This window comes from Bemisia tabaci, chromosome 9 (genome assembly GCF_918797505.1).
Source record: "Bemisia tabaci chromosome 9, PGI_BMITA_v3".
Lineage (NCBI taxonomy): Eukaryota > Metazoa > Arthropoda > Insecta > Hemiptera > Aleyrodidae > Bemisia > Bemisia tabaci.
Window position 1 is genome coordinate 7203587 of NC_092801.1, and position 288358 is coordinate 7491944.

General features: G+C 38.5%; 8 protein-coding genes across 13 annotated transcripts; 7 read left to right on the top strand and 1 right to left on the bottom strand.

The window, feature by feature from the left end:
• The first annotated feature begins 3842 nt into the window (after positions 1-3842).
• Positions 3843-66394, top strand: LOC109033227 (CTP synthase 1-A). Of its 2 annotated transcripts, none has more exons than XM_019045754.2 (12): positions 3843-4312; positions 45926-46096; positions 47806-48038; positions 49429-49593; positions 50276-50430; positions 52195-52327; positions 53105-53193; positions 54520-54657; positions 56228-56394; positions 58340-58447; positions 59183-59389; positions 64609-66394. In XM_019045754.2, the coding sequence occupies exons 1-12, from the start codon at positions 4147-4149 to the stop codon at positions 64737-64739; spliced, it is 1863 nt and encodes a 620-aa protein (XP_018901299.2). In that variant the 5' UTR covers positions 3843-4146; the 3' UTR covers positions 64740-66394. The 2 variants fall into 2 exon arrangements, with proteins under 2 accessions (XP_018901299.2, XP_072160765.1); XM_072304664.1 differs by lacking the exons at positions 45926-46096; positions 47806-48038; positions 49429-49593; ... (6 more) ...; positions 59183-59389; positions 64609-66394 and adding exons at positions 6545-6715; positions 8551-8783; positions 10174-10338; ... (6 more) ...; positions 19931-20137; positions 22448-24231.
• On the top strand, positions 31171-45220 carry LOC140225510 (fatty acid synthase-like). 2 transcript variants are annotated; one of them, XM_072304667.1, is made up of 7 exons: positions 31171-31707; positions 39810-39945; positions 40549-40701; positions 42164-42334; positions 42800-43000; positions 43900-44138; positions 44874-45219. In XM_072304667.1, exons 2-7 carry the CDS (start codon positions 39810-39812, stop codon positions 45117-45119), a joined length of 1146 nt encoding a protein of 381 aa, XP_072160768.1. In that variant the 5' UTR covers positions 31171-31707; the 3' UTR covers positions 45120-45219. The 2 variants fall into 2 exon arrangements, with proteins under 2 accessions (XP_072160768.1, XP_072160767.1); XM_072304666.1 differs by lacking the exon at positions 31171-31707 and having other exon boundaries at positions 39652-39945; positions 44874-45220.
• Positions 66395-72907: 6513 nt separating the features above from the next.
• Positions 72908-110763, top strand: LOC109033165 (fatty acid synthase). Of its 2 annotated transcripts, XM_072304219.1 has the most exons (25): positions 72908-73029; positions 78562-78697; positions 79301-79453; positions 80916-81086; positions 81558-81758; positions 82655-82893; positions 83622-83855; positions 84672-85016; positions 85737-85976; positions 87006-87195; positions 88378-88607; positions 89527-89831; positions 90469-90613; positions 91587-91697; positions 92424-92529; positions 93976-94242; positions 94781-94945; positions 96627-96784; positions 97335-97508; positions 98302-98556; positions 99657-99862; positions 102292-102739; positions 103751-103930; positions 105233-105431; positions 107146-110763. In XM_072304219.1, the coding sequence occupies exons 2-25, from the start codon at positions 78562-78564 to the stop codon at positions 108933-108935; spliced, it is 6648 nt and encodes a 2215-aa protein (XP_072160320.1). In that variant the 5' UTR covers positions 72908-73029; the 3' UTR covers positions 108936-110763. The 2 variants fall into 2 exon arrangements, with proteins under 2 accessions (XP_072160320.1, XP_018901189.2); XM_019045644.2 differs by lacking the exon at positions 72908-73029 and having other exon boundaries at positions 78404-78697.
• A 130-nt stretch (positions 110764-110893) lies between these two features.
• Positions 110894-115155, bottom strand: LOC109033173 (uncharacterized). Its single transcript, XM_019045655.2, has 2 exons — positions 114922-115155; positions 110894-113223 (listed from the first exon to the last, which is right to left on the bottom strand). Exons 1-2 carry the CDS (start codon positions 115011-115013, stop codon positions 112872-112874), a joined length of 444 nt encoding a protein of 147 aa, XP_018901200.2. The 5' UTR covers positions 115014-115155; the 3' UTR covers positions 110894-112871.
• A 92-nt stretch (positions 115156-115247) lies between these two features.
• On the top strand, positions 115248-128930 carry LOC109033246 (ATPase ASNA1 homolog). 2 transcript variants are annotated; one of them, XM_072304220.1, is made up of 8 exons: positions 115248-115508; positions 116142-116391; positions 117523-117670; positions 118921-119072; positions 121450-121600; positions 123662-123769; positions 125121-125321; positions 126224-128930. In XM_072304220.1, the coding sequence occupies exons 2-8, from the start codon at positions 116264-116266 to the stop codon at positions 126344-126346; spliced, it is 1011 nt and encodes a 336-aa protein (XP_072160321.1). In that variant the 5' UTR covers positions 115248-115508; positions 116142-116263; the 3' UTR covers positions 126347-128930. The 2 variants fall into 2 exon arrangements, with proteins under 2 accessions (XP_072160321.1, XP_018901322.1); XM_019045777.2 differs by having other exon boundaries at positions 115249-115602.
• Positions 128931-130620: 1690 nt separating this feature from the next.
• On the top strand, positions 130621-146697 carry LOC109033130 (uncharacterized). 2 transcript variants are annotated; one of them, XM_019045583.2, is made up of 8 exons: positions 130621-131278; positions 133337-133463; positions 134182-134329; positions 134982-135111; positions 135828-136166; positions 137867-138135; positions 139883-139984; positions 141462-146697. In XM_019045583.2, exons 1-8 carry the CDS (start codon positions 131128-131130, stop codon positions 143040-143042), a joined length of 2847 nt encoding a protein of 948 aa, XP_018901128.2. In that variant the 5' UTR covers positions 130621-131127; the 3' UTR covers positions 143043-146697. The 2 variants fall into 2 exon arrangements, with proteins under 2 accessions (XP_018901128.2, XP_018901137.2); XM_019045592.2 differs by having other exon boundaries at positions 130622-131278; positions 139886-139984.
• Positions 146698-148187: 1490 nt separating this feature from the next.
• On the top strand, positions 148188-178246 carry LOC109033124 (tetratricopeptide repeat protein 37). Its single transcript, XM_019045570.2, has 17 exons — positions 148188-148493; positions 149621-149853; positions 150346-150535; positions 150917-151271; positions 152831-153078; positions 153590-153907; positions 154566-154897; positions 164336-164656; positions 166089-166286; positions 166959-167194; positions 168996-169183; positions 170751-170949; positions 171979-172242; positions 173608-173761; positions 174369-174546; positions 174929-175120; positions 176760-178246. Exons 1-17 carry the CDS (start codon positions 148404-148406, stop codon positions 177006-177008), a joined length of 3945 nt encoding a protein of 1314 aa, XP_018901115.2. The 5' UTR covers positions 148188-148403; the 3' UTR covers positions 177009-178246.
• Positions 178247-181450: 3204 nt separating this feature from the next.
• Positions 181451-191794, top strand: LOC109033235 (uncharacterized). Its single transcript, XM_019045765.2, has 3 exons — positions 181451-181649; positions 184024-184346; positions 186880-191794. The coding sequence occupies exons 2-3, from the start codon at positions 184059-184061 to the stop codon at positions 189520-189522; spliced, it is 2931 nt and encodes a 976-aa protein (XP_018901310.2). The 5' UTR covers positions 181451-181649; positions 184024-184058; the 3' UTR covers positions 189523-191794.
• Positions 191795-288358: the final 96564 nt, after the last annotated feature.

Below are 288358 nucleotides of genomic sequence, written 5' to 3' on the forward strand. Positions count from 1 at the left end.
GGTAGGAAGCCTATAAGTGCGAGAGAGACAGCAAATAGCCAGGCGGGACTTGGGTGGTTTTTCCGTCAAAGCAGCATCGCGTTCCCCCGCGACCCTCCGAGAGTGGTTGCACCCTCGGTTGCCCCGTTTCCAGTGCGAGAGAGACAGAAAATCGCCCAGGTAGCAAGCGTATAAGTGCGAGAGAGATGGAAAATAGCCAGGCGGGACTTCGGTGGTTTTTCCGTCAAAGCAGCATGGCGTTCCCCCGCGGCCCTCTGAGAGTGGTTGCACCCTCGGTTGCCCCGTTTCCAGTGCGAGAGAGACAGAAAATCGCCCAGGTAGCAAGCGTATGAGTGCGAGAGAGATAGAAAATCGCCTTGCACGACGCGATTGTGTGCGAGAGAGACAGAAAATAGCCAGGCGGCTCGCTAAAGTGTGCGAGAGAGACAGAAAATCGCCCAGGTAGGAAGCCTATAAGTGCGAGAGAGACAGCAAATAGCCAGGCGGGACTTGGGTGGTTTTTCCGTCAAAGCAGCATCGCGTTCCCCCGCGACCCTCCGAGAGTGGTTGCACCCTCGGTTGCCCCGTTTCCAGTGCGAGAGAGACAGAAAATCGCCCAGGTAGCAAGCGTATAAGTGCGAGAGAGATGGAAAATCGCCTTGCACGACGCGATTGTGTGCGAGAGAGACAGAAAATGGCCAGGCGGCTCGCTAAAGTGTGCGAGAGAGACAGAAAATCGCCCAGGTAGGAAGCCTATAAGTGCGAGAGAGACAGCAAATAGCCAGGCGGGACTTGGGTGGTTTTTCCGTCAAAGCAGCATCGCGTTCCCCCGCGACCCTCCGAGAGTGGTTGCACCCTCGGTTGCCCCGTTTCCAGTGCGAGAGAGACAGAAAATCGCCCAGGTAGCAAGCGTATAAGTGCGAGAGAGATAGAAAATCGCCTTGCACGACGCGATTGTGTGCGAGAGAGACAGAAAATAGCCAGGCGGCTCGCTAAAGTGTGCGAGAGAGACAGAAAATCGCCCAGGTAGGAAGCCTATAAGTGCGAGAGAGACAGCAAATAGCCAGGCGGGACTTGGGTGGTTTTTCCGTCAAAGCAGCATCGCGTTCCCCCGCGACCCTCCGAGAGTGGTTGCACCCTCGGTTGCCCCGTTTCCAGTGCGAGAGAGACAGAAAATCGCCCAGGTAGCAAGCGTATGAGTGCGAGAGAGATAGAAAATCGCCTTGCACGACGCGATTGTGTGCGAGAGAGACAGAAAATAGCCAGGCGGCTCGCTAAAGTGTGCGAGAGAGACAGAAAATCGCCCAGGTAGGAAGCCTATAAGTGCGAGAGAGACAGCAAATAGCCAGGCGGGACTTGGGTGGTTTTTCCGTCAAAGCAGCATCGCGTTCCCCCGCGACCCTCCGAGAGTGGTTGCACCCTCGGTTGCCCCGTTTCCAGTGCGAGAGAGACAGAAAATCGCCCAGGTAGCAAGCGTATGAGTGCGAGAGAGATAGAAAATCGCCTTGCACGACGCGATTGTGTGCGAGAGAGACAGAAAATAGCCAGGCGGCTCGCTAAAGTGTGCGAGAGAGACAGAAAATCGCCCAGGTAGGAAGCCTATAAGTGCGAGAGAGACAGCAAATAGCCAGGCGGGACTTGGGTGGTTTTTCCGTCAAAGCAGCATCGCGTTCCCCCGCGACCCTCCGAGAGTGGTTGCACCCTCGGTTGCCCCGTTTCCAGTGCGAGAGAGACAGAAAATCGCCCAGGTAGCAAGCGTATGAGTGCGAGAGAGATAGAAAATCGCCTTGCACGACGCGATTGTGTGCGAGAGAGACAGAAAATAGCCAGGCGGCTCGCTAAAGTGTGCGAGAGAGACAGAAAATCGCCCAGGTAGGAAGCCTATAAGTGCGAGAGAGACAGCAAATAGCCAGGCGGGACTTGGGTGGTTTTTCCGTCAAAGCAGCATCGCGTTCCCCCGCGACCCTCCGAGAGTGGTTGCACCCTCGGTTGCCCCGTTTCCAGTGCGAGAGAGACAGAAAATCGCCCAGGTAGCAAGCGTATGAGTGCGAGAGAGATAGAAAATCGCCTTGCACGACGCGATTGTGTGCGAGAGAGACAGAAAATAGCCAGGCGGCTCGCTAAAGTGTGCGAGAGAGACAGAAAATCGCCCAGGTAGGAAGCCTATAAGTGCGAGAGAGACAGCAAATAGGCAGGCGGGACTTGGGTGGTTTTTCCGTCAAAGCAGCATCGCGTTCCCCCGCGACCCTCCGAGAGTGGTTGCACCCTCGGTTGCCCCGTTTCCAGTGCGAGAGAGACAGAAAATCGCCCAGGTAGCAAGCGTATGAGTGCGAGAGAGATAGAAAATCGCCTTGCACGACGCGATTGTGTGCGAGAGAGACAGAAAATAGCCAGGCGGCTCGCTAAAGTGTGCGAGAGAGACAGAAAATCGCCCAGGTAGGAAGCCAATAAGTGCGAGAGAGACAGCAAATAGCCAGGCGGGACTTGGGTGGTTTTTCCGTCAAAGCAGCATGGCGTTCCCCCGCGACCCTCCGAGAGTGGTTGCACCCTCGGTTGCCCCGTTTCCAGTGCGAGAGAGACAGAAAATCGCCCAGGTAGCGAGCGTATACTCGCTATTAGTGGCGACGTCATCATAGGGATTCGCCATTATACACAGATTAGTCCAGATCGCTAACATCGGCGGAGGAGCGTGAGTAGTTTTGTGAGCGCCATTGGCGGGAAAATCCATGGGCATTTAAAACTAGGAACCAAAACTGAAATTTTGGCTATTTTCAGCAGATTTTCGGCGGGAGAATACTTCTTTTTCAGATTTTTGTGGATGAAACGTTCCGAAGAATTCAAGAATTAGTTTCTCAGTAGAATTTATGTGGTTCAATATTTCCAGATTAAATAATTAAGGTGGAAATAAATAAAGAAGGAGAATTAATTAAAATACGAGTAAACAAGGCTAAAAATTATTGAAACACTAAAAGGTAAGACGTTTCGAGCTGCTTCCAGCTCATTTTCAGCTGCAAAAACACATAAAAACAAGTAAAAAATTGAGTGGCGACCTGACCTCAGTCGTTATCACGTAACCACTCATAATAACGGCTGGGGTCAGGTCGCCACTCAATTTTTTACTTGTTTTTGCAGCTGAAAATGAGCTGGTAGCAGCTCGAAACGTCCTGCCTTTAAGTGTTTCAATAATTTTTAGCCTTGTTTACCCGTATTTTAATTAATTCTCCTTCTTTATTCGTATAATCGGGCTATGTTTTTGTGCTTTATCGGTGGAAATAAACAAATCAGAGTTCATCAGTATACTGAGTAGATAACATTATTGAAAAAATTTGCAGATTATAATATATCATATTTTTGAAGTTTAAAGCCTTAGAAACCGAAAATTAAAGCAAAATCCTGCCAAAATGAGACTTTTGGTTCCTAGTTTTGAATTCCCGCCAGGCCCCCATGAGAGCAGTTAATTGCTACCAACTGTTGTAAGAATATTGGAACAGAATACTTAGCATAACAGTACTTGATAAAATCTTATTTGATCAAAAACCATTATTACACATTACTATTTATACTTTTTTCAAGCTTTATAATCAGATTCAATAGGAAATTTCTCTCGATCTGGTCAAGTTCTTTCACTACTGGTAGTGCCATCAATTTTCTAAAGTTGCCTAACCTGTAGCAAAAATTACTCACGCTTCTGAAGCATTGGCTAGATTGGATGTTAGCGATCTGGACTAATCTGTGCCATTATATCGAATTTGATCCAAACAATAATATTGGCATAACCTCTTTCAATGCTACCAGTGCGAAAAAATCGATATATATCGCTTTTCTGTGACGTTGCACTAATAGCGTCTATTTCGATATTCGTCCATCCCTCTCCAGGCGATTGTTGCTACTTACGAATCCCACGTGAGTCGGTTTCCTTCAATCTCGTTGTCATTCACTGTGGCTGAAAATTTACGAAATTCAGATTCTCACTCTTGGAGTGCCGTATTTTCACGTTTTAATGGTAGTATCGTTGAATTTTCGCACAGTTTACATGTCAGCAACTGATTGTGTCTACGTTCTCTGTGACTCGTGAGTTCGTGTCCTCTTACGTTTTGCCGCTGTCCTATCAATTTTTCGAAGCCTTCACTATTCCTTTGCTTACTTGCGTTGCCGTTATTCAAGAGGATGAAGTACATTCTAGTAACTGGAGGTGTCATCAGTGGTGTGGGCAAAGGAGTGGTAGCCAGTTCTTTCGGTACGATTCTGAAGTCCTGCGGTATCCATGTAACTGCCATCAAGATTGACCCCTACATCAACATTGATGCTGGTACCTTCTCTCCGTATGAGCATGGTAAGATACCGCAGTGATCTATTCACCTGGGTAATTTAATATTTTCCTAAGTCGGCATTTAATGTGCATTGTCCGATTCTCACATTCTTCTGCTACAACTCCGTCATTAGGTGCGTTGCGAAACTCACCACGAGTTTGTCAAAGGATCGTTGATCGGAAAACTCGGAGAATTATCTGAGGACCCGCCCCCCTATGTTGCATGGCTGTCTGCGGATTTCTTCCGTGTTTATTTACATTTAATTTTCCAAGCGTAAATTCAGCGAAATCTGCCCCGCTTATTTTTCAACTTTCAAAACTCTCATGGAAATCTTGTCACCTTCTGGCCGAAGAATCACAAGCGCCATGCGATGTTTAAGAATTTTTGGCAGCCATTTTATTTTCTTCAGAAAAATTGTCCAACAAAGCTGTCCATAAATTTCACTGAATTTTCTTTGTGCTGCCGATAAAATTCAGTGAAATTTTTCGAACACCTTTGTTGAACCATTTCTCCGTAAATATATTAAATGGTGGCCATAATGTTAAGGTGATTCGATGGACGCCATATTTTGTGTCAGAACGGCATGCGATATATCGCATCAATTGGTTCCATATTTTCAGCTACTCGTCATTTTTCTCCTATTTTGAGATCGCACTTCTGTTGTCAGGAGTCTAAAGCACTCACTTACCAATTTTAACAAAGAAATTCAACGTAATAAAGGCGTGGTTTTTTCAGAGAGAAAACATCGCATTCGATACTGATATCGAAACTGCACTCGAATGCGATATTTTCTCTCTGAAAAAACCACGCCTTTATTACGTTGAATTTCTTTGTTAAAATTGGTAAGTGAGTGCTTTAGACTCCTGACAACAAAATTGCGATCTCAAAATAGGAGAAAAATGACGAGTAGCTGAAAATATGGAACCAATTGATGCGATATATCGCATGCCGTTCTGACACAAAATATGGCGTCCATCGAATCACCTTAATACATTGCATGGCGCTTGTGTATTTTGGCCGGAAGGTGACGATCGTATAATGTTGCCCAAGCAAAGTGGCGCTAAGTGAAGAAGTAACGATATTTTCTGGACACATTTCGAGCAAATTCGCAAAAGTGAAGAGGCGAGTAAAGAGTGAACTCGGAAAAATTTGGGAAGGAGTAAAATTTCCTGAAGTGAATGAGGAAAAAACCCCAATAGTGAGAGATGCTCAGCCGGATGCCACTATTTGCACTCCTGTCCTTGTCATCTAATGAAAAGTTTATCATGTTTAAAAGTTATAAGTTTTAAAATATTGCCTACAATTTGCCTTTGGTGTCCAACCTACTGCCTGAAGCCTTCAGGTGTAGGTTGATCTCCGAGGGACAGTTGAGTGCACCCAGTCTTCTCAGAGAGTGGCTTAGTAACGTGTCCTAAAACGAGCAGCAATCCAAAGTCTCTCTATGCCTTCATGTCTAAATCATTAATTAGGGTCTTAAATTTTAATGTGTTCTTTCTTTTTCTTCTCTTTTGTTTTTTACTTTGTTATATTGTCACTAAGTTAATCTAAGTTCTTAGAAGACTGAGCTGAGTAGGCAGTGGTGCCAATCGTCAATGATTTCTTTTATTTCTTTTTCAATTAGTTTGTTTTACTACTTTTGCCACACGAGGCTAGACCTCTTGGCATTTTTTATTTTGTAGTGGCCTTAATTTAATTTGTATTATGTTTTTTCTTTTATTAATAAAATGAATCTGAATCTGAATCTGAATGTCAAGACTGAATGCTATAAGAGGAAGTATGCCGTCTCATTTTCTCCATCAAATGAAGTCTGTCATGTTGCCATCATCCTTAGCTTTTAAACGTATCAGGATTTATAATTTTTGAAATCTCAGGTTTACAAGGAACTTTAGATCAGATGGAAAATGTTTGGTGACCAAGTACTTACCTGACTTATTCTCTAAAATAAGATTGTATTGTTCCTCCTTCTCATTATTTTAAAGTGTCCCATGGATTTATTTCAGGTGAAGTCTATGTCCTAGACGATGGAGGAGAGGTCTACTTAGATTTCTCCATCAAATGAAGTCTGTCATGTTGCCATCATCCTTAGCTTTTAAACGTATCAGGATTTATAATTTTTGAAATCTCAGGTTTACAAGGAACTTTAGATCAGATGGAAAATGTTTGGTGACCAAGTACTTACCTGACTTATTCTCTAATACAAGATTGTATTGTTCCTCCTTCTCATTATTTTAAAGTGTCCCATGGATTTATTTCAGGCGAAGTCTATGTCCTAGACGATGGAGGAGAGGTCGATTTAGATTTAGGAAACTACGAACGTTTCTTGGACATTACCTTAGATAAAGACAACAGCATAACCACAGGAAAAATCTATCAGCAAGTAATCAATCGAGAAAGAAAAGGAGAATATCTCGGGAAAACTGTTCAAGGTAAGGGCATTATGCCATGTCAGAAGATTGAGCTTATCTGAACAGGTAATGGGCCTGTTGCAAACTTTTGCTAGAGCAAAACTAAGAGTTGTTTCCTACAGATAATGCCTCAAAAATCACGATGAGCGCATCGGCAAAGTCTGAAATGCACTCATAACTTCACAATCTGCGTAAGAAATTTGCGATTTTTTGAGCTTCCCGCTTCGGAAACGATACTACGGTTCAGGTGAACATTTTGTTAGAGGAGTCGTTCCATTTTAGAGCCCATTTTAGAAGATCTCTGAGGTGCAGGTATTTCTGAAGAAAGCTGGCAGCTGCGTCACCCCAACCTGGACCAAGTTTCAAGCTTGTGTAATAATGCTAAGCCTCAAGATTGTAGAACCCTCTCAGAGGTGTCGTCAGATAAGTTGGCCATCGTTTATTCTCGATTTGTAGGCGTTTTCGCTTCACTACTGTCCACATGATAACATCTAACTCTCAAAGGACCGAGAACACAAGCTTGGATAGGTTTTTTAATGCCTTCAAACCTTGTATCACTTCAATTTTCAGCCACACAGATGTAGCAACCACATCAAAGTCATGAATCACAATTGATTAGTAGTGTTTTTACGATGCAATCATGAGACATATGCTTTCAACGTGGATAGTAGCGAACGGCGGTCTGTGCAGAGGCCTAAATTCGTCATCTGCACATGCAAACTGAAAGTAAACAATGGTCAACTTATCTGGAGTCACCTCGCCTTAGGGCTTTTTTTCTATCGCGGATCAGGGTGGATCGCAGTGGAACGCACTGGATCGGAATCCTGAGCGATCTGGACCGATCCAAGTGTTCCAAGTGATAAAAAAATCCAAACTTGGAATTTGGTTCGATTTGTTATTGTTTTGATTTTTTGGGGACGGCAACTTCCTCGCATTAGGTTAGGATCACAGTGGATCGCGAGCTCGCCCCACCTCGGAAGAGCGATCCGGCGTTCCACCCTGATCCACCTGGAACGCTTGGATCACGCTGAGGAACGGAATAAAAAAATACCGACGTTCATCGCGATCCACCGCGTTCCACTGCGATCCGCTTAAAGAAAGCCCTTTACATTTAATTTCCCATTTTACTGTTCTATAAAAATTGCCAAATTTACACCAAAGAACAATGTTTCTTGTGAAATGCCTCTAGTAAGAATTTTGAGGTGAATAGGGGTAGAATAGCAACAATAGTGCATAGAATTGCTCTCTGCATTCTGAATACTGGGTCCTGTTGAGGAGTTTGCTCAATCTAACAGCGTTGCCATTTACATAGTGTCAATGTTTGTTTACCCAATTTTCCAGGGACTTTCCAAGATAAGTCCCAGTGTGAACGAGCAGGAGTGCAGAATCTTCCAAGCTTCCACAATTTCACGCACCCGCCCGTGGGCTTTCCACATCTTTTTTCGTCGGTTTCCCACAAAATTTCCCACCAATTTAAAAAATATGAACTTTTTCTTTGTTTTTCTTTGACTTTTGACCGGTAGCCCTTCCAAATTTTCCCTCCTGCCATATTTTTGGGGCTTATCCACATCTTCAGAAGCCCGCCTGGGCGTGTGATTGGGCATTTTCTGCACCCCTGTAAACAAGTACCAGTGGAAGCCCTGGCCCTCTTTTGTGGCATAATTTTTTCAACAATAACTTTGGACAACTTAAGTCGGAAGATTCAACCTTTGGATTCTAATATTCTCATTTCTCAAGTTGTGTCCTGAATTTCTAATATGCGTCAAAATTTTAGAATAATTTGATGCATTCTTGAGCAGCCACCAAAGGGGATTTTTTCTGTTAGTCGTCTAATATGCCTGTATTACTTTGATTAGTTGTGCCGCATATAACGAACGCCATCATTGAGTGGGTCGAAAAAGTTGCTTCACGACCAGTCAAGAACAGTTGGGATGATGACTCACCTGGTTCCATACCCGAAGTTTGCATCGTAGAGTTAGGAGGGACAGTGGGTGATATAGAAGGTAGACCTTTCACTGAAGCTTTTCGCCCCTTCTCACGCAAGAATCATGATAGTTTTTGCGTCGCCCATGTGTCTTATGTTCCACAAGTAAGTGCTTCAACTTTCCTCGACTTGATTGTATTAAATTTTGACATGATCTCTGGTACCTGATGGGAAATCGGTCAGTGAATATAAATTTAAGCCTATGGAAGTTCTGAAATTATGCCACTTGAATCATCATTTTTATTTGAGGAGTCTAATTTACCTGATGCCATTTGACAAGGACTAAAAAGTGTCTTTTCATCTGCACTGCACTAAGACTATTTATCTACAATGAAACTACCTGACCATATATCTCTTTTGCAGTGCTTGAAAATCCGCCTCCATTTTTTTTTTCTCTTTCGAAGGAGAGGAAATCAAAAGCATTTCTTGAAATTTCTCTGCTTTTTCTTTGTACATAGAAGAAAAACCACGGGAGTTTTCATGAATGGACGTTGAGTAGTTCTCCATTTAAAGAACAAAGTATGACAGAAATTCTGCAACATCGCAAACTGAGACATGTTGTCTGGTGCCTCAAAGTCTGTATACTCCTGTAAAAGCCCATTACTCTATCATGATCAGCAAAATAGTGTTTTGAGATCAAATGAGCTTTTTGGCGTTCCAAGTGTTTTTTGCCCTCTATATCTATCTTGATTCCAGGGTTTGGACTCTTAAAGTAACTGTTGTTAAACTTGTTGTATAGTTTCAATTTCTGTGTTGTATGTTTAAGAGGGATATATATTATGTGAAAGGACCACATTTTTTAAAAGCCTTACTCATATTCTTTTTTTCAAAACATGTTTTATTTGATATCAATTATGAAGCAATTTGACTGTCTCCCTTCAGTAAATAAGTTTAAATCTAAAAATTTCTTTGTTTGAATAACATTCTTTTTTTTTCTTTGTAAAGAAATGATGGTTAGAACCCATGATCCATTTACTTTCTTTGCTATAACTTGCATCAAGCAGTTTTTTTCATACCATCTTGACTACATTTTGCAATTAGGAACTGCAATTTTTGGCTTAATTTAGAGACAAAATATGCACCATTAGTTTCCTTACGCCCAGAAGTGTTTATTGATTATCCAGAAATTGTAGTTCCTAATTGCAAAAAATAGCCCCTTTCATGTGTAAGAACCCTCAGTACGAAAGAATTCCTGTTTAAAAGTATACCTACTTCAATTTGACTTTTTCCTTACAGCTCCTCATATGCGATGTAAACGCTTACCTTGGTAGTGAACATGTTGATATCAGCGTAAAGCTATCAGTGCTCCTTGGCTTTTAATTGGATGTCTTTATGTCGAAAGGAACTGTGTGCATGGGTTTGCGTACAAAATAGTTCCTTTTAGCATAGATACGCCCAATTAAGTTTACAATACCAAATCATCCTCCATTAATGTATTTACCATTGTCATTAATGTATAAAATATATCTATATACTCATGGAACTTTCTTTACAGCCTCACGCCACGATGGAGCAGAAAACAAGACCCACTCGCCAGAGCGTCAAGGAGCTTCAAGATTGTGGTCTGTTGCCTGATTTGCTTGTGTGCCGAAGTGAGCAACCCATTCCGCAGCCTGTGAAAGAAAAAATATCTGATTTCTGCAATGTTGGCATAGATGAGGTAGATTTTTTTTTGTAACTTCCCAGTCTTTTTTCTTTTGCTTAGTATTTTTATGTTTGCCAGGAACATGTAAAACAGAATTGTCCGAAAATTTTAAAATACCTGAAAAAGCTTGTCCAAAAGTAATCAATTGAAAAAAACTGCCGAAAGAGTAAGTATAACTAACTAAGGAACACACACACACTGTCGTACTAAGGAAGAACCCCATATAAGCCTTTTTTATGCTGCAGAAGTGCAGAACTTCCTTTGATACAATATGATTTTTGAAGGGAATCTGTGAACATTTTTCCTCCGATTTTTCAGAGAATTTTTTTTGGAATCAAATCCAAATTATCTGAAAATTTGAAAAAAAATATTCATAACTCTCCTTAATTATGAATATTTGATCGGAAGAAATTTGGCACCTCTCGGATGTTCATACAGCGTTTTTCCTCAGCTTGGCAATACAGGTCTTATCTTTGAGGTTTTTGCAATCTGATCAGAAAAAAGAGTCACGCTGCGTTTACTATTATCATTATTTTTTTACTGTCAGGAGTCGAGTATACGTTGAAAAGTTTTCTCATTGTTTTTGTCATCTAACATCCATTATCTCCCGTATGATTCAAATTCAACAGAAAAGCATCAAAAGAAAACCTGTCTCCTCAATTCAAAGTACGTTTCATTTTGGTACTTGTACTTAACAGGTTGTCTGCTTGCATGATCAAAGTTCTATCTACTACGTTCCTTTAATGATGGAAAAACAGGGTCTGGTCCAGTATTTTCATAAACGGCTCGGCTTGACTTTCAATTTACCTCCTCCCAGAAATTTCATGCAGAATTGGCACACTCTGGTTGAAAAGTAAGTGAAATTATTAGCATGTAAATTCTCTCGTCAAAACACCATCATTCTAAGGCTTGAGGAGTACCTTTTATCTCAAAATGAGGGCTCCTCCATTCATTGTATCGCATTCAAATTGAGAAATCAGGGAAACTTATCGATTGCCAAAGTGCGAGACCGTTGTACCTTGTATCTTAATTTTGATGTGTCGTAATTTCTCCCCATATTTTATTTTTTCCAAGAAAACCAAGGCAATCTCATAGCTTAAAATTTATACAGAATATTCTGATATTAGAGAAGCAAAACCAAGGCAGTTTTCAAGAAATTATGCTGACCAGTTAAAAAAAAATAGAAGAAAAGATAATGTACGACAAAAAGTCTGCATCGCACATGTAGGTACGTAGTTTCGCACTTTTGCCATCGATACCCTCAGTTGAGACATTGAAAACCTGTCTGTATACTTTACTTAGAAAACAAAGAGCTATGCACTATTAAATTTTAAAATTTTGTCAGTTTCCCATGCTCAATCAAGAAAATTTACCCAATATTTCACCGCAGAATGTTAACCACAATAATAATGTACTAACCAGAATTTTTTGGGGTCTAAAGTATAATATGCTAAGATATTAAAAAATCAAGTATCCACTGTGTTAGTGTATATTGTTAAGGACGTCTTGTTTAAGTTTAGTTTTGCACGGAACAATCAATCCACACCATTTGGCAGAATTTCAGGCTTTTCCTATTTCTTTCACAGCATATCGATGAAGATTTTGGTTTGTTTTTAAAATTTTGAAACACTCGTTAACCAACTTTCAAGAGGTCCACCCTAAATTAATGAGATTATCAATTAATATCCTTAATTTCTCACCACATTTTTCTGTAAAATTTAGGTTTAAAAAACCAAAATGTCAGTCCCAGTAGCATCACAAACCTCGTTCTTTGGTTTTTGATGAAACTAAATTAAAGCCTCCAGTAATTTTTTTTTTTTTTTTTTTTTAACTACTTTAAATAGCCCACAAGGGCTAATCTTTGCGCTTCAGTCCCGTCCCCTGTCCGTCCCTACAACCAGTCCCAGGCAACCATTATTTGAGACCATCAAACTTGGGTTGCCTGGCCGGGAATTGAAGCCGGGACCTCCTGATCATAGAGCTAGCGCTACAATCACTACACCATAGGAGGCCGACAATAATGGAGATTAATAACAGCTCTTACGACAATAAGATTATGGTGATTTTAAACTAAACTTGTTCGGAAGTAAAGTTTGCAATGAACTTCCTCAAGAACTCAATTATCAGCTCCACAACATGACTTAAAACTTTTTATGGACTACTTGACGTATTAAAATTTCTACTCTGTAATCTGGTGTCAATCGAAATCACAATAATATTACCTACTTAACTCTTTCATTTGCTCAGTTTCTTATTAATGCTGAAACAGATTCATCGAAATATTGCAATATCCAAGTGCACAATCTTCACAACACTGAACAGCGTGCGTGGTGGCCACTTAAACACTTGCCTCAGCTTTTCACACCACAAATTTAGACACAGCTTTCTCTCTGTCACTAAGTGTATAAGGACCGATTTTTTTTTAATCATTGAGGAATGTTTCTTCCAATGTAGAACAATAATTAACATTAGAAGTTCAAGAGACCGGATGATCATTTTGTTATAAAGAAATTTTCCTTATTAAGAGAGAATACTGTATTTTAAATCTTGTCAATTTTTTTTACCAACATGTACATGAAACCTTAAAATGTCTCCTAATTTGATACTTCACCCTTTTAGATTAGAAACAGTGCGTCAGGAATTGAAGATAGCTCTGGTCGGGAAGTACATTAAGTTGCACGATGCTTACTCATCTGTAATTAAAGCTTTGGAGCACGCTGCGCTGGCTGCTAACTATAAAATTAGTATTCAGGTAATAATTAGCATCTTTTCACTCTGTCTGATCAGGGGACCTAGCTCCTTTTGACATTAATTGAGTCTCAATAATTTTTTATTGAATGAGCGATGGGTTTGAGTTCATGCATCAAAAAGTGTTGAATAGCTCCTTTAGGAGTTAACCTCAGCAATTTTCATTGCCTGAATAAAGTTCTATGTAAAATTTTACACAGGAAATGTGTATCAGAATGCTTTATCTTGTACCTCATCTAGTGGTCCGCTACCTTTGGGTGCACAATGAATCTAGTAATGAATTTTGTAGCATGGATGTTTCCAAGACGCAGCAATTAGCGGTAAAAGTGTTTTGTAGCCTTTTCATCTTGCCTTATTTACTTGGCTTGATAAGGAGACGTATGCAGGATATTGGTAGCAAGTGAAGCAAGATTTAAAGATACCAATGGAAATTCGTCTTGTAGAAAATTGAATCACTTTAATTAATGGTCTGCACCTTCATTTGCAGACGTATATTTACAGTAAGACCTCAATTTATCAAATCACACTCCAACGGATTCCGAGCTTTAAGAGATTGACTTTTCAGTCCTGTAAAATCCGATAAATAGACGCCTTATAGTAATTCTGATACTATGAATAGAAAACGCAACAGTTCCATGTATCTTTTCATCAATTCTCTTTTTCTTAGATCTGTGGCTGAGCCTGAGCCTTTTTTCATCCAAAAATTGTCTGATGTTGCTCAAACTTTTTAGTTTTTTATTTTCCTCTCTGATCTTCACTCATGGACTTATGTCTTTTAAAGTTTGTTGATGCAGAAAATCTAGAACGTACGATGGAAAAATCAAATCCAGACTTATACCATGCAAGCTGGTTGAAACTGTGCAAAAGCGAGTAAGTCACCTGCTTTACTTTATTTTTTATGTCGTTTAGAATGGAAAAGAGATCACTCAGATACAACAGGTAAAATGGACAGTTTTAACTGGAAACAGCTTTATTGTATTTCATTTTGCCGAATTTTCTTTCATGTTTTGTTTTTCTAATATTGAACTGTACCTTTTAACGCATCTGAACTTTCTATGGGTTTACCCTAGATTATGAAGAATACCTTTACAAAATCTCAAGTTTCAGTGTTTCTTAGTTTCCTATTTATAAATAAAACATCAAAAAACATTTGGCAACATTTGATAAGTTAGGCTGACTCTAGTCAAATCTGTCCAAATCAAGGGTGCAAAACTGTTGCGACCAAGCAAACTCTCCAGTTGAGTTCCGTTGCAATGAAAATGTGAAGGCGGCCAAAAAGGGGTTTTTTAATTGTGGGGGCATCTGAAAAGGGAAAAAAATGTATAGGCAGTGCTGCTTTTTGTGGATGAAACTACTAAACGCGTTATTCTTTCAAATAGAAATCTCTGAGCGCATTAATTTTTGCTAAGGAAACCATGAATTGTTGGAATTATGCAACGAAAATAGTCAAGTACACAGTCTTATGTCGACAGCAATGTATGTGATGAGAAGAAAGTCTCATGTGCTCAGCAATATGAAGGTATCCTTGAAATATGTGAAGGCCGCAAAATTTCTGCACCCCTAGTCCGACTAACGCTTCAGATTCCTCGTAAGTTTTGAAGTGGTGTCGAAAAGGAATAATTAAATTTTTTCAGTACAATACTAATAACATGGAAAGATTTCACTCTGTTTCAAGATTCATTTGCTGTTTTCCCTCTAACAACTTGTAGTGTTTCAAATTCACCAATGCCAACTTATTTTCTAAATATAGCAATCTTTTAACGAAGTATTAGCTGGATTGCATTTTGCAAAAAGGAACCACTAGCATTGCAATGTTGCCAAGATTGTGCAACTTCTTTTGTCTCGGAGGAAAAACCCGATTATCCATTCATAGTTTATATTTTACTTGCTAAAAACTGTAAATTCAAGACAAAAATTACCATCTAAATTTCATAGTTTTTCACGATTTCCGCAATTTTATTGCAAAAGATGAAGTTGCACAATCTTAGCATCATTGCAATGCTAGTGGTTCCTTTTTGCAAAATGCAATTCAGCTACTAAAGCTTAAAAAACTGAATTTTTAATAAATGACAGCCAAAATCAAATTTTTGACTTATTTTCTAAATTGCTAGAACATCTTCATTCTGAAATCTCATTCAAGTAGTTGAAAAATATTCTTAAGTTGAGTAAGTTGTTTAATCCACTGTTTCTTTCCAGCGGAGTCATTGTTCCTGGCGGTTTTGGTAAGCGAGGAATGGAGGGAAAAATAGAGACCTGCAAATGGTGCAGAACCGCAAAAAAGCCGTTCCTAGGAATTTGCCTTGGCATGCATGCAGCTGTGATTGAATTCTCTAGGTAGAACACATTCATATTTTCCTACCTTTTATTTTACAATTTCTGCTCCAATACCTCTTATACCTCAAACTATTATGGTCACTGGTCAGCTCTGTGAGCATCATATGGTCCACTGGACAAGGTCTGATTTAGAAACATATCGATGGCCAAAGTGCAAAACTGTGTTTCTTCATCACAATGTCCCATAAATTGTCCGTTCCTATTTTATTTTCTGAAGAAAAAGAAGTCAACTATAGAGCTTGAAACAGGATGCCGAGCATCCAGGAAAATTGGGAAAAGTCAGGGAATTTCGTCAACGGTCAGGGAAAACCCGGTCAACGGGTTCGGGGAACGGTCAAAAATTGTATCTACGACAAGCCAGCTGATCGCGTCGTTGTGCCAACATTTTGAGCACATTAATTAAGTGCCCCTAGGTTATCATAAAGAAGTCATGGAATTTCATCAGGAAAAGTGAGGGAATGATAAAATGAAATTTTGCTAGCCATCCTGATGAAATGTTTACAGATTATCCTGCTAACAGAGAAGACAAATCAAGGGTTTTCAAAAAATTACATACATATATTTAGCGAATTTTTGCGATCCAATATATTTCACCGTTGAATGATATTCGACGATTGCGCATTTTTTCAAATAATTTTTGACTTCTTCGTCGGTCTCACCGGCGACCAATGAAATCCATCAATTTGAAATTTCGAATTCACCTTGGGACTTGAATTCTATTTTTGAATTGATGCAATCCATGCCAGAAACTTCATCCTTCACCAGAATTTTTTTTTCGTCATTTCTCTCTGTTTTTGTATTTTGTCAAATCAAGTCTGGTGTTTTTGCAACTTGCTGTGTCTTAGTGTTCCGCGCGCTCTTATTTTCATCTTAATTTCATTTTAAAAAAAAATCTAAACTCTGATCGGCTCCTGCTATCACCGATCATCGGCATCACTCAGTGCTGATCAATTCGTTTGATGAATGATATTCGATCGCGAATATTCGCTTATTATTTATCATTTAAAAAAAGTATGACAGGAAGTCTGCAATGCTGTAAGCGGAGGTGCAAGGTTTTGCAATTTGGCCATTGATATATCACATGTTTTCTTCAAAATCTTGCGCAGAAAATGACTCTAGTAACAGAAAGTAAAAACCAGCACAGGGCACACTACAGTAACCACAAGCAGTAACAGGGTAGAAATCAGCGCCTGAACCAGGTATTGCCAAGTATTTTCTGCTAGGTAACTTGTCGCAGGCAAGAGTTGAATGAATTCCAAATACTGATTTAAGCTGCAGAATTCTGCGTTGCCTCGAGGGAAGTCAGTCAAGTTCATTCAAAAGCAGGCTTCAGAAATTCACACTTTTTTTAATTCCCATGAAGTTTTATTTTCAGTGTTGTTTGATTCTCATTGTTGTATTCTGCACAAATTTGTAACTTCCATTGTTTTGACCACTGGCTCACTATCGCCATCTTCATGATAATATAAATAAATATGTAAAAAAACAGGGAAAAACCAGGGATCATAATTAAACCAGATCAAATAATAAACCAAATCTCAAAAAATTCTCTTGTTTTATTTGATTTCAGAAACATGTTAGGTTTAGCGGGTGCAAGTTCTACCGAAATGGATCCAAGAACTATCCATCCTGTGATTTCAGACATGCCCGGACACACTAACGTTGATTTGGGTGGAACCATGAGGTTGGGCAAAATGAAAACAGTCTTCTCCAGCAACCATCCAGATTCAATCATGTGTAAGTAGAGTACTTATTGAACTAATATTATTAATAAGGCGCTCTTATAGCGCCTCTGTGCGCTCTGCGACACCCAACCGCCACCGACAGCAATCTTGCCAGAGCTCCTCTGGCAGATCACATCTCCTCATTTCCTGCCTTACTCCCTCAATCCACGATTTGGCAGGGTGTCCTCTACGTTTTCTACCAGGGAGGACCCAATCCAGAACCTTCTTAGGCATTCTATCATCTGGCATCTATGACAGTGGGATTTTAGTCACTATTCCTCTTACATCTGACCTTCTTCAGCAAAATCATTCCCAAAGCAATTTTTGACAAAAAATATGAAGCATAAGAATTTTAAGGAAACTTGTGTTTGAATATTTGAAGTATTCTATTGTCAGTATTTAATTCTGGAAACAAAAATACCAAACCCGAAGTAGAGGGCCGATCTAAGAGTCTAATAGAAAGGTGGCAAGGTATGGGAGAGGATGTAATAATGCTCGCGACACAAGACAAAGATCAGCATTTAGTTTGAGATCAGGATGTACACTATTTAAGAATAGTTTAGACTTAACTGAAAAACGCTCGAAAATGCGGGAGGAGTGTACCACGGGTTTCTAGGTTGAAAAGTTGGAAATGGACCAAGTATCAAATGAAGCTCTAGTATTTAAAGGGGAATTGACATCACATCATAAATCATGCTGGTTGTTGCCTTTTTCTCATTGGAGAGCTCTGCTCTCGGTTGTCTATAATCTTGTCGATCAAGTAATCATCATAAAATTGATATTATTGGATAGGGCTGTGCAAATAGTGAATTTTCCGAACGAAGCGAATAGCGAATAATTTCGGCAACTATTCGCAAATAGCGAAGCGAATAACGAATAATTTAAGTCAATTATTCGCAGCTACAAATAGTAAAACGAATAATTGGAAATGACTTTTCTAACTGAAAATTCGCGAATATTAGAAAAGTCCACAAAAAAAATGTGACTAATTTTTAAGAATTTTCCATTTGCTCATACGCTTGCACAGAAAACAATGAAATGCTATGATAGTAGCCTAGGCTGTTAAGAATTTGTTCGAAGATCTCTGGATGCTGGCTTGACTGTCCCTGCAGTTACCTATGCATTTCCAGGATTTGAAGGTAACTGCGCAGGCAGTCAAGCTAGTATCGAAGGATCACTAGACACATTTTAGTATTTTATTTTTTTCACTGTAAATAAAAATGTGTTGAAGAACTTTTTTTTTCAATTTCAGAAATTTCTGTGTCTTTCAATCCTTAATTTGGGCTCTTTGCTTATTCCCCCAATCGCAATCGCGCTCGCTGTTCGTAAACTCGGCAAAGTCGGTAAAGATCAAAGGAGATCCGCCGTTTGCGATGTCTCGGGTGGAAGCGGAAGCCTTGCGTAGGTCCTCGCAACGTTTCACGATTGCCACTCGGAAATTCGTTATTTTTGATGGCGCGAATGTTTGAAAATTCATTCCTTGTGACAGCACGAAAATTTGAAAATGTCAGTTCAAAAATTCACTATTCGCGACAGCGCGATTATTCGCAATTTGCGAATAGTGCGCGAGGCAGACAAAGCGAATATTCGCCGAATATTCGCGGCGCGAATAGTCGGAATTGCGAATATTCGCACAGCCCTATTATTGGATAAAGAGGTTGATGTACTGAAATTGGAATGGAAAAAAGACTTAAAGTTAGAAGACTGAATAACTGAAATGAACAAATATATAATAACAAGAAAATTAAAAAATTGGGACTGAAAAATTATTGGGAACTGTTGGCATTTATGTTCAATAGCTTTCAAGATTTTTGGAAAATTGTATGATTTCTAACATAATAGTCAAGTCTATGGATTTTTGTATTTTTATCTCTTTTTACAATACCCAAATCCAATGTGAGGTTTCAATTTCTCTATTCGACACTCAGATTTAACCATCGTAGTTGTTTTTATTCCAGTGAAACTTTATGGAAGCAAAGAGTCTATCAAAGAAAGGCACAGGCATAGGTACGAAGTCAATCCAGATTATATAAAAAAACTCGAGGCAAATGGATTGAAGTTTGTCGGTAAGCGATCAGTTTTTTATCTCTATTTTACCTGTAAGTTTAAGTTGATTGCAACTATTTAACCCATTGACTTATGATTTAATTTGACCCTGCCGGGCCAGGAATTACGATTTAATTTGGCAAAAATCAGCAACTTTGAACACTTCAAAATAATCCAGAAATTATTTCTCAGAGGATGAAAATTGACAAACTAAGCATTCACAATACAACGTTTGAGAAAAATGGTGAAAACTTTGAACACAATGATTTTTTTATGTTGGTTTATAGCTGTCAAAATCGCAAAATCAGCAAAAATCAGAAAATTTTGAGGTTATTCCATGTGCAAACGCACAGTAATATGAAAATACCGTAACAAAACAAGAAATTACCGTACACAATAAGTCATAGGGGGGCCACACTACTCATATAAACATTGATGAGAACGCAATCTACCGGAGAATTGCCGAAATAACACAAACAATCGGCGGACGGCTCTGAGCCGTCATTTCAGAGCTGGCCCAGCGCTGCGATGACGGCTGGGAGCCGTCATTTTAAGTCAATGGGTTAAACGCAAAGGAGAGAGTTAACTTTGAGAGTGGGACTGTATCCAAGAAAATTTGCTATCATTGAGCTTTGTTGCTCCCAAGACCTGAAAAAATCTACAGACATCCAAGGATCATGCTAATTGATATTAATTTGAAACAGAAGCTCCATGTTCTCCGAATTAAACAAATAACACTAACTGCTTTCTTTCAGGAACTGACGAAGCCCTAGAACGCATGGAAATTATGGAGCTTGACAGCAAGGTACACCCATACTACGTTGCGACGCAATTTCATCCTGAGTACCTCAGTCGGCCTATGAAGTCATCGCCGCCTTTCCTTGGTTTGATTCTAGCCGCCGGTGGGAAATTAAACAGTTATCTCAATGAAGGGTGTACGCTATCATTTACTGACACAATATGTAAGTATCTCTCATGATTAACTTAACTTCTAGTTATGGATACTTCTTGAAGGAGATGAATGAACCAAAAAACATGTCGCAGGCAAATAGTAAAATCCGACATTTTGTCAAATGCCGAGACAAATAGTCAAATATTCCAACTTAGTTTGAAATTGTGATTATTTTCCTAATTTTACACAAAATAATTCATTGCTCTTGTGAGAAAAAATTCTCAGTAAAAAATTGCATCACACAAAAGTATTTTAAACGATTTCTAGCCTCTGAACAGCCATTTACCTTGAAATTTTCAGCATGTCGTAAAATTAAGAAGTTTCGGAATTTTAACATTTGAAAATACAAGAAGCAATTTAAGAGGAAGAGACAAAAAGAGTTCGAAGGTTTCATGAGTTATTCTTCCAAAAATATTGAAAACTCGTGAGCTCTTCGCCGAAAATTCACAAAATTTTGTAAATTGTCAAAATCTGCCTAGGCATTTGACAAAATGCCTGATTTCACTATTTGCCTGCGACACATATATTACGCAGTGTTAGACTCACTTGAGCGTAGATTTTATAACAGGCGCCTGTCATAAATTCTACGCTCAAGTGAGTCTAACAGTACATAATAAACGTTTTTTGAACTATTGTTTGTGTGTGTCTCCAAAACTTTTTTTGAGATAAATGAAAGCTTAGTGTAATTGCATTAAATCCAAAAGAACACTTTCTCGGCAAAAAAGAATAGAAAAAGCAGAAAGTTTTTGACGATGAGTTTAATCAAACATTAGGAAAAATGATGTAAAGATGGTATGATTCCCAAAAATAGTCAAAACTCATGGAGTTTTCTTGTAAGAAATTAGGTCTGAGGGATTCTCTTCAAATCTAGTACACTGCCTTGGTCGTTGAATTTACATTCTTGGAATTCTTAGAAGGTTAATTCAACGTTCTCAAAAAGTGAAATCAACAAAGAGAATGGCCTCTACAATACGTAGTGCCATTACATAACTTTAGCATTCTGACAGGTAAATTAAAGTAAAGCTTTGATGTGACAACTTTTTTGCATTGACAAATTTTTTTTCATGGTTTCAAAAAATCTCTATCCTCTCATTTCTCAACGTAAATTAAATTTTATCACTCTGCTGTTAAAGTGTAATATGAATCGGTAATTTTTCCTGTTTGTAATCATTTTGTTTTCATATTTTATTCCCACCAATTTTGCAAGTAATATTGTCAAGGATTAAGGGAGAGGGAGTGTACACAAAACTGGAAAATACCGAATATTGCAGAAATTTTATATTGGACTAAAATCGGGTTTCCCATCGTCTCAGATTTAATGAATTCTCTTGCCAGTCCCTAGAAATTTGTTATATCAAAGTTTTACTCAGTGTTTGAAACTCAGCATGAAGTCTTAGCAGCCATGTGGCCTGCAACTTTTTTTCTCAGGGGCCAAAATGAAAGATTGCCCTCTCGAAATGCCTTGAGTCAGGAATACGCCGGAAAACCCCAAAAATGGAGTTTAATAACGATTTTCTTAGCAGCCATACTTGGCCGCTAGTTTCATTTCTTAGCGGCCAAAGGCGATTTCCTACCGGCAAATTGCTGTTTGGCCGGCGGGTGTTTCAAACACTGGGTTTACTGTATCTCTTTTTCTCCACAAAGCGGGGACAATGCTTCAATATTTCTTTGATAACAATACCAGTTGATCATCCTGCTCATGTTGATAGCTATTTCAACACTTGAAAGAATGGACTTCTAGACCAGGTACGAATTTAAGTAATCTGATACATGTTTCTTACCCAGAATTTCACGTAGAACATGATTCACACAACGAAATTTACTGAAACTAACTCCTAACGAAGATAATAACGTTTTTATTTCATATTGGTTACCAGGAATTTGAACTGCCCGCTCACAAGAAACTCAAAGCTCTACATGAGTCAAATCGTGCCCTACAACGGTTTCAGCAAGCTTCTCAACCGAGCAATATTCATTTCCCGCCATGTATTTTTCAAACTATCAGCAACTTCCCATAGCTGAGCCAAAGCGTCAAGATTGAGGTTGCCAGATTTTTATATTGCAGAGACAGTCATGATAACGTGCAGCGCGCGATGTGAATCACGTAGAGCATTGAGTTTTTATGAGCGGGTGGTTTGAATTCACGAATCAAGAATCATTAAATATCTTCTTAAGGAGTTAATTTTGGTAATTTTTGTTGTGTGCATCGTGTTCTACAAGAAATTTTAGTTACAAAACATGTATCAGAATGCTGAAATTCGTACCTTGTCTAGTGGTCCATTATTTTGTCATTCAACTTTATTTCCAATGTTCCTTTCAGTTGGAGAGTCTCAAGTATCCTCCACTACCTCCGCAGGCAGCGAGAGTAGCCCTTCGTTGCATGTCATGTCTCAGCCTTCAGCTTCAGAAAAAGTTACGAGTTCCCTATCCGATCTTCACATCCCGATCTAGAGGTACAGAACCTAATTTTAGTTTTTAATACCTTGTGCACCTGTTGTCCTGCTTGTGCCAGCAGCGTGTTTTGTGATATTTATACTTATCTTTTGTTTTGTTTATTCGACTTTGCCGGTGCAAAAAGATGTTGCGACTCTAGCAGTTTGATGAAACTGCCTCATTTTTATGTTTGTTTTTTTTAACAAAAATTTGTATTTCCGGCTCCTCAGGTTTCTCAAAGGTTCCAAAATCAAATCTAATCTCATTTGACTGATCACAACAATGTTGAATTGTAAGCCTCTCAGGGTAGTAATGGAACGTTCAACGTTATCCTAGGATGGATGTTAAGTTTGATATTGCGCAGGCTTTTGATTATTTATATTAGGCACTTAGGGTTTCCGAAAACTTGGAAAATTAGGGAACTAGAAGTTGACAGGAAATAGTTTTCGAATTTTTGAAACTCAGGAAAAATTTGGAAATTGCCAAGGATGCTGCCTTAGTCAGGTGATTCCAGATATTAGTTGCTAATTGTCTAAAAAAAAAGAAGAAGAAGAAGAACTACAGTCTTCTCATCTTGTGGGTAAAGTGTGTTTTTCTAACCTTCTTCAGAGGTAGTCAGACAAAACTTAAAAAAGAAAAAAAAAAAAAAAAAAAAAAAAAAAAAAAAAACTTGGGCAATTCTGGTCATTTTGTAAACATTTTTTCCTATTTATTGTACTTATTCGTTTTAATTTTACGGTTAAAGTTCTCTTTTTTGGATGATGGAAACAGGTGAATGTTCTATCTCTTTCCTGCATATTATTCGTTTGATGCTGTACAAGAAATATTTTAGTAGCGTGAGATTTACGAAAAAAGTACATCAGGATATCAGTTTAACTGCTAATTTTTTGTTTCTGGGTTTTCCGTAAACGTTTTACCTTCAGTATTAGTACTCTTTACAAAGGAAAGAAAATCTTATGTAAGCTGGTAACTATGAAAGAACTTTTAATAGTAGATACTTCGGAATATCTTGGTAAAATGATTCTAGATGTTGTGCGATTGCAATCGATGAGGTTTCCTTTCATTAATGGCCGTAAAATATTGGCACTTCATTTTTTTAGTCGTTCATTTAAGTTAATCTTACTTTGGTTGTTGAAAATGAACAGAGAAGGAAGGCTACTAGCTGGGAAAATATCGTTTTCCTTCATTTAATCATTCCCGAATCCTAGAAGCAGATGTGCCTTTAAAACTTCTCATTTGAACATTCAAGAACAAAACTGTGGAATTCGCGATGAAGTTCAATCTCAATTTGTGCCTCAGTTTTACTGTTTATCCATGACTCAGAAGTTTTCACGCCAGAGAGATTGATTCAGAATCGACCTCTGCTCCTCTCAACCTGAAAGCGAAGACCAAGAGTGTTTTAATGTTTTTTCTCAAAGATAATTCTCCAGTTTACATCAACCAAATCACAGATCTCTCCAATTAGTGTAGCATCAGGACATCAAATCGTCAACCAGACACAATCATCAAAAATTGATCTGCGGAAGCTACAAACTCATGCAAAAACTTCCTCCATTTCATGTCTTGGTGATTCATAGATAAGTTACCTAGTTGATAATATAACATATATCTAATTGTAATAAACATTTTCATGTTTAGCAAACTACCTAATTAAATTGACAATTTATTTTACCCGGGACTTTCTTCATTTCAGACCTCATTTTTTTATTCATAATTTAAGCAAGTTTATTGTCCTTTCATCATGAGCATTTATTTCTGTATTATCTTTAGTCTACAAGAGGTAAAACGGCAGCCGAGGGACAGAGTCAGGTGAGCTGCTCAATCTATTTCTTAAGGGTTGTAATACAGGTGCCCTGGCACATTCAAAGAACCAGGGTTCGCCGCAGCCAACCAACCCTTAAACAATAGATAGATAGATACATGACTCTGCCTCTCAGTCGTCACCTGCGTGTTGTAGACAATAGCAGAAATGTTGGTGATAAAGGAGAGCTCCTCTTACCTAGTCGCATGCTGGTCTGGAAGCTTTAATTAAATTTTTCAGAACTAAATGTTTCTCACAAGCAACACAGGAGCAATGCCACGTCTTGTAAAAATGCTGAAAAATTCACTTTTCAGCCCCTTTTTACTGAAAATTTGCTTATAGGAAGTTCAGTGTAAAAGTTCATTGTGTTTAAGAGGCTGTTAAGAACATCATATCAAATAACACTAAAATTCAACTCGAAACTCAATCCTCTTGTTTTCCTTGCTGAGTCCTTAAGGCACAATTGGATTATATTTTGCAATAAGGAACCACTATCTCTAGCTTCTCTATAGAAGCACCTTTCTGCGCAAGGAAACCAATGGCATGTATGTTGTTTCTAAAATGAGCCAGAAATAGTGGTTCCATATTGTAAAATGTAATCCAATTAATCCTCTACGTACACAAACAGTGAAGTTATGATAAGTCGAATCATGAATAAAACATTTTCATATTTTTTTGTCAATTGGCAGCCTCAGTGGCGTATTCAGAAATTTATTACTGTATTAAGTGCAACTTTTTTTTTTTTTTTTTTTTTTTTGGAAAACATTACCTGCTTTTGTCACTCTGAATTTTGCCACTTCTTAGCTAATTGACTTTTTAAGCTCATGTGCAGGGACTATCGTCCTTTCTTTTGGCTCAATAGTCAAAATCTACAGAGATTCTTGACTGGATAGATGCAATATATCGCACATTAGTTAAATCACACCAAGAACCTGGGGTGAATCACCTTAGATAGAAAAATCGGAGTACGAAGAATGCGAGAGTGAACTGGTTAAACAGATTAAGATGTTTGGGTTGAACTAATACAAAATTAAAGCAAACTTACTCGCTTGAGCGCAGCTCTATTTGACACGTTCGTACACCATCCTTGTCACTGACAATACACAGTTCTGCCCTCTTAAGACGGAGGTAGTGCCAATGGCTAAAATAAAACCACTTCAGATAGGAAGGAGGAAATACATTTCGTCACCTTCCTGCTAAAGCATCACAAGCGCCATACGACGTTTAAAAATTTCTGCCGCCTTTTTATTTTTTTACAGAGAAATTGTTGGCTGAATCTGTTTGAAAATTTTGCTGAATTGTATCGACAGCACAATGAAAATTCATCGAAATTTTCGGTCAGCTTCGTAGAACAATTTCTCTGAAAGAAAACGAAATGGCGGCGGAAATTTGTTAACGTCGCATGATACTTCGGCTGGAAGGTGACGAGTTGAGTCCTGAATATCCGCGATTCCCCAGCGGAGCTGCCGATTCTAAAATTCATGGGAAAAATAGCAGCCCAAAAACATTGCAATTCCACCTTCTAAATGATATATCTCCTCGAACCGATGTTTGTTCAAATTGCCTCTTTTAAGGTAAAGTCAATTAATTTGAAACTATGAAGAACATCTCCGGCCAATATTTGAACATTTTTTTCAACTGAGTCTTTCTATATTATACAGCTACAAGCAAAATCTTGGAAGCACTATTTCTGACGAACTGCCGGACCGATAAGGATGATCTTTACATGTATGTCATCTGTAGTAAATGTAGATGTGCAAAAAATTATGAAACCCCGAACTTTTAATGTTGTAGAGCTTTTAAAGCTCATGTCACTTAAGTCCAATGTTAATAGCGTGAGAGATATGTCGTTTCCGCTAGAAACGTCAAGGTGTGGGATTCTACCTGAGTGACTCGAATAAATAATAAAACAATGGAAAAGCTCGTGAAGGGCTCCTCATTCGAAGAGTTGAGGAACGGTGCATCGCTCAGGGTTCAAGGTTCAAGGTCCAAGGTCCAAGGTCCAAGGTATAAGGTTTAACTCAATTGCTGGAACACCGGAATTACTCAAAAATTTTGAAATCTATGCAGCTCGAACAAAAAATGGTGTATTAAAATGGAAGGACATTTTTGCCTATACATATGCGTATAGGGCCCAAAGCGGGCCTGAGAGCGCGAGGCGCCCTCTCGGGGGTTGGGCCGCGTAGCGGTCAGGGGGCAGGGCCCCCTAGTAATATTATAGCTTTTTGGATCACTCTCTCGGCCAAGTAGAAATTAGTTTCAGATTATCTGCGATAGCTCCGGTCCCTATCACCGCGGATATTCAAGACTCCGCCGTAGAGAAAGATGAACGCGTCCTCTTGCACGTTCCGTTCTATTTGCGGAAATATGCAGGGAAAAAAATCCGTCAAAATCATTTATCAAAGGAGTTAGGTTCTCACGGATTCGCGGATATTCACCGAAATATCAACGTTATGTGACAAAAAATGACTCGAAGTGACCTTTATTCAGCAGTTCTGCTCACCCTATAATCTAAGTCTGATTTATTGCTTCGATTACGCGGTACACTAATTATTACAAGGATCAGGTTGGGGAGTTGATTTTTACTCCCTAGGTTGTCCGCGATATGGTATGATCTGCGGTAGCTCCGGTCCCTATCACCGCGGATATTCAAGACTCCGCCGTAGAAAAGATGAACGCGTCCTCTTGCACGTTCCGCTCTATTTGCGGAAATATTCAGGGAAAAAAAAAAAATTCCGTGAAAATCATCTATCAAGCATCCAGGAGTTAGGTTCTCACGGATTCGCGGATATTCACCGAAATATCAACGTTTTGTGACAAAAAATGACTCAAAGTGACCTTTATTCAGCAGTTCTGCTCACCCTATAATCTGAGTCTAATTTATTGCTTCGATTACGAGGTACACTAGTTATTCCAAGGATCAGGTTGGGGAGTTGATTTTTACTCCCTAGGTTATCCGCGATATGGTATGATAATCCGCGATGTTCGGCACAGTTGACGAAAAATCGCGAACAACTTGAAATTTAAAAACACGTCTCGAGGACTCGACCGAAAATACTTAATTCTCTAAAAACACCACTCCAGAAAATCTAATAAATATCATAACACCTTCTTTAAAAAAAATAAATAATTTTAACTTATTTTTCTTTTTTTTTAACTAAAAGAAAAATGGATTACATTTTGCAATAAGGAACCACTATCTCTAACTCTTTTGTGAAAGCACCTTTCTGAATAGAGAAACCAATGGCATTATGTCGTTTCAAAAATAAGCCAGAAATAGTGGTTCCTTACTGCAAAACGTAATCCAATTCCTTGTAAAGGAATTCTTATTTTTTCGTCCTGTTAATGCTGCCGTGATAGCGAAGACCACAGTAGGCAAGTGCAAGAATGAAGTTTTGAGAAAACGGGCTCAGAAGCCTCTGATCGGAAAATATTAATGAAAGAAGCTTTTGTTCTTTGTCAAATTGCCACTAATCGTTCGAAAGACTTATAGAAATTGTTTGTATGATTCAAAATCGACTGATTTTATTTCAATTACATAAAAAGGGTACTTTTTATTTTCATGCTAGGTTATTGTTAGGCAAGACAGCCGCAAGTGCTGTCTTCTGCATGCTTTAGTGGTTGCGTTTTGGACACACAACAAACACATTTTCAGGTTGGAAATCGGCAGAAGAGGGCGGCAGTGGCGGCACTTTACTTGAAAGCACTGTTTTCATTGGCTCTCTAAAGGAATAATGTCACTTACTGCTGTCTTGCCGAAAACTACGTCATTTTTTGCGCACTCACGGCTTTCTCACATGTCTCTTCATGGTACAATTAACATGAATTTTGCTGTTTTAGCAATTTCAGTGATTTCATCTAAAAGATTTTAGACGAATTTTGAAGGAAACTCAATTTCGAAAAGTTGACACTTACTAAACTGCTTTCTCCGCCATCACGGCAGAATCATATAGTCATCTTATAGTTCGCGACGCGACCCGTACGTGAATTTTGGCACGTCTTACGATCAGTGGCGTGGCGTGACGCTGCGAACACGCTGCTTATCGATCCTTTTCCATAGGTTTAAATAGCAGATCAATCGAAATATCGCCAAGCACGCCACGCCACGCCACTGCTTGCGATACTCTCTTCAGCCCCCCCCCCCCCCCCCCCATCAAGTACCTAGTCCAGTCTAAGAACACTCAGATTCTCTTTTTTCAACGTGTTTAACGAGAACTTCGCGTACATCAGAGGAGTGCTGTGAAATGGAGATGTTCCATGTGTGCGAAATATGCGATTTGCCTGTTGGTCCTCACGTAAAAGTTCGCGAGAAACACGATGGTGCCACTGGTTTTCTCTGAAATCAACTTCCAAGCTCAAAAAAAGCTCTCAAGTTGAGGCCAAAATGTAGGGAATATCCCACGCTATCCTGAGAGTCCACCTCTACATCAAGACAAACTCTCCATGAAAGATAGGGAGCAAATACATTGACAGGGCTGCCACTTTATTTGGGGACTCTAAAATTGAAAACACGGCAACCCTGCTAATGTATTTGCTCCTTATCTTTGCATGGAGGGTCTGTCTTGATGTAGAGGTGGACTCGAAGGATAGCGTGAGATATCCCCTCCATTTTGGCCTGGACTTGAGAGCTTTTTTGGAGCTTGGGAGTTGATTTCAGGGAAAACCAGTGGCACTATCGTGTTTCTCGCGAACTTTTACGTGAGAATCAACAGTCAAATCGCAAATTCCTCACGCATGCAACATCTCCATCATCCAGAATCGGGAAATTTCTCCCTTCCCGGATAAACTACCGGAATATTTGCAAATTAAGAAGTTTTCCAGAAGATTTTCAAATTTAGAATTTTTCCGGAAGATTTCCAAATTAATAATTTTTCCGGAAGATTTGTAAATCAAGAATTTTTTTAGAAGATTTTGAACAATATTACGGAGGACTCTCAGGATAGCGTGGGATATCCCTTCCATTTCGGCCTCAACTTCGAGAGCTTTTTTGAGCTTGGGAGTTGATTTTAGGGAAAACCAGTGGCACCATCGTGTTTCTCGCGAACTTTTACGTGAGAATCAATAGTCAAATCGCTAATTCCCCACACATGCAACATCTCCATTTTGGCACGTCTTGCGGTCCCATCAAGCGGTCTAGTCCAAGAAAATTTTGATTCTCATTTTTTAACGTATTTAATAAGAACTTGGCGTACATCAGAGGAGTGCTGTGAAATTACTTTGGTCGTGCCGGACGTGGTTTGGAGTAGCGCGTCTCGGACGCTCCCAGTTCCGGCGGAGGGCGCCGGTATTTTTCATAAGTGCAATCTGCATGCATAAATCGAAAAGGTTACTCTGCAACTATGAACTGCATTAGCCGCATCACGTCGCACAAAGAGCCGAAACCGGCGATCCGAGGACAATGTACCCAAGGAAATGCAGACTGATCTACATCCACTTCAATAGAAAATTTTGAAATTCTTCAAGCATTTTTTACTCCTCTATTGATTGAACTCAACCTCATTTTAAAAACGAATTCCATCAGATATTTCAGCCAGCTGATGTTAGCTATTTTAAGTGCACGAGGTTTTTTTTTTTTTTTTTTTTTTTTTTTTTTTTTTTTATTTAACTGTCTTTGTGACTTGCAGGTTGGCAAAATTTGATGAAAAATAAAATCTTGAAATTTCACGTGGAATATTTCATGAAAGTTCAGAAGTGTATGAAAGTTGAAACAACCGGTTCCTTTCCTTGTTTCGCAAAATGTAAAAATTGTGTATTTCCTTTCTTTTCGTGTGTTCGAGTGCAGGTTGCAAACTCTAGCCCCTGAAAAACATGAAACATTTCTCAGCCTCGTGAAATTTCATGAAATATTTCACTGAAATTTCAGAAATTTATGAAAGTTGAAAAATACCGGCTCCTTTCCATGTTTTACAAAATACAGAAATTGTGACTTTCCTTTTTTGTGTGTGTTTGAGTGCGGGTTGTACACTCTAGCCTCTGAAAAACATGAAATATTTCACAGCCTCGTGAAATTTTGTAAAATATTTCATTGAAATTTCCAATCTTTCGTTTTTTTCTTACGTTTCATTCCACCCTGGTTATTCGGACCGAGTTCGTCAGAAAGGAACCAACCCACATTTTTGAAAAAATTGGGTTGTGAATGTTTTTGAGTTTTACCAGCCATAAATTTTCTTCTGCCAAAAACTGAAAGTCTAAAAACAAAAATTTTGTCGTGAAAAGAGGGATTAAATGTTGTTTGTTACATTGAAACTTATGCAGGAATAAAACTTCAAACCTCTTTTTCTCAGTTTCAACTTAATGTGGGTTGGCTCCTTTCTCATGAGCTCGGTCCATTTATTATCCTCTTTTCATTTCTCTCTCAAAATCGCTCGATGCCTATTGTAATTTTTACTAATCTCCTCGCTGTATCTGTTATTTTTTTCTTTATTTAATAAAACAGACATAAAAAAGGAGAAAGAAAACAAATACTGAAATGTCAACATCTTTCAGTTTTCCACCCCAAAATTATTCCTCCTCCTTATGCAGGAATAAACTTTTAAACCTCTTTTTCTCAGTTTCAACTTAATGTGGGTTGGTTCCTCTCTCATGAGCTCGGTCCATTTATTATTCTCTTTTCATTTCTTTCTCAAAATCGCTCGATCTCTTTTCATTTCTTTCTCAAAATCGCTCGATCTCTTTTCATTTCTCTCTCAAAATCGCTCGATCTCTTTTCATTTCTTTCTCAAAATAGCTCGAAGTCTCTTGTAATTTTTACTGATCTCCTCTCTGTATCAGTTATTTTTTTTCTTTATTCAATAAAGTAGAATTTTTCAGTTTCTTTTAGTTTTCCACCCCAAAAATAATTCTTCCTCCTTATGCAGGAATAAACCTTCAAACCTCTGTTTCTCAGTTTCAACTTAATATGGGTTGGTTCCTTTCTCACGACCTCGGTCCATTTGGGACGCTTTCCTCGAGTTAGGTTAGGTTAAGCCTCGCCGGAACGAGGCCACAGCCCGGCGGACAGAATGTTGTCCCGATTTTTCCGGAATTAATTTTAATTCGTTTAGGTGTCTAGCCTAACCCACCCCGCCGCTCCTCGGAGTCGGCGACCGCGAATTTTCGCCTCGGAATTCAATGTCACTCCGTCATCAACCGCTTCCCGCACGTGTCGCCGGAAAGCAGGGTGCGTCCTCTCGCGGTTTCTCTCCGGGAGCTTTTTCCAAGTCCGCGCTTTCGCGAGATCCGGCGCCGGGTAGTGTCCGTCCCTCTTCCGCGGTTCTCTTTCGCCGCTCCTCATGTCCTGTGTCCGTCTCTTGAGCCGTCGAGCGTAGTCTAGTTTCCGACTGCTGATCCCTCTACGAAACGCAAGTGTAAGTCCCTTCATGATTTCCTCTTGCAGTGAATGTCAAAAAGCAATTTTCGACAGTGCTAGCATTCCGTGTCTGTCGAAAGTTCCGGGATTCTGAATTTTTTTGTTCCAATTTCTCCCATTCTATGACCGTCAAAAGCTCCGGGATTCGTTTTTGATTTTTTCAAAAGTCCCGAGAAAGTTCCGGAAAATGCAAGAGATTTCGAACATTTCGGGAATTTCAAAAGTTTCGGCAAAAATTGACTTCAGGAAAATCTCAAAAGTTACAAAGTTCGGAATTAGTTCCGGGAAATGAGAGCACTGACAGTGCCCCCATTCCATGTCCATCAAAGGTTCCGAGATTCGGAACTTTTGGTTCCAATTTCTCCAATTCCAGAGCCGTCAAAAGCTCCGGGATTCTTTTTGATTTTTTCAAAAGTTCCGGGAAAAATTCAGGAAAATCTCAAAAGTTTCTAAATTCGGAACTAGTTCCAGGAAATGAGAGCACTGACAGTGCCCCCATTCCATGTCCGTCAAAAGTTCCGGGATTCGGAACTTTGTTGTTTCAATTTCTCTCATTCCATGACCGTCAAAAGCTCCGGGAATCGTTTTTGATTTTTTCAAAAGTTCTGAGAAAGTTCCGGAAAATGCAAAAGATTGCGAACACTTCAGGAATTTCAAAAATTCCGGGAAAAATTCAGGAAAATCTCAAGAGTTTCAAAATTTCGGAACTAGTTCCGGGAAATGAGAACTCTAACAGTGCTCCCATTCCATTTCCGTCAAAAGTTCCGGGACTCGGAACTATTTTGTTCCAATTTCTCCCATTCCATAACCGTCAAAAGCTCCGGGAATCGTTTTTGATTTTTTCAAAAGTTCTGAGAAAGTTCCGGAAAATGCTAAAGATTGCGAACACTTCAGGAATTTCAAAAATTCCGGGAAAAATTCAGGAAAATCTCAAGAGTTTCAAAATTTCGGAACTAGTTCCGGGAAATGAGAACACTAACAGTGCTCCCATTCCATTTCCGTCAAAAGTTCCGGGACTCGGAACTATTTTGTTCCAATTTCTCCCATTCCATAACCGTCAAAAGCTCCAAGATTCGTTTTTGATTTTCTCAAAAGTTCTAAGAAAGTTCCGGAAAATGCAAAAGATTTCGAACATATCGGGAATTTCAAAAGTTCCGGGAAAAATTCAGGATAACCGCAGAAGTTCCGAAATTCGGTACTGGTTTCGGGAAATGGGAGCACTGGTTTTCGAAGTTCTTAAGAACTGTTTCATGAGCCCAAGTAACTCAGGATGCTGTAAAGCCAGGGTTGCCATAGTCAGGGAATACCGGGAAATGTCAGGGAAAATGACGAAAGTATCAGGGAAAAATTATTAAGTCACCTTTATTTGCTTTCCAGGATGGGTTTGACAATTCAAACAACAGATTTTGCGTGGAAACTATTTCAAATTTCGTCTTTTAAATCATCTGGCATGTCCATACGTAAGTGCCAGGGAATGTTACCAAAACATCCTAAAAATCAGGGAAATGTCGGGGAATTTTAAAAAGTTTGAATTTCTGACACATCTACCCATCAAAGTCTAGTGCAAGTCAGCGAAGTTTTAAGAAAAAAAATTGATGGAAATTTTGTTCAAAGGTGAGGGAAAGTCAGGAAATTTTAGAATCAGGAAAAAGTCAGGAAATTTTAGAATCAGGAAAAAGTCAGGAAATTTTAGAATCAGGAAAAAGTCAGGAAATTTTAGAATCAGGAAAAAGTCAGGAAATTTGAACATGAAGAAATCATGGCAACTCTGTAAATGCAGCATGACAAGTTCTTAAAAAATTAGAAAATTTATCCGCAGAACCTCGAAAGGAGGGGTATCGATTAGGACCGTTTTTAAGCCCACTTTGAGTTCCCTCGACCATACGATTTTTGTTCATTAAAGATCTATATTTTATGAAATTCATCGTGATTCGGTTTTTTGTCGATTTTTTTCGGGTCAAATGCTGGCTTAAACATGGGTCTGAAGGCCAATTCTGGAGGAAAATGCGGTTTCACGGTCGAATTCCAAAAACTCCGCATTTTCCGCCAAAATCGGCCTTCTGACCTATGTTTAAGCTCAATCAGACCTAAAATGAGACCGAAAACGACCAAATCATGATACATTTCGTTAAATATAGAATTTTAGTGTGTTAAAATCGTTAATTTCGAGGAAATTCCGCCAAGGTGAGCCCAATCGATTCCCATCTTTTGTTCTACAGGGCCTGTCCCAAAACAACAAGTCTGTAATTCGGAAACAGTGATTGATATGAAAATGCGGTTTATGGAAAGTTGTAGATTATTCCATTAGCTATCTAAGAAATTCGCTGGAATTCGGTGAGATTTCAATCAAATGAGCTTGAACCTTGACAGTTGACTGGTAATAGTAAACTACAACCTACCACAAACCGCATTCAGATATCTACCATAGTCTTCGAATTACGTACTTCGTCACCTTCCGGCCGAAGTACCTATCACAAGCGCCATGCGACGTCTCAAAATTTCCGCTGTTGAGTGTACCGTTCATCTTTAGCTTTCGAATATCCGCGATTTTCCGAATTTCCGTGACCTCCGGTTATCCGCGAGTTTTCATCATCCGCGATTGCCGATTACTCTTGTAGCTTACCTGTATAATTCGAGCTTAGCGTTCTTCTTCGGCTCTCGAATATCCGCGATTTCCCGATTTTCCGCGACCTCCGATTATCCGCGATTGCGGATTATTCTTGTAGCTTACATGTATAGTTCGAGCTTACCGTCCTTCTTCGGCTTTCGAATATCCGCGATTTTCCGAATTTTCGTGACCTCTAATTATCCGCAAGTTTTCATCATCCGCGATTGTCGCTTATTCTTTCAGCTTACCTGTATAATTCGAGCTTACCGTTCATGTTTAGCTTTCGAATATTCGCGATTTTTTGAATTTCCGTGACCTCCGATTATCCGCGAGTTTTCGTAATCCGCGATTACCGATTATTCTTGTAGCCTACCTATATAATTCGAGCTTACCGTTCATGTTCGGCTTTCGGATACCCGCGACTTTCCAAATTTCCGCGACCTCCGATTATCCGCGATTGCCGATTATTCGTGTAGCATACCTGCATAATTTGAGGTTACCGTTCATCTTTGGCTTCCGAATATCCGCGATTTTCCGACTACCCGTGAGTTTTCATCATTCGCGATTGCCGATTATTCTTGTAGCCTACCTGCATAATTCGAGCTTACCGCTCATCTTAGGCTCTCGAATATCCGCGATTTCCCGAATTTCCGTGACCTCCGATTATCCGCGAGTTTTCATCATCTGCGATTGCCGATTATTCGTGTAGCTTACCTGTATAATTCGAGCTTACCACTCATCTTCGGCTCTCGAATATCCGCGATTTTCCGAATTTCCGTGACCTCTGATTGTCCGCGAATTTTCATCATCCGCGATTGCCGCTTATTCGTGTAGCTTACCTGTATAATTCGAGCTTACCGTTCATCTGTGTCTTTCAAATATCCGCGATTTCCCGAATTTCCGTGATCTCCGATTATCCGCGATTGCTTATTATTCGTGTATCTTTTGATCTCTCTAACTGCAGTGAAGCGAATCTTTATCCAAACAGTCCCCTGTATTCTTACTTGAAAAGTTTACCCTTTCTAAAGTGTTGAATACCTACCAAATCCGCAATCTTTCACAAGTATCAGTCGAGTTTTATGGAAATCCGTAATTTTGCATCGATATCCGTGAAAATCGACGGTTTATGCACGGATGGCTCAAAATTCCTGTAGAAGGAAGTATGGTTTCCGTAGAAATGTCTTGTTTTCATCCCCATGAAGCACGGAATCCTCGAACTTTTACCCAACCTGAGGATCCCATGAAGGAGGTTACGGATTTACATACAAAGGAGGGTCGAAAGCTGGGTCACATCATGCCAACTGGTAACCCTTAGAAATAGTGATCCCCTCAGAGTTTGATGAAATTCGGCATACTTAGCGTACATGTATAGCTTAGTGCAAACCCAAAATTTTAGGTTGATTTGACCACCTGTTTGGTTTTTATTAGACACTGAAAGTTCGCAAAAGTTGGCCTCTTTCGGGGATGCCACCACTTTATTGATGTGTAACTTCGGAACGGTTCAACACTAAATCAACCGTTCTTTTTCGTTGGAAAGCCCTAAGAGAGAGCTTTTTGAATATGTATAACAACATTGGGCTTAACTAATTTTTTTTTTTTTTTTTTTTTTTTTTTTTTTTTTTTTTCTGGCGCAAATTTTAATTTTCAAAACTTTATAACCTGAAATCGGACCTCTCGATTTCTTTACACGTACGCAGTTTAACCTATCGAAAAATAGAATAAATTCAATAACAAACCGTAGCGGAACGAGGAAAAAGAAATACGCGCCTCTTCCCAATGAAACTGGAGTAAAGTTGATTGTATGGTAATTGACCTCTTGATGTCTTGGAATAATTCCCATTCATCACTTAGTCTGCCGTAACTAAAAATAGAAAAACTACTCTTTTTAACCACGTGGCTGTACCTTTCCAGCAATTTGTTTTGACATGCATAATTTAACCTCATGAATACTTGTCGCGTTGTCGTAAAAATCTTGCCTTTGAATATCTGCTTTTGCGCTGAGCATAAATCGTCGCTCCTTTGGAGCAAGCGTGTATCTCGAATTCCGAACTTCCGATATTCGAATTCAGCTTCCGGCATTGCCTAGCTGTGTCAACTAGACATACAGCCTTTGATTGGTCGATTTGGATCAGTTTTTTGTCCCCTCAGAAATCGTATCTTTAACTTTTCAATGGACTTTTTGGTTTTTCTCGAAATTTTACGCAACGCACTATAACTCCGCAAAAGTTCCTCGCCTCTGCCCCATTTTCCAGGGAAGGCTCTTGGATCTCTCGTAGGCAAGGTTGCAATTTTTCATCAATAAATAATAATATATTGGCATTTCTTGTGAAATACCTCATGAAATTTCATAAAAATATGGATAGTATTGAAACATATTTTTCGAAATTAAATGCACAATTAAATGAAAGGCGACTGGTTTTCGCTTTTTGGTGTTTTTTTAGTGCGTTTTGCGTACCCAGCCTCTGAAAATATGTTTCATTTTTGACATACTTTTCACATCTTTGTGAAATTTCATGAAATGTTGCACAGAAAGAGCCTCCCAAAAAAGAGGCTAATTTTGGCCCCTTTTTAGGTATTCGATTCGACCATCGGACCAAGGTTTAAATGGAAGCTCATATTAATAGAAAACTCAGGAAAAAATTTCAAGATGAGTATAGGAACCGTTTTCGAGTTACGGGGGGGGGGGGGGGGGCAAAGGGGTCACAATCCGGCCTAATTTTTTGCTGTTTTCTTGTAGAATTGATGTATTGGCGGGGTTCTTATCGTTGTTTACGCATGTGTAGCACATGGATTCCTACGTACTTTTACTTGTAGAATCGATTTATAACAGTGCCGAATCGATATACTGATCAGTTAAATCGATTTTGAACGATTCATTAAGGAAAATCGATGATTTTTCAGGATTGAAAGTGTTTATTTTCGATTCATGAATGAATAAATGCACCTGAAATGACTGAAGCACATGTTACCCTATGTATTTTGATACGTAGAATTGATTTTTAACGTTGACGAATCGATTTATCTATCGTTTGTATCGAATTTTTGCGATTTTTTATGGAAAATCGATGACTTTTCGGAATTAAAATCGGGTTTGCTCCATCCGAGATCGGAGATATGTACCCAACATGATTGATGAAGCACATAAACTCTTACGTGTTTTTATACGTAGAATCGATCTACAACCTCGATAAGTCGATATATCGATCAATTGTATTGAATTTTTGCGATTTTTTGCGGAAAATCGATGGTTTATCGGGATGGAGATCGGTGTCTCTCCATCCAAGATCGGAGAAATGTACCCTTTATGATTGGAGCACATCAATTCTTACGTATTTCTTCGATATTTTTTACGGATATTCGATGGTTCTTTTGGACTGGCATTGGAAACATCTACCAGATATGACTGGAGCACATCGATTCGTTTGTGATTATTCTTGTAAAATCAATTTTTAAGAAGTCGACGAGTCGATACATTGGCTGGTCATATTGACTTCTTGTGATTTTTATGGAAAATCGATTTTTTGAACAGGAATGAAATTGGTTACTAATGGTCCGAGGGTGGAGATATGCACCTGACACGGTCGGAGCACGCCGTTTCCACGTACTTTTACACGTAGAATCATTTTTAAGGTTGGACACCGATCTCAATCCCGATAAACCATCGATTTTCCGCAAAAAATCGCAAAAATTCAATACAATTGATCGATATATCGACTTATCGAGGTTGTAGATCGATTCTACGTTTAAAAATACGTAAGAGTTTATGTGCTTCAATCATGTTGGGTACATATCTCCGATCTCGGATGGAGCAAACCCGATTTTAATTCCGAAAAGTCATCGATTTTCCGTAAAAAATCGCAAAAATTCGATACAAACGATAGATAAATCGATTCGTCAACGTTAAAAAATCAATTCTACGTATCAAAATACATAGGGTAACATGTGCTTCAGTCATTTCAGGTGCATTTATTCATTCATGAATCGAAAATAAACACTTTCAATCCTGAAAAATCATCGATTTTCCTTAATGAATCGTTCAAAATCGATTTAACTGATCAGTATATCGATTCGGCACTGTTATAAATCGATTCTACAAGTAAAAGTACGTAGGAATCCATGTGCTACACATGCGTAAACAACGATAAGAACCCCGCCAATACATCAATTCTACAAGAAAACAGCAAAAAATTAGGCCGGATTGTGACCCCTTTGCCCCCCCGTAACTCGAAAACGGTTCCTATACTCATCTTGAAATTTTTTCCTGAGTTTTCTATTAATATGAGCTTCCATTTAAACCTTGGTCCGATGGTCGAATCGAATACCTAAAAAGGGGCCAAATTTTGGGAGGCTCTTTTCAATATATTTCATATTTTTTATTTCACCCATGCAACCCTGCGTAGGATGGCATACCAATCCCCTCTTTCTCCCTGTTTATGGACTCAAGAATCCCCCCCCCCTTCTTCTTTCAGCTCGAGGGAAAAAGGTTTCAAGACAGCCTTTGATAGTTTGAGGGGGTGTGATCCCCCTTGAGTAGGTAAGTAAGTCAATTGAGATAATTTCCCTTTTTAAGCTTTTTGTAACAACTAATGATCGTTTTGAAAATAATTGGTCAGGTAATCAATGTCAAATATGAATCGAATATTTCACCAAAAAATCCGAGAATCCAGGGGAACAGAGACAATATCTTTGTAATGAAGAGAATTCATCTATTTGGTAAGCAGGTTGCACAAACACCCTCATCATAATGTTTTCACCTTCCAGCCCAAGTACCTGAAGCGCTATTTTTGCTTGGACGCTTCGTAAGCGAACATCTTAATATTGTTTTAATTTTTTCCTTAAGACTTCTTCACATACTTCCATGAAAATTTTAAGAATTAATATTGATGCCAAATAAATATTACGTAACACTTTCAACTGGTTCTGTTCATTACTTAGTTTTCCTTAACAAATTGGACAAGTTTGGCAAAATGGGGCCTCAGCACAAATGGCGTTTTGACACTTTGGCCAGATGGTGAAGATGTATTTATCACTGGATCTGGGTAAAAGTACTAAATTCAAAATTTAGTCACCGTTGGCTCTGATCAGAGAAGGAAAATTTCTTTACTTTGATGCAAATTTGATCCAGAAATCTTAAGAATTACAGAATGGGATGTCATAGGGAGAGTTAGAGTGTTGGGGAAACCCTAACATTTTTATAAAAATGGGGCTGACATTGGATTGTCTTCTGTTCAAAACGCTGATATGTTTGCAGGAGATAGAATCTACGGCCCCCACTCTCTCAGAAATATGAACTAAAAATAGTGTATTTCCTTCGGAAAATACACTGAAAAAAAATGGTCGTATTGACTCAGAGGATGATGGAGATTAGGTTTTCCCGAAGTTCTATCCTGCAAAAAATAATTATGACCGTTTAAAAGTGATTCCATTAGAAACTTTTTTCTTAGATGACAAGGTTTTTGTTTGTTGACCCAAGACTTTTTTCTATTCCTCAGATGAGTGAAAAATTTGAAGTCGTCATCTCCGGTATAGGTGGACATTTCCCGGAATGTAATAATGTAGACGAGTTGACAGAATTTTTATTCAACAAAAAGAATGGAATCACAGTTGATTCGCGACGATGGACACCTGGTGAGCATTTGATTTTATTATTTTTCTAAGTTTCCAAAGTTGAATTTTTTCATTGCCAATTTTTTGTTTAATCAAGCTGAAGATTTGGACAACATTAATATTAATTTCTCCTACAAGAGAGTCTAGGATTTTTTAAAAGTCAAATTTTCCTTAAAACTGGGAGGTATAAAATTGCTGTCAGTAAAAGAGCTTTGTACAAATACTGTACAGCAACACAATGATGTGCCAGGGAAGAACACCGTATGAGCCTCCAGACGTTCCCAGGTTTCCTTAAATGAAAATTTTGCGACTCTCAAAAGTTCATACGGCGTTTTTTAAAAGATCTCAAGAAATCTTTGGCCTCAGCTGACACTGACTTATAATGTGAAGCAATGAAATTATTTCTAGCGTATTCTTTAGTGGAATTATAGATGAAATATTGAAATTTTCATATCAAATGCTAAATCCTGCCGATCAATCCGAAAATTAGACTCGATGTTGAAAATAAGCAGCTAGAAGCAAAACCTATGAATCTTATCAGCTTTCTTACTTTTGAAAAGATGCGTTTCAACTGATATGATTACGATTTAATGAAAATTTGACTGTTATCTTTTTTTTTTTCAGGTGAATTAAATGCGCCAGCAGCAATTGGCAAACTGAAATACATTGATCGATTTGACTCGTTATTCTTTGGAATCCACCGTAAATTATGTGAGAGTCTCGATTCCTTAACCAGACATAGTTTAGAGCGTGCAATTGAAGCCATTATTGATGCTGGTAAAGTTTATTGAACAATAACTGGACTTAATTTTGCAATTAGGAACTATAATATCTGGCTCATCTGCATAAACAATAATGTGCATAGCGAAGCTAATGGCACATACGTTGTTTCTAAACTGAGCCGGGAATTGTAGTTCTCAATTCTAAAATGTAGTCCAACTGTTACTGGATCTGTGAGAAGTGACCTTATCTTCTGGAATAAATTTTCCTTAACTTTGTTCAATAGCCGAGACTACGTTTTGCCCCAAGTCCAAGAATTTTGGTCCTGGAATTTCAGGACTTATATTTTCTTTAATTTTTGAGCTTCTATGGTCTAGCTTGCGTCAAACTTGCCAGATCTTCCTCCTCCATGCATTTCCAGGAAGTCGAGAAAAATTTCATGCCAGAAGAGAAGGTCCCTTTTGCAAATGCGGTCACAGTTTTAAATTTAACATTTATACAGAATTATTCTCAAATTGCTTTTAGGACTCCATACTTTAGTAGCACAGGTCTTATACATTGCCCACCTACTAACTGAAGTGGCTTCTTTTATTTTCCTAGTTAAAATTGAAAAACATTGCAGTTTTGTTTGCACTGCAAATTGACCAGGTATCTTTCTGATACGTAATAATCTTTTTATTGATTGTTTAAATTGGACATTTATTGACTGAATGATGCATAAATATTTCAATATTATGGAAAAAAATCGCGATTCCATGCAATATTTTCGTTGCTAAATCCCTCTTGGGTGATAGTGATTTTTTGATAGGTATCTCTGAAGCAGATATATGTATTCCTGTAATAAGTATGGTACTAATCCTTCAAAAATAAGGAATACGTCTATAACTATTTATGACTATCTGTTTTTATTTGTATTCAAAATTATTTATCGTCATATTTTGGGCGTGATTCTCCTAACATTAGAAAGTTTAAGAAAATTAGTAACTGATGTTCTTATTCCAGGAAATGAACTTAAACAGCGTCAATACCTTTATCAATTAATTTTTGACTATCCCTCTGTAGATGTATCTTGATCAAATTAAATTCTGAAAGAAACGTTTTTTTCGTGACTTTAATTGCTGTAAAGGGATTCCTTAGATTGATGTTTAGAATGCTTAAAACTGCCTCCTTGCTTTTATTTTCAACTGCATTGTCCATTCTTTAAAATCACTATGCACGCTTAATGAGGAAAAAAATTGATCAGCAGATAGATTTTGTAATATCCATCAACATAATTCTTTTTTGTGGAAATGAAGATTATTGTATTGCTGTCAACTTGATATCCGACGGTATGGACGTAAACTTACTCAAAAGAAATTAAGTTTAATAAAAGTTTTTTAGTTTCTACAAGTCCCTTTTTTAAGTACAAATAGTTACAAAGACATAATTTGCTTTTCCAGAAGCTGAAGTTACAAAAGTTATGTTTTTCAATTTTTGCCAAATCGAATCAGTAACCATTTTATTTTGTCTGTTTTTACAGGAATATGTCCTTCAGACTTACATGGATCCAATACCGCCGTCTTAATGGCTTCAACTGTCAGTGAATCAGAATTTTTCTCCATTTTTGATTCTAAAGATACTGGTTTTGGTATTCTGGGACACAATCGTGCTATGCAAGCCAACAGGGTTTCATACTCCCTAAATTTATATGGTTTGTAACATAAATTAGCTCCTTTCTATCCTCAGTTTTCTAGACTTCGATAATGTAAATCAATTTCACAGCTCTTAACCATCATCAGTGTGCAATGTCTCCAAATATCCTGATTATTCATGAATTCAACCAACAGTATGGTGCAAGAAAAAAAAATCATCGACTGACCTCGGTTCACATCACATAGTATGTCTATGTATTGTATAAAACACTAGTCCTGTTTGCCTTTATCCCCCCCCCCCCTCCCCACCCTGGTAATGTAATGAAAGTGTAAATTCAGACACCCAAATATTTTTCTCCTTGGCTTCTCTTTTAAATTTTAGAGGGTTAATTAGATTATGATAGCTGTTGTAATTGTTCATAACTCCACACTTTTATATAGAGTTTCAAAGCATGCCTGGGCGTAACAAATTTTGCTATCGTAGGGAAGTTCCTCCTCCTTGCTAAAATATTTTTTCCTTGCAGGACCTAGTTATACCATGGATTCCACATGGACGGGCGGTACTCAGGGTCTCTCCTTGGCCAAAACGCTGATTGAAAATGGACACGTCAACGCAGCAATCGTAGGCATTGCCAATCTGATTTTGCATCCGACCATCTCTCTACAGTTCCAGAGTATGGGCAAGCTGACGACCGGGGAAAGAACGAAGTCGTTCTGTGCAGACGGTACTCACATTAATCTAAGACACAACTATTATCGATTCTCCTCATTCTGAATCTCAGGGAACTAGTTTGGGAGTTATATAATCGAGAACCTTACCTTTGGATGACCCTTGCATTTTGATGGTGATAATTGAAAAGCACTTTTGTGTCTTCACCATGGTGTCTGGAACTGGTAATAATCAGGAAAACTGGGATTCATCAAGGAATCAAAAATTTCCGGACAAAATCATGGAATTTGTTTCAGAAGCCGGAAATCAATTTTTTACCACTCAGAGGCCTCTTTGTTTTTAAATTCTGTGGAAAATATAAGTACCTATTGTTATTAAAAATTATATTATTGCACCTGAGTCACCAGTCTTGACCTCTTGAATGACATTTTTGAATCCTCAAATCATCATTTTAGTAGAGAGGCTTTCATAAACCAGATAGTTAAAACATCAGGAACGCTTTTGGAATTAATAATTTGAATCTACGCTGAAGAATCCACTGAAAAATGAAAAGTAATTGACATTCAAATCTAGATTCTGGAGAACTATACAGGTTTTCTCAAGAAAATCACAAAGAAGTTGAAGGAAACTTCGGTTTTTCATCAGGGGAAGAGCTCCCAGAAATCTTGCAAAAACAGGGCATGAGCATAGTCAAGAATTCCCCAGACATCAAGGTCTTGACCGAGGTTTTTCAATCAGCAAAAGGGTTACTCCAATGGAAAATTATTTGTTTCCTTCAACCAATAGAAGGGGGGGGGGGGGCTATCAAGCCAATTTAAAAGGAATGCCATTAAATTAGTAATTCTAATTTGTTACACTTAGCAGAAAAATCCAATGAAATCTGACTGCAATATTTTTTCCCTCCGTTTGTTTAGTTTTTCATTTATACAGCAACCTTCGTATCTTACTTTTTAGCTGATGGATACAATAGAGCGGAAGGCTGTGTGGTACTCTTCCTACAAAGAGCTTGTGAAGCAAGGAGATCATACGGCACTGTCATCTCTGTGAACAATCAGTGTTTCGGAGATCGAGACAGTATGTATGTTGAAGACTCAGGCCCTCATTTGAAGGAATTATTAACACGGTCATACAAGAAGAGTGGAATAGATCCAAAAACTGTTGGATTTGTCGAAGCAGAAGGATCAGCATGTAAGGTAACGAAACTTTTATCTTTTATTCATTTTTTCTCATAGAAATCCTTGCATCATCTGCCTTACAGAAGATTCTACTAGCAGAGAAGGAAAATCAAGGGAGTTTTCAAGAAAGACGTTGACTAGTTTTCCAAAGAAAAAACAAAGTATGATAGGAAGTCTGCAACGTTGCAAGCGGACATGCGTGGTTTTGCCACCAATATTCTAGTATGTGACTGGATCTGTGAAAAGAGAGCTTATATTCCAGGGGAAAATTTCCCTAGACTTTTTGAAAGTGCACGGAGGGAGAAAATATGGACATTTTGGAGTAAACTTGTCACTTAAATTTCTGAAATTGAAGGAGTTATCAGTTTTTAAGGTTCCCTGGCAAAGTTTTTAATTTGTTTAATTTTTCAAATGTTAGAACACAAATTTTGGAATATCGCAACTTCAAACAAGGAAACCAAGAACTTTGTGGTGGATCCTAAAATTTCAAAATTAAAAAATTGTCCCTTTGATACTCACATCGCAAGGTCTTTGATAAAAACAGTGCAACAGTTTTCATTATTTCAGTCAAGGAAACGTCAAAAATTGTTTCCCTCAGTGTTAGTTGATATTTAGTAATTAAATGGTGCAACTTTCTGCTTTCCTCCAGCACGTTTATTTTAATATGCCTCAGAAGGCACTTATTGTGTCCCTACCTAAGCAGGGAGGTCATTGGAGTTTAAAAATCTTACTGGCTTACTTTATGTCCTCCAGAGGATTGATGCAATGGAGCTAAATGCAATGGCAGATGTATTCTGCCCTGATGACAGGAAAGATCCTCTACTAGTCGGCTCGATTAAAAGCAACATTGGACATACCGAAGCTGCGTCTTCTTTAGTCTCACTGACAAAAGCGATCATTGCCCTTGATACTGGTTTCATTCCTCCTAACATCAACTATGACAATCCAAACAATGATGTTCCTGCCATTTCAAACTATAAAATTAAGGTAATAACTTGAGGAAGATAATTTTAATTGCAATCAGTTAGTTTAATTTGAAAAAATTGTCCAGAGTGAATGAGTGATAAAAAATAGAACATCTACAAGGAAGAATGTATAATTGATGACTCTGTTGCACATTCTTTTTTAAACAATTTTTCTAGACTGGTTTTGAGCATGTTACTCATCTTTAGCGATGACGCGACTCTAAGTTGAGACTCTATATGCGGTAAAGTAGTATAAAGTTGGAAAAATTACTCCATATTCGGAATGTTTGAGTTGCAACTCATTTGGTTAAGGATCCTAAAAAAGGAGGAAATCTTGCAACCCCTAATTCCTATTTATCATGAGTCGAAATTTTTGTCGGAGTCTTTTTTGTCAAAGTTATAGTTATTTTAATATGAAATTGTTTGTTTGAAGGTCGCTGAACAGCCAGTGTCACATCCTGCCATCAGGCTTTTTAATAATCTTCCACTGAAATTAAGAAAACTATTGAAAGACTGGGAAGTTAACGCTTTTTTTTAAGGGTTAAAAACCTTATTAGTTTATAAGGCATTTCATTCTTTAAATTATTTTTGTAATGATGTTTAAAAAGTAAATTTTGGGGGATTTTTACTGACAAGTATGCTTAGACACTATGTTTTTGTCATTTATGTACTCTATAAACGTATCAGGATTTATAATTTTTGAAATCTCAGGTTTACAAGGAACTTTAGATCAGATGGAAAATGTTTGGTGACCAAGTACTTACCTGACTTATTCTCTAATATAAGATTGTATTGTTCCTCCTTCTCATTATTTTAAAGTGTCCCATGGATTTATTTCAGGTGAAGTCTATGTCCTAGACGATGGAGGAGAGGTCGACTTAGATTTAGGAAACTACGAACGTTTCTTGGACATTACCTTAGATAAAGACAACAGCATAACGACAGGAAAAATCTATCAGCAAGTAATCAATCGAGAAAGAAAAGGAGAATATCTCGGGAAAACTGTTCAAGGTAAGGGCATTATGCCATGTCAGAAGATTGAGCTTATCTGAACAGGTAATTGTTAAAGTTTTCTATTATGTACAATTTTAAATAAGACGCATCAATTTGCCAGACATTGCTCAGATTTTCCCTCTATTCCAGGGCCCATTTTAGAAGATCTCTGAGGTGCAGGTATTTCTTAAGAAAGCTGGCAGCTGCGTCACCCCAACCTGGACCAAGTTTCAAGCTTGTGTAACAATGCTAAGCCTCAAGATTGTAGAACCCTCTCAGAGGTGTCGTCAGATAAGTTGGCCATTGTTTATTTTCGATTTGCAGGCGTTTTCGCTTCACTACTGTCCACATGATAACATCTAACTCTCAAAGGACCGAGAACACAAGCTTGGATAGGTTATTTAATGCCTTCGAACCTTGTATCACTTCAATTTTCAGCCACACAGATGTAGCAACCACATCAAAGTCATGAATCACAATTGATTAGTAGTGTTTTTACGATGCAATCATGAGACAAATGCTTTCAACGTGGATAGTAGCGGATAGTAGGCGGTCTGTGCAGAGGCCTAAATTCGTCATCTGCCCATGCAAACTGAAAGTAAACAATGGTCAACTTATCTGGAGTCACCTCTCCTTAGGGCTTTTTTTTTATCGCGGATCAGGGTGGATCGCAGTGGAACGCACTGGATCGGAATCCTGAGCGATCCGGACCGATCCAAGTGTTCCAAGTGATAAAAAAATCCAAACTTGGAATTTGGTTCGATTTGTTATTGTTTTGATTTTTTGGGGACGGCAACTTCCTCGCATTAGGTTAGGATCACAGTGGATCGCGAGCTCGCCCCACCTCGGAAGAGCGATCCGGCGTTCCACCCTGATCCACCTGGAACGCTTGGATCACGCTGAGGAACGGAATAAAAAAATACCGACGTTCATCGCTATCCACAGCGTTCCTCTGCGATCCGCTTAAAGAAAGCCCTTTACATTTAATTTCCCATTTTACTGTTCTATAAAAATTGCCAAATTTACACCAAAGAACAATGTTTCTTGTGAAATGCCTCTAGTAAGAATTTTGAGGTGAATAGGGGTAGAATAGCAACAATAGTGCATAGAATTGCTCTCTGCATTCTGAATACTGGGTCCTGTTGAGGAGTTTGCTCAATCTAACAGCGTTGCCATTTACATAGTTTCAATGTTTGTTTACCTAATTTTCCAGGGACTTTCCAAGATAAGTCCCAGTGTGAACGAGCAGGAGTGCAGAATCTTCCAAGCTTCCACAATTTCACGCACCCGCCCGTGGGCTTTCCACATCTTTTTTCGTCGGTTTCCCACAAAATTTCCCACCAATTTAAAAAATATGAACTTTTTCTTTGTTTTTCTTTGACTTTTGACCGGTAGCCCTTCCAAATTTTCCCTCCTGCCATATTTGGGGGCTTATCCACATCTTCAGACGCCCGCCTGGGCGTGTGATTGGGCATTTTCTGCACCCCTGTAAACAAGTACCAGTGGAAGCCCTGGCCCTCTTTTGTGGCATAATTTTTTCAACAATAACTTTGGACAACTTAAGTCGGAAGATTCAACCTTTGGATTCTAATATTCTCATTTCTCAAGTTGTGTCCTGAATTTCTAATATGCGTCAAAATTTTAGAATAATTTGATGCATTCTTGAGCAGCCACCAAAGGGGATTTTTTCTGTTAGTCGTCTAATATGCCTGTATTACTTTGATTAGTTGTGCCGCATATAACGAACGCCATCATTGAGTGGGTCGAAAAAGTTGCTTCACGACCAGTCAAGAACAGTTGGGATGATGACTCACCTGGTTCCATACCCGAAGTTTGCATCGTAGAGTTAGGAGGGACAGTGGGTGATATAGAAGGTAGACCTTTCACTGAAGCTTTTCGCCCCTTCTCACGCAAGAATCATGATAGTTTTTGCGTCGCCCATGTGTCTTATGTTCCACAAGTAAGTGCTTCAACTTTCCTCGACTTGATTGTATTAAATTTTGACATGATCTCTGGTACCTGATGGGAAATCGGTCAGTGAATATAAATTTAAGCCTATGGAAGTTCTGAAATTATGCCACTTGAATCATCATTTTTATTTGAGGAGTCTAATTTACCTGATGCCATTTGACAAGGACTAAAAAGTGTCTTTTCATCTGCACTGCACTAAGACTATTTATCTACAATGAAACTACCTGACCATATATCTCTTTTGCAGTGCTTGAAAATCCGCCTCCATTTTTTTTTTCTCTTTCGAAGGAGAGGAAATCAAAAGCATTTCTTGAAATTTCTCTGCTTTTTCTTTGTACATAGAAGAAAAACCACGGGAGTTTTCATGAATGGACGTTGAGTAGTTCTCCATTTAAAGAACAAAGTATGACAGAAATTCTGCAACATCGCAAACTGAGACATGTTGTCTGGTGCCTCAAAGTCTGTATACTCCTGTAAAAGCCCATTACTCTATCATGATCAGCAAAATAGTGTTTTGAGATCAAATGAGCTTTTTGGCGTTCCAAGTGTTTTTTGCCCTCTATATCTATCTTGATTCCAGGGTTTGGACTCTTAAAGTAACTGTTGTTAAACTTGTTGTATAGTTTCAATTTCTGTGTTGTATGTTTAAGAGGGATATATATTATGTGAAAGGACCACATTTTTTAAAAGCCTTACTCATATTCTTTTTTTCAAAACATGTTTTATTTGATATCAATTATGAAGCAATTTGACTGTCTCCCTTCAGTAAATAAGTTTAAATCTAAAAATTTCTTTGTTTGAATAACATTCTTTTTTTTTCTTTGTAAAGAAATGATGGTTAGAACCCATGATCCATTTACTTTCTTTGCTATAACTTGCATCAAGCAGTTTTTTTCATACCATCTTGACTACATTTTGCAATTAGGAACTGCAATTTTTGGCTTAATTTAGAGACAAAATATGCACCATTAGTTTCCTTACGCCCAGAAGTGTTTATTGATTATCCAGAAATTGTAGTTCCTAATTGCAAAAAATAGCCCCTTTCATGTGTAAGAACCCTCAGTACGAAAGAATTCCTGTTTAAAAGTATACCTACTTCAATTTGACTTTTTCCTTACAGCTCCTCATATGCGATGTAAACGCTTACCTTGGTAGTGAACATGTTGATATCAGCGTAAAGCTATCAGTGCTCCTTGGCTTTTAATTGGATGTCTTTATGTCGAAAGGAACTGTGTGCATGGGTTTGCGTACAAAATAGTTCCTTTTAGCATAGATACGCCCAATTAAGTTTACAATACCAAATCATCCTCCATTAATGTATTTACCATTGTCATTAATGTATAAAATATATCTATATACTCATGGAACTTTCTTTACAGCCTCACGCCACGATGGAGCAGAAAACAAGACCCACTCGCCAGAGCGTCAAGGAGCTTCAAGATTGTGGTCTGTTGCCTGATTTGCTTGTGTGCCGAAGTGAGCAACCCATTCCGCAGCCTGTGAAAGAAAAAATATCTGATTTCTGCAATGTTGGCATAGATGAGGTAGATTTTTTTTTGTAACTTCCCAGTCTTTTTTCTTTTGCTTAGTATTTTTATGTTTGCCAGGAACATGTAAAACAGAATTGTCCGAAAATTTTAAAATACCTGAAAAAGCTTGTCCAAAAGTAATCAATTGAAAAAAACTGCCGAAAGAGTAAGTATAACTAACTAAGGAACACACACACACTGTCGTACTAAGGAAGAACCCCATATAAGCCTTTTTTATGCTGCAGAAGTGCAGAACTTCCTTTGATACAATATGATTTTTGAAGGGAATCTGTGAACATTTTTCCTCCGATTTTTCAGAGAATTTTTTTGGAATCAAATCCAAATTATCTGAAAATTTGAAAAAAAATATTCATAACTCTCCTTAATTATGAATATTTGATCGGAAGAAATTTGGCACCTCTCGGATGTTCATACAGCGTTTTTCCTCAGCTTGGCAATACAGGTCTTATCTTTGAGGTTTTTGCAATCTGATCAGAAAAAAGAGTCACGCTGCGTTTACTATTATCATTATTTTTTTACTGTCAGGAGTCGAGTATACGTTGAAAAGTTTTCTCATTGTTTTTGTCATCTAACATCCATTATCTCCCGTATGATTCAAATTCAACAGAAAAGCATCAAAAGAAAACCTGTCTCCTCAATTCAAAGTACGTTTCATTTTGGTACTTGTACTTAACAGGTTGTCTGCTTGCATGATCAAAGTTCTATCTACTACGTTCCTTTAATGATGGAAAAACAGGGTCTGGTCCAGTATTTTCATAAACGGCTCGGCTTGACTTTCAATTTACCTCCTCCCAGAAATTTCATGCAGAATTGGCACACTCTGGTTGAAAAGTAAGTGAAATTATTAGCATGTAAATTCTCTCGTCAAAACACCATCATTCTAAGGCTTGAGGAGTACCTTTTATCTCAAAATGAGGGCTCCTCCATTCATTGTATCGCATTCAAATTGAGAAATCAGGGAAACTTATCGATTGCCAAAGTGCGAGACCGTTGTACCTTGTATCTTAATTTCGATGTGTCGTAATTTCTCCCCATATTTTATTTTTTCCAAGAAAACCAAGGCAATCTCATAGCTTAAAATTTATACAGAATATTCTGATATTAGAGAAGCAAAACCAAGGCAGTTTTCAAGAAATTATGCTGACCAGTTAAAAAAAATAGAAGAAAAGATAATGTACGACAAAAAGTCTGCATCGCACATGTAGGTACGTAGTTTCGCACTTTTGCCATCGATACCCTCAGTTGAGACATTGAAAACCTGTCTGTATACTTTACTTAGAAAACAAAGAGCTATGCACTATTAAATTTTAAAATTTTGTCAGTTTCCCATGCTCAATCAAGAAAATTTACCCAATATTTCACCGCAGAATGTTAACCACAATAATAATGTACTAACCAGAATTTTTTGGGGTCTAAAGTATAATATGCTAAGATATTAAAAAATCAAGTATCCACTGTGTTAGTGTATATTGTTAAGGACGTCTTGTTTAAGTTTAGTTTTGCACGGAACAATCAATCCACACCATTTGGCAGAATTTCAGGCTTTTCCTATTTCTTTCACAGCATATCGATGAAGATTTTGGTTTGTTTTTAAAATTTTGAAACACTCGTTAACCAACTTTCAAGAGGTCCACCCTAAATTAATGAGATTATCAATTAATATCCTTAATTTCTCACCACATTTTTCTGTAAAATTTAGGTTTAAAAAACCAAAATGTCAGTCCCAGTAGCATCACAAACCTCGTTCTTTGGTTTTTGATGAAACTAAATTAAAGCCTCCAGTAATTTTTTTTTTTTTTTTTTTTAACTACTTTAAATAGCCCACAAGGGCTAATCTTTGCGCTTCAGTCCCGTCCCCTGTCCGTCCCTACAACCAGTCCCAGGCAACCATTATTTGAGACCATCAAACTTGGGTTGCCTGGCCGGGAATTGAAGCCGGGACCTCCTGATCATAGAGCTAGCGCTACAATCACTACACCATAGGAGGCCGACAATAATGGAGATTAATAACAGCTCTTACGACAATAAGATTATGGTGATTTTAAACTAAACTTGTTCGGAAGTAAAGTTTGCAATGAACTTCCTCAAGAACTCAATTATCAGCTCCACAACATGACTTAAAACTTTTTATGGACTACTTGACGTATTAAAATTTCTACTCTGTAATCTGGTGTCAATCGAAATCACAATAATATTACCTACTTAACTCTTTCATTTGCTCAGTTTCTTATTAATGCTGAAACAGATTCATCGAAATATTGCAATATCCAAGTGCACAATCTTCACAACACTGAACAGCGTGCGTGGTGGCCACTTAAACACTTGCCTCAGCTTTTCACACCACAAATTTAGACACAGCTTTCTCTCTGTCACTAAGTGTATAAGGACCGATTTTTTTTTAATCATTGAGGAATGTTTCTTCCAATGTAGAACAATAATTAACATTAGAAGTTCAAGAGACCGGATGATCATTTTGTTATAAAGAAATTTTCCTTATTAAGAGAGAATACTGTATTTTAAATCTTGTCAATTTTTTTTACCAACATGTACATGAAACCTTAAAATGTCTCCTAATTTGATACTTCACCCTTTTAGATTAGAAACAGTGCGTCAGGAATTGAAGATAGCTCTGGTCGGGAAGTACATTAAGTTGCACGATGCTTACTCATCTGTAATTAAAGCTTTGGAGCACGCTGCGCTGGCTGCTAACTATAAAATTAGTATTCAGGTAATAATTAGCATCTTTTCACTCTGTCTGATCAGGGGACCTAGCTCCTTTTGACATTAATTGAGTCTCAATAATTTTTTATTGAATGAGCGATGGGTTTGAGTTCATGCATCAAAAAGTGTTGAATAGCTCCTTTAGGAGTTAACCTCAGCAATTTTCATTGCCTGAATAAAGTTCTATGTAAAATTTTACACAGGAAATGTGTATCAGAATGCTTTATCTTGTACCTCATCTAGTGGTCCGCTACCTTTGGGTGCACAATGAATCTAGTAATGAATTTTGTAGCATGGATGTTTCCAAGACGCAGCAATTAGCGGTAAAAGTGTTTTGTAGCCTTTTCATCTTGCCTTATTTACTTGGCTTGATAAGGAGACGTATGCAGGATATTGGTAGCAAGTGAAGCAAGATTTAAAGATACCAATGGAAATTCGTCTTGTAGAAAATTGAATCACTTTAATTAATGGTCTGCACCTTCATTTGCAGACGTATATTTACAGTAAGACCTCAATTTATCAAATCACACTCCAACGGATTCCGAGCTTTAAGAGATTGACTTTTCAGTCCTGTAAAATCCGATAAATTGACGCCTTATAGTAATTCTGATACTATGAATAGAAAACGCAACAATTCCATGTATCTTTTCATCAATTCTCTTTTTCTTAGATCTGTGGCTGAGCCTGAGCCTTTTTTCATCCAAAAATTGTCTGATGTTGCTCAAACTTTTTAGTTTTTTATTTTCCTCTCTGATCTTCACTCATGGACTTATGTCTTTTAAAGTTTGTTGATGCAGAAAATCTAGAACGTACGATGGAAAAATCAAATCCAGACTTATACCATGCAAGCTGGTTGAAACTGTGCAAAAGCGAGTAAGTCACCTGCTTTACTTTATTTTTTATGTCGTTTAGAATGGAAAAGAGATCACTCAGATACAACAGGTAAAATGGACAGTTTTAACTGGAAACAGCTTTATTGTATTTCATTTTGCCGAATTTTCTTTCATGTTTTGTTTTTCTAATATTGAACTGTACCTTTTAACGCATCTGAACTTTCTATGGGTTTACCCTAGATTATGAAGAATACCTTTACAAAATCTCAAGTTTCAGTGTTTCTTAGTTTCCTATTTATAAATAAAACATCAAAAAACATTTGGCAACATTTGATAAGTTAGGCTGACTCTAGTCAAATCTGTCCAAATCAAGGGTGCAAAACTGTTGCGACCAAGCAAACTCTCCAGTTGAGTTCCGTTGCAATGAAAATGTGAAGGCGGCCAAAAAGGGGTTTTTTAATTGTGGGGGCATCTGAAAAGGGAAAAAAATGTATAGGCAGTGCTGCTTTTTGTGGATGAAACTACTAAACGCGTTATTCTTTCAAATAGAAATCTCTGAGCGCATTAATTTTTGCTAAGGAAACCATGAATTGTTGGAATTATGCAACGAAAATAGTCAAGTACACAGTCTTATGTCGACAGCAATGTATGTGATGAGAAGAAAGTCTCATGTGCTCAGCAATATGAAGGTATCCTTGAAATATGTGAAGGCCGCAAAATTTCTGCACCCCTAGTCCGACTAACGCTTCAGATTCCTCGTAAGTTTTGAAGTGGTGTCGAAAAGGAATAATTAAATTTTTTCAGTACAATACTAATAACATGGAAAGATTTCACTCTGTTTCAAGATTCATTTGCTGTTTTCCCTCTAACAACTTGTAGTGTTTCAAATTCACCAATGCCAACTTATTTTCTAAATATAGCAATCTTTTAACGAAGTATCAGCTGGATTGCATTTTGCAAAAAGGAACCACTAGCATTGCAATGTTGCCAAGATTGTGCAACTTCTTTTGTCTCGGAGGAAAAACCCGATTATCCATTCATAGTTTATATTTTACTTGCTAAAAACTGTAAATTCAAGACAAAAATTACCATCTAAATTTCATAGTTTTTCACGATTTCCGCAATTTTATTGCAAAAGATGAAGTTGCACAATCTTAGCATCATTGCAATGCTAGTGGTTCCTTTTTGCAAAATGCAATTCAGCTACTAAAGCTTAAAAAACTGAATTTTTAATAAATGACAGCCAAAATCAAATTTTTGACTTATTTTCTAAATTGCTAGAACATCTTCATTCTGAAATCTCATTCAAGTAGTTGAAAAATATTCTTAAGTTGAGTAAGTTGTTTAATCCACTGTTTCTTTCCAGCGGAGTCATTGTTCCTGGCGGTTTTGGTAAGCGAGGAATGGAGGGAAAAATAGAGACCTGCAAATGGTGCAGAACCGCAAAAAAGCCGTTCCTAGGAATTTGCCTTGGCATGCATGCAGCTGTGATTGAATTCTCTAGGTAGAACACATTCATATTTTCCTACCTTTTATTTTACAATTTCTGCTCCAATACCTCTTATACCTCAAACTATTATGGTCACTGGTCAGCTCTGTGAGCATCATATGGTCCACTGGACAAGGTCTGATTTAGAAACATATCGATGGCCAAAGTGCAAAACTGTGTTTCTTCATCACAATGTCCCATAAATTGTCCGTTCCTATTTTATTTTCTGAAGAAAAAGAAGTCAACTATAGAGCTTGAAACAGGATGCCGAGCATCCAGGAAAATTGGGAAAAGTCAGGGAATTTCGTCAACGGTCAGGGAAAACCCGGTCAACGGGTTCGGGGAACGGTCAAAAATTGTATCTACGACAAGCCAGCTGATCGCGTCGTTGTGCCAACATTTTGAGCACATTAATTAAGTGCCCCTAGGTTATCATAAAGAAGTCATGGAATTTCATCAGGAAAAGTGAGGGAATGATAAAATGAAATTTTGCTAGCCATCCTGATGAAATGTTTACAGATTATCCTGCTAACAGAGAAGACAAATCAAGGGTTTTCAAAAAATTACATACATATATTTAGCGAATTTTTGCGATCCAATATATTTCACCGTTGAATGATATTCGACGATTGCGCATTTTTTCAAATAATTTTTGACTTCTTCGTCGGTCTCACCGGCGACCAATGAAATCCATCAATTTGAAATTTCGAATTCACCTTGGGACTTGAATTCTATTTTTGAATTGATGCAATCCATGCCAGAAACTTCATCCTTCACCAGAATTTTTTTTTCGTCATTTCTCTCTGTTTTTGTATTTTGTCAAATCAAGTCTGGTGTTTTTGCAACTTGCTGTGTCTTAGTGTTCCGCGCGCTCTTATTTTCATCTTAATTTCATTTTAAAAAAAAATCTAAACTCTGATCGGCTCCTGCTATCACCGATCATCGGCATCACTCAGTGCTGATCAATTCGTTTGATGAATGATATTCGATCGCGAATATTCGCTTATTATTTATCATTTAAAAAAAGTATGACAGGAAGTCTGCAATGCTGTAAGCGGAGGTGCAAGGTTTTGCAATTTGGCCATTGATATATCACATGTTTTCTTCAAAATCTTGCGCAGAAAATGACTCTAGTAACAGAAAGTAAAAACCAGCACAGGGCACACTACAGTAACCACAAGCAGTAACAGGGTAGAAATCAGCGCCTGAACCAGGTATTGCCAAGTATTTTCTGCTAGGTAACTTGTCGCAGGCAAGAGTTGAATGAATTCCAAATACTGATTTAAGCTGCAGAATTCTGCGTTGCCTCGAGGGAAGTCAGTCAAGTTCATTCAAAAGCAGGCTTCAGAAATTCACACTTTTTTTAATTCCCATGAAGTTTTATTTTCAGTGTTGTTTGATTCTCATTGTTGTATTCTGCACAAATTTGTAACTTCCATTGTTTTGACCACTGGCTCACTATCGCCATCTTCATGATAATATAAATAAATATGTAAAAAAACAGGGAAAAACCAGGGATCATAATTAAACCAGATCAAATAATAAACCAAATCTCAAAAAATTCTCTTGTTTTATTTGATTTCAGAAACATGTTAGGTTTAGCGGGTGCAAGTTCTACCGAAATGGATCCAAGAACTATCCATCCTGTGATTTCAGACATGCCCGGACACACTAACGTTGATTTGGGTGGAACCATGAGGTTGGGCAAAATGAAAACAGTCTTCTCCAGCAACCATCCAGATTCAATCATGTGTAAGTAGAGTACTTATTGAACTAATATTATTAATAAGGCGCTCTTATAGCGCCTCTGTGCGCTCTGCGACACCCAACCGCCACCGACAGCAATCTTGCCAGAGCTCCTCTGGCAGATCACATCTCCTCATTTCCTGCCTTACTCCCTCAATCCACGATTTGGCAGGGTGTCCTCTACGTTTTCTACCAGGGAGGACCCAATCCAGAACCTTCTTAGGCATTCTATCATCTGGCATCTATGACAGTGGGATTTTAGTCACTATTCCTCTTACATCTGACCTTCTTCAGCAAAATCATTCCCAAAGCAATTTTTGACAAAAAATATGAAGCATAAGAATTTTAAGGAAACTTGTGTTTGAATATTTGAAGTATTCTATTGTCAGTATTTAATTCTGGAAACAAAAATACCAAACCCGAAGTAGAGGGCCGATCTAAGAGTCTAATAGAAAGGTGGCAAGGTATGGGAGAGGATGTAATAATGCTCGCGACACAAGACAAAGATCAGCATTTAGTTTGAGATCAGGATGTACACTATTTAAGAATAGTTTAGACTTAACTGAAAAACGCTCGAAAATGCGGGAGGAGTGTACCACGGGTTTCTAGGTTGAAAAGTTGGAAATGGACCAAGTATCAAATGAAGCTCTAGTATTTAAAGGGGAATTGACATCACATCATAAATCATGCTGGTTGTTGCCTTTTTCTCATTGGAGAGCTCTGCTCTCGGTTGTCTATAATCTTGTCGATCAAGTAATCATCATAAAATTGATATTATTGGATAGGGCTGTGCAAATAGTGAATTTTCCGAACGAAGCGAATAGCGAATAATTTCGGCAACTATTCGCAAATAGCGAAGCGAATAACGAATAATTTAAGTCAATTATTCGCAGCTACAAATAGTAAAACGAATAATTGGAAATGACTTTTCTAACTGAAAATTCGCGAATATTAGAAAAGTCCACAAAAAAAATGTGACTAATTTTTAAGAATTTTCCATTTGCTCATACGCTTGCACAGAAAACAATGAAATGCTATGATAGTAGCCTAGGCTGTTAAGAATTTGTTCGAAGATCTCTGGATGCTGGCTTGACTGTCCCTGCAGTTACCTATGCATTTCCAGGATTTGAAGGTAACTGCGCAGGCAGTCAAGCTAGTATCGAAGGATCACTAGACACATTTTAGTATTTTATTTTTTTCACTGTAAATAAAAATGTGTTGAAGAACTTTTTTTTTCAATTTCAGAAATTTCTGTGTCTTTCAATCCTTAATTTGGGCTCTTTGCTTATTCCCCCAATCGCAATCGCGCTCGCTGTTCGTAAACTCGGCAAAGTCGGTAAAGATCAAAGGAGATCCGCCGTTTGCGATGTCTCGGGTGGAAGCGGAAGCCTTGCGTAGGTCCTCGCAACGTTTCACGATTGCCACTCGGAAATTCGTTATTTTTGATGGCGCGAATGTTTGAAAATTCATTCCTTGTGACAGCACGAAAATTTGAAAATGTCAGTTCAAAAATTCACTATTCGCGACAGCGCGATTATTCGCAATTTGCGAATAGTGCGCGAGGCAGACAAAGCGAATATTCGCCGAATATTCGCGGCGCGAATAGTCGGAATTGCGAATATTCGCACAGCCCTATTATTGGATAAAGAGGTTGATGTACTGAAATTGGAATGGAAAAAAGACTTAAAGTTAGAAGACTGAATAACTGAAATGAACAAATATATAATAACAAGAAAATTAAAAAATTGGGACTGAAAAATTATTGGGAACTGTTGGCATTTATGTTCAATAGCTTTCAAGATTTTTGGAAAATTGTATGATTTCTAACATAATAGTCAAGTCTATGGATTTTTGTATTTTTATCTCTTTTTACAATACCCAAATCCAATGTGAGGTTTCAATTTCTCTATTCGACACTCAGATTTAACCATCGTAGTTGTTTTTATTCCAGTGAAACTTTATGGAAGCAAAGAGTCTATCAAAGAAAGGCACAGGCATAGGTACGAAGTCAATCCAGATTATATAAAAAAACTCGAGGCAAATGGATTGAAGTTTGTCGGTAAGCGATCAGTTTTTTATCTCTATTTTACCTGTAAGTTTAAGTTGATTGCAACTATTTAACCCATTGACTTATGATTTAATTTGACCCTGCCGGGCCAGGAATTACGATTTAATTTGGCAAAAATCAGCAACTTTGAACACTTCAAAATAATCCAGAAATTATTTCTCAGAGGATGAAAATTGACAAACTAAGCATTCACAATACAACGTTTGAGAAAAATGGTGAAAACTTTGAACACAATGATTTTTTTATGTTGGTTTATAGCTGTCAAAATCGCAAAATCAGCAAAAATCAGAAAATTTTGAGGTTATTCCATGTGCAAACGCACAGTAATATGAAAATACCGTAACAAAACAAGAAATTACCGTACACAATAAGTCATAGGGTGGCCACACTACTCATATAAACATTGATGAGAACGCAATCTACCGGAGAATTGCCGAAATAACACAAACAATCAGCGGACGGCTCTGAGCCGTCATTTCAGAGCTGGCCCAGCGCTGCGATGACGGCTGGGAGCCGTCATTTTAAGTCAATGGGTTAAACGCAAAGGAGAGAGTTAACTTTGAGAGTGGGACTATATCCAAGAAAATTTGCTATCATTGAGCTTTGTTGCTCCCAAGACCTGAAAAAATCTACAGACATCCAAGGATCATGCTAATTGATATTAATTTGAAACAGAAGCTCCATGTTCTCCGAATTAAACAAATAACACTAACTGCTTTCTTTCAGGAACTGACGAAGCCCTAGAACGCATGGAAATTATGGAGCTTGACAGCAAGGTACACCCATACTACGTTGCGACGCAATTTCATCCTGAGTACCTCAGTCGGCCTATGAAGTCATCGCCGCCTTTCCTTGGTTTGATTCTAGCCGCCGGTGGGAAATTAAACAGTTATCTCAATGAAGGGTGTACGCTATCATTTACTGACACAATATGTAAGTATCTCTCATGATTAACTTAACTTCTAGTTATGGATACTTCTTGAAGGAGATGAATGAACCAAAAAACATGTCGCAGGCAAATAGTAAAATCCGACATTTTGTCAAATGCCGAGACAAATAGTCAAATATTCCAACTTAGTTTGAAATTGTGATTATTTTCCTAATTTTACACAAAATAATTCATTGCTCTTGTGAGAAAAAATTCTCAGTAAAAAATTGCATCACACAAAAGTATTTTAAACGATTTCTAGCCTCTGAACAGCCATTTACCTTGAAATTTTCAGCATGTCGTAAAATTAAGAAGTTTCGGAATTTTAACATTTGAAAATACAAGAAGCAATTTAAGAGGAAGAGACAAAAAGAGTTCGAAGGTTTCATGAGTTATTCTTCCAAAAATATTGAAAACTCGTGAGCTCTTCGCCGAAAATTCACAAAATTTTGTAAATTGTCAAAATCTGCCTAGGCATTTGACAAAATGCCTGATTTCACTATTTGCCTGCGACACATATATTACGCAGTGTTAGACTCACTTGAGCGTAGATTTTATAACAGACGCCTGTCATAAATTCTACGCTCAAGTGAGTCTAACAGTACATAATAAACGTTTTTTGAACTATTGTTTGTGTGTGTCTCCAAAACTTTTTTTGAGATAAATGAAAGCTTAGTGTAATTGCATTAAATCCAAAAGAACACTTTCTCGGCAAAAAAGAATAGAAAAAGCAGAAAGTTTTTGACGATGAGTTTAATCAAACATTAGGAAAAATGATGTAAAGATGGTATGATTCCCAAAAATAGTCAAAACTCATGGAGTTTTCTTGTAAGAAATTAGGTCTGAGGGATTCTCTTCAAATCTAGTACACTGCCTTGGTCGTTGAATTTACATTCTTGGAATTCTTAGAAGGTTAATTCAACGTTCTCAAAAAGTGAAATCAACAAAGAGAATGGCCTCTACAATACGTAGTGCCATTACATAACTTTAGCATTCTGACAGGTAAATTAAAGTAAAGCTTTGATGTGACAACTTTTTTGCATTGACAAATTTTTTTTCATGGTTTCAAAAAATCTCTATCCTCTCATTTCTCAACGTAAATTAAATTTTATCACTCTGCTGTTAAAGTGTAATATGAATCGGTAATTTTTCCTGTTTGTAATCATTTTGTTTTCATATTTTATTCCCACCAATTTTGCAAGTAATATTGTCAAGGATTAAGGGAGAGGGAGTGTACACAAAACTGGAAAATACCGAATATTGCAGAAATTTTATATTGGACTAAAATCGGGTTTCCCATCGTCTCAGATTTAATGAATTCTCTTGCCAGTCCCTAGAAATTTGTTATATCAAAGTTTTACTCAGTGTTTGGAACTTCGTTATCAACCGTAGCCAAGAGAAGTCCGAAAGTTGATCGCTCCTCAGAGTTTATTCTTTTTTGTGTAGTCTAAAGTGTTTCCAAGCAGTGTATCTGGTACTAAAAGGAAGATCTTCCTCTACAGATTTCTTTAACACCTAGACCTCGCAGAAATTAGTGCACCGGATAAAGATATCTCGGGATTTGTTCGGCGATATTGAACTTATTGCGTAACAGTTTTCGTGATTTCTCCCGTTTATCTGTCTCGATCAGTACATTCTCTTGTAAATGTGACAACATTGAAGCAGCCATTATGACTGATAAGACTTAGTTCCCTGAGCACAGCTCAGACTTTTTACCATTTTCCTGTATCCGAACTTTTATCACTAAAACCTAACCTAGAAACAACCGGCCTTATTACCTTTCAAGAATTCAACTGTTGGTCCTCTCTCTAATAAAATGGACGACTCATGTACCCAATACACCATCCACCGGAGCTCGAACCTTATATGTACACACGAAATAGAATATATCGAATGCAGCAAGTGTCAATCAGAAGATATAACCAAACTGAAATGCCATCATAGGGAATTAGCCATTCTTTGCCATATTTGCTTTATGAAAATAGAAACTAGTGATGATAGGAAACTTCCCTACATTGTAAACAGTATCCTTTCATCCCCAACAGATGACACTTTTTGGATATCCATTCGGAATGTATATCCCCCTCTTTGGAAAGCCATATGCACAAAATACCCTGAAGTCCTTCGGTTTACAACCAACGAAAAAGCATCTACATCTGCTACCTCTGTAAAGACACTTCTACCTACATCAGAAAGTGAAAAAACCTTTGTAAACCCAAAAATAGGATTGGATATTAAATTTAAATTCAGTAAAAGTTTCAAATGCCAACATAATAAGGAAATAATAAAATGTATAAACTGTAACCCTAAAATGATAGAAGATCTAAAGAAAAGTAAATGTTTACATATAGTTCCAATAATAGAATGTAACCACTGTATAAATCTAATTTTAGTACTAAAAAATGAAAGAGATAGAACTAAGTTAAAATTTATTAAAGATAATGACTACATACCCTATTCGGAATACGTTAAATTATACCTAAATAAAAACACTAAGAAAACCAACTCGAATTCTCATAGTAGTAAAAATAAGAAAATAGAACCAATAAAAGAATGTGATAAAAAGATCAATACTGATAGTGAGGAAAAATCAAAATCAACCTTAGGAAAAAATAAAAAAGAGAAAGAACCCACCATTCCCACAGGAAATAAAAGAGATTTTAGTATTCTAGAATCTCACGTTGAAATGGAAACAGAAATAAATAAATCAAAAGAAGATTTAGAACCGAATGTACTAGTAGGAAATAAAACTCCCGCCAAGAAACCTCCACCCATTTTCATAGTTAACGAAGAACCTGATGCTATCAAAGATACTCTAAAAGATTACAGGATTGATTTCACTCTAAAAAACGAATCGAACCAAAAATTTAAACTTATGATCAAAACAGAGGAGGATTACAAAGTGACTCTTCAGAAACTGGTTGACCTGGGAGTAAAATTTTACACCTTTCAATTCTTTGGCGGGAAAACTTTCAAGCGGGTAATTAGGGGTCTACCTATAAATTATGAACTAGAAAAAATTAAAATTAATTTGGAAAATACCTTACCTGATATTGAAATTAAAAATATTAGACAGTTATATCAAGTAACCTCTAAAAACCCGCTCCCTCTTTTCGAGATAGCTTCAGATCATCGACTAAAATTATTGAAAACATCGAAAAAATTAAAAATCTTGAGAATTTCGAAATTAAAATAGAAAAAATAAGTCCAAAATATCTAGAAGTACCAATTTGTAAATCATGTCTTAACTATGGACACACGAAAAGATATTGTAAACTAGGAATAACATGTATTATCTGTAATGGCCCCCATTTTAGTACCGAATGCCCTGTATCGCTTAAAGCTAAAGAGGAAAAAACTAAAATCACACCGATATGTCTTCATTGTAAAGAGAATCATTTTACAACGTGGAAGGGCTGCAAGTATTACAAAAAACTAAGGAAAACTAAACTAGAAAATTATAAAAAACTAAATACTGATAGAACTAAAAATAATGAAAAGGAAAATTTAAAAAAGGATAATAATAAAGATGTAAATGATAAATTAAAAGATCTGGAGCAAAATTTCGAAAAGAAAATAATTTTATTATACAAGATAATTGACACATTAAAGAATGAGGTTGCAAATCTCAGCAGTAAATTATTAAATTGTAAATGTAATTAATACCTGTCTAAAACAATATATTTATCTTGTAAAGTAGGAACTTATCTCTTGATAAAAATTTCAGTCGAAGGTGTCTTTAATCACCACAAGTTGTTAAAACTCATTATTCGGTTTCTCGCAGTTAATAGATCAATTAGATCAACTTGATTAGCTGAATAATTGTTTATTTTGTCTTGTTCTCTGGGCCTTGGTCCGATGGTCCCAGTCACTAGCAGATGCATTATGTACATATATATTTATATTTATATTTACATTTAGTAGTTCATTAAAGTAGGGGAATTTTTTTTTTTTTTTTTTTTTTTTTTTTTTTTTCCAGAGTAACTAGTTGCTCTGGTTTTTTAACCTAAAGTAGAATCAAAATATTGAATTTTACTTCAAACATGTAGCTTTTGTACACATTTTTAATGTCAAGTAGTATTAGTACCGTAAGGTAACTTCGTAGTATTCTTTATTTGTAAAGACGAGTTTTAATTCACTCCAGGTGGGCGAATCGGTAAATGCTCCGGGTCCCACCATATAACCGTCTCTTTGTTTCATGTATTTTTGTGTATATGTTAATAAAGAACAGTTATAAAACCTAAAAAAAAAAAAAAAAAAAAAAAAAAACTCAGTGTTTGAAACTCAGCATGAAGTCTTAGCAGCCATGTGGCCTGCAACTTTTTTTCTCAGGGGCCAAAATGAAAGATTGCCCTCTCGAAATGCCTTGAGTCAGGAATACGCCGGAAAACCCCAAAAATGGAGTTTAATAACGATTTTCTTAGCAGCCATACTTGGCCGCTAGTTTCATTTCTTAGCGGCCAAAGGCGATTTCCTACCGGCAAATTGCTGTTTGGCCGGCGGGTGTTTCAAACACTGGGTTTACTGTATCTCTTTTTCTCCACAAAGCGGGGACAATGCTTCAATATTTCTTTGATAACAATACCAGTTGATCATCCTGCTCATGTTGATAGCTATTTTAACACTTAAAAGAATGGACCACCAGACCAGGTACGAATTTAAGTAATCTGATACATGTTTCTTACCCAGAAGTTCACGCAGAACACGATTCACACAACGAAATTTACTGAAACTAACTCCTAACGAAGATATTAACATTTTTATTTCATATTGGTTACCAGTAATTTGAACTGCCCGCTCACAAGAAACTCAAAGCTCTACGTGAGTCAAATCGTGCCATACAACGGTTTCAGCAAGCTTCTCAACCGAGCAATATTCATTTCCCGCCATGTATTTTTCAAACTATCAGCAACTTGCCATAGCTGAGCCAAAGCGTCAAGATTGAGGTTGCCAGATTTTTATATTGCAGAGACAGTCATGATAACGTGTAGTGCGCGATGTGAATCACGTAGAGCATTGAGTTTTCATGAGCGGGTGGTTTGAATTCACGAATCAAGAATCATTAAATATCTTCTTAAGGAGTTGATTTCGGTAATTTTTGTTGTGCGCATCGTGTTCTACAAGAAATTTTAGTTACAAAACATGTATCAGAATGCTGAAATTCGTACCTTGTCTAGTGGTCCATTATTTTGTCATTCAACTTTATTTCCAATGTTCCTTTCAGTTGGAGAGTCTCAAGTATCCTCCACTACCTCCGCAGGCAGCGAGAGTAGCCCTTCGTTGCACGTCATGTCTCCGCCTTCAGCTTCAGAAAAAGTTACGAGTTCCCTATCCGATCTTCACATCCCGATCTAGAGGTACAGAACCTAATTTTAGTTTTTAATACCTTGTGCGCCTGTTGTCCTGCTTGTGCCAGCAGCGTGTTTTGTGATATTTATACTTATCTTTTGTTTTGTTTATTCGACTTTGCCGGTGCAAAAAGATGTTGCGACTCTAGCAGTTTGATGAAACTGCCTCATTTTTATGTTTGTTTTTTTTAACAAAAATTTGTATTTCCGGCTCCTCAGGTTTCTCAAAGGTTCCAAAATTAAATCTAATCTCATTTGACCTATCACAACAATGTTGAATTGTAAGCCTCTCAGGGTAGTAATGGAACATTCAACGTTATCCTAGGATGGATGTTAAGTTTGATATTGCGCAGGCTTTTGATTATTTATATTAGGCTCTTAGGGTTTCCTAAAACTTGGAAAATTCGGGAACTAGAAGTTGACAGGAAATAGTTTTCGAATTTTTGAAACTCAGGAAAAATTTGGAAATTGCCAAGGATGCTGCCTTAGTCAGGTGATTCCAGATATTAGTTGCTAATTGTCTAAAAGAAAAAAGAAGAAGAAGAAGAACTACAGTCTTCTCATCTTGTGGGTAAAGTGTGTTTTTCTAACCTTCTTCAGAAGCAGTCAGACAAAACTTTAAAAAAAAAAAAAAAAAAAAAAAAAAAAAAAAAAAACTTGGGCAATTCTGGTCATTTTGTAAACATTTTTTCCTATTTATTGTACTTATTCGTTTTAATTTTACGGTTAAAGTTCTCTTTTTTGGATGACGGAAACAGGTGAATGTTCTATCTCTTTCCTGCATATTATTCGTTTGATGCTGTACGAGAAATATTTTAGTAGTGTGAGATTTACGAAAAAAGTACATCAGGATATCAGTTTAACTGCTAATTTTTTGTTTCTGGGTTTTCCGTCAACGTTTTACCTTCAGTATTAATACTCTTTACAAAGGAAAGAAAATCTTATGTAAGCTGGTAACTATGAAAGAACTTTTAATAGTAGATACTTCGGAAAATCTTGGTAAAATGATTCTAGATGTTGTGCGATTGCAATCGATGAGGTTTCCTTTCATTACTGGCCATACAATATTGGCACTTCATTTTTTCAGTCGTTCATTTAAGTTAATCTTACTTTGGTTGTTGAAAATGAACAGAGAAGGAAGGCTACTAGCTGGGAAAATATCGTATTCCTTCATTTAATCATTCCCGAATCCTAGAAGCAGATGTGCCTTTAAAACTTCTCATTTGAACATTCAAGAACAAAACTGTGGAATTCGCGATGAAGTTCAATCTCAATTTGTGCCTCAGTTTTACTGTTTATCCATGACTCAGAAGTTTTCACACCAAAGAGAGAGATTGATTCAGAATCGCCCTCTGCTCCTCTCAACCTGAAAGCGAAGGCCAAGAGTGTTCTAATGTTTTTTCTCAAAGATAATTCTCCAGTTAACATCAACCAAATCACAGATCTCTCCAATTAGTGTAGCATCAGAACATCAAATCGTCAACCAGACACAATCATCAAAAATTGATCTGCGGAAGCTACAAACTCATGCAAAAACTTCCTCCATTTCATGTCTTGGTGATTCATAGATAAGTTACCTAGTTGATAATATAACATATATCTAATTGTAATAAACATTTTCATGTTTAGCAAACTACCTAATTAAATTGACAATTTATTTTACCCGGGACTTTCTTCATTTCAGACCTCATTTTTTTATTCATAATTTAAGGAAGTTTATTGTCCTTTCATCATGAGCATTTATATCTGTATTATCTTTAGTCTACAACAGGTAAAATGGCAGCCGAGGGACAGAGTCAGGTGAGCTGCCCAATCTATTTCTTAAGGGTTGTAATACAGGTGTACTGGCACATTCAAAGAACCAGGGTTCGCCGCAGCCAACCAACCCTTAAACAATAGATAGATAGATACATGTCTCTGCCCCTCAGTCGTCACCTTCGTGTTGTAGACAATAGCAGAAATGTTGGTGATAAAGGAGAGCTTCTCTTACCTAGTCGCATGCTGGTCTGGAAGCTTTAATTGAATTTTTCAGAACTAAACGTTCCTCACAAGCAACACAGGAGCAATGCCACGTCTTGTAAAAATGCTGAAAAATTCACTTTTCAGCCCCACTTTACTAAAAATTTGCTCATAGGAAGTTCAGTGTAAAAGTTTGTGTTTAAGAGGCTGTTAAGAACATAATATCAAATGGACGTATTTCTATCAAACGGAACTATGTGCATTATGACGTGAGCCCTGTTATGTATATATGCTTATGGGTCCCAGGACTCATGTCTTAATGCACATAGTTCCGTTTGGCAGAAATACGTCCAAATGGACGGAGTTAAACAGAAAGGAACCAAGCCACATCGAGATCGAACCGAGAAAAAGAGGTTTAAAGTTTGGCTCCTGCATAAGACTCAATGTAAAAGATAAACTTCAAGTTCAATTTCTGCAAAATTTGCTCCAAGAAAAACTTTGAATTTTTGGCGATAGATAGTAGAGCAGTGGTTGAGTTCAATACCACTCATAACTCATTTTTTTCCAAAATGTGGGTTGGTTCCTTTCTGCTTAACTCAGTCCAAATAGTACTCAAATTTAACTTGCACCCAATCCTCTTACTTTCCTTGCAGAGTCCTTAAGGCACAATTAATCCTCTATGTACACAAACAGTGAATTTGTGATAAGTCGAATCAGGAATAAAAAATTTTCTTATTTTTTAAATTGGCAGCCTCAGTGGCGTATTCAGAAATGTATTACTGTATTAAGTGCAACTTTTTTTTTTTTTTTTTTTTTTTTTGGAAGACAGTACCTGCTTTTGTCAATCTGAATTTTGCCACTTCTTAGCTAATTGACTTTTTAAGTCCTCGCGGATATTCAAGACTCCGCCATAGATAAAGATGAATGCGTCCTCTTGCACGTTCCGCTCTATTTGCGGAAATATTCAGGGAAAAAAAAAAAAAAATTCCGTGAAAATCATCTATCAAGCATCCAAGAGTTAGGTTCTCACGGATTCGCGGATATTCACCGAAATATCAACGTTATGTGACAAAAAATGACTCGAAGTGACCTTTATTCAGCAGTTCTGCTCACCCTATAATCTAAGTCTGATTTATTGCTTCGATTACGCGGTACACTAATTATTCCAAGAATCAGGTCGGGGAGTTGATTTTTACTCCCTAGGTTATCCGCGATATGGTATGATCTGCGATAGCTCCAGTCCCTATCACCGCGGATATTCAAGACTCCGCCGTAGAAAAAGATGAATGCGTCCTCTTGCTTGTTCCGCTCTATTTGCGGAAATATGCAGGGGGAAAAAACCGTGAAAATCATCTATCAAGCATCCAGGAGTTAGGTTCTCACGGATTCGCGGATATTCACCAAAATATCAACGTTATGTGACAAAAAATGACTCGAAGTGACCTTTATTCAGCAGTTCTGCTCACCCTATAATCTAAGTCTGATTTATCGCTTCGATTACGCGGGACACTAATTATTCCAAGAATCAGGTTGGGGAGTTGATTGTTACTCCCTAGGTTATCCGCGATATGGTATGATAATCCGCGATGTTCGGCACAGTTAACGAAAAATCGCGAACAACTTGGAATTGAAAAACACGTCTCGAGGACTTCACCGAAAATACTTAATTCTCTAAAAACACCACTCCAGAAAATCTAATAAATATCATAACACCTTCTTTAAAAAATAAATAATTTTAACTTATTTTTCTTTTTCTTTTTAACTAAAAGAAAAATGGATTACATTTTGCAATAAGGAACCACTATCTCCAACTCTTTTGTGAGAACACCTTTCTGCATAGAGAAACAAATAGTATGTATGTCATTTCAAAAAAAAGCCAGAAATAGTGGTTCCTTATTGCAAAATGTAATCCAATTCCACTTACTTAAAGGAATTCTTTTTTTTTCGTCTTGTTAATTCTGCCGTGATAGCGAAGACCACAGTAGGCAAGTGCAAGAATGAAGTTTTGAGAAAACGGGCTCAGAAGCCTCTGATCGGAAAATATTAATGAAAGAAGCTTTCCTTCTTTGTCAAATTGCCACTAATCGTTCGAAAGACTTATAGAAATTGTTTGGATGATTCAAAATCGACAGATTTTATTTCAATTACATAAAAAGGGTACTTATTATTTTCATGCTAGGTTTTTGTTAGGCAAGACAGTCGCAAGTGCTGTCTTCTGCATGCCTTCGTGGTTGCGTTTTTGACACCCAACAAACACATTTTCAGGATGGAAATCGGCAGAGGAGGGCGGCAGTGACGGCACTTTACTTGAAAGCACTGTTTTCATTGGCTCTCTGAGGGAATAATGCCTTTTACTGCTGTCGTGCAGCAGTCACGTGCAACTACGTCATTTTTTGAGCACTTTCGGCTTTCTCACATGTCTCTTCATGGTACAATTAACATGAATTTTGCTGTTTTAGCAATTTCAGTGATTTCATCTAAAAGATTTTAGACGAATTTTGAAGGAAACTCGATTTCGAAAAGTTGACACTTACTAAACTGCTTTCTCCGCCATCACGGCAGAATTATATAGTCATCCTATAGTTCGCGACGCGACCCGTCGACCCGTACGTGAATTTTGGCACGTCTTGCGATCAGTGGCATGGCGTGACTGATCGGTTATCGATACTTCCCCATTTGAAGCTATGGTAAAAAATCGATTATCAAGGCATTCGCTGCGAACACGCCGTTTATCGATCCTTTTCTATGGGTTTAAATAGCAGATCAATCGAAATATCGCCAAGCACGCCACGCCACGCCACTTATTGCGATGCTCTCTTCAGTGCCCCCATCAAGTAGTCCAGTCTAAGAAAACTCTGATTCTCCTATTTCAACGTGTTCAACGAGAAGTTCGCGTACATCAGAGGAGTGCTGTGAAATGGAGATGTTCCATGTGTGCGGAATATGCGATTTGCCTGTTGATTCTCACGTAGAAGTTCGCGAGAAACACGATGGTGCCACTGGTTTTCTCTGAAATCAACTCCCAAGCTCAAAAAAAGCTCTCAAGTTGAGGCCAAAATGGAGGGGATATCCCACGCTGTCCTGAGAGTCCACCTCTACACCAAGACAAACTCTCCATGCAAAGATAGGGAGCAAATACATTGACAGGGCTGCCACACTTTATTTGGGGACTCTAAAATTGAAAACACGGCAAACCTGCTAATGTATTTGCTCCCTATCTTTGCATGGAGAGTTTGTCTTGATGTAGAGGTGGACTCTCAGGATAGCGTGGGATATCTCCTCCATTTTGGCCTCAACTTGAGAGCTTTTTTTGAGCTTGGGAGTTAATTTCAGAGAAAACTAGTGACACCATCGTGTTTCTTGCGAACTTTTACACAAGAATCAACAGTCAAATCACAAATTCCTCACACATGCTACATCTCCATTATCCGGAATCGGGAAATTTCTCCCTTCCCGGATAAACTACCGGAATATTTGCAAATTAAGAAGTTTTCCGGAAGATTTGCAAATTAATACTTTTTCCGGAAGATTTGTAAATCAAGAATTTTTCCGGAAGATTTGCGAATCGAGATTTTTTCTAGAAGATTTTGAACAATATTATGGAGGACTCTCAGGATAGCGTGGGATATCCCTTCCATTTCGGCCTCAACTTTGAGAGCTTTTTTTGAGCTTGGGAGTTGATTTTAGGGAAAACCAGTGGCATCATCGTGTTTCTCGCGAACGTTTACGTGAGAATCAATAGTCAAATCGCAAATTCCTCACACATGCAACATCTCCATTTTGGCTTGTCTTGCGGTCCCATCAAGCGGTCTAGTCTAAGAAAATTTTGATTCTCATTTTTTAACGTATTTAATAAGAACCTCGCGTACATCAGAGGAGTGCTGTGAAATTACCTTTGGTCGTGCCGGACGTGGTTTGCAGTAGCGCGTCTCGGACGCTCGCAGTTCCGGCGGCGGGCGCCGGTATTTTTCATATGTGCAATCTGCATGCATAAATCGAAAAGGTTACTCTGCAACTATGAACTGCATTAGCCGCATCACGTCGCACAAAGAGCCGAAACTGGCGATCCGAGGACAATGCACCCAAGAAAAGGCAGACTGATCTACATCCACTTCAATAGAAAATTTTGAAATTCTTCAAGTATTTTTTACTCCTCTATTTATTGAACTCAACCTCATTTTAAAAATGAATTCCATCAGATATTTCAGCCAGCTGAAGTTATCTATTTTAAGTTTTTATTAAGTTTAATATAAGTTTATTTTAAGGTTTTTTTTTTTTTTTTTTTTTTTTTTTTTTTTTTTTTTTTTTCTAACTGTCTTTGTGACTTGCAGGTTGGCAAAATTTCATGAAAAATAAAATCTTGAATTTTCACGTGGGATATTTCATGAAATTCAGAAGTGTAAGAAAGTTGAAAAAACCGGTTCGTTTCCTTATTTCGCAAAATGTAAAAATTGTGTATTTCCTCTATAATCGTGTGTTCGAATGCAGGTTGCATACTCTAGCCCCTGAAAAACATGAAATATTTTACAGCCTCGTGAAATTTCATGAAATATTTCACTAAAATTTCAGAAACTAATGAAAGGTGAAAAACACCGGCTCCTTTCCATGTTTTACAAAATGTAAAAATTGTGACTTTCCTTTCTTTTTGTGTGTTTGAGTGCGGGTTGTACACTCTAGCCTCTGTAAACATGAAATATTTCTCAGCCTCGTGAAATTTTATAAAATATTTCACCGAAATTTCCAATCTTTCGTTTTTTTCTTACGTTTCATTCCACCCTGGTTATTCGGACCGAGTTCGTCAGAAAGGAACTAACCCACATTTTTGAAAAAATTGGGTTGTGAATGTTTTTGAGTTTTACTAGCCATAAATTTTCTTCTGCCAAAAACTGAAAGTCTAAAAACAAAAATTATGTCGTGAAAAGAGGGATTAAATGTTGTTTGTTACATTGAGCCTTATGCAGGAATAAAACTTCAAACCTCTTTTTCTCAGTTTCAACTTAATGTGGGTTGGTTCCTTTCTCATGAGCTCGGTCCATTTATTATCCTCTTTTCATTTCTCTCTCAAAATCGCTCGATGTCTATTGTAATTTTTACTGATCTCCTCGCTGTATCTATTATTTTTTTTTCTTCATTCAATAAAACAGACATTTTCAGTTTCTTTCAGTTTTCCACCCCAAAAATAATTCCTCCTCCTTATGCAGGAATAAACCTTCAAACCTCTGTTTCTCAGTTTCAACTTAATGTGGGTTGGTTCCTTTCTCATGAGCTCGGTCCGTTTAACATATCCTCATTTCATTTCTCTCTCAAAATCTCTCGGTGTCTATTGTAATTTTTACTAATCTCTTTGCTCCATGCTCCATCCGTTATTTTTGTCTTCTTTATTTAATAAAACAGACAAAAAAGGAGAGAAAAAAACAGATACTGAAATGCCAACATCTCTCAGTTTTCCACCCCCAAAGTAATTCTTCTTCCTTTATGCAGGAATAAACCTTCAAACCTCTTTTTCTCAGTTTCAACTTAATGTGGGTTGGTTTCTTTCTCATGAGATCGGTCCATTTATTATCCTCTTTTCATTTCTCTCTCAAAATCGCTCGATGTCTATTGTAATTTTTACTAATCTCCTCGCTGTATCTGTTGTTTTTTTCTATATTTAATAAAACAGACATAGAAAAAGGAGAAAGAAAGCAAATACTGAAATGTCAACATCTTTCTCAATCTCCTCGCTGTATCTGTTAATTTTTTTTCTTTATTTAATAAAAGACACATAAAAAGAGGAGAAAGAAAACAAATATTGAATTGCTAACATCTTTCAGTTTTCCACCCGAAAATAATTCTTCCTCCTTATGCAGGAATAAACCTTCAAACCTCTGTTTCTCAGTTTCAACTTAATATGGGTCGGTTCCTTTCTCACGAGCTCGGTCCATTTGGGACGCTTTCCCCGAGTTAGGCTAGGTTCAGCCTCGCCGGAACAAGGCCACAGCCCGGCGGACAGAATGTTATCCCGATTTTTCCGGAATTAATTTTAATTCGTTTAGGTGTCTAGCCTAACCCACCCCGCCGCTCCTCGGAGTCGGCGACCGCGAATTTTCGCCTCGGAATTCAATGTCACTCCGTCATCAACCGCTTCCCGCACGTGTCGCCGGAAAGCAGGGTGCGTCCTCTCGCGGTTTCTCTCCGGGAGCTTTTTCCAAGTCCGCGCTTTCGCGAGATCCGGCGCCGGGTAGTGTTCGTCCCTCTTCCGCGGTTCTCTTTCGCCGCTCCTCATGTCCTGTGTCCGTCTCTTGAGCCGTCGAGCGTAGTCTAGTTTCCGACTGCTGATCCCTCTACGAAACGCAAGTGTAAGTCCCTTCATGATTTCCTCTTGCAGTGAATGTCAAAAAGCAATTTTCGACAGTGCTAGCATTCCGTGTCTGTCGAAAGTTCCGGGATTCTGAATTTTTTTGTTCCAATTTCTCCCATTCTATGACCGTCAAAAGCTCCGGGATTCGTTTTTGATTTTTTCAAAAGTCCCGAGAAAGTTCCGGAAAATGCAAGAGATTTCGAACATTTCGGGAATTTCAAAAGTTTCGGCAAAAATTGACTTCAGGAAAATCTCAAAAGTTACAAAGTTCGGAATTAGTTCCGGGAAATGAGAGCACTGACAGTGCCCCCATTCCATGTCCATCAAAGGTTCCGAGATTCGGAACTTTTGGTTCCAATTTCTCCAATTCCAGAGCCGTCAAAAGCTCCGGGATTCTTTTTGATTTTTTCATAAGTTCCGGGAAAAATCCAGGAAAATCTCAAAAGTTACAAAATTTGGAACTAGTTCCGGGAAATGAGAGCACTGACAGTGCCCCCATTCTATATCCGTCAAAAGTTCCGGGACTCGGAATTTTTTTGGTCCGATTTCTCCTATTCCATGGCCGTCAAAAGCTCCGGGATCCGTTTTTGATTTTTTCAAAAGTTCTAAGAAAGTTCCGGAAAATGCGAAAGATTTCGAACATATCGGGAATTTCAAAAATTCCGGTGAAAATTCAGGAAAATCTCAAAAGTTTCCAAATTCGGAACTATTTCCAGGAAATGAGAGCACTGACAGTGCTCCCATTCCATGTCCGTCAAAAGTTCCGGGACTCTGAACTTTTTGGTTCCGATTTCTCCCATTCCATGGCCGTCGAAAGCTCCGGGATTCTTTTTGATTTCTTCAAAAGTTCCGAGAAAGTTCCGGAAAATGCAAAAGATCCGAACCATTTTTGGAATTTCAAAAGTTCCGGTAAAAATTCAGGAAAATCTCAAAAGTTTCCAAATTCGGAACTATTTCCAGGAAATGAGAGCACTGACAGTGCTCCCATTCCATGTCCGTCAAAAGTTCCGGGACTCTGAACTTTTTGGTTCCGATTTCTCCCATTCCATGGCCGTCGAAAGCTCCGGGATTCTTTTTGATTTCTTCAAAAGTTCTGAGAAAGTTCTGGAAAATGCAAAAGATTTCGAACATTTCGGTAATTGCAAAAGTTCCGGGAAAAATTCAGGATAACCTCAGAAGTTCCGAAATTCTGTACTGGTTTCGGGAAATGGGAGCACTGGTTTTCGAAGTTCTTAAGAACTGTTTCATGAGCCCAAGGTAACTCAGGGTGCTGTAAAGCCAGGGTTGCTACAGTCAGGGAATACCGGGAAATGTCAGGGAAAATGACGAAAGTGTCAGGGAAAAATTGTTAAGTCACCTTTATTTGCTTTTCAGGAGAGGTTTGACAATTCAAACAACAGATTTTGCGTGGAAACCATTTCAAATTTCGTCTTTTAAATCATCTGGCATGTCCATACGTAAGTGCCAGGCAATATTATCAAAACGTCCTAGGAAATCAGGGAAATATCAGGGAATTTTAAAAAGTTTGAATTTCTGACACATCTACCCATCAAAGTCTAGCGAAAGTCAGCGAAGTTTTAAGAAAAAAAAAATTGATGGAAATTTTGTTCAAAGGTGAGGGAAAGTCAGGAAATTTTAGAATCAGGAAAAAGTCAGGAAATTTTAGAATCAGGAAAAAGTCAGGAAATTTGAACATGAAGAAATCATGGCAACTCTGTAAATGCAGCATGACAAGTTCTTAAAAAATTAGAAAATTTATCCGCAGAACCTCGAAAGGAGGGGTATCGATTAGGACCGTTTTTAAGCCCACTATAAGTTCCCTCGACCATACGATTTTTGTTCATTAAAGATCTATATTTTATGAAATTTATCGTGATTCGATTTTTTGTGGTCTTTTTTCGGGTCAAATGCTGGCTTAAACATGGGTCTGAAGGTCAATTTCTGGAAGAAAATGCGGTTTCACGGTCGAATTCCAAAAAATCCGCATTTCCCGCCAAAATCGGCCTTCTGACCTATGTTTAAGCCCTATCAGACATAAAATGAGACTGGAAGTGACCAAATCATGATACATTTCCTTAAATATAGAATTTCAATGTGTTAAAATCGTAAATTTCGAGGAAATTCCGCCAAAGTGAGCCCAATTGATTCCCCTCTCTTGTTCTACAGGGCCTGTCCCAAAACAACAAGTCTGTAATTCGGGAACAGTGATAGATATCAAAATGCGGTTTATGGAAAGTTGTAGATTATTCCATTAGCTATATAAGAAATTCGCTGTAATTCTGTGAGATTTCAATCAAATGAGCTTGAACTTTGACAGTTGACTGGTAATAGTAAACTACAAACTACCACAAACCGCATTCAGATATTCTACCATAGTATTCGAAACAGACTTCGTCACCTTCTGGCCAAAGTACCTATCACAAGCGCCATGCAACGTCTCAAAATTTCCACTGTTGAGTGTACCGTTCATCTTTAGCTTTCGAATATCCGCGATTTTCCGAATTTCCGTGACCTCCGGTTATCCGCGAGTTTTCATCATCCGCGATTGCCGCTTATTCGTGTAGCTTACCCGTATAATTCGAGCTTACCACTCATCTTCGGCTCTCGAATATCCGCGATTTTCCGAATTTCCGTGACCTCTGATTATCCGCGAGTTTTCATCATCCGCGATTGTCGCTTATTCTTGTAGCTTACCTGTATAATTCGAGCTTACCGTTCATCTGTGTCTTTCAAATATCCGCGATTTCCCGAATTTCCGTGATCTCCGATTATCCGCGATTGCTTATTATTCGTGTATCTTTTGATCTCTCTAACTGCAGTGAAGCGAATCTTTATCCAAACAGTCCCCTGTATTCTTACTTGAAAAGTTTACCCTTTCTAAAGTGTTGAATACCTACCAAATCCGCAATCTTTCACAAGTATCAGTCGAGTTTTATGGAAATCCGTAATTTTGCATCGATATCCGTGAAAATCGACGGTTTCCGCACGGATGGCTCAAAATTCCTGTAGAAGGAAGTATGGTTTCCGTAGAAATGTCTTGTTTTCATCCCCATGAAGCACGGAATCCTCGAACTTTTACCCAACCTGAGGATCCCATGAAGAAGGTTACGGATTTACATACAAAGGAGGGTCGAAAGCTGGGTCACATCATGCCAACTGGTAACCCTTAGAAATAGTGATCCCCTCAGAGTTTGATGAAATTCGGCATACTTAGCGTACATGTATAGCTTAGTGCAAACCCAAAATTTTAGGTTGATTCGACCACCTGTTTGGTTTTTATTAGACACTGAAAGTTCGCAAAAGTTGGCCTCTTTCGGGGGATGCCACCACTTTATTGATGTGTAACTTCGGAACGGTTCAACACTAAATCAACCGTTCTTTTTCGTTGGAAAGCCCTAAGAGAGAGCTTTTTGAATATGTATAACAACATTGGGCTTAACTAATTTTTTTTTTTTTTTTTTTTTTTTTTTTTTTTTTTTTTTCTGGCGCAAATTTTAATTTTCAAAACTTTATAACCTGAAATCGGACCTCTCGATTTCTTTACACGTACGCAGTTTAACCTATCGAAAAATAGAATAAATTCAATAACAAACCGTAGCGGAACGAGGAAAAAGAAATACGCGCCTCTTCCCAATGAAACTGGAGTAAAGTTGATTGTATGGTAATTGACCTCTTGATGTCTTGGAATAATTCCCATTCATCACTTAGTCTGCCGTAACTAAAAATAGAAAAACTACTCTTTTTAACCACGTGGCTGTACCTTTCCAGCAATTTGTTTTGACATGCATAATTTAACCTCATGAATACTTGTCGCGTTGTCGTAAAAATCTTGCCTTTGAATATCTGCTTTTGCGCTGAGCATAAATCGTCGCTCCTTTGGAGCAAGCGTGTATCTCGAATTCCGAACTTCCGATATTCGAATTCAGCTTCCGGCATTGCCTAGCTGTGTCAACTAGACATACAGCCTTTGATTGGTCGATTTGGATCAGTTTTTTGTCCCCTCAGAAATCGTATCTTTAACTTTTCAATGGACTTTTTGGTTTTTCTCGAAATTTTACGCAACGCACTATAACTCCGCAAAAGTTCCTCGCCTCTGCCCCATTTTCCAGGGAAGGCTCTTGGATCTCTCGTAGGCAAGGTTGCAATTTTTCATCAATAAATAATAATATATTGGCATTTCTTGTGAAATACCTCATGAAATTTCATAAAAATATGGATTGTATTGAAACATATTTTTCGAAATTAAATGCACAATTAAATGAAAGGCGACTGGTTTTCGCTTTTTGGTGTTTTTTTAGTGCATTTTGCGTACCCAGCCTCTGAAAATATGTTTCATTTTTGACATACTTTTCACATCTTTGTGAAATTTCATGAAATGTTGCACAGAAATTTTCAATATATTTCATATTTTTTATTTCACCCATGCAACCCTGCGTAGGATGGCATACCAATCCCCTCTTTCTCCCTGTTTATGGACTCAAGAATCCCCCCCCCCTTCTTCTTTCAGCTCGAGGGAAAAAGGTTTCAAGACAGCCTTTGATAGTTTGAGGGGGTGTGATCCCCCTTGAGTAGGTAAGTAAGTCAATTGAGATAATTTCCCTTTTTAAGCTTTTTGTAACAACTAATGATCGTTTTGAAAATAATTGGTCAGGTAATCAATGTCAAATATGAATCGAATATTTCACCAAAAAATCCGAGAATCCAGGGGAACAGAGACAATATCTTTGTAATGAAGAGAATTCATCTATTTGGTAAGCAGGTTGCACAAACACCCTCATCATAATGTTTTCACCTTCCAGCCCAAGTACCTGAAGCGCTATTTTTGCTTGGACGCTTCGTAAGCGAACATCTTAATATTGTTTTAATTTTTTCCTTAAGACTTCTTCACATACTTCCATGAAAATTTTAAGAATTAATATTGATGCCAAATAAATATTACGTAACACTTTCAACTGGTTCTGTTCATTACTTAGTTTTCCTTAACAAATTGGACAAGTTTGGCAAAATGGGGCCTCAGCACAAATGGCGTTTTGACACTTTGGCCAGATGGTGAAGATGTATTTATCACTGGATCTGGGTAAAAGTACTAAATTCAAAATTTAGTCACCGTTGGCTCTGATCAGAGAAGGAAAATTTCTTTACTTTGATGCAAATTTGATCCAGAAATCTTAAGAATTACAGAATGGGATGTCATAGGGAGAGTTAGAGTGTTGGGGAAACCCTAACATTTTTATAAAAATGGGGCTGACATTGGATTGTCTTCTGTTCAAAACGCTGATATGTTTGCAGGAGATAGAATCTACGGCCCCCACTCTCTCAGAAATATGAACTAAAAATAGTGTATTTCCTTCGGAAAATACACTGAAAAAAAATGGTCGTATTGACTCAGAGGATGATGGAGATTAGGTTTTCCCGAAGTTCTATCCTGCAAAAAATAATTATGACCGTTTAAAAGTGATTCCATTAGAAACTTTTTTCTTAGATGACAAGGTTTTTGTTTGTTGACCCAAGACTTTTTTCTATTCCTCAGATGAGTGAAAAATTTGAAGTCGTCATCTCCGGTATAGGTGGACATTTCCCGGAATGTAATAATGTAGACGAGTTGACAGAATTTTTATTCAACAAAAAGAATGGAATCACAGTTGATTCGCGACGATGGACACCTGGTGAGCATTTGATTTTATTATTTTTCTAAGTTTCCAAAGTTGAATTTTTTCATTGCCAATTTTTTGTTTAATCAAGCTGAAGATTTGGACAACATTAATATTAATTTCTCCTACAAGAGAGTCTAGGATTTTTTAAAAGTCAAATTTTCCTTAAAACTGGGAGGTATAAAATTGCTGTCAGTAAAAGAGCTTTGTACAAATACTGTACAGCAACACAATGATGTGCCAGGGAAGAACACCGTATGAGCCTCCAGACGTTCCCAGGTTTCCTTAAATGAAAATTTTGCGACTCTCAAAAGTTCATACGGCGTTTTTTAAAAGATCTCAAGAAATCTTTGGCCTCAGCTGACACTGACTTATAATGTGAAGCAATGAAATTATTTCTAGCGTATTCTTTAGTGGAATTATAGATGAAATATTGAAATTTTCATATCAAATGCTAAATCCTGCCGATCAATCCGAAAATTAGACTCGATGTTGAAAATAAGCAGCTAGAAGCAAAACCTATGAATCTTATCAGCTTTCTTACTTTTGAAAAGATGCGTTTCAACTGATATGATTACGATTTAATGAAAATTTGACTGTTATCTTTTTTTTTTTCAGGTGAATTAAATGCGCCAGCAGCAATTGGCAAACTGAAATACATTGATCGATTTGACTCGTTATTCTTTGGAATCCACCGTAAATTATGTGAGAGTCTCGATTCCTTAACCAGACATAGTTTAGAGCGTGCAATTGAAGCCATTATTGATGCTGGTAAAGTTTATTGAACAATAACTGGACTTAATTTTGCAATTAGGAACTATAATATCTGGCTCATCTGCATAAACAATAATGTGCATAGCGAAGCTAATGGCACATACGTTGTTTCTAAACTGAGCCGGGAATTGTAGTTCTCAATTCTAAAATGTAGTCCAACTGTTACTGGATCTGTGAGAAGTGACCTTATCTTCTGGAATAAATTTTCCTTAACTTTGTTCAATAGCCGAGACTACGTTTTGCCCCAAGTCCAAGAATTTTGGTCCTGGAATTTCAGGACTTATATTTTCTTTAATTTTTGAGCTTCTATGGTCTAGCTTGCGTCAAACTTGCCAGATCTTCCTCCTCCATGCATTTCCAGGAAGTCGAGAAAAATTTCATGCCAGAAGAGAAGGTCCCTTTTGCAAATGCGGTCACAGTTTTAAATTTAACATTTATACAGAATTATTCTCAAATTGCTTTTAGGACTCCATACTTTAGTAGCACAGGTCTTATACATTGCCCACCTACTAACTGAAGTGGCTTCTTTTATTTTCCTAGTTAAAATTGAAAAACATTGCAGTTTTGTTTGCACTGCAAATTGACCAGTATCTTTCTGATACGTAATAATCTTTTTATTGATTGTTTAAATTGGACATTTATTGACTGAATGATGCATAAATATTTCAATATTATGGAAAAAAATCGCGATTCCATGCAATATTTTCGTTGCTAAATCCCTCTTGGGTGATAGTGATTTTTTGATAGGTATCTCTGAAGCAGATATATGTATTCCTGTAATAAGTATGGTACTAATCCTTCAAAAATAAGGAATACGTCTATAACTATTTATGACTATCTGTTTTTATTTGTATTCAAAATTATTTATCGTCATATTTTGGGCGTGATTCTCCTAACATTAGAAAGTTTAAGAAAATTAGTAACTGATGTTCTTATTCCAGGAAATGAACTTAAACAGCGTCAATACCTATATCAATTAATTTTTGACTATCCCTCTGTAGATGTATCTTGATCAAATTAAATTCTGAAAGAAACGTTTTTTTCGTGACTTTAATTGCTGTAAAGGGATTCCTTAGATTGATGTTTAGAATGCTTAAAACTGCCTCCTTGCTTTTATTTTCAACTGCATTGTCCATTCTTTAAAATCACCATGCACGCTTTATGAGGAAAAAAACTGATCAGCAGATAGATTTTGTAATATCCATCATTATAATTCTATTTTTGTGGAAATGAAGATTATTTTATTGCTGTCAACTTGATATCCGACGATATGGACATAAACTTACTTAAAAGAAATTAAGTTTAATAAAAAATTTTTAGTTTTTACAAGTCCCTTTTTTAAGTACAACTAGTTACAAAGACACAATTTGCTTTTCCAGAAGCTGAAGTTACAAAAGTTATGTTTTTCAATTTTTGCCAAATCGAATCAGTAACCATTTTATTTTGTCTGTTTTTACAGGAATATGTCCTTCAGACTTACATGGATCCAATACCGCCGTCTTAATGGCTTCAACTGTCAGTGAATCAGAATTTTTCTCCATTTTTGATTCTAAAGATACTGGTTTTGGTATTCTGGGACACAATCGTGCTATGCAAGCCAACAGGGTTTCATACTCCCTAAATTTATATGGTTTGTAACATAAATTAGCTCCTTTCTATCCTCAGTTTTCTAGACTTCGATAATGTTAATCAATTTCACAGCTCTTAACCATCATCAGTGTGCAATGTCTCCAAATATCCTGATTATTCATGAATTCAACCAACAGTATGGTGCAAGAAAAAAAAATCATCGACTGACCTCGGTTCACATCACATAGTATGTCTATGTATTGTATAAAACACTAGTCCTGTTTGCCTTTATCCCCCCCCCCTCCCCACCCTGGTAATGTAATGAAAGTGTACATTCAGACACCCAAATATTTTTCTCCTTGGCTTCTCTTTTAATTTGATTAGACGCGTTGCAATTGATTCATGGTTAGCTGTTGCTAAATTGTTCATAACTCCACACTTTTATATAGAGTTTCAAAGCATGCCTGGGCGTAACAAATTTTGCTATCGTAGGGAAGTTCCTCCTCCTTGCTAAAATATTTTTTCCTTGCAGGACCTAGTTATACCATGGATTCCACATGGACGGGCGGTACTCAGGGTCTCTCCTTGGCCAAAACGCTGATTGAAAATGGACACGTCAACGCAGCAATCGTAGGCATCGCCAATCTGATTTTGCATCCGACCATCTCTCTACAGTTCCAGAGTATGGGCAAGCTGACGACCGGGGAAAGAACGAAGTCGTTCTGTGCAGACGGTACTCACATTAATCTAAGACCAACTATTATCGATTCTCCTCATTCTGAATCTCAGGGAACTAGTTTGGGAGTTATATAATCGAGAACCTTACCTTTGGATGACCCTTGCATTTTGATGGTGATAATTGAAAAGCACTTTTGTGTCTTCACCATGGTGTCTGGAACTGGTAATAATCAGGAAAACTGGGATTCATCAAGGAATCAAAAATTTCCGGACAAAATCATGGAATTTGTTTCAGAAGCCGGAAATCAATTTTTTACCACTCAGAGGCCTCTTTGTTTTTAAATTCTGTGGAAAATATAAGTACCTATTGTTATTAAAAATTATATTATTGCACCTGAGTCACCAGTCTTGACCTCTTGAATGACATTTTTGAATCCTCAAATCATCATTTTAGTAGAGAGGCTTTCATAAACCAGATAGTTAAAACATCAGGAACGCTTTTGGAATTAATAATTTGAATCTACGCTGAAGAATCCACTGAAAAATGAAAAGTAATTGACATTCAAATCTAGATTCTGGAGAACTATACAGGTTTTCTCAAGAAAATCACAAAGAAGTTGAAGGAAACTTCGGTTTTTCATCAGGGGAAGAGCTCCCAGAAATCTTGCAAAAACAGGGCATGAGCATAGTCAAGAATTCCCCAGACATCAAGGTCTTGACCGAGGTTTTTCAATCAGCAAAAGGGTTACTCCAATGGAAAATTATTTGTTTCCTTCAACCAATAGAAGGGGGGGGGGGCTATCAAGCCAATTTAAAAGGAATGCCATTAAATTAGTAATTCTAATTTGTTACACTTAGCAGAAAAATCCAATGAAATCTGACTGCAATATTTTTTCCCTCCGTTTGTTTAGTTTTTCATTTATACAGCAACCTTCGTATCTTACTTTTTAGCTGATGGATACAATAGAGCGGAAGGCTGTGTGGTACTCTTCCTACAAAGAGCTTGCGAAGCAAGGAGATCATACGGCACTGTCATCTCTGTGAACAATCAGTGTTTCGGAGATCGAGACAGTATGTATGTTGAAGACTCAGGCCCTCATTTGAAGGAATTATTAACACGGTCATACAAGAAGAGTGGAATAGATCCAAAAACTGTTGGATTTGTCGAAGCAGAAGGATCAGCATGTAAGGTAACGAAACTTTTATCTTTTATTCATTTTTTCTCATAGAAATCCTTGCATCATCTGCCTTACAGAAGATTCTACTAGCAGAGAAGGAAAATCAAGGGAGTTTTCAAGAAAGACGTTGACTAGTTTTCCAAAGAAAAAACAAAGTATGATAGGAAGTCTGCAACGTTGCAAGCGGACATGCGTGGTTTTGCCACCAATATTCTAGTATGTGACTGGATCTATGAAAAGAGAGCTTATCTTCCAGGGGAAAATTTCCCTAGACTTTTTGAAAGTGCACGGAGGGAGAAAATATGGACATTTTGGAGTAAACTTGTCACTTTTTCTGAAATTGAAGGAGTTATCAGTTTTTAAGGTTCCCTGGCAAAGTTTTTAATTTGTTTAATTTTTCAAATGTTAGAACACAAATTTTGGAATATCGCAACTTCAAACAAGGAAACCAAGAACTTTGTGGTGGATCCTAAAATTTCAAAATTAAAAAATTGTCCTTTGATACTCACATCGCAAGGTCTTTGATAAAAACAGTGCAACAGTTTTCATTATTTCAGTCAAGGAAACGTCAAAAATTGTTTCCCTCAGTGTTAGTTGATATTTAGTAATTAAATGGTGCAACTTTCTGCTTTCCTCCAGCACGTTTATTTTAATATGCCTCAGAAGGCACTTATTGTGTTCCTACCTAAGCAGGGAGGTCATTGGAGTTTAAAAATCTTACTGGCTTACTTTATGTCCAGAGGATTGATGCGATGGAGCTAAATGCAATGGCAGATGTATTCTGCCCTGATGACAGGAAAGATCCTCTACTAGTCGGCTCGATTAAAAGCAACATTGGACATACCGAAGCTGCGTCTTCTTTAGTCTCACTGACAAAAGCGATCATTGCCCTTGATACTGGTTTCATTCCTCCTAACATCAACTATGACAATCCAAACAATGATGTTCCTGCCATTTCAAACTATAAAATTAAGGTAATAACTTGAGGAAGATAATTTTAATTGCAATCAGTTAGTTTAATTTGAAAAAATTGTCCAGAGTGAATGAGTGATAAAAAATAGAACATCTACAAGGAAGAATGTATAATTGATGACTCTGTTGCACATTCTTTTTTAAACAATTTTTCTAGACTGGTTTTGAGCATGTTACTCATCTTTAGCGATGACGCGACTCTAAGTTGAGACTCTATATGCGGTAAAGTAGTATAAAGTTGGAAAAATTACTCCATATTCGGAATGTTTGAGTTGCAACTCATTTGGTTAAGGATCCTAAAAAAGGAGGAAATCTTGCAACCCCTAATTCCTATTTATCATGAGTCGAAATTTTTGTCGGAGTCTTTTTTGTCAAAGTTATAGTTATTTTAATATGAAATTGTTTGTTTGAAGGTCGCTGAACAGCCAGTGTCACATCCTGCCATCAGGCCTTTTAATAATCTTCCACTGAAATTAAGAAAACTATTGAAAGACTGGAAGTTAACGCTTTTTTCTAAGGGTTAAAAACCTTATTAGTTTATAAGGCATTTCATTCTTTAAATTATTTTTGTAATGATGTTTAAAAAGTAAATTTTGGGGGATTTTCACTGACAAGTATGCTTAGACACTATGTTTTTGTCATTTATGTACTCTAATGTAAATAAAATAAATAATATTGTGTTGAAATATTCACTTACTTTTTTCAATTTTACTTCAGGTTGTAAGTGAAAAAACTCCTCTCATTTATGTACTCTAATGTAAATAAAATAAATAATATTGTGTTGAAATATTCACTTACTTTCTTCAATTTTGCTTCAGGTTGTAAGTGAAAAAACTCCTCTAACAAGTGATCTTGTGGGTGTTACTTCATTTGGTCTCTGCTGTAACTATAGTCATTCGATTCTAAGACGAAACCCAAAAGCCAAGAAACCCAAACTCCTTCCTCACGAGATGTTCCCTGATGAGCTGCCTCGTCTCCTCCTCCTGTGCGGGCGCCACGAGGAAGGTGTTCGTGAAATGTTGAAAGTTGTCGAGAGCCACGGATCAGATGAGGAGTACGCTGCTCTGATTCACCATGCTTTCCGGAAAAACATCCTCAATTATAATTATCGAACGTTCACCATGATGCCGAACTTGAAAGAAGAAAAGGAAAAAGAACATGAGGTAAGTCTCGAAACAGGAGAGTAGCGCAGAGACAAGAGGGACGCAACTATTTTGTTAGCCTCCTGTGTCGTAGTGGTTGTAGTGCTGACTCTGTGACCAAGAGGTCCTGTGTTCGATTCCTGGCCAGGTGACCTGAGTTTAATCGTCTCATGCAATGCAATGGTCACCTGGAACTGGGGTATCAAGCATGGTATTAGCTTTGCGGGTTTCTTGAAAATTGGTTTAAAAAATAAAAATAAATAAACAAAACTTAGATTTTCTAGGGAAAGCAAAGAGAATCTATTTTCTTAGGTCATAAAAAAGTTGTATGATTCTGTCAGAAATGAGATGAATATTTTTCACTTTTTTACTTACGTGTTAAATATAACAGTACCACTTTATTTCTTATTTTTTTTTTTTTTTTTTAAATATGAATTCTCTAATAGTTGACTGTAAGTTAGTTGTTTTTGGTAATTTTTACGTGGGATCAGATCAATGACAAGCTATCAACATCTGTTTTTTTTTTGATAGCCAGTCATACGTTTTACCTGGCAGAGGCACAGTAAATAAATCTTGTAATCCGACAAACCACAGACAACACACTATTTCAGCTTAATTTTATCTCATCTCTTTGACAAGAAAAATTGAGAGTATTCAATCTGCAATTTTTTGTTCCGTTGAAAACTATTTTTCTAAATAAAAATTGAGATCAAATCAATGTAAAGAGTCTGAAACTTGCAGATTGCGCAATTACCCGGAGGGAATAAGCGGCCATTGTGGTTTGTCTTCTCTGGAATGGGCTCGCAATGGCATGGAATGGGAACTCAGTTGATGAAGATTCCCCTATTTGCGCAAACGATAGAGAAGCTGCAAAGTATATTGGAGCCACGAGGCGTAGACCTGAAGCACATTTTAACAAGCACTGATAGAAAGTTGTTCGATAACATATTGAATTCCTTCGTTGGAATTGCTGCCATACAGGTAATTAAAAGCTATTTACCCTCATGGTTACCTCCATCTTCCATTCTTTGAAAACAATGGTAAAATGCTGGCCCGGGAGCCTGACTTTTGGTCAATGGGTCCTAGGTTTAAATCCTGGTGGTGGCAATAAATTTTCAGGGAACTGATGAATGTGTCCGCAGAAACAGGTTCGTTGCGGCCTTAATCCCTGAAACTTTGAAAGCCAAGAGCATGAATGTGCAGTTATGGCAGCTTAACTAGGCTCTGCCCAGTTTGCGGGGCTGTGAAGAGAGAGAAAAAATAATTTAAAACAAATAAACAGACAGGTAAATAAACAAAATCAGGCAGAAGGTTTTTGTTGTAGAATGTGTCAAATGACAAGAAATGGCTAAACTTAGGAATCACTGATATTTGTTTGCTACAGTGCAGACTTACCGCATACTTTACTTTTCGATTGGAAAACTAAGAAATCACGGTCACTACAGATAAGTTTTACAGAAAGAACAGAAAATGATCACGGAAATCAAATCGTTTCTCCTCAAAAAAGTAAATTTGGAAACACCTCAATCAATGTATGTTTACAAGTTCAATTTTTGAAATCATAAAGTCTCTAAGTCAGTTTTGAGTCATCATTTGAGGGGCTTGAAGGACAAGGCGCGTAAGTGCAGTTTTTGCTGTTTCAAGAAATACTTGTGCAAAATTTCAAAATTACATGGAGCCTTATGGCAGAAAGGAAGTTTAAACTCACTATTTGATGCTTCAAAGTTGAATTCTAGTTGTAAATTTTTCACAGAATATATTTTCAAACTAGCTCTAGTTGAATGAATATCTCAATTTTTTCGAAAACTGCATTTATGCACCTTGTTCTCCAAGCCCCTCGTTTGTCCGACTGCCTCGGTACAACCAAGCATTGATCCTAATTAGTGAAACCACCCGTGTATTTCCCCGTCATGAAAATCCGCACCCTTTGCAAAAACCCGATTTCAATAGAGTTTTCCAAAAACGAATCATTTTCACACTATCTGGGTTTTTTTCTATTTTATTTTTCAGATTGGTCTAGTCGATATTTTGAATGCTTTGCAAATTTTTCCAGACGGTATCGTTGGCCACTCGGTAGGAGAGTTGGGCTGTGCCTACGCTGATGGTTGTTTTACGGCTGAAGAGATGATCTTGTCTGCTTACGCCAGAGGTAGAGCCTCCATCGAGACGGAGCTGATCCACGGAAAAATGGCTGCAATTGGTAAGACACGATCTCCATTACGTGAATTTATTTGTTCTTTTTTTCCATCGTTTGTCAGGATTCAAAATGGAGATGTTGCATGTGTGAGGGATTTGCGATTTGACCATTGATTCTAATGTAAAAGTTTGCGAGAAACACGATGGTGCCAGTGGTTTTCTCTGAAATTAACTCCCAAGCTCAAAAAAAGCTCTCAAAGTGAGACCAAAATGGAGGGGATATCCCACCCTACCCTGAGAGTCCACCTCTACATCAAAACAAACTCTCCATGCAAAGATAGGGAGCAAATACATTGACAGGGTTGCCGTGTTTCCAGTTTTGGAGTCCCCAAATAAAGTGGCAGCCCTGCCAATGTATTTTCTCCCTATCTTTGCATGGAGAGTTTGTTTTGATGTAGACGTGGACTCTCAGGGTAGGGTGGGATATCCCCTCCATTTTGGCCTCACTTTGAGAGCTTTTTTTGAGCTTGGGAGTTGATTTCAGAGAAAACTAGTGGGACCATCGTGTTTCTCGCGAACTTTTACATAAGAATCAACAGTCAAATCGCAAATCCCTCACACATGCAACATCTCCATTCAGTGGCAATTTTCATCACTTTGAAATTCTGGTTGTAACTTCAAGCTCTGATGTCAGTCACTAAAACTCAAAATTTTCTCAAATTTAAATTAAACTTAAAACAGTTCGATGTAAAAATGCAAACTTTAACATGACCTTTCATTCTACTGATCAGCGCATGTTTTACGAATTATCCTTTCTGCATCACATTACAGAGTTAATTCCACTTCTTTAATTTTAAAATCTCCTTCTAATTCAGGAGAGACTAATCAGTGTGTGCAACAATTTTTGTCATCACTATCTCAGTGCTACTATGAGATTACATCAAAAAAGTCTTTACACCTGATTTGAATTGATTTTTTCACGTACGGTAGTCTCTCTTTATAACAACGCCCGTTATAAGATAATTTTCTCTACAATGAAAGGAATTACTGGATGCCTCGAACTTCTTATTTTAGTTACACCTGGTCATAATGATGAAAATGAATGCAGACGATATATTACAGAGAGAGAGTACTGTTTTTAATTGTCAGTTCATTTAGTTATTCATGTAACAAATCTGAAGTTTTACAATGGAGCATTGGTTTGAGGAAGGTCCCTTATGCTTCATTTGAACCAACTATTTTCCAGGAATGGGTTATCAAGAAATAAAAGATGAGCTTCCTCCTTCAATTGAAGTCGCTTGTCATAATGCAGCTGATAGTTGCACATTATCTGGTCCCTCTGACGATGTTGAAGAATATGTAGCAGTCCTGAAGGAGCGGGGAGTCTTTGCCAGAGCCGTTAATGTCTCGGACATTGCGTATCACAGTAGATATATTTCTCCTGCTGCTCCCAAACTTCTGAAATATCTGAAGGAGGTATGGTTTTTTCATTAGTTTTACCAAACTAATCGCCTTACTTAGCTGTGCAATTAAGGATTTTTTAATTAAAACCCTCAATTACGATTAATGTAATTAAGTGTGGCTCTTCTTGCGGAAGAGAGTCCTGGTTACCAACGCAATTTTGAACAAAGCCACAAATCAAAACTATTCACAAGAAACTGGAGCGAGATGAGAGGGCAAAGATAGAGCTAGGACCCCTCGTCCGCAAGATACACAGTTTTGAAGGAGAGTTAAACCTCTAATCTGCCAAGTTCAGGTCACGAATTTCCTTGATCATGAACTAGGGCTGGGTAAGTACCCGAAAATCTTGAATATTCGAGCTCGAATAATTTGTTTGATATTCGATTCGAACTCGAACTTGAAAACCTCGAATTTTCGAACTTATTTATTTTCTTTAATCAGTTATTATATTTGAAAATATTTTGGTAATTCTGAATTTTTCTCTCCGCAGCAAATACGAATTTCTACAAAAACGTTACCCGACCTAATATCCAATGAATTTATTTATTTCTGATTTTGTAATCTTCAACAATGATAGTAAATACTAGATTTCCTTTTTAACTTAATTATTTCTATCTTCAGTGCCCAAAAAATAAAATGTATTGAATCACAAGATAAAACGTAAAGAGAAATCATTTACTGTATCAATTGAAACAACATCAAAAATTTTTGCTCTGAGTTGAATGACGACGAGGTGTTTCTGATCAGAAGGTATAAATATTTGATTCGATATTCGAACTTCTTTTTTTTAAATTTGATTTGATTCGATTCAAGGCCATAAAACCATATTCGCCCAGCTCCATCCTGAACTACTCAATGTAGATTTTAACTTTCATTCTCGTCGTGAGAAATTCGATTGCTTTGATCGTAACTTATACCCATCTCCTAATTCCAGGTAATTTTGGAGCCGAAACCAAGATCCAAAAGGTGGATCAGCAGTTCTATCCCGGAGACAGAGTGGGGATCACCATTAGCAGCAACTAGCTCACCAGAGTATCACACAAATAACCTTCTTAGTGCTGTTCTCTTTGAAGAAGCAAGCAAACACATTCCCAAGAATGCAATTGTAATCGAAATCGCTCCTCATGGATTGCTACAGGCAATTTTAAGAAGATCCTTGGACTCGGAGTGCACTAACATACCTCTAACTCAAAGGAACAACAAGAAAGCTTTGTACTTCCTCATGACTGCAATCGGAAAGTGAGTGTCTTATTCAGTTTTGTGTATAGATTTCTCAGCCCAGTTTCACGCATCAGTTCAAGAAACTGTGCAAGAAATTTGGCGCCGGCTAAATTTCGATATTATTATATGATATTTTCCTTACGACCCTCTGAGCCTAATGAGCTTTCTAGATCGGTCTTTCTTTGCGCCAAAGTTGAGAAAAGTTGGGCTATAAAGTTAATTTATCAGTTTTTTCATGAGATTATTTCAATGGGAATGAGAGATTTACTACAAGTGTGTGAATGATGATGCGCCATGCGCTGTCTCATTTAGGGGATTTTGATCATTTTTGTCTTATCTTCAAAGCCTCCGAAGAAGTAAAGGCTCTCCTTGATCACCAATCAAATATTTTACTTTATATTAAGTTGAAAAATACTGAATCATTCTTTTTTTAGCCTCTCAATAGCTCTGCGCTGATTTAATAAGATAATGTCAAAATTTGAGTTACAAATTTAGAATATTTTTCTAAAAAAAAACAAAAAAAGGAACACTATTCTTAGAAAGTTGAAGTATCAACATGTTAGGTAAGGAACATAAATTATCGTATTTTAAGCAAACTGTAAGTTGATTTATTTCATCGTGTAAATAAATGTCATGAATATTTCTCTCATTTCAGGATGTACTTAGCTGGACTTGAGCCTCAAATTGAGAATTTGTACCCTCCAGTCCAGTTCCCTGTTTCAAGAGGTACTCCGTCTCTCAGCACGCTGGTAACTTGGGATCACCATGAACAGTGGTCCCTTGGCAACATGATGACAGTGGTAATTAGTTCAGCAAGCTCTGTTTATCCTTAAGTGAATGGACTTGTTAAGTCATGCATTATGAAACCATGGTGGCAAGGACCAGGAAAACTGGGATTTATCAGGGAGTGAAAAAGTTCAAGGAAAAATAAGGTAATCCGTGCCAAAAGCCGGGAATTTCTTCTTCTGCTTTTGGACGCATGCCAAGGATTGTAATTGCACCCGAGCCGCTACTATTGACCTCTTGAATGAGGTATTTGAATCTTTAAATTATCAGAAATTATATCTAGAGAGGTTTTCATCAACTGGATACTAAAAACCTCTGAACCAAATTCTATTAAGTGCCGAAAAATCGGCTGAAAGATGAGAAAAGAAAATAATAATAATTATCAATATTCATATCTGGAACTCAAGGAGTCATACAGTTTTTTCCAAGAAAATCCCGGTGCAGTGAGAGAAAATTTTGATTTTTCGATAGGAAATGAGTTCCTAAAAATCAAGGAATGAGCAGGGTCAATAATTCTAAACATTCTAAACACCATGTTTGAAACTCAATATTATTTTCGAAGTATTAAATAATTGCTGCAGTGATCACGTCCTCAAACCTCGGACTGGTTCTCACAACCTCTGCTCTTGGGAGCAGCAAAATCAGGAAGCTTCGCTTTTCTGATGATGTGTTAAATTAGACCCAAAATTTGTCAGCAGTTGCTTTCTTGATTGGTCATAACTAGTGTTGCGCCAAACGGCTAATCTCTTGGAGGGAAATTTCTCTCAAATGAGCGTTTTTCCTCTGCAATGAGAATCTTAGTTTTAAACTAAATTCCAGCGCACGCTGGCCAGAAGACGCCGCAGCAGGCAGCGTGACTCTTTCACCATTCAAAAACCGGCAGATCACATCATTTTCCTTCTCTTTCCATTTTTATGCAAATTAAGCAGTTCTCAGTTCTTTAAGATCTGTGTTCTAAATGAAAAGTGTCAAATTTTTTCTTTCCAGATTGGGATAATTCCAGGAGAACGCTTCATCAATATTAATCTAAATGATGATCAGCTTTTCCTTTGTTTCAAACTTCGGGATCGTTATGTTTTACCCTCAGCTGCTCTTCTGGTAATTTTTTTTCTTTAACGATATATTTATTTTTTAATTTATTTTTTAATATTTATAATAAAAAATCGTTTTTAATTTATTTATTTTCTTAAAAAAGTATGCAATCTGGAGTACCGTAACTAAGGAGGGTTCTGTAACTGATTGGTAGAAATGTATTTTGCGCATCATTTTCAGTTATAAACTGATCTTGCCGAGAACGTTTGGCAAACATAGAAATTATAGCATTGTAAATATGTTTAAAATGAGTTTTTAAGGGGTTTCCTCAAAAATTTCCCTCAAATATTAAAAGATCCTCTATGGCGAGTTTTGTTGGTCCAGTCCTCATTTTTTTTTTTGTTACTGTGATGTTATTTCTTTGAAGGTTAATGTGTGTCACTTTTGTTGAGTTCACAAAAATACTTTCCAAAGTTTTTAGTTTATCCCTGTCTTCGTAGCCTGATTCTGAAGAATTTAATGCCAATGCCAACGTTTCGTTTTTCAGGTACCTAGCGATAATCCAATTTGTTGTCTTCAAAGTTAACACTAAATGAGTGTAAGCATTTCTAGACTGCAAGAAAAGATCCGCCATATTGATGCTTGCATTTACTTTCCCCGCTAAAATAACATCAGATGATCTTCTGTCATAGTCTCTAAGTGTGTAAACTTATTCGGTGTTGGCTCTACATAGCTTGTTAAATTATCTGTTTAATTCTGTTCTAATTTTAAATTTTTGGTTTGTCAATTCAGTTCTATGTTTGGGAAACGCAGAAATTGATCAACAGCAATCAGCTTGACCATCCAATCATGTTTGAAAATCTGCAGTTCTTTAAGAACGTTGAAATTCCTAACAAATGTAGGTAATTTTTTTTTTTTTTTTTTACGAAGACAATTCATTTTTGAATAATCACTGAAGGCCTTAAAATCGCTAAATGCATATAATCTTTGCTCAAACTAAGTATGACTTTTCTTAAAAAATGAAAAACTGACTGAAGCACTTCACAAGTATGCAAGTTCTGGAAGATTGAAGGTCCCTCTAATTTTTCAATAAAGAGTTACGTGAAGGTACCAAACCACACAAGTAAAATAGATTTCTGAGATTTTTCTGATAGTGCTTACACAAGAGAGTTTGTACAGCAATGCTTGATTATCTGACCACCAATTATCCAACGCTTCAGCCATTGGTTGTCGTGAAAATTGAGTTTTTGTTGAAAAGTAAATTAGCCATCATTACAAAAACCATTTTTTTGGGCAAAAATTGAATATATATCAAAAGCCAAGGAATAATACTGCTTAACTGAATATTTTAGAAAAAACGTTTTGTCAACTTTGCCGCATTCTGCATTGTAAAATATATTTGAATTTTTTCCAAGTCAGCATGGAAGTACTTTAATGACGCTACAACGTATTAAAAAGAAAAATTGCAAATCAAACCTCAAAATTACAAAAATGGCGAATTTTTTCTCTGTCCTGCAAAATCGTTAATATGCAGATAAGTGGTATTCTTCCTTAGCCATCAATTTGTGTTTTTTTTGTTTTTTCTCCAATTAAATGACTGTTTTATGTGTACAATAAAAAATTGGCCAAGTTTGTGCTTTTTGGTCACAAACCGTCTAAAATTGCATTTTTCAGTCTTCTTTTGGTGGTTTTAGCTATCAGACTTCCTTTGTATCGGACGCGGCCTTTGCAACTGATTTGCGGATAATTTTGTCATTTCTGCATTTGTTCATCAATGAACTTCCAAATTTAAATGATTTTTAAAATACTGGCATGTCTTCTCCTGAACCCAAAGCTTTTTCAGGAGAGACAAAATGGACTTTATTTTGCAATCAGGAACTACAATTTCTGGCTCATCTGTAAAAACTCTTTTGTGCTCAAGGAAACTGATGGTACATACGTTGTTTCTAACCTGCGGGTCGATTATTGAAATTGATAGACAAAGCGAGAAACAAAGAAGACATAGGGAGTATGGAGCTATCCTATTGGTTGAAATGGGTTGTTCCAATATACTAAGTGAGAAAATGATGGACTAACTATCGGGTCCCTCATGGGTTGTTGTTACTTAGTCTGTCACCTACCCTCTTTGTCCATTGCAATCACCCGCCTCCACCAACAGGATCCCTTCATATCTCTTTTGTCTTCTTTGTCTATAGCTTTGTCTATCAATTTCAATAATCGGCCCGTTGAGCCAGATATTGTAGTTCCAAATTGCAAAATGTAGTCCTAATAATGATGTGCTCAATATCCTTCACTTTTTATCTCTTTCAAGTAAGCCTAAATTGTTTTTATTCTTTTCTTATAGCTGTGCTCCATTTATTTTTGCTTTACCAGCGAGGAAGTGGTGACTTTGAGTACTACTGGAATGACGAGCTCATTTGCAAAGGCAAACTTAGTTTATGGGAGGGAAAGACTGACTCTCTGAGCGTTGAAACAGATATATTAACAGCCAGTGAAGTCCAACCGAACATCAGTATATCCTCCGACGAAATCTACCAGCTTCTAGAAGGAAGTGGCTACCACATCAATAAGAAGTGGCAAACCATCATCAGGCAATCGTTTTATGATGACGGTAGGTTTCCCTGTTTTTATAATTTATTTAAAATCAGGGGTGGTTAGCCTGAGTTTTAGAGAAATGCACTATGGCGCATCAAGTATGAACCAGGAAAAATAGTTATGAAGTTTTACCTGAGTAATACTCAATGTTAAGGACATAGTTTAATGGTTGTTTTCATGTTCAAAAATGTTTTTCTCATTTGTAATTTTTGACAGTGCAAAATTTACGACTTGTTGAATCCATAACCACTCCCTACTCATTTTTTTTTTTCAAAATGCAACCAGACTGCGTTTAAATGCAGCTATGGACGATTTAAAATTGTCAAAATGAGTACATGCCTAAATGTCTCTTGTTCATAGTGCAGAAATCTTGATTTTTTTTTTTTAAATAAAGGAAGGAAAAAATACTGCACTATGGACACAAGTATATCTGAAAATTTAAAAATAGGAATATTGACTTTTTCCCCTCTCAAATCCTCATGAATTACGCAGCAAATAATTGGCCCTGTTATCGAGCAATGGAAAAGTAATTTTTTCTGTTTCTTTTATTCTAGAATGGCACGGAGTCGTAACATGGAAGGATAACTGGATTGTCTTCTTAGATTCTCTTCTGAAATTGTCGATTTTAAAAGAAATTGAAAGCGGTGGCAAAATGGTTAAACTAACTGAAATTCAACAGCTGATCATCAACCCAACAGTGTTCAATAAACCTTTAAAAGGTATTTAATCTGACATCTTGAATCAATTAAACTAACGTCGAAAAGGTAGGTAGAACCTTGGTTCAGTGTACAAATTGAGAATCCGAAGTGCAAAATGTTTCTTCGAACTTTCCTTGGGACCCTTTAATTTAAATCTCAAACTTTTTTGATGCGATAATTCAAAATCAAAATTTCAAAAAAAAATTTAGAACGTTGTAGTAGAACAACACAGTAAAGCCTTGATTTATCAGATTTCACAGGGTCAATCAGTTTAATCGCAGAATCCATTAATATGATTCCACCAATACCATCATCAAGTTTCTCCTGTTGCTTGAGACAAATATGCAGGCGGACTAGAGTATGGCCTTGGCAACTCTCGCTGCTTCTCCTTGAGGAAGCATTTCTCTAGATTGGCTTTTTGATTGGATCTGTGACTATTTTCTTTTATCTTTTGACGTACAATCTGCGCAATTCATTACATTAACGGTAACATTGTCTCTTCGGGGAAAAGATAAATAGGAAATTGATCCATTCAATCAAATGCAGTTGCAATTTCAATCGGTCAATGGTCGAACATTTTAACATTCATCTTATGGGCCTCCTTGGGGGAACTAGAGGATTGATTCGTTAAATTGCCATCTGATGAATCGAGTTCCAACTGCACCTGAAAATTTGGAATTTTTGTAATCTGATGAATAGAGATCTCACTCTTCCTGAAAATTTGAAATGGTGCTTGAAATTAAATAAAATAAGGCTGAGACTTTCCGAATCTTCCTGACCCTCCAAAACTTGGCCAGAGACAGTGCATCCTGTTATCTTGCACTTTCTCAATCCTTGTGGAAAATAACTTTGGAAGGACTGCCAAGTGGTAATGGTTACACACCGTTGGAGAAAAGAGGAATTGAATCAGTGAGTTCGATAACAACCAACTCTGAAAAAGTAAAATGTTCAGGAAACAGAAAAAACTGCACAGGAGGCAAAGAAGTTAGTTTTGGAAAAATCTTTTTGTTGCCAAAAAGCAAGTACATATTTGCTCGGAGACATTGTGAAGGACCAAGTCGAAAAAGATGCTCCATGTTTAATGACAAAGAATTAGGCGTTAACCACTTGCTGGGTTGGTGTGTTTTCTTTCTCACTGATTCTCAGATACTGACGTTTCGTGGTTTGCCCCGCAAAATTTATATTTATTGACTTGTAACCCTTGAATATTTTTATAACTTGTCGGTATAAGGTATATTGAACGGAAAAAAGAAAACCACAAAATTCGATGGCCACCCCTTTTTCTTGGAAGGCCCAACATCGGTATTTCCAATCATATACTAAATCTTTTCTCTCTTAAGTACTTTTTTTCTAACAAATATTTAAATTGATTGTACTGAGTACCCTAGAAAAGTGTTTTGTGAGCTACTGGCCTCGAAACAGTCCTCCGCTATCTCCTCCTCCCTCTAATGAAATAGGGAGGCCCGATATCAGAGCGATTTTCCTCCACCCTTTTCCCCATTGCTGTCTAGAGCACCTCTAATTGCAATTTCAAAATTTCCGTTTGTGTGCAGATGCATTTATCCAAAGTGTCACTACACTGTAAAATAGTGGAAATCGAAAAAAACCTGTGTTGGCGTGTTTTTGAACTCTTTAATTGAGTTGAGCTTTAGTTTCCTTACATAAAAGTTATTAAATCATAAGTCGATCCTTTTATCAACAGATTTCAACACAGTCTATCATCTAATCAGCAACACTCTAAAATGTGAAGGAATCTTTATCAATGGAGCTAAAGCAACTTCTCTGGATATCGCACCGTATCCTTCAATACTCAAGCTTGAATCTCAACAGTTCATGCCAGCAGATAATTTGAACCTGAAGGTATGAGCCTTCAACACATTACATCTACAAAAAGAATGCATGAACAATTAAGGAGTAAATAATATTAAAATATAAATAATAAAATGACTTTAATTAAGCTATTATTAGCTGTAATACTAATCACCGATGGTAAATGAATATCAACTCATTAAAGACAGTTGCGTACACAGTTGGATAAAAGCAAGAAACAATATGAAATGGTAATTGAAAATAATAAAAATTACTAAAAATGCTGGGATTTGAACCACAGACCTTTCTGCCAGAGCGCAACACTCTTAGCCAGTGCAGCACTGACATGAAAGAACGTTATTATCTCAGTTCAGCAAGCGACCTTCTTTGGCACTTTTGGTTCTTGTTCGGGAATTCTAGGGCCCATTTGCGATAAAAAAAAAGTAGAAATCCAATAGTTTCATATGGAGAATTTTTTGGTCACACTCCGATCAACTATGAGACATCCCCTTAATAGATGTGGAATCAAATAATTGTTCAGAAGTTTCTGTGGGGAAAATAAATTTGCCCACAATTTAAAGCTAATCTTTTTTTTTCACAGGACGAGAAAGACTTTGTTGCCTTCTGCGTGCAGATGATGGTAGATTGTTGTAATCAATCCAAAGAATTCAACGAGAAATTGAAAATAACCGTTCTGGAGGTGCAAAACGGAATTCAGATCCGAGTCCTCATCCCATTCATTGAGAGCATCCTTCAAAAACAGTCCAACCTGGAGGTATTTGAATAACTTTTCCGCAGTATTTATGAGGCTACAAATTGGAAAAGCCAGAAGGTGATATTGGGAAATGTTAGAAAATTCACGCTGAGAATAAACATAGAAATTTTACCCTCTTAGTTGATTTTTTCTCATTCTCTCTTGCAAACTTCACTCTCAGTTTTAGATTTTTCGAAAGAAATTGCTTCATTTTTTAAGAATATATATGGATTTTATATTGAAGGAGGCCAGAAAAGTCCATTTTCCTGAAGTCAATGAACACAGTTCTTTTATTAAAGTGTTTGAGGCATGACTTGCATGCAAAATCTGAAGTGAAAAAAGTATTGGACCACGAAAATGGTAATCAATTTACGGTTTATGGAAAATATTCGCTGTTTGAAATCCTGTAAACTTCTTATCCCACCCTTTTAGTGCACGAAAAATTAGCCATTTTTTGGAATTTTGTTTTGAAGATACTCAATTATTCTATGAAAATTTAACAATTTTCTATGAAATATTAATAAAAACGGTTTTTATCTTTTTCAAAACGAAAGAAATTGATCAATTAACCAAAGTAGAATTTTTAGAATAATTCTCAATCAAGATATTACAATATGAATGAAGATAAGTCACTCTATTATATTTATGTTTCAAGTCGAAAAATATACTGTCAGAAAGAAATCTGTGTGCGGTCTTACTCTTATCAAGCTTTGTGTCGACTAGATAGAGATCAAAATCCTTGAGTACGCTGTTTTTTCCTTGTCAGGCATATTTTTTTAACCATTATTGGTAATATCTGAATTCCTGCTTTCAGACGTATTTCAAAAGAATGGCTGTGGATGACATGAACGAAGACTTTTACTCCGGAAAAGACTCTGATAGTTGTCACTTTCTGGTGACTGGCCACTATCACTTTTTCGACGCCCTGTCAGTTCTCGAGCACAAACGCAATGGTTTCCTTCTCGTGAGAATACCCACCGATGAACCGATGTTCTTGTTCGTAGCACCGAAGTTGCAGAAAATAGCAGAGAACTCCACAGGAAAGGAGAGATTGATCCTGTATCGTTATGTAAGAAGAACATACATTTCCCTCTCATTCGCTGTTACATTTAGATAAAAATTTCTTGAAAGTCTCCTTTTTTTTTCCTCAATGAGAAAAACTTTCAATTTTATAGTTATGAGGTTTAAAAATGTTGCCCCTTGTTTTAAAGAGAGCCTGAAGCAATAGTAAACAAAAAGGCAAAGTATGGAATATTCATCCCATCAAATACTAGCTCCTCTTCAAAAACATAGTATTCGCCTTATTTCAGCATGCACAATTTTGTCAAATATTTCTCATTTTGATGCCAACGTCAGATTTTTCCCACCTCTAATTTTTTGTTTGCAGATAAAAAGCATCCATCTCACTTGACACAATGAGGTAGGGGCAAGGAATTTTAGCAGGGTTGCAGTATAGGTTTTTCTGACATAAAATTAAATGAAAAAATAAAAAAATAAAAAAAAATCCTTCCTCCGGCGAGAGAAAGCTAAACGAGTTCTGACAAATCAAAAGCCGGCAGTCGAATTGACAAAGCAAGGCAATGACTGTAGCTAAGTTTAACCAATCAGTAAACGCTATTTTCCTTGTCTGTTTATGTCATCAAAGCCTGTCAAAGGTAGGACTGTCTCGAACGGGTCGTATTTTTGGCATTTTCAAATTCGGGTCTCTTTCACTTTGGGTCAAAAAACTTTGAAAAATTCTTAGAGGCGCAGTTCATTCTGTACCTTCAAAAAATGAATTAAAAAGAATGGTAAAACTCGTATAAAGAATGGGTTCCACTGACCTATTGAGCTACTTATTTTTAGACATCATCTATTGATAGCTCACCAAAATAATCGGACTGAAAAGAATAGGGAGAAAACGTTGTGTTAGAATCTTTCTATTCAACAAGTGATGATCCAATCAAGTGGACTACATTTTGCAAGTAGGAACCACAATCTCTGGCTCAGATTAGAAACAGTGTATTCACGATTTGTTTTCCCATGACCATACATGTTTTTACGGACCAGCCAGAAATTGGAGTCCCTAATTGCAAAATGAAGTCCGATCGCATTTTGTCTTAGTTGTGACTCTAGTAATTTCAAAAAATTTTTCCCCAGAAGCTCTTAACCGAATTATTTGTCTCATAGGTCAATAGTGTTCTTAATCCTCGGTTGCACTACAGTGTGGTAAATGCATGGAGCCATCCCGATTGGATTAACGAAACCCAAGGGAAGTTGAACGAAGCTGCGGAGGAGAAAGCTCTGGTATTCATGGTCGTTTATCGGCAGCCTGACTATGGAATCCAACTTTTCATCAAAGAAATGGCAAAGTTGCAGTTTTCCCATCTGCTCAGGTGAAATGTCTCCTCAATTCTCATGTGTTAGAACCTCAACAGATTATTCCCAGAATGGAGAATTTGCATGCAAATTTTTTATTGCTTCATCTGAAAGTGCTTAAAGAACTGATTTCACAGTATTTTTTATAAATTTTTCCTGTTGTGGAAAACAGCATAAAAATAGATTTAAAAGTGAGGAAATGCACCGCTTAGTGATGTCATCTGGAGGCATTTCCCATTTTAACACATGTATTTTAGCAAATTAGATCACTTTGTCATATCTCCTCTAATGATTGTTCAACTCATGAACTGAAGGTATCCTCGTGTTCAGTTCACTCAGTAGTTTCCTCTTAAACAAGGAATTCATCAAATTTCAGACACCTGCAAATTCTCTATTAGATTCTACAACCAGTTGAGGTTGTTAAACGTCTCGGGAGACTTGGAAAAGTTAAGGAACTTTGATAAACCTGGAAAGTTACAGAATTTTACCAGAAGTCAGGGACTTTTTCCAGTAGTAGAGGATGCCGCACAGAGCGATCGTAGAAAAGTAAGGGAATGTTGATATTTCAGTACATTCACCACCCTATAGTTTCTTCATAATACTCCAACTTTAGGATATAAATTTAGAATCCACCTTGGCCGCCAAGCCTAATTTTTAGTAGGGCTGTGCGAGTACTCGAATTTCGAGTCGAGTCGAGCCGAGTATCGAGTACTCGACTCGGCTCGAAAGTTAGGTTAGGTTTGAGCGAGTACTTGAACTCGGCTCGAGTGTCAACAACACGAGTTTTTTCGAGTATTTCGAGTTTTTTTGAGCCGGAAACGCCGAAAGAGTCCAACTTCCAAACATTTCAATCATACTTTAACTATTGTTAGTTTTGCCATCATTTTAAGATTGAATAACATCAGAGTCTCGTCGGCAAATTTCTACCATCCGCAGCGCCAACACGCTACCGCCCGGCGATTTCCTGCCGCGCGCGCGGTTTGTAACTACACGGAGTCATATGAGCGCATTTATGCGCGCGACAAATTTCAACCTGCGGCGGCGACCGCCGCTTGGAAAACTGAAAGTGAGCACGTGTTTTGGACCTTTTGCGCTCCAGAAAAACGGTGTCGCGGCGGCAGAAAAAAGGTGCTGCGGCTACAAAAATAGGAATCGCGCGATTCCAAAAAACGTCGCGGCGACAACTGCCGCCGGCGACACGAATTGCGTGCATAAATGGGCTCTAAAGCCTTTACTTGTGCCGCCCGAAGTTCCTTTGATGTACGCCGCGCCACGCCGCTTCTTGCCAAGTTTTGTCCTCTTTTCAAATTAAACCGCGGGAAGTTATTTTAACGCGTTACTGCCGAACATTTTGTAATTTTAGTGTAAATCCTTCCTAGTGTGTCATCGTCAATAATTATTAATATCATATTATGAGTCTTGTTTGAAATTATTTGTTGTAGAAAATAGATTAAATCACGTTTTAAAACTCGAAATTACTCGAACTCGACTCGAGCTCGACTCGGCTCGAGGGTCATTTTCAAAGCTCGAAAAAGCTCGAACTCGGCTCGACTTAGTGAAAAAATACTCGAACTCGGCTCGAATCCAAAAAACCAGGCTCGCACAGCCCTAATTTTTAGAAGCCAAAATGATTTTTTGCACATAAATTTATCATGCCGCATGAATAAATCCGAACTGGAAGTATAAACAAAAAGCACACAGACTTGTAGCCAGTGCACATGCAACACATTCCAGAGATTGGAACATTGGCGGAGTTTTGGGGAATTGTATGACTCTGCGTTATCCCCCCTCTTCCCCCATCACTTTTGTCACCTGACTGATTATTTTGCTTGGTTTTTATTCCCATCTCGAAAAGTGCGCTCGCTGAGAGTGCTGCACTATCACTACTTTAAGAGTTCTCTGCAGATCTCAATTTTTTAGGTGCCATATTTGGTCAGTTTTCTGAGTTGCTAGGCCCATTTTAGAATCCATTTGACACATGGCAACCGATGAGTTTGGAAGAAAGTCCGAAGATGATCTTTTCTGCCTAATTACACAGATACGAGTGACAGAAGTTTTATAATGTGAAAACTTAAAAAAGCACCTTTGGTAAAATAGCCGATTATTGTCTTTTTTCTGAAGCCCAATTTGCTCTCCATGGCTAAAGAGTAGGTTAAAGTAGGTCTCCGATTCTACAATGAGCCCTCAGACTTTGTCAAATTTCCTTCGATAAAATACGAATTTTCTAAGAAATCCGAGAAAACTTTTCTTCCAGTTTTTCAGAGAATTTAATTTTCCATCAGATTTAAATTATCTAAAAATTTCAAGAGACAATGTTCATAATCCCCTCCAAAAATAAACATATCTTGTTCACACGGCGTTTTCCCTCAGCATGGCAGTATTATTTCATAAACATGGGGCAAATATTTTTGCAGAAAATAATCCGAACTGTTTCATATTTTTTCAGGTATGTTTTTATACTGGACAAAACTGCACCCCACTTCTCTTTCAGCAACATCTTCTATCGCAAAGAACTACTCAAAGATCTGCCGGTCAACATTTACTTCAACGGAAAGTGGAGTTTCCTCAAGAAGAGCACGATCAAAGATGCCATCCAGCACTTCTACCCCGACGAAGAACCTCGCATTCATTTCTCTGCCTCGATGTTCGAAGGTGTAGCTGTTCACTATCTAGGAGTCAACGTCAAGAATTTATCGTTGGATAGGAGTTGGAAGAATCTGGAGCTTGGTGCCTTGGAGTGCTCAGGGTACACTCCGGAAGGCAAAGCCGTGATGGGGTTGGTGAAGTTACCCGTTGTACCAAGGAAATTAGTTCCAGACCAGAGATTGTCTTGGCATGTTCCCTCCACTTGGACCATGGAGGATGCGGTAACAGTGCCGTTGGACTATTCCTTGGTAAGCTATGAAGTGAATTTGCCCCTATCACAGAATAGTGCTTTGATGACTGCACCTGGGGTCTCTACTACCTGGGAAAACCGAGAAAACGGGAAGTCCAAGGGCATTGAATTTGGAGGGAGAACCCAAGAAATTTGAGATCAACTCTAGAACTTTTGCTTTTACAAACGCTGCAGGTTTTGTCCACTCGCATGTAACCACTCCAATGTAGAATAGTATCGTGAGGCAGTGAAGTTGGACTAGATTTTTACAAAGCAAAGGTAGCTTTTTTGGTCGTCAGCGACTGGAGTTATACTCCTCTGAGGCGAACGTGGTTCAGCAAAGAGTTACTGCAAGGAAAATACAGGAGAAATACAGTCAACTTTAAAATTTTTAAAAGTAGAAACCCTTAGCATCATACAAAAAGCTAAATAATAACATGTTGGAGTAGTGTGTGGTTCATCTCGGTCATGACTGAAAATCAAGTTGCAGGGGGTAGCAATTGGTACTGTTTACGAAAAGAATGCATCATTTATAATTTGAACTAATGTGAAGTATTTTAGGTGAAATGCATAGCGATACAAATTTTGAAAAAAATATTACATTGGTTTAAGTGAGGAAAACAGGCACATCAGCGGAAATTTATTTTTCAGCTATGAAATGCATCGTTTGACCCATGAGGGGTTGTGGGGTCATGGTGTAGCGGGTTATGCGATATGCATCTCTTAAAATTTATTGCATTTCGGCTTTCTATTTATCGAACTCAAAACAGGACTTCTGATGTTCAGGAGGCATATATGTTTCACAACTAATCAGGAAACAATGGATAACAGTTAATTTAGCCCCTAAGAACTTTATTTGACCTTTTGCAATGAATTGTAACCCTTTTATTTACTTCTGGCTTCGATGTGTGATTAAGAATCTCTCATATGTTGTCACCATGTCCCTAAAAATTCAGTATAAATTTACGTAGATGGAGAATTTTCATCCAACTCTTTATTCTTGTCTAAATCATTTTATTTTTGATTCCAGGCATATTTTGCCTTACTATCGGTAGCCGATCTCCTGCCAGAACACAAAGTGTTGATCCATGCTGGACTCAGCACCATTGGTCAAGCGATGTTATCAGTTGTCCATAGTGAAGGAGCCGTGGCATTCACCACTGTCCCGCATGCAGCAGCCCACACAGCACTAAGCAAATTATGTCCGTTTGTAAGTCATTTCTCTACCTATCATGCATATCACTTATTTTTGGGTTTTCGTCTCATACCGTTAATCAATAAAATATTTTAAAATGAAAATTCAAGAACTTAGCAGCAACCCCCTACACATTCAAATTTACTTTTTTATCATAATAGAGAAATTCTGCAGCATTTGCTCAAAGTTTGACTCAGTGAAGAATATTTGAACACATGTGAATTATGAAACTTTTGTTTCTTAATAAGAGTATTTTGGCAAGTCGCAATATTATTTAAGATTACAATCAATCCTGACATTTGCACATCCTAAAAAACTGATATCGGGATAATTATTTTACTTTTATCTCAATTTAAGCATTTTAAAGGAAAAGACTAAAAGAAACAAAAATGGAAAGATGACGCATGGATTAATGAAAAATTAGGCGCCGGCTAATTTTCGCGATTGTTTTATATGATGTTCCCTGTGGCCTCTTGAGGACAACAAGCTTCTTTAATCAAACTTCTTATATGCAAATCTTGAGAAAAGCAGGGCTGAAAAGTAAATTTTGCAGTATTTTTACTTGCAATATCTGATAGAAATGTTATATGTCTTATTGGTGATCAAGAAGAGCTTTTGTTTTCTTGTGGGCCTTGAAGATTAGACAAAAAAATTCAAATTCTTCTGAATGATAACAGCGCAGCACTCACATATATATAGCAACAGTCTTGCATCTTTATGGACATGTTTAAGAAGGCCAAAAATTTCAGCTCCACTTTTCTCGATATTGGCGCGTTGAAAGTTTGATTTTAGAAGCTCATTGTGCTCAAAAAATCGTAAAGAGCACCATACCAAATAATATCGAAATTTTGACAGTACCAAATTTATTGGTCTCCTTTCTGTGCACAGCCCTTTTATTCTGAAAAGGGGTTTGAACAGTACACATCAATGACCTAAGTGGAAAACCAAGTATCTCCAAAACAGTGCTTCAAAATTTCGACTTCTATTCTATTTTTTGAAGAGAAATAGGCCAAATTTTTAACTTGAAATCCATACAGAATATTCTGCCATCAGAGAAGAAAAAGCAAGGAAGTTTTCATGAAATTACAGTGACTAGTTCTCCATAGAAGAAATGAAGTATGACAGGAAGTCTATAATGTCGCAAACGGAGGTACAAGGTTTCGCATTTTGGCCATCAACATTATCTATCTTCTCCACTTTTATCAGTGGATTTTCCCCAAAGAATGTCATGTGTTGTCGCTTTTCATTGTTTCTTCATTTGTTCATTGAATTTATTGCTCAAGATCAATTTCTTCATGTGAGGTTTTATTTTTTCAGATTCCGAAAGAAAATATTCTCGATACTTCTGATCCTCATTGGGAGCTGAAGCTCAGGTTCATGACAAAAGGGAGCGGTGTAAATATAGTTGTGAACTGTCTGAGTGGAACTAAAACTTTTGCGTCAGTTCGATGTCTAGCCGTACATGGGAAATTTTTACAAATGAGTTCCACCGATTCATATAATAAAGAGCAACTTGGTAAGTTTTTTCTCTCTCCTCATCGCTCTAGGCCAATGCATGAAGCAACTAGGTAGTGAAGAAGTAGGGGTTGTATTCATAGTTGGACTTCATTTTGCAATGGGCCTGTTGCAAACTTTTGCTAGAGCAAATATAAGAGTTGTTTCCTACAGATGATGCCTCAAAAATCACGATGGGCGCATCGGCAAAGTCTGAAATGCACTCATAACTTCACAATCTGCGTAAGAAATTTGCGTTTTTTTGAGCTTCCCGCTTCAAAAATGATACTACGGCACAGGTGAACATTTTGTTAGAAGAGTCGTTCCATCGTCGGCAATGTTCATCATGGCCGACGCTTCCGCAGTTCCGCGCGTAATTCGAGGTGAGTTCAGGGTCAATCAAGGCGGGCGAGGAAAATATGAACGTAAACACGCCGATTGTTATCTGGTCTAATGCTGTTCAGGTGTTATCTCGTCTCATCATACGTGTTTTGGCGAATTGGCGTCGGCCATGATGAATATTGCCGACGATGGAACGCCTCCTCTAACAAAATGTTCACCTTTGCCGTAGTATCGTTTTTGAAGCGGGAAGCTCAAAAAACCGCAAATTTCTTACGCAGATTGTGAAGTTATGAGTGCATTTCAGACTTTGCCAATGCGCTCATCGTGATTTTTGAGGCATTATCTATAAGAAACAAATCTTAGTTTTGATATAGCAAAAGTTTGCAACAGGCCCATTAGGAACTACAATTTCTGGCTCATCTGAAAAAACACTTATGTGCATAGGGAAACTAATCTCACATATGTTGTTTTTAAACCGGGCCAGAATTTATAGTTCCAAATTGCAAAATGCGGTCCAGTTGATTCTTGATCTGTCAGGAGGCTGTTAATATAGCATCATACAAAAGACAATTTCTCCAAACCTGGGGTAAAATTCAAGAGTATATAAATTCGAAAATAAATTCTTACAAGGGATTAAAATGATATTCCTTTCCGGAAAATACTAAATCCGAAGAAAAAAATTCTCCACAAACTGATTGCGGTGGACGCACGGCTCGTAAGACAGTATGTTGGAGTTTTTTTGTTTTTTTTTAGCCAACGTTTGTTAAAAATTCAGCATATAGCTGAAAATCTCAATACAAGGTGAATTCCTGAATGTTCGTAACTAGTGTTGCACCAAACAGCATATCTCTTTGAGGGGAAATTGTGCTTTTATGAGCTTTTTCCCTCTGTACTGAGATTTTCAGCTTTATGCTGAATTTTTAACGCATGTTGGCTAAAAAAAATCTAAAAAATCCTACAATTTTCACAAGCTTTAAGATAGGTTCGCACCTACTCCATCAAGTCCAAGTCCATCATAATTAGAAAATTGCCTCTGTTATATGTCGTGCTTATTTCAGCGGTAAATCGTTCAAGCCCTTGGAAGAATCTATTTTCATAGTTGCACTCTTGGTTTGGAATAATTGTTCTTTTGAAGATTAACGGCGTCCTCTTACCTCCCTTGGCCATGATTTACAACATGTGAGGCCTCTTATAGAGAGGGGTAAATTGAGGAACGACCATGATTTTGTACAGTACCCTCAACCTTTCAAGAACTCTGGGAAAAGAGATCTTTGCTCAAGCTAAAGGTTTTCATCTGTAAAACCTATATTGTGTTAGTAGCAAATATTTTACCTCGTTTATGAGCGTGTGTCAAAACTAACGCATTTCCTCATCAAAATTCTTCTCTTTTTCAGGTATGGGATGTTTCCTGGCTGCTTTGCAGTTCTACAGCATCAGTCCCAACAGACTGTTTGACATTAAGGAAAGTGACAAGGACAAAATTCATTCCCTCGTCCAAAAAGGAATCGATACTGGGGTAGTTCGGCCATTAAAACGGAAAGTAATTCCTGGGCCGTGCTCTGGTGAAAAGGCAATCGAAGCCTTGATGAGCTCAAGTCAAGAATATGGTACGCACAAAGTAGTTTTGGCACTCCAGAGCGAAAAATCTGAAACGAAACAGCTACGCTGTAAGCATTTGAAAGATAAATTTTACTTCGACCCAGATAAAATGCATTTAATTCTCGGTGGAAAATCAGGCTCTTGGCTGGAACTTGCGGATTGGCTTGTAAGTAGAGGTGTGAGGAAGTTGACCATTGCCGCAGACAAACATGGAATGTCAAGCTCAGTGGCGCGCAAGTTCAATCTCCTCTTGGTGCAATATCCAGGAACGGTAATACAAATGGCGTCCACATTGAAAATTTCCTCTGTTCCAGAAACAATTCAGTTCCTGAAAGATATCACCAGCATTGCTCCCTTATCAACAGTATTTTTCTTGAAACTCAACAACGCCAGTAATAAAGTAAGGAATCTGCACGAAGCCCTGGAGGCTCTCTCTTTGGAAACGCTTTTTGTTTCCCTACTCAGTGGTGGTGTTGAAGAGTGCTATATCAGGAAGCAGTATAAGCAACCTTGTCTATGCATACTCCCAGAGAGCAAAATGCCCGTAAAAACTAGTCGCGTGCTGGCAGTTTTAGATGAACTGCTGCTTAAAACTTGCATGAAATCCAACGAACCTGCAATTGTCACCCTCTCGGAACATCAACTGAGTGGAGACCTAGATGTTGATATTGCATCTCTTCATGTCTCGTGGCATCTTCCATCATCATTGAACGATCTTGTTCAGTTCCGCAGCTGTCTTGCAGAAGAGCCGAAATTCGAAGAGGTTCCCACGCGAAGTCTCAAATTCAAAGACGCGAAAGGAACACTACCATTTTTCATCATCCCCGGGTTGAATTCATCCTGCCTTGAAAAACTATATCGTAGGCTTGCACATCCAACTTTTGTCGCAAAATTGCCTCTCGTGATGGACTCGATCGAAAATACAGCGGAGCAACTTGTTCGTAGCATGAAACAGATTCAAGACTCAATATCGTACACAATTATCGGGGATTCTTGGGGAGGAGCTTTGACTCTTCAAATCGTTCACTTACTAGAATTAGAGGGTAAAAGAGTGATGACGTATTTGTTAGAGGGTGCGCCTGAAACAGGGCAAAATTGGGCACGGTCGTTATTTACAGACGGAGCCAGTCCTCGGAAACTCATGTCTCGGTATTGGACCATGTCGGAGGAGACAAAAAAATTGCTCGCTGCGGAATCAAATTTAGATGCTCAGTTGGACTACCTGCTGCAAAACGAGACGAAACAACGACAGCAGTGTTTGAAAGAAAGCTTCTCTGGGCTTCTCCATCTAATTCTTTGCTTACTGAAGTACAAGCCCCCAGCTGAGAAAATCAATAACAAAATTATGCTGTTCAAGTGCAAAGGAGCTTTAGAAAGTGATAGCTGTGGTTTAGCGGAAATCTCTGGCAGCCCGGTGTCGATTCATATAAGTAACGAATCGGATTATGAGAGCATGGTTTCCTGCGAGTCCACAGTCATCATAATCCATGAGGAAGCAGGCTTTGAATATCCAGATTCTGCCAATCGGGATGTTAGTATCGGAATTAACAAGGTCATGGACACCATTGATCGCCATTTTTCCTAAGGCGTCTCTTAAGCGTTAGCTTTTCAGTATCTTTCCTTGTTTCTTTCATGTGTTTGTTTTCAAGTGAGGAAATCACCAAAAAGTGAACTGAACAAACTCAACAGGTCAGATTGATCGTGATTATTTTGATACGTCCAGTTCTTGGCATTGATATTTCAATAAATATAATCAATTTATTAAGTCAATTTATAATTGGAAAAAATTCCTCCGGTGAAAGTTTAAAATTGATCAAAATCAAATGATTTTTGTCATATTTTGAAAATTCAACCAATTGTCTTGTCGATGACTTTTTTTGGGTTTTTTTTTTTTTTTTTTATTTTTTTTCATCTTAATTGCATTCCATCTGTACCCTTGTTTAATTGATTCTTAATCATTGCTCAGAAAATTTTAGTGTTTTTTTTAAAAAATGTCTTTAATTTTGCTAGAATACATTTCCCTGAAAAGTGTTATCCTTCTACAGATTGCTGTCCCTACACTTAACATGCTTTGACTATTTTTCTTCAATATTGCACATGAGAAAAAAATTATGAGGTTTATTGTGAACCAGTTAAGTTCTCTGAACAAAATTTCTTCATCACTTACCTAAGTGTATTACTTTTCTGAAAAATAGTATTTTTTTTTCATTCTTGAGTGTGAGAAAAGCTTCATCGAGAAATGCATTTTTTATGTATTCTTCTTACTTCTTGTCATAATGATTTACGAATCCTTACATTTTTAGTGAATATCCTTTTCTGAAGTTTTTTTGAATTCTCAAACAGAAATTGGTTTAATGTGAATTTTTTAAAACAATTCATTTTTCAAATTTCATCTGGGTTATTTAGAAAAGCCTATCTGCAGATTTATTAATTATAAAATGTGTATGTCTATTCCATTACTCATCTTCTGTTGCATTTCGTTCTTGTTACAGACAGTTAATCATTTTTAATTTTTTTAAGTGCTATGTTTAATTTTTTTCCCCTGACTCAATGAAAATTTACTGTACGGGCCAAGTCAGTTTTTCTTTCTTTTCTAAAAAAAAAAAGAAAAAAAAGTATGAAATGTGGCATTTTTGAAAGACTTTGATAAAGATATTCTTCCAACTGGATGGAAGTCTAATGATTTGTTTCTTGTCTGTCAGTAATTTTGGAGCAGTGCCTTGATCCACATAAGTACCAGTTTACACTTACAGTAACCACCTAAGTGCGAGTGAGCCTGTATCACCGCAACGCAGCATCTTTGCTGCACCATAGCTAGAGAGCTCAGGAATCATTTAAAATGGTATTTTTTTACAAATATGACCAATGAAAAAGTTCAGAAATAATTCAGTGAAAATTAATGTTCAAATTTTGCGAAATTTGTACCTATAGTACTTAAGCACTACCAACAGGCACTCCTTTTAGAAATTGAAATCCTAGAAAGTGCGTTATGTAATTTATGAATATGCAATTCACATTTTCGTGTAATATTATCTTCATGAATTAATAACTCATTGCTACGCCATCAAACACTCATAATATATTCTCGTTTAACCAAACTGCCGAATAACTTGTCAATTCCTTCCTCCCAAAATCATAATGATGTCCTCTAGTGGTCCATGGACATCTATGAGTCCTCTCTAAACTATGATTGTTGAATTAATTCTGTTACTATCTACAGGGTGATCCAAAAGTCCTCCACCATCCCTTTGAACCTCAAGGATCTTTTCCTATTTAAGAGAGGTCTTCTTAAAATTTTGGGGAATTCCATTGATTGTTTCCTCTTACCTAGGAGTACTCACAAAATTTCAAGTCTCCATCCCAATTTATTCAAAACTTTCAGAAGCTGTACCCAATCCTGGTAATGCGGGACTTATGGATAACCCTGTACTTATTGTGAATGTTCATGCTTATATTCATAACTTGTTGGGGCGAGAAAGCTCTCAATTCAGTCAAATGCCATGACCAATGCAAAGATATTTGAAATGAACAGCAGCTAACAAATTAAAAATATAACAATGCCTTTATTACTTAAGTTCATAATTACAAACCAATGACAAATCATCAAGATACCAAATTAAAGCGCTGGGTGCAAAAGGGCATTTCTTGGTTGCAGTGTCTCAAAATCTCCGCTAACGTTTCATCCATTATAATTGAAGCAAATAAATGCAACTTGTTGTAACTTCTACTGAATATTCTCTATGGTTTTTCAGTGCTGAATACGTATAATTTAAAAAAATTCACTGAATAGTTTCCTCTCTAAAATAAAAATTAGCACTGAAGATTCTGAAACAGCACAACTGAAAAAGGCCCTTCCTGCTCCCAACACCTTAACTGTAAGAAACAGTAGGAGGAAGAGAAAAAAAGGACTAGAAAGCAAAAACTTCATTTTGTGCACATTTAGATCAAAGGCTCCAGGCTGTACGATTTCAGAACAACAAGCTTACAGGACATTATTATGGCTAAGTTATTAAAGGTTACACTGTACAGAACGTTCATGAAGAGGCTCCCGGGTATTTTCAAACATTGGTGCTGTGATTAAAAATTACCAAGGACTTGACAAGGAGCAAACTGGCTCACGGGCATGAGGAGACGATCGCCCTCTAAACTTCTGCCGATAGGGGACACGCAGGATGCCTTTTGACAGGTTATTCATGGCCCCGCCTGGCACTTTGTTACACAGAAATGGACCGAGTTAAACAGAAAGGAACCAAGCCACATCAGCGATTGCCAAGTTTAACTGGGCAGTTAAATTTTTTACGAGAGAACGGTTGTTCGGATTTCTTTGAAAATTTTAAGGAATTTGCTACGCATCACGGAGAATTTTGACTGAAATTTGCACGAAAATTCACACAACCGTTTTCATGTAAAAAATTAAATTGCCCCCAATTAAATTTGGCAATAGCTGATGTGGCTTGGTTCCTTTCTGATTAACGCGGTCCAAATATCGCAGAGCCATTTAGGGCCTCTTTAGGATCTTCTGCCCTCTTTTATCAGGGGAGGACTCCTTCCTTTCCTATGAGGGGCTCGCCTCTTGAGAAATTTGGAGAAAGTTTTCCACTGGACTGGACAAATGACCGTCCATGAGCAGCAAAAATTGAGCTGAAAAGGTTGCAGCAACATTTTAACAACACTGCGCTTCTTTGAATTTGAAAGAAAATTACACTACGAGCATCTGGAGGCGTTACAAGTTTCCGAATTACATGGACCCTTACAGCGGAGAGAAAGTTTAAACTGACTTTTTGATGCGTAAAAATCGGAATTTGGGAGAAAATTTTTCGCAGAATATGGATCAAGTTTTACTTGAAATCATTAATACTTATCTCAATTTTTCAAAAACTGCACTTATGCACCTTGCCCTCCAAGCCCCTCAATCACAAGAAGAGATAAAATTGGTTCCTATAACATTTAAAATGCAAGGTGCTGATGCCTCTTTTTCATGATTCAAACACAATGCACCATGTTTGCCGAGCAAAATTTCGTACAGAAAATGTGCAACAAATACTTTCATTCAAATCTTGCCTTTACAGTTCTACTGCAGACTCTTCAGCACCATGATGTAGAAGTTGAGTCTCTTTTTTGCAGATATGACCCAGAGCTTTGAAATGCTATTCAGACTGTCTAACTTTGAACATAATTTGTATCAGATCAAACGAACACACACGCACAATTTTCATGAGGAAATCGGTAAAATTAGGCTACATTTTTGGGTTCAAAATGTCACCACGGGCTCCTTATCATATGATTGCAAATTGAATACATGTTACACAATTTAAGCATCATTGCAAATTGCATCTGTTGTTTTTTGAAGAATGGCTCGATTATCATTTCAGTTCCTCCAATTTGAATTCAGCTACAAATTCACTTTTAGCTTCAGAAGAGATAGTTTCAAACCTTCAGAAGCTGTTGTGCAGTTGACAAAAATGACACGCGTGAGGCGAGGCTATCTCTAGGATAAGCAAGGGAACTTCTGCTTTGCTTCCTACCATGTTCGATTGGCACCCTTCTTTCTTTCTTCTGCTTCCGCAGCCTTCTGCATGGCGTAAATTTTCTTTGCATACTCTTCTGTGTTTGACCCTGATATTGCAAGGTCAATATCATTCTCCTCACGCAAGTAAAAAAAATAGATAATGAAAATCAAAGAGCTAATAAGAGTAGCATGTGGATGGTGCCAGGGCATTCTTTCGATATCAGGTACAGGGACTCTATTTACAATTACTAATTTAGGACTTATGGCAGCTGGACTTGATGAAAACACCACCGGTTTGTCTGGATCAAATGTTTCCTCGTCCTTCCGCTGCAACTGACTGAGGGCTCTCTGAGACATGACAGGCCTGGAACAGAGAGGATTATGATAAGTAATAATGAGCATTAAACATAAGATTGTGCTAACGAGGTTCTAGTTTTGTGGCTTCCTTAAAACCCACTTCAGAAAGACAAACCTTTCATCCAACATAGGTGGTTGAAAAAAAGAATGGAAAGTTGGAAGCAAAAATAGACTAAATTACCAAGTTGTTTGATGACATCATAACGCCAGACATTGGCATTCCTGTACTTTTGTCAGCTTCTCATTTGCAAATTCACAGATTAGGAAAATGTTGCTAAATATGTCTTGTTACGGCTCACTTTAAATAAGATGATCTTTGCTCTCTTGCTTTCCGTTTAAAAGTGACTGCAGTGCTATTGACCTATGACCATTGAGAAATGCCTGAAGGCAATGCTGCCATGACTAGATGAGGATAAAAGTCTAGTATGCATGATGGGTAGAAATAGACATTTGCTAACTTACTTGATTCAGATTCTGATGAGTGTCAGAAAACAATTTGTTGACTACTTAGATTGGGACCTAAGTAGGTCTGCCCCTTCTTTCATTAAAGGACCCTGCACACTCCCTACAGGGATGTGTATGACGATCGATTTCTTAATTTTTTATTTCATTAAACTCGTCTTAAGATGCTGATGAAAAGTTATCATTGCACCAACTTTGCATGAGGCACCGTTTTTGCACAATCTGCCTTCGCAGTTTCAATAATTATTTGAATAAGTGAGGCCAGCATGGTGATATCGATCTTTCAGCACTCGCTAAAAACGAGGAAAACCTGGCCGTTTTAACTCAGATTTCACACGCATTTTTGTTTCACCATCCAAATCAGATTCTTTCTCTCTCCTACTCTTTTCCAAACCTATCACCAGTTTGGATACCCTTCTTAGATCACCGCTCTAGCCTCACTTAGTCAAGTAATTATTGAAACCTCCAAGGCTGATTGAGCGAAAAAGGGTACCTCGTAGAAAGTTTGCCTATGATGACTTTAGATCAGCATCCATCGACAAGTTAGATTAAAAATTTGAAATCAATGTAGTACACGTTCCTATAAGGAGTGTGCAGGATCCTTATTGGTTGTCACTTTAGGGTTTTTCTTTTATCCGAACCGCTACAGAACGCATCACTTTTTTATCCCGTTCCACTGGCGCATTCCATGCATTCCAGTGAAACGCTTGGACCACTCTAGCAAGCTGGGCTGAGGCCACAGTTAGGCTAGTTGAACCAGTACGAACCGCAAGGATCCCGATCCATTGCGTTCCACGGATAGAAAAAAAACCCTCTTGTTATGGTAGTCAGCACCACATTGTAAAACAAGGGACGTGCTATCTACAGTTTTCAAACAATTGCAACGATTGAAGAGCGGACCTGACACTTGATTGATGCAACACGTTGATAGAGCCCTACCCTAAGTACGGTCATAAAAATTTTGTGATCTTGCTTCATAGAGCAAGCTAGGGCGAACCCTTTAATTTTATATAGAACTGCACGATAAGCAATTGGACGTATTTCTATCAAACGGAACTATGTGCATTAAGACATGAGCCCTGGAGCCCATAAGAATATGTGCGTAACAGGGCTCACGTCATAATGCACATAGTTCCGTTTGATGGAAATACGTCCAATTGAGCTTTCATCTTTATTAACTATTGTGGGTGGCATCTAAAGTAGGAAAAAGTGACCTCCAGCAAAATTATGTAAGCGGTTGTACCTCCATTTGAGACGACTGCCATCACAGATTTTGGCTGTTATGATCCTAGAGACAAGACGATTACTGCAAATGATTATGCTTGACAAACTCATATTTAGACGAACTGTAATTAATAGTTGAATTATGAGACGCGAGATAAGTTAAACAAGTAAAACTCTTCAAACTTTCAACACGTTGCGGGATGAAACGCAAACGCAAGGGATGAAGAAGAAAAACGAAAACGCAATAACAAAAACAAATAGGGGATTTATTAGGGCAGTAGTTTAGTTCTCATCCGCTAGAGGACGTCAACAACGGTGACGGTGTTGTCTGACGTCATCTATAAAATCATCTGAAATCTGAAATCCTGACTTTCTGAATTTCTGTTTCTGATAAGAGCTGAAACGCCAAAAGTCTTAACGTTTCATATTTTTGTCATCTCTTTTTCAATTAGAACGTAGCTACCCAAGCCTGAGCTTTTTCAGTAAATTCAACGAGCAGATAGTCCTCAGCTAGTTTAGTGTAGATTAGATACCAGACGTTCTGTCATGTGTTGAAGTTGAATGTGTGAAAGCTTGCAGTTTCAGTACTTTCAGTCGCCGTTGAAAGTACGTTGCTTTTCTTAGAGTACTCATATAGGGAGCTTTTCTATTCTATCTTTGCTTCCATCCTGAAACTCCTCTCCTCCCAGTAAAAAATTTCGTAAGTATTTATGAACACATTAAATACAGAAAATCATCGTTTTCATGGAGCTTTTGATCTACAAATTGCAATCTGTTTCACAATTTTTGGATTCAGATAAACTTTGCCAACCAGTGGCCTGATCATTGAAACTATGTCTGCCCGACAGGACAAGACAAAGCCCTATCTTAACCATGCAATATATAGTAATTCCACGTCTTATCGGGCTGCTTTAAACTTTCAATAATCGGCCCGCTGCAGCCGAATTGCTGAAACATTAACTAGCTGTGTTGGCAAGATAAGACAAGACATAGCCCTATCTGCGCCGCGTAAGATATCGATTTTCAAGCCTTGTCGTGCCGACATAAATTTCAACAATCAGGCTGCTGCAGAGCCTTCATTTTTTAGGCGCGTTGGCGCCTGTGAGTTTCGAACACTGGTCTTAATATTCAAGCAAAGTGACCATCAAATTTGGTATTTTTCTGCCTGCAGGGTAGAGGTCAACTTTAAATTGGTCTTTATTATAGTATCATCCTTGTTTTGTATTTTTTTCTTTGTAGGTATGTCCCACTACTACAATTCCTGATGATCATGCTATCAGCCATAACGAAATCGGTGTAGCAATGGCTTTGTTTTAAGTTCTCTCTTTCACTTCAACATCAGGTAAAAAGTACATTTTATCATGGCAGAGGCAGTCAGTACGGCTTGCATTGATGAGCTGGAGCCCTCTCTAAGAAATGTTGTTGAACAGACATCGCTGAAGTGGATTTTCGTTGGTGGAAAAGGTGGCGTTGGCAAAACTACGTGCAGGTAAAACCATATGACAGAAAGGTTCTCCATATAATAGGCTCCAATTTCTTTTACTTTAATTGAAGCTGTTTGAGTTAAAAAAGCATTATATCATGCATATAATGAAAAAAGAAATCGATAAAAAAATCGCTCTCAAACAAAAAGAAAACAAGAGCCGCAATAGAAATATTACAGGCCAAGTGGCCCACCCCATTTTTATGAGTCATCTCTAATGGTGCCCACTTTCCAGGACCCCTAAAGAAAACAATGTGGGGTTCATTTTTTGTCAAAAATATCTCAAAAACAAGGAAAAATTTCTGTGTTAGAGACTTGAGAAATCAGTTCTCCAGATTTTCCTGAAGAAATTAATGTATGATACAGGACACATTTTTTTCAAACTCATCGAAAAGCTCGGCCTGAATTTTTTTTTTTTTTCAACTTGAAATATAACACCAAGTGTCATACTTCAAGTTAAATTCCAGGTCGAGCTGTTCGGTGAGTGTGAGAAAAAAGTGTCATTACCCATCAATCTCCTCAGAAAAATCTAGATTTTTTATTTTTTAAAACCTCCAACGTACAATGTTTCCTTGTTTTTGAGATACTTTTGATGAAAAATGAACCGTGTGTTTTTTTCCATTGGGGCCCCGGATGTTAAAATAGAACTTTCTGTCAGCCAATCTCGTGTAAAGTAAGGCTGAAAAAGAACGTTTTGGGCCCTCTCACACGTGTGTTCTTATGGAGATTTGAGACTGTTGCTAAATGTTTGTAAACCCTGCGCCGCACATTCTTACCATTCTGAAGAACTTGATTTTGTCTATCTCATTTTTCCGGCCTCCAAGGAAATAAAAGATCTCAATTACCTACCAATAACATGTCGGAACATTTCCACACGATATTGTGTTCAAAAATTGTAATAAATTCAATTTGCAGGCTCACTTTTCTAGAGATTGGCACACAGAAAGTTCAATTTTAAAAGCTCATCGGGCTCGTGAGATTGTTTGGAGCATCACATGAAAAAGCATCGAATTTTACCAAGCACCAAATTTCTTGATATCGTCCTTTACTGACATGCCAATTCTAAAAAAATTATGTTAATCACATTTTTTGGGAACTTTCTGGCAGCAACTTAATTTCTTACTTCAAATATTTCAGCTGTAGCTTGGCGGTGCAGCTTGCAAAAGTGCGAGATAGTGTGCTCATAATATCGACAGACCCAGCTCACAATATCTCAGATGCTTTTGATCAGAAATTTTCCAAAGTGCCCACAAAAATCAAAGGATTCAATAATCTGCATGCAATGGTAAGTATTAGCTTTATGTAAATGTATCCCTAGGGGTTAATGAGAATGTGAAAAAAGGAACCATAGGGTAAGGTGGGGCAATGAGAGGACAGGGCAGTAAGGAAAATTGAATTTAACTCTTTTCCAAAGGCATATTAACGAACCATCGATTTTAACACCAAATCTTAATTCATTTTTACCCCTACAATTTAATTGAATCCGTCTCTGTTAGACGGGTGAAAGTCCAAAAACTCACGAGCCCTAGCATCCTGCGTGATCAAAGGAAGCCAGAGTTCATGATTTTTTGGATGTACGTCCGTCTAACAGAAAGCAATTCAATTCTGTTCAGGATCTGAAGAACAGGTGGAACATTTTACGCCAGTAAACTTGTATTTTTAAAAGGAGCCAAAAAATGAATTTTGGGTACTTTTTCTTAGGGGAGGGGGAGATTGAGGGAGGCTTGAACTTATCGACGGTGTAAGTCGGCAATCACATAACTCGTTTGCGGTGTCTGAAAATCTCCGCCTCTATAATATTTTTTTGAAGGAGAACAAATGGACATCATTCCTTGAAGTTTTTGCAGAATTTTCTTCTTACAGAGAAGAAAAATTACGACAGTTTTAAAGAATTGTCGTTGAGTAGTTTTCCGTTTAAAAAATTAAGTATGATAGGAAGTCTGCGACGTCGCAAACCGAGTTATGTGATTGCCGACTTACACCGTCGTTATGTTCACAAGCAATATGCTAAACACAATATGCTCAGAAGCATCCTTGATCGCCAAAAGCTTCATATTAAAATTTATAATCTAGTTTTTTTCCATTAATTTATCAAGCACTGAATTAAGTCACCGCTGTATTCTACCGTGCTAAGCAAAATCGCTGTAAATCCATCAAGATTTCCCCTCGTTTTTTTTGGAAATTAACTTTTTATAAAATAAAAATTGTTTTACCCATGCACCTCAAATTTTCAGGTTAAGTTCTTGATAGTATTTGCTAGAGAACTTTGTGAAAACATTGCCCCAAAATACGCAAGTTTTTCTGCTATGATACATTGTTTCCAATAAACGTAAAATGGCGTTTTTGTGTTGCACGGCAGTATTTTGGAAGGAATCTCTGCCGATTTGCATTTTTAGAAATTTGAGTTTGTACCCATGTTATTCGTCTTCCTTGGTATTTTAAATATCAGTTATCTAAACAGATGTCAATAAATTAAACATCAGATCCAACAATTCTGTACAATGATTCATCCTGAATTTGTTCGTATTTCTGTAGGAAATTGATCCCAATATCAATTTTAATGAGCTACCAGATGAATATTTAGATGGAGAAGATGATGCCATGAAACTAAGTAAAAGTGTCTTCCAAGAAATCATCGGTGCATTTCCAGGAATCGATGAAGCCATTAGTTACGCTGAAGTCATGAAGTAAGTCTCCGAAGTCCTAATTGAAGTTTAAAAAAGGTTATTTTTGTCGCAGTAATTTCCTGGGGAAATGGTCTACAGGACAAAAAACCAGAACTGATCAGTCAGAATTGAGTTTTTTTTGATGTTCTTAAAATTCCAACATATTTAAACCAGTACTCAGGTTAAAATGAGCCATAGTAAGCCTTGCAACGCTCGAAATCATGTTTATCTTGAAGTTTTCATCTTGACAAAAACTACTTGCAAGAACTTTTCAATTGGTATAATTTGTTTCCTTTGTTACTGCTTTAAAGCTACATTTTAACAAAAATTAAGTGGAATAGATTTTTCAAAGCACGAAGATCCAATCCCTAAAATTTCATCATTACTAATGGGGCGGCACATTTTTGTGAAGAATGAGAACAAATTTGTGTTGAGATTGCCAATTAACAAAGAAAAGAACTCCTGGAAGTATAATCCTAATTTTTTTTAAATTTTTTTTTTTTTTTTTAATAAAATCAAGCAGTAAAAAATATTGTGGTGATTGTTTGCAAGTAATGTTTGTACATGTTTTTGACCTCTCAAACGTTAAGTTACTCACAAATGATGCTCGATGATTCTGATTTTTCGGTATAATTAGCTCTATTCTCGCGCCTCTAAAAAATTTTCATTGTAGATGTCAAGGGACTTTACTCACCATTAGTTGTCAATGAATCTTCTAGTACAGCACTAAAAATTTCGGAGAATTTTTTGGTTTGGTTGAAGGCGGGGTCCGCTTCCGCGGGGCAGCGCTCCGGAGTACGATAGTTCACTCCCACCCCCCTCCCGTCATGCCACGCGACGCAAACCGAGGAAGACTACCTTTAATGATCATTTGAACAGATAAATGCACACAATATACGCTATTATGGTGTACAAGTATTATTAAAATTATATTAATATACTAAATAGAAGAGTGGAATCTCACCGAATTTATCATCACCGCAATCCATAGGATCATCGGCAGTGTGATCCGCATTTTCATCCTCATCTTCGTCGTCTGAAAAGCCAAAATCGACTTTTCTGAGAGGGAAGCACTCGTTCAAAAAGGCTGAAGGCGCTGGTTTTTTGTGATAGCGCCCGTAAAACAAATACGAGCACAAGGATTGATGGTACGCGCACCGTTCTTACATGTGCAGTAACTTGCTTTAATGGCCTCGCTGGATTTTTGACTGGTGTCGATTAATATAAATATATGATATTCTTTTTTTGATTTATGCCTCGATAGGATCCGCGATCGAAGAAAAAGAGGCGAATTTACGGAAATATCATATTTTTGAAAATCTGGCAAAAAGTTATCCTTCGTCACTTGAAAGCAATATTTTCCATCAGCAAAATGGTCTGCAATATGACTTGCTGCAAGTCCAATTTGATAACTTCCCGAGAGGGTGTCAAGATCTTCGCTCCTCCACTGTTCTAATTGTTCAAAATGATCTGTCGTCAGGTTTTCAAAAACTACTTTTTTTCGGAGCCATTTCTCGTCCTCAACAATTTGTTCCACAATATTCGGCTCATTTAATTTTTGGAGCATTTGAATGGCAATTTTTGCGTCGTCACCATCACTTTGCAGGCGTTGAAAATATAAATTATGTATCGCGGACACTATGCGATAGTCGTCAAACAAATTGCCGGATCCAGGTATATTGCTTCTCGTTTTATAGAGCGTTTTCAATATAATTTTAATAATACTTGTACACCATAATAGCGTATATTGTGTGCATTTATCTGTTCAAATGATCATTAAAGGTAGTCTTCCTCGGTTTGCGTCGCGTGGCATGACGGGAGGGGGGTGGGAGTGAACTATCGTACTCCGGAGCGCTGCCCCGCGGAAGCGGACCCCGCCGCGCCAACTTTGAAGAAGCATAACTCGGAGACAAATCGTTTCCCCAAGATGATCTTGGGCTCATTTTAACCGTCAGAGAGAGGGCTATAAGTTGAACAGTTTTTTGTTCATCTGCATGCGATCGTCGCTGCTCTAAACTACAGAAATCTGATTTTTGGACTCATGGAAAATTTTTGACAGGCCATAAATTGGTCAAAACTTGACCTAACTATTAAACATAATATACCAAAAGAAAGCTCTTTAAACGACCTTTCATTTAAAAAAAAGTTCAAATCGATATCTTAAACCGTTCAAAAGTTATAGCCAAAAAACCGTTTTTCATATAACCCCCCGCCCCCCCTCCCCAGGGGGGAATTTGGAAAAAATTCAACCATTTTTGGGTGTCCCTGACCATGCCCTTTACAACTCTGACAGTGATTGGTGCACAACCCTCTTAAGTGTATCATCATGAAGATATGTATAGTAAATTGGTGTGGAACATGTATTTTAAAAAGTTTCTTTGCTTTTTTTGTATATCAGGCTAGTGAAAGGCATGAATTTCTCCGTGGTTGTTTTTGACACAGCTCCAACCGGCCACACTCTCCGTCTCCTTTCATTTCCGCAAGTCATAGAAAAAGGTCTAGGTAAAATTCTCCGTTTCAAAAATAAAATTGGGCCTTTCTTCAATCAGGTAAGAATCGCTTGACACTAGCTGGTCGAATATTTGCTCTATGCCTCATTAGAAGTCAAATATCCAGGGTTGCCAGTAGTCTGGAAACCCTGGAAATTAAGGAAAGGACCCCGCACACCTCTTATGGGAAGCTGCACCACGACCGATTGCCTTCTGACTCATGTTTTTCGATTCTTCTCAAGAAGCTGATCAAAAGTTATAATTGCGCCAACTTTCTACGATGCACCGTTTTCGCAAAAACGCAAAGAGAAGATTCAATTATTCGGCGACTATGAATGAAAAAGAACAAAGCATTTGAGAACAGGCCCGATGTAAATAAGGAAAAAACGTAGCTTCTTATCTGCACCTGTCGACTCGGGGGCTATCTCCCTCCCGCACTCGCCCGGTAGACGTTCAGACTTTCCTGTTCTTATGCTCCTCAAGAATCTGATTTGGATGGTCGAGCAAAACGGCGTTCGGAATCCGAGATAAGACTGCCGCTCGGTGCGGGAGTCCCCATGATTTCCTTGTTGACACACAGCCGCTTGTCAATCGAACACTGATTTGAGGAATCTTTCTGGCTTTTTATCACCGAATAATTGAATCTTCTCTTTGATTTTTTGCAAAAACGGTGTATCATAGAAAGTTGGCGCAATTATAACTTTTGATCAGCTTCTTGAGGAGAATCGAAAAACATAAGTCAGAAGGCAATCGGTCGTGATGCAGCTTCCCATAAGAGGTGTGCGGGGTCCTTTATGACAACCTTGAAAAGTCAGGGACTTTAGAAGAAAGTCAGGAGATTTCGCCAGTATCAAGTAGGAGAACTGAGTGTTATTAAAGGGAAAAAATCTAAGTGGAAGTTTCATTCAATAGAGAATTTGCTGGTGTCTGAAATTTGATGAATTTCGTGTTTAAGTGGATACTACTGAGGAGTGACCTGAACAGGAGGATACTCTTGGTTCATGAATTGAACAATTATTGGAGAAGATATGACAAAATGATCTAATCTGCTAAAATACGTGTGTTTAAATGGGAAATGCCACCAGATGACGTCACTAGGCGGTGCATTTTCTCACTTTTAAATCCATATTTATACTATTTCCCATATCAGAAAAAAATTATAAAAAATACTGTGAAATCAGCTCTTTCGGCACTTTCAGATGAAGCAATTAAACATTTGCATGCAAATTCTCCACTGTTGGGAAAGTCAGGGACCTGGAACTTTTTGGAGAGAGCGAAAGCAAAAAAGTCAGAGAATCAAAAAATGAAAAACGTATGAAAACCCTGATCTTGTTGGCACATGAGATGATTAATGACAAGAGCTTGCTTATCATGATTTTCTCAAATCATCAGCAGCTTTTGATCAGTGCTCAAAATTCACTGTTTGAGTTTTAGGAGCCATTAGGTCCATAAAACTAAATTTTTAGGGACCATCAAAGATTCTGTTGGGAAGAAAATTCTATGGAAGATGCTCAGGGACAGTTCTTGCAGTCATAATTTGAAAGAAGCAACCACTGGAAATGATATTCTGATTAAAAAAAAAGAGTCCCTTTAAAAGTTTACAGTCGATTTGACTCGAAGTTTTTCGTGGCATTGTACTAATCATCAGCCATGAAGAAATTAAAGAACTTAAAAAACAAACAAACTGACGCAGTATTGGAAGACTTACAGTGTATCTAATTTAATTTTTGCACTTTGAAACTATTTAACAATCAAATTACATGTTTGTGAAATGTACAAGTGACTTTCGCTTGCTATTTCAAACCAGAAAGTTTTTTTACAGTCAAGAAATTAGACAGAAGTCTATAAACAGCAATTTTTCACCGGTTTTTTTGTGAGAATTTTGAATTTTTAAACACAACAAATTGTCATCATTTTCAAAGAGAAACATATTTAAGAATCTCCTCCTTTCAGTATAGTAAATGCAGTGAAGAAAATTATATAGCGGAAAAGTGAAATTTTAAAAGCATTGATCCTTCGAAATATTCCCTCTGATCTCAACAGTTGTCCCATTGATACCTCTGCTAATTGGAGTTTCTCTTTCATTTTAGGTAGATAATGTTAGAATTTTTTATTTTCTAGATTGGTGCACTATTCGGCAGTTTTGATTTAACAGCCGAGTCCTTTTCCGCAAGGATGGAAGATATGCTCAGTGTTATTCAACAAGTGAATGAACAGTTCAGGAATCCAGTGAGTATTTTCAATGTAAATTCGTTTTCTTGCTCTCGCTGTAATTACCTGAAGTTGAGCTCAGCTAATCAGCAAATGTTGTTTCCTCTTCTTGGCTATGTCATCAACGCTTGCCAAAAAATACTGTTCCAAATGGGTCCGAGTTTTGGCGTTTTCCAAATGGGATATCATAGCCATTGAGGATTCAAAGAGAGCCTTAAAAAATTGCTAGAAGCTCAGTTCTTTTCACTCTTTCAGAAAGTGAATAAAAATAAAAATCGGTGCCTCTGACCCATTCAATGGGTCTGTTGCAAGCAAGAGATACAGCCGACTGAATACACCTTAAATGGAAAATGCGCTCAAAAATCATTTTGGGCACATCATAAAAGTCTGGAATCCACTCCTTGGCATTGTAGTCTGTATAGTTTGTGACACACTTTTTAAATTTACTGCGTATGCGGGCAGTTTGTCTTGGTGGCTGGCAGTCAAGTTTGCCCAAAGAGAGACCTAGCCTGAATAAACAAACAATCTTGCAAACTGTTACAAACTCTCCCTGTGGAGTATTATAGAAGCTCTTGTATTTGCAAAATAAAGGAAGAAAAAGGGGGAAAAACGCTTGAAAACAAACGAAATCATACAATAGAAAAAGTCAGGTAATCATCTGTTTACTTTGAGTAGTTCTTTCTTACTCCTCTGCTTGTTGAAACCTAGTCGGCGGTGACTGAAAAAACTGCCGCAGATGCAGGAAACTTGAAAATTAGGCGTGTTACAAACCCTGCAGATTGCATGCTAAGGAGCAGATTTTTGACTTTTTTGATGTGCCTAACGAAAATTTGATGTTCAAGTGAATTTGCCCTCAAAAAGTATATTCAGTCGGCTGTATCTGTTGTGTGCAACAGACCGTTAAGTGTAATCAGTAATAATCTTTTGGCTCTCCTAATTTGGCCGTCAAAAGTTTTCATAATTCAGCCGTTCTGTTGACTTTTTGAATTTCTTGCTCGTCAAAATTGAAAACTTAAGAGAGCTCTTTGTGCAGATATGTAATTAACCCTTTATTGCACAGCGTTGCATGAAAGCAACAAATGGTTTTCAGCTTTATTTCTATGCTGGAGTATTAAATTGAATCAAAGCAAGAAATGATTTTTGGAGAGCATTATAAGTCTGATCTCCTAACTTAAAAAATTACTACAAAAATCGATTTCAACTTACTCTATTGTCGAAAAAATACTCTACAATGTAGATTTTCTCACCAAAATCAACGATTAGCTCATGCAACAAAGGGTTAACATAGCCACTTCATCAGTATAACACATCGTCTCTCAAAGGCACCTTTGCCTGCCACAATTAAATACTATTTTTTTCTTTTTTCAAGGATCAAACAACGTTTGTATGTGTTTGCATCGCCGAATTCTTGTCACTGTATGAAACGGAAAGGTTAGTGCAAGAACTCACAAAGTGCGGTATAGACACGCATAACATCATCGTTAACCTACTGTTGTTTTCTGGAACAGGAGATCAACCTTGCAGAATGTGCAGTGCACGATATAAAATCCAGGAAAAATATTTAGATCAGGTAAACCCTCTGAAGGTATCTCAGTCTGTAATAGAAGGGCCTCGAAGAATTGAACCACAATAACTATAAAGCCCGAGTAACCCAAGGAGAAGTTTTGTCTGCCTCTGAGAAAGAACAAATCAGCATTCATTCGAAGAATTTTTCGGCACTTAATCTTTATCTTTAGCAAGGAAAAGTATGAATAAGGACTTAAATTTTTAAAGAGACGTCAGTGCTCTCACATACTTCTCCTAATGATGGGACTGCAAAGCTAAAGTTTCAGTTCTTGAAACCACAAAAATAAGGAGTGATGAGTTCGATAATGGACCACCTACAGACAAGGTACAAATTTAAACACCTTGATACTTGTGCATTCTCTTGAATTTGATGTAGAACATAATATGCGCAACAACAATTACTGAAATCAACTCTCAACTGAGATATTAACGTTTTTATCTAGCACTGGTTATGAATATTTTGAAGCTCATGCCTAAAGTGAAAACCAGAGATAACAAAGAATCAATTTGCGCCCTACAAAGGTTTTGGCAGGTTTCTTCAAAGTATAAGCAATGTGCAAAAGCTAAGTGTGTCATAATGTCTAAATATGCACCCTAGCTAGTGGTCCATCGAAGTAATTTCGATTGCAGGCTTGTAACAATAACTCTTCATTTTACAATCTTCTTCGCGCAGTGACGCATGCAGATTTTCAAAAATCCTAATTGAGCATACTGAATATTTGCACTGACAACCTGTTCGTATATTTGAGAAATCTTGAAACTTTTCGTAGAATATTTCAGACTTTAAAAAAGCCCTATCCAAAAAACTCAATATTTGCGACTTCTTTTGAATGAGAAAGCCTACTTTTTTGTCATTCCACGTTTTGCCTTATTCTAAAGAGCATCATTCTCTTATGTTATTTTCAGATATCAGATCTGTACGAAGATTTCCACGTGACAAAATTGCCTCTACTAGACCATGAAGTTCGTGGACCGGATATGGTCAAAGAATTCTCGGAGCATTTGATGAAGCCTTACAAACCAAAATGAACCCACCTGCTCAACCAAAACTTGTGGCCAACGTCTCCCAATCCTTAGCTTAATTTTAAGTCCACGAAGAGACTCAGTATCCCGTTTAGCTATAGTCGTACTGTTTTGAAAGTTTTCGCTTTTTTTACACAATTTAAACAATAATCTAATTTGAGTTTTTTTTAATGCAAAAGGAAGATCTGAGACTCTTGCGCCCTTTTTTTTTTTTTTTTATGTATCATTTATCTTATCACCAAAGCAATCATCTTTTTTGGCCTCCCCACATTTTTACCCCACAAATCAGCTTCACTAAGGTAGTATATTTATTTGGGAAAAGCACAGCCAAGTAGGATGTAGTAGGATGGAGTTAATGGTAAATCATATAAATTAACTGAATTTAAAAATTAACCTAATTTCAAATAACTGATTCGTCTAATTGTTTTCATTCTGTTAACTTACCTACTCACAGAAGGAAGCGCACTTGCAATGAGGGCCGGCAGGTATCCATAAAAAGATTGATTGATTTTGTGAAAATTTTTCTCCCTGTTTTCATGATCAAGTCATCAGTATTTTTTTTTCTTTGTGTTTTTCCATTATTTTTTTGGTGCAATATGATGGTATTCTGAATACTAAATACTTTTTTCTCTTATATTTTAAAAACTTTGAGAAGTAAGGGAAACTAGTCAAATAGGGCATAGACTGAAATTTTCAACAGAGGTGAAACTTGTACAGATTTGTGTAGCCCTCTCAAGTATGTCTTTGCTCTTGGGTACCACATTGAGTATGATATTATTTGAATGTGGGAAATTAGGATAAATTGATATATGAAGCCTTATTAAACACAATGGTTTTAGGAATTTAATTAGTGCCACTCATAAAGAATCGTTTCACAATTTAACCTTATTGCATCATAAAGTCTCTGTTTGTAAAAGTAGTATTGTACTGTTAGTATTGTATTTTTTTATTCATTTCGAACTTATTTGCTTGTCTTCTTCTGGCTTCTGGCCTTGTCGGGTGTATTTGATGCTTGAAAATTACCACTAATATATAACTTGAGTCCGAAAAATTTGATACTTTAGCCCCTCTCATTCCTCCCCAAAACTTTTGGGGAGTTAGAAACTTCGGTAAATGATGGGGCAAAAGCTACCAATTGAATGTGCAAGTCTCAGAAACCCCCGTCAAAACCAGATTTTGATATCTTCCTTTTATGTAGAGAAAATGATGCAATTAGAGTTTTCCACCTTTTATTCCTAAATTTAGTTATTACCCTGTAAAAATTGGCTGTAGGAGCTGTGTTGTAAAATACCATAAGAATCCTTACAGCTGGCTGTAGAAGGAGATAAAAAGCAATATAAAACAATACAGTCGGACCATAGTTCCTATTGCTGGGCTATTTAGTTTACCGCTTGGCTGTAGCTTTTATAGCTGTTGGCTATACCCTCATTGCCGTTTAGAAATAGTCCATTGAAAGATATTTTTCAAAGAAGAGAAATCTTTAAAAATTAAGATCACGGAAACAAGATGGTCGGTAAATCAAAGTAGTTCACTGTGTATGAATACAAATTCCCTTGTATTATTGTTGTTGTCAGTCACATGCTCTAAAATTTTCTCCTTGGATTGTGATCCAGATTCTTACACATTATGAGGGATTGTTTTTGATAAGCTTGCTGTTGACAGTCATAGTGATAACTGAATATTGATTCTTTCCTCCACAAATTTAACAATGCGCAATAAGTTAGTTCTGATTTTCAAACATAGTTGGACGTATTTCTGCCTAAAGGAACTAGAGTTGGGTAAGAAATATGGAGTGTGCTTCAGACAGCTGCATATGAAACAGTGTAAAAGTAGACCTGATTCCTTTTGTGGAAATGGAGAAGTGAGATTTTACAGTAAATCAAACGGAACGATGCACCAAAATATGCGGCACTCATGAGCCGTGGGCATGTGATAAGAGCGTGTGGGCAGGGCTCATGAGTTAATGTGGTAGCATTGAGCTCCTCAAACCTGGTCGTTGCTGCTGATGTCACTGGCGCTTTATAATTCCTATTTATTCTTTCGACCCTCAATTAACGAGCACACTCCTTTCCTACCCATCTCTGGTTCCTTTTAGCAGAAATTTGTCCAATTGCATGTTGATTCTTGAATCTTTTAGTTAGGTAAAATATATGACATGAATGGTCTTGAAACCAAGTTTTTGCGGCAAATACCAGTGCTGTATGCGCTCTGAAAAGCATAATAGACGAACTTATTCGAATATTTTTTTAATTAAGTTGAAATATTCACTGGAATGCCGTAAATGAAACAACATGTGTGCTTGTATAAGTCACAAAAAACAGCAGCTTGTCCAAAACGATATCAGAAATTACCTTTTTGCTTATGATCATGTGATATGTTTTTGTTTAACTGCAGAGTTGAAACCATTGTACCTAAATTTTCAGTTACAATAAAGATAATGAGCAACATTTTAAGTACCTATCAATTGTGTAAAATTCTTCGTAAACAATTTTGCTAGACTGTACAACCATGCCTTACAAAATTCTATTGCCTATAATTGAACTGTTGAAAAAGTTTATTTTAAATTAAATTGAAGCCTACCACTGTCTAATTTAACTAGTGTCCTAGATTTTAATTTCCTGTTCGAGTTTATGCCATGCTATTCAATTAGCAATATTCTGCATTAAGAAAACGTGTAAAATCAACAAGTCTGCCATGTCAACTCAGAATTGGAGCTGAACATTCAATTTTCAGGAAAATTAAATATTAACTATCAATGACCAAAATGCGAAACCATGTACCTTTCTTTCAAAATTTTTGTTCCTATTTTATTTTTTCGAAGAGACCTAAGCGTACCTTAGCTTGAAATTTTTTCAGAATATTCTCTTAACAGAGAAGGAAAATCAAGGAAGTTTTTAAGAAATTATGTCGATATGTTTTCCAAAGGAAAAAAAAAGGAAGTCAGAAAGTTTCAACGTCGCAAACGGAGGCACGCGGCTTTGCACTTTAGCCATTGATAAGTCAAAAATTGCAAATGCTTTCCTGAAGAGTATAGTAAGAGACTCATGTTCAGGAAAGTTCAGGAAGTAGCTAATGTTCTCAATCGTCCCTCAAATAGCTTTTTTCAATAGAGGGGCCTCAAAAGACAGTATAATTGCAAAAATGTGTATCTCGGTCGTGGTGTTTCAAAATCTCCGCCTTTGTTTTATTTCTCAAAAAAAGGCTAAACCAACATAGTGGCTTGAAATTTTCATGGAATATTATTCATATGGAGAAGAAAAATCACCTAGGTTTTCAAGAAATGATCAGTAGTTTTTGATGTAGATAGTAAAGTATGACTAAAAGTTTGCAATGCCGCAAATGGAGATATACGCATTTCTGTGGTTTCACCATGGATATGAATAATGAAAAAATGTCGTCGAATGTATATTCCATTCGTGGTGTTTTTAAATCTGAGCTCCCGTTCTACTTTATCGAAGGAGAATGAACCGAGACCATTGGTCGCATGTTTCTCAGAATATTCTTCACACAGAGGAAAAAAGTCAGTGAAGTTTTCAGACACGGAGCTTCTGCCATTCATTTTCCTGTAGGAAGAGGAGATTTTATGAGCTCTTATAAGCACTTGATTACTTTATGATAGGTACCTTAACATGGTTCACTTTCATCCAATTTAAACTAAGTAAATACTTACTTACCTGTGACTTTTTGAAACTTTTACGGAATATATCCCATAATTTTTATTGCTTCAAATGAAAAATTTTAGACAAATTACTGAGTAGTCTCCTTTCCATAATGTAAATTAGCTGCGGAAATTCTGAATCACCGTAATGGAGAAGTGTTGCTCTTGCTCCCATCGTTTCATAAAATGTAGAATTTTCGGACGAGTAATAATCAAGAATTTGACGATAGACATCTCCACGGATTCTCCCACGGATACACCACGAATTTTCATTCTGTAATACCATTACTGATTACATCATTATCTATCATTACATGAAAGTGCTATCGCCGGCGAGAAGATGCCTTATCATTCTCTTTTTAAAAGTAGCGCCGTCATTTAGCTGTTCCAGAGTTGTCGGATATGCAGATAAATCTCTGCATTTCAGGTGCGAAATTCCGGAATATTTCGGCTGCGAGTGCGACTTTTATGTATGTCTTTGGATGATGAATGTATTAAATTTCAATAATTTTTATGGTCAGGCAAACAGATGGAAAATAAATTTGTTGAAAGAAATATTCTGAGGCATATTTTTATCCGATAACGCTGGCTGAGCTATCAAAGCACCGAAAGTGCCGAGAGCTTGCGAGCTTGCGCAGTGAATTCCGGAATTTTTGTTAATTGTAATTGTTTTCAGTGACGAGGCTGCCCGCTGCTGTTGATTTTTCTCATAGGATTTTAATTTGCTCTGATTTTCAATACTAATACTACGATTGTGCGGAATTTCAAATCTATGTTCCAGAGATTAATTCGTAGATTACCTAATTATATTTCTCCTCTGTGATAGTTCTTGCTTACGCCAAAAAGTCTTGCAAGTGAGGTTATGTGTGCACTGAACGTTTGAATTTTTTGCTTTGAATCCCCTCGCCGTAAGTAAATACAACATTGTTCGAGTGCAATCACGGATGATTCTACCAGCATTAGAATGCTATTTATCAATGTTCAATGTGTTTATCCGGAAACCGTTGATTCGAGACGCGATTAAGTTTCCAAAGTTGGGCTAGCCCATCGAGAACCTAACAATCAGCTCCGCACGAACTCAGAAACATGGCCACTCTTCAAACTTGAAACCATTCCAAAAAGCAAGAAAATGGGGGAGCTGAATGAGCAGTTGTTTGAGCAAAAGCTTCTCAGTTTGAAGGATTCTCAGGAAAGCATCTCTGCTCTGTCAAGTTGGTGCCTAAAGCATCACAGCCATCACAAGAAAATTGTCGCAGCATGGCTGCGCATCCTGAAGAGAGGTTTGTATTCGCATTGTTGTACCTTGCTTCACTACACTTCTATTTTCGTAACTTGTTAGTTTCTTGCATCGTAAAACCATTTTATTCATAGCCCTGCAAAGAATCCACAATTTGATTCTGCAACTATGTTGAAGACAGGGTAGATCGGACTTGATAACGGCTTTCTCCTGCACAGAACACTAAATCTTTTGATGAAATTTCTGTCCGCCTGATGCGGCTACATTGGCTCATTGGTTCCTGATCATCGGGTGTTCCTAGGGGTGAGGAAAGTGCCTAATCTTGCAATTCTAGGGTTGTAGCAAATGAGTGGCAATCATCAGAAATGTTTGATAACCTTTTTTTGGTTGTGCTTGCTGAGTATCTTTGAAGAAACAGTCAACTGCTTTTTATCTTAAAAAATTTGGGCATTTTGCTGTAAATTTGGACAATTGTCTGTGAGGCCAACACGTAGGATTGCAGCAAACAGTCAGCATTTTGGAACTTTCTGCACTCTTGTTCACCAATACAAGCTCCTTGGAGGCACCCTGTATTCATTGAGTTCAATATTCATTTTTAAGTCTAGGGCTTTAAGCTCAAAGAGTATGTGGGTGTTTTCTTGAAGAGGAAACTTAAAACTTGCTTTAGTCAGTGAGACCATATGTCATCAGATACATGAGTAAAGTACTTTTCCCACAAACAATGATTCCGAAAAAAGAGAGATGAGAATGTTAGTAGAGCCACTGCCATATAACTTCACTTAATTTTAGAATGAGACAGAGGATCTTCCATATTCATTCTCGTATTTACTTTCAGCCTTAATTGAAGACAGCTGATCTTAAATCGCAATTTAGAAGTACATAAATTCATGTATTTATTTATTTCTTTATTTATTTTATTATTATAAAACAAAATTACAAATAATCATACTGAAACTGGCAAGCCATATTTAATGCGGCGTGGACTTGATGTTGGTCTGACGCTAGGGCAAACTGACTTTCCGAGGATGTCTGGGAAAGGGATGTCTGGAAGACATTGTCGCAAGCTTGCGAGGGTTCATTTAGACATGTCCCCTTGTCCTAGCCAGTCAATCGGCCCATGGCCTGATGATTCTTCTCTCTTACCACAGCGCTTGAAATTTATTTGAAAAAGATTAAATCTTAGATTAATTTTTAATGTACAGGTTTTTGAACGAATCAAGCCCCCTGTTTTTCAAAAATAATTTGGTGACTTTTCTGAAAGTTGGAAAATTTTTCAACATAGGAACTTAGTTTGTAGCTTTGTCGTTACTTAAGTTTTTGTCAAAATCTCAGCATTTATCTTCAAAGGCTCTTCAAAATTTGAAGAATACCATAAGAGTAAAAAAATTTTAATCTACGAAATGGAGAAATTTGACTGACAGAGGTGTCGTCAGCTAAGTTGGCACTTGTTTACATTCCGCTTACAAGCGATAGCAATGCAATTGTCCTGATAGCAATCAAGGATTGACTGCAGCCTGATCGTAAGCGTAGTCAATCCCTAATATCTATTGAACGACTGCATCGCACTTGAATGCAAACGAAATGTGCCAACTTAACTGACAACACCTCTATCAGCCTAACTAAATTAGACGTTGCCTAATTTTCTCCGTCGTTCATTTTCTTAACAGGAAACTAAACAACGCTGAAACTTGAAATTTTGTGAGTGCAGTCATCATAATTTAGGGTACACTCAGAGAAAATTTGAAGGCGTTAAGTAGTTCAGTTCTCTGATGAAAGAATAAAAAATGAGAGAAAAATGAGGCATATTGAAATGCAGTGAGGCTGATTGCAATAAATCCATCCACATACTCCAAGATGTATTCCTATTGAATCCATAAGAGTTCAGAAATATCAAATCAATTTGCTCAGTTGGCTCTCTTTTAAAATTAGTCGCCTCTAATGTGAGGTAGATTAAAAACCATTTCTCTCGCATAATAAGAAATGTCCTTCGTTACTCAATTTTTTTATCTTGAATGGAATCTATGGGTACTGAAGCTAGAATTTATACAGGATTTTTAATTTTTATCTCTTATTTATTGAGGTTTTTTGTTTTGGTTTACAGTCAAAATTGAACAGCGTTTAACACTGTTTTATTTGGCCAATGATGTTATTCAGTATAGCAAGCGGAAAGGTTATGAATTTGTCGAAAGTTGGGGGACGGCTCTTCAAAAAGCAACCACAATGGTCAGGTAAGCCTAGCAACCGGTTCCTCATGTGAGAGCTTTTCATCTAAATATTTCAACTCTTTTTATTTATTTATTTATCTATCTACTTATCTATCTATTAATTTTTTTATTTATTTAGGTATCCATGTATTTTTTCTTTCATTTTTTACGGTATTTTTTTGTTCTGACTGAGAGGGAAAGCAACTTTGTTCAGATTTCACATTAGATTTCAGATTTCAGATTTATGCATCACATCAATGGCTAAAGTGCAAAACCGTGTATCTTTATGTGGTGTTTCAAAATCTTTGCTCCTATGTATTTTATTTTTGAAGAGAAACAAGTCAAAATTATAGCCAGAAATTTGTACGGAATATTCTGCCAGTAGAGAAGAAAAATCAAAGCGGAAGAGGAAAAATTCAAGAAATTAAGTTGACTGGTTTTCCAAAGAAAAAATAAAGTATGACAGGAAGTCTGCATTGTTGTAAAAAGAGATACGTTGTGCCGCCATTTGGCCACCGATATTGATTACTCAACGGATTCCAGCCAGATCCTGGACAGATCTTTTTCAAGGAATGATATTTTTGGTTATTTTAAAGTTTTATCTGGTTAATAATTTCCTCTGCTAATTTGAAAAACGAAAAAAAATTCCTCAAGTTAGGATTCAAATGATAAATATGTATCTTAAGCTTAAGCATTCAAGCTCCTGTGTCTTATTTTGTGATTTTTCTATTATTTCTTTCAGAGATGACAAAGTTAGGAATAAAATTTTACGTCTTTTCAAAATTTGGGATGAAAGATCTATCTACGATGAGGCATTTCTCATGGACTTATCTGGCCTCTTGTCATCAAATCCTAAGAAACCAGTCAGTTCAGATCCAGCAGAGTTTCAGGTAGCTTTTAATCATTATTCCATGTTGATGTAACATAGACAATTCCTACTTCTCATGCTTTTTTATTTCATTCCAGATTTTTATCCGATGACCTTCCGAAAGCAAATTCTCAGAGATGAAATTATTTTCTTGGAAATTTTTTATCTTAGGAAGACCAATTATCTGAGCCTGTTTTTTCTGATTAAGTCAATTTTCAAGTTTTCAATTCATTTTTGTTTTCTTTTATGAAAATTTTGGATTTATAAAAATCCATCATCACAAGTGACAGTTTTTCAAATCTATTTGGGGCTTAATCAAACTTCCAGCTTTCTCCTTTAAAAATTAGACTTTCTGGCGATTTGTATGTATTTGAAAATTTAAAATCAGTGCTATCTTTTTTGGAGAATCACTGTATTGTTTTTCAGAAGTCCAGACTTTTAACGTGATACCTCATCACCGGGTAATCAAGTTTTAATCTTGTGCATGGTTCTCTATCGAGGACCAAACCTGAAATTCATTCTTCTTTGGTTTAGTTCACTGATATTTGTCTAAAGCCATGGAGAAAATGTTGAGAAGGGTCATAAAAAGGACGATATTGTTTGAGTCATTTCAATCATTCTTCGCAGAAGATTTAACCAATACGTCTATCTGTAATTTGTATTTTTATTCTCAGCCCACCACTCTGTTTGCTAAAATCAGAAGTTGTAAAACACTGGAAGAAGACACTGATCTGAAGCTGAAGCAAATTAAAGAGCATCCAGTCGATATATCAGATATTAAAGCACTCAACGCAACTTTAAAAGGTAAATCTATTGTTTCTCTTCTATCTTGTTGTTTTTTTTTTTTTATATTCCTCGTTTGTGATGGTTTGAGAAGCTGTAGAAAAAGTAACTTTTCAAGCGTTAGTGGTTCTTATTTTTCTACCAGCTCTTTACGCTCTCTGGTAGGTTTTACGCCTGTCCTGGAAGTCAATTTTTTTGTTTCTCAAGAGGCTAGTTTTTTCCATTTTTTTTTATTTTCCTACAATCTTTTGCTCTCTCAGATAACTATCCGCTGGAGCCGCAGAAAAACTTTGAGAAATGTTCCACTTACCCTCTCATAACTGTGCTGTAGTCAGAGAAGGAAAATAGGGAAACATTCAGAATTGTTGGCAATCCAAAAACAAATGGAGGGTTTTGGATGAAAAGCTGGTACTCATTATTTTGAGCTTATGTATCTCATCAAAAGAGTCATTTTATAGCTAATTTTTTTACAGAAGAATTCGGGAAAACATCAAAAAAATTTAAATAAGACCCGAAAATTTTTGTAAAGTACCAAGATAATTTAAAAAAATCAAGAATTCTTAAAAGAAATGCTAGAAATTATGACTGAGTGTCAGGCAAACTTATAAATATCAGAATTTTCCTCCATGAAAACAGGCTTGCCACTGTGGTTAAACGTATAAACAAAGAGTGTGTATTTGTATTTTGCTCATCGAAATTCTGTTTCCAATTTAAATTTTTTTGTTTTGCTCTTTCAGTAAAATTACAAGTCAAATCTGAGTGTGATGAGTTATCAGTGGATATCGATGATGGTATCATCAAAATGGAGCGGTACATCAAGGCCCTGGAAGTGGAAATTAAAGAGCGGACCTCGTTGATTGACCTTCTGGAGGCGAGTGAATCGTATTACGAAACACAGCGCGGTGAAGCAAAGATTGTTTGTAATGCCTATCGCAACTTTGGCAGCCGAGTTAAAAGCTTGAAAAGGAAGCTAGCGGATTTAATCCTAACTTTACCTAGTCCTCTACCTTCGCCAGATGTCAATGCTCCTTCGCCGTCTCCCGAGTCGGATATTGATCTACCTGATGATAATAATGGTAATAATTTGTTTGAATTTTATCCTAAGGAATGGTAGAATGAAAAATTTTCAAATTGCTAGGCAGGGGATGATCTTCTAGATCCTGCTATTCTAAGATTGCCAATTTTGTGGAAAGCCTTCAATATTTTCCTCTTTTTTTGTGTAGTGTGAAAATCTAGTTGCTTCAAATTTAAAAATTTTGGAAGCCTTCTGCAGTTATACTGATGCAGTTTTCTCATTATTCCAAGAATTGCGGAAGCTGCCAAAAGCGCATTTGCAGCCTCAAATTTAAGCAGTGCTTAGTTGATTGCCCATTGAAAGATACATGTTGATATTTTCAAACTCAGTAGCCAGGATACTTACAAACAGAAAAACTTAACAAGTCTGGTAAATTCAGGAACCATATCTATATCCAAATACAGGTACAGAATCTTGTTGAAATTTTGTGTTATTTTGCAATAACTGAAGGCGCAACAAGTGCGTAAAATGAAACACACCGGAAAATCCTATTGCTAGCCTGGATGGTATTACCAAAATGGCCACGGAAAGTCAGTGGATCAGTGGAAGTGTTTTCAAGAAAAATTTCAATAAAAAAAGTCGGTCACACATGTATACACTGAGATTACTCACCTCTCAAGAATTCATCGAGAATGTCTCACTTTCTGGAAATTTACCTGAAAAACTCCTAAATATGGTAAAATACATAGTGGAGAATTTGTCCGCAAATTTTGTATTACTTCATCTGAAAATGTTTTAAGAGCTGATTTCGCAGTATTGTTTACAATTATTTCTTATATGGAAAATAATATAAAAACAGATTCAAAAGTGAAAAAATGCACATTTCTCAGCATTCTCAGTTGAACACATGTATATCAGGAGATTAGATCACTATGTTATATCTCCTCTAATGATTGTTCAATTTATAAACTGAAGGTACCCTCGTGTTTGGTTCACTCAAGTGTTCCTCACAAAATATCACTTCGACATAAAATTAATCCCTCTTTGATTATGATTCAGGATTTTCACGTAGTTGGGAAATGAGGGAAAGCGAGGACAAACATTTCTGCAAAAAAATTCAAGTGAAATAGTAAAACAAAGCCAAATATAAGCTGAAAGTGGTGTAGCCAAAAGTCTACAGAGCGTCTAGATCCCCCTTGCCCTGTGGCCTGATCCTCCAAAAAACGTCATTTTTTGTGGTTTTTTAGAAAGTTTTTTCCAGGGGACCAGCTGCATTAAATATTTTTGATTTTAGACCCCCTATTAAGTCCGTTTCATACAATTAAAGTAGAGCTCTCAAAGTGGGGTCACATGACCCTCCATTGCCCTCAAAGATTGTCGAGCAGACAATCTTTGAGGGTCATATGACCTCACGTGACGCCACTTTAAGAACTCAACTTTGATCGTATGATACGGGCTTTAAAAATGTCCAGCTCCGCTACTATAGCCTAACATAGATTTTAAAGAAAAATGGTCAAAATTGGAATTTATTTCTGTCGTCTACTTCTTGTTATCTCTTGAGCATTTAAAACTGTCAGAACCAAACAGCAACTTTGCAAAAGGAAACTTACTGCTTTGTCATCAACCGAAAAATTAGTGGCAGATAATTCACCTGTTCCTGAGAGTTTTGGGTAGATCGCCGATGGCTAAAGTGAGACTAAATTTTCCCCTGAATTTTGTTGATGCTCTAAAAGAATTAACGTTATCCGTTTTCATTTTCAGGTGCTGAATTTTACAATCCTCATATGAGCAACTACACCAACTATCAGTCAAATCAGGGTTTTTTCCCAACCGAGTCGAACAATGCCTACGAAGCGACCAACTTTAACTCAAACGATGGCTACACCTATCCGCTGGCTAATGATACAGTCCCTTTTAACGCTTCTGTCCCACCACCAACCACTGCTGCGCCCATGGAGGACTCCTCAGTTTTGAATAACTCAAGCTTTTCCAGTTTTATGGGAAATTTCAACTTGCCTTTAGATATACAGGTACATTTCACTCTGTATTTGATCAGTTCATTTTGCAGACTTCCACCGCTGGATGCGGTTCACTTTATGAATCCAATAAATAGAGTCAAGACCCACAAGAGAAGCATTCAATGACTTGATCTGTGGTTTGAAGAATGGGCCACTAGACAAGATACGAAGTTAAGCATTCTGATACATGTTTTCTGACCAAAATTTCATGCAGAGCACGATTTATGCAACAAAAATTACTGAAATTAACCCCTAACTAAAATATTTAATGTTTCTTGACGCGTGAATTCAAACTTCCCGCTCACAAAAACTCAATGCTCTACATGAGTCAAATCGTACACTAAACTTTACTCTGACAGAAAGAATTATATTCTACGTGAAATTCCAATGAAGAAACATGTATCAGAATGCTTGAATTCGTACCTTGTCTAGTGGTCCATTGCGGTCAACATTTGCATCCATTTTTGTACCCACCAGGGGAGGTGGATAGAAAATTTCGGATAAAAAATCAACATAGAAAATTGGGTGCCATAGCTGTCAGAGGAAATTTTCGATTTTTTCTTTTACTGGAACTGAATTTTCTGCGCAAGAATGACAATTTAATTTAAAAGTTAACAAAAGCAGCAGACAGAAAAGCAGAAAAGCCTGCTTTTCTGTCTGCTGCCTTTTTAAGCGTAATCACTTGTAACGTTCTTAAGAAGGATGAAGCACACCATAATATTTCTTAATTTTTAATTTTTCTTACTTGGTGCAACATTGATGATGGGCCACCTGTCCAAAACGCGTCCGCTACAAAAAGTCGTGACCAGTGAGTTTTCAACCTTTGTCAAATATTAAATCAAAGGGGAAATTTTGTTTTTTTTCATTTTAAAGATTAGTGAAAAGCTACTAGTCAAAAACTGAACCACATTCAGCGGCAGAAATTCGCCTATAATTTAATCGCAGGGCAAGTGTCCCAACAAATTTTCTTTCTGAAATTCAGGATCCTATAATTAGATTTTAAAACACCGCTTTCCTTAATGAGACTTTTGGATGGCAAGTGGTGGCACCCAAAAAACTGACCGCCTCTGATTCCATGGAATACCTATTGCATGCTCAGTCTTCGTGCCAAGTCAAGACAAAATTCGAAGTTTCAAATTTTTTCGACCTTTATGTGGGCGGATGCGAGACATTTGATGTTTACAAAAGTTTTTCAGTTTATAAGTGTCATCACTTTCAGCAATAAAAACTGAGGAATGGTTTATCCAAACTGAACTATTTTGACACTGTCAAAAAGTATATAAAATTGGATTTTTAGACTGCAGTGGTGACTTCCATTGAATGAGGACAACTTCGAGTGTCTAATAAAAGCCCTACGGGAGGTGTAACAGATTTGAAATTGTTTATTTTTATTCAGCTTGACTTAGGAGATTGAGCATGCTTAATTTCATCAAATTACGAGAAGGCAATTTTCTAATGTGGCACTACTTGGCTTGGAATGACCCTCTCTTCAAAAGAGTTAAAATGAACAAGTCAGTTGAAAATTAAGAAATATTATGTTGTGCTCCATCCTTCTCATAAAAGTTACAAGTGATTACACTCCAAAATTCTTGAAAATTCTTAATCCAATATTGGTACAACTCGTTCTTGTTTGCATCAGTCAATATGAATTTCTCCAGCTTTATCTAAATTCTGAAACTGATTTTTCAGGTTTTTTCTTCTTTTTTTCTGTGTTTTTTTTCCATTACCTTCCCTGCTTACTTTTTTCCCTTTGTTTCAGAAGACTCTGTTCAAGCAAGACGCTGATATAGAAACTCCTGCCTCCCCACCAATAGATCAACAGATAGATGAATTGTTAGAATCACCTTCCAATGGAGCAGAGGTAACTGCATTTTATTTTATTTCCAATCTCGATCAAGATTCAATATCAAAACCTTGAACAAATAAATGAATAGGGCCATGACAACATAAGAACAGAAAAAAGTTGGTAATGTTTTGATGGAATTAATACAAGTAGGCGAAACTTAACTTGTTCAATAACGTGTGAGCTCTGCATCTGCTACCACCAGACCTCTAAAAATACTTTTTGAATACAAGCATCGAGAACTAATTTAAAACCCTCACTGGTAATTGACCACCAGACAAGATACGAATTTAAGAATTCTGATTTTTGTTTAGTAACTGGAGAGAAACGTTTTGTTTTTCTTATCTTTACATTTTAAGCTTTACATTTTAAAAAACCATTTTGAGCTATTTTAAGTTGAGAGAGACATTACCTCGTAAAATTCAATTTAGTCAAACCTAGTTTCAAGACAATTCCTTTTTCATGCAACAGCCTTAATGTTCAATTTTTTTATTATTGTATTTGTTTTTTTTATACTGTCTAGGAGGGAGGCCATGCCCTAATCAGAGCGCAGCAAACCTTTTATTATCATTTTACTTTCAGCCAATGTTTTTATAAGTCATTCAGTAAGGTAACATTAGAGCTGACTAACTTGAAGTTGAAGCGTCAAGAAAAAATTTGAGTTACCTGGGTTTCGAGCTATGATGACCTCCATGATATTAAGAAACTTTGTGAAGATTTTGAATAAAATTCTAACCAGCTGAAATCAGATCAAGTATCATCTATAGCAGCCTTATTGTTGAAATTTTTTGTTTGACGGGACGACATAGATGAAATAGGTTAAAAGGCGAAGCGTGATTGGTCAACTATGCCTTATCGCTGCTTTGTCATGCCTATGTCGGGTTGAACTCACGACAAGCTATCGGCACCTCTTAAGTTTCCGACAGTTTGTTGTCCATTCCACCTGACAAAGGCACCACAAAGCAGCAACAAGACATAGCTGACCAATCATGCTCCATCTTTTAACCTATGTCAGCTTTGTCGTCCTGACAAACAAAAAATTTCAACAATCAGGCTTCTGGCAATTTTACCATGGTTTGAAAAAAGCCCTAAAATAACGCGATCGTTTGATTTGTGAGCGTGCTAAAACTGATATTTAAATGCAGTTTATATTGTCTCACTCAACAAATTCCTAGCTTGGAAATGAGACCTCATTTACATCATTTGGTCAAAAACCTAAGGATTTACATAGTTTTCCTCTGAGATTATTTTTAGATTCTTCCATAAGTGAATGATTGATTTTTTTTTCTTTTTTAAGGAAAAAGGTAAATGATTAAAAGTGAACGTTTTAAAGTAAATGAATTCACTCATTCAACAGGATGCATAACGATACATGTTAAGTTTTTGGGACTAGGGTATGAAGGTTTTTTCTTTCCCATATTGGTGAAATTTTTACTTTAGATGTTGCCTCCTTGAATGTTTAATTTTTCTAATTCTTTTCTCTCATCATTTTTAGGGCAAGCCTATTGAAGTGATCAGCTCTACAGCCAAACCAAATGATTTAAATTTCAATGTATCCGAATTTTTAAAGTCACTGATGCCTACATCGATGCCCGACATCGGGAGCACAGCACCTCAACCAGTTCCAGATCCGGTGTTAGAGATTCCTGTTTCACAAGAAGTGCCGATGGTTCCTCCACCACCCATGCCTCCAGATGTGTTTTTCAAAGAAGAATTTAACGATTTTAAACGCACCAACGGCAATAAAGGTTGGAACTCTGCCTTACCAGCGAAATTCCCATCCTGGAATCAGCCCAATCCTGCTTGGGAAGTCTCCGACACACCAAGTTCTCCGCCGACCTTTGAAAAAGAGTCCTACGTTGAACCTATTGAATATAACGACACGACAGGGAACATGGACTCCATGGTTGGAACGGATCGGGACGATCGACGCATCCCGTTCAAACAAGCCATGAAGGACACTGATCATCGGCTACTCGACCGTCGAACACAGTCACTCCGTGGGCATAAGGATGTCGATCATCGCAATCTCATTAGTCTGACAGGATCTCCAAAGCAAGATTCTAAAACAGAAAAGAAAAGCAACTTTGATTATAAGTCGATCCCAATGCCTCCAACGCCACCTTCAATACCTGCAATTTTCGATGCTCCCCCTCCGCCCATCCCTGCACCCCCAGTCCCTCCTATGATTCCTGATATTTCAATTCCCCCACCCATTATTTCTATTCCTCCTCCCCTAACCTCTATTCCTCCGCCGATGAACTCAATCCCTCCTCCACCGAAAAATGTCGATAATGTCGAGAGTGTCGATATGGAAATGTCAGACGACGAAGACCATGCCAGTGGGAAGGAAGCTTCGCCTTTTAGATCGAAAAATAGCTCCGCAAACACTAGCTGTGAAACTATGAGAGACTCGCCCGCCAAGTTAGATCAAACCGACTTGTACTCGGATATTCCCACCCCAAAGGCGGATGGAAATGAATCAATGAAAGATATTGACATGTTCTCGCAAACGTTTGAGATACCAAAACCAGTCAACAAAGCACTAGCAGCGGTCGTCAAAGACCCGTCAGTGGACCCAATACTCCCATCGAAGGATCTCTTTTCACCACCGGTCACACCGGGAATGTTGTTGAATGATGACGATGCTCAGGAATTGACTGAAATCAACTTCTCCAAGTCTTTCTTGGACGAAACATCAGCTTTCCTGAATGAATTTGATAGTCAAGAGCTGTTGAAAGACCCGCCGCCCATAGCAAGCGACGAGCAGTTTCCGACGGATCTTCTTGATGGTAGTATAAGTGATAGTGAATCAGTGAATAGTCCTAACCTCCAAAAACGAACTGCTACATCAGACCCTAGGTTTCGTTCTCCAGTCATTAATAATAGTCCTGTAGGAAATTTCAACAGTGTTCGGACTCCCGGGTGGCAGAATTCGCCGCGGCAGTTTAGGCCTAGGTTCAACCAACCAACTGCTCCCAATCAGTTTCGACCTAATTCGAGAGGCTTCCGGCCGCGGACAAGGCCTAGCCCAGGCACATTCAGAGGCCGCCCGTTCTTCTCAAGTTGGCAATGATGAAGTCACTGTCTTTCCTATGTTTTTGCGTAAGTTTCTCTCCGTTGTTGTTAGAATCGTTCGGATTGTTACACGCAACTGTTGTTTTGTAATACGTGGACCAATTTCGATTTCATTTTCTTTCAAGCTACAAGGGATGTGCTTCAATCTCCAACGAAGGTGGCTTGTTTCTTGTCTACACAAATCTTAATGAATGACGAATTGTATGCTATAACTGACGTAGTAAATTGGGGGTTAAAATTTGGCCTGTAGTAGTCAACACAGTTCGAAAAGTGGCACACTAATGTCACAGTATGCTTGAGTCTACTTTGAAATTTTAACCAAGATACATCAATGCAAGCTGAAAACGAGGATGAGCATGAACAAGGTAAAAGTATTCTGCTTCAGGTCGCACCTGGAAATGATGCTTAAAATATTAGTGATAAATGAAATGGAAAGTCATTGGTTAAACATGGCGGCGAAATATTTGATTCTAAAGTAATTGATGAATGTGCAATATTAGCATTGTTCTAGTCTTCGAACACAAAAACGCTTGATGGATATTCAATAGTCTTTTGTGTTTGAGGTTTTTAAAGGCTCTCCGTATCACCAATGATTTCAGTGTGCTCGTTCTTGAAACAAAGCTCTCTTGCACAGACCGTCAGGAAGGAGATTTATGCAGTTTTGAAAATAGTCCTCCACATTTATCTATGAAGCCGTAAACTAGCACAATTTTCTCTATTTCTTTTCTTGATCTATGAACAAAAGAATAAATGAACAGAGACGAACTCTTTCTTCCAATGTCAAAATTTCATCCCCTCTGTTTTTGATGGAAGTTGGTGGTTTTTCAAGGAAGAAAATAACGAAATTCCAGCTCTCAATTTTACAATTTAACTTTGGAGAAATCGCTTTTCTTCACAGTGAATGGTGAGCCTGAGGAAGAGATTTTCTAGAAAATCGAGAATTGGTTTTTTCTAGAATGCGTCAAATACTCAAAATTATTAGGCAGAGCCAACTCACACTAAGTTGTCGCACTTTAATAGTTAAAAGAAAGGCAAAATTATTAATTAAGTCATTCTCCTTGCCCAGTTGAGTCCAAGTTGTTGAATTCTCTTAATAGTAGCTATGAATGAAAGTCTATCGCATTATTTTTAAAACACATTAGTTTTATGATTTTGAAACCAAAAAAACATGCATCTTTACCTTGGTGTTTGAAAATTTAAGCACTTAGATGATTAAAGTCTAATTGAAAAGGTACGTGTCAGTTTTTTATGCAGCTAATCATGAATCACATTTCTTATTTTTTAAGAACTTGATTGGTATTTTCTTCATTTTTTTTAGTTAGAGGGGAAGATTATATTCGCTAGACTTTTGCTATTTCATCTCTCATAGTTCAAACGAATTGAATGATTTTTTCAAAGTATTATTTTGAATTTGAGAGAGCTACTCAGTAATGTTAGTCCTTTTGGGCGAGGTGGGAGAAGAAATACACTCACATTCTGTCGTAGAGTCCATGCCAACTAAGTTCATGCACTCCTCAACTGCAACAGAAGATATGCCATCTTGATTCTTGCATTTACTCTCCATGTGAAAATGACGGCAGATGATCCTCTGCTGCTTGCAATAAGTGCGTAAACTTATTAGGCATGGATCTACCTAGAGTTTTTGATACCTAGTTCATATGTATCTCCATTCCTTGTTAAAATATGATCAATTTCCTCTCAAATTCATAGATTTCGCTTGAAGTCACAACACAAGTATTCTTCTACTTGATCAGGCAGAAATTTCTGTTTAATTCATGGAAAAAATACTTTGGTTTATTTTCTCCCTAAACTTGTACTCCAATACTTCCGTGCACCATAAGTATCATAGATTTGACGTGATTTCCTCCTTTAAAAATGTGAATATGAAACAGATTTTCATAATGTCGTAGAATCAACTTTTTTTTGTGTCGTAGCTCAGATTGAAATTCAATCAGATTGCATTGAAAACAAATGCAAAATTTCATCCAATTTTATGGTCTGTGGGTTAAATAAGTCGGTTCAATACTATATCAGGTGCTCGACTAACAATCTACAGTCTCTATGGGAAAAATGTTTTGCCGGTCCAGTTTTAGCGTCTATGATGCACATGGTGGCATGTAAAGTTTACATGTGTGTGTTGAGCTCTCAAAACAGTTAACAATTTGTGGTTTTTGTAATAGAAGTGCACCTCAATTCGTGTGGTTATTCTTCCAAATTTCAACTGTGAAAAATCCCTATGATTTTGAAATTTTCCTGTCTTAGTTATCAACTCATTTGAAAGGGTTGTTTATTTATGCAAGCTGCCTCGGTTTTTTATTTGTAAAAAGATTTGTCAAGATTGTAATCATGACTGCAACAGGTCAGTTGCGCTTGTTACAGAATTGAGATTTGATGATTTAAGATTTTAGATCAGCTGAAAGTGACAAGATTTGTTCAAAATCTAAAGGATGGGTCCCATTAAGAAGGGTATTTTGGCCCTAACTTTGGTCGAAAATTGAAACAACTTAGAATAATGTCATGTATGGTCAAATCGACTCTTAATCATCTACCCTGTGAGAACTTGTCCTTCTTTGAGGTATTTTTGAAAGGTTTTTGCCTGATTTACCAGCGCAAATTTTGCAGTTTTCTCGAATAATTGCTCATTTTCGGTCCTAGATTAGATCGTATATGTATGAGCACAAGCGACAACCACTTTCTTCTTTAAATATGTTAATCTTTAGTACACCCATTACAATATATTTAAAGGAGAAAGTGGTTGTCGCTTGCGCTCATACATAAACAATCTAATTTAGGACGGAAAATGAGCATTATTCGAGAAAACTGCAAAACTTGCGCTGGTAAATCAGGCAAAAACCTTCCAAAAACACATCAAATAAGGACAAGTTCTCACAGGGTAGATGATTGAGAGTCAATTTGACCATACATGACATTATTCTAAGCTGTTTCAATTTTCGACCAAAGTTAGGGCCAAAATACCCTCTTTAATGAGACATATCCTTTCTGTGTCCAATATTAACGAATATGTTGCTAATCGAAAAATGGGTTGTCTAATGTCCCTACCGCGGTAGCACAAATTATAGTTTCCTCCACCTTGGTTTCACCTGTGTTTTAAGTTGAGCAATTAGTAAAAATGTGTGTTGTGTATCACTGATCGTTGAAATCAAGGTAGAAAAAATCTCGGTTGGCATGCTTTTTTGTGGTGGGTGAAATCGCACATCATACTTTTCAAAGAGCAATATTACCGATAATATTGGACCTAGAAACATGACATTTGACCAGATCTCATTATTTTTTGCAATTGAATAAGCTTATACCATGATAAAACGATTCTGTGACCAGCGCAAGTGCGACCCACGTATTCAGGTGGAGGATTCACTTGTTCCGAGAATTTCGTCCCAGTGTTTGGTCTCACGTTAATTATTTACATAATAGCCTCCGATTTTTTTTGTTGAACTTAAAAAAAAATATTTTATTTGCGTGAACTCAACACGCAGGGTTCCTCTCTGTATTCTTTAAGTATCATTCGTTTGATACACTTAGGTGTGATAATCAATACTACATTATTTTTAAACAAATTATTTTTTGTACGTCAGTTATCAGATAGTTTTCCTTCCTACTCTTTCCATGTAAATACATACTTTATCCCGCATCAACAGTTGAAGCACTTGTCTTATTTGTTTCAAGAAAATGCGTATCTCTGCAGTACTCTTTGGATTTCAAATCCTAACACAACTTCTACAATGTCAGTATGATGTTCGAAGGGCATTCAAACCCTTCGAATTTTTTCCAAGTGAAATTATCACAGTTTTGAGGGAATGAAATTTGATGTAATTTATTGTAAATATAAAAGTTTGTTCAGTAAAAAAAAAAAAATTATAATAATGGTGGTCTTCTTTCTTCGGTAGTGTTTTGAAGTAGTATCAGTTGTCAATTTTTATTGTGTTTCAGTCATCAGTAACTACCCTGAAAAGTTGTTGAAGTGTCTTACCTTTTCTTTTATTTTTCCTCGTCAACAGCATTTTTAATTCTCTAAGTGTGTCTTCATCCTTTATCATAAAACTCTTTCCACAACTAAGCAGTTTCCTTAAAGGACGATGTACTTAATTTCAGTAGATTATTGTGAAATAATTGCCCTTCTTCACGCTGCAAGCTGTTAAATTTATTCATTCAGTGACAGCCCGTCCTCCTCTGAATTCTTTTTGCATAGATAATGAACTATTACAACACCCACCATAATTCAAAGGCATCAAAGTTTTTTGTATTTACATGCCTAAAATTGTTTGCCTGCCAGTTTTACTATTTGATTGTTTCATCTGCACAATATTACTGAAAATAAGTAATATGTGGAACAGCTTAAGCACTTGGGTCCAAAGTCAACCATCCACTCGAGTGCCCAGGAGAAAAGCGAAAACAAAGAGATCACAAAGAGAAAACCAGTGAAGAAAAAATTAATGGGAGATTAAAATTTAATTCACTTTCCACATAGCACGTGTAGTCTCCGATTAACTTATCAAGATTCTTCAATTTTTACCAGTTCTTGCCTTGCTATATTGTTGGACAGGGTTTTTTTTTTTTCTCCACCCATGTGATAAAATTAGTCAATACTAGATTCTAGAATTACCAGGAAGAATTTGAAGGCGTTGTGGTTTAGAGTTTCGTCTCTTTGTATGCCATAGATGAGTTGCACCTATGAGAAATAATTCAAGAAATTTAGACCTATCCAAGCCGTTATTGTAGTGGCTGATAAATTATCCGCAACATATTTCAAGTCGATCACTAGTCTGCATTGTTTGATTGAAGAATAGAAATTTCAACAGTCTTGAATTACAAAAAAAAAGGGAGAGAGAAAAGAAAAAATGACCGCGCACACGCACAAATAGGTAGTAGAAACATTCGCGTATAATAGGAAATTCGCGGTTGCCGAAGTCCTGCTCGATGGATCGTGTGCTGGCATCTGTCGTTAGTTGGAGAAACTACGTATCTTCGAATGTCACACGGGTAGTTCCAGAAGAATCCGCCTGTTTTGTACAGCGCTATCAGTCATACACAGTTGCCAAAATGTCCAGAATCCCCTTATCAATGATAGTTTCTTTATCTTATCTATTAACATCAGAAGCTTTCATCATCCATTCAGGTTAAATTTTGCCAGAGAAATAAGTTTTGTTCAATTTACTGCGAGAACTCTAGGACTATTGCTCATTAGTTACGTCTTGTTTTCACTAATTCCGGGGTTGCGTAAACGTGTTGAAACTTCCCTAACCTCACTTTCACTTTGTAAACTTTAGTTGTAAACAACAAATCTTTCATAATGAGACTGTTGTAACTCTTTTGAATATCACTAAAATTTGTGTTCATAATAATGGAGGAAGACGTCATAGATCAAAAGTTACAGGCAGTTGATGCGGCCCTTGTGGAGGGGGACCTGAAAGCAGCGCTGAAGATTTGCAAAGTCAGTGGTTCATTCTCCGTTTAACACATTGAAATCTCCTTTATCTTCTTACCTTCAAGTCCATAAGTTAGCGCAAGCAACCTACAGCGCTTGTATCGCAACATGTCTTTTCTTACTTTTTGGATGATATCCTTGATTGTTCAATCGGCGTCCCCCAAGTCCGACATGCTCATCAATGCTTGTTTGTGCGATGGCTTTATCAATTTTTGTCAATTCATAGGGTGTTTAATCAGTAGTCTCATATTATGATGAAGTACCACTGAATTATCAGCAGGGATGTGAATGCAGAACCCCACCCCCTAAAAATGGTCACAATAGATCTTGGAGAATACTGTTGTCGAACACTACCACTCTATTAGCACTTTTTTTTATCTATGGAATGTGATGGATCAGGCTAGCTCCAGGTTAGAATTGAATGCAACCGCTCGACATCCATCTTGTAAGAGCAATCCAAGCGTTCCATTAGATTGCATGAAATGGGTAAGATGAGTAGCATGTCGGCTCAACAACTTCAGCCGGTGCCATGTGAGAAAGCGTGAACAATCTAAGTGCCTTTTTCCTGAAGTTCAATCTTCAGAAGTGCATAGAGAAAGAAAAGGAGGTGTTTGCATCGTGAGGTTCGTTTACCATGTGACTGGTCGGAATAACATGGCGTCGATATTCCAGCAAAATCCGTAATTAGAAGTATGAAAAACGGACCAGAACGTCTGTTTATTTGCTTAAATCAACTTATGATATAATTTCAAACACCATGTAGAAAGACTTTTCTATTGACTACACCATTTTCAAGAAAATCGTTGATAAAAACTGCCCGCACCGACCTACGCCATCAAGAAAATCCAAGATGCCGGAAATGCGAGCGAACACCTTTTTTTCTCTATGCCAGAGATGGAAATGACCCAAATTTACATGTTACGAAGGAAAATTTACAAGAGAGTATTTGATCAAAGGTCAAAGAATAGTCTGGAATTTTAGAAACTCTGGTGTTAGGCAATGCTAGATAAGCTAGGAAATCGGTGAATGAAGGAATCGTGGGAACCCTGTTATTCTATACACAAAATCCATGTTCTGGTTTGGTGCATGTCAAGGTTTTATACTAGTTCTAACCAGATGCTTTGTTACTTCAGGAAATATTGCAAGCAGATCAAGCAAACTACAAAGCGCTCGTAAAGATTGGTTTGGTGTTATTGAAGCGGGACTTGACTGACCAGGCTCTCAAAGCGTTCCGTAAAGCAACCTTGGTGGCTCCACAGAATTTTGAAGCATGGTATCATCTGCTGGGATATTATCTGACGGATACATCATCGGATCAAACAAATCAATTGATCCCAATCTACGTTGGATTACTCCAGGCTGAGGCGTAAGTGGTTCTCATTGTTATTCGGTAGCACTTCCCCTCCTTTAGTCGTATACAGATACTGATCTTAGCATTGCTTTCAGCCAGTATTTTTATCTATTTATTTTAAGGGTGCAGATTTTTTCCTGCACACATTCTCATTGATAATTTATGTCCAAACCTATTTAGACAATCTCACCCTTTACACAAATAATGCTGTTCACACCATGGTTTCTTCCATTGAGTCACATCAGTCAGTAATGATGAATGAAATCAGTTCTGCTTTTTCCAGTCAAAAAGTTAATGAAATTTTCAAGGGAGAAACACCAATCAGCTTGTTTTGACAAAGTGCCATTATTAGATGTCAAAACTAAGCACTGGGACAATTTCTTTATATTTTGAGCATTTATAAGGTTTATCTCTCAGAACATGCCTCCTTTACTCAGTAAGTGCATGTCAAGTTACTGCCTTCATCCTAACATACTGTTTTAACGTCACTGCTATTTCTTGTCTTAGGGATGTGTTTGCATGGCAAGATCATGTCAACAAGTTCTTGGATTTATGTGACCGCAAAGGTGACCTAAGTGCAGCTGTACCCTTACTTGCAAGTATAGCCCGAAATGGTGTTGGCTTGAAGCTGGAATTCTGCTTGAAAGCCCTGCAAAGAATTTGTGCAGCAAAATGGCCAGAAGATCAGCTAATATACGTATGTTATTCCCAACTTTTATCTTCGTTCAAGGGTCAGAATACAGGTCCTATATCGACGGTGTAAGTCAGCAATCACATAACTTGTTTGCGGTGTCTGAAAATCTCTGCCTCCTTGTTATTTTTTTAAAGGAGAACAAATTGATTATTGCTATAGCAGCTATAAGGGATATTCCTCATAATCAAGGGTGAATTCGCAGGAAGTTTCAAGGTGTGAAGCTGTTTAGTTCTTCACTAACAAAATAAAACATGAGCAAAAATTAAGTTACATGAAATGATGTTCGGCTGATAGTGGTAACTCCATCCAATTAGTTTTAGTTTTAGTACTAGTTGAGTTTTTTCTTCCATTGCTTCCATGCTTATCAAGTGCCCTCATTTTCAGCTGAAGGACGTTTACCAGATCCTAGTCAGCAGAAAAGACGCAACCCACTTCCGAATCCAATACCTGAAGATCCTCTATAAACTCAAGCATTTCTGCGAATTCTTCATGGAGGCAGAGGATATGGCCACCAAACTCCCATCAGAAATTTTCCCTTTGAAACAAATATGTAAAGGGTTCTACAAACTCTCTCTTCTAAATGAGGTCATTCCTGATAATATCAAACTCAAGATAAATGAATATGCGGATAAATTGGTCACAATTGATCCAAAGCAAGAACATGATGCCCTGATAACTAAAGGTGTCGATTTATTCTCGAAAGCTGAGTTTTCTGATGCAAGATTCTCATTAAATAAAGGTTAGTTCTTGATTTTTTTCCCTGAAGAATAGCATAACCATTGATACAATTGGTATACTTTGCTGTCTCCCCTGGAAAGTAGTATGAATCTGTTTAAAATTTTCGATGATTTTGCTTTACCCTTGCGAGGAAAGACACTAAAATTTTCAGACAGATTCATGCGATGGTTCTCCCATGAAAAAAATAAAATACTCGTAGAAATACTGAATCAGCACGGAGGAAATATGTATCTGTGATAATATCGATTTTCAGTATAGATTATTGAATTTTGGCGACCATAAATCAGAGTTGACTCGGCATAGGAGCATCGGTGCCGCTGCATGAGAGACACGAAAGCTTCACCAATTTTTTCAGATAGGACTGTTTTCAAAGAGCTGAATTTTTCTCTGTAAGTTGTTTCGTATAATACATCTACAGAAGAAGGAAATTTTGTGTGATTTTTAAATCTTCGTATCTGCAAAGGTATTTTGCTTCGTATTTTATGTTCAACATCGACAAGAAAAAAAGAAGAAAAAAAAAAAAAAATTATGTTCAATGATCATTTTCCCTCAGTTGATTTTGGTTTGGTTTCATATGAAAGGAAAGGTGTCAATAAGGACAGTTTTTTGGTCCACCTAAGCTGAATTTCATCAACTCCACGATTTCTTTTCTCATCAAATGTTCATATCTCACAAAATGCATCATAATTTGGTCATTTTTGGTCTCTTTTCGGGTCTAATATTGGCACTAACACAGGTCTGATGGCCGATTTTGGCGAAAAATGCGAATTTTTCAGCAGTCGACCCCAAACCTGCAAAATCCACTCTCAGATCCATGTCTAGGCCAGTATTAGGTCCGAAAAGAGACTGAAACTGATCATGAAACATGAAACATTCCACACATTCCATGAAATATGGATGTTCAATGAGCCAAAAATTGTAGAGTTGAGGAAACTCCGGGTAAGCCCAAAAAAGGCCCCTTATCGATTCCCTCTCTTTTGATAAAAAAAAAAAAAATGTCTTGTGGTAGTTTACCTAACTAATACTCTGTCTAGGGGCTCACCACCAACAAAGATTCTATCATTAGTTTTGGCAGCTGTATTTTTAGCTAATGGGTGTAATGTTATAAATCAGGCAATTTTCAAAGATGCATATCTTTCTGCGGACCGAATGTTCCGTATTGGCTATATTTTCAATTAGCATTGCAGCTGAAATTGAGAGCAAGTAGTTTAGCTTTCAGCCGATAGATCGAGTTGAGATCACTGGCCTGAGAGTTAAACTACTTGCTCTCAATTTCGGCAATTAGTTTCGTTCTTCTATGCTACTGCAGCTAGAAGTAGCATTTTCTTGTTGTTTTATTCTGAGTTGTAACCTCACCCATCTTATTGATTTTTGATTGATTTTAGCTCTCAGGCCGGTGATCTCAACGCGATCTATCGGCTGAAAGCTAAACTACTTGCTCTCAATTTCAGCTGCAATGCTAATCGAAAATATAGCCAATACGGAACACCGAATATTCCGGTTCATTCTTTATTGTATCATAAAATATGGTATTAAAATCCTTCTGTTGTGCCTCTCTAGCTGTGAAGACCGGAAAACCTGAATCGTGGTGGGGATGGCTTCACTTAGCTCGTGCCCATTTAGCACTGTTCTGCTACAAAGGAGGGTTGTACTGCTCGCTAGCCGCTTTGAGCTACTTGGAAAAATCAAGAACTAGTGTGGAAACAAAAACACGAGTGAAACTGATCATAGAGAAAGCGATCGTCGAATCAGCCTGCAACTGCGATGCCGAGGAAGATGTTCTGGAGGGTAAAAACGTGTGCCTCAAGGTCCGTAATTTTCCTGTCGTAGACCATATTGCTCTACATTATCATATAGATGGCTAAAGTGGGATACCGCCTCTATTGCGGTGTTTCAAAATCTCTGCTCCTATTTTATTTTTTCAAAGAGAATGAAGTGTTTTTTTTTTGTAAATCCTGTGAAAAAAACCAAAAAGTTTATTTAAAAGTTCAAATAATTATATCTAAGAGGAGAAAAAGCTAACTTAAGCCGACAGTAGAGTTGACGTAGCTAGGTGATGCTTAACGATGAGTTCAGCAGCCATTTCCCCCGCCTGGCTCTGTCAGCAGCGCCCGCTAAAAACATGGTTGGCATTTTCTAAACGGGCTTTTTTTGCCATTTACTGTTAAAAATAATCTGAAAAATTCTTAGGAGCTTAGTTCACTCGATTCTTTCAAAAAATGAATTTAAAAAAAGTAGTGGTTGCAAATCCATACTATTAGCATCTGCTCTCAATTTTACATTTATAGCAGTGGTTTTTTCTTCTTTTTCGTTCTACAGAGATTGATTGAAACGCCTTTCGACCCATTTTTGCTGGAGAACTACTGCCTGGCCAATTTGACACTGAACCAATTGGACATATTTAGTGAATACTACAAAAGACTTGAGGTTACTGGTGAAGCATCACCAGCCCTCATGCGGTATTTGGATGGTGCTCATTTGAAAAAGCAAGGGAGGCTGGAAGAAGCGGCTAAAACACTTAAATTGGTGGAGAGTCTATCCCCGCCCGAAAGTCTTCTGTCCAAAACTCTTATCTTACTAGGAGACATTTCCTCACAGTTAAAAGATTTTGGTGATACTCATCAATGCTTTCTCAAAGTAAGTAACTTGACGCAAATAAAGCTGTTAATCATTGGGAGTACATGTGAAACACTTTTTTGCCTTTCCTCATAGAGCTGTCCCCTAAATATGAAAATTGTGCTCCCTGTATAGCAGTTTGGATTGTAAAAAATACTTAAATGCCATAACAAATCCAATGTTATCATAAACTGAGAGAATTTTGCGGTATTAGGAAAAATATAACATCTTTTTTAGAAAACGCACACTTTTTTCGAAAAAAAAAAACATCTTCTTGCATCTGTCAAACTTGGCCAACTCTCTTCTTTCTATTTTGCCTTTAATGCTGTAGAGTAAAAATTGGTAAGTAAAGAGAAAACAATATGATTGGTGTTCAAAATTATTTCACACTAAAACTTACACCATTACAGTTTTATCTTCAACCCACTTTGAAACATGTTTATTTTCTCACATTAGAGAAGTGCAGAATCTAGGGCCTTTTAAAGTGTAGCTAGTCACCGCAATGCACCATTTCCTGATAATGGCAAGCCAGATTTTGAAAATTATATTTTACTAGAAAGCTGGGAGCATACTTGTTCCAATTTGCTTCAATTTTTGTTTTTTTTTTTTTTTTTTGCATTCAAAGCTGAAGAAAAAGGAATGTGCTTTATAATTCATCCATGTATTTTTTTCTTGACAGGCTGCAAAACTCTGTCCGCACTGGTACTTACCCTACTATAGCCTTGGTTGCTACTACATGAGTGTTCTGAAAGACTATGATAAAGCAAGACGATGCTTCCAGAAATCGTACGAGTTCAACCCATTCTTCACAGAAGCAGGCAAAGGTCTTAGCGATGCTTACAACAAACTGAACATGCCGCAAAAAAATATTGAGGTCCTTCTCAAAGTCGCAAGTAATTCAGGCGAGAAATGGGCATGGGTTCGTCTAGGCCGCCTCTATTCCATCACTAATCAGTATCAACAAGCTTCCGACTGTTACTTAAAAGTGTTGAAAGCTAATGAGCAAGACAGGTTAGTTCAGGTTCTCTTTGTTTGGTTTTTGCAATCATGAAAATTGAAAGTATGATTCAATTTTGTAACTTTCGGCTGAAATGTTTAAAGACATTATAATAAGTTCTTGAAAAATGGCGGAAGTTACTTCTCTTTGATTCATCTACACCGTGCGAAGCCAGAACTAAAGTAAGAAACGTTAATCTTTACACCTATTTTTGGTAATTTTCCCTTCTCGAAGGTGTCCGAAACAGGTGACCACCCCTGTCAAGCTTTGCTGCCGCTGTAGCAAGTTTGCTGTGGCGAAAAAACGACGCTCGAAGATTCAGACGTTGCCAAATTTCTTCTAGTACAAAATTATTTTTGAGGAACGTTTTCCTGGAAATTATCAGGTTGTGCAGAAAATTTTAAAGAAAAAATTGAAATATTTAAGAGCTAACAAGTTTTCTCAGATATTAGTATATAATCGGAGGAAATTTGGCATTTCAAGAATGCTCATGCGACGTTTTTTCCTACTCCTTCAGAATTGATCTCCGAGTGTAGGATGGTGATATCGGCAGTAACGCCTTGATGCAACTAATCGTGCTCTATGAACATCCGTGTTGCGTACTAAAAATTGAAGGCGCTCTGGTCATTCTAGCGCATGAAGAAGTGCTTGTAGCAACATGCTGTGATGACAATGTGTGGTGGTGGGATGTGATATTCTGATCTGTGTAAATGGTACGAAAGAATCATACCTCTTTCTGCCTTACTTTTTATGGAAGAATTTCATCTCACCCTATATTCGTTACGACAAGCCACACACTGCTCCGTTGCTACGAGCACTGCTTCATGAAGAGTGACCGGAGCGCCTTCCATTTTTTCACATGCAACACGTGTGTTCATAGAGAACAAATAGTTGTACCGAGGCGTTTTGATCAAAAATTGAATTGCACAATTGTGAACATTATTTGACAACAGTGCAAACTATCTGCGAGTTTTAAATAACAGAATCTTCGCAAACTCTGATGCCAGTAATGGACGAAAATGCCCAAATTTTGCTAGGAGAATGTGTTGCCAAGTTTTGTATATTAATTTTTCCTGAAAAATTACTGTACGTTGAGCTCTTTTCCACACCACCTTAGGAGAGCCCGATCAGACAGAGGATGCGGTGCTGCTCCCGGAGGTAGAGCTTTCGGCGCGTTTTTTTTAACGTGGTATCGCCAAGAGCCCTAATCCACGGGGAAGGGGAGAGGAAAGGGGAAGAGGAAAAAGGGAGAGGAAAGGGGAAGAGAAAACGAAATGAAACACTCACCTCAACGCCGACGCACCTGCACCCGTCACTTCTCCATGCTGTTTTTGATACTCCTGAGAAACAGCTCTGCCTGGAGAAAACGAAAGTAGTGCCCTCCGCAATTGATTGATAAGGAGAAATAAAACAGTATCTTACCTCGGTTGCGGGAACAAACGTCCGGTGATCCACCAGCAGCACCTGAAACAGAGAATAAAAAAAAGAAAAAAAAGAAAAGAAAAGAAAAAAAAAAGATGAAGATAAAATCGTCGATGATCCTGGTACGATGATCCTGGTACGGTGATCCCTGGTACGATGATCCCGGTACGATGATCCTGGTACGATGGTGGCCTCCCCCAACCCCGGCTTCCGGCTTCCAGCCCCCAGGTTGCTTTCCCACCTCCTCCCTTTTTTTTTTTTTTTTTTTTCCCTGTTCGTGGCTTGCTGAGATCCTCCGGGGTGCAACGCCCCGGAGCCGCCGTCGCCGGCAGGGGCGCCCGCCGGGACCCCATAAGGGTCCGTTGGGCGCCCCCACCCCGACCCCCCGCGAGGGGGGCCAAAAAGCCCCCCCTTGCGGGGGGGCAAAGAGACCCCCCTCTCGGGGGGTCGGGGGCAGGGGACGCCCAACGGACCCACGGGGTCCAGACGGGCGCCCCTGCCGGCGACGGCGGACCCCGGGACGTAACGCCCCGGAGGATCTCAGCAAGCCAGTCGCAGAAGAAAAAAAAAAAAAAAAAAAAATTCCTACTCCTCCCCCCGTGATCCTACTTCGCGCACCCACCCCCCTTGGAAACCCTATTCCGCGATCCTACTTATCCCCACGAATCCCCCCCTCTCCTCGGGAACCCCCTTAGGAAACCCTACTCCGCGATGCCGCGTGCAACCCCACGAACGCCCCCTTTTCCCCGGGAACCTCCCCCTGGAAAACCTTACTCCGCGATCCTTCCCAACCCCACGAGCCCCCCTTTCCCTGGGAACCACCTCCCTCAGCGAGCCCTCCCCCTGAGCCCATTTCTTCGTTCCCGCACTGAAACAAACAAGAAAAATCAAGAATTATTAGTATGATTTGCATCAGGTGACAAAACTGGCTTCTTGAATTCTATTTAGTCCCTCAATAAAGTTATAAGTTCTCATCCATTTATTACTTGCACGGAGTTACGCTGATAGGAACTATCTGCATGGAATTTGTATGCAACACAGTTCCTAACTATCTGCATGGAATTTGCATGCAACACAGTTCCTATCAGTGTAAATTCGCCCAGTTCTCTCATCAAAATTTTAGTCAATGCACCTCGCCAAAATAAAACCAATTTAGCTATCGTTTCTTCAAATTTTAGTTTTAATTGCTGTTTGATACTGTCTTTGGAGCACATAATGCAGCATCGATCAGAATTTTGCATTCAGTTGAAGTAACTGAACTGCATAATGCAAAAAAGAACCAATTTTTCCAGCACTTTAAAAAATCACCTATTTATGTAGAAAAATTTATGGCAGTCATGTGTTTTCTACTTTGAATCGAAAAAAAATAATTTCTTTTTGCGTAATGCAGATGACCTTCAGTTGAATGCAATATCGTATGTTATTATTACACAAGATCCATATGTATGCAGAACTGGGAGGAGTTGCAAATACTTCTCAAGTTTTCTCGAACAACCGAGGGCAATCAAGTTAAGGATGAGATAATTTTAAAGTATAATTGGATTGCATTTTGCAAAAAGGAACCAAGATCATTCCAATGTTGCTAGGATTGAAAGACTTAAATTCTTTGTAAAAAATTAAATTTACAAACGTGATTTTTGTCTTGAATTCATAATTTAGAGAGAGTAAAGATAAAACTTTTTCAGATGATCAGTTTCTATTTGCAAGGTAAAAAAAGTTGCACAATCTTAGCGACACTGGAATGCTTGTGGTTCCTTTTTGCAAAATGCAATCAACTTATTCTTTTAGAATTTATGAATGAAGTTAACTAAAAGAATGAACTTAACTAAAAATGGATTAAATAAATTGCAGTACTAATGATTTCTACTATCTAAATTGTATTCAACAAATACACATTTTGGAGGGCACTACTTCCGTCCCCAATGACTCATCATGCCTGGAGCTTTCGTTTTTTGCCGACCTGAAACAAACTAAATATAAAAAAAGGAATGATTAGTCCTTAACCTAACTTGAAACTTCACATTTTAGTGAAACATTCGTTTTGATCATGCTAAATTAACGAGTCGAAACTGATACTATCTACCACTCTGCAGCCTGATTGTTGAAATTCTGTGTTTGTCAGGTGGATATTGATGACATAGGTTAAAAGGCGGAGCGTGATTGGTTTGCTATGTCTTATCGCTGCTTTGTCGTGCCTATGTCGGGTGGGACTCACAACAAGCTAAAGGCACCTCTTAAGTTTCCGACGGTATGTCGTCCATTCTACCTGACAAAGGCATAATAAAGCGATAAGACATAGCCGACCAATCATGCTCTGCCCCTTAACCCCCCCATGTCATCTATGTCTACCCTAAAAACACAAACTTACAACAATCAGGCTGCTGATGCAAAATCCATTGCTCATGAAATCTTCAATGCTGTTGCTTTTTACTTTTGTCTTTTTTATCTCCAAATAATCAGTCACTTTAATGTGCTTTCCGAATGCAGAATAGTTATACTGTCTAGATAATTTGTGGTAAATTATGAAAATATCTCTATTAATATTAAACATAATAATAAATGTAATCAAAATGAAACTTTTGATCCTTGCAATGGACTACATTTTGCAAAAAAAAACATGCTAATTCCGTCTCATTTTAGAAATAATAGCAGTAAGTTTCCCGATGTAGATAGGTACTTTTGTGAGAGAGTCGGCATCAGTATCTCAATTATGAAATGTAGTTCAACAGCAAATGGTGTGGGAAAGGACGCTTATCAAAGACGTAAGGAATAATAGGTGAAGAAATGAATATTAATAAGAGGAAAGTGTATGAAATAAAAGTAAAAAGAGCAAAATGAAAATAAGAAAACAGCTTTCACTGCGCTCGACCCTTGCCGATCTGAAAAAAAAATAAACAAGAGAAAATTAGTTTAAGGTATACAAAACATAAAAAGCAAAATGAAATGAAGTAGAATTGTTTACCCACTGTTTATCTCATACCTATTGAAAATATGCAATAACAGAAAAAGTACCTACGATGAGGCATACACAAAACAAGAAACAAAATAAAACAAGATGAAACTACTTTCACTGTGTTCGTTTCTTACCAATCTGAAAAGAAAATAAATAAAGCTGTAAAACAACACAGAGAGAAAAATTAGTTTGATATTTGAGAGAAAAATAAAAATGCTGGAAAGCAATTTCACTCGCGAGTAGTATGCTGAAAATTAACTTCTACTCTGACCTTGTCTCTTGTCAATTCAGAGAAGGTATATAAATGAGAAAGAAAAGTCAGTATGAAGCTTTAGAAGAGGAAAAATATCCAGTCCAAGAAATTGAATCGAAACCATTTTACAAGCAGAATGCTGGAAAAGTATAGCCTATGTGCAAATTTTTATTTTTAAAATTTAACAAGAAGTAGCATATCAATAGCTGAAGGATAAGATTACTTACCTTCGACTGTAGCATTGCAAATCGCTGCTCATGTTTGCAGAACTGATCAGCAGCTTTTCCTTAAAATTTCTGGGAATTTTTTCACTCATTCAATATCCAAATATTCATTCAAATATTCACAGAGAATTTGAGGGAGATGCGTGGGTTTTTTTTCTCTCAAAAAAGTAGAGCCATTCCAATTTTCAAATGCTGCGGTAAAGTTATGCATTATTTGTCTTCATTCACCAGTTTTGATACGATTTTTAATGCAACCTAAGGGAAAAGAATCATTAATTCAAGTCTAAAAACATGAAAGTAATGGGAAATTAATACATGCTGTAAAATAATATTATTTAATTTCAGCCTAACAAATTAGAACATTTCTTTAAAACTGCTGGGATTTTAATGGTAAATTCTTGTTTAATTTTTCCGGATTAAAATTACTCAAGAATTAGCCATCAAAATCCTAGCGTTTTCTTGGATGTTTATCTGTGCAAATCGAAAGAAAACATTCCATGTACTGGTGATCTACAGAGAAAGATAAAAAAATGAAAAACAAATTACGAAATATTACTTTCATTGACGATTTTAAATGTATTTTTGTTAAGGATATAAGTACCTATACTGATTAGAGCATATGAACCTGACTTGACCGTAATAATAATGTAGTAAAATATAATATACTTAAAATTTAAAGAAATTAAAATATTAATACTCCCAAAATTTAAATAGTAAAAAAGAACGTTAAACGAACTAATGATGTAAAAATTTTAAAATTTTGAAAGCATAAATTTTAAATTTAAGATAAAAAAAAAAAAAATAAACAAATAAATCTGTAATAATAAGAGGTACGAAAACGCTGTACGGTGTACTCACGTAGAAGCTTAAATCATGTTGTGCCTTGGCAATTGTTGCGATTCCCATTGCTGACTGCGCACTGCACCCCTAAGCCACTGAACCGCTGAACTGCTGAACCTCTGACCCACTTCATCACTGACCTACTCGTTCACCCATTGAACCACATCGCTCACTGAAGCCAAACTGACTGAACTTTAAGGGTGGGCTTTCCCTTTTATAAGCTTGTGACGTGTTGGTCCGCAGCCACCACCAACCCCCCCCCCCCCCTCCTGCTAACCCCTTTTGCAATTGGGATGCAATTTAGAAACTTTTTCCTTATTTTTTCAAAGGCGGGAAGGCCGAACTTTCTGGAACAAAAGAGGGAAAAGTGAACATCATTAGCCAGGTGTTCGCTAGGGTCTTTTGTTCCAAGGAACAACGGGGTTCCGCTGTGATACGGAAGAACGCCGTATGCACCTTCCAGCGTTGCCAAATCTTCTTCGTCAAATCACGAATTTTCGGCAAAATTCGCAAACATTTTTCGTCGGATTTTTCGGAGAATTTTATCTGTAGTTCGATCCTGAGTATCCGAAAATTTCAAGAGAAAAAATTCATAAAATTCCTCAAAATTAAATATTTTTTAAGAGGCGATTTGGCAACATTCGAATGCTCATTCGACGTTTCTCCTCAGCCCGGCTGTATTGAGCTGGGGACCGCACTGCCGTGTTAAAGAAGAACGCCGTATGAACAATCGAGAGTTGCCAAATTTCCTTCAATAAAATGCTTATTTTTGAGGAAAGTTATGAATATTTATCCTTTAAATTTTCAGAATCTTCAGGTGAAATTGCGAACAAAATTACCCGAAAAATTGGGATTAAAATATTCGTAAGTTCACCAGAAAATTCGCGTTTTATCAAAAGAAATTTGGCAACGCCTAATGACTCATACGGCGTTCTTCCTTAGCGCGGCAGCTTACGTGTCGAAAACAATGAAAGGAACCTCTGTATTGTTAACAGAATTTGGAAATCCCCGGTCCTTTTCTTTGGCTATTGTTAACAGAATTTGGGAATCCCCGTCCTTTTCTTTGGCTATTGTTACCAGAATTTGGAAATCCCCGGTCTGTTTCTTTGGCGGTCATGAAACCTCGAGGCTGCAAAACGAGGAAAAAGGGTAAACTTATGTGAACAGTGAAAAGAACAAACAAAACAAACAAGTTTAAACCAAGAGAAAAATACTGAGCTGGAAAAGGGGGGAGCAAAAAATAAAGACATTTTCTAAATGAACTGCATTTTGCAATTTGGACCTATAAATTCTGAAACACTTCCCATCTGAAAAAACACTTATGTGCATAGGGAAACTAATGGCACACACGTTGTTTTTAAACCGGGCCGGAATTTATAGGTCCAAATTGCAAAATGCAGTCCAAATGAACTGTGGTGTTCCGGAAACAAGATGGGCTAATAATGTGATGAGAAGAGCATAAAATTAAAACAACGGATAGCAGCTTTTGCTCCCAAAACATCAGAGTTTATATGTGATGTTTTCCGAGTTTTTAGCGCCCCCCCCCCTTTAATTAAATATTTTTGTTAGCCCCTGCTAGATTTGGATTGCATTTTGCAAAAAGGAACCACTAGCATTGCAATGTTGCTACGATTGTGCAACTTCTTTTATGTCTTGGAGGAAAAACCCGATTATCCCTTAATAGTTTCTATTTTACTCGCTGAAAACTGTAAATTTAAGACAAAAATCACCATCTAAATTTCATAGTTTTTCACAATTTCCGCAATTTTATTGCAAAGGATGAAGTTGCACAATCTTAGCATCATTGCAATGCTAGTGGTTCCTTTTTGCAAAATGCAATTCATTTTGCCTCCGAATATGTCTTTTTAGAGGTGACACAGTAGCACGAGAGGTTCTTAAATTTGGCGAACTTTTTGGGTTGGGCCCGCTCACAGAAGAGGAACAGGGGGTCGTAGGCAAAACCTTTAACTACCATTTTTGAAGGGATCATCAAATTGAGTTGAATTTGTTTTTTTAAATGAAAGATTTTAAAAATACCTATCTGCACATGCTATTGAAAGTTTATTGAAATTCCCCTCAGTCCGAATTGATATCAATTTTTGATTTTATAGAGTGCAAAAATGTAAATTCTGTAATGTTATGGCACTGCGCAATGATACCAGCTGAACAGAGACCATGTTTTTCCATCCATCCCCCGCTCTCCTCTGTGGGAGCGGAGACCTGAACCAAAAATTCGCAATTTTCGAAAGACTAAAATGCTACTGTATCACCAAAAAGAAAGAGGATCAATCTGATTTAGTACCAAATCTCTAGAGAGTACCATCTTAAATGGATGGAATTAACATCAAAATTCGCAATATCAGTCGAAAATTTCATGTTTCACTTCTTCGAATGGCTCTCTCAAACAAGCGACGAGCTTCAATCTCATCGCGGTGGTCATTCGATTCCCGTCTCAGTGCCGTGGCGTGCTTTGCGATGTATCGATTGATCGGCCATTTAAACCTATGGAAAAGTATCGAAAGACGGGGTGTTCGCGGCAAACACCTTAATAATCGATTATTAACCACAGCTTCAAATGGGGAAATATCGATAGATCGCAAAGCCACTGCCGTAAATTCGGCCAGAGGAAGGATAGCACCATTTCAGGGCTCTCGTTCTTTGAACAGGGTGTCTACCAGTCCGGATTTTTGAATGGCGTTCCGAAAGTACCGAAAAAAACGCGGCCATTCCGCAAGGTCAGGAATTCCTGCCTTCATACCACGCGTGTTTTTTTAATAAAGCCTGAAAAGTATGGAATCCCTTGCGCGTTGATTCTCAGACTAGTATTTGCCTACAATATCTTGATTGTGTAGTCAGTAAATCTTCAAGCCACTAATGAAATTTTGTGTCTACGTCATTTTGTCTTGGTGCGAGTGAGAATTTCAAATTTTCGGATTCTTTCGATTTTTGTCAAATATAGGTACTGAAAAAGTACTGAATTTTTCTGTTAAGGAGGTACTGAATTTCTTGGGAATATACTGAAAAAGTACTGCAAAAGTGCTTATTCTTGGCCAGCCTGTCTTAGTAGACACCCTGGCGGGCTGATTGTTGAAATTTATAGACAAAGCTTTAGACAAAGAAGACAAAAGGGACATGAAGGCATCCTATTGGTAGAAGCAGGTAGTTGAAATGGACGAAAGAAGTAGGTAATAAACTAACTAAAGGCAACTCATCAGACCCATCAGTTAGTCCATCATTTTCTCCTTTAGTCTGTAAGAACCACATATTTCAACCAATAGGACCACATACTCTTATGTCTTCTTTGTCTATCAATTTCAACAATCAGCCCGCAGATACCCATCAGAGCTCAAAAATGTTTGACTCTAATCGAAATTTCTAAACTTTTTGGCCTTGCTTTCCCCGCAACATACACAGCACTATTCTGCTGTGCTAAGGAAGAACGCCGCATGAACATTTGAGAGTTCCTAAATTTCTTTCAATAAAATGTTTATTTTGAGGAAAGTTATGAATATTTTTCCTTGAAATTGTCAGGAGCTTTAAATTGCAAGCAACATTATCTGAAAATTTGGAAGAAAAATATTCATTAATTTACCAGGAAATGTGTGTTTTATAAATGGAAATTTGTCAGGTGGCCGAAGGTTCATACGGCGTTTTTCCTCAGCACGGCAGTATTTTACTATCTTGCGGTTTTTTACTTGTAATTTTGGTATAAATCATGAGCTAACAGTATTACTAATACCTCTCTTTTTTATCCCTTTAGCCAGTGCTGGGAGTTACTCGCAGTGTCGTATTCAGCCCGTGGAATGTTCCACGCTGCGATCAAATCATTTGAACGCGCATCTGAAATCAACCCTAACTTGCTGTACTCAAAGTATCGTGCAGCAACCATCAAGCTCTTGATCGGACGATTCGATGAAGCGCTGGAGGAGTTCCGTGTTTTAGTCCATGAAGATCCCTCTTCTGTTCCGTACTTGAAGGGGCTGGCGGAGACTTGCGTTAAGCTTGCCCAAGTGCTGTTCAAAAAACACATCCTAACAACGTGTAAGGACAGGTGTCAGGAGGCAATTGATAATCTCTGCAGGTAAGACATCTCCTTGGTAAAGGAGGCTTGAAAAAGGCGGAGATGGCATTAAAAAACAAGAAATTAATTTAGATAGATGGATAGACAGAATACTTTATTTTTTTTATCCTGGGGAGGATTTAACAAAGGGGGTTAGGTTGGGAGATCATTTACAAACATGAGATTACTTCATTATGCTACACCTATCTCTAAGATTTGCTCTAAAATGTACATGAAATAGCAGCGTTCATGATAGGCAAACTTTGTTTCTTGGTTCAATTATTCATTTATTATGAACGATCTTATACTCAGAATTGTCGCAAAATAATTATAAATATCTGTAAGCTGTTTCTCGTTTGAGTCTTCACTGAGAATTAGGTTCATGTCTTTGTTAAGGTAGCTCAAGAAATTAATTTCATTAGGTGTGCTATCATTATTTAGTTTTAAAAAAGAAAAATTATACGATGGAAAAAAAACCCTGTCCAATCATGATCAGTAGACAAGATTCATATTTTAGCATTATGATGCATGTGTTCTCATCAAAATTTCATGTAGAACCTGATTTGTGCAATGTAAATTATCGAAAATAAGAAATTAACTCCGAAGCAAGAAGGAACCCTGAAGTTTTTTGGTGAATGAATCCAAACTCAAGAAAAAATTCATGAAAAAAAAATCCAACCATAATTTAATTGAATCAATTTGAGTTGAACAAATAGTCTCTGCAGTGTGAAATAATGGCAACCTCAATCTCAACGCTTAATCTTAGCTGTTGCAAGTTGTTTGTACTTAAAACAATCTAGGACGGAGGAGAATCACTGCTTGATCATCAAGCCTGCTATAGTGCCCTTATAGTGCGCGATTTAATTCAATTAGGCTCTGACTTTTCTTGTGAGCAGAAAATTCAAATTTTTTGCCGCCATTACTCAGTGAAAACGTTAATATTTTGGTTAGGAGTTCATTTTAGTAATGTTCATTGCAATTTTCACTCTACGTAAAATTTTAAAGAGGAAACATATATCAGAATGCTTAAATTTGTCCCTTGTCTAGTATTCTATTCAAATTTCTTGTTGCTGAAGGTTAAGTGAAGACAAGATGATACCCTTAAAAGTTGAAGATCAATTTGATAAACTTTTCAAGCTTTGCATAAAAGTACGCGCCCCAATGAAGTGCAAACAGCCCTTGAAAAATCTGTTTACGACACATTTCAACATTTCAAAAATGCATACCCTGTTGGATCAAGTTCAAGGAATTTTATCAACGTCCATGGGAGAAAAATACAATATCGAACCTCCGTCCACTACGTGTCACAAACATTTGATATTCTATTTTATTTCCCCCGTATATTGCTACTGGTTTTAGCAAAATGTTTGATAATCCATGAGGGAAAACATTTTCTAACACTAATCAGCTTTCTATACCTTACTTTTACTCTTCGGTTTTTTTTTCATTCCAGAGCACATGAAGCTGCCGGGAAGAAGCTGTGCTGTTTATGGAAACTTTTAGGAGATGTTAGTTGTCTTGTTGCCAAGTTACCATCTTCGCTGAATGAAATCATCGTACCCACCTACCTCTCTAAGTCTGAAATAACTGAGTCTTTGGATTGCAAACCTGTCCGAATAAATAGGAGTGAAGTTCTAGACTTAGCTTCCAGGTAACACAGTTTACGCAGACTTTAAGTTATAAAGGACCTAATGGACGACTTGTCTATTCTTACTAACAGACAGATATTTTATCATTCAATAACATATTCAAGGATGTAATATTTTTAGAAGATAAGGTTTAGAAGAGCGGAATCCGATCTGTTAAAGTTCTGTGTGTGGTGTTGGGTAAGAATAAACCGATATCGTAGTTTTATTCAAAATTTGATACATCAATATTGTTACCCTAAACCAATGGCCTGTTTTAATTTTTTCAATTTTTGAAATTCAATTTCGATGCTTTCCAAGAGATGCAAAATTAAATGTAGATATCCTAGTGTGATTCAAACAGTATTTTTAAAAATCCTAAAATATTTTCCCTAATTTTTTTCTGAAAGTACAAAACATGGGACAGATATCAAAAATTTCGATCATCAACTCATCGGCGAGCAGTTAGTTTTTGTTCAACTATCGGTCATTTTTTTCAAATTATCTGACCAGAATAACTTTAAAACCCTCTGTTCAGGTTGTGTAAACTTACAGAATCAAAATTTTTAACTCGGAAGATGAAACCTTATTTTTTTTTTTAAAAATATTTTAATTAATAATTATTAATCATTGAAACACTTCACATATTCAAAATTGTGGAAAGAAATTGACACATTCTTGTTTGCTCATTTTTCCAGGTGTTACTGGGAAGCTCTTCGTATCTGTGAAAATGAACCGTCATTAAATGCTGCTGCTAGTCCTTTACTGTACGATCTAACTTATTCATATAATTTAAGTGCCACTCTCACGACTGACCCCACTCGAAAATTGCAGTTAAGAGAACAGGCGTTTGAAGTTGCCGTTAAGTGCATTTCTTTAGACGACCAGAACATAGATTACTGGAATATTCTTGGTGCCATAGCAATGTCTGAAGGTGTGTGATTTTTCGTTTCTTACTGTGTGGGCAGAGTGTCCACCGTCAGTTAAAACCAGAAAAAATGGTAAATATCAGGAAATTCAACGTTGTCAGCAGGGAAAATCAGGAAAATATCAGGAAATTCAGTGTGTGTCAAGCATTTTTCAATGGGCCTGTTGCAAACTTTTGCTTTTAGTTCACCTGTGCCGTAGTATCGTTTTTGAAGCGGGAAGCTCAAAAAACCGCTAATTTCTTACGCAGATTGTGAAGTTATGAGTGCATTTCAGAGTTTGCCGATGCGCTCATCGTGATTTTTGAGGCATTATCTATAGGTAACAACTCTTATTTTTGCTCTAGCAAAAGTTTGCAACAGACCCATTACATGTGGTTTATAGCAAGTACAAAAGTGATTGTATTCAATTTATCAAATATGCTAGTTCGTGTAAAGAAACGAGTGTCAATTTATTCGCAACAAAAATCAGGATATTTCTTTTAAAATATTAGGAAAAATCGGGAAAATCCAAAGAGAAATTTTAGTAGACACCCTGGTGGGTGACTAGCTTTTCTTCCACTCTGTTCAATACAGACTTGACAAAGAGGATTTTTTTTTTTTTTTTTTTGAGTTTTGTGGCTTCTATTCCTTTGTATTGTTTAGATAGGAATCTACAGCCATCTGTAGACAGAGGTGGTGATTCACATAACTTCATTTCTCCTAATTCTTGGCTTGTTCGGTAGACTAAGATTTTCAGTAATCAGGCTGCAGTATTTCTAATTCAACTTATCAATAGTTTCAACTTGGTCAGCTATGCTACTGTTCTTTGGTATATAGTTATGTGTCATGTGCTTTCTTCTCAATTTGTTTATTTAAAATGACATCATGCAATACTGCAAAGTAATAAATTAAAAATGACAATTTTAAAGTCTCTAGAGAAATTTAAAAAAAAAAATCAAACAGATTGAAACAGAGTGAAAAATTCACACTCAACTGATAAATTGAGAGAAAACTGAAGCATATCGAGGGCACTTGTCTTCTTCTTTTGGCGTCTGTTTTGAAGAAGCTAATAAGTGTCCTCGAAACGTGAATTTTTCTTTTATGTTTTGTGTGAGTTTGAGCGTTGTTCGTCCAAACATACATTTTGATGGATAAGGAACAACACTGCTTATTTGGAAACTGACGATTTTGCAAGACGAAGAAAAAACTTCGCCATTTTTGTAATTTTGAAGTTACACGGAAGAAAAAAATTGCTGATTCAACAATTCAATTGCTAAAAACAGTGAGTGCAATGTTTCAACGCAGATTTTACAACCAAAAAAATGCTACTTTAATCACCCCAGTGGTTAAATTAGTTTACAATGTCGTTAAAGTAGCATTTTTTTTGTTGTAAAATCTGCGTTGAAACATTGCACTCACTGTTTTTAGCAATTGAATTGTTGAATCAGCAATTTTTTTTTTCCGTGTGGATTTGCAATTTTTTCATAACGTCACCTTGGGCTGATCATACAATCGACCAACTTGTGTCAATTTTTTTCACACCCTCATCACAGCGCTTCCGTGCGGAATCAGAAAAAACCAACTTGTGTATCGTATACTGTAGAATGTAGCAAAGTTGGCAACTTATTTTCGTCAAAATTGTCGGTTAGGTTCAGGTATTGTTCCTTAGCCCTTAATTTTTTTTTTGCATTTTTCAAAGTATGCATTATTTGTGTAAAGTCTTGGTTTGACCTGCGAATACTTTACTCTATCTGTAGGATAACTTTTGGGCTAGTCACTTTTAAACTCTCTGAAAAAAATTCACCCTGTCAATTTTCACTTTCCCAGAATTAAAATTGTATGATCTCGCTCAGCATGCATTCATTACGATCACCGAAATCAACGGAAGTAGCGCTGTTGGATGGAGTAATTTGGGTGTCCTATACTTGATGCATGGGAACTATGCGCTGGCGCATAAAATGTTCCAATCGGCTCAGGACTCAGATCCAAATCATGTCAGCAGCTGGATTGGTATGGTAAGGTTCAGACAGCTATCTCTGTCAATATTAGATGCAAAATTTTGGCTAATGAATACTTTCTGTCAGGCATAGTAGAGTCCCTTTATACTCAGAGTTAAGACTACTCACTTTTGGTTGGGCTGAAAGTGGCCTAAAAAAAAAATCCAATTCTGATTGGTTCTCGCTCATGGATTCACAAACGAGTGCGCCAAGATGGCGGTGACTCGAATGTGAACAAAAATAATGAAAATATTACCTAATTGTGGTTTATCAAGAGTAAATTGTTATTTCCATCGGTCCAAAATGAAAATAGATTAAGAAATTATTCACAAACCAATCTCATTTTCTTTTTAATTGATCAATTTGTTCATGTTGTTGTTTTTGTGTGACAGACATCGCAGGATTCCTGATCCTTATCCCTCAATATCGTTCGTTTGGGTGCACTCGTTTGTGCCTCCATGGCCAGCCAAGGCCGGCTGCCAGTCAGCTGATAATCGAGTTGTCTTAACTCTGGGTATAAAGGGACTCTAAGGCATAGTAACTTTTTCAAACCGAACGTTTTATTTGCTGATGTAGAGGAAAGCAGGGGTAAAAATTGAATTTTTGGGTATTTTTACCTGCTATATTCCATAGAACTGTTTCAAAATCTTAACGCTTATCAAGGAGAGCTTTTATTTCCTCGTAGGCTGGAAAGATGAAATGACGAAAGTAATTAAATTCCTTTAAATGATGACAGCGTGCAGTGCAGCGGCAACACATTAGTATCAACAATCCCATATCTCCATTAGAGAATGCGTGTAAGAAGACCGAAAATTTCTTTTTTCAGTCCTGACTTAGGGGTGTTCAAACGAATTCTTGCCGGAACACTATCGATATCGTCTCTTACCGAAACTGGCGGCAGTACCGACAGTGGCGATGATATCGTTAACAGCCGGCCTTATCGGATTTTTGAGAGCTTGCACCCAATGCATTGTTGCCCCAAGTGTCAATTTATCAGATTGCCTGGCGCGGCAGCGCGTAAAATAGATGTACAAATGGCAACAGCTTATTTTCGTCAGCTCTGAAAACTCTGATCGCTATCAGCAAGAGCGCTCTTATTGTAACTTTTTCTTGACGGCACTGTTTCGGTAGCTTACCGACGACCGATAGAACAGTCCTACCCTGACTTTCTTTGTACTTAATTGGTGCTCAGAGAGTTCGATTTTAAAAGCTCATTTAGGCTGAAGAGGTTGTGAGGAACATTGATCGAATATTATCTAAATTTGACTGGTACCAAGGATTTTTTGGTATTTTGTGCGTAGTCTTCTATCGTATTTTTACCTCATGAGATGTGTAATAGTTGACATAGATCACGTTCAAAACCACAAAAATAATAAGCCACCATCTATTTCTTCCGTTCAACACTCATTAGTTCTGAGTATTTGTTTTTGAGTCGATACACAAAGTTCTAACTGCATGCAAAGTATAGTCCAAAAATTTTTAAAGGAGATAGGCACAAAGGAATTTTTTATCTTGGTCTTTGTAGACAGACTTATTAGTAAAATTCTAATTTTTGTGATTATAAATGATAAATTTCCATTTTCAGTCAATGATTGCGGAGAATGTACAGGTATACGATGCGATGGACTTGTTTCGGCATGCTGCGGCCATGGAATACCACCCAGAGAGTAGCCTCGGTTTTGCTGACTTTGTATGTCAGTATATAGCGCCTTCCAATTCTAAGTCAAATGTTGACCTAATGAACTCAGTTCCTGTAGCAATAGATTGCCTTTCTCATTACATAAGTAAGTACCGAAACCATTTATCTCACTTTATGAATTTCCAAAAGTAAAATGGCTGACAATATCGTTCAAACTAATTGAACAAGTAGATTTCATTTTGATGAATTTTTATTGTGCCATAAATGATAAAATATTACAGTAATATCCTGATTATCTGACCATTAATTATCCGATGTAGTCAGAATTGAATTTTTGGTCAAAAACAATTTAGCCAACGAGACCAAAACTGGTTTTTGGGCAGAAATTGAATGTAAATGGCTCTTTTTTTTCCAATTAAATATTCATGTTTTGTAAATATGATAGGAAATGGGTCTGTTGCACGAAAGAGGTACAGACAACTGAATACGCTATTAAGGAGTAAATTTGCTCCATAATTATGTGGGACACAAAAAAAGTCTGGAACGTTCCTTAGAAAGCAATCTGCGTAGTTTATAACACACTTTCAAATTTACCCCGTATGCGGGCAGTTTTTCTCGGTGGTCGGCAGTCAGGTTTGCCCAGAGAGAGACCTAACCTTGAATAAGCAAACAATCTTGCGAAGTGTTATAAACTCTCCTTGCGTAAGATTTCAATTGATTCAAAGCTTTTGTTTTCGCATAATAAAGAAAAAAAAGGAAACAAACGCTTGAAAACGATTGAAATCAATACAATAGATAAAGTTAGTGAAATCGTTTGCTTACTCAGGTTAATTTTTCTTACTCCTGTACCTGTGCAAACCTGGTTGGCGGTGAAAGAAAAAAATTGCCTGCAGACGCGGAAAACTTGTAAAAGCGTGTTACAAACTACACAAATTGCGAGCTAAGGAATGGATTTCTGACTTGTTTAACTTGCCCAATATGCTTTTCGTGTGATTTTACCCATGACTAGTACATTTATTTGGCTGTATCTCTTGCGTGCAACAGACCCAAAAAATAAGCCAATGGCCAAGATTGTAAAAAATATAAAATATGGAAAGAAATTGGGCAACATAAAATGCAGTTAGGCAAGCATAGTCAAATCTGTCTGTTTCATTTCTATCTTTGTCTTTTGCAGTGCATAATGAGTCAGATTTCAAGGCTCTAAATCTTCTTGGAATTTTACTCGGAAAATCTAACCTGATCAAAAGTAGTCTACAAGTTTTGAAAAGAGCTCTGTACCTGTGTCGAGACACTAAAGATGCGTCTAACACTGTCAAAAGGAATCTTTGTCACACTCTAATGGAAGCAGGATCGTTTTCAGAGGCCATCGCTGTGTTTTCATCGATATCTGATAAAGATCCCAACGTTAAATTGGGGTTTGCTCATGCGTATGCCAAAGGTATGTCCCCATGTGACAGTAGTTTTTCAGCTCCCTGTATAGTGCTCTCTATTTTTCAATAGATTATTTGTGCTATTCACAGAATTTTATTTTGTTTGCTCATAGATTAGCAAAAAATAATGAGATCTGTCCGAACACCTAGTCTATGTGCACTACAATTTCAGGCCCTAATAAAAGCACCTGCCTACTCAGGGAAACTTATGGCACATATAATGTCTCTAATAAGAGCTAGAAATTGTATTTCCGTTTTGCAAAATGCAGTCCATTTGTCCAATATTAATGGAGGTACAGCCTTCTGAAGAACATGATGCCTAACGTCTTCCACTGCAGTAGTACATACCCTCATTTCTTCCTCCTTTGATTCAACAGTTGGACTTTATTTTGAAATTAAGAGCTATAGCTTCTGGCTCATTTGTGAACACACTTATGTGCATAGCAAAACTAGTGGCACATACGCTATTTCCAAACTGAGCCAATAATTGTAGTTCAGAATTGCACAGTGTAGTCCAGTTGGTAATACACACATTTGCACTGGTTGCTCGACTTAAAACATGAATAATAGCAAGGTGAAAGAAACCATAGTATGGCCATGTTTTTGAGGAGAGATTCCTTCATTAATATTGGACATAAAAACTCAGTTTTTGGACAGATCTTGCTAATTTTTGCTGAACTAATGTCTAAAAGCGTCAAATCACAATTCTTTAACTATCACAACTGAACCATGAATGGTGCGTAACCATTCATAGGAAGAGGAACTCAAGCAATCTGAGAAAAATTTTGCAGTGGAGCTATTAAGGGCCAGCTGGGTAAAAAAATTGGAATGAATTTTTGAAGAAAAATACTCTTTGTTGTACTATAGAATAAGTTGTAAGAGATTCAGGAATTTCTGTTCTAAAAGAAGAAATACAAATACATTTTATCTCAATAGTTTTGAGTTCTGAACACGACTGTACAAACTTTAAACAGCTTTTTCTCAAAAATTAATTTTTTATTGGTAGTCGCTTAACTTTGATTTTGTTCGAAGTTTTGGGGTGTTTTTGCATTTAAAATGTTCGGAGAATTTTCTCATAGCAGTGGTATGAATGATTCAATGTTAAGTTTTTTGGCTTTCAAGTCTCTTCAAGAAAAATAAAGAAGTTTGTAATGAGGTACCTAAATATTCTGAATTTGTATCAGATTGACAGTAAAAATTATTTGTTTTTTTTTGTGCGTAACATGCTACTTTTCAAAAATGATGAACCGATTTTTTAATTTTTAGATTAACTCTTTAACATAACATGTGATGGTAAAAATCATTGAGATAGAATTCTCTTTCGTGTAACATATTACTTTCTTACACTGATGCATCTGTTATGTTTTTTTTAGATAAACAGTTTGACAAAGCATACAGTTTGTATCGCTCAGTTTATGGCGTTTTGAAGAAAGAAGACAATTTGCGGGGGCATCTTCTTCTAGCAATGGCAAGTGCTGCTTACCAAAGTGAAAACGTAGAAGATGCTGAGGCTATTTTATATGAATGGTATGTATTCCTAATGAAGTACTTTTATGAAGTGCTTTTTTGCCTTCTATTGTCTACAGAAACAAAAAAATAATATTTATTACAACAGAGCTGATACAAGATCCAAAAATAGCCTTGATAGTGAATGTTTCTGCAGTAAATTTTAGCTGGAAACGTGTTCAGAGTTTTTTTGATTGAAGAAAAAAGGCACAAAGTCAAAGTTTATGAAGAATGTTTCTTATTAGCCTGAAGCCTATGACAGAATCAGAAATAAATACTATTCGAAAAGTCAAATCGAAAAAAAAAGAAAAAAGAGTTGAGTTGTGGTTGAGTTTGAATGTTAATCTCTCACTTAGGATAATTTCAGCAATGAATCGCTGTTGTCTATCACAAATGCACCGATTTTGTAATAAGGAGCCACTATTTCTGGCTTAGTTTAGAAGCAAAGTGTGCTCTATTAGTTTCCCTGCGCATTTAGGTGCTTCCATGGATGAGTCAGAAATACTGGTTCCTTATAAAGAAACACAATCCTACTTGAACATCATCATGCGGGTGAGATAGTTTCTTTTCAAACCATCGACCAATTTGGCTTATTCCTCATGAGTCTCAAGGACTTTCTCTTTTTCAGCCTGAATCATCCGAGCTTTTCTGCCAAGGCTTTGATTGCGTTAGGAGCGCTCTTTTTACTGGAGGACGAAAATCTCAACGCAGTATATCTAGTCTTACGGGATCTGGAGCCTTTCAAGTTCTATCCCGAACATTGCTCTCAGATAGCGTTTTTAAATGCAGTTTCAAAAGTTATTCAGGTAACAATGTTTGACGGATGTATTTAGCTCGTAGTCAATTATTTAATCGACAGCTCTGCACCCTCGATCGCAGTTTAAGAGGAGTTTCTAGAAAAATAAAACCAACTGTTTTGTTACCCTTCTAAATATCCAGTCTTATCTTACCTCAATGTTGTATCAGAAAACTTCTAAACACTATTTCTTGAAATTTTGAAGTAATGACGAATGACCGAAATTTCCAAAATATCCCAAGATACTATACCTGTCAGTTTTAATGCTAAAGAAAACAAGTAAAATATAAAACCAAATTCTGCGACATTGCAATGCCATTTTTAAGTTTTTTTCCCGCAGTGTCTATTTTGTTCTGTATCTTTATTTACAGTAGTCGTTTTTTTCTTCACAGGGAAATGTACACCTAGCCAAGAGTAAAATTAGCAGTCTAATAATACGGTGGCCAAATCACATAAAGTTCTGGTTGGACTTGACGGGAATTTTACTGTATTGCAACTTCCCGCCAGTTCACCAGGTTTCAGGATCTGCTTTGAATGCATGCATAGCCATGTACAACAAGAAAGTGCCTGCAGACATGCAAGAAGTAAGTTTTTTTTTTTTTCAAACCATTGCTACGTTTAGAGTCACCCATCAAAAGTCAGGGAGTAATGCAAGAGGGTGGCAAACGTAAGGGAAAACCTGGAAAAATCAGTAACTTTTGCAAAACCTGGAAAAGTAAGGAAATTTCAAGAAACCTGGAAAGTCAAGAAACCTGGAAAGTCAGAGAATTTTGCTGGAGGTCAGGGAATTTTTCCATTCGTAAAGGAGACCGCGCTTTAATATTAAAATTTCCAAGATTCACGAAAAATATACGTTTCCAGTCTTGTATGAATTCAGCAGCGCAAAGTTTACTTTTCCAAGAGTAGCTAAGCAATTTTTTTCTCAGTCAGAGAATTTTGCCAGTAGTGTTCAGGGAATTTGTTAAAAAGTCAAGGAAAGTCAGGGAATTCTAATATTTCGAATCATTTTCCACCCTGCTAGAGAAAGTACTTGAAATATAAACACCAGTTGTCTTATTTGCCGGCAGTAGGTCGCTATGCTTATTTTTCAAGGCAAATGGTTGATTTTGCTGAAAAGCACAGGAAAAAAAAACAGGTAGGAGATAGGAAAGGAAAGGCCCAACATCTTTTACAAGTTATAACAGATGTTATAAATTATAACATATTTCCTCTGGGATGAGAAAGTGGTTTAAATCTATCTATCATATAGATATCCGCCTAGATATACATCCGTAGATATACATCCTTTAATGTTTTGCTCGTTAAAAATCGTAGCTATTTTTACTCATGTATCTTATTCAGGGGACGGCAACCTAAGAAACAAGTGTGGCTAAATCGACGAAGAAAAGTGTGCAATGAACGATGCTGAAATCTGTTTGCAAATATCTGCATTCGTTGTGCCGCTATCGTGAAAAAACAGCTGAGCGCGTGACGTCATGAGCTCTGTCTTGCATTTTGCAGTCTGCACTCTGCATTCTGTCTCCTGCGTCAAGTGGCCGACGCGTGTTCGCGACAAGTTATTAATTCGCCCCGATCTCGCTCGTTCCTGGCTGACTCTTTTTTCTTTGCTCAGGTGTGACTATTAAGGCGACTTTGCGGCGCCAGACAGCGAACGCGCCGTCACCAGTCAGACTTACAATCTCTCGCATCTCTGCCGATTTTATTTATTTATTTATTTATTTATTATACAAAACGGGCAAGTTGCCCAAATACAAAGTAAGTAATTAACAAAAAAGAGCAAAACAGCTGAACAAATGATAAACTCAACTGACAAATAAAACAAACAAACAAAAGTACAATACAAAGAATATAACTAAAAGATTTTGACTATAGACTTTGCGAATTTTTCATTCGGGACAGAGCCATTTTGCTTCTTATACCTTCCCGCCTCAATTTTTAATACTATCTCATTTTCAATTTTAGGGTTGCTATCCCCTTTAAATCATAAACCAAATTTTTATAATTAAAATCCACGCTAACCTGGAAAGGTGAATCAAATGCACATCTTTCATCTAGAATGTCTTGTCATAGTTTATTATTACTACTCCTTTGTTTATTATAGTTTATTATTATTTTTATTTTTATAGTTTATTATGTCAAAATTTGGCACCCACCACCCTTTCATTCCTTATCAGGAAAGAATTATATTCTAAAATCAAGGTTGTTTTTGCCCCCTTTTTTCAGAGTCTGACGTTCACAAGTCTTTCATTTCTGGCCATGAAGGATTTCGAAAAAGCTCTCTTCGCAGCTCAAAAGATCGTTCTACGCTATCCCACATCAGCCTCAGGGTGGATTCTGACTCTGGCAGCATTATTCTTAAGAGACAAAAGTTTGGACTCTGTGAGTCCTCTAGTTGAATATATTTCAAATCTTGACTGTCCAGAGCAACAAAGAGACTGGGTCCTTAGATTAAAGCAGTATGTCGTTAAGTAAATGCTAATTATATGCTCTGCTTGAGTTTTGTCATTTTCATAGCGCTCAATGATTTGCTCGGATTTTTTCAGCCCAAACAAGAGTTTCTCGATCTTGTAACTCTTTTGAAAAAGCCTTATATAGCAAATTTTCAGGTTATCCAAGAGCTACATGCTAGAGATTTTAAATCCTCTGGTCATTGAAAACTTTATAAAGCTGACGATTGTTGTCGTTAACCACTCTTTTTGTCAGCCCAATGGAGAATTTGTACGCAAATATTTTATTGCTTCATTTGAAAGTGCTCAAAGAGCTGATTTCCCAGTATTTTTTTGCTGATATGGGAAATAGTATAAAAATAGATTTAAATTTGAGAAAATGCACCGCCTAGTGATGTCATCTGACGGCATTTCCCATTTAAACATATGTGTTTTAGCAGATTAGATCATTTTGTCATATCTTCTCCAATAATTGTTCAATTCTTGAACCAAGGGTGTCCTCGTGTTCAGTCCACTTAGTAGTCTCCACTTAAACACAAAATTCATCAAATTTCAGACACCTGCAAATTCTCTATCGCTTGAAATTGTTCCATGCAGCATTTTTTCTTTTAAAAGTGCATTTTTTGGAAGTATTGAAAGAAATGTCTTCTGGAATTGATGTGGAAGTTCCCTATGCAGTACGAGTTTCTTTTCACGAGTTTCCATGTTACAAAAAAATTTGGTACCAAGAACCTCAGATGGACCGATGTGAACAGGAAGGAATCAACTCTGATCAAGATCAAACGGAGAAAAAAAGGTTTAAAGGTTAATTCTTTTATAAGGCTCAATGTTAGAGATAAAATTCAATGCTTACTTTTAAATTTGAATAATTTCTTTCAACTTTGAATTTTCAACAGGAGGAAATGTGTGGTTGGTTAAGCTCAAAAATACTCGGTGCTAATTTTATTGCAAAATGTGACTTGGTTCCTCTCTGATTAATTCAGTATAGATCAAGCTAGGGCAGTAGTAGAATACCATGTTATTTTGTACCTGAGTATTATTTTTTTATATTCTTAAGTTGTAAGAGTTGTATGATTTACTTATTTAATCAAAGATGCAGCTGTCATTCTGTAGAGAAAATTGTTCAGTTGAAATACTAAACATTATGAGCTCAGTGTTAGAGCTTTAATTGTGTTATCACACACATTTTAAATTTTTTCATATTAAAATTTATTTTATTTTTGTAATATCTCAGACTTTGTTATAAAATGTTGTAATAACCAATACATTTTTGTTATTGATTCGACAAATCCACACTCTATCCATGGAAGCTTCCTTATCATTCATGTTTCCCTAGATTTTTTCCTGCGGAAAATCAAAAACCACTCTAGTTTTGCCAACCATTTATCACTGAAAAGTTCCCACAGAGTGATCCAAAAATCCTGCTCCACTAGCACCAGATATTTCTCTTATACATACATAAGAGTCGCTTTCATAGCGTTCTCTGGCGCTCTGCGACGCCTAACCGCCACAAAACTCGGTCCTCCTTTTTCTTATAAATTTTGAATAAATTGAGGTAGAAGCTTAACATTTTGTGACTGCTCCCAGACCCAAATAAACTACTTCTGGGACCCTCCTCAATTTCTGAAGAATCTCCCAAAAAAGTAGCAAGCACTCTTGAGGCCTATGAGGGGTGGTGCGGGATGTTTGGACTACCCTGTATTTTTTCTTGCGAATGAATTTAAATAAAGGGGTGAATTGTGACCAATTGACTCGTATTTCTTCAGCACTCAGGAGAAAAGAACCAATTCCATTGTGGTGTTGTTAATATCAAGTAACTTCTTCTTTACAGTAAAAGAAACTGAATGCATGTACCTACGATAATGAAACTTAAAGGATTTGTTTTATTTCTAACCGACAATATCTGGTGGAAAAATAAAATATGTTCTAAGTTTGGGGCAATTTTTCAGTAGGAGGTAAAGTTGCATGCTTTTGAAAATCCTGTAATTGATTTGAATTACATATCATCAATCGTAACTTGCCTTTCTTGGAATTTTAGACCTATTTGCAGTCTCATCTCACAGGTCTGCAATCCCCCCTCTCCCCCATCCAAAAAAAATCATGTCAGTCATGCTACTTATATCTCCTTCCCCTTTTTATGTTTAAAATCAGCACTGTTCCGTCTTCTGAAATTAGCAGAAGATATCAGGGCTTGAAAGTTTCGATTCAAACCCCAAATTCCTTTAAATTTACTGGAAGTCTATCAATTTTGGAAAAATAATTCAAATATGGATTGCATTTTGCAGAAAGGAACCACTAGCATTCCAATGTTGCTAAGATTGTGCAACTTCTTTTGTCTTGGAGGAAAAACCCGATTATCCCTTAATAGTTTCTATTTTACTCGCTATAAACCGTAAATTTAAGACAAAAATTATTACCATCTAAATTTCATAGTTTTTCACAATTTCCGCAATTTTATTGCGAAGGATGAAGTTGCATAATCTTAGCATCATTGCAATGCTAGTGGTTCCTTTTTGCAAAATGCAATCCATATGATATTGAAGGGATGAGAGCAAGAGGGGTGCGGTTACGTCGCATAAAAAAAATATCTAGAAAAGAATGGCTGTAATTTTCTCAATTCTGAAGTATAAATTACGTTGAAAAACTGAGTCCTAACTGCAAAAGGTTCCTTCTAAAGCAAAAGTGTGGCAGAATACTCTCATGCTAAGGAAAAACTCCGCATGAGCCTTCAGACGTTGCCAAATTTTCTTTGACAAATCACGAATTTTTGGAAATATTTGTCAATATTTTTCCTCCGATTGCCCAAATAGTTTTGTTCGGAATTTCATCTGAAGTGTCTGAAAATTTCAAGGAAAAATATTTATAACTTACGTCAGAAATAATTTTTTTCCGGGAGAAAATTTTGCAACATTTGAATACTCACATGGAGTTTTTACTCAGCTTGGCACGGCATTCCAGGAATGGGGATATTGATGGCCAAAGTGCGAGACCACGTATCTACGTTTGCGACGTTGCAGATTTCCTGTCAATACTTTATTTTTTCTTTGGAGAACTGTATGTTTTCGCAAAAATTAACTAGGAGCGGAGATTTTGAAACACTGCAATAAAGATACGTGGTTTCGCATTTGAGCTATCAATATTGACTCCGTAGAGGTTGCTGAGGGGGAGGGGGCTCGCTTTTGGAAAAATTTTTCGAAGGAAAAGTCCCCCTGTAAAGTGAAGAGTTGGCCCTTAAATTATACACATCCCGATGTACACACTCCGATTTGGGCACTCTCAGTGGCGTGGCGTGCCTTGCGATATATCGATTGTTATGCCATTTAAACCTATGGAAAAGGATCGATAAACAGGGTGTTCGCAGCGAACACCTTGATAATCGATTCTTTATCATAGGTTTAAATGGCAGAACAATCGATACATCGCAATTCACGCCAAAATTTGAACGTCAGCGGAGAGTCTGAGACACCACAATGAAGAAATGCCCTTTTAGCACCTAACGGTTCAATTGCAAACACTGCCATTACAATGAGGCCTTTTTTGGCTTTTTGCAAACTATTCTAAGGTCCTTTTCGGCTTTTTACAAAGTACCCCAATGAAGACACGGTGAGAGCATTAATTCGACGGTTGGATGCCACTCCCTGGTCGGAAAATCATGTTTTGACGTGTTTCCATGCAATAAAAGACGATTTGTCTGCCGACAAAAGCAGCTGCAGGCCTAGGCATGGGCCTGGCGACCAGGCGGCGCTAATGGATCTCAATTCGTCACCCTTTCCTCCCTTTCTGCTCGACCGGCCTCTGCTTGGAGCTCTCAAAAAATCAATGAAATTTCTCAAATCAGGTTCGATTTCAATTTTCTCAGTAAATTTACACTCGGGCAAAAAATTAGATTACAATGAACTGAATTTCTTCGTGATTTGTTGATGTGGATCGGAAATAGCCGTCAGCAATTTTCAAATGCAGCAGTAGCGGTACAGATCTCATTGTACCGTAGAATCATGTATTTTCATTATTCTGACTACCATTCTGCTCAAAATTTCACCGAGAATCAAAATATGTAAACTGTAAAAACATTTTTTGAATAATAAAAAAAATTGCATTCTTGCTGTCTCTAAATTTTGAGGGTCTGATTTAGGTAGGCATGAGACAATGGGGTAGCGACGGAGTCGAGGGTTGCTGATAGACAAAAGGGCGGGAGAACCCATGTCATCGCGCCGCACCGCTTTGACAGGTTTATGGCACGCAGGCTGCGGCCTTTTTTTCTCAAACAGAGTCCGAGTTTGACCTTGGGCCTTGTCGGCAAACCTCTTGCTTTTGATGCGGACCTGTGAACATTTGCCGCAAAATCATATTTCCCGCGTTTCTCTTTTTATCAACCATTCCAAAACTATCCTGGAGAATCCAAAAACATCAGCTCAGTGACGGTGTTTTGGCGGGCCGGCGCATGCGCAGTGTATGATTCACGATTCACCTGTGTTGTTTTGTTTTTCCTGCATTCCTCAACCTCCTGCCTCGTGCTCGTGGAATGTGAATGTGGTTACTGAATTACTGATTCTTTGTGATCTCGTAAACGTGAATTGCTGAAACCCGTGAAATTGTACCAAGCGTAAGCAGATTTAATGCCAGAATCTTGACTATTGTCCACCTCAAGTATCCAGAAGCATAGAAGGTAATATTTACGGTGGTGTTGTTTTTGTTTTCCCAGTGATCAAAGTGGAGAGAACTTTCTTTTTCTTTTAACTTTCGTTGTTTTATATCTTTATCACCTCGTTTGCCACAAGGAAAGCTCATTCTCTGTGTTTTCCATGTAAGTATCTCGAATCCCTCCGAGCCAACACCAGATCAGGTCACCGAATCGAGTGTCTCTCCGTCTCTCACCAACCACTAACTTTCTAAAGATATGGGGCTTGATGTTGTACTCACGCTTTCCATGTTTATATCAGTGACGCTCATTTAATCTCACTGAAACGGTGTGCCATCTGTCTTTCTCATCCTTCTCATCACAGTTTCTCAGACACCCTCAGCTTTGCCATATGGAGGACATGTTCCCAGGTACTTATAGTTGAAGGGTTCATCTGCCTGCGATTTCTCAGTTTGATGAAGTGAGATCGAGAGAAGATCAAGGGAATTAGTCAAGCATATGTAGCTCAATCAGAACCAGTGTTCCCAGGCTTACGGATTTATCCCTACTATGCAGACTTTCCCTATACTTGGACGGATCGATAGTAAATGGGGAAAAGTTTTCCTTATCCAGGGAAGATTTGTTGATGGGACTGGTGGCACTGGCTTGCATAAGCTGAGTCAGAGAGCTTAGGCACAGATATAGCACAGGTGTCAGGCATAGGCGCACTTGGGATCACGGATACTTAAGCACTGAAAACGATCACTAGTATTGATGGTGTTGACATTCCACCTCAGAAGGATGTACATCTTTCCTTCCTGATGTATTTCCGCTGCTCTGTAAGAAGCTCCAGGAGGAGTTTGCATGAGGGTTCATACTTAGCATAAGGAATGAATATCGCTGCTGAAGACAGTGATGGTCTATGTAAGGTTCGTTCCAAGAGCCTCTTAAATATGACTTGTCCTTTTTTGTTGTATGGAATTTGGTCACTATGTAAACTGCTGGAAAGACAACTTATCTGAAACAGGCTAGTGACATAGCGACGGCGTAAGTCCGCAATCACATATCTCCTTTGCAGTGTCTGAAAATCTCTGCCTGTATGTTATTTTTTATAGGAGAACTAATTGACATAATTCCTTGAAGTATTTGCAGAATTTTCTTTGCACAGAGAAGAAAAATCACAGCAGTCTTATGGAATTGCTGTTGAGTAGTTTTCCGTTCATTAAATTAAGTGTGACAGGAAGTCTGCAATGTCGCAAACCGAGTTATGTGATTGCGGACTTACACCATCGACAGGTATCCTCAGGCAGCAAGTATTGATAAAGGGTTAAATGATGTTGAGCTGGTACTCGTGGGTATCAAACATACCTACTTTCAAGTTCTGGTAGGCAGTCCACATGATGTGTGTAGGTCGGAATTCAGGTCCTTGTACAGTAACCTCAGCTGTTGCCAATCAACAGAGCCTGAACAACTTTCGAAAGGCTTCTCCTCAGTTTTGATCTCTTGAAGTGGAGATTTCATCTGGGGTCCAGCAATAAGTGCAGCGAAAATGAGAAAATCTAAGTGGCAATTTTTATTAAAGGTGAAAAAAGACCAGGGAATGGACCACTAGACAAGGTACGAATTTCAGCATTCTAATTCATGTTTCTTAACCAAAATTTCACGTAAAACACGATGCGCACAACGAAAATTACCTAAATCAACTCCTTACGAAGATATGTAACGATTCTTGATGCGTAAATTCAAACCTCCTGCTCATGAAAACTCAATGCTCTACGTGATTCACATCGCGCGCTAAACGTTATCATGACAGTATCTGCGATTTAAAAATCTCGCGACCTCAATTTTAACGCTTTGGCTCAGCTGTAGCAAATTACCTATAGTTTGAACAACACATGGTGGAAAATGAATATTGCTCGATTGAGGAGCTTGCTGAAACCGTTGTACTGCGCGATTTGACTCACGTAGAGCTTTGAGTTTCATGTGAGCGGGCAGTTCAAATTCCTCGTAACCAATGTAAAATATAAACGTTGATATCTTTGATAGGAGTAAGTTTCAGTAATATTCGGTGCGTTAATCGTGTTCTACATAAAATTGTGGTTAAGAAGCATGTATCAGATTGCTTAAATTTGTACTTTGTCTAGTGGTCCATTCTGAAGTTTCAGAGTCGGTGTAACAAAAAATGTCAGGGACTCAGACAATTGTTTTTTCCATTGTTCTATTCGTAAAATGTGTCTGTTCAATTTGCTCCACAAGTTCTTTTTGCTTCTGGCAGTGTTTCCTATGTAAAGTTTTATTTGTGCAAATAAAAATCATTCATTCAAAATGAAAAAGTTTGAATCCCTGCTGAACATTTCTCTTATCAAATTAAATCAGGTTTTTTGAATGGATGAAACAGTTAATTCCTCTTTTTTCCTTGCAGAATATTATTCTGACCTAATCTGGATTCCTTCAAGTATGGCAAGTAAGAAATCAGCTCTTCGAAAACCCCGCAGCTCTCAGCCAAAAAAAAAGCAGCTTCCAAAATCTCAGGATTCTCAAGCAACCGGTGGCAGCTCAAGAGATGGACAAACTGAAGGGGAGGAAATGAAACATCCGGATTATTTTGCTGAGTATTTTCCACCATTGGTGCATGCCATCAAAGCATGCACCACTGAAACTGGCTTAAATACAATCGATCTTGGAAACCTGGGCTTGGAAACCGCGCAAATGAAAACTATCTTCAATCTTCTTCCAGATTCACAGGTACTTACACTTTAGATTACTCTCAACAAGATTAAATATTTTTCCTCACATTTTGTGCCCTGTAGTTCTTTTTTCGCAGGAAGACTTCATTCCTGAGTTCTTAGTCTTAAAGGTCACAGTTCTCTTTCTTTTTGATATGAGTGAGTTTCAAAATCTGCTCATTTAGTTTGTGGAGTCTTTGTAATAGGGAGTATCCCCAATTCAGGAATATGGGGGAAACATCCTGAAAATGCAGGTAATTTTGGAGTTTTCAACTCCAACTCCAGTAAAAATTCTAAGTTTTGGTCGCTGGAACAACGCAAAATTCTGTCTCCTCTGTCCTTGTGGAACCTAAGAAAAATTTTCGGAATAACACAGACAATTTGGCATTCAGAAAATGACCTTCAGAAATAAACCCTTGTGAGAGGTGAACATTGACTTTGTGACAAACAACATCGGTCTGCAAACAATTTTTTTTTTTTAAAATGTTAAGCATGTGTTCGGTTATGGCTTTTAAAGTTTTAGCTGTCAGTCCCAAAATGATCTGGGTTCCTCATCACCCTTAATTTTCTGCATAACTGGCTCATGGTAGAGGAAAACCATGGTCGTTTTCAGATTTAGCAGCCGAAAGCATATCAGTTATCATGTGCCACATGTCTGACAAATTCCCCTGCTGCTAACAATAGTTAGGCTTTTCAGGTCCAATGGCATAATAAATTAGTCTGCATACCATTGTTTAAACTGATCCAACTATTTATTTCGTGTCTAATCTGGAAAGAGGGGTAAAATTTTTTTACCAGGTGCCAGATGGGGTCACACTCACCTTGTTTTGGATGAGGAAGCCAAAAGTTACCCTTATTTACTCTAATCATGTACCAGTTTTTTATTAGTTTAAATTAAACATGATTTTTGAAGTTAAAATACATTTTTGGAGACTTCAATTATCTTTAAAAAAATGGTAGGTACAGAAGAACAACTTAAGTAATCTTTGGCTCTAGCAGCTAGCAATAAGTGGAAGATGCCCCATCTGAAACCTCTGAAAGATAATTCCCCCGAATCGCATACTCAATCGGATCAGTTTTGGAAAGGGTCAGTTTAAATTAGTTTATTTTTATCAGTTTTCATCTGGGCCGCTCATGCAATGTGGCCAGGAAAATCTTGTAATCAGAAAAAATAGGGTAAATAAAGTTCTTCTGAAAGTCTGAAGTCAAAGGAAAAAAGGAAAGGTCATCATTTTGGAAATTGGCGGGTTATTTTGTGTAAAGCATGTAAGGAAAGTAAGTAAAGCCAGCAAGTGGGCTTGTGAAAGTGTGGAAGCTCAAATTGTACTTCCCTACTTTTCCTTCCTGTGTCAAAATGATACAATTTTGTGAGAAAAAAAGTGAATTTCAAGTAGTCTCCAGATGCTAAACTTTCAGTTTATGAACAACTTTCCCGCTTTTCATCTTTACATCAAAGTGTATAAGTCAGAATAGAACAGCATTTAGCGGAAAGGAACCAGTCCATCACAGTATTTTCAAAATTAAACAACTTTTCCTTTTTCTGGAAAATGCCCCAAAGTTAGAACAGATTTTATTTTTCCACCCAAAGATCTTTTATCTTAAGTACAGCGATTCCTGTAAGTTTCATTAATGTACCATACATTCAGTTTTATTTAGGGTAAAGAAGAAGTTGACCGATTTTGAAAACTCTGAATTTGATTTAGTTCGGTTTTGCTGGACTCCGACAGATCAGCTGGAATTAGACCATCTAATTCAGTATTCACATTGGCTAAGGATACATCTTGTATGAGAGTTGTGTGAAAATTTATGCCATGGTTATCAAAACAGTTAAGAACAAAATAACTCAAAGAATTGAAAAGGAAAATGCCGATCAAAGTACATATCAGTGCTGAAACTGCAAAAATATGTTTCTTGTTTTTTATCGTTGCCCACTTCCTGTCATACTTCATATTTAACTTGGAAAACGGCCAAATATTACCTCTTGAAAATTCAATAGTTTTTCTTTTCTATGAAAAGAATATTCTATGAAAATTTTAAGCCCTAATGTTGATGCAATCTCCTCTTTAAGAAATAAAATAGAAGTGGAGATTTTGAAACACCATAACTGAGATTCGCATTTTTGCAGTTTTACAGTTGATATGCGGAATCAGACATTCACATGAAACTCATAGTGAAAATACAGGATATTCTGAATCTGAAAAGTACCATGAGCCCATTCATTTCTTTTTATTCCCAGAGGCGTGGGTTGAAATCCAATGGGAGAAATTAGAGCCACACCCAAAATTTTGTTCTCTCAACCAACTCAAAGAAACACCACAGAAAGTTTGCCGTGCCTTTTTTTAGTACTAGCAAGTTATTTGATCTTAACAGACAAAATTCATCGGAAAGTTTGCAAATTTCGAGTTATATTATCATCATTCTAATGAAATTTGAAACATGTATTACGAACTATCTATTTTTATTATAAATTATCAGATTTAGCAAAATTATTTCTTGTCGCTGGATATTTAACAAAGGTAATATTAATCATTCCCATTGGTTTGCTCTTTCAGGTAACAGAATTCAAAGCTGAAAATTCCAATCTCCAGTGGGGAATGCCAGATTTCATCAAAGAGCTGGAACATTCGAAGGTGAATACGTTGAGTTTCAGAGGCTGCCAACTCAGAGTCTTGGACATTTTAGTCTTGATGGAGGCACTGAAAAACACGCAGGTAACAAACTTAGACCTGACACAAGTTTCGTTCTCAGAGGCCTATCTCGAGTCTTCAGCAAAGGCGCTTTTTGAGCACATCATCAATTCAAAACTGACGCACCTCAGGTTGACAGGTAGCTCGCTCCTAACCAGCCAAGGTGGCCATTATCTAGCCTCTGTTTTGCCTCAAACTTCAATCTCTCATCTTTGGATTGATCAAACTGGCATAGGAAGTATTGAAGGCTACAGCACTGGCACTCCACTGTTTGAGTTGTTTACTAATTTACCCAAAACATCACTCACTGAATTGTATCTGTGCTGTAATGATATTGAAGATGAACACCTAAGACCTTTGATCGAGACCTTAAGATGGTCCAAATTGGAAAAGCTGTATCTCTCTGAGAATAAAATATCGGACATTGGGGTGACTATCTTGTCAAGAGCTTTGGTTTTTTCTAAACTGAAAGAACTGAACTTGACAAAAAATGACTCTGTTGGAACAAATATTCTTGGAAGTTGTCTGAAGGACTCGTACCTCTCTGTACTACATTTTGCTCAAAATACAATATGCGATTATGCCATGTTCTCTCTACCTGACTTCCTGAAAAATACGTCTTTAACTGAATTAAATCTCCATCAGTGTAATCTAGCTGATAAAATGGGTCAGGACCTCATGAAATGTCTGAAATCTTCAAAAGTGACAAAAATAACTCTAAGTAAAAATTATTTAGGGTCACCAACCGTATCAGAATTTACAAATATTATCAAAGAAACAGAAATCAAGGAGGTTGACTTTTCTGAAAACAACTTTTCTGCAGAAACGATGTTGATCCTCAGCGGAGGAATCAAAGGTTCAAAGCTCGAACGGCTAGTGTTGAGAGGTGGGTTTACCAGAACACAGCAGGGTTCACTCGTTGCAGAATTTTTTGATGGTGTCAAGGGCTCTGCTCTAAAATTTTTGGACATTAGTCATTCCTACTTTGAAAAGAATAGTGCTATCCTTGCGACCAGCCTTCCGAACACGCTTCTCACACATTTGGATCTTAGTTACTGTCTGATTGGAATGAATGTTGTTGTTTTAGCTAACACTCTGAAAGATACGCTAATTACACACCTCAAGTTGTGCGGAAACAAAATTGATAATAACGGAGCCCAAAGATTAGGGAAGGCCTTGGGTGAAACGAAAATTTTGGATCTACAGATAACTGATAATATGATCTCTGATAAGGGAGCGGAGGCCTTGACTTGTGCTCTCAAATCCGGCCCGCTTTATCGATTGAATCTAGAAAACAATAAAATTACTGATGAAGGTATCCAAGCACTCGCAACAATGTTAAGTGGAACGTTCATCACTGACTTGCAAGTCTCATCTGACCCTGACAGGAAAATTTTACCGTTGGTAACGGTTTTATGGGACAATCGAACTCGAGTTCGTAAGTTGGTTCCGTTTTTCAAATCAATCGCTCCAAGTTCTATCTCTGCCAATGGCGAAGGGGACTTTACTTTCGATTCCATTATTCTTCGTGATAATGAAGATCTCATGAAATTTGTCGAAGAGGCACTGCTCTCCTACAAGTTTGTGGTCGATGAGCCATCCGCGATAGGCGCTCTGGCAGAAGCTGCGCCCCATCTATCAAGAGATCAAGTAGCAGTAATGTTAAAATTATTCCCTCGCCAATTTATGTTTTTTGTCTTTGGCAAAACAAAGAAAGAGCTAGCAGTTTTCATCAAAATTTTGGGAAAAGCGAAAGCTTTAGAATTGAACACTATTGTGGAGTTCTTTTTAAGAAGTTTAGGTGCTCTGATCGTCAAAAACAAGGATGGAATTGCGTATCCCGATGTGTACAAGCTCATGCAGGAGCACAAAGAGGCCTTGTGCAATTTACGTTTGAGACCTGAAGAGAAAGAGATAGTGGCACAGTACTTCATTGAACGTCCACCATGCTGCGGGCTGTGTAGTAAATCCCGCAACCTTGTGAAAACCGATTGTTGCAATACCTGGATCTGTGACGACGAGTACAAATACAAACTAGGGTCTTTCTTAAGAGTCAGTTGCATCAGAAATCACAGGAAGTACACTATTTGCCATCATCATTGGGAGAATCAACATCCGGGTAAATGGCAAAACTGTAAGATATGTCGAAAGGAATTCAACATTGAACATTATGTCGACTATGCCACGAATGATTATAATTTTACCAAGTTGAAGAATCCCCCAAAAATTAACGTCGTCTGCTGCATTTGCAGATTTCAGTCGGGCTCATTGCAAGATTTTGGATGTCAAGTAACGCAAAATGGTAGAGTAAAATTTTATTGTGCCAAAGCAGAGTGTCAAGGCAAAGCATTATTAAATAGGGATACTAAGAATTCAGGTTCGTCAGACTTTTTCTCAGGTATTCCTATGCTCCAACCACTTCGCCATTACAATGATAAAGCTATTCACAATGTTGAAGTATACAAGAGTTTGGAAGGAAAAGGAGGAGGTATTTGTTTGCAGCGTTAGTAATACCTAAGGTTTTTCTTTGTTTTCCTCAAATTGGGTTTTCCAGTCAACTCCCTCCAATTCCCTGACTAAATATTTGTAAAGTACAACCTTTCCGTATCCCTTTCACGGTTTGATGTTTTCTTATGCCTTTAGTGCCTGTAGTTGTATCGCTTGAAATGTGACATTGAATTCCTCTAAAGTCATGCTTTAGCTTTTAAAAATTGAAGAATTCGAAATTAAAAACTCAGTATTGATAACTCTGTAAAATGAATTCATCTGAAGTGTATGTTACTTTTAGTATAATATTGTAATTATTTCCTATTACTCATGGTACTTTGTTCCAAGTAAACCCTTAACCCCTGTGATTAAGTTATGCTCCTTATTGCAGCAAGTATGTGTTCATAATATGACAAGAAGAGAGAGATTTTAGGATTCTCTGATGATCGTCTCCTCTTTTTATTTTTTTCCTATTTATCAAACACTTCATTCTACTTGTTACTCGTGCTCAATTCTTTATTTTCATCCCTTCTTTCATGTATCATATTTTTTTGTGAATTATTTTTAAGGTTTAATAATTTATGACCATTTTGCTCACTGTTGTATCTCCAAGCGCAGTTCGCAATTCCATGTTGATGACATCCTCCAATGTCTTCTCATTCCATACCATGATTTCCTCCACCATGGTCTTATCAGTACTAATAGTTAAGTGACCGCACCGAAAAAATTAAATTACTGATAAAACAATTCAATTGCTAAAAAAAGTGCAATGTTTCAATGTAGATTTCACCACACAAAAATGCTACTTTAACCACACCTGTAGTTAAATTAGCTTACAATAGTGGTTAAAGTAGCATTTTTTTGTTGTAAAATCTACGTTGAAACATTGCAGTCACTTTTTTTAGCAATTGAATTGTTAAATCAGCAATTTAATTTTTTCCGTGCAGAGCTTTTATCTATCTTTTGCCAATGAGGCTGCTGTAGGTGAAACCATGGTATGCACTGTAATGGTGGATGATTTCATCAACTTTTTTCGATAGACCCCCATCTGTGTTGATTTCCGACTAAGATTTTTGGACCAGTGCGATCATTTTCTGTTTTATCTATTTTGAAATATCTAGGTAAAGTTTCATCTTTTGACTACTCCATTGTCATTATCAATACCAAGTAATCTCATTTTTAAATACAGGAAATTTTTGTCTAAATTAGTGATAAATTTCTCATGCCTGATGGGATACTTGCCGGTCTTTTAAAAGTCTGGACCAACTGTGTATGATATACCTCCGGACTATGTAGAAGAATTTTATCGGAATCAGTCTAACAACATTTTATATAGCTGAATTTTTGTTTATGTTTTATTTTTCATCAGGGAACTAAACTGCTTCACATCTTTAAACTATTTTCGAATCGTTCGAGATCATGAAGAATATCCACACAAAATATTAATTAATTTTCTGCTCCGATAATAAAACATCAGAGAAAATTGGGCTATGTCTACTGTAAACAGGCTGATTCCAGTTGAATGTGTTAATTTTTCTCCTCTTTCTAAGTATATGAATTTGAACTCAAGAATATTACAACTCTAAACTTGTGTTAATCTTTGTAATTCTGTAAATGTTCTTTATTTTAGCTTGACAATGACTAACAGAGAACTGATGAAGACCTTCAAGCACTAAAATTTGTCTTCTCTTTTTTATTTTTAAGTGTAGTAATGTGTTGAAGTGACAAAGTAGAAGTAAAATTTTAAAAGAAAGATTTTTAATGAACATTATCTGTCTTAATAATTGTTGTTGAAGGTTTTTTTTTGTCCGTTTTATTATACTCCTCAGTCTGGAGTTAATTTCAACATTTTTGTTTTCACTATTTAAATTCTAACGACAAATTTTGCAGAGAAGGTGCTTCAAATTATTCCTTTTTGACTGCATTAGTAATTTAATATGTGAAGTACTTTGTGAAGCTAATTCTCTCTTCTGCACCTTACTTTTTTCTTATGTTCATCATTTTTTGCCTTTTTTGAACTTTATCATTTTTGTTCTTGGGGGAGGTGTAGTGAATTAGTTCATAATTCCTGTGAATTCTTTTACTTTTTCCCTATTCTTCTTTAGAATATTTAGTGATACACCTTCATTTTTTGTGTCATGATTTTTTCATAAGCTCTAGACTTATTTTACGGCGGTATTTTTATACTCATCATTTTTCTTTATCTTAATAATATTTGGAATTTCGCCTGTCAATATTTGTTCATTCTTTCTTTCATGAGTTCAATGTAATAAATATTTTTTTTGCTAGTTAAGTACTTTCTCTTTATGAATGGCTCCGTAAACCCACTGTAAATAAGTAGATAAGTTAGCATCAGAACATCCAATTGAAAATTATGGAGCTTGCATATTATTGATGCACCCGTTTAACTACACAAGATTTGAAACGATGCAAGTTAGTGGCACTTAAATGTGTTGGAATGCTGCAAAATTTCGCTCGAAAATTGTCTTTCAATTTGCTGTAGATTAGACTACATTTTGCACCTAAGAACAGCAATTTCTGGCTCATTTTAGAAACAACGCCATTACGGCCAATGGCCATTAGTTTTTCTTTGCAGATAGATGCCTTTATGAATTAGCCAGAAATTTTGAAAAATGAATTAGCCGTATAGCAAAATTGCTCTACTTTCAACAAAAATCCTATGAAATTTTCAATACAAAACTTGAATCTATCAATAAGAGGAAAAACTTGTTGTCATGTAAAGCTTCATAAAGTTATAATGCAATTGAGCACAAGCCTCCATGTGGAGTGTAAGATTCTGAAATATCTGTAACCTATATGGATTGCTGTATTGTGTGTACTGAAGTAGACATTTTGTATTATTGATAGGACGTAAGTTGTGAGTCTGGATTTGCCAAAAGGTACTAATCATGGTTGCAAAATTTCTTGAAATGTGATGGAGTGACCAAAAAGGGGATGAAAGATGTAGGACCCTGGTAAAAATTGGCGATAAGAGCTGCGTTTCAAAATACCATAGGAATTTTTATAGCCGGCTAAAGAAGGCTACAGAAAATTATATAGCTGGCTGTAGAATGCGGAGAAAATCATACGGTCGGGCTATACGAAGCGATAAAAAATTATGCAGCCGGGCATTAGTTCCTATCGCCGGGCTTTACACTTTTTCACCTGGCTGTTGCTTTTTCGCCATCGATTATTGAAGGCTCTAAGAAATTGTGTAGAAATTCGTGTGCTTTGGAAATCATTAAGTTTGATACGGAACCACCTTAATATTTATAAAACACACATTATATTTTCCTTTAATACATATTTTTTTTCATCAATTAAAATGAGAATAATCTATACAGGATGTGCAAACATTTCAAAATCATGAGTTGAATAACGCTGACTCCGCCAGATTAAATATTAGAGCCTAACACAAAGCGGCGCGGCGACGCGCGACGCACTGGCGCCTACAAACCTAACAGGGATACTTCCCGCATTGCGCAACGCGTGAAGTATCCCTGTTAGGTTTGTAGACGCCAATGCGCGTTTCGCGCTGGCTTCCCGCCTGTCTCGCCGCAGCGTACCACGGCGCTTGAAGCAACTATTTCACACCAGAGGTATTGCACAGTGGCATACGAAATGGCAGGCATCCTTCAAAAGTACGAAGCTCTCCTCACAAAATAAATCAAGATACTACGGCCAAAAAAGAGAGCGGTATTCCAAAAACTCACTAAGTCCTAGCATCCGTAATTAGCAACGTTTAGCATACACTTTATCGCCTGGCTGTTGCTTAGTCACCATCGGCTGTAAAATGCGATAAGACATTTTGTAGCCGGCTATAGAAGCTATTGGAAATCTTACAGCCGGCTGTAGGTCTTTGGTATTTTGGAACACAGATTCTACTGCCGAGTTTTACCAGGGGGGCTACATTTGATTCAGCCGTTCAATACATTCAGAAATTAGTTTCGCATCTTGTTACATTACTCACTCAAACACTCGGACGAGAGCTCAAACTTAGTGATGAACTTTTTAGCTTTAATCCTAGATCCTTAAGCGCAGACTCACCGGAGCTTACTGAGTAGAGAAAAAATTATTTTTGACCGTTTCACACGCATCCACTTATCTGCTAATTAAGGGCTCCAGTGATTTCGTGGAGCTTTTTGGCTATATTGCAGTCAGTGTGGCATTTCCAAACAGACTAGCTTAGTTTCGGCTCGATCGGAGAACTTTCGATTTTGACCCTAAAAATTTAGTCCATGGTACCCCTGTGGATTTTTCTCGACTTAGGAGGGGGAAAAAAAAATTCGAGATTAGTATCGAATCCTACGTATTTTGAGGCGTGAAATCGATTGCGCATAGTCCCGAGGCTCGAACACAATGCCCAATTCGAGAAACGGCCGAAAACGAGTGTTTTTGACCGTTTGGTGAAAGTTCACGAAATGCGCGTTTTTTCGCCGATCGCGCTAACCAAGAGACTCGTGGAGCTTTCTGGATCGGAAAATCGAACTCAGCGGGTCATTTTCAAGTGGACTAGCTTGGTTTCGGCTCGATCGGAGAACTTTCGATTTTGACCCTAAAAATTTAGTCCATGGTACTCTAATGGATTTTTCTCGATTTTGGACGGAATTTTTTTTTCGAGATTAGTGTCAAATTCTACGTAGTTTGAGGTTCAGAAGCCATGCCTTTGAAATGAAAAATGCTTCAAGAGTAATTTTGTAGACAGCGAAGTGTGGTCAGGTTTAAAGGCAGTTTCGCGTCCTAAAATTACTCGAAAATTCAAATTGCTGTGTACTAAAAAAATCAGATATCAAGTGTATTTATTTATTTATTTATTACATTTTGATACACAGGAGCCGTGAGGCTATAGTATAGGTCAATGGCGTGTAGGCAATTGAGGACTCCGCACCAAGAACAGCCTATAGGCGTATAGGTCGTTATTACGCCCATCTGCTTTTCGGATTCTACGTACCCTGGACTATGCTGTGGTAGCGATAGAATATAGATAGGCAACGGCTCGAGGTCGAAAAACCTTTTTTTTCCGAGTTAAGTCAGGCCTCTTAATCGATGGGTACAAGAACGACTTATAAACGGGCCTATAAGGTGCTAGTTACCCCTTCCTTTACTCACTATCGATATTCTTTCATTTTGCGTTAATCATGCGTGATTAAAATGATTTATACTTCATATTGCCACCAAAATGACTGTTGGGCGTAATAATGGCCTATAAACCGCTTTTTTAAATTAAATGTATGAGAGTGTAAACCCAAAATGTATCGCAAAATCTACCCGGCATCCTTCAATAGAAGGGTTAGGTCACCCAGCAACACCAAAATAGGGCACCTGCATAGAGAAGTCTGTGCAGTACATCAAAAACAAAACTGTAAATGCGTTTTACTCTAAACGCGGTTTCCAGTTTTAGGCTGTTCTTGGTGCGGTTTCTTCAATTTATAAATGAGTCTGCTCGTAGAATATGCATTAAGACTAGTTTTACGTGAAATCATCAAAGTCTCAATTTTTTCAAAATCTGCACTTATGCGCTTTGTCCTCCAAGCCCCCTCCTCAAGGTTGTTCTTACTAGTCAACGTTCCTTAACTAAAAAAAAATGAAAAAAAAAATTAATAGTAATAATTCGAACTAAATCTCTATATTTTTACACTTATAAAACCAAAGATTATCATTTTTATTCAGTTTCGATTTTTATTTTCATTTATCTTGCTATAATATTTATCTTTTCAAGTTTTAACGTTTAAATTTATAATCTAATTTATATTAAAATAAGTAGAACAATTTTTTGATCAAATCAGTTTATACTAGATATTTAAAACATGCTTTCATGTAAAATCTAAAAATTTATTTATCTTTACTCTCAAACGTTAATAATATTGAAATTCTAAAAAAAATTTAAATTAAAAATAAATAAAAAATATAAATTATAATGAAAAATTGAAAAATGAATGAATTTCAATAAAATTAAGAAAATTAAAATTTTCAATTAAATTTTGTTAAATTGATCTCAAGCAGCCGCATTACTCACTATAATATGCTGCAATTTTTGTGATGAGGTTTTCAAAAATGTAAATATTTTTTGAGAGGAAATTTGGGAACATTCGAATGATCACACGGCCTTTTTCCTCAGATCGTCAGTCTTGACATCTTCTGCTGAAAGGTCATCGAAGGAGAGACTGTTACAAATGAAAATCTGCTTGTTATCGTGAGAGGTCTTTGGAATTTAGTGTGAAGAGACGCCACGGCATAAAAAACGCCTTCAACCAATCGAATAGGCACACCGAGCGCCTAGGAGGTCGAATAGTGGTATCACGCCCAACAGCACATTTCTTAATCTTACGTATTATAAACTGTACTGTATGTTGATGGATGATTTTGGAGTTAAAAAAGTACTTAAGGTGAACTTAAAAATTCAAAATCTGCAGTGATTTTAGACCTAATTGATGCGATATATCACATGCCACTTCGACCAGGTCATTTGAACTTGACGAATCACCTTAAACAATATCCTGTTTGTTGACATAGCCATCGATTTCTGTATCAAATGTGAAGATTTTTTTCCTAACACTATTCTGCTTTTATTTTTTCTGAATTATGCCGATTTTTGAGTTCAGAATGATTATTGATGCTTATGCGCAGGGGCTATTGTCCTTTTTTCCTTTAAAAATTCAGAATCTACAGAGATTTTAGACAGACCTAATTGACGCGATATATCGCATGCCAGTTCTGCCCATAGTTTCCAAATTTTCCTCAGTAAAACATGTATTTTTGATGACATTCACTCTTATTTTTCCTCGAAATGTTCTGATATTTTAGATTGGACTGCGTACAAACTTGTCTGAAAATGTTGGAAAAAAATATTCACAATTTTCCCAGTAAATTCATTTTTTATCGACGGAGACTTGACAACATATAAAGGCTTATAAGACGTTTTTCCTTAGGATGGCAGAGTTAGACCACGTCACTTGAGCTTGACGAATCAATTTAAACAACAGTGGCGTGGCGTGAATTGCGATATATCGATTTGTTATGCCATTTAAACCTATGGTAAAGAATCGATTATTAAGGTGTTCGTTACGAACACCCTGTTTATCGATCCTTTTCCATGGGTTTAAATGGCATAACAATCGATATTTCGCAAAGCACGCCACGCCTCTGATAAACAATATCCTGCGCGCGAGCAGAACGTTCTACAGAGTTTGCAGAACGCGCTGCTCTCGGTGGCGTGGCGTGCTTTGCGATATATCGATTGATCTGCCATTTAAACCTATGGTAAAGGATCGATAAACAGGGTGTTCGTAACGAACACCTTAATAATCGATTCTTTACTATAGCTTCAAGTGGGGAAATGTCGAAACAAAATCATTCAGGGGATCAGTGGCGTGGTGTGCTTTGCAATGTATCGATTGATCTGCCATTTAAACCTATGGTAAAGGATCGATATACAGGGTGTTCGCAACGACCACCCGAATAATCGATTATTTACCACAGCTTTAAATGGGGAGATATCGATAGATCGCAAAGCACGCCGCGCCACTGCTGCTCTCTGAGATGAACGTCAATCTCGGGGTCCAACTGGAATCGTACTGAACGAGGGTAGGGGAAAGGGATCCGAAGTGCACCCTTTACTCCTCGAGCGTCTCATGCGGCGGCGAGGGTAGCAGCATTAGGAGCCCGGGCCTGGTTGGCATGCAACAAGTTCTCACACAGAGACCTACACGCCCACCGCTAACCTACCCACCTACACGTCGTCGCCCTGACGTGGGGGCCACGTCAATTTCTACGCAAGGAAAAACAACTTAATCGGCCCGAGATGATTTTAAGTCTTAACCCTAGTCTGCCAAACATGGGTCATTTTTGACCCGGCGCGGCGCCTTGATACAACTATACAACCTCGACAGATGTCCGTATTGCGTTCAAAAAATTGAAGGCGTTTTGACTTCCTACGCATGATACCTGTAGTTAATTCGATCGACAAAACGCGTTGGTCGGCGGTGACGGGGACTTGATGCAACTATTTAAGCTTGTTGGATGTCCGTATCGGTCCGACTGAAGTGCGAAACTACGTATCTTTTTATTGCTATGTTTCAAAATTTCCGTTCTTAATTCATCTCTTCCGTGAGAAACAATCCAAATTTACGACTTTAAAGAGTTTGTTCCAAAAACGCCGATTTTGGCCCCCCCCTGGATTTGGCCCAAACTTTGCTCAGATGTTGTACTAAGTGTCCCCGATGCTTGGGCAAAATTTCAGCCCCCTCGGATAATTAGGAGGGAGGGGGCAGGGGGGCAAAATTGCAATTTTTTTAAAACTTTAAAAATCGATATCTCGCGAACGGTTTGAGTGTAAGTGTTGCGGTTTGCGCTTAAAAAACGTCAAAAAATATTCTCTACAAGAATATTAATGCTGTTTGCAAGGTTGCGTAATTTATCGCGGTCATAAATCGATTTTTTCGATTTTGAAGGTTCGACTTTTTTTCGTTTTTCGTCTCTCCTCTCCAGGCGATCGTTGCTATATGAATAAAAACCAATTGAGGTGATTCTCCATGAAATTCTGCATCTACCACACTTTGTTGGATCTTGGGGAAACGATTCGTTCGTGAGTTATAGCGATTTTTCTGCGCGTTATCGGTTACGCGCGGGCGGCTTATCGGCGGCGCTCCATCCCGCGCGGGCAAGGCAGAGGTTGTTTCACCGCTAGGGCCTTATATTCATGCTGTAGGCTGTAATTATCGATATTTTCTCCTCCCCCCACCCTTCCCCTGCAATACATATTTGTTTAATACTTCGTTATACAGGGTATCCCAGACCACCCGTAACAGGTCTTTTTCTCCGTTGGTTTAGGTAGTACGAAGTGGGGGGCCGCGGGATTGAATAAGGAATTGACCCCAAGGAATCCGAATTTCATGGTCCCGATGCCCCCCTAGCCACCCTCGGGGGGTAAAAGGGGGAGGCACAATGTCTCCCGACTTTGGGGATCGTGACCCCCTCTTTACCTCACAAGGAGGGCTAGGGGGGCATCGGGACCATGAAATTCGGATTCCTTGGGGTCAATTCCCTATTCAATCCCGCGGCCCCCCACTTCGTACTACCTAAACCAACGGCGAAAAAGACCTGTTACGGGTGGTCTGGGATACCCTGTATAACGAAGTATTAAACAAATATGTATTGCAGGGGAAGGGTGGGGGGAGGAGAAAATATCGATAATTACAGCCTACAGCATGAATATAAGGCCCTAGCGGTGAAACAACCTCTGCCTTGCCCGCGCGGGATGGAGCGCCGCCGATAAGCCGCCCGCGCGTAACCGATAACGCGCAGAAAAATCGCTATAACTCACGAACGAATCGTTTCCCCAAGATCCAACAAAGTGTGGTAGATGCAGAATTTCATGGAGAATCACCTCAATTGGTTTTTATTCATATAGCAACGATCGCCTGGAGAGGAGAGACGAAAAACGAAAAAAAGTCGAACCTTCAAAATCGAAAAAATCGATTTATGACCGCGATAAATTACGCAACCTTGCAAACAGCATTAATATTCTTGTAGAGAATATTTTTTGACGTTTTTTAGCGCAAACCGCAACACTTAAACTCAAACCGTTCGCGAGATATCGATTTTTAAAGTTTTAAAAAAATTGCAATTTTGCCCCCCTGCCCCCTCCCTCCTAATTATCCGAGGGGGCTGAAATTTTGCCCAAGCATCGGGGACACTTAGTACAACATCTGAGCAAAGTTTGGGCCAAATCCAGGGGGGGGGCCAAAATCGGCGTTTTTGGAACAACCTCTTTTGAACCAAATCTTCTGCTATCGAATACGAAAAATCATGGAGAATTTAAGTGTTATGTTGACTAGTTTCTCGAAAGAAAAATAAAATTTATAAGGAAGTCTGCAACGTCGCAAATGGAGAAACGTCGTCTCTCATTTTGCCCAAAAATATGTAGTATGCATTATGACTGGCCTCTCTCAACTTATATTCGTCTGTAACGATAAACAATGGGACGCGCTTGGTACGGCGCAGAGTGCGGCCCTCTGTGGCCAAAAATCAAAAATTCACAACTCGACATCTGAATATTTTTTTTCGGAATTTGTCATCTTAAAGATATTTCTGACTCACTATGATGGTTCATTTTCAACTTTTCCGCTCAAAACTACCTGAAATGTGGGTAGAAAGTGGGCAGGGAATAGGTCGGGAATCACTGGTCCGTATGAAATACACGGGAAAAAGACGTCAACTTCAAATGGAGATTTCTCGCTTGAAACGCAAAATGCTCCGGGTGGTTGACATTTTCTTAATCCTCAGATATCCAACTTCAATTATACGAAAAAGATCTTGCGACTTCTTGCGACTATCGGAGATATTTGAAGTTAAAGTTTGCATATTTCACGTTGCTTTTACATTGTTAACACAGAGCTAATTCGAGGTAGCCAACTTCGAATGAACTTTTCTTGAAAAATACGCAAAAAAACCTGAGGTATAACATTTTCTTATTCCTCGAGTGTTTTACTTTGATAGTGCCAAAGGGTTTTCCTATGTCGGTGCTATTATCTTCATCATTCAAAGTTAAGTGTCTTTTGCCGATTTTTGTCCGCATCGTCCATAAGGGTGCCGCACTGTGCGCCGTAGCAAGCGCGTCCCAATGTTTATCGTTACAGACGAATACAAGTTGAGAGAGGCCAGTCATTCTGCATACATACATATTTTTGGGCAAAATGAGAGACGACGTTTCTCCATTTGCGACGTTGCAGACTTCCGTAGAAATTTTATTTTTCTTTTGAGAAACTGGTCAACATAAAACTTAAATTCTCCATGATTTTTCGTAATCGATAGCAAGAGATTCGGTTCAAAATTTATAGTCGTAAATTTGGATTGTTTCTCATGGAAGAGATGAATTAAGAACGGAAATTTTGAAACACCGCAATGGAGATACGTGGTTTCGCACTTCAGTCGGACCGATACGGACATCCAAGAAGCTTAAATAGTTGCATCAAGTCCCCGTCACAGCCGACCAACGCGTTTTGTCGATCGAATCAACTACAGGTATCATGCGTAGGAAGTCAAAACGCCTTCAATTTTTTGAACGCAATACGGACATCCGTCAAGGTTGTATAGTTGTATCAAGGCGCCGTAGCAAGCGCGTCCCAATGTTTATCGTTACAGACGAATATCAGTTGAGAGAGGCCAGTCATAATGCATACATACATATTTTTTGGCAAAATGAGAGACGACGTTTCTCTATTTGTGACGTTGCAGACTTCCTTATAAATTTTATTTTTCTTTCGAGAAACTGGTCAACATAAAACTTAAATTCTCCATAAAGACGGGGAAATGGACGAAAAAGTTACACCTTTGATGGGTTTCGGCTGTAAATGTTCTCATTGGGCCTTTGTCGCGACCAACGCGTTTGTCGATCGAATCAACGACAGGTAACATGCGTAGGAAGTCAAAACGCCTTCAATTTTTTGAACGCAATACGGACATCCGTCGAGGTTGTATAGTTGTATCAAGGCGCCGTAGCAAGCGCGTCCCATTGTTTATCGTTACAGACGAATATCAGTTGAGAGAGGCCAGTCATAATGCATTCATACATATTTTTTGGCAAAATGAGAGACGACGTTTCTCTATTTGCGACGTTGCAGACTTCCTTATAAATTTTATTTTTCTTTCGAGAAACTGGTCAACATAAAACTTAAATTCTCCATAAAGACGGGAAAATGGACGAAAAAGTTACACCTTTGATGGGTTTCGGCTGTAAATGTTCTCATTGGGCCTTCAAGCATTTAACTGTGTTCAGTTTCAAAAATTTTGGTCGCACAGTGGTACAAAGTGGGGAGAAATCGTCGACAAATCAGGATTCTTTGTCAAATTTTTAGAAATGGAGGTAAAATTGTCGGTCTGCTGCAGTTTTCATGGCTAACAATGTTCCTATCGGTCATCAATGCATGAAATTGTGTTCAGCCTCACATATGTACATCGCACCGTGGTCAAAAATGGTGGAATTAGAGGACAAATTAAGATCCTCTGTCAAACTTTTTAAAAATGAAGTGAAACTGTTGGTCCCCAGTAGAGTGTAGATCCCGGAGAAATTCATGTTTTTAATTTTTTTAATTATTACTACATGTCAGACCGTATTGTTTATAGAACGTTGTTATAGAATAGACTTTGTAGCATTATCTCAATAAAAATGCAAACTTTCAGAAATTTAAAAAAAGAAGGAAAAATGGAGAGAAAAAATTAAAAAAAGATTTAAATAGTTAAAAAAAGAATTTAAAGAATTTTTCCGGGATCTAATGTCTACTGGGAACGAACAGTTTCACTTCATTTTTAAAAAGTTTGACAGAGGATCTTAATTTGTCCTCTAATTCCACCATTTTTGACCATGGTGCGATGTAAATTTGTGAGGCTGAACACAATTTCATGCGTTGATGACCGATAAGAACATTGTTAGCCATGAAAACTGCAGCAGACCGACAATTTTACTTCCATTTCTAAAAATTTGACAAAGAATCCTGATTTGTCGACGATTTCTCCCCATTTTGGACCACTGTGCGACCAAAATTTTTGAAACTGAACACAGTTAAATGCTTGGGGGCCCAATGAGAACATTTATAGCCGAAACCCATCAAAGGTGTAACTTTTTCGTCCATTTTTCCCGTCTTTTTGCCGTAGAAATGCTGTCCAAAATGATGGCGATTTGGCAACTTTGCCCCCTCATTTCTCAAAAACCGTGCGTATACTCAAGCTAAAATTTTTACCAGAGTTATAGGGTATCATAAGGTATCGTTTGGGCCCGGTTTCAGAAAAATTCCCGCTGACCCAAATTGTGCCAAAAAACGGTCGTTTTTGGCGTCGCTCTTTACTGAAACAAAGTGACGAACAGTTGCATAAGTGCAACATGGCGCGACATTTTTAAGTAAGAAAGAACAATAATGGTTTCCTAACTGGGATATTCCACCAGTTTTTTTTATAAGAGTATTCTCACCGAATTCACAAAGTATTTTTTATACCTTTTCTAAAGTCAGTGATACAATAAAGACGTTATTATCTTAACTGGGAGTTGATTTCAGTAGTTTCCGTTGCGCGAAACGTGTTTTACGTGAAATTCTCATGAAGAAGCTTGTATCAGAGTGCTTGTCTGTCCGAGAAATTCGGAGGTATCTTGTTCAATAGCCCATTCAATCTAAAAAAGCGAAAATAGAGAAATTGCCTAACTTTTCTCGGAAAACATATTTTATCGGAAGAAACGAGGCAACGTTGGAATGCTCGTACAGCGTCGGAACACAACATGGGCCTTCTAAGCCCCATTATTGGATGCCGCGATTATTTTCAGTGTGGCCGGCGTTAATCGCATACTAGCGCCTGCAAGACTGCATGAATACTTCTCGCATTGCGCAAAACGCACTGCAGTCAATCAGTTGGCGCCTGGCGCGTGTTAGCGCCTACAAGACTGTGGAAACACTTCACGCATTGCATGAACAGCACGGTTGAAATTGGAGGAGCACTTAATGCGCCAACTCAACAGGCAAATTCCTGAAACGGCTGAAGTCGCTGGATTTAAGGAATAGCATTAAAAATGAGCGCAACCTATACTTGGAATTCATTTCGCAATAAGGAATTATACGTAAACGTCACAATTTCGGGTACTTAATAAAAAAACAGGGTTTTATCGCTAACACATCGTAAAAATATCATTACTTCTTTTAAAGTCAAAGTGTAACAGTTAATGCTATTTCAGAATAGTTTTAGTCTGTTTCAATCATATTCATTTGAATGAAAGAAGATTGCTTCTCCGAATAATATACCAACAATAGACAGATTTAGTAACAGAGACCAATGGTTTCATTGGTTCCAATGAGAATGAAATTATTATTTGTTAAAACCTTTACGTGAATTTAAAGAGCGGAAAATCCAAAGGTCAGAATCTAATAATGGCACAGTGGAAGTGCATGTGCACAGTGGCACAGGTAAGAATTGATGCACGACATAACCTAATCGTTCGTCAAAATCTCATGCAGAGCACAATACCTATAAGAAGAGCTTGGAGGACAAGGTGCTTAAGAGCAGTTTTTGCTATTTCGAGAAAGCCGCGTTTGAAGTTGCGGAATAACATGGATCCTTATGCCGGAGAGAAGGTCCAAACTGGCTTTTTAATGCTTAAAAATTGGTATCATGGAGCGATTTTTTCGCAGAATGCATATGAATACTAGTTTGACTTGAAATTATCAATTTCTCAATTTTTTCAAAAATTGCACTTGTGCGCCTTGTCCTCCAAGCCTCTCATATGAAAAACATCCAAAAAAAGAATATGACGGAAAGATTAGCGTTTATTACTCACATTAGAGTTGGAGGATCCGAATTTTTCGCTTGTGGAAAAAACGGAAAATCGACGTGAATTAAATCGGCGTTTGAGAACAAACTCATCAATCAAATTACTTGATTAGAAATACTTTCGTTTCACACAATTTAATATCCTCCTTTGATGAAGTCATATCCGTAAACTTTCTAAAAGACCCAGCACAAAGAGGAAAAATTGCTGCATCTTAAAACTGACTCAAATGCGATAAGAGGAATTTTATTCACGACTAGATCTAAATTATATGAGAATTTCTAGGGAAAATATTCAAAACTCTCCTCAAAAATTAATATTTCAACAGGGGAAATTTGGCAACATTCAAATGTCTATACGGCGTTTGTCAGTAGCTATGCAGCATATGGACAGATTTCATCAGAAAGGAACCAACCCGCATTTTCGAAAAAATTGAGTTCAGAGTGTTTTCGAGTTCCATCAGCCGTATATTTTCTCCCGCCAAAAACTGCAAGTCGGAAAACAGAAATTAGTTTGTGAAAAGAGGTTAAAGGTGTGTTAAAGTTATTTTCTACACTGAGCCGTATGTAAGAATACAACTTCAAACCTCTTTTTCTCAGTTTCAGTTCAATGTGAGTTGATTCTTTTCTGATGAGCTCGGTCTATATGACAAGCGTTTTCCGAAATAGGTAAACAGCGCTGCCATTTCCCGGAATTAATTTCGAATTCCGGAAGTTTTGCGAATTCTCGGAATCTTTAGAATTCCGGGAACTTCCATTTACTTCCAAATTTTTTCCCGGAACTTTTGAGGAATCGGAATTCTTCTCGCAACATTTGGAAATCGGAATCAATGCCGGAAATTCCGGAATCTTTGGTAAAATAAAATGGCAGAATATCTTTTCCGCTACAAAGTACATTTGTGGTAATTTTTCCGATTATCGTTGCCGCACAAAATCATTTTCGCACAAATTAGATCAACAATTTATGGAAGAAATAGCAAGAATTCAGAAGGAGTTGAAGTATAAGCACGCAGATGAAAATAATGGAAAATTCACGCACGAAAAATCTGGACCCTGACGATCCCCGTTGGACAGCTGAGTAAGGTAAGAAATAATTTTTTCAATATTTGTTCACTCATTTTTCAAAAATATGCCTCATATTTTTCTCGACGTTGCCATATACTACAGAAAATTATTCGTGCGGCAACGAGAATCGGAAAAATTACCACATTTTGTACTTTGTGCGGGAAAGATAGTCAGCCAATAAAATGGCAGCACTGGAAAAAAGATCGTCTCACTTGATCTTTCCCGAAAACGAAGTATCTCCGTTCGATTTCCCTACAAAGATACGCTCTTTCACACGCTGTCCCGTGCATTGAGTCCTTTCTAAAAAGCGTGTCCATGTGTATTGTGTGGGTTCAGCTGATCCCGCCTCGAATAATCCTAGTAAGTCAGTGGCGTGGCGTGCTTAGCGATCCATCGATATTTCCCCATTTGAAGCTGTGGTAAACAATCGATTATTAAGGTGTTCGCTGAAAGCACCCTGTCTATCGATACTTTTCCATAGGTTTAATTGGCCGATCTATCGATATATCGCAAAGCACGCCGCCACGCCACTGTAGTAAGTGCCAAGTCCTTACGAGACATCACACAAAGAATCCCTCCTGTTGAATCGGCCGCGAATGGTGCGTGAGAATACTCAATAAAAAGGGGACCGCGGAACATAGAAGGGGGGGAGGGGGGGTTGAGAGAGACATATGTGCAACCGCACGTGCTTAAGCTCGCGGGAGGGGCGAAAGTCGGGAGCACATAAATAAAATATAGATGCAATATTGCAAGCCGTAATGATAACGTAATAAGGGGGCGCATGTAATAATATCAAATTGGGCCCCAGGGGAGGGGCGGCGGTGCAGAAAGAACGCCGAAGAGAAGACGGCGACAGGGGGGGGGGGGGTGGCGTTGTCTAGACGCCATTTTATTGATCGCGTAAAGAGTTCGGTGCGGGGGGGGGGGGGGGTCGGGGCAGCGTGCGGAAAAAGAAGGATCCGGACGGCTACAACAGGGTCGGGAAAGACGTTGAAAGAAATTAAATAAAAAACAAAATGGGGGGTCCAGGCCGCGGCCGAGGCGGAGGGGGTAGAATTGGGGTTTCGGGCGGGGAGAATTGCACTGCAGCGCGGGAGAGAGAAAAAAAACGCGGAAAGTGAGCCCCCCCCGCCCTCCCGCGCGCGCTGTCACGAGGGATGGCCACCCTCTCCCAGTCATAAATGTTGCGCGGCGAGCGAGCGAGAGAGGAGACAAGGAGTTGCCTCCCTTTTTTTTTTCGCGTCCCCCTTTTTTTTCGGCGCAACCTAACCTAATATCCCTCCCCGCGCCCGTAATGAAGATTTAGGTCAGCGCTGCGGCCCGGAGAGCGGGGGGAGGAGGGGGGCGCCCCCCTCTGTTCCCCCGTGACTAATGTCTTACATGGGTGCTCGACCCGCGTATAAAACTGCATTTTCTCTCCCTTTTATTTTCTGCGGCGAGCCGAGCTTTTGAAAGTCAATTTGCCAACTGTTGTGCTAATACCTGTTACCACATTCAAAACTTTTCGCCTTCGCCGCCGCTCGCCGCTCTTGTCTCCTTTTCTTCCTCTCTCGGGTTCGGCGCGGGGAGCCCGCCTTTGGCGGCCTGATTATTGACACCGATAGACAAAGCGATAGACAAAGAAGGAAAATGGAGCGATCTTATTGGTCGAAACAGGTGCTTGTAATTAGCGGCTAGGTGTGAATGATCGATTATTAATGTTTCCCTATTCGAAGCTATGGTAAAGAATCGATTGTTAAGGTGTTCGTTGTGAACACCCTGTTTTTTGATAGACGAAGCGATAGACAAAGAAGGAAAAAGGAAAACGGAAGTGATCATATCGGTCGAAACAGATGCTTGTAATTAGCGGCTAGGTGTGAACGATCCATTATGAATGTTTCCCTATTCGAAGTTACGGTAAAGAATCGATTGTTAAGGTGTTCGCTCTGAACACCCTGTTTTTTGATAGAGAGAACGTTAGACAAAGAAGGAAAAAGGAAAACGGAAGTGATCCTATTGGTCGAAACAGGTGCTTGTAATTAGCGGCTAAGAGAGAATGATCGATTTTTGACATTTCTCTATTAGAAGCTATGGTAAAGAATCGATAGTTAAGGTATCGGTTGCAAACACCCCGTTTATCGATTCTTTTTATTGAAATTGATAGACAAAGCTATAGACAAAGAAGGATAAGGGAAAATGGGAGCGATCCTATTGGTCGAAACAGGTGCTTGTAATTAGTATAGCTAAGAGAGAATGATCGATTTTTGACATTTCCCTATTAGAAGCTATGGTAAGGAATCGATTGTTAAGGTGTTCCTTGCGAATATACCATTTATCGATTCTTCTCCAGGGTTTAAAAGGCAGATCAATCGATACATCGCAAAGCATGCCACGCCACTACTTGTTATAGACTAAAGGGAGAAAATAATAGACCAACCATAGGTTCTCACGTGGGTTGATGCTGGTTACTTACCTCCTTTGTCCATATTGCAAGCATTCACTTCCACCCAAGCGATAGACAAATAAGTAAATGGGAAAATGGATCGATCCTGTTGGTTGAAAAGGGGTAGTTGTTATAGACTAAGGGAGAAAATGATACCGAATGAAAACTGGATGGTCTTTCGTGGGTTGCTGTTGGATAGTCTATTACGTACCCCCTTTGTCCATTTTGCAAACACCCCCTTCCACTTAAGCGATAGAAAAAGAAGGAAATGGGAAAATGGAGCGATTTTATTGGATGAAACGGGATTGCTATTGACGGAGGGAAAAATGATAGACTAGCTGTACGGTCTCTCGTGGGTTGCTGTTAGTTACTCCATTACATACCTCCTTTGTCGATACTACTAACATCCGCATTTCCACCCATTGGATCGCTCCATTTTGCCTTTTTTTCTTTGTCTATGGCTTTGTCTATAAATGTATATAATCAGCCCGCAGATTTAATGCGTTCTTGTTCCGTTGATGTTCCTCTGATGGGTTCTTGATTTTTATCAATTCATTGACACTATTAGTTAGACCGAATTCAATAGAAAAGTTCTGTGTCGCATTTTGGAAAAAAATGAACTTGGAGTCGTTTCGAATTTAACTGGTCGTAAATTTTCTTCTTTCCAAAATTCAAAGTCGAAAAGAGATATTTTAAACGTGTATAGTGGCCACTAAAATTTGTCCTCAACGTTTATTAATCGAGCTAATGGTTAAACGAGTCTTTTTTGATTAAAATGTTCAGTATACTGCCTAGTCAATAAGGAAGATCGCCGTATGTGCATTTGAAAGTTGCCACATTTTCCTGATAACACATGTGCCTTTAAAGAAAGTCATGAATAATTTGCTGGATATTTTCAGAAACTCTATTTCACATTGTTATACTCCTACTTAACCTAACCTTAACTTACCTTAACATTAACTAAACTTTGCCCTTAACGTCAATTAATCGAGCTAATGGTTAAACTAGTCTTTTTTGATTGAAATGTTCAGTATACTGCCTAGTCAAAGAGGAAGAACGTCGTATGTACGTTTGAAAGTTGCCAAATTTCCCTGATAACACATGTGCCTTTAAAAAAAGTCATGAATAATTTGCTGGATATTTTCAGAAACTCTACATCACATTGTCATACTCTGAATAATTGGAAGAAATACATTCTCAAGTTTCCCAGGAAATTAGTCTTTTATCGAGGGAAATCTGGCAACGTCCGAAGGCACATGCGTCGTTTCTCCTTAGAATTGCATAGCATACGCTGCCGACAGACTTGCTGCAACAAAGATTCAATGTTTCTAAAAGACCTTAATGCCCGTCGTCTCATCATAAGTAGGACTTGGAAGTAGTCGCTCAAATAAATCGCCTTCAATTTCGCGACGTACCATTCGGCTCACACCAGCGTTAAAATAGTTGTATCTAGTCGCCTGGCGCCCATTCCACAATCTCACGCTTTTGGACGGACGGCGGAGAGTGAGGTTCAATGGGCCGCAGCACAGATGCAGAGCTAAAAATCACTATATTAAAAATTTTCTTGAAAAATCTACGTACAACGCGTCGAGCATTATAATGAGAAATTTCTAAATCAATTCTTACGCAAGAAATCATCGTTTTTGCAAATGGTTTAATTACAAGTTGAGTCAGTTCAAACTGCCTGCTCGAGGAAAAAACATAAAAAGAAACCAAAACCCAAGGTAGGTGAAAGCAGTTATTGGAAACCAACTCATGATTCATTTGGCATATAGTCAGTACTGGGTTTTACTTTTCCCTTTCCAGCTCCGGCGAAAAATACTTTTTATGGCAGTCTGGCAAAATTCAGTAGACCGACACATTCGTTCCATCGAAAAGTCCTCTGCAATTGGGTAGGTGCCCTTTTGATTTGTATAAAATGAAAGTCTTGGAAAACGAGGCGCATTATTGCAGTTTTTGCTATTTCGAGAAATACGTGTTGGAGGTTTCGGAATTACATGGATACTTATGGCGGAGAGGAAGTTGTAATCGACTTTATGATGCTTAAAAATTGGAATTCGGGAGCGAATTTTTCAAAGAATGTGCATTATGACCAATATTACTTAAAATCATGAATAAGTCAATTTTTTTCAAAACTGCACTTATGCGCCTTGTCCTCCAAGCCCCTCAATGAAATTTGCGGAAAAGTTTGCGCTTGCTGAACTGCGTATGTCTCGGTTTCAGAGTTACTTTCCACCCATTTTTATTGCAAGTACTGTGTTCTACGCGTCATTTGCCAAAAGGAAAGTGTATTTGCAAGTCAAGATCCGCTCAAAGTTTAGTGACCCATTGGGTGAATGTTATTTGACTGTTTTTCTCAGTAGGTTTGCTATTTCTCGGTCTCTGAGTTACTTTCTCTCGTTTTTAACAGGCGTATCGCGTTCCACGCATTATTTACCTCCAGAAAATAATTGTTGCAAGTACACATTTGTTGACGGTTCAGTGACCCACTCATGCCCATATATCACATTTTGCAATATGGAACTACTATTTCTGGCTACTTTTCGAAACAACATATATTCCATTGCTTTTCCTACGCAGAAAGGTGCTTTAATGAAAGAGCCAGAGATAGTGGTTCCTTATTGCAAAATGTAATCCACCTTGTCAGGAGGTCCATCATCAGCCCACTGTATTTCTGCCCTGCCAAGAAAAAACACCTACTGGAAAAAAAAAAAAAAAAAAAAAAAAAAAAAAAAAAAAAAAAAAAAAACACACATTGGATCTAGAGTCCAGACTCTTGAAAACATTGACAAGAAAAAGGACTCTGGATTCAATCAGATTTAAGCTTAAATTAAAAGGAAATCCGCTCAAATTAAGAGGCTTGGCTCTTGATTTAAGCTTAAATCTGATTAAATCAAGAGTAATTTTTCTTATCGATGTTTTTAGGAGTCTGGACTCTAGATCCAATGTGTTTTTTTTTTTCAAAAGCAGTATGAACATTTAAGAGTTGCCAAATTTCCCTGGATAAAACACGCGTGTTAGGGAAAAGTCATTCGTTTTTTCCTTTGAAATTTTTAGATGTGCTAGATCAAATTGCGAACAAAATCGTGTGAAAATTTCGAAGAGAAATATTCAAAATTTCTCCGGTAAATTCGGCTTTTGTTAAAGGAAATCTGGCATCTTGATTTAAGCTTAAATCTGATTGAATCAAGAGTATTTTTTCTTGTCGATGTTTTTAAGAGTCTGGACTCTAGATCCAATGTGTTTTTTTCCAGTGCCGTATGAACTTTTAAGAGTTGCCAAATTTCCCTGGATAAAACACGCGTGTTATAAAAAAATAGTTCGTTTTTTCCTTTGAAATTTTTAGATGTTTAAGATAAAATTGCGAACAAAATCGTGTGAAAATTTCGAACGGAAATTTGCGAAGGAAAAACGCCGTTTGAACATTCGAGAGTTGCCAAATTTCCCTTTTAAAACATGTATTTTTGACGACATTCATGCATATTTTTCCTTGAAATTTTTTAGATATTTCAGATTAAATTGCGTACAAAATTGTCTGAACAATTTGAGAAAAAAATATTCGAAACTCCGGTAAATTCGGCTTTTGTTAAAGGAGATCTGGCAACGTCTAATGGCTCATACGACGATTTTCCTTAGCACGGCAGATTCCACGCCGTCTTCAAGGGGGTGAAATAATTCCGGAAACCTCTAAAGATTCCACGCGTCGAGCGAGAACTGCACTTTTCGGGGGGCCGTGGAAGAGGGGGGGCGGATTTCGTCGCCGTTACCTCTTAAACGCCGAGTCAAACAAACAAAGCAGCCGAGACCATGAATGGTGCCGGGGGACGGGGTGGGAGGGGGGGCGAGCCGAGGGGTGGAGGGGTGGAGGGGGGAGGGCAAATTGGTGGCGCTTGGCTTGAATAGCGCCACTGTGTGTCAACCCCGGCCTCGACTCCGCGCAACACCGTCCGGTCTAACAGGTTGCAGGAGTCTCGCGGCGCATTATGCAAATTCCGCCACGAACCCTCCAACCCCGGCAGCTCGCGGATCTCTTCTCGCTCCGTGTTACCGAGGAGAGCCGAGAGTGCACTTTTGCGGTGAGCCACGGTTAACACTCGCTCTTACGAGTCTCGGGGCTCAACCCGAACTTCACTTGCGGCTCTCGTCCGTAACACGGCGTCCGTAGCTCAGATCGAGTTGAATCCGAGCGGTGTTTCGATGCTCAGGTGAGTCTCTGCAAAGATTTTACATACGTCGGAAGCTTGGAATTTCGGCTCCACGACCCGATGGGCTACTAAATCATAATCGAATTTTGACTTGCGAACCCTGGTAAAAATTGGCGATAGGAGCTGCGTTTCAAAATACCATAGGAGTTCTTATAGCCGACTAAAGATGGCTATTGAAAATCATATAGCTGGCTATAGAAAGCGGAGAAAATCATACGGCCGGGCTATACGAAGCTATAAAAAAGTATACAGTCGGGCTATAGTTCCTATCGCCGGGCTTTACACTTTATCGCCATTGGCTGTAAAAGGCTATAAGAAACTAGGGGGCCTGCCCCCTGACCGCTACGCGGCCCAACCCCCGGGAGGGCGCCTCGCGCCCTCAGGCCCGCTTCGCGGGCCCTATACGCATATGTATAGGCATAAATGTTCTTCCATTTCAATACACGATTTTGTGTTCGAGCTGCATCGATTTCAAAATTTTTGACGTAACACTTAGATTTGTAAATGATGAGGAATAGCATGTACATAATTTCACAGTCCACTTACTGGAGAAATTTCCATTTATAATGTTATTTTTAAATACTTAATTTAAAATAAAAAATCGAATTTCGACCGTTAAGAGTTAATAATATTTGGTCCGTCCCGACGCGACGCAGCGCCTGCCTTCTCACTTTGTATCTGCTGTTTATCTGCTGTAAATATTAATAGAAATTCAGCAATCAAGTTAATTGACCAATGCCACAAATCGAAGCCGGAAGAATGCAGGAAAAATTGAGTTAAACCTTATACCTTGGACCTTGAACCTTGAACCCTGAGCGATGCACCGTTCCTCAACTCTTCGAATGAGGAGCCCTTCACGAGCTTTTATTCGAGTCACTCAGGTAGAATCTCACACCTCGACGTTTCTAGCGGAAACGACATATCTCTCACGCTATTAACATTGGACTTAAGTGACATGTGCTTTAAAAGCTCTACAACATTAAAAGTTCGGGGTTTCATAATTTTTTGCACATCTACATCTACTACAGATGAAATACATGTAAAGATCATCCTTATCGGTCCGGCAGTTCGTCAGAAATAGTGCTTCCAAGATTTTGCTTGTAGCTGTATAATATAGAGATTGTATAGAAATTCGTGTGGTTTGGAAATCGTTAAGTTTGATACGGAACTACCTTAATATTATTTACAAAACACACATTATATTTTCCTTTAAAACATATTTTTTTTCATCAATTAAAATGAGAATAATCCATGCAGAGTGTGCAAACATTTCAGAATCATGAGTTGAAAAACGCTGACTCCGCTAGATTAAATATTAGAGCTTAACACAAAGCACAAACGGAGCGGTGACGCACTGGCGCCTACAAACCTAACAGGGATACTTCACGCATTGCGCACTGCGTGAAGTATCCCTGTTAGGTTTGTAGGCGCCAGTGCGCGTTTCGCACTCCCGCCGGCGCGGCGTCTGAAGCAACTATTTCACGCCAGAGGTATTGCACAGTATCATAAGAAATTGAAGACGCTCCAACATATTAAGAATGACAGGCATCCTCCAAAAGTACGGAGCTTTCCTCGCAAAATAAATCAAGATACTACGGCACAAAAAGAGAGCGGTAGTCCAAAAACTAACTAAGTCCTAGTATCCGTATTTAGTAACGTTCAGCATTTAGAAGTTAGTTTAAGGAAAACCTTTTTGGTGCCAAAGAACAAGTACTTAGAGACTTTGTAAAGCACCAAGTTGAAATCGATAAAACATGTTTGATGACAAAGAATTCAGCGTTTAAAAATTTCCGAGTTGGTGTGTTTTCATTCTCACCGACTTTCAGATACTGATTTTCCATAGTCTGCCCTGAAAAATTTATATTTTTCGACCTGAATAACGCTTGAATATTTATATTACTTGTTGGTACAAGGTATACTAAACCGGAAAAAGAAAACCGCAAAATCGGATGGTCACCCGTTTCCCTTGAAATGGCCAAAAATTAGAATTTCCAATGAAATACTTCGATTCTTCCCTTTTCCCGTCGCTGTTTCGAGGACTTCCGATTGCAATTTCGAAATTTCCTTTTGTGTGCAGATGCCTCTATCCATAAGTGTTTACTAAACCGTAAAAAAGTGAAAATCGAAAAAAACCCGAGTTGGTGTGTTTTCGAACTCACTCATTCAGTTTTTCCAAAAACTTCACTTATGCGCCTTGTCCTCCAAACCCCTCCATCATTTTCTGATGAAGTCAGATGTATCTGATAGATCGATGACCCAGTTGGATTTCTATGAATCTTATAACTCAACACCCAGTTTTTCTCATTTAGCTCTGGGGACCGGGGCGTAGCGACGGCATTCTTTCGCTTTTGAAGGACGTGGTTTGGAAACAAATTTCGGCCCACGATAGAAATCCCGTCCTGGCGGGATGAATTAATTTCCGGGAACGGCCGAGGGGGGGGGGGGGGGAGGAAAAGTGAAAATCCGAGGAAGCTCAGAGCCCTCGGAGATAAGATCTATAATCGACGCCGCTCTCAATGCTTCCATCCCGGCCGCGATCCGGAAAAATAAAACGGAAGAAAAGAATTAGCGGATAAATAAAGAGAGAGCGAACTCCGCGTGGTTCCTTTCAGAGAGGATGAATTAAAAAAAGGAAGAAAAAAAGTAGAATCGTCCAAATTATATAACCTTGCGCCGAGGCTTTATCTATGGATCTTGGTTCGAGCTTCCTCAGCGGGCAGATTGTTGAAATTGATAGACAAAACTATAGACAAAGAAGACGAAATGGATCTGCGGGCCGATTATTGAAACTGATAGACAAAGCAATAGACAAAGAAGACATAGGGACTATGAAGCGATCCTATTGGTTAACATGGTTGGTTCCTATAGACTAAGGAAGAAAATGATGGACGAACTATCGGATCTTTGGTGGGTAGCCGTTAGTTAGTCCACTACCTACCTTTTATGTCCATTGCCACCACCCGTTTCCACCAATAGGATCCCTCCAAATTCCTTTTGTCGTCTTTGTCTATAGCTTTGTCTCTCAGTTTCAATAATCGGCCCGCTGGAGGGATCCTATTGGTGGAAGCGGGTGGTTGCAATGGACTCAGGAGGTAGGTAATACACTAACTCACTGCAACCTATGAAAGACCTATACGTGGATTGAATTTTGCAAAAAGGAACCAAGAGCATTCCAATGTTGCCAGGATTGTGCAACTTACATTATTTGCATTAAAGTTTCTAAAATCATGCAAAAAATTTAATTTGTAAAGGTAATTTTCGTCTTGAATTTATAGCTTATTGGAAGTGAAGATAAAGCTTGTTCAGATGATCAGTTTATGTTGGCGAGGTTAAAAAAAAGTTGCACAATCTCAGCGACATTGGAATGCTCTCGGTTCCTTTTCGCTCTATACTCCCCATGTCTTCTTTGTCTATAGTTTTATCTATCAATCTCGACAATCAGCCCGCTGCAGTCGTTATATCGCTGGACTAAGCGCAAAACCGCGTAACTCTGTTTACCAGTGGCGTGGCGTGCTTTGAGATATATCGATTTATCTGTCATTTAAACCCATGAAAAAAGATCGATAAAGGGGTGTTCGCAACGGACACCTTAATAATCAACTCTTTAGCATAGCGTCAAATGGGGAAATATCGATAATTGATCATTTACGCCACGCCACTGCCGTTTCCGACGTTTCAGCCTTCCTGTCATATTTCGATGGCTGAAGTGCGAAACCACGTATCTCCATTGCGGTGTTTCAAAATGTCCGCCTTCATTTTATTTTTTCGAGAAGAAACAAGCCAATTTTATAGCTTGAAATTTTTGAAGAATACTCTGCTAACAGAGCAGAAAAATCAAGGAAGTCTTCGATGAATTATGTTGATCAGTCTCTCGAGGAGAACGTGAAGTATGACAGGAAGTTTGCAACGTCGCAAACGGAGATACTTACGCGGTTTTGCACTGCGGCCATCGATTTTGTTTTTCCTTCGGAAAACTAATCGGCTCTATTTCTTGAACACTGCCTTGATTTTCCTTTTCTATTAGCGGAATATTCTGTGTAAAGTTCCAGCCATGAAGTCGGCGTGTCTCTCTGAAAAAATAAAATCGAAGCGGCAATTTTTAAATAATACGATGGAGAATCGTGGTTTTGCACTTTGGCCCAGGGCCAGATTAAGGGGGTGGCCACATGGGCCGCGGCCCATGGCGGCAAAATTAGGGGGCTGCAAATTTTGCAATTTTTTTAAATGCAGGTACAAAAAAATTAGATTCAGAATAAAATTACAAACAAGAAAAGGTGACGAAATCTCTCATTTCCTGAGAGTTCATTACTTCCTAATTTTGTCGTATTTCGGTGATACAAAAGACTGCGCACCTTTGATTACTTGAGTTCAGAGAGAAACCAAACACGTAATTTGGCCTGGCGCGGCGCAGAGAGAATAATGACGAGGACTTGAGATGAAAAGGAGAAGCCCTCGGCGCGGCAGCCGGCATATAACACATATTAGCGCCTACGAGACTGCATGAATACTTTACGCATTGCGTCAAACACAGCACGGTCAACAGCGGTCGGCGCTGCGTGAAACGCACAGTGCCTGCAAGACCATATGAATACTTCACGCATTGCGCCAAACTCAGTGTGGTCAGCGCGGCACGGCGGAGGAAATTAAAATTATTAAACCACATTTATGTTTGTTCTTCCTTAGTTCATTTCTTACAAATGAAAGGCCTTGTCCACACAAAAATAGGTTTACGGAACTGAACTTTTGCGCGCAGTTCCGTGTACTTTTGCTAGTAGTGTTGACAGGGGTTACGCAAAAAATGTGTCCAACACGAGTGAACGCGTCTTATGCACCCTTCTCCCTCCGGCACGTTTACTTAATGGTTTTTATTGATGTTTCAAATGAATGAGAAGAGGGCGGCAAGTAGGTAAATTCGGCCATGTTTTGGCCAGCGACTTTTCCATGTTAAATTCAGTATTAGGAGCTCCGCTCCCTTTGTAGATAGGAGAAATAGTGCTAGCTCATTTGCTGTATTGGTGTTATTCAGTGGCGAGGCGTGAATGATCGATTTGCGATTTTTTCCCCATTTGAAGCTATGGTCAAGAATCGATGTTCAAGGCGTTCGTTGCGAACACCCTGTCCATCGATCCTTTTCCATAGGTTTAAATGGCAGATCAATCCATATATCGCAAAGCATGCCACGCCATTGGTGCTATCAATGGATCGTGAACTTTTGATCCTGTATGCTACAATTGACCGTTAGAAAATTTCCCCCTGTTATTCTAATGAGAATTGAGAGAACCTTGGCTCTCTCAGCAATGATTTAGGGGCGCGATCAACATTGGATTAGGTAAGGAGTCCACAACACAGATGGAAATTTCAACACAAAAGTTTGGTTAATACAGGAAGTAAAATACAAAGCAACCCACGCCTTCGGTTGACAATTTCACCGAGGAAATGCCAGCTAGTTTTCTTGAAGAAATTTAATGAAGAACGAGCGGTAGGTACCAACGTCGCAATCAGAGGAATGCATTTTCTCAATCCCTCCATTGTTTTCTGCGCTAAATCCACCACAAACTGTACCAAAATCAACAAAAAATTTGAATCAGTGAGTTCAAAAACACACCAACTCGGGTTTTTTTCGATTTTCACTTTTATACGGTTTAATAACACTCATGGATAGAGGCATCTGCACGCAAAAGGAAATTTCGAAATTGCAATCAGAAGTGCTCGAAACAGCGACGGGGAAAGGGAAAAATCGAAGTATCTCGTTGGAAATACCAATTGTTGGCCATTTCAAGGGAAACGGGTGACCATCCGATTTTGCGGTTTCCTTTTTTCGGTTCAGTATACCTTGTACCAACAAGTTATATAAATATTCAAGAGTTATTCGGGTCGAAAAATATAAATTTTTCAGGGCAGACTGTGAAAAATCAATATTTGAAAGTCGGCGAGAGCGAAAACACACCAACTCGGAAATTTTTAAACGCTTAATTCTCTGTCATCAAAGATGGTGTATCGATTTCAACTTGGTGCTTTACAAAGTCTCTAAGTACTTGTCCTTTGGCACCAAAAAGGTTTTTCTTAAACTAACTTCTTCGCCCGCTGCGCATAGTTTTAGGTGTTTCCTGAACAATTTTTTTGTCCGAGTTGGTGTGTTTTCGAACTCACTGATTCAAATATTTTTATCGGTGTATTTGAATTGTTGACGGTGTATTTGCTTTGATATTCGTGAGTTCACATAGTGTAGTTCCATGCCGCCTGAAAGCGTAAAAAAACTAATATTAATCCGATTGAGCTTAAAATGCGGTAGAGTTGAACTTGGAAAAGCCACTTTCCAAAATTTATGATTTTTTTTTTGTGGTTGAAATTTTAAAACTTCCGTCATTCGGATTGGATCGGATTTATACTTTTTGACCTATTTGCGTCAGCATGTGCGCATATTTGTTTTGCGTTGAGTGGTATTCAAAATTTCAAGTTTGACTTTTCTAGGACATCAAGGCCTGTAAAGCTGACAAATTTCACACCCTTTTCCCGCTTTTTTAAAGGGGAAAAAAAGAAATCAGAGAAAAAACTGAGGTTGGCCCAACGATTTTTGAACAAACATTTTTGGTAGAAGGACTGTCATACAGATTCGAAGTCTGCTATCAATATTGGATACAAAATTTACCAAAATCGAAATCCGTCGCTTTATATTGGGGATGAAATCATCAATGAGACTTTAGCTCATAGATTGAAGAAAATTAAGTAACCATATAATACTCTCGAACTATCGGTTTAACTACCATTGGAAACCATCCACGGTTTTATTTTTACTTACATATTTGCATTTTCGTCAAGGGATGAAAATAAATGCTATTTCCAGGAGGTTTTTACTTTCTTTGTGGCAAAATGTTTGCAACGGACGTCAAGTCTAGTTTCAAAATGCACTAAGACCTACTCGAGACTCGTTGATAGATGAAAATTTGTCATATGTGATAGCAACATATTTTTTTTTAGTTTAATAAATGAAAAAAAAAAAATATTCGTGTGGGCAAATTCAATAATTTTCACACAAAAAATTTGACAACATTTTGAGCTTCCTTTTTACAGTGGTTTCTTGGTGTAAAAGTTGTGAAATTTCAAAACGGAGAAAAGCTCTTGCATCCACGCTTGGAACCATCTCATTAACTGAACGCAAAGTCATTCAACCCTAGAATAAAAATTGATAGAATCAGTTCCTGTCCTAAAGATTCTTCACGTGCACTCAGAAAATGGTATGACTCTGAGACCCATAAAAAATGGCTCGAAGATCCATGATTTCTAACCAAAGTGACTTACCGTCTACAGTATGGCTTTCTGAGCCATACCTAATTGGTCTTGAACTTATAAGCATGGCTTCACGAACTATATTTTATCGCTCAATGATCTATAACTCGGCCGGCAAGTCACTCTTCCCATAGGTACTTGTTTTTTGAGTGTGTGTTTTTGAGAGTTGTAACATTTTCTTCCCCGCTTCTTCCATCTACCAGTCCACCGTCTTCAAAACTTTGAGGTTACTTTTCATTTTCAAACGGCAACCGAGCCTCCTCCCGCGTCGGGGCGCGAATCTGCCTTTTTTTCTGTGCTTAAAGAGCGGAGGAAAAAAATGGCGGCCGCCCGGAAGGGGGGCAAGGGACAGGCGGCGGGGGGGGAGGGGATCAAGGCGCGCGATGCACCCCGCGATACGCGCTTCCGCAATTTCTAAATTCGTTTAAATTTTAAGAAGCAATTTGCCTTCTCCATTTCCTATCGGGCCGCTCAATAGGGCTCGCCCGATTCCACGCAAATCGATCGCTTTAAAGAGGCGGCCGGCGAGGGGGCGGGCTCCGAGGGGGGGGGGGGGGGGGGGGCGAAGGGAAAAAAGTGCAGGTAAATGCATCTATTTTTCAGGCGCGATTGTTCAGGGCTTCGTTCCCCCCGGCCGCCCTTCCTCCCGCCCATATTCGGGCTGCGCCGACATTAAAAAAAAGGGGAAAAATAATCTCTTCTTGAGCCAATTCGTGTACCGCCTACCGACCTTTCGGTGCCCCCCGCCCCCGCCCGCCCGGTGCCTCTGTCTTTTATCCTCCGGTGGTGTTCCGAAGCTGCGTTGTCGATTTCAGCTCATCGGCGAGTTCGTCTCGATTTTTGCAAAGTGACCGAAAGTTCGCCGTTTCCATCACGAAAGAACGTAACTATATTTCAATGTTGCCAAATTTTCCCTCACACTGAAAAATAATTCTCGGAATTTTTACGAAGGTCCGTTGGTACCTTTACCATCTCACTTTTTTTACTAATTATTGGTAATTTTACCAAGACAGACTGGTAAGCTTACCTAAAAACCGGTATTTTTACTGTTTTTTCCAGGTAAGAACACCACTTTCATTGGTAATCAATTCCCGGTAACTTTGCCATTTTATCTCGGTAACTCTACCATAGTCGATAAAAAATATTGGCGTTTTTACCAAGGTCCAGTAAAATTACCGAGAAAGTTCAATAATTTTACCGAGATTTCTCGATAAAATTACCAATTCCATAAATGGTAATTTTACCAAGAAAAAACTAAGATCAAATAGAACCCTGAATTCTTGGTAATTTTACCCTTTTCTTAGTAAATACACCGAGATTTGTTTTTCAGTGCAGATATTGTATTTTTACTTGGAGAATCTTGGACATTTTATACCGAAACTTTCACTGATTTTTCCTCTGATCTCATTAAAAAAATCAGAGCAATTTTGGACGAAAATCCAACGAGTACTTTCTTGTAAACAAATTGATTGTTTGAGTCAGTTTGACAACCTTGGAATGGGGTTACGTTCTTTCGTCCGGGAGACGACGAATTGAGCCCTTTTATACTGACAATGAGAGTCAAAAAAATACGAATCCATTTCTGACTGGTTTTCGTATTTTAGACCTCCATAGTGTCAGAAACGGGAATATAGATTACATTTTCACCAATTGCAATACATTTTTCGATTTTGATTTTTATGTAATTAGGTTCTTGAAGGGATGAATGCGGGAAGTGAAGACGAGAAAGAAGAACGACAGAGGGCGTGAATGAACGAATGTATTTATTTTTTGCTAAAAAAACCCCCGGTTTTAGCTCCATTTCTCCTATATTTAAAAAAAAAAAATAGACTTGAAACCCTTAGGTTAAGTACAAGTATCAGTATTAAAATTTGTAATTGACACCCCAGCAGGAGTGGTTGTAAAAATTTAAGTTAATAATAATGAAAAAAAATTGCAAAGATTATGAACTGGAATGGACCGGAAAATTAGGACACGGCAAGGAACAAACGGGATGAGAGAGGGAACGGAGACAGGAATTCGGGAATGAGTTGATCAAAGATTACAAAAAACGTTCAATTCGTGTAATCTTTATTCCCGTTTGTGACATCCATGAGCCGCGTTGTCTCAACTTTTCCTAAAAAGGGACTCTAACCGAAAAGAGACTTTGATGGCGCCTCTCCTAGAAAATCAGCATCGTGCTTCGATAGAAAATATTAGAGTACCTATATAGGAGAGTATGGACATGTTGAAAATTTTGAGGTTAGGTGATGGAGCTCTTAGACCCCAAAAGAGTAGGCAATCTATGAATTCAAATTATCCAGAGTGATTTATAATCACAATTGTTGGGAACTGTCGTCGGTAAAGTACGTATTTGACTTGGTTTTTGCATAAACTTACTCATTTTTGCGGAAGAATACTTACTTATGAATTTTCTTGTCCATTTTCGTTTGATATTGGAGTCTAAAGATTGTCAGTGAAATTTTTCGTTTTCAAAGGTTACCAACTCTTTTGGGCCCTAAAAGCTCTATATTTCGAGTTGTCCATACTCTCCCTATATCGAGGTACTCGAGGTACTCTAGAAAAGATAACCAAACCAAATTCCGTTGAAACACAGTGAAAAAAGTTCAAAGTTTTATGCTTCCTCAAGACTCACGGATTATGATGGAATTTAAGTTCTATCACACACATTCAGAACATTCACATCCAGAACACACTTAGAATAAAACCTCGGCTCAAATGGTGCACTAAAGCACTCAGTCATGGGACGGATATTCAGTTCAAGTAACCGAAGTTTTGGTTCCCTATTTTAAAACTCCCATCCTTGATGGAAGACCTCAGCTATCTGAAATGAACTTCGATTCCTAGGACGAAAACTTTGGTGTTTCATAAGATCTAGAGCTCGGTCCTTGAGAGCGATTTTTTTTTCACCGTGTATTTTATCCCAATTTTAGATTTATAACAGGAAAACTTCTCAATTTTGGATTGATAACGGGAAAAATCATATATTTACTTAGTTCAGCTCAAAATCGTTCTCAACCCATATTTATACCACGTGTTCGTTAATCATGGCTCGGTCAATTATCCTTCTGATGCAGGCCACCTAAATCAATTTTTTTTTGAAATTTCGACGGCATTATATTGTATAATTATTATAGTTTATAATGCAACTAATGTTCATGATGTTCATTTCGCTAATATTATACCTGGTATTATTCTTGGCCGAGGATGGGGTTAAAGCCACTCCGAAACTTCCAGGACATGCGGTTTGTTTTTAGCAGTGTTCCCATTTCCCGGAGCTGGTTCGAAATCCCGGAAGTTTTGAGATTTTCCTGAATTTTCCCGGAACTTTTGAAATTCCCAAAATGTTCCGGATCTTTTGCATTTTCCGGAAATTTCTCGAAACTTTTGAAAAACTCTAAAAGGAATCTCGGAATTTTTGACGGTCATGGAGTGGGAGGAATTGGAACAAAAAAGTTTCGAATCCCGGAACTTTTGGACACGAAATGAGAGCACTGGTTTTTAGCCTCGGTATCCCATTTTCTTGTGTTTTCTTTCGCTAATATCATACTTTTTGCTCTAAAAAAACGTTATTATCATGGAAACGTGGCAACGGTGGTATCTTTAGCGGGCGTGCCGTGGTTATGATCATGGCTTTTGTCATGATTATGGTTCCCGTTTTCATTATGATTATGCGTGCCAGGCCATGCCCGAGCGACTGTAATACCTTCGTATGCCTACTAATTTGATTCTGCATCTCGTTAGACTATCTTAATTTTCCCTCCTTCTCCTTCGTCGCGCGGTAATTATTATTAGGTTTTTCTGCTCCTTCGACGATGAAAATGTTTATCGGTCGGATGCGTGGAAACCTGACGGCACACAGTGGAACCAGCTAATAGAAGAGGTCGGACATAGAATTTATTGCTACATTTAAAATTTTGATGGTCACAAATTTAATTTCGATGGGTGTTTCTGAAAGGAAATGTCACGAAAAAAATCAATGAAACCACTCTTACACTTTTTTGTTTCGTATTTCCAGAAATATAAGTTTTCAAAGTTTTCAGATTTTGTCCAACTTTTCCTATTCACTCGGTCCAGTGTACGGAGCGGAAAAGAGAGACCTCGCCCCGGTCTGCATGCAGGAGCGTGTTGCGGTGGATGCAACTATTTTAACGCTGGTGTAGGTCGGGCGGCATGTCGTGGCATTGAAGGCGTTTTATGCGTCAGACGTGTACTGGGTCATTCCAAACGTAAGCTTTGCTCTGTTTAATTCTTCATAACGAATGAAGATAATCTCAATCGGGAAAAACCTTTTGTTTTTCCGACTCTCTGATCTTCAACGAGTTAAATAATTTAAAAAAAAATTTGGAACGGTAGATAGAAGGGAAGTCTATTTTATTGAGCCAACTTCCAGTCCTCCGAACATAATGTGCCGTAGCAAAGTGTGTAACAACCGAAAAATTGGGTAATACCTGACATGAATGAATCAGTTGCGGTACACTGCCGTGGTAAGGAAGAGCGCCGTATGAACATTCGAGAGTTGTCAAATTTCGCTTGATAAAGCATTTATTTTTGACAGACTTCATGCATATTTGTTCGTTAAATTTTCAGATATTTTAGATTAAATTGAACACAAAATTGTCTGAAAAATTTGAAAACAAATATTCACATTTTTCCCAGTAAATTCGGTTTTTGAGGCATTTGCCGTCTGAAGGCTCATACGGCGTTCTTCCTTAGCACGGCAGTACAGTCATATGAGTTTGTTTCGATGGCTTAAGCTTGTAGATTATCAGAAAATAATAAGACTTATTTCAACGCCAAGTTTATATTTACTAGGATAATTTCAATATCATGAAAATTGATTTATTTCTAGATGAAAGCTTTCGTTGATTGAGTCTATTTTGTTAATTTTATAACAACGCATCTGAATTGATGAGAAAAAGGCTCAATAGAAAAGGTATACCTAAATTATTACAGTTAGGTAGTGAAATAAAGCTAACGCTGACATATAGCATTTTCAATAAAGGAAATGAAGTAAATAATTCTCTGCCTATAATCATAGACCTAGGTCAATTTTTGCGGAATAAAAAGATGTCCAAACTCTCTTTTTATTTTCCTCGAATTGCATGCTCAAATGTCGAGCTCGATTTTGACAATGACATTGGATTGATAGATTTTTGGATTTTAGAAAGGGGTATGACAGGCGTGACGTAAATTTCAGCTCAATTTTGACAGACATGACCTACGATAAGAGGAAATGAACTCTTCGAACTTTTCAACTTCGATTTTTTCAAAGTCAATATACAAGTGATTTAAGCGAGTTGGGGAGTGGATTGTTTTTTTGTCACCTACATCTGGCCCTGGAAATCAAAAAGAGCATTAACAGTTGTCAATCTAGCATCAAAATTGTTTTTTTCTTCTATTTTGCTTCTTTCTTCTATGCTTTTTCCTTCTTTTTTTCCAGATGAAGCCTCATTACTACATTGGTTTCCATTCGCTCAAGCCTGAAAAGAGTCTCTAAGCGAGTACATAAGCGCTGAACGCCAATAACCTTGAAAACGGTTGCAACTTTTTTACGTCTTTTTTTGCGGGGTGCTCTCAACTGTCGAATTGAGTGCAAAATTATGCCCATGAATACCATATTCTCGAATGACTATGGCAAGGTTAGTGTTCTAGAATAATCTGGGATTTCCATGTTTATGACGCATTTATGCAAGAGTAGTGTGCATATATTTGGGGTTATTTATTTATTTCTTTTTGTTTTGAGAAAAGAACCAATCTGTCTAAAAGATTAATTAGATTTTAAAATTTGAGTTAGTGGTGGTGGAGGCTGGAAACTAAAATAAATCATGTAATTTTATGAAGACATGATAATGTATGTAGCAAGGTGGAGAAATGGTGCTGGGTCCACACCATTTCGCGGGGAAAACAAAGCCAAGAAGTTCCAAAAATTATAATTTGAGTCGGAAATAAATATTTTAACTCCAATGAGTACCAGTACAAAACTGAGGGGAGTATAATGCAAACTGCCTTAAGGCAGTTTGCATGGGAAAAGTTGATGTCACGCCGAGAGATCTATACCGGTTTGGGTCTGTTTCGACCTCATAAGTAGATCACACTCGTTAGTGTACCACTCAGCACCATTTCTCTACCTTGTTACATACAGTTCCTCATTTGTATATGATTGTATGCATTTACATGCAGTTTGAAATTGGGATGAATATTGCGATGGTTATATTTGGAAAATGAGTACCTCCATTCTGTCGTGCCAAGGAAGAACGCCGTACGAACATTCGAGAGTTCCCAAATTTCCTTCAATAAAATGTTTATTTTTGAGGAAAGTTATGAAATATTTATCCTCGAAATTTTCAGGAACTTCACGTGGAATCGCCAACAAAATTATGTGAGAAAAACTGGAAGGAAAATACTCATGAGTTTATCAGGAAAATTCGTGTTTTATCGAAGGAAGTTTGGCAACGCCTGAGGTTTCATACGGCGTTTTCCCTAGCGCGCACTGAAAAAAAAATCTCGGTGTATTTACTAAGAAAATTATAAAATTACCAAGAATTCAGGGTTCTATTTGATCCCAGTTTTTTCTTAGTAAAATTACCATTTATGGAATTGGTAATTTTACCGTGAAATCTCGGTAAAATTATTGACTTTCTCGGTAATTTTACTGGACCCCGGTAAAAACGCCATTGTTTTTATCGACTGTGGTAAAATTACCGAGAAAAAATGGCAAAGTTACCGGGAATTGACTACCAATAAAAGTGGTATTCTTACCTGAGAAAAACAGTAAAAAACCGGTTTTTAGGTAAGCTTACCGGTCAGTCTTAGTAAAATTACCAATAATTTGAAAAAAAAGTGAGATGGTAAAGGTACAAACGGACCGTGGTAAAAACACCGATAATTTTTTTTCAGTGTAGAATCGATTGTTTTACACTAGTTTAAATGGAGGAAAAACAGTGCTGCTAACTTTCAAGAACCGCCACTGGTTTTTAGGTAAGCTTACCGGTCAGTCTTGGTAGAATTACCACTAATTTGTAAAAAAAGTGAGATGGTAAAGGTACAAACGGACCTTGGTAAACACGCCGAGAATTTTTTTTCAGTGCGGCAGTATGTGTCGGGCACTCTCGCGAGCATTGAGTGACCCCTTGTCCACGTCTCATCGTCGCCGTCGAAAAACGTCAATACTTAACACCTCGAAATGCAAGGACCCTTTCGACCGGGCGAAGACGGCCCCCCTCCCCCTCCCCCTCCCCTCCTCCGCTCCCCCTCCCCCTCCCGCCCCTCCGGTCCGCGCGTCCCACTCGTAAAAGTTTGACCGATATTCGCGCCTTAAGTTTATGCCGCGTCCCAAGCAGGGTGCTAAAATTATAACCAGGTTAACGGGACGCCGACGGGGGGAGGGGAGGGGGAGGGGGTGAAGGGGGGAGGAAGTGACACCGGGTGAACCATAAACTGGCTGCAGGATGCGCCGACTTAGTTGTCATCTCTCCCCTGGAGCACGAAGAAAGATAAAGCCACCTTCATGGGCGGAACTGAGAACTTCTTGTGAGGGTGGTAGAAGGGCACATCGTCGAAGGTGATTATTGGAATTGATCGACAAATAAGAAGACGGAATCAGTGGCGTGGCGTGAAGGATCGATTATCGATACATCGCCATTTGAAGCTATGGTAAAGAATCGATTACTAAGGTGTTCGCTGCGAACGCCCTGATAATCGATCTTTTTTAATAGGTTTGAATGGCGAATCAATCGATTTATTGCAAAGCACGCCACGCCACTGGACGGAATAATGGAGCGATCCTATTTGTTGAAACGGGTGGTGGTTATGGACGAAGAGGGAAAATAATAGACTAACTGTAGGGTACCTCGTGGGACGTCGTTAAAGGAACCAACTCACATTTTCGGCAAAATTGAGTTGGGAATGTTTCTGAGTTCCTCTAGCCGTACATTTTCTCCTGCCAAAAACTTAAAGTCATAAAATAGAAATTAGTTTGTGGTAAGAGGGGTTGAAGTTTATTTTCTACATTGAGCCCATAGAGAAAAAAGGAGGTGTTTGCATCTTGAGGTTTGTTTACCCTGTGACGTAGGTCGTCACAACCTGGCCAGCGAAATCCGGAATTCGAAATATGAAAAACCTACCATAATGTCCGATTTTTTTACTTAAATCAACTCATTATATAATTTCATGCACTTTTCATAGAATGACTTCTTTCCTTTAATTACACAATTTCCAAGAAAATCGACAGGATAAACGTCGCTGTACCGACCTACGTCATCAAATCATCAAAAAATGTCCAAGATGCCCGAAATGCAAACACCTCCTTTTTTTTCTCTATGCATTGAGCCTTATCCAGGAATAAGACTTCAAACCTCTTTTTCTCAGTTTCAACTTAATGTGGGCTAGTTCCTGTCTGGTAAACTCGGTCTATCGTCTGTTGCTACCTCCTTTGTACATCGCAGTCACTCATTTCAACCAATAGAATCGCTCCATTCGTTTTTTGTCTATCGCTTTGTCTATCAATCAATTTCAATAATTAGTTCGCAGGGGACACCAAAACACACCTCGTTGAGGAAAAGTTGTAGGACTCTTTCTTCTCCAAAGAGGGGTTTCGGGGGATCTCCATCGCGTCAAAGGGGGTCCGAGGGAGTCTACTCTGGAACTTTTGGAAATAAAGGATTTTTTCTTGATAAGGCACTCATTTAGGTCACAGAATCCCTGAGTTTCCCGGAGAAGTAGCAAAAAAGGGCCCAAGAAGGCCCTAATTTGACAAGCGCTACGGCGCATGGATACAAATATAATACAAATATAATAACACAAATTTACAATACATATATATATATATACATATAAAATAAATACAAATATAATGGGTAAATATAATATAATGAGACACCTCACGGAGGAAAAACTTCGTGCCTGGGACCCGAAGTTGAGGTCATATGGATCTTAGAAGTTTTCGGATCACGTATCCAAAAACTTGAGGTCGAGCTGCCGAAGTTCGGGTCAGACATCTGAACCCTGGTAAAAATTGGCGATAGGAGCTGCGTTTCAAAATACCATGGGAATTCTTATAGCCGGCTAAAGAAGGCAATAGAAAATCATATAGCTGGCTGTAGAAAGCGGAGCAAATCATATAGCCGGGCTATACGAAGCGATAAAAAGGTATGCAGCTGGGCTATAGTTCCTATCGCCGGGCTTTACACTTTATCGCCATCGGCTATAAAAGGCTGTAAGAAATTGTGTAAAAATTCGTGTGCTTTGGAAATCATTAAGTTTGATACGGAGCCAACATAATATTCACAAAACACACATTATATTTTCCTTTAATATATGTACATATTTTTTTTCATCAATTAAAATGAGAATAATCCATACGGGATGTGCAAACATTTCAAAATCATGAGTTGAAAAACGCTGACTCCGCAAGATTATATTGGAGCATAACACAGAGCGGAGCGGCCTGCTGCCAGCGATAAGCGCGCACCAGCGCCTACAAACCTAACTGGGATACTTCACGCATGGCGCAATGCGTGAAGTGTTCCTGTTAGGTTTGTAGGCGCTAAGGCGCTTTTCGCGCTGGCTGCCCGCCGCAGCGTGCCACGGCGCTTGAAGCAACTATTTCACACCAGAGGTATTGCACAGTATCATACGAAATTGAAGGCGCTCCAACACATTAGGGATGGCAGGTATCCTTCAAAAGCACGGAGCTTTCCGCGCAAAATAAATCAAGATACTACGGCCCAAAAAGAGAGCGGTAGTCCAAAAACTCACTAAGTCCTAGCATCCGTAATTAGTAACATGTAGCATACATTTTATCACCTGGCTGTTGCTCAATCGCCATCGGTTATAAAAGGCTATAAAAAATTGTGCAGCCGGAAAGCCATAGAAGCTATTGAAAATCTTACAGCCGGCTTTAGGTCTATGGTATTTTGGAACACAGATTCTACTGCCAATTTTCACCGGGGAAGTACTTCGATATATACCAAGGGGTTCGGGCCAGACATCTGAAGTACTCCGGTACATACCGAAGTGCCTCGATGTCTGACGCGAACTTCGGCAGCTCGACCTCAAGTTTTCGGATGCGTGATCAGAAAACTTCAGAGATCCATATGACCTCACCTTCGGGTCCCATGCACGAAGTTTTTTTCTCCGTATGACTGTATCATGAGTTTGAGTCATCAAAAAAAAAAAAAAAAATTCTGTGACTGTCTTATTTCAAACGTTCAAAATGCAACGTACACGTTGGAGCCAATCCGGACAACGTCTGCGTGTTCTCTCCTCTGTCTCTATTTAATTTTAGAATCCAATCTGTTTTTTCTTCTAGAACTTTTTTCAGCCTTTAGCAGAAAATGAAGCACATTTATGTAAATGAGAATCATCATCAATCATCGATTGAATCAGCATTCAGCATCGTGAAAGACACGGAGTATCATAGTCTATATTGTGAAGTACTGTTACCGTTGAGTTTGTCCCTGTCGACACTGTCAAATGAACGTATTTCTATCAAACGGAACTATGTGCATTAAGACATGAGCCCCGAGACCCATAAGAATATACGCATTCCAGGGCTCACGTCACGATGCACATAGTTCCGTTTGATAGAAATACGTCCAAATGCCAATTCTGCCGTGCTAAGGAAGAACGCCGTATGAACATTCGAGAGTTGCCAAATTTCCTTTGGTGAAATGATCATTTTTGAGGAAAGTTATGAATATTTTTCCTCTAAATTTTCAGCATCTATAGGTAAAATTGCGAACTAAATTATCCGAAAAATTGGGAGGAAAATATTCATAAATTTACCGGGAAAACCGCGTTTCATCAAAGGAAATTTAGCAACGCCTGAAGGTTCATACGGCGTTCTTCCTCAGTACGGCAGAATTCTTTTCGAGAAAGCCGCACGCACGTTTTCGTGGCTGTCACGTAAGGTGACTGTGCTCTGCGCAAATTTTGATTTTTTACGCGAACGTGCGTGATAATGCTTTTCCATTACCGCGAGCGCTGAAAAAGTGTCAGATGATCTCCAAATTACTTACGGACACCTTTTTTTGTGCGGGACGGGTGCGTAAGAAAGCTGAAGTTCACGTAACGTGTAAAAAAACGTAGACAAGTTTTTGCGATGGCATCACTAAAATTGCATTCGGATTTCCCAGAATGCGTCGCTGACAATTTCTAATTTGAAAGAGTGATTTGAAAGTGGGATCCCGAAACCCATAATGGCGGCCTATAAACGGTTCCAAGAAATTTCAACCGCGCGAAATTCTGCCGTCTCGAAAAGCAATTAACGAAAAAAAGGTGGAAAAATTAGTAAATCTCATATCGGATTGGAAAAGAGATCATCGTTGATGAATTTTTGAAGTTCTCGCAAGTACATTATTTTCCACGATACATTTCATTGCGTATTTCTGTTAATACATCTAGATTCGAACTATTAGAAAATATGGATAAAATAAACCGCTCTACGCAGCATATCATTCTAAAATTGTATCAGTCGGATCTAGATCTAGATCTGTATCTAGATCTCGCGGTACAAGAAATCGCTTATTTTTTCAAGTAAATAGATAGAGTAACAATGAGGAACACAAGATACAAAGGAAGAAAGAAAATGTTTAGTTAATAATAATTCGCCTTGGTGCTGGATGGTTTGTATTCGGCGTCTACTGGTGCACTAGTAAGGCACACCCAATTGAGATGCGTGTTGCATCGTGGTAAATTGCAGGCATTTTTATAGTTAACGCAATACGTGTAGGAACGCGTGCAAGCCACACTGGAATGCCTTCTCTGTCAAGTTACAGTGCCAAGAAAATATCTAAGTCATTGTTTTCTAATCCTTTTTTATCAACTACAATTCTCTTTTAATAACTGTCATTCTTTTTTTCCAACGGCAATCGGTATTTGTAATCAAGATTTGGAATTTTCGATGAAACATTTGCAATTGAGGGGCTTGGAGGACAAGGCACATAATTGCAGTGTTTGCTATTTCGAGAAATACGTGTGTAAATTTTTGAAATTACACGGATCCTTGTGGCAGAGAGACGGTTCATACTGACTTTTTGATGCTTAAAAATTGGTATCATGGAGCGATTTTTTCGCAGAATATGCATGAATACTAGTTTCACTTGAAATGATCAATTTCTCAATTTTTTTTTTTTTTTTTTTTTTAAAAAAACTGCTTTTATGCGCCTTGTCCTCCAAGCCCCTCAGTTGATTTTCAATGAACGATTCTCTCGTTGTATGGACACCTTAAGAGAAATCGACGGTGTAATTCCGCAACCACGTATCTCGGTTTGCGACGTCGCAGACTTCCTGTCATACTTGATTTTTTAAATTAAAAACTACTCAACGGCAATTTTTAAAAACTACCGTGATTTTTCTTCTCGATGCCGAGAAAATTCTGTGAAAACTTCAAGGAATGTCCTCGATTTGTTCTTTTTTGACAATATAAAATAAGAGCGAAGATTTTCATTCACCGCAAACGAGGTACGTGGTTTCTGACTCTTGCCGTTGAGATGCTTCGAGACGCAGAAACTTTGAAACAAGAAAAAATGGTCTAATTTTGCATGCCTCCGTGAGACTCAATGTTAGCGACAAATTTTGACAACTATTTTCAGTTTTAACAATTAAAATCATACTCTCGACTTTGAATTTTTGAGATGAGAACATCCACAAATACATAGGCTGTCCCAAAACAACTGAGAGTAAGTCTGTATTTCAGAAACAATAATAGATATTGAAACGCGGTTTGTGGGAAGTTGTAGCTCATATCTTTAGCTATCCAATGAGCCCAAGATTAGCTCATTTGGTCAAAATTTCGCTGAGTTACAGCAATGTTCCGGAGCCGTGTAAAAAATAACCATACAGGATTTTTGAGTATTTTTTCCCTTATCTGAACTGTTGTTCTGAGAGTCGTGCAGTTGATCGCAACTTTGCGAATCACGTTGGCACTGGTCTAGATGTAAGTTCTAACATATTTGCATGTGCTTTCATTGCATATCAGAGTTTTCTTCAACTTCCCAGCTCAGTGAAGCCAACATTGTCCAGCGTTAATGACACTTTCCTCCGCCGCAGAAGTTGACGGCCGGCCGCCATGCGGAATCAAAGCCGCCGACTCGCGACCCTCGGAAAAAGCTGCATGCCACCGATAAATGGTGCTCTCCCCAAGTCGATTTTGGTCTAGACTGCTCAAGACAGCGCAGCGGCATCAGATGAGCAGCAAGATCAGCACTCACCAATTCAAAAATCGCATCACAAAAATTTTCCATATGATTTTTGGTTTCAATGATGATGGATACGTGACTTGTTGAGTGTTTTATTGATCCAATGATGACTGATCGACTATAATAATGTCTCATCGAGAATTGATGCACGTGTTGTGGCCAACCCCCCCCCCCCCCCACTTAATCGATGCGGCTGCATAAAAGGAACTAAAATTCCTGTCGGATCTGAAAATTGCGTCACGGTTGCATTGACCGCTCCATCCCACACATGATTCACTCATATTGTGCGGAACAGCCCTAATCACCTCGTCATTTGCGTCAAAAACGTCCCAATAGAGAGAGTATTTTTGTCTTTCACCGAGCGACGGGTCCCGATGATGGAGCATCATTCTCGAGAGGCATCATAAAAACTTCCGGCTGACGTCCGGAATTTTGTTGGACTCAAAAATACACGTCCGGATTTGCCATTTTTCCGGAAAATCTAACGATTTTTCTATGAAAAGCTGCCGGTACCCAGTGGGCGAGCTTTTTACTCATTTGGGAATTTCTTTGGTGTATCTTCGACGATCCTTGAAAAATAGGAGAATGGAGATGTTGCATAAGTGAGGAATTTGACTATTGATTCTTATGTTAAAGTTCGCGAGAAACACGATTGTGGCATTAGTTTTCTCTGAAATCAACTCCCAAGCTCAATAAAAGCTCTCAAGTTGAGGTCAAAATGGAGGGGATATCCCACGCTATCCTGAGAGTCCACCTCTACATCAAGACAAACTCTCCATGCAATGATAGGGAGCAAATACACTAGCAGGGTTGCTGTGATTTCAGTTTTAGAGTCCCCAAATACAGTGGCGGCCCTGTCAATGTATTTGCTCCCTATCTTTGCATGGAGAGTTTGTCTTGATGTAGAGGTGGAACTCTCTTGATAGCGTGGGATATCCCCTCCATTTTGGCCTCCACTTGAGACCTTTTCTTGAGCTTGGGAGTTGATTCCAGAGATACCCAGTGGCACCATCGTGTTTCTCGCGTACTTTTACCTAAGAATCAATAGTCAAATCGCAAATTCCTCACTTATGCATCATCTCCATTTTATGTATATGCGATCTTTTTACAAAAAGCAAGAAGCACCGGACAGTAGGCTATACGCGTGTCTCGATGTGAAGATGCTTTTAAGATTTTCCCGGGAACAAAAATCATGCAAATTTTGTTTCCGTCGAAAATTTTCTTTCAAAGCAAAGAAAAGCAGACTATGATACGAAGGGTTATTTGGATTGCATTTTCCAAAAAAGAACCAGGAGCATTCCTATGGAGCTAAGATTGTGCAACCTACATTCTTTGAAATAAAATTTCTGAAATCATGCAAAAAATTAAATTTCCAATGGTAAATTTTGCCTGGATTGAGCCCCTCTTGGTAGGCGACGGAGAGAGCGTCCAGTCAAACGCTGGGTAGAGGGCATCCGTGAAGAGATGGTGAGATGCCAGCCTCCGGAGGATCTTTACCATGACAGATTCCTGTGGCGGGTAGGCGTCGCAGAGCGCCCTAGCGCACCGTAAAAAGGGCTCATACATACATCAATTTTGCCTTGAATTTATAGATTATTGGGAGTAGGGATGAAACTTTTTTTGATGATCAGTTGATATTTGCAAGGTAAAAAAATTTGCACAATCTTAGCGACATCGGAATGCGCTTGGTTCCTTTTTGCAAATGCAATCCATTTACGTTATTTAATTTCTTCATTTTGGAGACATTGAGAGGTAGGCAAATTCCATTAAAATTCGAGGATCTCCCTATCTCTCACCAGACGAATTTTATCTGACTTTACGCTGAATTCTTACTGTTAAAGAAAACTACGGTAGTACTTAAGGGCTATGCGGACATACCATCCGCGTTCCGGGCTCAGAGGCCGAGAGTTCCGGGCGTACCTCATGGAGCAGTCGAAGCTACGGCTCCAGTACCCGGAACTTTCGGCCTCTGAGCCCGGAATTGACGGTATGTCTATATAACCCGTATTTTTTTTTCAGTGATGCCTTATTCCACCGATCTACAGTTTGGCAGGGCGTCCCCTACTTTTTTGCCACACTGAAAAAAAATTATCGGCGTTTTTACCAAGGTCCATTGGTACCTTTACCATCTCACTTTTTTTTACCAATTATTGGTAATTTTACTAAGACAGGCTGGTAAGCTTACCTAAAAACCGGTATTTTTACTGTTTTTTTCAGGTAAGAATACCACTTTTATTGGTAATCAATTCCCGGTAACTTTGCCTTTTATCTCGGTAATTCTACCACAGTCGATAAAAAATATCGGCGTTTTTACCAAGGTCCAGTAAAATTACCGAGAAAGTTCAATAATTTTACCGAGATTTCTCGGTAAAATTACCAATTCCATAAATGGTAATTTTACCAAGAAAAAACTGGGATCAAATAGAACCCTGAGTTCTTGGTAATTTTACCCTTTTCTTAGTAAATGCACCGAGATTTTTTTTCAGTGAAGGAGGAACCGAATCCATGAAAATGTATACGCAAGTCAAAATTCTATCATGGTTTAGTGATCAATTTTCCGATTTTCTGATTTTCCGATTTTCCAGCAGGCGAATTTTTCCCGCGGCAACAACGCATGTGCGCACGCACAGGCACGGCTAAACACTTTTCATGGAAGCTCGCGAGCCCCGTTTAATGCGCGCTGCTTGCGTCAAGGTGGGAACCGAGCCGAGCCCCTTCACCCCCCCCCCTCCTTTTCGGCAAAAAAAAGCCCGAAATCATCTCGAAAAAAGCGCAAAAAACCCTTTTGTCGCGTCAAGGTCGACGCTGAATCGCTTCTCGGTTGCTTGAACTCCGACGCGGTTATTTTCCACCCCCCTGCCGCCCCGCCCTTCCTCTCGCGGTTTTCCATTGGTTAAGCGCTTTTCGTTCGGATCCGAAATCCCGGCCGTGGATTCGCGGGCTCGTAAGTAATACGTGAAATTGGATTCCAAGGTGTGATTTACCCAGTGGCGTGGCGTGAAGGATCGATTATCGATACATCGCCATTTGGAACTATGGTAAAGAATCGATTACTAGGGTGTTCGCTGCGAACACCCTGATAATCGATCTTTTTTCATAGGTTTAAATGGCATAACAATCGATATATCGCAATTCACGCCACGACACTGTTTACCACGTCACACGCACGTCGAGTACCGTCACCTTTGACCTTATGACCTTTCGTCTTCTTGGTTAGAGCTGACCTATCGCTATGATGTGACGTCGATCCTCGCGACCGAATTCCTAAAATCAGCGGGGAACGCATCATTAACAGAGCTTCGTGTGGAAGGTTGTGATTGGTCCGAAAAAAACCACTTTATCGTAGACCAAAAAAAGGGGGATGTAAAATAAGTTTTTTTTTTTAGTATAGGGAAGGTTACCACCACCTTTGACCTTTCGTCTTCTCGGTTGGAGCTGACCTATCGCCATGATGTGACATCGATCCTTACAATCGAATTCCTAGAGTAGAGCTTGGTATGGAAGGTTGTGATTGGTCCGAAAAAAACCGTTTTATCGTAGTACAAAAAAGGGGAATGTAAAATAAGTTTCTTTTTTAGGTTAGGGTAGGTTAGGTTAGGTTAGGTTAGGTAAGGTTCAGAGGCGGATCCAGGGGGGAGACGAGGAGGGCGTGCAGTCCCCTCTCTGCCCAAAAAAAGGAGGAAAAAAGGGAAGAGAGAGAGAGAGAGAGAGAGAAGGAAGGGATAGGGAGGGAAAAAAAAGGAAAGTAGGCTTATATTTTGCTAATTATTCATGACGAAATTGACTCAAACTGCCTTTAGATGCTTTATTTGAACGTTTTCTCGGAGGGCCCTCCCCTCCCCCACCGACTCTCTATCAGCCCCCACTCTGTTCGAAGTGTCTGGATCCGCCTATGGTCATGTTAGGTTAGGTCCGGCTAAAGTTAAGGTGATTCGATGGACGGCATATTTTGTGTCAGAACGGCATGCGATATATCGCATCAATTGGTTCCATTTTTACAGCTACTAGTAATTTTTCTCGAATTTTGAGATCGCAATTCTGTTGTCAGAAGACTAGAGCACTCACTTACCAATTTTTACAAAGACATTCAACGTAATAAAGGCGTGGTTTTTTGAGAGATAAAATATCGCATTCGAGTGAAGTTTCGATATCAGTATCGAATGCGATGTTTTCTCTCTAAAAAAAACCACGCCTTCATTAAGTTGAATTTGTTTGTAAAAATTGGTAAGTGAGTGCTTTAGTCTCCTGACAACAGAATTGCGATCTCAAAATTCGAGAAAAATGAATAGTAGCTGAAAAAATAGAGCCGATCGATGCGATACATCGCACGTCGTTCTGACACAAAATATGGCGTCCATCGAATCACCTCAAGTCAGAGAAACTTCAGCAGGATGAAATGTAGTTAGGCCTCAATTTAGAGAGCTTTAAAAAGCATGGAAGTAAACCTCGGGCAAAACCACTGCCATGCCTTATAGCCATTTGGGGGGACTAGGGGGCAGGGGGGCTTGGCCTCCCCCTAAAAAAATCTACGCGGCCAAATTTTTTTTTTTAAAAAAATTAATTTTTAAAAAAAGTTTTGCGAAAATTGCGAAACCGAGTCGCGCTGATGATGCTCCACGGGCGGGAGCGAAACGCGTACGAAAATAAATTAATTTGATGTGCAAGCGATTTTTTTTTTAAAAAAAAACAAATTTTTATCATTTTCTTGTGCGGAAAAGTTTTTCGATTTTTCGTTTTACAGTCGTTAATCTACATGGCCTCTTCAACGCAATAAGGGGCAGAATTAAAATCTCCAGAATCATACTTGATCTATAGAAATCAAAATCTGAACGTTTTGTTTAGCGCACCTTTTATCATTTTACTGTGCGGAAATTCAATTACAATATCTTTCCATTTTGCATTAGTGCATTAAATTGTACCTGTGAAGGTATTTCATTTGGACGTATTTATGCTGAAAGGGACTGTGGCAAGGCGGAAAAGTTTTTCGATTTTTCGTTTTATAGTCGTTAATCTACGTGGCCTCTTCAAAGAAATATGGGGCAGAATTAAAATCTCCGGAATCATACTTGATCGATAGATATCAAAATCTGAACGTTTCGTTTAGCGCACTTTTTATCATTTTACTGTGCGGAAAGTCAATTTCAATATCTTTCCACTCTGCATAAGTGCATTAAATTGTACCTGGGAAGGTATTTCATTTGGACGCAGCGTTCGAAACTCACCTTTGAGTTTTAGGCGCCATGTGGCGCATCAAGCTCGATTTTTAAGGGCCATTGAAGATTTTTAGGGGCCAAATTAACTTTTTGCCTATATACCACGACGCATTTAGTGAAAAGTTAGACGCAATATTTTTTAATCACAGAACTAGTAATTGTAACTTAGGGGAGGTTTCGAAAAGTCACCAAACAGAAAAATTAGGATTTCTTTTGAGGGGGAGGGGGGCAATTTTTAGGGGCAACGTTGGCGCAGAGCCTTCTTTTTTTGGCGCATTTGGCGCGTTGGCGCATGTGAGTTTCGAAAACTGTTTGGACGTATTCATGCTGAAAAGGACTCTGAGAACTGTGTTTGCTTTGAACATAGTTCCTTTTAGTTTAAAAATGTCCATTCTCTACTCGGCAGCACTGTTTGAACAAAAATCCGTTATTGCGGAAAGGTCATCCACCTGCTCAGCTGAGATTCCTATCCTCAAATTTTTGCACGATTCGAGCGAAATTTAAAACTCTTTACGTGGACACGCTGAATCCACTCGCGAAACGAAAGCGCCAGCGTGGCAAGTTTCAGCCCACCAACATTTTGAAGAGTGAGATGAGGGGGAAATATTCCAATCCTCAATACGGAAGGTGTGAGTATCATGTGATGGTTCGCGATTGCAACTCAAAATGCATCGAACTACAACAGAGCCGATGTTTTCGAAAATTCTACACATCGTAGTTTAGATTTTACAAATTTTCCGTCTGTTTGACGAAAATTTATCAAGCAAATCATCAATTTATTTAAAATAAGAAGCAATTTCTTGCTCCAGAGAAATCCAGGTACGTCTATCAGTTTTAATAAAACGATCGACATTTTTATAAAACAGTAAAAGCTGTTGTATTGAAATCTTTGAAAAATTTAAAAAAAAACTCACGCCTTCACTAAGCTGAAGCGTCATTAAGTGAAAGTGTGAGTTTTTTTTAAAAATTTTCAACAGTCTATCAGGCTGACTCTCACGAATTTTTTTTCGATTGTAGTGATGCGTCTGAGGGTTTGCCTTCGTTGAGATCCCTGGTAAAAATTGGCGATAGGAGCTGCGTTTCAAAATACCACAGGAGTTCTTATAGCCGACTGAAGAAGGCGATAGAAAATCATATAGCTGGCTGTAGAAAGTGGAAAAAATCATACGGCCGGGCTACACGAAGCGATAAAAAAGTATACAGCCGGGCTATAGTTCCTATCGCCGGGCTTTACACTTTATCGCCTGGCTGTTGCTTTTTTGCCATCGGCTACCAAAGGCTATAAGAAATTGTGTAGAAATTCGTGTGCTTTGTAAATCCTTAAGTTTGTACGAAATCACCTTAATATTTACAAAACGCACATTATATTTTCCGTCAATACATATTTTTTTCAATTAAAATTAGAATTATCCATACAGAGTGTGCAAACATTTCAAAGTCATGAGTTGAAAAACGCTTCCTTCACGAGGTTAAATATCAGAGCCTAACACAAAGCGGAGCGGCGGCGCACTGGCGCCTACAAACCTAACAGGATACTTCACGCATTGCGCAATGCGTGAAGTATCCCTGTTAGGTTTGTAGGCGCCAATGCGCGTTTCGCGCTGGCTGCCCGCCTCAGCGTACCACGGCGCTTGAAGCAACTATTTCACACCAGAGGTATTGCACAGTATCATACGAAATTGAAGGCGCTCTAACATATTAGGAATGGCAGGCATCCTTCAAAAGTACAGAGCTTTCCTCGCAAAATAAATCTAGATACTATACGGCCCAAAAAGAGAGGGGAAAAGCTCACACACAAGCACAATTTTCCCTCAAAGAGATACGCTGTTTGTTGCAACACTGGTGACAACCATTCAGGAAGGCTAAAGCCCTGGATAGACGATCAAATTCCGAACGCATTCCGATCAAAGTAGACATTCTGATGACTGATGGTCACCATCTACCATCAAATTTTGACGGGTCGCACAATTTTGTTCAAAATAAGATCAGAAAGGAGTGCCACCATTCATCATTCCCTGCCTCAGGAAAAATTTCTGTCAAGTTTTCATTTTAAAACTAAGCAAATTAATGAGTTTAAGACTGATGACTCCCGACACTTTGATGGTAATTGGTTCGGGAATTTGATCGTCTATCGAGGCCTTAAAAAACTCCAACATACCATCTTACGACCCGTGCGCCCACCGAAATCAGTTTGTGTAAATCTACATTAATCTGTATTCATTTTTACTGAGGGAACGTCGAGACTTGATACACCTTCTCCCTCCTCCCCAAATATCACAGTATTACAAGCTTAATGCAGTCGAATAAAGTATTCATGCGTAAGGATTCTCTTCCTAGTGACTCTGCGCATTTTTTGAAAAATGGGTAAGTAAACACACTTCGTCAAACAAAACAAAAAAATCAGAATTCTCTAAGATAATTCGAGAATTTTTTTTGTGTAAGACTGTTGGAAGTTCAACATTTTTGTCAATGATTACGTCAATCGTGTCAATGATTTACGTTGAAGTGGAGCGATTGCTCTTTTCTGCTTCTATTGACTCCATTTTTTCGATCTTTCACGCATTTACGAACACGCAAACAGATGACGAATGCTCTTGTTACGTTCAACAAGAACGTTTTTCACCGACGTTGTCACTTTTATGATAAATAATAACAGTAATTTCAATAGCACATGTAATTAGAAACATTATTAGGATATTTGTAATTATACAGAGTAGACAATGTACCTATACACATGTACCTATATTACTAGTGACCTATATTACTATTTAAGAAATATTATTAAGATAATGTAAAATAATAGGAATACGGATTTCCTACACAATAAGGTATACTATAGTTGTCAGCTACTTTTTATCATGTAGTTAAGTATTTATTCGTTTTAAAGTGACAAGTTGTAACTAAGTTTCAATTAATGATGAAAAAAACTTTTATGACAGAATGAGTTCGTTTCGTAAGTCTTAATTTTTTCATTTTTGAGACGTGGGGAGTGAACTTGATTCCCAAGAATTGTATCGTATTTTTTAAAACTGCATGCTTTATTCCACGGAAACAAGTTCAAAGTTGCCTATTATAAGCTTCAATTGAAATGCGTATAGCAACGGAAGTCCACACGGCGTTCGGAAAAATTCCTCCCTCAGCGTGTAGCGGGCACTCTTTAGAAGAGTGTCGTGTTTTGCGATATATCGATTGATCTGCCATTTAAACCTATGGAAAATTATCGATAAGCAGGGTGTTCGCAACGAACTCCATAATAATCGGTACTTTGCCATATAGTTTCAAATGGGAAAATATCGATAATCGATCATTAACACCCCACCACAGGTACTCTTTCGACCACGCCACCCCTAAATTCAGAGATTCAAAAGAGGTGTGTGAAAAAACGGCCAAAAATGCCTCAAGGCATTTTCGAATTTTGATCACTTGGGGTGATACAGTAGCTTCCGAGACGCCCAAAACCGGTCGCCGTTTTGCTTAGAAGCGCCGGGTTGCGACGTTGCCATTTTTTAAAGAGGGAAGCCTTTAAAAATTCATATCTCCACCGCATCTCAACCGATTTCAATGAACTTTTTTTTTAAAATGTTCCTCTTAAATAGAGCTTTCTAGTGGATGTGTAGTTTTCTGGGGTTTACTTGGCTTTAAGTGGCGTTTACGCGGTTTTAGCAGTTTTTGATAGACACAAAAATTTAGTTTTTATTTTACCACGATCGTGGAATCAACGGAATCTAAACAAAAACCAGTCTAAATGATAGTTCAGATTCTCACCTTTCTAACGAACACAAGATCATCCCGGGGAAACGTTTCGTTTCCGAGATATGACCGCTCAAAGTTGGTCACATGCGCTTTTGCGCAATGTGAATGCGTCTTATCACTGAGTCATTCGCGAACTAGGGGTCCCTTACTGTTCAATTTACGTTGAAGTAATTACACAGAGCAGTAAGGTGTACAACACGAGCCGTATTTTCACCTTCGGCTGCCGATGTGCGACGTTGCCATTTTTGGAAGTGAAAACTCTTAAAAATGCATAATTCCGCTGCATTTCAACCGATTTCAATGAACTTTTTTTTAAAATTTTGGAACATAGGCGAGTCACGCCCGGCGAGGAAGGAAAGGGAGGCTTTCATCTCTAACTTCCTCATGCAAGAAAAAATCACTAAACCCCGGCCTGCACTGATACTCATTAGTGTTCATTTTCAACTCCAATGCTAATTTGTAGAATTTTTTGTCTCGGGTCTCCTGCTGAATATTGTGGACCTAGCACTATTGACCCCTCTGACATGAGGGCGTATCCGTATTTTCATGTGAGCCTTGGATACTATAGGAGTTGTACGAAGAACCAGGCTCACTAGAAAACCCAGATACGGTCTTTACGTCAGAGGGGCAAAATAGTCTACCATCCTTCCACCCATTCATGTTGTCATGATTTATTGCCTATTGTACAGGAATACGCTGAGCACTTGCTACAAGCACATGATTTCTAGTTTTTTACAGCAACATTGGCGATTATTTTTTTTTGCATTTTTTTTTTTGAAATTGGGTATCCTCTTTTCAAAAATTTTCCGTCACCTTGGGGAGAATAATTATGAAAAGCTTCACAAGTTGTTTTGGAGGTGGAGAAGCAACTATGGAAAAATTCACAAAACACGGAACGGATTCGATTTTAGGGCTGACTATTTTTTCCGCACAAAGTACATTGTTGTGGTAATTTTTCCGATTATCGTTGCCGCACAAAACCGTTCTCGCACAAATAATTTTCTGTAGTATGTGGCAACGTCGAGAAAAATATGAGGCATTTTTAAGAAAAATGAGTGAACACAGTATTTCTGACGCTGCAAACAGAAATACGCATTTTTTAAGTTTCTGAATTGATATACATAGCCCTCCCTTAGCTTAACACGTGGGACGGAACGGTTTTAAAAGACAGGCACGCGTTTACAGAACGTCCAGCAACCTTGAAAATCGGTAATACCGGGAATCACCAGGGAATTTTTTTGGTGCCAGGGCAGAATCTGGGAAAAACGTCCCGAAATTTGCGGAGTATTCATTGCGAGATATTTTGTGGAACCATCAAGTTTTTACTTTCATTTTTGGAATCGCGATGAATTTCGCGGAATATTGGAGAGACAAGTTTCAATTAATTTTTTGACGCTTTTAATTTTTAGCTCTAAGTATTAGTATTCTCAATCCAGGCTCAAATGGACCGCAATCAACTCAAAATCTCGCAATCAAATGGACAAAATCACCTAAAGTTCCTGAAAAATTCAAGGAAATCATATTCATAACTTTCCTCAAAAATATACATTTTATAGAAGGGAATTTGGCAACTCTCGAATGTTTATACGGCGTTCTTTCTTAGCACAACAGCATAGTGAAGCACGCCGAGCGCCTGCTATTCAACGGGCTGTCCAAATATTTTTTCCTCGCACTCGTTTTTTTTTGCCTTTGAATCGTTATACTGTCAAGCCTTGATGATCTTTTACCAAAAGATCAATCACTTCTCAGGGGAAATCCTTGATAACATTTTCCTGTCAAAACCGTAGTATTTCATTTGTCAGAAACTTCATATAAGCTTTTCTACGCTAGAACGACTCAAATCTAGAAGCTTTTCCCGCCACAACTTTTTAGCCAATGAGCGTTTTGCGCTGTAAGTGCAATCTGTGATGAGCCTCGTGACTCATTGGACCATGTGCTAACCGCGGCCCATACAGAAATCCACTTAAACCGCTGCAGTTATCTCCTCATATAGCTTTGCTGCCGTGCTAATAATCGCACCGAACATAGCGAATAATCGCGCCAAACATAGTGCGGCCGGCGTTAAATGCATATCAGCGCCTGCAAGACTGCATGAATACTTCTCGCATTGCGCCAAACGTAGTGCTGTCGCTCATTTTGCGCCTGACGCGTATTAGCGCCTACAAAACTTTGGAAACACTTCACGCACTGCACTTAAATCATTGTAGTCTCTCGGTGCTAGTTAGACCCACCGCCCGCGGCGCGGTTGCCACAATATCCAACCAGTGTCCAACGCTGCTGTGCTAAGGAAGAGCGCCGTATGAGCCTTCAGACGTTGCCAAACTTCCTTCGACAAATCACGAATTTTCGGGGCAATGCGTGAATATTTCTCTTCCAAATTTTAATGGAGTCTTATTTGTAATTTGACCTAAAGTATTTGAAAGTTTCAATGGAAAATATTAATAACTATCCTCAAGAGTAGGTATGTTCTGAGAGCGAATTCGGCAACATTTGAATGTTGATACGACTTGGTTCCTTTGCACGGCAATAGACTGCCGTTCTAAGGAAGAACGCCGTATGAACATTCGAGAGTTGCCAAATTTACTTCTATAAAATGTTTATTTTTGAGGAAAGTTATGAATATTTTTCCTTTAAATTTTCCGAATCTTAAGGTGAAATTGCGAACAAAATTATCTGAAAAATTGGGAGGAAAATATTCATGCGTTTACCAGAAAATTCGCGTTTTATGAAAGGAAATTTGGCAACGCCTGAAGGTTCATACGGCGTTTTTCCTTAGCACGGTAGTTTGGGTGTTTGGTTTCGAGCACGAGGACAGAGGGCCGACCCTCACCGCCGTCGAACTTTATCTTTCACGCCCGATTAACCATTCACCGTGACACCAGGATCCACCAAATTTTCACAAAAATTGATTTTCGTCTATTTAGCAAGTGTCGCCTTACTCCTAATTAAAATGCAAATAAAAAGAGACCTCATTTGCAAAAATCGATGGAATAGACGAGAAATTACAGTTCAAAATTGAAAGAGATTTACTCAACGCGATTTTTCAACGCAAAAAATGAAAGAAAGGAAAAATTAAGAAATGCTAATTATAATTAATATCATTCACCTCAGAATTTTACAAGCAATTCAATTATGTAACGGAGCAAAACTTAGGGCAACATTTAAAAAAATTGGTCTTTTCCAGGGGACTTCCTTCTAAGAATTTTGACCTGAGGGCAAGAGTCGAATAACAGCCGTACCCCATGGAATACACGGTGTGCCTGAACGAGTTAAACTGGCTCGGGATCTGATCGCGCATTAGTCATGAAAATCGTGAAATTATGCGGGATATTCTTTCTTTGAAAAGTGTTAGACACCCTAGTATAAACCTCCAACTCCACGGTGACAGGTGGAAATGTCCAATACAAAATGTCCAATTATCAAAAGTGTCCACCATGAAATACCCAATCATTGTTTGTCCAACACGAAATGTCCATAAACTGCAATGCGCAATAAAAAAACAATATTTTATTTGTCTTACTTAAAAAATCTCCAAAAAAGTAAGAAAAAAATACGAAATAATATGAAAGAATTGTGTGAAATAACCCAGTAAATTTGAAAACTGGGTAGTTGGAAGTCCCAAATTCACATTTTTTTTGCAACGAAATGGACGCGTCTTCTCTTGGAACATATTTCTTGTAGGGCATTTTTCAGTTGAATCAGTGAGTTCGAAAACACACCAACTCGGGTTTTTTTCGATTTTCACTTTTTTACGGTTTAGTAACACTTATGGATAGAGGCATCTGCACACAAAAGGAAATTTCGAAATTGCAATGGGAGGTGCTCGAAACAGCGACGGGAAAAGGGAAAAATCGAAGTATTTCATTGGAAATACAAATTTTTGGCCATTTCAAGGGAAACGGGTGACCATCCGATTTTGCGGTTTCCTTTTTTCGGTTCAGTATACCTTGTACCAACAAGTTATATAAATATTCAAGAGTTATTCAGGTCGAAAAATATAAATTTTTCAGGGCAAACTATGAAAAAGCAGTATTAGAAAGTAAGTGAGAACGAAAACACACCAACTCGGAAATTTTTAAACGCTTAATTCTCTGTCATCAAAGATGGTGTATCGATTTCAACTTGGTGCTTTACAAAGTCTCTAAGTACTTGTCCTTTGGCACCAAAAAGGTTTTTCTTAAACTAACTTCTTCGCCCGCTGCGCAGTTTTAGGTGTTTCCTGAAAATTTTTTTTTTCCGAGTTGGTGTGTTTTTGAACTCACTGATTCAAATAAGGCATTATTTTCTTTTGGACTTTTTTAACCATGGACATTTTTTTGGTCATTCTTGTAATTGGACTTTTCAGGTAGGACGTTATTCTTATTGGAAATTTTCTACTGGAAATTTTCACTGAGCACCAACTCCACTAGTGGCCGTTCTTGAAAGTTAGCAGCACTTTTTCTCCTCCATTTAAACTAGTGTAAAACAATCGATTCTAGGTGAGGCAGCTTTCCTCACCTAGAATCGATATGTTCAACGGAAGAAAATAAGTGCAGCTAACTTGCAAAAGCACCACTGAACTCCATCCTTCTCGGTTGGAGAGCTCAAAATTGGAGTGACTTTCGGGTTGGGTCGGCAACGCTGTTGTGGGCGGAAGGTGGTGACGTAGCTCATCGGGCCTACCTCAACGTTCGGCGTGTTGGGCCGTCGACCGAAATTCCGCAGCGCCGCCTAGTTTTTGAGTGTTTTCGCGCCCTTGAATTCATTACCTCATACGCAATATGTATGGGTTTTTACCACCCTCGATTACAAAAAAGCTCTGCACGGGTTTTTTTCGGGTTCATTTGACGGTTTTTTGGAGCAAAACAGCAGGTCTTTGATTCAAGCTCTGGGAGAACAAAAAATTAGAGAATTTTATCATTTGTCTACTTGAAACATATGAGATCGACAAAAAAACTACGATTGATTTTTTTCAAAATTTCAGAAAAGCACGAAAGATTATAATTTTGGTGCGATTAGTTGAATTTTTTCTTCATTCACAGTTCAAACTGATGCTGAATACTAGATAAATCGGTACTGAAACTCTACGGAACTGATATCATCAGCTAGAATCGTTTTTTTTACAGCATGATCATAAAACGATTTTTAATTAATATAATTTTTTTCATGTACAATTTTTACACGAACAACTGGCATTCCTTCAAACATTGTTGAACTAATACGATTTTTACCTGTCTCTTGATGTAAAAATTTTGAGAATGTGAAATTAACGACACTAGGGATGAGATCGTCCAGTTTTTGAGAAAATTATGAGAATGACTGAGGATTCTCGATTTTCAAGGTTTCACCTGGGGAAGTTTCGTTGTTTTAATTGTTTTTTGGTGAAACACACTAAAAAAGAGCACGAAATACACCATCTACACAAGTTGGAAATTGATGATATTGGAATATTCTTACTTCCTCTCTTTATTGCCTCACGGAAAATAAAGGTCCATTCTTAAAATCAACGAGTTATTTTTGAAAATCTCAAAGGCTCCTTTCCTTAACGCTATCGAGAAAAGTCCAATGCGAGATTGTGTCAGGTGACATTTTTGTGATTTCTGGAGGAAAAGGGTTGAAGGTGGAAAAATGACCTGAAAAAAGAAAATTCAAATTGGTGGTTGAGACCAAAAGTTGTGTGTGGCTTCCAGTTGTTTGCATGTTCCGAGTACTCTTGTGTAGTTGCGACGCTTCATTGGCAGCAAAGAGCGGAGCATTGCAAATTCACACCTCGCGCTATCCCGCCTTCAACTTTGAAGATGCAACACGGGCATCCATCAAGTACGAATAGTTGTATCTCTGCGCCGTTATCAAAGCGCATTCTTTTCCTTGCTCTTGTGTTGGCTCCGTTTGTCTTATTCTAGTGGTATTTCAAGGGCTGCATAGGCAATGTGCCGAGAATAGGAGAGACGTAATCTTGCCTCGTTTTTAAACTTTTCTTCCGACCTTGAGCGATACCTTATCGGTAGTATGGACAGGAGAATTGCAAGTTCACGCCTCGCGCCTTAGCGCCTTCAATTTTGCAAATGCAATACGGACATCCATCAAGCACGAATAGTTGTATCTCTGCGCCGTCATCAACGCGCATCCTTTCCGATGCACAATCTCCATATTGAGTATGTTTATATTTAATTTATAAGTAGTGGTGTTTTAAGGGCTACGAGAATAACACAGGCGAAGATAAGAGACGTAATCAAGCCTTGCTTTTTAAACTTTTCTCCAGAATCTGAGCGACACCTCATTGGCAACATATAGAGTGGAGCGTTACGAGTTCTAGCCTCGCGCCATCGTGCCTTCAATTTTGCAGATGCAACACGGACATCCATCGTATGTCTGCGCCGTCTTCAACGCGCATCCTTTGATGCAAAATCACCATGTTGAGTATGTTTATATTTAATTTATTGGTAGTAGTGTTTCAAGGGCTACGGGAATAACACAGTCGAAGATAAGAGACTTAATCAAGCCTTGCTTTTTAAACTTTTCTCCAGAATCGGAGCGACACCTCATTGGTAACATAGAGTGGAGCATTGCGAGTTCACGCCTCGCGCCATCGCGCCTTCAATTTTGCAGATGCAATACGGACATCCACAAAGTGCGAATAGTTACATCTTTGCGCCGTCATGAACTCGGGTTCAGGTGTCTTTTATTTTTGAAATTTGAGAGAAGTTAAGGTTAAGTTTGCTCAGCATATGTCATTGCAACCCTATGAGGTAAAGTGGGAGTATTTTCACACTTAAGAATACTAAGTAGGAGACAAAACTCTCATTCAGGGTACAGTTGTTTACCCCAAGTAACGCTACAATGAGATGAGAGCCTGTAAAGAACTGATCCGCAAAAGGGAGTTTGTATAGGTTTCAGAAAGATTAATTTCATTTGTAGATCGATATCTCTAAGTAAACTAAGCACGAGAATGACCTCGGTTTCTAAGGGAGCAGATTTTGAAGATGTTGTGATGAAATAGACGCATCTAAGGTATAAAGAACTGTATCCATTTTGACCTGATCCCTGAGACCCATAAGAGTGCATGTATGAGAGGGCTCAATTGGACCGCGTTTAACAGAAAGGAACCAAGCCACATTAGCTATTGCCAAAAACCGGGCAATTTAATTTTTCACGAGAGAAAGTCTGTGTGATTTTTTTTGAAAATTTTAAGGCATTAGCTACGTACTGAAGGAGAAAATTCACCGAAATTTGCACGAAAATCTGCACAACCGTTTTCATGTAAAAAAGTAAATTGCCAAATTAAAGTTGGCAACGGCTGATGTGGCTTGGTTCCTTTCTGTTCAACGCGGCCCATTCAAGAGTAGATTTAGTTCTTTTTTATTTAAATACGTGCAAAGAATGTGATCTATGATAGTACATGTGATTGGGAAAAGCCGTTCTATGACGTCACAAGGTAGTAAATTTTCTCATCCAGAAGTGGGCTACAATTCGCATCTCGGAACTTCGATTTCTGGCTCATCGGTAAAAACACTCATGTGCATAGGAAAACTAATACAACATGCGTTGCTTCTAAACTGATTGTGAGCCAGAAATCGTACTCCCTAATTGCAAAATGTAGTCATGTATGTACCTTGTCTAGTGGCCAATTGTTGCAAATACCGTGAACCCACAGCTCATCGTGCTTTTTCATATATGAAGCATTAAAATTTTCGCGTTCCGATGCACCATTGCTTGCTCACCCTAATAAAAACACGCGTCCCTATAGAGAAATCAACAGCAGTTATGTGGAAAAGCCAGAATAAATGGTTCCTTGTTTATGAACACCGTCTAATTTAAAACGAAAAGAGCACATAAATCGTCGGTCCCGGACGAAGGGACGTAAATCCATTCCAAGTTTGCCAAATTGACTCAAACAATTGATTTATTTTACAATAATGTACCTGTGCAATTTCCAGTCAAAATTTGTTTGATTTTTGCATGTAATCCGAGAAATAATCGGCGAAATTTTCAGTTCGAATTCCCAAAAATGCTCCCCGTTAATATGCGATTCGCGAGGAGAAATTTGGCACCATTGAAATGGAGCTACGTTCTTTAGCGGGGAAAACGACGAAATGTATTAAATGCTAGCGATTCTCCGTACGTAGTTGCACGGGCTCTGAATGACTCGGATGGAATTAATTTATTCATCGATTCGGTAACATTTCATTCAGTTTAAAATAAGATTTCAACTGCCCTTTCGATCGCCCTCTTTGGCGGAGCGTTCGCGGAATTCTTGAGCGTCTCGAATTTTTTTTTTTCACGTCAAAATCGGGGAGAAAAATTGCTCGGAGACCGGAAAATCTGACGGACTGGTCGAGGCCGCCGCCCGGTCATCAAACAAAGTCAAACCGAAACTGTCTGCGGATTTATCGGATCATCCGCTGCATTGTGTAAGAGTGGATTTAAAGTTTGACACAAAGAAAATTTCAATAAGATTCTCCAATTTTTCTCGTGATGATACATCGCGTACATTGTGCAGGATGTCCTGCAGTGTTGCAGTTGTAAAAACTTGCGGGGACGCACAGTGGATCGGGTCAATAGGAGAGGTCGGGCAAAATCTGGAAACCTTAAACGGTTGTAACTCCGTTTAAACCAAACTTTGAGGTTCTAAAAGTGAGTCCATTGGTTTTCTCGTGAAATTTTCTACTATTAGGACTCACTGAAATTTAAAATGGGATGAAATAAACATAAAAATTTGCAGTTTCAGTCAAAAATTCATGCCCGACCTCTCTAATTGACTCGATCCACTGTAAGAAGTAGCGTAGCTGCGACTGGTGCCATTTGGGGGGGGGGGGGATATACAGGAAAAAGTCTTATTTTGGTCCACAGAGCACGGCCTTGGTGGCTCAACTGCGGGGCACCCCATATTTTTTAGGAAAATTAATCATCATAATCATAAAAAATGAATTGTTAATTTCGAAAGAGAGCCAACGGGGAAAAATGAAAATTCCATTTTACTGCGGAAAAGCGATTTTTAGGACCGTGCTCATTTATTATTTTTTTTCTCACAAAATGTTTTTCATTCTCATTTGAAATCGAGACTAAGATACGATCGAATTTAGTTCATTTCGAAAAAGGATCAACTTTCCGCATTTACATGTAATGGATTTTTTACAGTGACATTGGTGGACACCTCTGAATTTCAGCGTTTACAATTAATGTCCCTAAATGCTAGTCCTCCGACCCTAGCAACCCTTTTCTTCTCCTCTTTTTCCCCTGTCCAATACGAATTTTTGTGTCTCCAGGGAAAATTTTCTTTTCCAGAGTTCGTCCCTTTTCAGAGCAAACGATTTAATACACGTCAATTGGCTGACTACCTCACATGATGTCTTATCAATACCATTATGGGTCAAGTTGAGAACATAATTTCCTTTAAAAAATATTACGCTAATCGTGACGTAACGCGGTCCTGTACCCCTCCTGCAACGCACTCATAATGCAGCTTTTGACCTCCCTCCCGACTAGAGCGTTACACATTTAAATATGTATTCAAGAGGTATTAAAGATATTTTATAATATCGAAGGACGCATAAGTAATGAATCAGTTTGTGGCGGGAACGAGCAGTTCGGGACCATTATTGCCAGATAGAGCTAAAATATCAGCATTTTCCCCATTTAAACCCATGTCAATCATCTAAATTTTGTCGGTCAATCTAGTATTATTGAAGTTGCCAGATTGTGCAATTAAATGTGGATATTTTACATGTGTTTAAATAGGGGATAGTGCTGATTTTCAGCACTATCTGGGAACTATGCCACAGTTGCCAGATTAGGCAAAAATGTAGATATTTTGCATGGGTTTTAATGGGGGAAAGTGCTGATTTTCCAGCACTATCTGGCATCTGTGCCGGGTGCAGCGTGCGTTTTTATGGGGAATAATTAGCCTTGTCCTTGGAGTCGGGCTCGATCATGATATTCGACTCCCGACACTGCCAACCCCAAGTCCGCGTCCACCTCACCAATAACCGCGTATGTGCGCGGGATTCACGCTGCAGTTACGCGCTTTTTCCTCGGCTCTGGCCGTCGACTAGGCCACCGACCGTGGTTACCAAAATTGCGAGCCCCCTCTGACCAACCCTAACATTGCCCCCCTCTCCAGACACCTGGCCAGACTTCGTCAACCACCGTCCACTCTCCACTCGCTTATCGTCCAATCTCACTTTTCCAGTGCCCCCTTTCCCGCCCATGGCCTCTCGCGCCGAAACTGTCTGGGCCCCCTGCCCCCCTCTCGCGCAGGAGCCTCGTTGCCAAAAGTTACTCTAGTGATTGCAGCAGTGTAAGACATCTTACGGCGGAAGGGACTTTTCCTTAAGGTTACAAGGATTGCATGTCAAATATGCAAATTTTTACATTCACTGGAAAAAAAACACATTGGACTCTAGAGTCCAGACTCTTGAAAACATTGACAAGAAAAAATACTCTTGATTCAATCAGATTGAAGCTTAAATCAAAAGGAAATCCGCTCAAATTAAGAGGCTGGGTTCTTGATTTAAGCCTAAATCCGATTGAATCAAGAGAATTTTTTCTTGTGAATGTTTTTAAGAGTCTGGACTCTAGATCTAATGTGTTTTTTCCCCAGTGTTTTTGGTCAAAGCAACTAAATTTACACAAATAACAAAAGAAAAAAAAATACCAGCACGTGCAGTAGATCTTTGATGAATCACAGATGGTAGAAGCTACGATATGCATCATTAAGGTCGGTCATACTATACGTAATATTTTTCAAAGGATGGCTTCTCTTGAAATACCAAATTCAGTAACTTACCAACTGAAAAGATCTGAAATTTTTTCGTGCGAATCATTCGATGCTTAACTTACATTTTAAAATGCTGATTTTTCCCTCACTAGAAAAAAAGTCTCTTGGATCTAAAGTCCAGACTGTTTAACACTTTGACAGGCAAAAATACTCTTGATTCAATTGGTTTTTTTGCTCGAATCTAAATGAAGTCCGCTTAAGGTTAAGTGGCTTGGCTCTCGATTCAGGCAAAAATCCGATTGAATCATGAGTATTTTTCTTGTCCAATTTTTTAATAGTCCCGACTCAGGATCCAAGAGTTTTTTTTCCCAGTGAATAAAATAACATAAACCTCAATATAAAACTCTGAAGATTTCATTTCCGGGAAAGAGAGGCCTTCATTGAAGGCCTATTCTGCAGACAGGTTGCAAAATCGCAGTCAATCGCGGTTCACAACTTTCGAGATTTTATCAGCGAAAAAAAGGATGGACGAAAAAAAGTTGTCTGCAAAAAGTCGTTGAAAATCCAGACAAAGTTCAAAGAACAGCTCAGACGACTTTCTCCGACGATTAGACCAGCGCTTTTAGGATACGATAAAGCGTAACGGGGTATGAAGGACGATTTCCAGCAAAATCTCATTTTCGTGGAATGTGACTCAAGCGCCCTTCCTCGATTCTCCGAAAAACCGTCGCACCATGATCAAAATCTATTTCCTAAAAGACTTTCAAATTTTCCGAGGATTTAAAATTACACAACTGTGTAACTTAAATCCTCTTAATAAATCCTATGAAATTTGCAGGTTAACCCGCATTCCGCGGAACTTCAAACGGGCAGGAAGACGAAGAAGGAACCAGTGCCATTTCCCGGAATTGATTCTAAAATTCGGAACTTTTTAAATAATCGGGACTTTTCCAGGAATCTTCTGAATCCCCGAAATTTCCTCGAAATTTGCGGTCTTTCGCTAGTTTGACCACTTATTTGATCAAATTTACGGACTTTTTGATCAAATTTGTCGATCTTTGGGCGTATTTCGGAAGTTTTCTTCGGAATTTTTTTTTAAAAAAACGGAATTTGTTGAAAAAATCGGAATTTTTCTCGGGACTTCAGCAAAACGGAATATGTTCCCGGAAATCGGAATTATTTCGGAACCTTTTGATAAAATAGTCATATCGATGGTCAGTGTGCGAAACCACGCATCTCCGTCTACAGCGTTGCAGACTGCCTTTCATCCTTCATTTCCTCTTTAGAATACTATTTATCATAATTTCTTGAAAACTTCCTTGATTTTCCCTCTTCGTGATTAGAATATTCTGTATCAATTTCAAGCCACAAAGTTTTTTTTTATTTTTTGTTTTTGTTTTGTTTGTTTTGTTTTCTCTACTTCCAACACCACGCAAGTGGTTATCCTGCGTTTTCTGTTGGAGCCCCCCATCCATTATTCCTTAAAATACAACCAGCCCAAAATGACGTTGTTTGAGCCCGTCAAACTCGGGTCAGCTAGTCGAGAATCGAACCCAGAACCTCCTGCTTATGGAACCAACGCTGCAGCCACTACACCACGAGAGGCCGTCAAAAGAGGCAGACAGGAGGCAGACAAGAGGCAGACAATGTACAAAATGGAGATGTTGCATGTGTGAGGGATTTGCGATTTGACCATTGATTTTTATGTAAAAGTTCGCGAGAAACACGATGGTGCCACTGGTTTTCTCTGAAATCAACTCCCAAGCTCAAAAAAGCTCTCAAGTTGAGGCCAAAATGGAGGGGATATCCCACGCTATCCTGAGAGTCCACTTCTACATCAAGACAAACTCTCCATGCAAAGATAGGGAGCAAATACATTAGCAGTGATGCCGTGTTTTCAGTTTTGGAGTCCCCAAATAAAATGGCAACCCTGCTAATGTATTTGCTCCCTATCTTTGCATGGAGAGTTTGTCTTGATGTAGAGGTGGACTCTCAGGATAGCGTGGGATATCCCCTCCATTTTGGTTTCAATTTGAGAGCTTTTTTTGAGCTTGGGAGTTAATTTCAGAGAGAACCAGTGGCACTATCGTGTTTCTCGCGAACTTTTACATAAGAATCAATGGTCAAATCGCAAATCCCACACACATGCAACATCTCAATTGAGTTGTTTCTCTTCGAAATAATAAAATAAGAGCGGAACTCTTGAAACACCGCAATTGAGATACGCGGTTTTGTCCATGACCGTAGATATTCCCACAGGATTTGTGGGATTTCCCCACTTTATCTCACGGTTTCCAAAAAAACAGAGAAACTTTGTGGAACTTCAGCGGGCTGATTATTTAAACTGATAGACAAAAGGATGGATAAAAAAGATATATGGAGTATGGAGCGATCCTATTAGTTGATATGCTTGATTCCTACAGACTAAGGAAGGAAGTGATGGACTAACTACAGGGTCCCTCGTATTGCCGTTAGTTAGTCTATTACCTGCCTTCTTTGTCCATGACAACCATCCGCTTTCAACAATTCCACTGGGAAAAAAACACATTGGATCTAGAGTCCAGACTCTTGAAAACATTGACAAGAAAAAGGACTCTTGATTCAATCAGACTTAAGCTTAAATCAAAAGGAAATCCGCTCAAATTAAGAGGCTGGGTTCTTGATTTAAGCTTAAATCTGATTGAATCAAGAGTATTTTTTCTTGTCGATGTTTTTAAGAGTCTGGACTCTAAATCCAATGTGTTTTTCTTTCCAGTGTCTCTCAGTATCCTTTTTGTCTAGGGCTTTGTCTATCAATATCAAAAATCAGCCCGCAGTTCAAGTTGCAGTTTTTGCCAGATTCTAAGGCGGGAGACACGTGCGTCGTTGCGCGTCTATGTTGCGCCTTTCGGGGGAGGAGCAACCACCCGCAAAACACTCATGCTCAACAGGTGGCCGCTCGGCCGCAGCCTCGGCACCCCCTCCCCCGCGGGAGATAGAAAGGGGGTGAAGGGGTGGGGGTATTAGCATCCCGACGCGCGACGGGCAACGCGTCGGCGGGTGGCGTCTGGCTGTTTCGCGCGCGTTATGTTGCGTCGCGATTTCATTAGCATCCTATATCTCGTGCTCTCGTCTCTCGTAGTTGTAGTGGTCATTGATACAATGAACCACTAAACTGCGTGCTAAGGAAAAACGCCGTATGAACCCTCAGGCGTTGTCAAAATTTCTTTGGCCTTGTCTCCACGAGCCGTTTCGCGAGATTTGTCCCAGGGAAAAATCCAACTTACGAAGTTGGGAAAAATATTGAGTTAATCAATATTTTTCCCAGTACCAAGTACGGTACTTGTACCAGTACCCCTAGGACCCACTGAGAGGAGAAGAAGAAGTGAAAACGAATTGTGCGATATTTTATTCATTACTACATTGTTCATGTTTGTTTAGTTAAAATAATGTGTCTGATTGTCAATTGAGTGCAATTATTATTTTAATCCCGGTTAAATACTCGACTTTAACTAATTTGTCTTCCCGCGCAAACCAGTCGCAGGACTGAATGAGCCCCGTCCCGTGGAGACGGAAAAATCCCAGAAGTTTCATTCCTGCGATTCGAACTTGGGAAAAATCCCATGAAAACGTCCCGTGGAGACAAGGCCTTTGATAAAACACAAATTTTCTGATTAACTTATGAATACTTTCCTTCTATTTTTTCAGAGAAGGATGTGTCCCATTAAGGAGGGTATTTTGGCTCTAACTTTGGTCGAAAATTGAAACAGTTTAGAATAATGTCATGTATGGTCAAATAGACTCTTAATCATCTACCCTGTGAGAACTTGTCCTTATTTGAGGTGTTTTTGAAAGGTTTTTGCCTGATCTACCAGCGCAAAGTAGTGAAGTTTTCCAGTTTTCTCAAATAATTGCTCATTTTCGGTCCTAAATTAGATTGTTTATGTATGAGCACAAGCGAGTACCACTTCCTCCTTGAAACATGTTGTAATGGGTGTACTAAAGATTTACATATTTAAAGAAGAAAGCGTTTCATTTTTTAGGCGTCATGACCGATTCGTTAGGCGCATTTGGCGCGTTGGCGCCTGTGAGTTTCGAACTCTGATTTCAACCAATACACAGAAAAAAATGGATGGTGCTGACGACAGAACCTTTTGTTCATACGGCTCCCACAGTTTCTTTGTTACACTTGCAGAACTTTTCTGTTGTGAGAACAGAACTTCTGTCGTGGGACAAGAGTACTCTGTTCCCAAACTGTGAAACAAAGAAACTGTGGGAGCCGTATGAACAAAAGGTTCTGTCGTCAGCACCATCCATTTTTTTCTGTGTAGGATCGCTCCAAATTCCTTGTCTTTTTTGTCTATCGCTTTGTCTATCAATTTCAATAATCAACCCGCAGAGGTTGGACCGCGTAGCGGCCCAGGGGCCCCCAGTATAGGTTTTTTCGGTACCCGGTCGATGGACAACGCCAACAGCGACACGACGCAACGTGGAACGTGCGCTATGGCTTACGCCAGGGCTGGTCCCAGTCAATGAGTTCTGAGTAATGAATGGGAGAGCATAATCGTTACAACTTTTATGATTGTATCGCGAGGGCGGGGGGGGGGGGGTACGGAGGTGTGGGTGGGGGAAGAGGGGGGAGGGTTGGACGGAGATAGAGCATGGCTGGCGACGATGATGACGGCAACGCGTTGCGGACCATAGCGATCAGCGCCCGTTCAACGGGTCCCGATGTTGTCAAGTGGGCAAAGACCCGGGAGCTAGAAATAGAAAATCAGAGGACTTTATAGAACATAGAGACGATTTCTACACTGCCGTGTTCAGGAAGAGCGTCTCATGAGCCTACAGCGGGCTGATTGTTGGAATTGATAGACAAAGCGATAGACAGTGAAGACACAGTGAGTATGGACCGATCAGAGATGGAAAATTTCATGAAATTTATTCGTGAGGGATGTTATTCAATCCTATATATAATAATCCTAAATATTCCCATATTTCATGCGTGAGATTTCATGAGATTTTATGAAATTTCATGATATTTTTTGAAACTTTTGGGGATGCGTCCAGGATGCCCTAAAAACGCCTAGAAACAGTAATTCTAAATTTTGAAATTTTTCGCCCAAGCCTAAAACATTCACGCGTTGCAAATGTTTTCGTTTACTTTAGAGGTCAGGTTGGTCAGGTCTCTCTAAACTACCCTTTTTACCCCCTCCCCCTTTGTGTCTTGCACCTTCAGTAGAGTAGCACAATACCGCAGCATCAACAGAAAGACCATCCGAAACGCTTTCAGACCTCCAAAGGTTTAATTAAAAATTCTAAAAAAAATCTTGTTCAATGGTCCATTCAATCTAAAAAAGCGAACATAGAGAAATCGCCTAACTTTTCTCGGAAGAAACGAGGCAACGTTGGAATGCTCATACAGCGTCGGAACACAACATGGGCCACCTAAGCCCCACTATTCGATGCCGCGATTATTCTAACGCGAGTTCGTTCGAATAATCGCGTCAAACATAGTGCGGCCGGCGTTAAATGCATATTAGCGCCTGCAAGACTGCATGAATACTTCTCGCATTGCGCCAAACGCAGTGCAGTCGGTCATTTGGCGCCTGGCGCGTATTAGCGCCTACAAAACTTTGGAAACACTTCACGCACTGCACTTAAATCATTGTAGTTTCTTGGTGTCAGTTAGACCCACTGCCCGCGGCGCGGTTGCCACAATATCCAACCAGTGTCCAACGCTGTCGTGCTGAGGAAGAATGCCATATAAGCCTTTAGACGTTGCCAAACTTCCTTCGACAAATCACGAATTTTCGGGGCAATGCGTGAATATTTCTCTTCTAAATTTTAAAGGAGTCTTATTTGTAATTTGACCTAAAGTATTTGAAAGTTTCAATGGAAAATATTAATAACTATCCTCAAGAGTAAGTATTTTCTGAGAGCTAATGTGGCAACATTTGAATGTTGATACGACTTTTTTCCTTAGCACGGCAAAAGACTGCCGTGCTATAGAAGAACGCCGTATGAAAATTCGAGAGTTGACAAATTTCCTTCGGAATAATGTTTTTTTTTTTAAAGAAACGTTATGAATGTTTTTCCTTGTAATTTTCAGGAACTTAAGGTAAGATTGCGAACATAATTATCTGAAAAATTGGAAGAAAAATATTTACAAATTTTCCCGAAAATTCGTGATTTACCAACAGCCATTTGGCAACGCCTGAAGGCTCATACGGAGTTTTGCCCTAGCACGGCAGAATATAGATGACAGGAATAAGGGATCGAATCGAACAAAGATTACTGAAACGGTCAAAGGATGAAACGACTGAGCTTAACGGCGGTTTGTAGCTTCATAACCTGAAATTCCCTAATTATCTGCATACGGACCGCATGCACAGTAAAATCCTTTATCTATAGGGTTCATGCTTTATTTTGATCGAAGGATATATCGTATAACCGGAGGTAATAGAGATTCAACGTTTCAAAAAACAAGATGCATGCATAAAAATTGTTGAATTTTGAATAAAAATGCAGGTGAGAGCCAGTGGCGTGGCGTGAATTGCGATGTATCGATTGTTATGCCATTTGAACCCAGGGTGAAGAATCGATTATTAGGGTGTTCGCTGCGAACACCCTGCTTATCGATCCTTTTCATAGGTTTAAATGGCCGATCAATCGATATATCGCAAAGCACGCCACGCCACTGGTGAGAGCGGGAAAGTTGCGTCCTATCAGAGGAAGGCATGCAGTATGTAAGTACATGCCACATTGCCGTAGGCACATGACCATAGCAGGCGTTTTCCTAAATGTCTAGACTAATGGTACAATTTTTATGATTTTTTGTGCGTGATTTTAGAAAGAAATGTTTAATTCATAAGTCCGCCACAGAATGAAAGTTGCTCGCATTATAAATTAATGGAAAATCGTGATTCTTTTTAAATCAGTCACACATTTGCTGTAGAAAGAAAACATTTGTGAATCGAAGCCTGGTGTGATCTAATTGACGAAGATAAAGGAGAGGATAGGGTTAGTCATGTTTTAAACATTTTTTAGCCGTCGATGACGATGGTGAACAGACGAGGAGTTGCTAATTGTTTAAACATTTTAAATGAGGAAAAATGTTTTTGTGAAACAGGTGTCTTTCAATCCGCGAAAATACCTTTGTATGCTTTTCTTTTGTTTTAAAAATAATTAAATCATGGGGAATTACAGGATTATTGAGAGGGCTCAAAAATGAATTCTCCTCTTCCTGGCCAAAAAAATCCTTTTATTGATAGCTGATAAAATTTTGAAAATTTGATTCGTGGAGAGAAAAGCCGTTTTAGACCTAGTTGTGATTCATGACTGACAGATTTCCCCAGGTGAAGGTCGTTTTACTCGAAGTCCCAAGCTTTAAAATTAAATTCCGAAAAAGATCAAGAATTTTTTCTGTCTTTTGAGAGCTTATAAGAACTGTTCCGCCCGTTTTTTATATAATTTGTGTTGTACCTAAAAGTTAAAAAAAAAAACTCGACGTGCATAGAATCTCTCAAATTCTCGAAGTAAAGTAAAATCCTGTGAAAGATGGAAGAAAAATATTTTCCAAGTCTTCTTAAAATTGACATCAAAGGAAATTTGGGAAAGTCCAAAGGCTTTTCCAGCATTCTTCCACAGCACGGTTTTGCAAGAGAAATCATGTGAAAGCTATCAATGCAGGCATGGTAACTTATTTGGATCAGGCGAGCCCAAACAATCATCGCGCAATGCAGGCAATGTGAGTCCGCGTCACTGGATCCAATTATAATGTCAGAAATCTGATCGTAAATACTCCTTCAACTCATTTTTTTTTCACACCATCGCTTAGTTTTGCTGCTAATAAGGATTTAATGACTCCCTGTGTTTTTGCACCTAAGAGAGTGAGTCAAACTCAGGATATTCGAATCGTCGTTGCCAAGTTTCCTAGCAAAATCGGATTTTTGCAGGTGAGGGGAATATCGCGACGGCACCATGCAAAACGTTTTGAGAATGAATTAGATGTGCGTTAGAGCACGGAGGAAAAAATCACCAACATTCCAAATTTACATTAGCGGTTCGAGCAAATTGGCAACATTGTCTTTCTTCCATATAAACCTATGGAAATGTATCGATTCTTGGAGGGGCCATGTGCTTCGACAAGAATCGATTATTTAGCGTAGGTTCAAATGGAGGAAATCCGATGTTGCCAAATTGCTGGATCCGCCTCTGCACAGTTACTACGGTTGTAATAGCGAAACAGTGGATTTTGATGGTTTTAATGATGAACACAGAAAGACTATCACGTCTAATGTAATTACCTAATATGAGCACAGTAATATTACTGTAGTACGGCCATGATTATGTAGTATATTTATAATATTATGGATACCTGTGTGTTATTGCAACGTGTTCATTTATTCAAGACTGTTTGGTTTGTGAAGCAAAACTTTTTATACGAGACAAAAGTCTCATACAACTCACGAGTGGACATTTCGATGCCGAAAGTACGAAACCACGTATCTTCATTGCGATGTCTCAAAATTTTCGCCCGTAATTTATTTTTACTCCGACGAGAAGCAGGGCAACTTTAAAGTTTGAAATTTTTACAGAGTATTTTGCCACATAGAAGAAAAACCGAGACAGTTTTCAAGAAATTACGCGGATAAGTCTTCCAAAGAAAATTGGACTGTATTTTGCAATTTGTAACTATAAATTCTGGCCCGGTTTAAAAACAAAGTATGTGCCATTAGTTTCCCTATGCATATAAGTGTTTTTTCAGATGAGCCAGAATTCACAGTTCCAAATTGCAAAATGCAGTCCAATTAGGCTATTTTAGGCCATGTCCGCCATCTTGAATTTCTGAATTTTTAAAATTGGACCCGAAAATCGAGTTTCTCGTCCAAAAATGTCCCCCGATTTCAAGTTTCACCAAGTTTCCATCAAGCTCTGCCGCGCTCGCGTCAATCGAGTGGAGATAGCTCCTTTTGATGTAATTCGGAATCCGGGTTTGCGCATTAAATCAAATGGACCTTCGTGCAAAATCCCCTATATCTCGCCTAATATGCATTTTTTTCGTAATTTTGGCAACGTGTGTAATTAGAGGAACTCGGCAGCTTTCAAACAAGCTAAAGTAAACCAAAATCGGTCCATTAGTACGGAAACGCCAATGGTTTTAGTCAAACTTGCTTTACTGAGAAGTTTGGAGATGGCGTTTAGTTCCTTTTCGCATAAATACGTCCTATGCAAAACGATAATCCAGACATCGGAACTTGGCTGTTTTGAAAACGCCTTTAAATGCGGCGTGATACCTCACGCATTCCGGAGAGTTCGAATAGTTGTATCATTGCGCCTTAGGAATGCGACGGAAGATTACAATCGAAATAGCCTTATATACGCCGGCTTTGTCGATTTCCTTTGACATTTTTGCAGTGGTGAATGCATAGCTGAAGTGCGCTCCAGCTAAAATTGTATTTAGCAAATGAGTGGTTTATATACGAGGATCATAAATAAACAAGTGGTTAGAAATGTAAACAAAAGAATATGAACTATGCAATACGATACTCCGGATAGCGGAACTTGGCTGTTTTGAAAACGCCTTCAAATGCGGCGTGATACCTCACGCATTCCGGAGAGTTCAAATAGTTGTATCATTGCGCCTTAGAAATGTGACGGAAGATTACATTCGAAATAGCCTTATACACGCCGGCTTTGTCGATTTCCTTTGACATTTTTGCAGTGGTGAATGCATAGCTGCAGTGCGCTCCAGTCAGAAGTGTATTCAGCAAATGAGTTGTTTTTATAGGAGGATCATAAATAAACAAGTGGTTAGAAATGTAAACAAAAGAATATGAACATGGACGTATTTATACGAAAGGGAACTAAGCGCCAAATTTTAAAATTTCAGTTTTTAACGGATCTGGATTCTCCATGTAATAAGCTGCTCTCACACGTAAATATGCCCCCAAAATACTAATTTCATCCCCTGGGATCAGCCCCTGAAAAATCGCAAAACAGGGAATCAGCGATTACGAATAAAATAAAACAGAACTATTTGTAATTCCCTTTGATTTAATGCGCTAACCCGGATTCCGAATTAAATCAAAAGGAGCTATCTCCACTCGATTGACGCGCGCGCGGCGGAGCTTGGTGGAAACTTGGTGAAACTTGGTAGCAGGGGGTATTTCCGGACGGGAAACTGGATTTTCGGGTCAAATTTTTAAAATTCAGAAATCCAAGATGGCGGACATGCCCTAATATGCTATCTTGGCCCTGTCCAGCCGATCTTGGTGAAACTTCGTATAAGGGGGTATTTTCGGACGGGAAACTCGAATTTCGGGTCAAATTTTGAAAAATCAGAAATCCAAGATGGCGGACATGGCCTAAAATGCTATCTCGGCTAATGTTAATGTCCAGCCGATCTTGGTGAAACTTGGTACCAGGGGGTATTTCCGGACGGGAAACTGGATTTTCGGGTCAAATTTTTAAAATTCAGAAATCCAAGATGGCGGACATGCCCTAATATGCTATCTTGGCCCTGTTCAGCCGATCTTGGTGAAACTTCGTAATAGGGGGTATTTTCGGACGGGAAACTCGAATTTCGGGTCAAATTTTGAAAAATCAGAAATCCAAGATGGCGGACATGGCCTAAAATGCTATCTCGGCTAATGTTAATGTCCAGCCGATCTTGGTGAAACTTGGTATCAGGGGGTATTTTCGGACGAAATTCGAGTTTCTCGTCCAAAAATACCCCCCCCCAATTCCAAGTTTCACCAAGTTTCCACCAAGCTTTGCCGCGCGCGCGTCAATCGAGTGGAGATAGCTCCTTCTGATTTAATTCGGAATCCGGGTTAGCGCATTAAATCAAAGGGGATTACACATAGTTTTTTTTTTATTTTATTCGTAATCGCTGATTCCCTGTTTTGCGATTTTTCAGGGGCTGATCCCAGGGGATGAAATTAGTATTTTGGGGGCACATTTACGTGTGAGAGCAGCTTATTACATGGAGAATCCAGATCCGTTAAAAACTGAAATTTTAAAATTTGGCGCTTAGTTCCTTTCGTATAAATACGTCCAAGTGTCCTATTTACTAGTAGCGGCAACTATTCGAACGCCGGAGTCGTGGGATTGTATACAAATCGTTTTGAAGGCGATTTTTCCCTGCGCAGAAAAATTGATCTACCCCGGCGTTGGCAGTCTACGCTGTGCTTCGATTTGGATCCACCATGCGCTTTTTATTACGTATTTTGATTTATATTATAGGAGACATCGTCACCTTTCGGCCGAAGTATTAAAAGCGCCATGCGACGTAAGTTCCGGAATTTCGGCCGCCATTTCATTTTTTAATAATTTAAGGTAAATTCACAGACAGTTTAGTTTATACATAGGCTGATCCAGACAGATTATACAGCTGCTTATACAGCTGATACAGATTCTCTGTAAAGAAAAATGGACCGCGTTTAACAGAAAGGAACCAAGCCACATCAGCTGTTGCCAAATTCGACTGGGAAATTTAATTTTTTGCGAGAGAACGTTTGAGCGGATTTCTTTGAAATGTTTAAGGAATTTGCCTCGTACTATGGAGAAAATTCACTGAATTTGCACAAAAATCCGCACACTCGTTTTCACGTCAAAAATTAAATTGCCCAATTATATTTGGCAATAGCTGATGTGGCTTGGTTCATTTCTGTTTAACGCGATCCAAATAAAACATGAGAGAAAATTAGCGGGTGTCTGATGCAGTCAGGCTGTTTTAGGTTCGACTCGCCTGAGTCGAAGTAGTATAAAATAAATAAGAACGAAAACAGGAAAAAATTGTGAAAATTTCAAACACCGATTCGCCCTTTTCGCCTCTTTTTTTGGTCGTGATTTAATAGCGCCACCGCCGGCGAGACCAATCATTACACCCAGCCCCCCTTCCCTCCTCCCCCTCCGCTCCCTGGGTCAAGTCTCAAAGTCAGACAAAGAGTACTTTTCGGTTACCCGCGACCTTGAACCACGAGTTACACTTTTCGCCACGGAGGAACTCGCTTTCGAAGATCACCGAGCACCGAGCGTGTATTGTTGCCGTTTCTTAGGTAATTAGCCTGCTTATTTCGTTACCACAATGGAGATGTTGCATGTGTGAGGAATTTGCGATTTGACTGTTGATTCATATGGAAAAGTTCGCGAGAAACACGATGGTGCCACTGGTTCTCTCTGAAATCAACTTCCAAGCTCAAAAAAAGCTCTCAAGTTGAGGCCAAAATGGAGGGGATATTCCATGCTATCCTGAGAGTCCACCTCTACATCAAGACAAACTCTCCATGCAAAGATAGGGAGCAAATACATTAGCAGGGACGCCGTGTTTTCAGTTTTGGAGTCCCCAAATAAAGTGGCAGCCCTGTCAATGTATCTGATCCCTATTTTCGCATGGAGAGTTTGTCTTGATGTAGAGGTGGACTCTAAGGGTAGGGTGGGATATTCCCTCCATTTTGGCCTCAACTTGAGAGCTTTTTTTGAGCTTGGGAGTTGATTTCAGGGAAAACCAGTGGCACCGTCGTGTTTCTCGCGAAGTTTTTACATGAGAATCAATGGTCAAATCGCAAATTCCTCACACATGCAACATAGCCACTGCCGTAATGGCGATGATAGCAGTAAGTGCATGCTAGGATGAGTCTCGAGACATAAAATCATGTGGTGACCATGGCTCATACAGAAATGCACTTACTGCTCTCTTCGCTTTCACGGCAAATAAGTTGTTCGGCTTACAAATTACGCATTTTGGGGCTTCTGTGACTAAAATTTTCAATCTCAATATTGATCAATTTCTGGCAAAAAATTACATTTCATTTTTCGACTTTCAGCCTACAATACCTTCAAATTGTAGCATTCAACACATCTGGAAAATTTTTTGAAATTTTAAATCTATTTGGACACATTTTGAAAGTTCAAACTTCCTCTTTTCTCGCCTTCTCTTATTATCTGTCTCCTCCTTTCTCCATTTTTTTCTTATTTATTTGTTGCTTTCAGAGGGGGCTTGAACCCCCCAAGCACCCCCTCTGGCTACGTGCCTGTGAAAAGTAGAAAAAATAAAAAAATCTTGAAAACTTCCTTGATTTTTCTTCTTCGTGAGAGGCAAAATATGAAAAAACTTCAAGGACTTCTTTCATTCTCCTTAAAAAAAAAAAAAATAAATAAAATAGGAGCGGATATTTTCAAAGACTGCAAACGAGATACGTGGTTTTAGAGTTTCACCGTCGCGTCGACGCGACCTCTCTCGATATAGGTACTCCGGATCTGGCAACGTGGATCATGCAAGTCGTTCTTTATAGTCTTTGGCCAGACAGCGCGTCAAGCCGAGCGTGGGGAGGGGGGTTCAACGGGGGGGAGGGGGGGGGGCGCAGGGGGGCGAGGTACCCAGACATGCACGCGGGTGTAATGGCAAGATTCGGCGGTGGGTCTTCGCCTCGCATTTCCCTGATGGCTGGCCCCGTCGCGCCGCCGTCACGTGATGCACAACTGGTTTTTTCGGACAATTATTTTCGGCGGCTCCGTCTCGGTATTTCGGCGGAGTGCAAGAGCTCTGACCCACTGTCTGACTCAGGCCGCGACCTTGAGACATCGAAGATTCGGCACAGTGTGCCCCGGAAGCTCCCAAAACGAATTTCGAGCCATGGGTCACTAAACCTTGTTGAGGTGATTCTATGTGATCTAGGGACGAGATTCGCCACCACGCTGCGCTGCTTCGTGGTTTACGTCTTTGAGAAGCAGTAAAAGAGAATTTGTAGGTGTCTGAAATTTGATGAATTTCGTGTTTATGAGTGGAAGTTTGATACGGAGCCACCTTAACATTTACAAAACACACATTATATTTTCCTTTAATAATATTTTTTTCATCAATTAAAATGAGAATAATCCATACAGGATGTGCAAACATTTCAAAATCATGAGTTGAATAACGCTGACTCCGCCAGATTAAATATTAGAGCAGGGTCATTCCATTGTAACGGGTGTGACAACAATTTAACTTTAAACAAGAATTTGAACTCTTTCTTGGGGTTGAATTAAAAAATTATCTGCAGTAGCAGAAATAACTTTTTTTATAGATAATTTTAGTTTATCAGAAATTGTTTTTACTTTTGTTCCATTCCTCAGGAAAAAATTAAAAGGCTGCGTAACGGGCGTGACCGATTTTGGAAGTGAGTTTTTCCTCAGTGAGTGTAAAGTGGAAACTCAGCGAATTTTATGAATTTAAAAATCTGATTAAATTATATGATGAAGCCAAGGGTTTTTGCTTCATCTGCCGATGATCCGTTTTCGATTATCTTTTTTTCTTTCCTTGAAAAATGGGAGAGTTTGCGTAACGGGTGTGACGTAACGGGTGTGACAGATTGTCTCTCTGAGGTCCATCATTTCTGAGAGAGTTTAAAAGTTAAAAAACTTACTTTTCTTCTCATACTCTTATTGCAGGCAATCCTAAGCAGTAAATCAATCAGCAATTTGACGCATTTTAATGCAGAACATGCCAAAACTACATTTTTCTACAGGGTGGCCCAGACCTACCGTCTCAGGGCTTTTCTTCGGGTAGCTCAGGATTCCCCTTTCATCCCCGCGGTCCTGGACCGCGCATGATCCAAATTAACCAAAAAAAAATCCTGGTACGGTAGGTCTAGGCCTATAGTTAAGTGAAAATATTTCAATCCAATCGGAGAGAGTTCAACGAGTTCTATTTGAAGTCCTTTTGAGATAGGTGTATTCACTTTAAATACTGAAATATGGCAAAAAAGTTGGCTATCTCTCTCTTATTAGATGTATACATACCTCTAATTGTGCATATGAGTGTATTTCTTGTGATAACCATAGAAAAAATGGTGAAAAGTGAGGCAACATCTGCATAATTGAAGCCTCTTCTCATTGGTCCCACCCGTAACGTGTCACACCCGTTACGCAGTTTTGCCTATCAATTGTTGAAATAAAAATTTGAAAAAAATACTCCAAAGCTGTACTTGACTTGAAGACGTACGGAAAAAATTAGCATCTCAAAATAACATGAATTAAAATAGTTACATTAAAAAACCCATGTTTTGCGTAACGGGTGTGACAGTCAGTACACTAAGTTTTAAAAGTTACATATAATACACAGCAATTACTTTTAAAAATTGAAACTTTGCAGGAGCACATTGAATCAGTTTCTTGACAACTGCAAAAATAAACTGAAACTTGGTTTTGGCGGGAACACCAGAAAATATTGCTACCAAACTGTCACTCTTTTTACAGTAGGATGAAGCTAACCAATGGGGTCACAAAACACGTGAAAATTGCGAGAAAAAAAACAAAACGGATGTAAACCCCATATATTTCCAAAAACTATGAGTATTAAGGAGTCCAAAAATAAATATTGTTGGGTCATTTGGAGGGGGGAAAAAAAATACCCTCCGAACTACCTAGGCGTGGAATGACCCTCCACACAAAGCGGAGCGGCGACTCACTGGCGCCTACAAACCTAACAGGGAAACTTCACGCCTTGCGCAACGCGTGAAGTATCCCTCTTAGGTTTGTAGGCGCCAGTGCGTGTTTCGCGCTGGCTGCCCGTCTGCCACGGCGCTTCAACTATTTTACACCAGAGGTATTGCCCAGTATCATACGAAACTGAAGGCGCTCTAATATATTAGTAATGACAGGCATCCATCAAAAGAACGGAGCTTTCCTCGCAAAATAAATCAAGATACTACGTTCCAAAAAGAGAGCAGTATTCCAAAAACTCACTCAGTCCTAGCATCCGTAATTAGTAACGTTTAGCATACACTTTATCGCCTGGCTGTTGCTTATTCGCCATCGGCTATAAAAGGCTATAAGAAATTGTGTAGCCGGCTATAGAAGCTATTGGAAATCTTACAGCTGGCTGTAGGTCTATGGTATTTTGGAACACAGATTCTAATGCCAATTTTTACCAGGGGAGAAAACATCTCGCTCCTCTGCATTGAGTAGTTGTTTTCCAAAGAAATGTTTTCTCTCCTGAGCAACTAGTCGGTGCAAGAGAGAGAAATGTTTTCTCTCCCGAGCAATTAGTCGGTTCATATCTAAAAAGTCTCCCAGAATAGCAAATAATTATTGCTTTTCTCCAACGAATTCTTAATTTTAAAGGAAACGAATTGTGTGTATTTCATTACTGTACATCTATTTAGTATTTTTAAAAGAAAAAGTAGTTGGCCGATCTTGAAAACACAGTAATCGCGCTGGTTTCTTTTTGCTGAATGCGATCCATTTCATCCGGAGGATCCGAAAATTTCGAGGAAAGACGTGCATAACTTCCCTATAAAATAAATATTTTCTGAAAGGAAATTTGGCCACACTAAAATGGATTGCATTTTGCAAAAAAGAACCACTAGCATTGCAATGATGCTAAGATTGTGCAACTTCATCTTTTGCAATAAAATTGCGGAAATCGTGAAAAACTATGAAATTTAGATGGTAATTTTTGTCTTAAATTTACAGTTTTTAGCGAGTAAAATAGAAACTATTAATGGATAATCGGGTTTTTCTTCCAAGACAAAAGAAGTTGCACAATCTTAGCAACATTGCAATGCTAGTGGTTCCTTTTTGCAAAATGCAATCCAAATGTCCATACAGCGTTTTCCCTCATTACAGCATCACGGTGTTAGCTTTTTAGACAAGCGGTACATTCCCGTCCTGGACTCGAGGTGGGTGGAGGCAGTAGGTACCGATTTTTTTTTCGTGTGTCCTCGCCGACCGCTGGTCTCGGGTCTCGTGCGCAGGCGCAGGCGGAGGAGGCGTCATAAATTTTCGGACGGGTTATTTTCGCGCTTCACCGAATAAAATCCTGATCCGCTGCATGTCTGCACCGACGGCCTTGGGACTCCGATTTATTTACGACTCGGATTTTTCGGAAACTTTTCCTTTCGATCCCGGACCGGTTGCGGTTCCACCCAGATGAGTGTAGCGGTGCACGAGTGCAGAAGGAACGATTCTCATATTTGAATCGCATTTGGTAAAGAGGAACCAGCGTGATTACAGTGTTGGAAAAATGTTGCTTCTTCATGATTCACTGGAAAAAAACACATTGGATCTAGAGTCCAGACTCTTAAAAACATCGACATGAAAAAATGAGTGTGTGCGACAGACTTATGTATTGTCACACAGTGTTGTGTCCACGCCGGGGGAGGGGTGGGCGTCTGAAAATCCGAAACGATCGGGGAGGGGGGGGGGGTCTTGCATAACAGTCAATTCACACCTCACTACCTGCGAGTATTTTCGGTCAGTCCGCAAGTCCTTTTTAGGGCTCTGCCTCTTGTGTTTTTTGCGCTTCAGGTGGGTTTCATTTTCGTATGGGGTGTGATGTTGTGTCTGGCGAGGTTTTCGTTCCCCGTCGCGGAAAAATTGCCCGTGTCTCAATTTCCGCCACCTTCAGAGCGGACACCGCACAGTGGGTCGAGTCAGCGGGAGAGGTCGGGAAAAATTTGGAAATTTTAAAAGCTTACAGCTCCATTGAAGCAAAACTTTGAGATTTTAAAAGCGGTACCATTGGTTTCCCCGTGAAATTATCTTTCAGAAGCACCCCTTAAAATTTAAAATGTGACGAATTATACATAAAAAAATGCAGTTTAAGTCACCAATTTCATGTCCGACCTCTCTGTTTGATTCGATCCACTGTGCACCGATTCGATGCGGTCGTTGTTAAGGACAGTGGCGTGGCGTGCTTTGCGATATATCGATTGATCTGCCATTTAAACCAATGGAAAAAGATCGATAATCAGGCTGTCCGCAAGGAACACTTTAATAATCGATTCTTTACCATAGCTTTTAATGAGCAAATATCGATAATCGAGCTTTCACGCCTCGCCACTGATTGAAGACTTACTCGGGATTTTAACCTGATCAATGTGTGTCAGTGTAAATGACACTCATCGCAAAGGAGGCAAACTGTTTCGATAATTTTAAAAGGAACCAGTGTTCGAAACTCAAAGGCGCCAACGCGCCAAATGCGCCTAAAAAATCGGCCATGGCGCCTAAAAATGAAGGCTCTGCGTAAACGTGGCCACTAAAAATCTGGATTTTCATAGGAAGTCACATAAAGAAAGAAAAAGAAATTTATTTGAATTAAAAAAACTCAGAATTTTCAGCACTACAAGTGAAAGCTTTTTCTATTCTTCACGATTTCATTCTTAGTGCTCTTGTCTTCCCCAAGTTACAGCTACTCACTGGTTCTGTTCCAAAAACATCTTGCGTATAGCTTTCCACTAAATGCGCCGTAATATATAGGCAAAAAGTCAATTTTGCCTCTAAAAAATCTTCGATGGCGCCTAAAAATCGGGCTTTATGCGCCACATGGCTCCTAAAACTCAAAGGTGAGTTTCGATCACTGAAAAGAACCGATCTGTACTGAAAAAAATAGTTCTGTTCACAGAGCTCCTGCACTTTCTTCGTTACAGCTTCAGAAGTTTCCGTTATGAGGACAGAGCTCTCTTTTCTAACGAACGGAGTGCTGTTTTCACAACAGAAAAGTTCCGTAAGTATAACCAAAAAAGTACATGAGTCCTATGCTGTCGTGCTTTAAGGAAGAACACCGCATGTACATCCGAGAATAATTGCCTTTCCTTCGTAAAATGTTTATTTTTGAGGAATGTTATGAATACTTTTCCTTGAAATTTTCAAGAACTTTTGCTGAAATTGCGAACGAAATTATCCAAAAAATTAGAAGGGAAATATTATACATCTATGAACATTCTTAGCCAGCTCGGCTTTCTGAAGATTGGTAGAGAATTTTGTGTGTTCGGTGTGTTGGAGGGTTGGCCGCCCTTTTGGGCCATAAGCCCTTCATGAAGCGAGCTGTTCAGTGTCGATTCTCTCGCTTTATAGGTACTGTAGTTGGTAATATATGTTTCGCAGGCAAATAGTAAAATCAGGCATTTTGTCAAATGCCTACGCAAACAGTCAGTTATTCTAGCTAAGATTGAAATTCTGATTCTTTTCCTAATTTTAGACAAAATAATTAATTGACCCCGTGAGAAAAAATTCTCAGTAAAACTTCGCATCACAAAATAGTGTTTTAAATTATTTTCAGCTCCTGAGTAGACACTTATCTCGAAATGTTCAGCATGTCAGAGAATACAGCATTTTTAGAATTTCAACATTTGTAAATATGAGGAGCAATTTCAGAGGAAGAGACAAAAAGAGTTTGTAGGTTTAATGAGGTATTTTTCCACAAATATTGGAAACTCGTGAGCTCTCCGCCATAAATTTATATAATTTTGTAGACAATCAAGCTATCTGCCCAAGCATTTGACAGAATGCCTGATTTCACTATTTGCCTGCGACATATGCATTACATACTCATCAGTAATATTCTTCATGAATTATTTTTTTTTCGGTGCCAATTTTTTTTGTCTTTTTCGATTACCGAATAAGTGACCCAGTCTCCTGGGCGGAGGTGACCTTGAGACGGTAATTTGAGTGTCTGGCCCGCTTCGACTGCGACGGCTGTCTGAGCTGAGCCCAATTGGTTCGCGTCGCTGCTCATCGATTCACATCCCTCAATGGACAAAATTGTGAATAAGGAGGAACACGCCAATAAGGGTCCAATCATTATCGTCCAATCGAGGTCCAGAGCTGCCAGAGTCCGACTATAAATCAATATGGGCTCATATTAGAATGTAAAAGAGGCTTTCGGGTTAAGTTCTGTCCAACTTAATTCCACCCTGAAATTACCAAAATGAACAATAAGTTGAAAATTTAAAAAAAGAATAAGTCCGACTATATTCATAGGAAAAGTGTTAGCAGTTTTTCATAAAGATCTTTGCTTTCCATCGGAACAGGCAATAACACCAGTACTGCTGAGCTCAGAAAGAACGCATTTGAGAAGAACTACGCAAAGAACATTTGAGAGTTGTCATATTTTCTTCGATAAAATGTTTATTTTTGAGGAAAACTATGAATATTTTTTCTTGAAATTTTCGGGAATTTTAGATCAAAATACGAATAAAATTTTCTGAAAAATTTGAAAAAAGTATTCATAAGTGTATCAAGGAATTCATGTTCTATCAACGCAAATTTGGCAACGCCTGAAGGTTCATACGGAATTTTTCTTTAGCACGGTACTTGGTACAATGTGCTTGGTACTGGATGGCCTGATAAATAGGGTCAGGCCCTAGTCGTTCGTAGTAGTAGTAAGAGAAGACCCGAGCGGTCTCCGTACGCGCGCCTTCATTTCATGGATAGGCAACATGGACATCCTTGGAGATTGGATAGTTGCTTGCTGCGCCGTTACGTACGTATTACCCACAGCGTTGCGCGACAGCACTAGAGCTCATGCATTGTATACACTGCGGTGCTAAGGAAGAACGCCGAAGGAGCCATCGGGTGTTGTCAAATTTCATTAAAAAAAGCATGAATTTTCAAGAAAATTTCTTAATAATTCTCTCCCGATTTTTCAGAGGATTTTGTTCGTAATTTGATCTAAATAGCCTGAAAGTTGCAAGGAAAATTATTCACAACTTTCTTCAAAAAAAAAAAAAAAAAAAAAAAAATCTTCTGAGAGGAAATTTGACAATATTCGAATGCTTATACGGCATTTTTACTTTCATGACAGTACAGTAAAAATTCTCTCCTCCATCGGTTATGTTTGTCTTGTCTTGGTCCTCATCCTTTAACTTTCTGAATTTTTAACGTCAATTACCCATTTTTTTGTGCGTTTTTACTTTCTCGCTCCCCTAGGGTAGAGGAAGTATAGTATTGTCATCCTCCAAAAGAAAAAGAAAAGAAAAGTTGAAATTTCATCATTTTTAAACGTTTTTTATATCCTTGTTACATTTAAGGCTGTATTGTTTTCATTGTTCTGTATAAGCTAATGATATTTTATTATTGAAAAATGAAATGAAAATTTGAAAAAGACAAAATAATGGCACCACGGCAACCTGCTATCACAAGGAGCCTCCATCCGATGTAAGTTGATTGAGATGTTTTCCATTCTCTCTCCGATCATTTAGCTCAGAACCGACAGACGGAATTGATTGGCTACTGTCTCCGACCTCCCTGCCACCCCCTCAGGGCAACTTTCCATGAGCTTACGAGATAATAATCCTGCATATGTCAGACTTTGTGCCTATGCATCGCCGCAAGAGTTTCAGGTCTCGTCGAGCGACGAAATGTTTCAAGATGGCCACATTTGACCAGAATACGAAACTGTCGAAAAAATGTCTTGTCGACATTGTTATTTTCGATGTCATTTTTCTTCCTGATGCCAGAATCACACGCTGAATTTGGCAGCTGCAATGTGGAAGTCAACAGTCATCGCTCAACGGCTGAAAATTCGCAAATTCGAGTTATTTTCATCCAGATGTGTATCAAATCTATTCGAATAGCTCAGACGAACCCGACATTATCCAATGGTTGCTAAATTTTGCGTGACACGCGCAAAATTCAGGCATCGGGCCGATGACTTCCACATTCAAGCCACAGTCAGCTCCCACATTCAGCGTGTGATTGCTAGCACGATGTCAACCATTCTTTATGCACATACGTGGTTTTACGGATGAGCCAGAAATTATAGTTCCTAATTGCAAAATGTAATCCACGGTAAGCCCCATTCAACGAATTCCATATTAATTGCTTTTATTATAATGAATGAAACGTTGACGGACATTTTGAGATACCACAACTGCCCATTCTGCACCCAGCTCGTCAATCGGACTGCATTTTGAAATTTAGAGCTACGATTTCTGGTTCAGTTTAAAAACAACGTACGTACAAATTGCCTCCATATGGACATATGTGTTTTTACGGATGAACCAGAAATTGTAGTTCCTAAGACACGTTAACGGAGATTTTGAGACACTACATCTAGAAATGCCCTCTCTAAGCCCAGCGCTTCAATTGGACTGCATTTTACTAATGAGAACTACAATTTCTGGCTCAGTTCAAAAACAACCTATGCACCATTTTTATCCTTTTAGACGTATGTGTTTTTACGGATGAGCTAGAAATTGTAGTTCCTAAGACACGTTAACGGAGATTTTGAGACACTACATCTAGGAATGCTCTTTCTGCGCCCAGCGCTGCAATTGGACTGCATTTAACAAATGGGAACTACAATTTCTGAATCAGTTCTAAAACAACATATGTACCAATTGTATCCATTTAAACATATGTGTTTTTACGGATGAACCAGAAATTATAGTTCTTAAGACACGTTCACGGAGATTTTGAGGCACCACATCTATAGGAATGCTCTTTCTGCGCCCAGCGCTTCAATTGGACTGCATTCAACAAATGGGAACTACAATTTCTGGCTTAGTTCAAATACAAGATATGTACCATTTGTATCCCTTTAGACATATGTATTTTTACGGACGAGCCAGAAATTGTAGTTCCTAATTACAAATTGGACCGGAGATCCGGCACCGGGCGGTGAGTTATTCCGCGGAGGGCGTTGGCGACGAAACGCGAGAAGGACGACCCGAGTGGCGAGGAAGGAACTGATAAATGACGATATTTAATTGCGAGTAATGAGATAAGGCGCCGGGCAGTTGCGTCAGGGCGAATTGCATCGGAAAAATGCATTCCGCATAGTTCGCGAATGCGCTTTTTTCCGCGAAACGATAGTGGCACTTCCTTGCGGGATGCCCGGGTGGCCGCTCCAGAAAGTCCAGATTCCCAGCGCAGGAAGAGGGAACCTCACGATAGTGGACCTCAGGAAGTTTGGTTCGCAGATTCCTTGAAACAATCCGACTTCACTTTGGATTTCATCTTGCAATGGACCACTAGACAAGGTACGAATTTCAGCATTCTGATACATGTTTCTTAACCAGAATTTCACGTAAAACACGATTAACGCAACGAATATTACTGAAACGAACTCCTAACGAAGGTATTAACGTTTTTACTTCACATTGGTTACGAGGAATTTGAACTGCCCGCTCACAAGAAACTCAAAGCTCTACGTGAGTCAAATCGCGAACTACAACGGTTTCAGCAAGCTTCTCAACCGAACAATGTTCGTTTCCCGCCATGTGTTGTACAAACTATAAGCAATTTGCTATAGCTGAGCCAAAGCGTCAAGATTGAGGTTGCCAGATTTTTATATTGCAGAGACTGTCATGATAACGTTTAGCCCGCGATGTGAATCACGTAGAGCATCGAGTTTTCATGAGCGGGTGGTTTGAATTCACGCATCAAGAATCATTAAATATATTTGGAAGGAGTTGATTTCGGTAATTTTCGTTGCGCGAATCGTGTTTTACGTGAAATTTTGGTTCAGAAACATGTATTAGAATGCTGAAATTCGTACCCTGTCTAGTGGTCCATTAGGAACTGTAATTTCTGGCTCATCCGCTAAAACATGCATCGTCATTTCCCGGCCAAAGTATCACAAGCACCATGCGACGTTTGAAAATTTCCGCGGCCATTTTGTTTTCTTACAGAGAAATTGCTCGATTTATTTCAATGCGATGTATCGGCGAAATATCGACAAAACGATAGTGGACCTCAGGAAGTTTGATTTGCAGATTCCTTGAAACAGTCCGACCTCACTTTGGCTTTCGTTTTGCAATTAGGAACTATAATTTCTGGCTTATCCGCAAAAACATGTATCGTCATTTCCCGGCCAAAGTATCGCAAGCGCCATGCGACGTTTATGAATTTCGCCGCCATTTTGTTTTTTTTACAGAGAAATTGCTCGACAGAGCTGTTCGAAAATTTCACTGACTTTTCTTTGTGCTCCCGATAAAATCCAGTAAAATTTTCAAACAGATCCAACCAATAATTTGTCTTTAAAAAATTAAATGACGGCGGAAATTTTTAAACGTCGCATGGTGCTTGTAATATTTTGGTAGGAAGGTGACGGTATGTGCATTGGGAAACTAATGATGCGTACGTTGTATCCAAACATAGCCAGAAATTGCAGTACCCATAATGGGCCAGTTCTGCTGGCGACAGAATCGCGTTTTGATGCTCGATTCCAGAAGATTAGCTAAAACAATCAGAACTGTCTAGACGGCAACTTTCTACGTTCAATATTAACCGAGATATCGCGCTTTGAAAATTATGGTTCGTGCAATAAATCGGTTAATTTTCTCCTGTCAATAATTCAAAGTCGAGAAAAAATACTTCGGTATTTTCCCAGAAATTCCGAAAAATAATTGATCGGATTAAAATTTCATACGTGTGAGATACGCCACGCTTTTATTTAGCAAAATCCCTCACAGTTCTTGGGAGGGGTCATCCCTCTCTCCCAGCCTCTCTCGCTTCGTCAATAAACTTGAGCCAGCGCTTAAGCTGAGTTATAGTTCGTTTGCCATGTAGTTTTCCTATATTTTAAAGTCATTGTCTCAGAGCGTCAAAAAATCTTCGTGTGAAGAATAGCGCACATGCACAAGATCGAAGATCCCTACCTTAGTGGCCGGTCCTTTGTGTATTCAGTGCAATATCCTTAACACCTCTGTGCTCCAAGAAAGAAGCACTACCTCCGTTGCAAAAGTGCCAAAGTTGATTATCACTCAAAATGTAGGTTCAGCAATTGCTGATAACGTAGAACGCACAGGGAAAATAGTTCACAACGACGTCAGACTGTGCGAGCAAAATTGACAATTTAAATCGTCATACTGTTAACACGGAACGAATCGCATGTGGTGAGGAAAAAGAAGCAATTTTTTGTGAGCCAGCACTGTGTCATGTTTTTTCAGACTGTGGTGTATTTATATTTTGCAAATTTTATTTCTAGTCCGATGTAACTGAATGTCCATTATTTTCGAATTAGAATGTCGAGGGTGAATGATTCAGCCCTGAAATCGTCAACTCCGCAGCAACTATCACCATCTTCAATATTTTCTTTCAATTTTCCCATCGCTCGCTTTTCCAGTAGTTTTTATTCGAAGCGTCGAGTCAACTTCGAGGATGGATGTTTTTGATGAACGGAATAAATTTCGGTCGGAAAACATGGGAGCTAAGTCAGGTTAGCACCGGAAGAGGGCGCGTATTGTTGAAGAGTTTATAAGTGATACATTGCAAGCAAACTTCATGGCTTGGTATGAAAAGAGACCTCAGATTGCGGCCGCAGCTTCCATTTAAAAAAAGGGTTTATTTTTCAAACTCTATCAGTGATGCCCCAAAAGCCCTCTTACGCCTAGGAGAGCTTTGAACTCCCAACGTCCATGATTTAAAAGAAAATTGGACTACACACTGAAAAAAATTCTCGGCGTTTTTACCAAGGTCCGTTGGTACCTTTACATCTCACTCTTTTGGATTACCAGACTTCCTGTCATACTTTATTTTTAACGGAAACTACTCACGGTAATTCTTATAAAAATTCCGGTGATTTTTACTTCTTTTTGTCGAAGAAAATTTCTTGGCATAAAATTCCAAGTAATGATGTCAATTTTTCTCGTATTTAACAAAATAACATAGATGGCGGAGATTTTTCAAGACACCGCAATACGAGTTCAGTGATTTGCCGACATTGCACCGTCATATATACCATTGGATTCCCTATGCAGAACTGTGCTTTTTAGAAGAGCCTGAGATAGTGGTTCTTCATCGCAAAATGTAATCCAATTATTCGTATAAAATTTAGAGGTTCCCTGTGCACTGGAAAAAAAACACATTGGATCTTGAGTCCAGACTCTTGAAAACATTGACAAGAAAAATACCCTTGATTCAATCGGATTTTTGCTTGAATCAAAACGAAATCTGCTCAATTAAGAGGCATGGTTCTTGATTTAAGCTAGATTCTGGTTGAATCAAGAGTACTTTTCTTGTCGATGTTTTTAAGAGTCTGGACTTTAGATCCAATGTGTTTATTTTCCCCCAGTGTAGTTGAATTTCATGAAGAAATGAGTTTTTGGCCCACAAATTTTTGAGTAGACTCTTTCGGGTGAAATCGCATAAAAAACAAGTCGAGCACTTTAAAAATGTCTGAAATGCAATCCTTAGTGCACAATTTTGTTAATTTACACTACATTCGCCGATTCTTTTCACTGAAAAATGAGAGCTCCAATACTAGAAAAAAAATATGGTAAAAGAGGTGAACGCAGACAATTTTGAACCCTCAAAAATTTATGAAAGAGCTGAATTGCTGAAATTTCGATCTAGTGGGTTTCATTTGCAGAATCCTCCTCTTCTATAGCTTCCTCCTGCTCTGTGGGGTGCCCCTCCCGGATTGCCCCCCCCCCCCCCAGTGACGTGGCGTCCTTTGCAATATATCGATTGTTGTGTCATTTAAACCTATGGGAAGGATCGATAAGCAGAGTGTGCGCAGCGAACACCTTAATACTCGATTCTTTACCATAGGATCAAATGGCAGAACAATCGATATATCGTAAAGCACGCCACGCCACTGCCGCCCCCCCCCCTCGATCTCAAATGGTTCCCTCCCCACCAGTGCGACGTAGCCAGGCATTTTTCATGGGGAGGAGATTTACGGTCAAGCATTTTTTATGGGGAAATCCAAAGGTGTAGAAAATCACGAGATTTGACGGATTTTTGGGGACACTTTCTAATCGGGGGGGGGGGGGGTCTCAAACCCCGGATCGTGCCATTGGACTTTTCTGGAGTTTTTCTGTGCCCACCGCTTCGCTATGGTTTCCAGTAGAGTACTCATATTGAGTGAGTATGGCCACTGGGCCCCATGGAGAGGCTTAGGACCCTAAAATGGCGGTGCGTTGTTTTGGTTTTTGTGGAAGGGAGGGGGGTCATTGCCAACTTTTGACGGTTTTCACCAACCGCACTTGCTGCCAACCTTACTACATCTAAGATAATTTTTCTCAAAAATTGCACACGATTAGCCTCAAAAATATGTAAAGAAGTCGCAATAGTGCATTTGGGTAAATTTCTCGTTACGATAAGCAAAGAAAACTACATTTTGAGTCATTTTGCATTACATTAATTTATGGCGTCCGCCATTTTTGGGTCCTAAGGGCTCCATTCAGCCTAAGATGGCTGAGCTAATCAGAGGTGGTAACACCAGTGGTCATACTCTCTCAATATAGGTACTCTAGTTTCCAGAATTCACTTCTTTCTCAGTGAGCTGTAAGCAAGCTATTTTGTCAGCGAGTGCTTCAAAACTTTGTCAAATCGACAAGTACGGGCCCCGCGGAGTGCAGGTGGGGGGCGGGGGAGTCGTTGACCCCATTAGCCTGTGCAGGAAGGGTCGTGAATCGCGGAAGACGGGAAGAGCCTGGCCCGATGAAAGCGCATCCTGGATCCCTCGGCAGGGCCGGGCCATCGGCTTTGCTTCACATCCGCGCAAACCCATCAAAGCCGCTCCGACTCGGATTTTGATCATCGAATCCATTTAATCGCCTGTTGTCAGGTTTATGGCGCTCCCGCGAACTAGCATGAGCGGATTTTCATGGAGAGCAAAGCGAGGCGTGAATGATCGATTTTTATCGATATTTTCCCATTTGAAGCCATGGTGCACGGAGAAAAAAACTTCGTGCGTGGGACCCAAAGTTTAGGTCATATGGATCTCTGAGGTTTTCGGATTGAGCATTTGAACACTTTAGGTCCAGCTGCTGAGGTTTGGATCACACATCTGAAACTTCAGTTCTTACATCTGAAGTACTTCGGTTTTCAAATCCGAAAAACTTCGGTTCTCACATCCGAAAAACTTCGATTCTCACATCTGAAGTACTTCAGATGTAAGAACTGAAGTTTCAGATGTGTGATCCGAACCTCGACAGCTAGATCTAAAAGTGTTCAAATGCTCAATCCGAAAACTTCAGAGATCCATATGACCTAAACTTCGGGTCCCACGCACGAGGTTTTTTTCTCCGTGTGAGGAATTGATTACTATGGTGTTCGTTGCGAACCAGTGGCGTGGCGTGCTTTGCGATATATCTACTGATCTCCCATCAAAACCTACGGAAAAGAGGATCGATAAACGATCCTTTATCGATATTGAAATTTTTTGAACATATTGGCCCTGTTTTCCCCGCGTCAATAGTGCACTGGAAAAAAAAAAAAAAAAAAAAAAAAAAAAAAAAAAAACATTGGATCTAGAGTCCAGACTCTTGAAAACATTGACACGAAAAAATACTCTTGATTCAATCAGATTTTTGCTTAAATCAAAAGGAAATCCGCTCAAATTAAGAGGCTTGGTTCTTGATTTAAGCAAAAATCCGATTGAATCAAGAGTATTGTTTTCTTGTCGATGTTTTTGAGAGTCTGGACTCTAGATCCAATGTGTTTTTTTTCCCAGTGTGTGGATCCAGCACTATTTTACCACCTTGTTACATACAGCACGGGCAACGTTCCTTAATGTTTTTTCTTGCTTGTTGGTTTGTTTAACCCGCTCATGCATGAATACGTAGAGTCGTAATGTAAATGGGAGAGCTGGCGCTATGTTCTGGTCTACGAGTTCCGAGCCCGGTGTGCGCCGAGCTTCGGTCACATTTTCGATACATGTTCGATCCAAGATGGTGGTGATGAATGCGTAGTGATTCCTATGTTCTTTGTTTACATAGGTTGGCCGGGTCCCCGTGTATCAAAAACAATCGAATGTGTATCGAAAAGGTGACCCGGCGTAACACAGAAGTCTCGGAATTTGGGATCTGGAAAATGTATAAAAGTGGCGCTAGCCAGGGCCGGATTTACCTACTTGCCGCCCATGGGCCGCCTGTATTTTGCTGCCCCCTTCTCATTCGTTTTGAAACATCCATAAAAACCATCAAGTGAACGTGCCGGAGGGGGAGGGGTACATAAGACGCGTTTACCTACTCGCGCTGGATACATTTTTAACGAAAACCCTGTCAACACTACTAGCAAAATTTCACGGAACTTAGCGCGAAAGTTAAGTTCCGTAAACCTATCTCTATATGGACAAGGTCCTCCATTTATAAGAAATGAACCAAAAAATTATGAAAGAACAAACATAAATGTGGTTAAAGCATTTTAACTTCCGCCGCTGCGCCGCGCTGCGCTGATCGCACTGTGATTGGCGCAATGCGTGAAGTATTCCTGCAGTCTTGTAGGCGCTATACGTTTCACGCCAACCGCTCCTGACCGCACTGTGTTTGGCGCAATGGGTGATGTATTCATGCAGTCTTGTAGGCGCTAATATGTGTTACATGCCGATCGCCGCGCCGAGGGCTTGTCTTTTTCATCTCAAGTCCTCGTCATCATTCCTCTCTGCGTTGAGCTCCAGGCCAAATTGCGTGTTTAGTTCTTCTCTTCACTCTACTAAATAAAGATGCTATTTCTTGTATCACTGAAAACCGACATAATTAGAAATTACTACACTCTCAGGAAAGAGAGATTTCGTCCCCTTTTGTCATTGATAATTTTTTCTCTGAATCCAAGTTTTTTATACCTATATTTAAAAAAATCGCAAAATTTGCCGCCCCCTAAATTTCGCGCCATGCGCCGCGGCCCATGTGGCCACCCCCTTAATCCGGCCCTGGTGCCAGCTCTCCAAATTAAATCACAACTCTATGCGTACTCTACGGTTTAACTGCGGTTTCTTCTCTCGGTGCAATCTTGCAGCACTTTTGAAATAGTTCTGATCATTTTTTCCCATAATTACTAGAAGCATACAATCGCACCTGGAGGGGAGGGAAAAACTTCGCAACTCGAAATATGACCACCATTAAATCGCGAGTAGTGACGCTTAACGGTGCGGTGCGGTGGTCCGGTGCATTCGGGTTATCGATGATTCACGACATAAGCACCCTCCTTCAATCCGATCCGTACCAGACAGATTGAAACCAGTGGCGTGGTGTGAATTGCGATATATCGATTGGTATGCCATTTAAACCTATGGTAAAGAATCGATTATTAAGGTGTTCGCTGCGAACACCCTGTTTATCGATCCTTTTCCATGGGTTTAAATGGCAAAACAATCGATATATCGCAAAGCACGCCACGCCACTGATTGAAACGGATCCACGGAGCTACCACCCATATTGGTATTCGGTAATCCAAACCCCGCAATCGTCGTGTGAATTTTTTTCTTGAATCGCAAAAATTTCACTCACGCATTCTTGCGTCTGGAATTGATGGCCATCCCTGCCGTGATAGCGAAGAGAGCCGTAAGTGCAAAAATGAAGTTTTGAGAAAACGGGCTCAGAAGCTTCCGACCGGAACACTTTATTGAAAGAAGCCTCCGTTCTTTGTCAAATTGCCAAATTTTTTATTTTTTCAAGAATTTTATGTAAATTTTAATTTTCAATATGTTTCAAGATCGTCTCGTCGAAAGCCAGGATAAATTATGAGGAATCAAACGAAATTCTTTTTCGAAAATCCGCCGAGTAGAACCCTATAAAAGTGTACCTCAGCATGACTCCGTTTACATGACTCCCACAGTGTAAACCCCATTAGGCTCCGCACAGTGGATCGAGTCAGTTTGAGAGGTCGGACAAAATCTGAAAACTTTAAACAATTATAAATCCGTTTATACTAAACTTTGAGGTTCTAAAAGTGGTTCCATTGGTTTCCTCTTGAAATTTTCTGCGGTAAGCACCCCTTAAAATCTAAAATGTGACGTATTAAACATCAAAATTTGCAGTTTTAGTCTAAAATTTCATGTCCGACCTCTCTAATTGACTCGATCCACTGTGCTCCGTCAGGAAAAGGGCTATTTAAGAGAGGATTTTGGATTCAATCGTAAGACGCAGGTCAATTTGGCAACTGAGCCTAGTCGGCCGGGCCGGGCCGGGACAGTCTCAGTTCGTTGATTTTTCATCGGCGGCCTGGGTTCTGAGTGCATTATGCCGGCGGCGAACTTTCCTCGCCGAAGAAAAAAAATTAAAAATTACGGTCAAACGAGGCTCTGTTTGGGCAACGGGCCGGAAAGCAAAGCTTGAGTTCAATTCTTTCTTTTCGCGTTCCCTGTTGAACATTACGCAATCCCTTGCACAATGCAACGTTCGCAAATCAACTTCACGTGTGGAGGGGAATTTCTGGTTTCATGGAAGGAACGTGAGTGCAAGGAATGCTTTCATACACTGAAAAAAAGTTACGGGCTATATAGACATACCGCCCGCTTTCCGGGCGCAGAGGCCGTAAGTTCCGGGTGCTGGAGACGAAGCTTCGACTACTCCGAGTGCTGCACCCGGAACTTTCGGCCTCCGAGCCCGGAAGGTGGAATGTATGTCTATATAGTGTAATCAGTGGCGAGGCGCGAATGATCGACTATCGATATTTCTCCATTTGAAGCTATGGTACAGAATCGATTATCAAGGCGTTCGCTGCGAACACCCTAATAATCGACCCTTTTCCATCGGTTTAAATGGCACAACAATCGATGTATTATCGCAAAGCACGCCACGCCACTGTTCCGTAAATACAGCCTCCACGGACGTAGTTTTTTTTCCAATGTACACTCAAACTCTATGGGACAACTGGATCATCATAAACGGTTGATAAAGGAGAATTTGCAAGCAAATTTTTTATCGCTTTATCTGAGAGAGCTTTAAGGGCTGATTTTGTGGTGGGTATTTTTCATAATTTTTTTCTGAAACGGAAAGCAGTATAAAAATAGACTTGAAATGGAGAAAATGCACAGTCTATAGACGTTATTTGGCGAAATCTCTCATTTAAACACTGCTTTTTAGCAAATTAGACCATTTTGTCACATCTCCTCCAAATATTGTCGAATTTATGAACCAAAGGATGTATGAATCAAAATTTTGAATGTAATTTTCAATTCTTTTAATCACACGAATAAAAAGAAAGCAGAAATGTAATGATACATATATGTGTCCATTTTCTCGAACCATCTGAGGTAAAACCTCAATGAACTTATTTTGGAGAAGATTAGAAAACTTAGGGGTATGTTTTGAGGCGAAATAGTCGTGCGCAAGTTTCCAACACTGTAACATCTTTTCCGTCTTCGGGTGATTGGACCACGTTTAGCAGAAAGGAACCAAGCCACATCAGCTACCGCAAAATATAATTCGCCGATTTAATTTTTAACGTATAAATGGTGGTGCGGATTTTTGTGCGAATTCCAGTGAATTTCTGCATTGTACGAGGCAAACTCCTTTAAATTTTCAAAGGAATTCGCAAAAACATTCTCCCTCTAAAAAAAAAATTAATTGCCCATTGGCCAAAGCTGATGTGGCTTGGTTCATTCTGCTAAACGCGGTCCATTCAGAACATGTGTCTTGCGCTCTTATCACTTCCGGGACGGTCGTCGATTCTCCTCCAACACATCAAGCGCGACGATCGTTCCGAAAAAAAATACGTAAGACGATAGACGTATCGGATTCGATGCGAATACCTGGTGATTGCCACGGTGGAAGACCTCACATCCTTCGTCGCACTAGCTTCCTCCGCATAGTTTAATGTTCCCATCTTGCAGGCAACTGACGGCCGGTGTGTGTTAATGAAGGCGTCAAAAATTTAGAGAACTAGCGAGGGGAGGAGGGTTTGGAAAACATGAGGATTCGGGAGGAATGTATATTCACACATTGTACCCGGGTATTTCAATATCACAGGAGTTAGGCGAGAATTCAACAACATTTTGCAATAAGCAAGAAAAAAAAGAAACACTAAAAAATGTGGCTCAAACTGTATCTAACAAGGTAGTGTAACAGTGTAGGGCCCACACTACTTTGCCGGGAAAGCAAGGCCAAAAAGCTCAAGAGTTTTCAATTATTAGACTCATAACTTTAAGCTCTTATGATTTGCAATGAAGAACTGCTGTTTCGTTTTAGAAACAGCATACTCGTATAATATTGTATCTTGGAGGGTCCTGACTCGTTTTCAAAAAAACGATGGATAGGAAGGATAGGAAGGGATGCGGGATTATACGAGCAGGGGCTTAGAGAGGAGGACAAGGCGTATAAGTACAGTTTTTGAAAAAATTGAGATGTTAATAATTTCAAGCAAGACTAGTCTTGATGCATATTCTGCAAAAAATTCATTTCCAAAGTCCAATTTGTGGGCATCAGAAAGTCAGCTTGAACTTTCTTTCTGCCGTAAGGATCCATGTAACATTTCGAAACTTCAAACACGTGTTCCTCGAAATGGCAAAAACAGCACGTATGCTCCTTATGTACTCCAAGCCCCTCATATGATCTGTATACGAGTTGTTGTGGGCTAGGTCAAACTTTTGTCACCACTCGAGAACGCCTTCAGTTTCGAGCGATACTTCACTGCCAACACCGGAGTTAAAATATTTGTATCATAAATTGTCGTGCAGAATCCTTCGCTTTTGGAACATTCATTCATAAAGAATATTGTCTCACATGTAGTCGGAAAACTCCTTACAGAGACTAGGAATTATGATTGTCTTGTGGTTCGGTCTTTATTAATATTTTTTTTAATGCTTTTATGGATAAGCCAGAAACGGTACTTTCTATCCCAAAATGTTGCACAATGGACCATTGGACTAGGCACAATTTTATGCATTATGATGTTTTCTCATCAAAATTTTACGAAGAGCACGCTTTGTACAAAAAAAAAAAAAAAAAAAAAAAAAAAAAAAAAAAAAAAAAAAAAAATTACTGAAAGTAACTCTTAACCAAGATAATATTTTCGATGCATAAATTCAAACTTCCCGCTTTTCGACAAAACAAATAATCTCCTTGACTTAAATCACATACTAAACGTTACCGCGACAGTTTCTGCGGTACGAAAGTATAATAACGTCATTCTGGGTGCTTCGGCTCAGCTATTGTACGTTATTTACACTTTGAACAAGACATGGTTGGAAAAGAACACTGTTTATTGTGAAGCCTACAGCAGCACGCGATAAGATCAAAAAAGCCCCTTATATCTCTTGTAAGCGGCAAGTTCAAAATCTTTGGACCCAATGTTGAATAAAAACATTATTATCTTGGTTTGGAGTTGACATCAGTTATTTTTGTAGCTCAAACCGTATTGTGCGTGAACTTTTGAAGAGGCAACATCCATCGGAATGCTGAAAGTCAAACCTTGTCCAGTAGCCGATTGAATAATAATATCAGAACGAGCGGAAGGCGTCCTCAAGCATGCTGTTTTAGGGGGTATGACCCCTGGTCACCACGCGGTCCGACCCCCGGAGTGCGCTTCGCGCCAGCTATTAGTTTTATAATATGTCTAACAGTATGCGAATGACGCATATTCCTTTGGGTTAAACAATCAATCAGGCAAGAGCAACACGATCTGAAATCCAATGTTTTGCAATCTCCGTGAAAGGAAATGATAACAAAAAAATCTAGAGATTTTTTTCCTGGTTTTTTCGTCTGTTTCAAGCTCGGAGTTATTTAAAATCTCGTAATTACTCTCCCATTTGACGAACTTAATTACATAGAGGATTTTCGTGCAATGCTCTCGCCTACGTGCACTTTCGAGTCCAATCCATTTCGGAAAAGCGAGACCAATTTTCATTAACCTTGAACAGACCTCAGACAACATAACGGCAAGTTACGCTCTGTAAAGCCTTATCTGGGAGGCCATCTTCCCGATCTCGGCTCCGCTGTAAAATGGTAAAAAAACTCGAAAACGAGTACTCAGCGCGGTTGTCAATTTTACAGAGCAATGTTCATCATAATTAAATAAGTCGATGATAGAACTAAAAGTACCTCTATAGATGCTATAAAAGCCACGACACATCTCCTGGTATCGATCGTCTCGAATTGGATTAAACGTGATATTTCCAGAGATCATTTGCGCAGTTTGAAATTAGAATTGTCATATTTATTATTAATTAATTATTTTATCGAGATTAAATAACGAATATAATTAAATAAACTAATTAAATTTATTTTCATTAATTAATTACTCACCGGCTCGCGATATTGTTGTTTCTGACGCGTTTCGGCTGTGTGGAAAAACAAAATAAATCAGTTGCACCGATCACAGAATCGTATTTTGATACTAGATTCTTGTAGACCAGCTGAAAATAATAAGATCTGTCCAAACACCAACTTTCTACGTTCAATAGTAACCGCGATATCCCGCTTTGAAAAAGTCTGTTTATGACGCGATTGTGACACCCTTGGTTTCTTCCGCTTTGCTTTCATCCAAGTTTCACGTTGAGTAACCAGTGAATCACTGACTGACGTCGTAGACCGAATTTTTCAAATCGCGATTTCTCGGTCAATATTGAACGTGGAAAGTTACTGTTTGGACGGATCTAATTATTTTTAGCTGATCTACAATAATCAAGCATCAAACTCGATTTTGTGACTAGCGCAACCGATCCATCCTAAATTGTTTTCAAAAACCGATGTCCGACTCCCCTTATGGTCCCTTTTGCCCATCCCACGGGAGCTCGCACACTGAAAAAAAAAAAAAAAAAAAAAAAAAAAAAAAAAAACACAGGCCGTGGAAGCCGTACTTACGGGTTATAAAGATATACCGTCCTCATTCCGGGCTCAGGGACCGAAAGTTCGAATCACGGACAGTAGGTCTACAAAACAAAGGTCTACTCACAAAATGTGTACATTTTTTGGTCTACAGTCAAAATGTCTACATTCAAAATGTCTTCAGTTAAGAAGTCTACTTTTAGAATGCCTAAGAAAGTAAATGTCTACATATAACGCGTATATTAAAGGAAAATGAATACACGATGATTCTTCTCCATAGATACAACTAAAGAAGTAACTGATGTGAGTTCACCCTACCTACTCCATTCAGAAGTGAACTTTCTGAGTATGGACTTTTTTGTAGAAGACATTATTATTTGTAGACATTTTCGCAGTGGACTTTTTAGTTCTAGACATTGTAAATAAAGACCAAAAAATGTATACTCTCTGCTTGTGGACATTTTTGCTGTAGATCTTCTGTCTGCATACCGAAAGTTCCGGGCGTAGCACCAGAAGTAATCGAAGCAACGGCTCCAGCACCCGGAACTTTCGGTCTCTGAACCCGGAACGGAAGTTATGTCTATATAGACAGTATTTTTTTTTTTTTTTAGTGCACATTTGCAGGATCCTCAGAGACTGGAAAGCGCGAGGCGGAAGATGGCTCGTAGAGGGAAGTCAGATGGTCCGGGGGTCGTCTCGCCCCTAAAAAATCGTGGAAGTTGAGAGGCCCTCGTTTCGGCGGGGTCAGTATCGGATGACACGGCGTCGCTCGCCCGACGTAAGGGCGTATCACGATCCCCACGTGAGCCCCAGAAATCATGCGTTTATACGTGAAGCGAGGCTCATGGGAAATTGAGGTTGCGCCCTTTTGTCGGAGCGAGGGGCGACGATGGATGGAAGACGAGCAGGACATCCACCTCGGCCACCGCCCCTCTGGCTCGAGCATGTAAGTTCCGCTCGCCTCGTCTGAATATTCGGTCTCGACGCCGGCAGATTTCGCCCTCTAATTAGCAGATGTTGCTCCGAGGATGCCAGATCAGACGCTTCACTGAAAAAAAATTCTCGGCGTTTTTACCAAGGTCCGTTGGTACCTTTACCATCTCACTTTTTTTTACCAATTATTGGTAATTTTACCAAGACAGACTGGAAAGCTTACCTAAAAACCGGTATTTTTACTGTTTTTTTTAAGATAAGAGTACCACTTTTATTGGTAATCAATTCCCGGTAACTTTGCCATTTTATCGCGGTAATTCTACCACAGTCGATAAAAAATATTGGCGTTTTTACCAAAATCCGGTAAAATTACCGAGAAAGTTCAATAATTTTGCCGAAATTTCTCGGTAAAATTACCAATTCCATAAATGGTAATCTTACCAAGAAAAAACTTGGATCAAATAGAACCCTGAATTCTTGGTAATTTTACCCTTTTCTTAGTAAATACACCTAGATTTTTTTTTCAGTATTTATTCTTCACTTCAATGGAGATGTTGCATGTGTGAGGAATTTGCGATTTGACTGTTG

Coding starts and splice junctions, on each gene's coding strand:
- LOC109033227 (XM_019045754.2), top strand. CDS start 4,147: ATGAAGTACATTCTAGTAACTGGAGGTGTCATCAGTGGTGTGGGCAAA. Junction 56,395..58,339: donor CCATCCAGATTCAATCATGT/GTAAGTAGAGTA, acceptor TTTTTATTCCAG/TGAAACTTTATGGAAGCAAA. Junction 59,390..64,608: donor ATCATTTACTGACACAATAT/GTAAGTATCTCT, acceptor TGTTCCTTTCAG/TTGGAGAGTCTCAAGTATCC.
- LOC140225510 (XM_072304666.1), top strand. CDS start 39,762: ATGACAAGGTTTTTGTTTGTTGACCCAAGACTTTTTTCTATTCCTCAG. Junction 42,335..42,799: donor ATACTCCCTAAATTTATATG/GTTTGTAACATA, acceptor TTTTCCTTGCAG/GACCTAGTTATACCATGGAT. Junction 43,001..43,899: donor GAAGTCGTTCTGTGCAGACG/GTACTCACATTA, acceptor CTTACTTTTTAG/CTGATGGATACAATAGAGCG.
- LOC109033165 (XM_019045644.2), top strand. CDS start 78,514: ATGACAAGGTTTTTGTTTGTTGACCCAAGACTTTTTTCTATTCCTCAG. Junction 89,832..90,468: donor CTCATGACTGCAATCGGAAA/GTGAGTGTCTTA, acceptor CTCTCATTTCAG/GATGTACTTAGCTGGACTTG. Junction 94,243..94,780: donor GCAATCGTTTTATGATGACG/GTAGGTTTCCCT, acceptor CTTTTATTCTAG/AATGGCACGGAGTCGTAACA.
- LOC109033173 (XM_019045655.2), bottom strand. CDS start 115,013: ATGAGTTTGTCAAGCATAATCATTTGCAGTAATCGTCTTGTCTCTAGG. Junction 113,224..114,921: donor GGCAGTCGTCTCAAATGGAG/GTACAACCGCTT, acceptor TCTCTGTTCCAG/GCCTGTCATGTCTCAGAGAG.
- LOC109033246 (XM_072304220.1), top strand. CDS start 116,264: ATGGCAGAGGCAGTCAGTACGGCTTGCATTGATGAGCTGGAGCCCTCT. Junction 116,392..117,522: donor GTTGGCAAAACTACGTGCAG/GTAAAACCATAT, acceptor CAAATATTTCAG/CTGTAGCTTGGCGGTGCAGC. Junction 119,073..121,449: donor AGTTACGCTGAAGTCATGAA/GTAAGTCTCCGA, acceptor TTTGTATATCAG/GCTAGTGAAAGGCATGAATT.
- LOC109033130 (XM_019045583.2), top strand. CDS start 131,128: ATGGGGGAGCTGAATGAGCAGTTGTTTGAGCAAAAGCTTCTCAGTTTG. Junction 133,464..134,181: donor AAAGCAACCACAATGGTCAG/GTAAGCCTAGCA, acceptor TATTTCTTTCAG/AGATGACAAAGTTAGGAATA. Junction 135,112..135,827: donor ACTCAACGCAACTTTAAAAG/GTAAATCTATTG, acceptor TTGCTCTTTCAG/TAAAATTACAAGTCAAATCT.
- LOC109033124 (XM_019045570.2), top strand. CDS start 148,404: ATGGAGGAAGACGTCATAGATCAAAAGTTACAGGCAGTTGATGCGGCC. Junction 150,536..150,916: donor CAGAAGATCAGCTAATATAC/GTATGTTATTCC, acceptor CCTCATTTTCAG/CTGAAGGACGTTTACCAGAT. Junction 166,287..166,958: donor GTTCTAGACTTAGCTTCCAG/GTAACACAGTTT, acceptor TCATTTTTCCAG/GTGTTACTGGGAAGCTCTTC.
- LOC109033235 (XM_019045765.2), top strand. CDS start 184,059: ATGGCAAGTAAGAAATCAGCTCTTCGAAAACCCCGCAGCTCTCAGCCA. Junction 184,347..186,879: donor ATCTTCTTCCAGATTCACAG/GTACTTACACTT, acceptor TTGCTCTTTCAG/GTAACAGAATTCAAAGCTGA.